At 45.6% G+C, this 202,059-nt stretch overlaps 2 protein-coding genes and 1 non-coding gene across 5 annotated transcripts; 1 reads left to right on the top strand and 2 right to left on the bottom strand.

Annotated features, from left to right (window-relative positions):
- Nucleotides 1-76,803: 76,803 nt before the first annotated feature.
- Nucleotides 76,804-184,189, bottom strand: LOC8052741 (mediator of RNA polymerase II transcription subunit 12-like protein). 2 transcript variants are annotated; one of them, XM_040222507.3, is made up of 41 exons: nt 184,091-184,189; nt 183,636-183,698; nt 183,460-183,498; nt 183,255-183,362; nt 183,033-183,116; nt 182,046-182,205; nt 179,165-179,379; nt 177,352-177,462; nt 176,604-176,767; nt 174,295-174,424; nt 172,932-173,078; nt 172,445-172,544; nt 171,636-171,955; nt 170,251-170,374; nt 168,235-168,611; nt 163,003-163,111; nt 161,930-162,144; nt 161,260-161,424; nt 159,746-159,985; nt 157,539-157,702; nt 153,832-153,940; nt 153,631-153,761; nt 148,095-148,205; nt 141,631-141,772; nt 136,626-136,752; nt 131,496-131,714; nt 121,544-121,667; nt 120,308-120,506; nt 115,776-116,128; nt 110,973-111,146; nt 108,270-108,402; nt 104,745-104,926; nt 104,038-104,158; nt 102,628-102,789; nt 101,599-101,913; nt 100,537-100,665; nt 95,943-96,078; nt 87,673-87,974; nt 85,589-85,679; nt 82,178-82,448; nt 76,804-79,472 (listed from the first exon to the last, which is right to left on the bottom strand). In XM_040222507.3, exons 1-41 carry the CDS (start codon nt 184,187-184,189, stop codon nt 78,965-78,967), a joined length of 7,173 nt encoding a protein of 2,390 aa, XP_040078441.2. In that variant the 3' UTR covers nt 76,804-78,964. The 2 variants fall into 2 exon arrangements, with proteins under 2 accessions (XP_040078441.2, XP_040078440.3); XM_040222506.3 differs by lacking the exons at nt 183,033-183,116; nt 183,255-183,362; nt 183,460-183,498; nt 183,636-183,698; nt 184,091-184,189 and having other exon boundaries at nt 85,589-85,676; nt 182,046-182,196.
- A 269-nt stretch (nt 184,190-184,458) lies between these two features.
- Trnan-guu lies at nt 184,459-184,532 on the top strand. Its single transcript has one exon. It is a non-coding gene; the product is annotated as a tRNA-Asn (tRNA).
- A 3,459-nt stretch (nt 184,533-187,991) lies between these two features.
- Nucleotides 187,992-199,629, bottom strand: LOC8052738 (glycogenin-1). Of its 2 annotated transcripts, none has more exons than XM_029973063.3 (7): nt 199,526-199,629; nt 196,071-196,212; nt 192,913-193,087; nt 191,262-191,424; nt 190,780-190,906; nt 189,425-189,605; nt 187,992-188,465 (listed from the first exon to the last, which is right to left on the bottom strand). In XM_029973063.3, the coding sequence occupies exons 1-7, from the start codon at nt 199,533-199,535 to the stop codon at nt 188,181-188,183; spliced, it is 1,083 nt and encodes a 360-aa protein (XP_029828923.1). In that variant the 5' UTR covers nt 199,536-199,629; the 3' UTR covers nt 187,992-188,180. The 2 variants fall into 2 exon arrangements, with proteins under 2 accessions (XP_029828923.1, XP_029828922.1); XM_029973062.4 differs by lacking the exon at nt 199,526-199,629 and adding an exon at nt 196,882-197,359.
- Between the last annotated feature and the right edge of the window lie 2,430 nt (nt 199,630-202,059).

Below are 202,059 nucleotides of genomic sequence, written 5' to 3'. Positions count from 1 at the left end.
CCATCAAAGACGACAGATTACCTTACATGCTTAGCTCACGATAATGGGAGCGGTAATGTTCTTACAATAGCAATATCTACGGTCAGATATGACACCAAGGCATAGCAGAATGCGATGTAGTTACAGAAATAATAAAATAACTATAGTTAAATTGTATCGGGTAACAGAAAATGAAATAATTTCGCCCCTGCGATGCGAGTAGCCGCACTGCAATACGAGTATAGTCGCATTGAGCGACGCAGCTCACCGTTTTAGAATATAAGGTGGAATTCTCCTGCGTTTTCTACTGTTCTCTCTTCTTTTTTCTTTATTTATTTTCTTTTTTTGGAGGGGGTGTTTTTTGTTTAACTATTGCTGTCTTTTTCATTTTATGTAATGATGTGTTTGAGTAGTTTTCGTGTTTTAAAGTGATTAGAGAGGAAAGGGCTTGGTTAGAAATAATTCGAGTCCACGCGCGACCCCAGCCAAACGCCTTCCCACTTCCAAACTGCATACAGACTCTTCGGAGTTCAAGAATAGCGTAAAAATAAACAACGACGAACTGCCCCGCAAACGCACGCCGACACACAAAGCCCTTTACACAATTCTCTTTGAAAGCAAATCAGTGTACTTATTAAGTCATTATCGTCTGGTAGCCAATAATAGACCTTGTATCTCTCTATCTCTCATCATCCGACACAGCACAAAAGCAAAGAGTGAAATTATAAAAAAAATAAAAGAAGTAAACTGCGCCGATCCCATGTTTTCGCCGCACTGAAGGCGGGCACGGAATTCTTCCCGGCATTAGCTGATTACTCTTTGGATGTCCCGGCAGACCCCCGAGCCTCTGTTCCTGCCACCAAAATCCTATTCTTAGCAACGAAGCTCGAAGCGCACGCCATGCGGAAAAGCAATCTAGTGTCCCGTTCTCCATTGTGATTGTCCGCTGCCGATTGTTCGACGAACTAAATTCGACCCCTTCTTTTTCGACGCTCTGTTTTCTTTTCTACCGCTATTATATTTTAGTTGTTTGTTCTCTCCGTTCGGTTCCATTCATGTTCTTCCGTCCTAATTTTGACGTCAACATGAACCCAACCTGCCGTATACAAGATTGATCGTCGTGCAATGGAGGCGTTGCAGTGTTATTATTGTATACCGGCAAGGAACGATCGATGATTTACTCTGATCTCTAAAATTACGCTACGAGGTTGCTACAGCAAATAAAAAAATTCGTCAATATGAACGAAACGACACGGAATGCAATGCCAAGTTTGCTTATATTTTAGTGATAAACGAGGTCAACTCTATATATGTAAGTAGTCGGTCGCGACGTGAGGTCTCCTAAAGGAGAGCCTTCCGTTCCAAACTCCCCGGGGACAAATAGTGCATGAAGGCGCAGGTGCACACTGCTCGTACATCATTAAAAAAAGAAAAAGAAAAAGACTTTCTGTTCGCACTGCAGCAGACATGACGATGGAACTATCTCCGGACAGGCCCCACCCGTGTTCGGGGCATGTTTGCTTCATACATGTGTGTACTCCGAACATGTTCGCGAATAGTTTGTGTATGACCAATATGACCGTCATAGCAACACGCCATAAACAGTGTCTGCACACATGTCTTTTGCATGAAGTACTAGAAGTGTGAGCGCAGCTCTATGCCGTACCTAAGCACCATACATCTGACATCGTGGATTAAAACGCATTGGTCAGCACTTTTTTTTTCTTTTTTCAGGATTGGCTTTTGTCCGTGTCTCGGTCACTAAGCTGAGCATCGTTTTGTGCACATGTGTGTGTATGTGTGTGTGTGTGGGGGGGGGGGGGGGGAGGGAGGGAGCGCGCATTTGAGAAGCAATTAAAAGGTGTAAATAAATTGCGAATTAGTGGCATATAAAAATATGTATAGGTCAATAAAATGGACACGGTAATCAAAAGATTATTTGAGACCCGCTCACCTGCATAATGAAGGACAATGTTCGAGAACTTCCCCACTAAAATAATACCCCCCCCCCCCCCCACACACACACACACATCACATCTACGAAACTTTCAACCTCATCCACAATAAACATTGAAAGACTGTGTACAACCTGAAATAAGCAACAAAAAAAGTGAAACATCTGAATGAGAAAAAACATGGCAAAACCTTACTGCCTGAATTCCTCGATTAACGTAGTCAGACTTGCACTTCGGTTACACCCTGCAACTATAGGCACTTCAGTTCGCCTACCATCCTTTTTATTGTTCATGAGGCCTGACTTTCAGCTATGGTTTCCATGTCTCGCGAATGATGAAACGGGAGTTTTCCCGAGTAAAACGACGCGCTTTCATGCCATGTTTTGAACATCCGCTAGTGTTAATAATTGTGTCTCATGCGGCACTTTCTGCGACCGTGTCTCTAAACTCCTTCAACAATGGCGCTGCAATATAAACTTGTTTGTTTCGCGCGAAAAAAACATCCATCTGACGCAAACGGAGAGCGATGAGTAGCAGGAAACCAAATATAAGAGAATGCTCAACTGCTTTGTTTGTTTGTTTACGCAAACCAAGCCCTGTGTTTTTTGGTCATGAAGCTTCTCTTTGGTTCGGAAGCATTGTTATGATGCTGTAACTATGGACGTTAACAAGCACTCACGCTCCAAAAGCTAGTCTGGCCACCATGAATGAAAAATTATCTGTCTGGGCGCCAGTCTGGCAAATATGGGCACGCCTATGACGGTGTGGGTGGCGCAAGCCACCGCCCGTCATAAAGGGTACAGCCGGTAATATCAATACAACCGTGCAGGCTTTTCAGATAATTTACATATGCACGCCAACAATAGGGCGGCGGCATCAAGAGGCAGTATTTGCATCCGGAGCTCGTGTGTGCTGTTGATACGGACAAGCGACCGCAGGTTATTCCTAAAACACTCTCATAACTAAGAAACTATCATCAAAATTTCTAGTGTAATTAAAAAAAGTAAAAAAAAAAAAGCGCCGAGGTTTTGTTTGCGTTAGCAGTGCCGGGCGCTGTACAAGTTGTACATCGCTGAGGAATGGTTCAGCGCCAGAAACAACAAAAAACAAAGTTGAGGCAAACCGGAGAAGCCTGCATTCCCGCATTGAGATAAAGGCTGTCCCCGCGGTGCAGGCGCACCACAGCGTTCAAGGTCAGCTCTAGAAATTAACTTCCTCCTTTCTTTCTCGCCTCTTCATTTGGTATTCGAGAGTTGCTTGTTTCTCTTTCTCTCCGCGTATTCTCCGAAGCGAGGCGTGGCAGTAAATTGCTCGAGCAAAAATACGACAAACAAACAGGAAACAAACCGTCGTGAGTTGCGAAAGGAAGACGAGATAATCCCATAGCGACGTCATTGCGAAGGCATCACTGCTTGAGATGCTCATACTATATACTCCTGGATGCCAATGGAGCAGTTAAAATTTAAATTTTAGATTAAACACATTAACATGATTGTCGCCAGGAAGACTGGTTGCGCATGATCTGCGAGCCAAAACAAATCGTATACGTGTAAGAAGTGCACAAAATGCTCGCGAAGTTTTATTACTTACCGCACGCTTGACCCTAAATGACGCAAAGTGTCCCTTTAAATGGGCAATGAAACGACTTTCGAACTTTTCTCAATATTTTAGGAAATAAACTCTCGTCACTTTCGAAATAAAGGGTAAAAAACAAGTTTGGTTTACCCACGATCGTTTTTATTTATCTGAATTAAATCCAGATTTGTTTGCGTGGCACATATCAAGGCGTGTACGCGTCCGTAAAGTCCCCTGCGTAACGACGTTCTCATGGTCATGCAACTTAAAGTTCTGTCCTGTTCTTTCGTTCCTCCAGAGCGTCGCACTACACCGAGTAAAGATATACCACCTTGGCCCCGGCAACATTTTTGGGATGACATGATTCTCTTCAATCCAAACTATACTCTCTTAAAAATGACTGCCCGTCTACTTACCCGCAGAACACTCGAAGAGCCAATCTCCGCGATCTCCGAAATCAGCTCAGCAAATGATGAGGCGGAACATTTGTTTAGACCTCAGAATTAAGTCTGCGCTGTTGCACTACGCGATGCGAGCTTGACGCTTTGCATTGAGCCATGCCACAGCGCAGACTTCATTTTGAGGTCAAAACGGATGTTCCGCCTCATCATTCACTTAGCTGATTTCGTAGATTGCAGTGATTGGCTCTTCGAGTGTGTTGCGGGTAAGTAGACGCGCAGGCATTTTTTTAGAGTATACAGCCACTGAATAAGCTACGCTTAGAGTACCGACACTCGAGCTATCTTGGTGCCTAAAATTACGTTTGCCAGTTATCTGAATCTTTATCTGAAATCGCAGGAAACGTTTTCTGTCGTCCGGAAATTTTTAAACCTAACGCCGTACCTAAAGCTGAGGAAATCACATTTTTTAATTGTGACGATCGACAGTTGCGTCTGCTCTGCACGAAGCACCAAGATGGCGGCACCCACTAGCAGATCGGGGAACAAAGTGCCGATACTCTAAGCGTAGCTCATTTAGTGAATCTAAACCAAATTACACGGAAGAGAAAGCGTATTTTATTGCAAGCCACAGCAAGACAGCAAAGCGTGCTATTTTATGTTACACAGTTTTCTCTCTCACCACCACTACGACTACGTGCTATCTTATCGTAATCTACCCGGGCTTCGGGCTATACATCACGAAACGTTATTTCATATGTCGTTTTGTTCTAAAGCCCGTGCAATTAAAAAAAGACCCTACAATAACCCGGCCAATTCCGCAAGTGTTTCAAGCCTCTCGTGACACGAGGGAAAATTTACAACCTGGATTTATAGACTACCTTCTTCTAACACTGGCCATGTTTCATTTTGACGTTGGAGTAAGACACCGAATGGATTTATGTGCTGATCGCAGCGACTCTATAATCCATTCCAAAACATTCCAACCACAAAATCTATTTTATCCCCAGCTTTCTTTTTTTCAATTCTAACAATTTTTTTTCCACACGCACACGCATACGCACACGCACACACACACACACACACACACACACACACACACACATATATATATATATATATATATATATATACACGATATTTCTTTAGGCTTTACAGATTTGTTTAACAAAAAAGCCGCGAAAGCTACAATTATGCGTTTTTCTTTTTCAGGTGAGTCTTACTGCCGGACGGACATAGTACAGGGGAATAATAGCAACTATCAGTCGGCTGATTAAGTAAAACTTTTTAATAACTTTTTAATTAGCGAAAATAGACATATGGTTCTTAGTATAAACTTACTGAGCGTCATCGAAAACCGCTAAATCAACTCGTTTTAGAAAGATTTAAGGTATGGGCAGCATTGTACGGCGTTCTGAAAAAGCGCTAAATTTTAACGTGTTTCTATACTTCGTTTCAGCTTCGGTCCGAGCGCGGCCGATGTTACGAGCAGAAGGGCCAATCAAACAGCGCAGAAAGCGAAACGTCATGGCGTGCTCTCTGCAGTTGATAGGACCAGCCGGTATTCGCCTTGTATCTGTGCGCGCTCCTCCGCCGGATAGTCCTATCAAAAGCAGAGAGCACGCCATGACGCTGAGCTTTTTGCGCTCTCTGATTGGCCCTTCGGCTCATAACATCGGCCGCGCTCGGACCGAAGCTGAAACGAAGTATAGGTCTCGGTTTCTTATCAAAGCGCATCTCTGTGCCCGCTGCACCGCTCCCCAGTGGCGGAAAAGCGCCACACGGGCGCTATTCCATTCCATCCTGCGAGAGAGGCGAGGCGGTGGCATCGCGCCGGGACCACCGGACAGCAGGACCACGGGCGCCAAGATCCGTTTCGTTTCTTCAGAACGCCGTAAAATGCTGCCCCTGCCTTATATCTTTCTAAAAAGAGTCGATTTAGTGGTTTTCGATCACGCTGAGCAAGTTTCTAGTTGCAGCAATATATCTATTTTCACGAATTAAAAAGTTAATTGACAAATTATACTAGATTAGCCGACCGATCGCACACTTTCAAAAACCACATAAGTGTAGCTTTCACGGCTGTTTTTAAACAAATTTGTAAAGCTTAAAACATAAACACCCTGTATACAGCGCCCGAGACATAACAGGTTACAAATTACTTAGAAAAAGTATTTATACGTACACAGGTAGACATCGTTTCGGTTAGCTGAGCCGAGCTGAACGACTCCTCGCTAAATGGGTCATTCTCCCGAAAAGTTAAACATTGGGTTCAATGGCTTTAATAATTGTTAGCTGTGATCAATTTTTTTATTTTATTGTTGGAACAACATAATGCTCTAGGTTCATGAAAACAAATATTTTTTTATTTGTTTTTAGTCGGCAAATCTTTGGAGCACAATGATTTTGGAGTGCCTTTTATGATAAATTGTGGCAATTGGACTGTATATGTTAACCACCACACAAGTTTCAAAGCCTTTCAACTTAGTTCTAGCAAACCAATAGCCTAACATTACGATTTAAAAAAAAAAGAACGTAGAAATATACAATACGATACAATACAATAAACTTTATTTTCCAGAAATACTGGAGGGGTCCCCACACAAAAAGCTGATAAAAGCAGCTAAAAGCAGCTTGACTGGACATTGATGTCCATCAATGTTTATGAAATGACCACAGTGCTCAGTGTTTTCAAAGTATCTATATTTTGATAATCAGTAACAATAAATGGCTGTAACCGACTGAAATGTCGGTGGCGTAACCAAGAAGATATGAATGAATATATACAGTTCTGTCCACGGTATTCAGTATTTAACAGCGCATGCTTTTGTGCCCCCTTTTACGACGCCCTCACCAAACGCGATGTGCACTTCTCACAAAACGTTTCGATATTGTTAGCCCAATACTAAGTAGAAACAATTGCGTACCTTTTGAACGTGTCAGTGGTGTCACGCAGAATTTATGTCTTACCTTTTTTAATTTATTTATGAGAATCAAGGGGCACTGACAAAAGCAATATACCTTCCTACTGTTTTAAAACTATTTATTTCGAGCGAAGAGCTATGTTCAAAACTTTTCATTTGCTTGAAATGTCAGTCGTGTCAGGCGTCAGTCATGTCATGAATCAAACAAAAATTTAGTAACGAACACGTCGTAGTGCGCGTCAATTTCTCAAAAAATTATCAGTGCAGATACCGACCAGGAATGTAGGCTGTTCACTTTGGCTCGTTTCATCAGCACGCGTTACACTTTACACTGGAGTATTCTACTTGGCTGAAAGGGAGCTGACAATGTTCTGCACACTATCAAACTCATGCTCCCTTAGCCATCTGGGAGCACCTCAAATTTGTACTTTATGACACCACAAGGAGAGCTCCTGAGGTTAAATACCTTCATTTTGTTTAGTGATGGACCTGTCTCACAGTATAAGCAAAAGGGGAACTTTTATTTCCTATCCACAAACTTTTTTTAAGCAGGATTCTCGGGAATGGCCTGGAACTTTTCTTAAGGCAGATAATGGGATGGAAGCCCCTGATGAAGTGCGAGGTTTAATAAAGCGAAAAGCTGACCAGTTTGTTCGACAGGGAAAGGATATAATTGTGAGAGATTTTTATGAAAAGATGAAAATCGAAGCACAGACCATCGCTTTGTGGTTTATTGATGAATCTGATGTCAACAAGGCAGGGGAGCGGTAGCCGAAAGGTCTACGGACATTGACCGGCACGATGGCCGTGCATCAAGTTTGGAGTCAGACCCCCTTTGAGCTTTTCTACCTTGACGTAAGCTGCTTTTACAAGTTCCCAAATGTTTGCTTTAGTAGCTGCAAAAGAAAAATATATTATGTAAATTTTTGAGTATCGATTATCATAAACGGGAATAAAATAGCATGACATGCGCTGAGCAAAGAGCCGTTTTTTGTTCCTTATTTTTCAAGGGTCTTGCCTGTTTTTTTGTTTTTTTTCTGATCCACAAAGGGAAAAAAAAACGCCACTGGGCTTTATAGAAATGTGAAAAATATAGTAATTGTATATCTGTTTTTGCGCTATAATATTTTTTTTGTTGTAAAGATATCAAACTGTTGAACAGAACGTGCATGTGCTGATAGAAGAAATCGCATTCTTTAAAATTAAATGCCTTGCCTTTAAGACACAACAGTTAGGTACTTTTATATAAAAAAAAAATATGTTTGCAAAATATAAGTTTTCGCCAAAAAAACTTCACCTGGAAACGGAAACTGACTGTCAATTAAGAGCATGCTATGGCAGATGTAAATCACTCCCAAATTGTCAGTGTTTATGTTGTGACAAGCCCGAGAAAAAAAGCACTGTTTTTAATAGCCCTTACGCATTTTAGTGGGGTACATTATACAATATTTTTTTTTTCATTTCATTTATTTAGATACCTTCATAACACTATAAGGTGACGGGTCGGTCGAAGCCAGTAGAGGCTTGAAGGACAGAACCCAGCAAATGGAATGTCACAGATAGCACAGAAGAAGTCCGTAGAGCACACATTTAAAACATGTATCGCACTATGTGAGAAACAGAAAATAATCGCTGACAATATCCCAGCTAACATATTAGATACAACATATAACACAACAAGACATTATTGAAACTGTACAATGAATTAAAGCGTAAAACTGTTCAATAGATTTTTCAATTTTCTCCTATTTGTAGCTTCAAAGAAGTGGTCGGGGAGTCGGTTAAAAATGTATGGCACATAATAAGAGCGCTCTCGCTTACCATATCTTGTGAAACACCGGGGGATTATGAAGCGATCACAGGTACGCAAATCTCTGCGGGGCACAAAGGGATGTTTAAATTCGCTACACCAGAAATGAGAAAGAACGACACATAGCAAAAAAAGTGAATGGAAGTTAGGTAGTTGTAGAGCCTCAAAAATGTCAGCTTCTGGTGCAAGATCATAATGATAACCAACACTTCTTAACAAATTCCTAAGGATGCGGTCAATTTTAGTTTGCCATATTTCTGCACAGTTACCAAATAATGTGATGCCATACCTTAGTATACTATAAGCAAGAGCAGTAGCAATTGATTTTCTAACGGCAAATGGCATAAACACCCTATTATTGTAAAGTAAGCAGCACACACTGCGAAGCTTGCCAGAAACATGGGTTAAATGCGTTGGCCACGACAAATCTGAATCAAAGAATATGCCTAAGTACTTAACAGTGTCAACATATTTCAGGGAGCTACATGTACAATCAAGGCAGCTGGATCTGTGTAACATAAATGATGAGTCCAATTCTACACTCTTCAGCGGATTCCTGAAGCAAACAAGTCTGGTTTTGGATGTGTTAATAGTAATATAATTGTCATAAAACCAGTCCATTAGATGTGCAGAATCATGTTGCAATAACTGCACAGCTTGGCGGTAATTAATGTGACTAGAGACAAGTAAAGTATCATCCGCATACTGAAAAATTTTGCAACTAGTGAGCCTTGTTGAGATATCATTAACAAAAAGATTAAATAACAATGGAGACAAAACCGATCCCTGGGGCACACCGGCTTTTAGCATCAGCGGAGCACTTTTGAAATTTCCTATAGATACGATTTGGGAGCGGTCAAGAAAGAAATTTTTAAGCAATGCAATAAACGGTCCACGGAAACCGTAATTCTGCAGTTTAAAAAGAAGCATCTTATGACTGACCGTGTCAAAGGCCTTGGCGACAACAAGAAAAATTGCACATGAACATAAGTTTCGATCAAAGGCACTGTGTAGTAGGTCAGAAAAATCTTCCAGCAGTGGTTGAGTGCCCTTTCCAGCAACAAAACCATACTGGTTAGGTGACAGGATGTTGCGAGTTTCAATGAAGCTGGACATTACAAGATACAAATGCTTTTCCAAAATTTCTCCAATGCAAGGTAATATAGAAATAGGGCGATAGCACTCAGGCTTGTTAGGCGATCCTCCCTTGAAAACAGGCTTCACAAGTGCTGTTTTGAGTTCAATTGGAATGACGCCAGAGACCAAGAACTCATTTATCATGGTGAGAAGTACGTATTGAACATGTCCAAAGTTTCGGCAGAGATCATTAATACGAATTGTATCAACACCAGGAGATTTATTCCGTTTTAAAGAAAACAAAATGGAGTGTAATTCTTCTATTGTGAGAAGAGGAAGAAACGCCGAGATTGATAAACTAATACTTGCGCTCGAGGCAAGCGGTTTGAAATCGCTGTCTCGCGCAAAGCCCGATGACGATGCAAAAAGTTTGTTAAAGTCGTTCACTACTGATTGCAGATCTGTGCCGAAGTGTTTTTGAAGGGAGTCAAGAAGCGAAGCCTTTTCTCTGCGCCCTGTAAAAGAATTAATCAACTTCCATGTTTCACGTGGATTCGATCTTGCCTGAAAGAATCTTCGCTGAAAGTTGTATCGTTTGGGAGACCGTATAATTGCATTAGCTTTGTTCCGAGCGCTTCGATACTCTGCTTTTAACTGCAAATTGTTTGGTGAACGACGGGAACGTGACCACAACGTATCTTTTTCTTTGATTGCAGTCATAATATCAGAATTAAACCATGGCTTATAAGACCGTCTTTTGAAATTAACCTTTTTCTTGGCGGCACAATAAAAGGATTGAAATACCTCGACGAAAGCTTTATAAACATTGGAAGGTTCTAGGACACCAGGAGTTCGTTCCAGTCAAAGGCAGCGACCAAAGCATCGAATTGTACCGTATCGGTTATTGAAATCCACGAACAATCGCGCCTGGTTCCTTGTTCTTCGGGTACCTGAGCGTCTAAACGACATCCAACAAAGTAATGATCGGATAGTTTCTGAGTAATTACGGCGGATTTTACAGACATATCCGGAGCACGAATATTGATATGGTCAATACAGGAAACTACTAATTTTTGAACCAAAAGTTCTTCTCTTGTGGGTAAAGTGATAATATTTTCAATGCCATATTTTGAGAGCAGAGTCAGATAATCAAAAACTATTGATTTATTAGGTTTAAGAGTATCGATATTTAAATCGCCAATGACGCAAAATTGTTCTTCCGTACGAAACTGGTTAAGCACAGCATCTAGTTCAGCAAGAAAGAGCGAAACATTTTCTGAGGGAGGCCTGTAAACCGCTAACAAAAATAAGGAAAAACCTGCCAAAGAAATTTCAACAGCCAGTGTTTCTGCATGGACAAGAGATATGCTCAGAGGCGATAGTAACCATTTATCTTTAACGTATGTAGCAATCCCACCACCTCTACCATGATCACGGGTGTAAAATGACTCCTTATATCCATCGAGAATAAATTGATTGCATTGCAAAGATGACACACCAATTTCAGTTAGAACGAAAACATCTATCGACGCGTTAAAGGTATTAATTACTGCACGAAACTCATCCCAGTGTTTACGCAAACTTCGAATATTTACATGAATAAGCGTTAAAGAATTATTAGAAAGAGGGCCCAAAAGCTGAATAAATGAACTAATGTCTGGAACAGAAAAACAAGTTGTCATGTTTTACACCAGTAGCAGAAGGTCGTTTTTTTGTGTTGATTCGAATGGCTGATGCGCCTTTGGCCATTATTATATTGCATATAATAATAATAATAATAATAATAATAATTATAATAATATTAAAACATCTGGGAGCTGAACTATCTTTTTTTTATAAAGATTACAAATAATTTACCTAATACTCAACAGTATAATGAAAGCTAAAATCATTGTCGCAATATAATATTTTATTGGACCCAGAGATTAGACCTTCGGGAGAACGTCCCAGATTCTGTCGGTTCCAGTTTCGGGGCTTGGGACGGGCGCCCCACATTTCACAGCACGAACAAATTCACAATGCGAAGAAAGCACACGCTATGGGTCCGTCATGTTGCGATTCTTATACCCAATAGAGAAACATAAGTACGATAAATTAATATATACCAATAATTATTCGCAGGACGATGGTTGGACACAGCAAAAACAATGAACGTTACGCTCTTGCACGGAAAGTCTCACCAGGTCTCTTGACATGGGCGGAAGCGCGGGTGGTCAGTGATCCTTGAAACTGCTGATGTCGAATGAATGGGCAAATTAGCGAAGACAGCTCAGTCGTCGTGACCCTGGCTGATCTGTCTCTCCCGTGCCGATATTTCATTCGAGTTCGAGCGTTTTAATTTCGCGGCCGATAACCTGTCACTCGCTCTGTCGCTTACCAACTTGACCCTCAAGGTGAGCGCTCGAACATATTTTTTTTTTCTTCTCACACTCTATCTTTCGGCAGGCTAAAGCGCCCGCATCAATTGTCTTTCACTCGTCGCCGCAAGATCTTCAAAAGCCCTGCGTGGATCTTTTAGAAATAAATATGTGAGGGATTATGATGATGAAGATTGATATTTCAATGCCATGTGCGTTCGCTGCGCTAACTTTAAGATATATGGCCATAAAAGTTTATTTTATCTGACTTCTTTTTCCTTCCCTTTTCCTTTCCTTCTCTGGACCTCATAACAACAACTTTTTTTTTTTTTACTCGTCAACTGCGGATGAAATGTTAGTGTCAAATTTTACAGTACAAAAATACCCCATACAAAAAAAAAACACGTGACGCCAGTTGCTACAGCAAAGATAAGTTTAGGTGTGCATGCAAATTTTTTCAGTACAGAGAAAATATGCTCAAGACAGCGCGGAAATATTATTTAACTTCCTGGGGCACAAAATTCGAGCTTACTATAGCCGACAATTATATTATTTATTTTTAAATAGATGCAAGTTATGTTTTACTAACCTGCTCCTCAAATAATTCTGAATGCTCATTGAACCGGGGGCAGGAATTTGTTCTCGTTTCAGGGCTTTAGCTTTTATTAAAAAAAAAACAAACAATAAAGTGAAATTTTTCATCTGCTTTGTTCCTCTACTAGTCATAGCGAACACCTCGATTTCCCGAATATCTCGTTCATAATGTGAGTTGCCAAAATAACGAGTTAAAAATGCACGCATTTAGCTAAAATAATAAAACTGCGCAACAAGCACAAGACCGAGTAGAAGAAATGGATGGGACAGCGCTCGTCCGTACTTCTACTCGTCTTTGGGCTTGTTTCCCTGTTTTCTTGGTTATGAGCCACGTCGCCTGCATCACCACCTCAATTCATTTACCCAGTTTTTCCCTGAAAATTCTGTCCATATATAGTATGATGAGATAGCCATATAGAATGCATCCATTTTAACGAGACATTACTGTATATGGTAAAATCAGCAGTCACGTGTGCAATGGCATAAAGAGCTAACAACGCCTAGAATACTCAAAGCCTGTGCGCTGTAATTTCGACGTCATTGCAGTGATATGAAGCGAAAACACTGGCTGGATACGAGCACCGCGTCGGCGTTCGGCTGAGCCCGTGGTCAGATAACGCTGCCACGTGCTTTTTCGCCAGTTTGTAGTGTCTATGAATGTCCACTGGTGTGCCTGCGTTCGTGGGGCATTATGACGATTTCCAGTTGTCGTTTTTCGGACCATGACCGCAATCCGCGCGGGTTGCGTGCTCCGTCGCGAAATGGTTTCGATCCCTCTTGAGCTTTCTCTTCGCTCGCAATTATGGTGAAACGGAGTTAACCCAATAGCGTTTGGCTATACACCGAAGTTTTTACTATGTTACGGGTTTATTGGCTCTTTCATACCAACTTCACAAGGCTCTCAAAGCTATTGCACCGAACACGTGGCTTTATCTGCAGCGTCTCATTTGGAGTGGGCAAGCGTCGCCTTCAAAGTTCCACGAAAACGCGCGCGCTGGGCTGTGAATTTCTAAACATTGGAAACGTGTGCCCGGAGTTTCCGGGACATCAGCGTACGAAACATCCGGATGTCTCGGCAACTCAGCGCCGTATCTCGCCGTCGGTACCCCACAAGTCCAATATTACGGTCTGATTGGACCTTTAAACACCAGTTGCACGCCTATGATTAGCAGCCAGCCCGCTATTGCAGGAATAATCTATCCTGTCCACTTTTAGAATCTAACGAACAAGGTGTACCGAAGCGGTAGGCGGTCGGGTCAATCAGTTGCCACGCATTGAGTCGTTTTCTAATTCTATTTTTGTTTCTCTCACATTGAACCCGGTTTTTTAGATCGACCTCTCGCGTAAACCCTCCTCCGTCACTTTTCACTCTCTCCCTCACTCTCTCGATCTATTTATAGAGAGAAAAAAAAGAGGCAAGCCCCGAGAAAGCTTCGGAGACAACGCCTTTTTTCCGGGTTTCCTCGGCGGCCTGTATACGTACGTACTCGACACACGGACGCGCCTCAAGCGACGAAAAAGAAAAGAAGAGTCAGAACAAATTACACCGACACGATACAGCACACCTGGTCTTCGTAGCGAATTCGAATTAAAGAAAGCGGCTTTCAACTTTGTCTAACACGCCGCCTGGCTCGTCTCCAGCAATTAAGTCTGCCGCCTGCCCTGTCTACTTCGGCGGAGTGCAGCCTTTCTAAAAATCGCCTTCTGAGCGCTGCCATCTTTGGCCGCTGGGCTGTAGAACGCCTTCTCAGCGTGCGCTCTTGCTCTGTTGTGCGGTATATCAGACACTGCGCATGCGTTCACAGCTCAGTGACTCAGCTTTTTTCGCCCGGGTGATAAGCGCCCTTTCACCTTTCTGACCTTCTCAGACGATCTCTGGGATCTAATTCACGGTGGCAGTGGTGGAGAATGCCTAGGCGCTTCAAAACTTCCTCGTTCACTGTTTGTTTCCTTATTCCGCCCGATGACGTTATATGGGTGTCATGTCGCCTACCACGAACCTAGCGGTGGGACAACAGCGCAGGTGGCCGCTGCAGAGGCTTTTTGGTGTGCTGCCGGTCGCTGTATGCAGCCACAGCCGATATAAAAGCCACGAGTTGGGACGCCGTGACTACAGCCACCCCTCGCGTTGCGTCTGCTTGCATTTTTTCGCCAGCATGTCTACTACCAGCCATCAGGATCGCGAAATTTGACAGCATGACACAGCCGCTCATGTGAAGCAATTTGTTACTGCCTTTGGACAACTTTCGATGCATGGGCAGAATAGAACGCTAAACACACCAGACAAAGGCTAGCACATTACGTCATCGGTAGTGGATCCTCGACCGGCCCCAAGGGGCAAACACGCTGAAGTTCGACGAGCGTGTGGGATGCTGCAAGACGCTCTCGCGGCGACGTGGACGCGAGATAAGCGACGCTGCGTGGACCCACTAGTGATGACGTCAGAGAAGGAAAAGCTGACGCCTTATCCTTACCTGGTATTGAGAGGAGGGCCTTTGGAAAAGCTGTTTCTGCGAAACAAGACAAATTGTTCTGCGTTGAGGAAGCAAAAAAAAAAAAAAACAATTAAGAGTGTAATTTTATTTATTTCTTTTGTTGTTTTTTTCTCCGACGCGCGTTCCTGGTAACGGTGAAACATTCCACGCTCTTCGACCTTGAAAAAATACGTTTTCCGATGATTGTTGCGGTAACGTCAAACGGATGTTACGAAGACCGGATTATTTCCGGACGGTGTGAATTCGAGAAGGCTATGACTCGTATACGCCACTAAAAGAGTTTGTAGCATGATAATGAGGAATCAAAGGATATTCAGGATGTCTAAAACTATAGTCACTGACCGCCTGAGAAACGCAGAACGTTGTTTATCGTGTTCAAATTTCTAGCTTTCCAATTCGTTCTTCGACATTCTGATCGGCTAAGGGAGCAATCTCACTGGCTGTGAACTGATAATAGATGCCCGCTACTTTCCACGCCCTGTTTTCTTTTTATTTTATATTTTGGTTTTTAGGTTTTGATTTAGGAATAGGAAGTGTGCATACAAATTTGTGATGTACACTAGAACCTAGGCAAGCGGTGGTACTTCAATGGCTAAATGTTTCACCTACGGCTGGAGCCTGGAGCACAAGGAGCGCTCTGGAGCGCGCTCCAGTGTCCCGTCGTGTTGCCAGTCGCAATGGCGAGCAGCGCGTTCCGATAATATTGCGGCTTTCTGTTCGTTGAAAAACGGTGATTTCTTTCTTAGGAAGGCGAACCTCCGCAAAGGAAGGTTGCTGGTGTCCGGGGAGGAGGTGATGATCCAGGGAGAAGAACATTTGTCGACAACAAAGTGTGTCAAGCAAGTGCAAGACAACGTCGATCCGCCTCAAGAAGATAAATGCTGTTTTCCTTTATAAGTCCGCTCGCTCTTGAAAGTCAGAGCTGTTCGGAGAAAGATGAGGAGGCTCGTTTAAATTGTCTTTTCGCGTACAGCGGCAAAGTCTTACATGCTCCTTGAGTTGAGGAGCGCTCTCGTAAAGTCGGACTTACCGGCTGTTTTAATTCATGCGAATGTGATCTGACCAGATATACACACTGCACAGTCAGACCGCAACACTAGGTCAAACCGTCCGAAAACCAAAGCAGGACCTGAATACGACCACCGCTCATCTGTTCCCGTATATTCTGAAGGGGGTCAAATAACAAAATAAAATATTTTACAGTATACCACCGCGACACCTTGTTGTGTCTGCGCGCATGTATACAAACGCCGTCAAGACGGTAGAATCACAATTCACGTACGTGCGTCGGTAGCCCACTCATACTTTTAAGTAATACGAGATTGCAGATCAACTTAACGCTCCGTGTGTGCCACTTTGGCGCCACCGCCTCTCGCGCCATCGGCGCCTCCTGTGGTCGGTTTGAGAATTAATGGAATGTTCCCACGCGGAAACGGCGGCTTACGGGAGTGCGGGAGTAGCCATGCGGCGCACATTTCCGGCTTAACATAATACTTGACACTGTAATACATTTTAAAGCAAAACGTTTCAGGCTAGGAAAGAAGCGTTATGCTGACAGTCACCTGTTTTCTGTGGAAAAAGGGTATAAATCACGCCTCGGCAACCAGCGGGCTGGTGAAGCCGTGGCGAAATGTTTCGCGCAGGTGATACTACAACAACCGTTTTCATTTTTTTTTTTCTTTTAAGCGCAACGTTTTACCCACAGAATTTTTTACGCGGCCTCGGCCTAGTAAGTTGTTTAGTTTTCGACCTTTTTTTTCTCTTTCGCTGCGCCTTCCGCGTGAAAGATAATGTGTCTGCAGAGTTCCGAATCTCGTTGCGGTGATGAGGGACGGCTCAAATGACCTACGAAAACTCCGTAACCTGGGCGCGAATCGCACTCGCAAAGCCAACATGCATGACTAGCACAACGCGGGACATCGCGCTTTCGATTCTGTCAACATTTGCGCCCTGAGCCTGGGTAACACTATCACTGCGACCGTCGTCGATGAGTCAAATATAATCAACGAGGTTCTTGATTTCTGCTGCATGCTTCTTGATTTGTGCAACAAATCAAGACGCACCGAGCACACAAGACTTAATTTTGTAACAAACGCAAACAACGCAAAAAAAATAGTGTTTAAAATTTATTCATAAAAATAAAAATGAGCAGACGTTTTAGTTGGTTTGAAAAAAAATCTACACACGTCACATATTTTGGGGGTTTTAAGACAAATTTCAGGGACTTATATATTTTGGTGTAAAGTACGGCAGCCACGTTAATCGTCACGCCAATAAGTCGCCCTTCTTTTTTTTTATTATTATTTAGAAAGACTGGTGATCTAGGCAGGGTGGTGAGGTTCATTTCGTTCCCACCGAATTAGGCGCTTCAGGACTTGTAGGTTCTCTGTTCACGGACTGCCACTAGGACTTTGCACCAAAACGGTGGCCGGTGCCAGCAAGAGTAACTGCACCCTTGTGGCAGCTACAGGCAAATCTGCATCGCGGAGTCTAAGTAAAAATAAAAAGAAGACGGTGCGAACGGAGCTCACGTGGCGGGTCACAGAGTGGAACCACTGCGACTCACTGCCGTCGACGGTCCGCCGGCTCCACTTCGTACGGCTTGCCCAGAAATCGCTAGAATTTCACAAAGGATAGCTTCTCATTCAGCCGTTGAAACAGTCGTACACGCCACAAAAAATCAACAGTCATTTTAGATCGCAGCTCTTATGCGCCCGTTTCCGGCTTGAGCGGCGTCGCCGTCGGCGTAACCGCGCATTGCATTATGGGACGCTTCTCATAATGACGTCACGAGGGTCATGAGGGACGTCACGAGGGAGGAGGGAGGGACAAGGAAGGGTGGAGGAGGGAAGGAGAAGGAGAGGAGGAGAAGGAGGAGGGGAGGAGGAGGGCCATACCCTCCTCTCAGTACCCTCCCCTCCTCCTCCTCAAGAGCTACGCTCTAATTCGGCATTACAAAAAATTGTAAACGTCTTTCTTTTTTCTTTTTTTTTTTGTCCACTATGCTGCGGGCAGCATAACGACGCTTGGGAAACGCTCGCTCGCGCGCGAAACAGGAGCGCCAGGAACGTACCCATATATCCTCTTTTGACCACCAAATGACGCCATATATATATATATATATATATATATATATATATATATATATTTTTTTTTTTAGCACGAGTGCACGGAGCAGAAATGTTATATTGGGCACCTGCGTTTGACTACAAACAAATTTTTCTACGTGACTTTATTGTTTGTTTATTGTTTAGACACAGCATTACTTGATATATGTCTAGAGCCTCATGCCCCGGGAAAAGGTCTCAATAATACGTCTCTGTCTCGGCGAGAAATGTAATTAATTTTGAATTTCAGCTATATACATTTTCATGCTAAAGTTGAGGCTTGGGCGAGTTGGTACATACTTCGGAAATTAAAAAGCGCTACGTCCGTGTCACTTCTTTGTCTGGTCCTCGTCTTTCCGCGCAGCGCTACGTCCGTGTCACTTCTTTGTCTGGTCCTCGTCTTTCCGCGCTGTTTTTAATTTCCGAAATATACATTTTCAGTTATTTACCTTGGTGATCTGTCTTGTGCTCACCCCCTTTATGTCGATTTCCTTTTATACATCTCACATAACAGTACATTTTAATTGGTCGACCCAATTGTGTTCTGGTGTACGTTTTAGGGTTCCTTGGAAATGAATTACGCATAATGGCTAACAAAGTCATGTAATCATACATATATATAAAGAGTACAGCCATTTCCATTACCATTAGCCATTAGCCATTAGTGTCAATTTCTTTTCAGCTATGCGTTCAAGTCCGTGCGCATTTTCGGGCTTCGATCATCTTCATTATTTTACCTCTTCTGCCTTTAGCCGCTTACTCGCTTTCTGTTGTCAGCATCGGGGAACAAAATTGGCAAGTAAGCTAAGTTAGCTTAGTTCTCAATTTTAAAGTTGTTTAAAAAACGGTAACTGTATATTGAGGGCTTCTTTTGTGCCAACCAGATAATCTACTCAAAGAGCTAGAGAGGTACTATATTCTACTACTCGGAGTAGCTAACACAGGAGCTACAATTTTCTTCTTAGCCCGACTATGGTGCCTGGATCGCGTCTTCGACTGGTGTGTTCAGCGTCCTATCCCACCCATACATCAAAAGTGGTCCCAATGTGGCAACAAATGACGCGAGTGTCATGCTGTTGCCTGTCGCGATCCTGGCGGTTGGCCGTAGAAATGCTGGCGAAAAGCACGAGCAAACGCGAGTGTCGCTGTCGTCAGGTCGTCCCTTTAGGCGTCCCAACTTCCGGCTGCCCTAGCTTCCGTGAACTGTCACAGTGCAAAGCGACCTGCAGCAGAACAGGCGTCTGCCACATACACCACAGCTGTTGGAACGCCACCAGGGTCGCGACCGGCGACAGCATGACACTTTTATGACGTCATCAGGCGGAAATCGAGGGACCACTTTTTTGGCCGCGGTAAACACACCAGTCGGAGACGTGTTCCAGGCACCATAGCCCGACTGACAATTCCAACTCTAGCATACGCAACCGCAAAGATTTTGAACATTTATTTTACGTATTCGTTAAACATTCAACAAAACTAAATGAAAAAAAGCAACTTCGTTATTACCCAAGGTTATTTAATGTGGCAAAACATATAGGCCCATGGAGCAATTAGCGGCATAAAAAATACGTGGAAGATACACTACTTGACTCTCTATATATCAACTGAGTGTGCGCATCTGCGGTAATGTGTTAGCGTCCACTTGATTTACGTATTCTAACCGCCTATATTCCCCTACCCCTTTTTTACCCGTGTCCACCCCTGCAGGTACCGGTGACATTATCATCCACCACGACTTTCAATTCAATTCACTCTCATCTTATTGATTTTACAGACGTAGAGAAGGAGACAGATAGAAAAAAAAATGCTACTCCGTGTAGCAAAGGGACGTGATCAACTTACCATATCATATACTATCGCTCCGCAGGAGCCATCACAGAAAAGAGACGAAGCCTTCATAATTAATCGCGACCTCACTACAATTAACAACTTGTCGGTTTCCTGACATCCTTATTATTGGACGGGGTGAGCTGTTGTAGCCTCACCCGATTGCGTCTATCAAGAACCATAGTGACACCATTATAATTAATGACCCCTAAGTTGTTTTCTTTTCTTCGGTGTAGGGCGCAGTTTGGAACTATAATTCGGCCCGTGTAGCCGTCGTGAAAGTCGTGGCGAACAGCCTTCCGGGTCTCGTCCGCCCACAGCCACTCTGACCTTTGAGCGCAGCGGCCCTCGGCTCCATACTCCGACTGATGCCGGCGCCGCCGAAGGACGCGGTCGTGGGCCGAGCGTTGACTGAGTTCGATGTCGCACGCCACTCTCGCTTCGACCTTGCCCCGACGACAGCCCAGCCTTAACGTCTATTAGCGCCCGCCCCCCCCCCCCCCCCCCCCCCTTCCCCCCCACCCCCTCAAACTGAGATGCGTCCTTTCGAGTCCACCTCACGCCACGGCAAGGATAGATTTTTTGACGGTCGAGAGTATATATCACACGCGTACGCTGGACTGCGAACAGTTGAGTGGGAAAGTATACACGCTGTGGCTCGCTCATCCACAGCCCAGCACTTTGGAGAGCGAGCAAACCAAGGTCACACTGCTGATATATATCGTACGTTCGCCGAAAACACAATGACGGAATTCTCCGCGGACTCGCGGATAACTGTGTCATTCTGTCCGCAGACAGTATTTTCTAGAACAAACGCGTTAAGACCGCCCACCAAGGTACAAAAGCACGTCTCACACGGCGTCTAAAGACTGTCTTTTGTATGACGTATTAGCACTGCAGTCTGACCGTGGCTTTATATGGCTGGCTTTATTTTGTGCACACCTCGTGATTGGTCCTTTGGCGTTCGGGCCAGGTAAAGCGGGTAATCTTATTGGCTAAGCAGGGATAATAACGTTCTTAGGACTTGCCACACCCGGCGTTTCTTCGGTTGTCGGCGACTATATAGAAATAAATGGGTAGAATTTTTTTTTTTAAGCATGAATAGGTACAATGGAGTTCGTTCTGTGTTCTGTGACATCCATGCGGCCAACTTGGCACGAACCAGATAACTACACAATTTGATCCTACTTAGTGCGGCTGAATGGCATCACCTGCCGGCCAGCCATGCACACTGCGCGACACTGTTACGGTTAAGTTATATTTCGACGTTGAGCGCAGCGAACGTAGCGAAGCGCAGAACGGAGGCCTTTCCTTGTCCGGCGAGCGGGAACTCGATGTCTGCAACCAATTAGTGTCGGTGTACCCTGCGCTAAACTGCGTTTGCTACGCTCCACATCGGACTACAACAGAGCCTTTAGTGCGAATACAACGTCGGCGCGTTTTCTTGTTTCACTTCGCTGGAGCGTTGGCAGCGGGCACAAAGTTTTACCGCTTAGCTTAGTGCACCACATGAGCACTTTCTCACATTATATATAAGAGCCATATTAGCCCATTCAGCCACTCCAGGCTTGCTATGTGAGCTCGCACGCTTTGCGCTTCACTCCGCCCAATCGGAAGGTCATGTGACGCGCTTCGAACTACGGATTGGCTGCGGTCGTTCGTGGAGTCTGTTGCGGCTGATCGTAAGGTAACGCGGAGTATAGTATGCTCAGTTTCACGTAAAGTCCGAGCACAGTCGGCACCACACGATCCCATGGAGCCCATTAAGCGGAGCCAAAAGTGCACCGTCATGGCGCTGGTCGCCTTTGTGCGTTTACTACAACTGGATCAACCAATCGCGCACAAAAAAAAAACGGAGCATCTCGGCGCACTCGTTGTGCGTGATTGGTTCACCCGATAATAACGCGCAAAAACAACGAGCGCCGTGACAATGCACTTTTGGCGCTGCTTGATTAGCTCCACCGGATTGTGACGTGGTCTGTTCTCGGACTAAACGCCGGCTCACACCGACCCGTTTGCTTACGTTGTGAAAGCATAAATGCCGGTACACGCAGCGCGGTCTTACGAAAGCTTAGGTCGGTTCACACAGCGTCGTTTCCTTGCGTTATGTTACGTTATGGACGCTTAGAGGTCGGTTAACACAGGCACCGTTTTCTTAAGTTACGTTACGTTACGAAAGCTTGAAGGCCGGTTCACGCAGCAACTTTTTTTTTTTGCATCACGTTACGTTACGCTTAAAGGTGTACTCCGCCGATTTTTGAGCTACCTCAACTATATTTTCTGACTCCCCGGCCTTTACCCTTTCTGGTATGCTATTTAGTATCGTGAAATTCATAATAGTTATTGCGAAATCGGCAAATGAAAATGATGCAAAAACAAACATTCAAATAGACCCGCCCTTTTCAGGGCCGTGACGTCAGTGGAAGGCAAGCTTGCCAGTCGGGCGAGCAGTCTAAAAAATAGAATATGCCAATCATTTGTTCCGTGCTGGAGCGCGGATACGGGAGCGAGATTCCAAAGCATTCATTTGACACCATGAAACTGTTTCGTATCAGTTGGGAACAAATTCTACAGACCAAAGAGTGAACCCCTGCACTTCCACTGACGTCACTTTTTCATTGTTGCCAGTAGAGACTTTCAGTTTAAAAAACACGGCGAGGACCAAAATTGTAAATCCAATAACTTCGTGAAAAAAAATTATTTTGACCTAATATTTGGGATACTATTTTGGCGATGTTGTTGGGCGAGTTTAGCAAAATTTCAAGCAAATCGGCGACCATGAAGAAATCGGCGGAGTACCCCTTTAAAGGCCGGTTCACACAGCGCCGCTTTCTTACATTGCGTTAAGAAAGTGTTAAGGCCTGTTCACACTGCAACATTTTTTTACATTACGTTACGTTATGGACATTTAGAGGTCGCCTAACGCAGCACCATTTTCTTAAGTTACATTGCGTTACGAAAACCTAAAGGCTGATTCACGCAGCAACTTTTTCTTACTTTACGTTACATTAAGAAAGTGTAAAGGCCGGTTCACGCAGCACCGTTTTATTACGTCACGTTACGTTATGGACCCTTAGAGGTCGGTTAACACCGCACTGTTTCTTAAGTAAAGTTACGTTACGAAAGCTTAAAGGCCGGTTCACGCAGCAACTTTTTCTTACGTTACATTATGTTAGGTTATCAAATCTTAAAGATCAGTTAACACAGTGCCATTTTTACGTTACGCTACGAAAGCGTAAAGGCCATTTCAAGCCGCACCGTTTCCTTACGTCGTGTTACGTTATGGACGCTAAGAGGTCAGTTAACACAGGCACCGTTTGCCTAAATTACGTTCCGTTACGAAAGCTTAAAGGCCGGTTCACGCAGCTACTTTTTCTTACGTTACATTACGAAAGAGCAAAGGCCGGTTCACGCAGCACCGTTTTCTTTAGTTACATTACGGACACTTGGAGGTCGGTTAACACAGGCACCATTTTCTTACGTCACCTAACATTACCAAAGCTGAAAGATTGGTTCACGCAGCCACTTGTTTTTTCGTAATGTTAAGTTACGAAAGCTTAAAGGCCGGTTCTCACAGCGCCGTTTTCTTATGTTACGTTACGAAAACATATATAGGACGGTTCGCCAAGCAATTTTTTCTTGCGTTGTGTTACGTTACGCTTAAAGGCTGGTCAACACAGCACCGTTTTCTTACGTTGTGTTACGAAAGTGTAAAGGCCGGTTCACACAGCACCGTTTCCTTACGTTATGTTACGTTATGGATGCATGTAGGTCGGTTAACACATCACCGTTTTCTTAAGTTACGTTACGAAAACTTTAAGGCCGGTTCACGCAGCAACTTTTTCTGATATTACGTTACGTTACAAAAGCTTAAAAGCCAGTTCACGCAGCAACTTTTTCTTATATTAAGTTACGTTACAAAAGCTTAAAAGCCAGTTCACACAGTGCGTTTTTTTTTGCATTACGTTAAAAAAGCGTAAAGGCCGGTTCAAACAGCACCATTTCCTTACATTACATTATGGATGCTTAGAGGTCTGTTAACACAGGCACCATTTTCTTACGTTACGTTACGAAAGCTTAAAGGCCGGTTCACGAGGCAACTTTTCTGGCGTTACGTTACGTTGCGAAAGGTTAAAGGCCGGTTCAAGCAGCAACTCTTTCTTTCATTATGTTAAAAAGCGTAAAAACCAGTTCACGCAGCGCCATCTTCTCTTGTCACGTTATGTTATGGATGCTTAGAGGTCGGTTAACACAGGCACTGTTTTTTTAAGTTACGTTACGTTACAAAAGCTTAAAGGCCGGCTCACACAGCAACATTTTATTACGTTACGTCCCATTGTGTTACGAAAGCGTAAAGGCCCAGTTCAGGCAGCACCATCCTCTTACAATACATTACGTTATGGACGCTTAGAGGTCGGTTAACACAGGCACCGTTTTCTTAAGTTATGTTATGTTACAAAAGCTTAAAGGCCGGTTCACGCAGCAACTTTTTCTTACGATACATTACGTTACGAAAGCGTAAAGGCCGGTTCACACAGCGCCGTCTTGTAACGTCACGTTACGTTATAGACGTTTAGAGGTCAGTTAACACAGACACTGTTTTCTTAAGTTACGTTACGTTACGATAGCTTAAAGGCCGGCTCATGCAGACTTTTTCTTACGTTACGTTAAGTTACGTTACGAAAGCGTAAAGGTCGGTTTACGCGGCGTCGTTTTGTTACGTTACGTTATGGACGCTTAGAGGTCTGTTAAACAGGCACCAATTTCTTAAGTTACGTTACGTTATGAAAGCGTAAAGGCCAGTTCACGCAGCGCCGTCTTTTTACGTTACGTTATGGACGCTTAGAGGTCTGTTAAAAAGACACCAATTTCTTAAGTTACGTTACGAAAGCTTAAATGCCGGCTCATGCAGACTTTTTCTTACGTTACGTTACGAAAGCGTAAAGACCGGTTTACGCAGCGTCGTCTTGTTACGTTATGTTATGGACGCGAAGGGTCTATTCACACGATGCATCTTGTTGGCGAATCTTGTGTCGCGAAACTACGTTTCGGGAAACAGATTCCCCGTCTGAACGCGACCGAAAAAGTGGCGCGCCTCCGAAAAAATTGGTGCGTGTTCCTCGCTTCCGAAGCAATTTTTAGCTGAACCCTCAGCGAGGCCTGTCAATCAACCGAAGGAGAAACGCGGACGGTGCCAATGGCCGCTCGACTTCGCTATGACGTCTGACCTTCGAGGAGGAGCCAGCTTCTGGAGGAGTCTGATTTTTAGCCGATTCCGTATCCGAGCCAAAGCCGAAAGAAAACAAACAAACATGGCGAGCGACAAGCAGAGAAGCGGTGCGTACGGGCGACGAGTCTTGGTCCTGAACGGCGCCTACAGTACGGATTGGTGGCGCGGTGCAGATTCATCAACAGTCGCGACGAGTGCAAGCACCGGATATAAACATGATGACTGGGGATAACTTTCTTTATTAGCGGTGCAAAAATGTCCGAAATGCTTCGAGGTCATCTGCCTGTTCTTTGACGTTCGCGGTCTTTCCCGGGTTTGGCAGGACTAGAAAACCCAATGAGCCGAATGTGATTAAGTTCATTGAGTGGTATTAATAAAACAGACTGTCTCTTCACACTGTGCGTACCTCATATCATTTTGATACGAAACGCTTGGTATTCCCGGTGCAGATGACATGGTTTGGCGAAATTTTCGTGAGTCGATACGTCACGTTTCGCGCGTCAGACTTTACGTGTGAACAGCAGAGGTCGGCATTTTAGGTCGCCCTCACTCACCCTCACCCTCACAGCCACACTCACCTAAGCCCCTCACTCACCCTCACCCTCACAGCTACACTCACCTTGAGCCCCTCACTCACCCTCACCCTCACAGTCACACTCACCTTCAGCCCTTCACTCACCCTCACTGAACCTCACGGCCCTCACGCACTCACCGCCCTCACGGCCCTCACGCCCCTCACGGCCCTCACGCCCCTCACCGCCCTCACAGCCCTCACGCCCCTCACTCACTCATGGCCCTCACGAAACTCACCGCCCTCACGCCACTCACGGCCCTCATGGCCCTCACCGCCCTCACGGCCCTCACGCACTCATAGCCCTCACGCCACTCACCGCCCTCACGGCCCTCACGGCCCTCACCGCCCTCACGGCCCTCACCGCCCTCACGGCCCTCACCGCCCTCACGGCCCTCACGCCACTCACCGTCCTCACGGCCCTCACCGCCCTCACGGCCCTCACGCCACTCACGCCACTCACCACCCTCACGGCCCTCACCGCCCTCACGGCCCTCACGCCACTCACCGCCCTCACGCCACTCACCGGCGTCACCGCCCTCACGCCACTCACCGCTTATTAAGAATACTAATGCACCTTTCTGAAACAGTTTATTTCCAAAAAACGATCGATTTCAAACCAGAACCAAGTCTTTCGGTGTCATCATCACCGGCACGAGGTATCACGTGAAAATTTTGCGTCCCTGATTGGATGCAGCCGCTTCAAACGTATTCGAATTGCTCCGAGTTGTTTGCTTATTTCGAGCCGGACCCGATCTCAGCAATTCGTGTCGATCTAGGGAAAGCTAGAGAGCAACCCGTCATTAACACCAAAATTGCTGAGAAAGATGCTCGATCTGAAGGGGGCCTCACGCACTCATGGCCCTCCCACCACCTCATGCACTCGCCGCCCTCACGGCCCTCACGGCCCTCACGCCTCTCATGCCACTCACTGCTCTCACGCACTCATGGCCCTCACACCCCTCACGCACTCACCACCCTCACACCACTCACGCGCTCATGGCCCTCACGCCACTCACCGCCTTCACGCCCCTCACGCACTCATGGCCCTCATACCCCTTACCGCCCTCACCGCCCTCATGGCCCTCACGGCCCTCATGGCCCTCACCGCCCTCACGGCCCTCACCGCCCTCACGGCCCTCACCGCCCTCACGGCCCTCACCGCCCTCACAGCCCTCACGGCCCTCACTCACCCTCACACTCATGAATTTTCCTGGTACAGAAACTCACTCACCCTCACCTCACCTGTGAGGATGAGGGTGAGTGAGGGTGAGTGAGGGCCCTCATGAGTGAGGTTTGCCGAGGTATGGTGAACAGGCCAATTTCGCGAAATCTTGGTTTCGGTAAACTGTGGCGCGTTGAAAAGATGCATCGTGTGAATAAGCCTTTAGAGGTCTGTTAAACAGGCACCAATTTCTTAAGTTACGTTACGTTACGAAAGCGTAAAGGCCGGTTCACGCAGCGCCGTCTTGTTACGTTACGTTATAGACGCTCAGAGGTCTGCTAACACAGGCACCAATTTTTTAAGTTACGTTACGTTACGAAAGCTTAAAGGCCGGCTCACGCAGACTTTTTCTTACGTTACGTTACGAAAGCATAAAGGCCGGTTCACGCAGCGCCGTCTTGCTACGTTGCGTTATGGACGCTTAGAGGTCTGTTGACACAGGCACCCATTTCTTAAGTTACGTTACGTTACGAAAGCTTAAAGGCCAGTTCACACAGCAACTTTTTCTTACATAACGTTACGAAAGCGTAAAGGTCGGTTCACGCAGCTCCGTCTTGTTACGTTATGTTATGTACGCTTAGAGATCTAATAACACAGGCACCGTTTTTTTTAAGTTGCGTTACGTTACAAAAGCTTAAAGGCTGGTTCACGCAGCAGCGTTTTCTTGCGTTACGTTACGGAAGCTTACGTCTGCTTACGCCACAAGTGACATCTGTGCTTCTTATTCAGCGTGGCTACCAGTTCAAGGAGATAGCCTTGCGCGCGACATTCGAGACAGGAGTGTTTCGGGGATTTATATGTCGCGTAAGAAAACATAACAAAACTGTATGAAGCAGCTTTTAGTGTGAAGCGGATTATATTTTTATAGCGGACTCTCAATAGGTCGATCTCACCAGCCAGTTTGACTACGCCACCACTGCCGCAATGCATCGAGGGAACTTTAGTCTTTCCGCACGTGCGACAACCCCGCTGGAGCTCTGCGAGCTTGGAGCACGAGACGGCACGAGGTCTCGCATGCACGGTCGTCTGCCTCCTTGAACTAAAGTTATGGCGGCGTGACGCATGCGCCGAACGCTTAGTGAGATCGGTCTATTAACCTTTTTTTTTTTCAGTAAGCTTCAGCGTAAGCGTACACCCTATCCCCTGGCTTTGCTTCCCGCTGTCGCCATTTTTTTGGGAGGGCAAAGTTCCGGTCGACGAACATGTTCAGAACTTATCTTTGCGCGTATCTCGACTTTTTTGGCAATTCTTGTTTGAGTATACGTGCATAGAAGGCAACGAAGATCAATACAACAGCACGATGCCGGTTTATTCTGACAGGCGGAGGCAAGTTGGGCTGCCCTTCATTGTGTCGCTAGATATATCAAGAAGTAGAAACGGTGTGTGGAGCTTGTGGAGAGGAGGAGACGGCTGAGCACTTTACACTCTACTGTAAGGGGCTTCACCTTGTAGCAGCTGAAGAGGCGACTAATTTAACAAACGCACTGAGATTCAAGAATAGTAAGGAAAAAATAGTCATGGGAAGGTGGGGATAACCAAGAAAAGATTATCTGACTGGTGAGTCAAGGGAGGGATGCATTTTTTCTTCTTCACTTTCCGGCGACCCGTGGGCGGAAGGTGTGCGCACCCGGTTGCATAGAGGCGCCTCCGTCCTATGGATCGTATAGCTTTTAAGAACAAATCTCAAGATATATAACTCTATGTTAAATAAATGTTAAAAAAAGAATCTTTGGCTAGGTGGCGCAAGCCGTCGCCCGATTCAAAGGGTTCAGCTTCATCCATCCATCCATCTAAATTCATTCTAAGATAAAAAGGGAAACAAAAATGGCAATCCTTGCTTTTCTGCGCTAGCAGTGCCACGCAGTCTACACACTATTCCCTTGGAGGCCGCCCTGATTAGCGTTCTCCTTGCTATCGATTTTCTTTCCACCGAAGCTAACAACGCGAACAGAAGCGTATCAGTGCTCGCTCGCCTTCGTCTGTCTGCACGGCACCGTGCAGACAGACGAAGATTCACGGCGCGCACAGTCGCAAGACCTTTGACGCGCGGTCGTCCACGCTGAATATTTCATGGCGCACGCTCGCTCCTTCGCGCTCCCCGAGGTCCCCCGCAACGCTGAATATTATCGAGCCGGAGACGGCTTCGCGACGCCTCGGCATGCATAAATACGCGCGTGTCGTCTCGCGGTCGCGATTAAAGCTTCGTTTGGGGCCGCGCAGTCCGTCGCGTCTCTCCGAGCGATACCATCCAGAAGACGAGGCCTCCACGTGACGTCACCGTTGGTGGATCACCGACACCGCCCCCAAGCGGCAAAAGACGCCGAAGCTTGACGAGAGCACGCCGCAAACGCGCTCGTTGTAAGTAACCAAATAGCGTCACTGGTTAGTTGTCAAGAATTACCGCGTTACTGAGGTTCCTTACCGTGCTAGAAAGATAACAGGATACCGTTACCTTTACTTCCAAAATCTAACGAGCGTTTGCGTAGCGGGTATACCTCAAGGCATCCAGCATTGAGGTCTACTCAATATCCTTTCAATCGAAGCCAATCAGAGCTCGGAGTCGCTCTGACGTCACCGCGACTCCTGCGCAAGGAGCAGACGACTTGCTCTCCGCATAGTAAGCGGCCGCCGGCGACGCCTGGATCCGCCATACTGATGACGTCAGAGAGGGAAAGGCTCAGGCGTTATCTTCTAGGCGGCATTGCTCCTCCAGGCATCCTTGGGAAGGGGACGGAGGAAAAAGTAGCGTCGCGTCGTGAAAGTGCGCTCAGCGATTCAAATGAAACGCGCGTCTGGCACTCTGAATAATGTGCATGGTCGTTCTGCTTCCGTGTTCTGCCATCTGCGAATTTCAGACGTCCGTCCGTCGTCGTCGTCGTCTTCGCGGCCCGTAAGGGCCAGATGTCTGCGATCTCTGCACACGTCGGCGAGACTCCGACATCATTTAGACGAGAGAAATGAATCAACGTAGAGAGCTGCACGCGACCTTGAATGTATTTACGCGAAGCCGTATAATACCGGGCGGCAGTCTGTTTGTTGGGATTTTTCTCTTACGCTGTATTTCGGGTGCTAAATGGAATAAAAATTACGCGACCCTCACACTCGACATTAGGCACGGAAGAAGTTAGGGGAGGGAAACGGTGCGACTCCCGCCAACTAATGGACTTTTATTATTACGCTCTCTCCCAGTTTACGACCTCGGCGAGCTCAAAATAGACTTACGCGGAGAGCAAGTTCGTCTGCTCCGGGTTGCGATGGTCTCAGAACGCCAAGCTCTTATTCGGTCTTTGAAAAAAAGAAAAAAATATAGTGGGTAGACCTCAAGGTCTACTCACTATCCTTCCAAAGGTCTACTCCCTATCCTTCCAAACAAAACCAATCAGAAGTCGGTGCTGTACTGACGCCATTGCAACTCCCACGCAAGAAGCAGACGAGTTGCAGTCCGCATAATCACTGAAAGCTTGAGGAATGTAGGGCAAGGCCAACAAACGATTACGCTTCTTGCTTCGCGATTGGTCCTTTGGCGTTCTTATCTGCTAATGGTGCAATCTGATTGGATGCGAGAGCGATAGCAAGATGCTCGGGACTCGCCACACCCTCCGTTTCTTAAGTTGTCAGCAACCATAGCAGTCCCACGAGTGAAGCGACGCCCCCAGAATTCAAACAAACGGCTATGTGACATATCAGTTTTGTTCGAATCCTAAGAAATTCCCGTTGTGATCAATTCTTATATGCAGGAACAAAAAAAGAAACATAAAAATATCGATATACATACTGCTTCCTGAAAATGCAGAAGCATGTCCGTATTGACTGATGTTATTTTTATTTTTTCTGCTGTTCGCCTAACCACAGTTTAAAGGGCCCGTGTAACTTGGGTATTACAGTGTTCCCAGAATTGATGCTCGGACCAGGCAGATTGTTTCAGTGGCACATCAGCTGACTCGATGCCGTGAATTGCACCCCATCTCTTTTGAAATTCAATTGATTCTTACGTAAATATTCTCCACCCAGGGTACTTCCCCTAAATCATTATCATCTAGTCGTACAATACCTCGGACGTTTACGGTTGTACTTGTGTGTCTCACCGACTGGCAGCATAAAAGTGTTGCATTTCAGCTACGTCTGGGCGGTTGTGGCCATGTTCAGCAATCACCTATAGTGAAAGCATCGCGGAAAGTGACCAGCCCCAGTCCTCTTATTGATAACCAAGCCGCCCAAATGGTGTCGAAAGCGTAAAACGATCAAGTCTAAATCGCAAAACGAAAAGCTAACCACAGAGACCTTGGAGGACGGGTGGATTTCTTCCAAGGTAGGGACCCGATCTCCGTGACATCATTCTGATACTGCAGTTCGAATCACTTCTAACTTCGCGTGATGGATATTATCCTACATGATCCGCCATGCACAGCACGTTGTTCAACTGCGTCTCAAACTCAAACGGCATGATACTGCTACTTCCAATTGAGTCAGAATAGGCAATGGCCTCGCAATTTCATCCCGAAACTTCACTTACATCACTTACTCTATAATTTGGTTCGTGTATCTTCGCCTTCCGGCCATTATCCTTCGGAGAAGTTGAAGGATAAATAAGATATCCGATTTCCGTCGCAGTTACGCCATCCCTGAGCTAACGATGTCCGATGCCGCGGTTTAGTAAGTATCACTACCAGGAGATTAGCGAAGCAAAACGCGCAAGGACCGAACTTTAGAAAGCAGACACATGGTCGATCCGTATCCTTTGTTCACCCCTGAGCTGACAGCGCGGTGGGAACTACGCGGTCGCCGGACCAATCAACCTCCTACCCTTCACCACGTGACCACCACTCTCGCCACGAGGGCCTGAGCGGGAGCGTGATCACGTGACCTACAACTAGTCCAACGAGCATGTGTTACCTTCCGCCGCGCTGTCAGCTTAGGGGTGGACGAAGCCGCCATGCGCACGATCTGGAAATTCGTACGCGCAGTTTATAATGCATTTCGGTACACGCGGTGGCCATTTCAATTTCGCGGGCCAAGGGATCAGTGAGTAAACGAAGCACCCCTTCCCCCTCACTGCGGTAATACTCGCCGAAGGAAGGGACGGATGCGAAATGAATCGCGCAGCAGATCATTAGTGATACGACCTTTCCCACTTACACGCCCACTTGGGCGCCGGCCCTTTCAGAATAAGCGCCCATCGGGACGGCTTGTGGCTCCTCCAGTCGTGGCATATTTACTCGGCGATTTTTTCGTTGACCTCCGATGCTTTAGTGTAAACGCAGTTGTGGGCCCGACGTTTAGGACTTCCCACGCCGCGTACGTTGCCTACTTTTGTGTGTTTCTTTTTTCTTTTTTTTTTTTTTGCGTATGTGAGCAGCAGATGAGGGATGACCTTAACATGTACGTCGACTGGTTTTACGTCTCGCGTGTGACGCAACGGCACTACGATGCCGCGTTGGTTTACCTTCAGTATACCGACATCCTGCCCCGAGTTGCACTCGCGAACTGCGCGCGTTTGTGCATGGGAGCCTTCGGCGTTTCCTGCGTGCGTATAGTACTTATACACACGCACAACTGTTTAGCCACCTGTGACTTCCTCTTGTATAGCGTAGCTATACGTGAGTCGGTCGATGGAATGACGTAGATTGACGTAGATTTGACATTGAAAGATCTCGTGACATGCACTTTGCTGTGGTCGAGAAGCGACGCGGTGCTGCAAGGACAGGTAGCGATGCTTCCTCGTATGTGTATGTGTCTCGATTTCGTATGATGTATTTATCGTTAAATCTCGTTCGAGATTTAACCGTAGATACATCATGCACCACCGGTGTGGTCGGTGATTCAAGAAATCGGAGGCTTGAGAAAGTGCAGCTGGAAAATAACGAGGCGAACGAAACGCAGCGTAAGGCTTGTCATCTACAAAAAAAAAAAAAAATAAATAAAAAATGGTAAAAAGATTTTAAACGCAACTTGTGTGAAAACAATAATAATATTGTAGCAGTCCGGTACAGCATAAAAACTGCAAAAAAGATTCCCCCCCTCAAAGGAAAAAAAAAAAAATATATATATATATCCCGTTGTTATTGTTTTTTTTTTTTAATGTTGAATGCGCCAGGCGCTGACGTACATTTCTTTCATTCCGTGACGTCAGAAAAATATTGTACATTTTAACTGAGTGGCTTGGTGACGCCAGTTATCTGCAGGTAATCGGGGCCAGAGACTCTCCTTCAGATTTACTGTTGTGTTTTAACCGTCTACAGCTAATTTTAGCAGATAATTAGCGCACATTAAGGCACTATGCAAACAGAATTTAAGATACATTTTTGACTACGGCACCTGCTTGCGTCAATAGTGTGGCTACGAGAACGATCACCTCAAATTTCCTACCTCTACACTTCGACCCAAGAGCTTTCTACAGCGTTGTTGGAGACAATTACGAACGCGAGAAACTACTCGTACAGTACTTCAGAGCCACGCTCCGTCGCTCTTATGCCAATCAATGCAGCGCACGTAACATGTGAGATAAAGCATAGGCCATAATATGCTGACCTTGTGGGTTTCTCGTTACACCTCCATTTGGTGCCTGTATGGTGGCCAACACGATAGGCATGCGCTGTAGTGTTAAGGAATTACAGTTTCCACAAACTTGAGAGTCTTTGATAACCTGGTATTTCTGATAACGTTAGCATGACTGTGTAAAAAAAGAAACAAAAAATGTGAAAGCCGTTTACAACTCCCTGTAACACCGAATTTGAGCGCAGCTCTTGAGGAGGAGGAGGGAAGGGTACTGGGGGGGGGGGGGGTGAAGTGACCGGGGGGGGGGGGGGGATCACGTGACCTTGGGGGGTCACGTGACGATGCCGATGATGTCATCAGTGACGTCACTGATGACGTCATCCGTGATGATGACGATGCGGATGCCGGTGAGGTCATCACTGACGTCACTGATGACGTCATCAGTGATGATGACGATGACGATGCGGATGCCGGTGAGGTCATCAGTGACGTCACTGATGACGTCATCAGTAATGATGACGATGACGATGCGGATACCGGTGACGTCATCAGTGCACGTGACCTCGGCGGGTGGGTCACGTGACCCTGGGGGTGGTCACGTGACCTCGGGGGGGGGGGGGGGGGGGTCACGTGACCTCAGGTCACGTCACCTGGGGGGGGTCACGTGACTTCAGGAGGATCACGTGGCATCGGGGCTAACGTGACCTGAGGGGGACACGTGAACTCAGGGGTCACGTGACCTGAGGGGAGGTCACGTGACCTCATAGGGTCACGTGACCTCAGAGGGTCACGTGACCTCGGGGGGTCACGTGACCTCAGGGGGTAACCCTCATAACCCCAGTAACGCTTGTGAGGGTAACCCTCGTGAGGGTAACTCTCATAACTCTCGTGACCCTCGTGAGGGTAACCCTCGTAACCCTCGTGAGAGTAACCCTCGTGAAAGTAACCCTCCTAACCCTCGTGAGGGTTACGAGCGTTACGAGGGTTGTTACCCTCACGAGGATAACGAGGGTTAAACTAGGAACCCTCGTGAGAGTAACCCTCGTAAGGGGGTCACGTGACCTGAGGGGGTCACGTGGCCTCAGGGGGTAACCCTCATAACCCTCGTGAGGGTAACCCTCATAACCCTAGTAACCCTTGTGAGGGTAACCCTCATGATCCTCGTGAGGGTAACACCCGTGACCCTCGTGAGGGTAACCCTCGTAGCCCTCGTGAGAGTAACCCTCTTAACCCTCGTGAAAGTAACCCTCGTAACCCTCGCGAGAGTAACCCTCGCAACCCTCAGGAGGGTTACGAGGGTTACGGGCGGTTACGCCGACGGCGACGGCGACGCCGCTCAAGTCAAAAACGGGCGCCTGAGAGCTGCGCTCTAAAACAATTTTAAGGGGATTAAAAAATCAAGAAAAGGTACCCTGAAAGCAGACCCGGAGCTTGGGGTTTTGTTGCTTAAGTTGAAGCTTAGGCGAGTTGGTACGACATACTTTTTTGGAAGATAACTCATTGTCTCTGTTAGCATCGAATAAAGAGGGGGGTTCCTCGTCCTGGCAGTTGACCTCTATAAAGTCAAGGCACGTGAAGATACATAGAGTATATCGTCTGCTGTCCAGTCTAACACCGACATTTCCCTACAAAAGGTTAAATCCGAGGCTATAAAACTCTGTAGGAGGCTAAACCTTGATCAGCCTGTCAAAAGATTCGACGCAGGAAAGCAGCTGAGTTTAGAATTATTCTTTACTGCTAAAACGCATAAGGTAGGCTGCCCTTTGCGCGTTATTGTCTCGGAGGCCGGCACCTGGCAAAAGCCTGTCGCATTGTTCCTACAAAAAAAAAAAAAAGAGGTTTATTCTGTTGAAGACTGACGATCCTTTCCTTGTGAATACCTCAGACGAAGTCATCCAACACACTGGTTATATGACCTGCTCCTTTGACATTAAGGATCTTTATTACTCTTTGCCTCATAATGAACTTATCGTTTGCATTTGTGATTGTATTGACAGGTTTGGTGCTGTTGCTCACCAAAATACGGTTGGAATATCAGTTGATGGTTTTTTAAAACTCCTTGACAAGTACCTGAGGTCGACCTTTGCGACTTGGGAGGGTAGTGTCTACTTGCAACGTCAAGGAGTGTGCAAATTGGATCTTGCATCGCCCCTGCTCTAAGCGACTTGTTCTTAGCAAGCAACGATCGCATCATTCTAGAACACCATGAGGGTACCAATGTTGCAAAGGTTTTCCGATATGTAGGCGATTTTTTAGTCCCGTTGGACACTGACACCTTGTCCTTTCATTCATCGATGACTCATATTTTAGGCATCTTTTCTACCTGTCTTTCGCCACTTGTTTTAATTCATGAAGTACATGAAGCCGGATGTATAAGATTTTGGGATTTAACTTTAACAATGTGCCCGGACCATGTGTGCTGGGCTCATGAACCTCGGGCCGGCAAGCCTCGTCTGTCCCTTTGAGTCCACGCATTCAAAAATTGTAAAACGTGCAATCGCCGAAGACCTGCAACACATATACTTTGCGAAGGTCTTGCTTTCACAAAGTTCAACCTAGCTTCGATAAGCAAACTGAACGCCTCACTGGCGGTTGGGTTCACCTCACACGTGTTGACAGCTGTTGCTGAGTCACTGCTCTAATAAACAAAAACTTGGCCTGCGACGAGCGATATCACTTCCATCTGTGGAAAAGGACGGGAAAGAAGAAAGTTCTGCGTCATTTTGTAATCGCGACTCCGGCGAAATCGACGCCGCGTAGCGGCAGCGCCGAGAAGCTCAGAAGAGAACCGGCGTATTCAGCATGGTATGGCCGATGGCTCAGGAGAGGAGGTCGTTTCGACTCCGTCGTCTGCTATCGCTGCCTGGTTCCCGTAGGCAGCATAGAAACAAACATCGTTTCCAGTAATTATTTTTATGATTCCGCCGTGTCATTCCTACACAATGACTAGAAGAAGGTTTCTACCGTCCAAAAATCACTTTGCTTTAAAATGTAACACTGATTTTACGCTGCAGTGCAGGAATTTGTGGTGGTCCGCGTGCTGAACGACGAAAACGACCTCATTTCGTCCGCCATTTTGCCTGAGCAGCGCGCCCTCTATCGTCCGCCATTTTGCATGAGCAGCGTCGCGAATTTGCACGGCGTGGCCCATAACCTCAAACGTATTGCAGGCAGATGTGATGTGGACGTGTTGTTCACCGCTCCTGACAACCTTTCAAGATGGGCCTGCACTACGAAGCATAGCAATCGTTACGTCACCTGCGCGGAGGGAGTTGTGTATTCCCTCCCTCTGTCTTGCGGCAGGCGTTATGTTGCCCAGACAGGTCACTTTCTCAATGACAGGCCAAGGGCAACGTCTCTTGGACGATTTCTAGTCACCTTGACATACATTGCCGTGGCTGCAGATGCCAGCCTCAGTTTCAACAGTGTGAGGTTGTTAAACGTCACAGAAACCAGCTGACACGCGAAATTCTGGAGGTTTTAGAAATAGAAAGATTGGGTGTCATGCTGTGTCAGTAGTCCTTCTATTAGTGAAAAGACGGTGAGAGTGCAGGCGAGCTGGTGGTAGCTAATCATGTCGTATTACACCTGAGACTGCGGTGGAAGAAATCGGCAAAGAGACGTTCTCTGTGTCTGTTCCTTCTACTGAAAGTTCTTCCGATTTCTTCCACCGCAGTCTCAGGTGTAATACGACATGATTAGCAGTCCTTCTGTTGCATTATCAAGAAAAGAGGTTCATTTTCTGACATCTTGATTAGCTTGGTTTTAGCGCGTGCCCTCTGTATGTTTTTTTTAGAGGCGATGCTTCATTTTTTGTGCTTTTTGCTTTGTGTTTTAGGATGATTTCATTATTTTCATGTTCTCAACTGTGCCTGTTAATATTGCACCGTTGCGCCCAATAAAATTGAGTTGCGAGTCAGCGCTCTGTCTGCGTCCTCCTTCATCCAGTCCGTCGTTTTTTTTTGTTTTTTTTTTCACTGTTTTAATATTTTAAGTTTGGGGTTTTGTCACGTGATGTTACGGTGTCAAAATGTTGCTGGCTCTACTAGTAAGGTTGGGTATCAAGCCGTGGTGTAACTTGACGGGACGTCACTTGACGCCATGACTTGAGACCGTGACCTCACGTGACGTCACGTGATTATCAGGGTGTGCCGGTATAAAAACGTTATAAAAACTCATCACTTATCCATACCTATTTTGCATGTTGCGGATTAATCAATAAGCTCAAATACGTCAGCCAATTGGTTTTTCATGACATCGCATTTTTCTGTTTTTGTGAAAAACATATTTTGGCGTTTTAGAGGGATCACGTGTAAAGAGAGAGATAGATAGTTACACTAATCATGCTCTCATCTAAAAATACGCATACTTCCAATTGAAAACGAGCGTGTTGGTTAATAGATACAATACTTGAAAGTATAAAACAGCGAGGACTAGGACGGGAACAGGACATCTTTCATTTAGCAACAACATAAAATGGCACAACGATAAAACCGCCCCCCTCCCCAAAGGTTTCAACGTTCTCAAAAAGGGAAATGAGATAATGGTTGTAAAGGAAAGGGAGTTTACTGTAAATATAAAAGTTTAAAAAAGCTCTAGCGTCACGACGAGGTATCGCTAATCTAGTTATCTCCGATTACTTAGAATTCGACCTGTGTCATTGTCAATGATAATGAAGGTGCGGAAATATTGTTGTTTACAGTCCCAAAGGGAAATGTGCTATAAACATAAAAGTTTAAGAAGCTCCAGCGTCACGACGAGGTGTCAGTAATCTAGTCATCTCTGGGAATTCGACCTCTGTTTTTGTCAATCATAATGAAGGTGCAGAAATGTTGTTGTTTACAGTCCCATGGCAAATGATTCAATAATTTCTCTCCTAAATTTGTTGTTGTGCCCGCCCAGTATTCTAGTATCAGAGAAATAAGGAGTACCGTGAGTATCAGAGAAATAAGGAGCACAACAGATTTGGGAGAGAGATTATTGAATCATTTGCCATGGGGACTGTAAACAACAACATTTCTGCACCTTCATTATCATTGACAAAGACAGAGGTCGAATTCCCAGAGATGACTAGATTACTGACACCTCGTCGTGACGCTAGAGCTTTTTAAACTTTTATATTTATAGCACATTTCCCTTTGGGACTGTAAACAACAATATTTCCGCACCTTCATTATCATTGACGATGACACAGGTCGAATTCTAAGTAATCGGAGATAACTAGATTAGCGATACCTCGTCGTGACGCTAGAGCTTTTTTAAACTTTTATATTTACAGTAAATTTCCTTTCCTTTATAACAACTATCTCCTTTCCCTTTTGAGAACGTTGAAACCTTTGGGGGGCGGTTTTTTCGTTGTGCCATTCTATGTTGTTGCTAAATGAAAGATGTTCTGTTCCCGTCCTCGTCCTCGCTGTGTTATACTTTCAAGTTTTGTACGCATACTTCAAGGTGTGATTTCAACGGAATTAAAAAAAAAAAAAAAAGACCGGCAAAAAAGAAAGAGACGAAGAAGACACAAACGACACGGACGGGCGCCCGTCCGTGTCGTTTGTGTCTTCTTCCATCCCTGACTTTTTTGCCATTTTTAATACCATTGAAATCATAAACCATATTCGCCATCACTACGGTGTGCATCCCCCCCCCCCCTTCTTTTTGTGTTTCACAATTAGGCCGCCAGGCCGCGCCACTTTACGCTGAACACTTAGATGTTTGTTTATGTTTGTTTGTTTATTTTAGGGGTAAAGGGAAATGGGGAAGCCAGCTATGTGCGGGTCTCCGTTAATGGGACAAGTCGCTACCTGGCTCTTTTTTTTTTCCTCTTTTTTCTTTTTTGAGGGGGGAGGAAGGAAGGAAGGGTGTGAAAGAAAGTAGAAAAAAGCCGTTTACAACTCCCTGTAACGCCGAATTAGAGCGCAGCTCTTGAGGAGGAGGGAAGGGTACTGAGGGTCACGTGTTATCGGGGCGAAGGGGTCACGTGACCTCGGGGGGGGGGGGGGGTCGCGTGGCCTTCGGGGGTCACGTGACCTCGGGGGGGTCACGTGACCCCGTCTCCCCGAGGTCCTCCCGAAGGAACCCGAGGTCGTCCCGAGGTCCTCCCGAAGGAACCCGAGGTCGTCCCGAGGTCCTCCCGAAGGAACCCGAGGTTCTCCCGAGGTCTTCCCGAAGGAACCCGATGTCCTCCCGAGGTCCTCCCGAATTAACCCGAGGTCCTCCGAGGTCCTCCCGAGGGAACCCGAGGTTCTTCCGAGCTCCTCCCGAAGAAACCCTAGGTCCTTCGGGAGGACCTCGGGCTCCTTCGGGAAAATTTACCCGTAATGCACCACGCGGTTACGCCGACGGCGACGGCGACGGCGACGGCGACGGCGACGCCGACGCCGCTCAAGCCGGAAACGGGCGCCTAAGAGCTCCGCTCTAAAACTGATTGTTTTAGATGGTTCAGCTCTTATCAGATAACTGACGACAAGATACTCGTCGAACAGTCAAGTAGGTTTTGTGGTCCAAGGCCATCTGTGCAATGTAACGTCTAGAATCAGAGTCTTTGCGAGCCCTGTATCACGAAGAAAGCGCAGAAGAGCGCGGAAAGCTTTCTCCAGTGTTCCCTTGACACCTTCAGGGTTTAAAAGTTCTATGAGTGTACATGTGACAGTCCGGCGAGCGCGTTACACTTGAAAAGACACCTTCTCGTCTGTTCTTGTGTTGGACAAAACAAAAGTGCGTGTGATAAATTGTCAAGGCTAGCGCAAGTAATCTCGAAAAAGGATCCGCTTGCGACGCATTATGTGGAGTCGCTTCGCTGTGAATGGGCAACCAGCCCGAAGACTGTGTAGAAGCCTTGCCTCAACCCGTGTGAGTTTGCGGGAAATAACGGGGGCAGGCCTGCCAGCCGAAACTCTGGGATGCGGATGTTATTCGATGATGACGTCGCGGATGAACCGACGGCCTCGTTGAAACGATCCAACGAAAATGTTGGTATCGGGTAGTCGTGTGCCCTCTCAGCTAGCTGGTCTGCATGCTCGTTTTCATGAACTTCCCAGATGAGACGAGATCCACTGAGGTGCTACGCGCCATTTCATGCCTTCCGCTGTGGAGGCTTGTAACGCGACTCTCGCCAGCAGGGGAGTTGCGTTATCAAGGCGTTGGAGCTCCTGAAGAGCTCCTCTGGAGTATGTAAGCACAACAGCTTTTGTTAATATTAAAAAATTCGAACACCAACCAAGCCCTTCTGTAGGGACCCAACGTTTCAAGGCCAATTCGGCCTCTTCTTCAGGGGCGACTACGCCTATGGCCGTTGAGGAGCAGTGTCCTTTTCTTTTTCTTCTACGCGGCGTGTGTCTGGCTCTGGTCTTCTTCTTCTACGGCTCTGCCTTTTTCAATAATGTGACGAAGCCCATTCACATAGGCGGATGGTAAAGCCCCTAGAGATCTGTTGATGTTCTGCGGCGTTGTTTGAATGTGCCATGATTCTAGGAACAGTCTTTTTCGAGGATTTGTCTCAACGTCAACGATGCATGCGTTGTCGAAGTCAATGCGATGGTCCTTGACGTCGCAGTGCTCAGCGACCGCGCTACGCTCGTGATCGAACTTGCGCACGTCGTTTTTATGTTGACGGATTCTTTCCCTAAAGTTCTTCGTTTCGCCGATGTATGAGGCCGCGCAAACCCCGCCCGGAATCTTATATACAACGCCTTGGGCCCTTTCTTTAGCAGGGCGATCTTTTGGGCGTGGCATGAGTCGTCCAAGGGTAGACACAGGTTTGTGCGCTAGTTGGATACCCTCTTTCGCAAGCACACGTGCCAGTGCCTCGCTTGTTCCGTTGATGTAGGGAACACTGATGCGGGAGGTTGGGCGGAAATTCGCATTTAACTGTTGCTGCACGTGTCGTTGATTTCGGCCTACACGGCGGGCAACGCGATGGATGAAGCTGCTCGTGTAGCCGTTTTTCTTAAGGTCAGCAATGACGGTTTGTTCCTCCTTTCTTTTGTCCTCTTCTGATGAGCAGATGGTCTTTGCCCTGGTTAAGAGTGTCCTGACCACCGACGCCTTATGATTGGCTGGGTGGCTGGATTGAAACTGGAGGTAGCGTCCAGTGTGCGTCGGTTTTCGGTATACAGAGAATTTTAGCTGTTCCTTTTGCCGTTTTACTAGCACGTCCAGGAGAGGTAAGGTGCCGTCCTTTTCGCGCTCCACAGTGAACTGGATGGCCGGCTCGATGGTGTTGAGATGCGTCAGGAATTTGTCCACTTCAGTTTTTGCCAGGACGCAGAAGCAGTCATCTACATACCGCAAGAAAATCTTGGGTGGTGTAGATAATGACTGCAGTGCCTTCTGTTCAATAGCTTCCATGCAGAGGTTTGCCGTGGTAACGGAGATGGAAGCACCCATCGCGGTTCCACTGGTCTGCTTGAAGAACTCCCCCCTAAAGCTGAAATATGTACTGTCGAGGCAGAGCTCAAGGAGGCGGCACAGTTCATCCACGCTGAGGTTCGTTCTGTCGCTGAGGTTTTTGTCTTTTTCTAAAGCGTTCCTAGCCGTGGCGACTGCCAGGGGAACAGGGACACTTGTAAAAAGCGAGATGACGTCGAACGATACCATGGTGTCCTCAGCGCTCAACTTCAAGTTTTTCAAGACTCACCTGGACTTTACGGTTGCCTGCCGGGACTCCCATGTGGTTCCCCAAAGCCTTCGCATTAAGCGCCTCGTTCATACGCCAGAAGGACACAAGATCCTCGAGCAGGCTGAGCGCCGTCTCATTAAAGCCCGCATCCACGAATGCCACGCCACTTTAAAGAAAAAGAAACTGGACCTTTTTTTCACTCGACGGCAGCTAGAATACAGCATTCCAGACGTATTCCCATCTCTACAGTCTTTCGCCGAAAGTGTCGCCTCCACTGCTGCTGAAAAACAGCAAGTATCTCAAGGCAAAAAGTTTTCGAGACTGCAAAACAGACAAACAACACAACGCAGCACCAACACCGCTAGTTTTGTCACGAACCTCTCGCCCAGGTTACTCTCCCCTTGTGAGATTAATGTATTAGCCAAGGGCCATGGGTTTAACATGACCACTACGAGGCCGCCTTTGCCAAAAATGGTCGCAGCCCTTGAAGACGGCATCGCGCACATGAATCCAAGCTCTCGCGAACGAACCCGACAAAAGGTGATCGGCATCTTGTCTAAGATACCGCAACATCAGCAACACAACCTACCTAAAGAAGAAGAGAAAGCACTTCGAGCGCTTCGAGAAGATGACAAAATTGTGCTCCTTCCAGCCGACAAGGGCAACTCGACTGTCGTCTTGGACCGTGATGACTACGAGAAAAAGGTTCACGATCTTCTTGATACTTCCGCTTATAAAAAGCTGCCAAAGGACCCTACATCACAAGTCCAGGCAAGAATGAACAAAGTTCTAGCGGACATTTTCAAGAAGCACCCTGATTCAAGAAGCCTCCACCTGCGACTACTCTGTAGGAATGGATCTGCTCCAGGCTTGTATGGTCTTCCGAAGATTCACAAGCCTAGCGTTCCTCTTCGGCCTATTGTAGATTTTACCACCTCGCCACTTCGTGCTCTTTCCAACTATCTTCATCGCACCTTTTCTCCTCTTGTGGGAAATACGACGACCTATGTGCGCAATTCCAGCGATTTCGTAGAGAAGGTTGCACTATTAAAGTTGAGCGCTGAGGACACCATGGTATCGTTCGACGTCATCTCGCTTTTTACAAGTGTTCCTGTTCCCCTGGCAGTCGCCACGGCTAGGAACGCTTTAGAAAAAGACAAAAACCTCAGCGACAGAACGAACCTCAGCGTGGATGAACTGTGCCGCCTCCTTGAGCTCTGCCTCGACAGTACATATTTCAGCTTTAGGGGGGAGTTCTTCAAGCAGACCAGTGGAACCGCGATGGGTGCTTCCATCTCCGTTACCACGGCAAACCTCTGCATGGAAGCTATTGAACAGAAGGCACTGAAGTCATTATCTACACCACCCAAGATTTTCTTGCGGTATGTAGATGACTGCTTCTGCGTCCTGGCAAAAACTGAAGTGGACAAATTCCTGACGCATCTCAACACCATCGAGCCGGCCATCCAGTTCACTGTGGAGCGCGAAAAGGACGGCACCTTACCTTTCCTGAACGTGCTAGTAAAACGGCAAAAGGAACAGCTAAAATTCTCTGTATACCGAAAACCGACGCACACTGGACGCTACCTCCAGTTTCAATCCAGCCACCCAGCCAATCATAAGGCGTCGGTGGTCAGGACACTCTTAACCAGGGCAAAGACCATCTGCTCATCAGAAGAGGACAAAAGAAAGGAGGAACAAACCGTCATTGCTGACCTTAAGAAAAACGGCTACACGAGCAGCTTCATCCATCGCGTTGCCCGCCGTGTAGGCCGAAATCAACGACACGTGCAGCAACAGTTAAGTGCGAATTTCCGCCCAACCTCCCGCATCAGTGTTCCCTACATCAACGGAACAAGCGAGGCACTGGCACGTGTGCTTGCGAAAGAGGGTATCCAACTAGCGCACAAACCTGTGTCTACCCTTGGACGACTCATGCCACGCCCAAAAGATCGCCCTGCTAAAGAAAGGGCCCAAGGCGTTGTATACACCGTTTCCGTCTAACCTCGACCCAGCGCGTAACGTGCGTAGCCTCGACTCGGCGACTCGGCGCACAGCGGGAATAGTTCTTCCGGTTCTAACACTTCCGGTATGCGGGAGCAGGCCTAGCCAGCTGACAAGATGCTGAAGTGGTGCGCGTTAAACGGGTTTTGAAGCCCTTGACAGCGAAGTGAGTTGTAATAAGGTGGGTTAATACTTCGATGTATCATGTCCGCGCATATTTGGTCATCGGGCTGCCACTGCGCAGTCGTTGGCTGCAGCAGCAATTTCCGAAAACGGAAGATTGCGCGCGACAAATTGTGCACCGAACACAAGAATATCGCAAAGCGAATGCGGTTGTAACGTATAGGTGACATTCACTTGACGTAACTCGCTAGGTGCTTTGTCATCGGCCACCACGGTCGCCATCTTCGAGGTCTGCTTTTACCCCACGTAGGTGTCAGGTGCCGTTTGGCCGGACCTTTCAGCGTGGGATAGCAACATTTTACAACTTTAAAGGGTCTTTTTGGCCGAAACTATGGGTTATTCTTAGACTTTGGTGCTTTTAAAGCGCCGTGGGAATATTTTTTGTGTGTGATTTAGTTCATTTTTGTCGCTATCGGACTTTTCCGCCGCGGCGGCGTTGCTCCATCGGCTCAATGACGCGCTCCGTGTCGCGCGCCGTGCCCACGGCGGTAGCTCTTTTACGAGAACTGTGATTTTATACTTTGGGGCTTTTGTAGCACGGTGTGATTACTCTTTGTTTTGTTTTGCTAGTTCCCTTATTGTTTTTTCTCTAGCGGATTTTCTGCACTACGGCCGCGTAACCGTGTTGCTCCATCGCCTCCGCGTCGTTCGTCGTGCCTTCGGTGTTCGTTCTCTGCAGAAACATACCGTGCGGCTCACCGAGTGCGCAGCTAATGAAAAGTGCGTCGCATTTTTTATTAGCCTGAACGATTTAAAAACCGCATGCAAGCGATTTGGCGAGCGACGATAGAAGCGACGGCGACCCGCTTCGCTGTCGCTCGGTCTCTCGCGCGACGAGGCAAAGAGCATGAAAGCGACGGAAGCAAACGACCAAAGCGATGAGCGATAAGTGTTCTAAAAATTCAAAAACCGAGCTACGTCGTTAGCTTGGTTTTTGAATTTTTAGACAGTGCGACAGTGAAGGGTGAACCGCATGTAAGCGATTTAGCGAGCGACAGCGACGGGAGTCGGCGACGAGCGACGGAGATTCCTCACGGTCGCTCGTAGCGTCGTTTGGTTTTTAGATTTCTGGAAATCGTCGCTCATAGCCTTGGTAGCTTGCTCCCGTCACTTTTATACGGTTTGCCTCGTCGCGCGAGTGACCGAGTGACAGCGAAGCGGGTCGTTGTCGCTTGTCTCGTCGCCGTCGCTCGTCTTGTATCGTGGCTCGATCGCTGAATTTCTTACATGCGGTTCAGCCTTTACACACGGTACTCGGCGGCAACAAGGGAATTAAAACGGCTTGCCCCCGAGGTAAGCTGTTTTCTCTATTCTGTTCAACGAAGCTGCTTCAACGATATGAAGTTAGCACACACTACCAACTGACGACCGCATACACAAGCCAATCAAACGTCAAATAGCGACCTCGAAGATGGCGGATCGACGGTGGATCTCCCTGGCAAAATTGAACCTGCAGGCTCAGTGAATACCACCTATACACTTTGCATCGCTTCCCCGCTGATATCAGCGGGGAAGCGATGCAATATCAGCACATAAAAAAGCAAATAGGCAGTATAGAAACGGACATCTACAAGTGCAGTAATAGGCCTCGACAAGTCAAATGTAGAACGAATTTTGCAGCTTGTGGTGCATTACACCCTGGGTGTAATGATTGTTATTGGCTACTCAAGTTTTGTTTTTCATTCCGTTCATTCCTACGAGGATGTGCACTATAATTTTGTGTGTTGCTCGGTAGCGACGCCCGTTAAAATACGTTAATGGAAACAATACGAAAAGAGGGCGCAAAATCGTCGTCGTCCAACTAGCGCACAAACCTGTGTCTACCCTTGGACGACTCATGCCACGCCCAAAAGATCGCCCTGCTAAAGAAAGGGCCCAAGGCGTTGTATACACCTTTTCCGTCTAACCTCGACCCAGCGCGTAACGTGCGATAGCCTCGACTCGGCGACTCGGCGCACAGCGGGAATAGTTCTTCCGGTTCCCCCCCCTCCACCCCCCTTTCACCCCCATCTCCTGAATAGTTCCGACGCATCTGGGCGTCATTCGAAGTAGAAATGTCCCGGTAACTAGCGATCGTACCTTGACGGTGCACAATAACAATAAACCTTTCGGCCCGCGTCGCCAACTCCGATTGTGAGTATTTCTACGATTAAACGATGATACTTCTATGCCCAGGGTCGCCCTCGCTCGCGCATAGAAACCCTCCGTTAGTCATTCGCAGAAGGCTGTCATTCTTCACAAACAACAACACGAGAAGAGTAAACACTGGAAAACGTCCTCAGGAAAAGTGAACATGCCTCCGATTACGATTACCGGCGACGCTGGCGACGAACCTCTCGGCGCTGTTGGCGCAACAACGGGCGCCATGAAGGTGAATAAGCACGCCAGAACACAATAATTCACACTTTCAATAACAAACAAATGAAGAACTCACTAAAGGGAAAGCAATGAAGATACGATGCACGGGGTCAATGGGGACAACGCGGGAGATAGGAACAACGCTGCTCTCCGCATACCAAAATGGGCGCACAACAACCGTACGCCAGACGGCGCGGCTGTCGCTGCAACACGCAAGATGGCGACGACTACGCGGAAAAGGTGTATATAAGATTCCGGGCGGGGTTTGCGCGGCCTCATACATCGGCGAAACGAAGAACTTTAGGGAGAGAATCCGTCAACATAAAAACGACGTGCGCAAGTTCGATCACGAGCGTAGCGCGGTCGCTGAGCACTGCGACGTCAAGGACCATCGCATTGACTTCGACAACGCATGCATCGTTGACGTTGAGACAAATCCTCGAAAAAGACTGTTCCTAGAATCATGGCACATTCAAACAACGCCGCAGAACATCAACAGATCTCTAGGGGCTTTACCATCCGCCTATGTGAATGGGCTTCGTCACATTATTGAAAAAGGCAGAGCCGTAGAAGAAGAAGACCAGAGCCAGACACACGCCGCGTAGAAGAAAAAGAAAAGGACACTGCTCCTCAACGGCCATAGCCGTAGTCGCCCCTGAAGAAGAGGCCGAATTGGCCTTGAAACGTTGGGTCCCTACAGAAGAGCTTGGTTGGTGTTCGAATTTTTTAATATTAATTACTCCCAACCAGACAGATCTCTGTCAAATGTTTACCTTTAAAGGGGTACTCCGCCGATTTCTTCATGGTCCCCGATTTGCTTGAAATTTTGCTAAACTCGCCAAACAACATCGCCAAAATAGTATCCCAAATATTAGGTCAAAATAATTTTTTTTTCACGAAGTTATTGAATTTACAATTTTGGTCCTCACCGTGTTTTTCAAACTGAAAGTCTCTACTGGCAACAATGAAAAAGTGACGTCATTGGAAGTGCAGGGGTTCACTCTTTGGACTGTAGAATTTGTTCCCAACTGATTCGAAGCAGTTTCATGGTGTCAAATGAATGCATTGGAAGCTCGCTCCAGTCCCCGCGCTCCAGCACGGAACAAATAATTGGCATATTCTATTTTTTAGACTGCTCGCCCGACTGGCAAGCTGAACTTCCACTGACGTCACGGCCCTGAAAAGGGCGGGTATATTTGAATGTCTGTTTTTGCATCATTTTCATTTGCCGATTTCACAATAACTATTATGAATTTCACGATATTAAATAGCATTCCAGAAAGGGTAAAGGCCTGGGAGTCAGAAAATATAGTTAGTTGAGGTAGCTCAAAAATCGGCGGAGTACCCCTTTAACAGCTTTTGTTGGTGGCGAGATATTCTTAATGGCAACGAGAGCTTCCCGGATGACATCGAGCTCTTCCGTGGTTGATGATGATAAAAAATTCAACCTGCCAACCTGCCGGGAACATCATAGTTCATTTAGGGAATGGTGATTCGCACGGTGGCGCTATGTTTGGTGAGATTTATTGAGGCGCCCGTGTAGGCCTGAATCCAAATTGTGTAAACGTCGTCCAGGCACTGGAGAGCGATTGATCGTGCGACAGACGTAGGGACATCTGCCTTACCCCGTGGCATTAGAAGCGCATCTTCTATTGCCAGTGGAGGGTGTGTAGAATATCGCAGTGGAGGAGCAAGAAATCCATAGGAGCTTCAACTTCAAACTCAAATAATTTTGTCTGACGTCCCAGGTGAGTGTTTGGACGCGCGAGCAAATGGGTGCGAACTGTATCCACAGAGGGGAGACTGCTCATGCGAGCGATGTTGCGCAGTGCTCTTTCTTCTAGTCTCAAGGACAGTGGCCATTCTCCTGCTGTAATAAGAGTCACAACGTTTCTTTAACGAAGCGGGGAGTCGCACGCAGATCCGTAGCACACTTGGATTGGCAGTATGCGGAGAGCAAGCCGTCTCCTTCTTGTGCAGGGGTTGCGGTGACGTCAAAACTGGGCTGAGCTCTGATTGGCTTTGATCGGAAGGATAGTGGGAAGGCTTCAATGCTAAACGCCTGCTAATCAACTTTTCTTTTCTTGTTTTTGAACAGCCAATAACGTTTGGCGTTCTGGGATCATTGCAACCCCTGTGCAAGAAGCAGACCACCTCCGCATAGGTCACTGCTTCTCTCCTTCGCGTCTTTTCCGCCGGGTGGCGTCGCCTCGCTCCCCAGGAGTTGTAGAGAGAGGCTAGACTTCAGAGAGTGAGCAACTCAAGCCATGGAGAGCGTTTGCAATTTAAGAGCGGTCGTCTACTGCGCAGGTTTGCTCGCAAGTGCGTATGCGTTGCGTTGTAGCGGGGCGAGGAGGAAAGCAGGCGAAGAGGCAGGCAGTGAAAACCACGTGACGCCGATCATGCGGTTGGAAACACCCCGCAATCGGGGCACACTAGATAAAGACTTTCCAATGCGCTTCCGCAGTGATACATGCTCGTAAACATTAAACAAAGAAGAAGAAAAAAAAAAAGAACTTCAAAATAAAGGTGAATCTTTTACCGGCCCAAACTGCCTTTATAAGCGGTCCTTTTACCGCGTAAAAACGGGATACACAGCCCGTTTTGCGAGGAGAAGGCGCTCGCGATAAACCGTCCCGCAACCGTAAAGAGAAAAGCAAGACGCGGAAGCCCCTTTTTAAACCACGACGGCGCATTCCTTCGAGCGCGCAGTATATAATTTTATAATAGAACGGGGAAAACGTCTTCGGATGTTTGGATACGTTTTGTAAATCGCTTTTCCTTCGTTCGCAATTTAGTTTTTTTTATAACGACAAAAACAGAACGCATGTAAGATATAAAAATAAGTAAAAATATATAAAGACAGCAGACAGTAGAGAATAAAAAAAATAAAATGTCACGACAGCCTCAGGCAGTCTGTCTACGCTGGAACAAACACACACGCACGCTCCCGACAGTCGGGACAAAAAAAAAAATGAAGTCCACTCGTACGCGCAATGCGGAAGCTAGTGCTCAAACGGTACTTTTTATCGGGCCAACGAGCCAAATGTTTCGCTTACAGAAAATAAAAAAGACAAAAAAAATAAAAAAAACTAATGCAAACAATGTAAACGAAGTTGGAGAGCGACTCTTTTTTTTACGTGGTTTTTGTTTTTTATAATGTCTATCCCTGTACCACGCGAACTGCGCGCTGGAAGTCGTCTTACAGCTCTTCATTCGTTCGTTCGGGGTCCAGGTAGGTACTGCATATGTAGTACGTAACGTGCGAGAGTGTTTGATATATATCCGCGACGAGACTGGAACTGGGAAAGCCGTAAAGTTAACGTAAAAACGGAAACTGCGCGTTCGGTTGAATCACTGTACTTCTGGTGGTGGATCCAAACGAATGCAATAAATTTTCAGGAAGGCGGAGTCGGCATGCTGCTGGGATTCTGGCTGGTTCGACGAGTTAATAAACTTGCACCCGCTCTCCTGAGGTTCCGCGTCAAACGGCTCTATCGTTCCATTTCTGACGCCTTCTGATCTTTGCAGTTCAAGAACGGCGTGATTTATGTTTGCTCCCTCCGGCTTTGTCCGTTATGTGACTCGTGCTATATTAATTTGCATAAAATTCTTTATAACAGAGATCCCCCCCCCCCCCCTTCCCCAAACCTTTTCCCCAAGAATTCCTCGTCTGCCCTTACATAAAATATCTGGCTGAATTTAGGGGAGAAATTAAATTGATATACCGTTATGCACAATCCAGGTCAACCAAAGCGTTATTGGTCACGAGGAAACTCTTTTGCCGCTAAATGTATCTCTAATGTGACGTCATGTGACCTGATGTCACGTGACGTCATGATATCACACACGACGCCGACTTCAGACCGTGACGTCATCACTTGACCACGTGGCGTGACGTGAGGTCATATGATGTCAATAAACAATTTGTCATTTTCCAATCCCCGAAACGACTGTTCTTTCTTTTTTTTTTTTCTTCTTCATTTTTGTTTTTTACACAAATTTTAGCGATCGCTCCCTGTCAAGGTCGCTGTACAAAGAGTAGGAGGAAGTCATTTTTTGTACAGAAAAAATTGCCAGCGACTTCGATTTCCAAAGTCATATAAATGCATGTAATGGAGTATGTTAAAATAAAAAGAAAGAAAAAAATAAAACGAACACACATCAAAGCATAAATCAGAAAACGGTTGGATGGATGGACGGATGCTAATGGCTGTTCCCTTTATAACGGGCGGCAGCTTGCGCCACCTATAGTCTAAATCTAAGAAGACAAACATACGATTCCTCCCGCCATTGTAAACCAATTTTCTCCCTCGAATTATCGCCAGGCAGTGTGGGATATCCCCAGGATGACCGTTGGGTGATCGGGCAAAAACATTAAAATAAAAACGCTTTGAAAGGTGGTACCAGGCGTTCGATAGCCAACTTTGCGCTGTTGGCACCTTCAAAAGAAACATACTCTCTAAGAGCAAATATGCCAAGAAAGTGGAACTCCTGGCCATCGTTCCCGGTAAGCTAGCCACCCCAGCTGGCTTCCCAAAATATATTTAAATATATAAATAAATAAAACAGCTTGCGGCGATCGCCGGATGCCCCGATGTGGTTTATACGCGTAATACAAGCCAAACGTTGCTCGAAACTGTTTTCATTTGCCAGCTATGTCGAGATGCTTCCAAGAGACGACCCGCAGGAGATGGGTCATGGATGGACAGATTAGGCCAAAGCACGCTCGAGGGCATTTCTGTTCAGAAATTTTATAAAAATAAAATAAAAAATATAAGGCTATTTGGATGCAGTTAGGAGTAGGGGTGTCGCGAACCGGCGGAGGTTCGAGTTCGACCAGGTTCGACTTTTTCGAACCTTTAGTGGAAAATTAGACGAACCTTGTATTGAGGTTCGACTCGTGTGCGCATGCGCGACAGGCTGGCCAGTTGGCTTTGGATTGGATGGCGACGGCTAAGGGGAGAATTAAGGGCAGCGCTGATTGGTTATTTCAATTAATGCAGTTACAAGAAGATTAAGTTATTAACTTCTTGAGTGATTAGAACTGGTTTCTTTTATTTTCAACTGCTCATAAAATAAAATAACCCTTTGCATAAAAAAAAAATTCTCCAAACCTAGACATGCTTGTATCAAGGTCTGGCCACAGTGCCCACAAAGTCGAACCGGTCGAATCTGGGGAAAAGTTCGAATCGAACCCCGAAAGTTCGACCTAAAGATCTGGTTCGACAAAAGTTCGCGACACCCCTAGTTAGGAGCCACCTGAAAAGCTATGAAGAGAGCAAGTCGTCAGCTTCTTGCACAGGAGATGCTGTGACGTCAGAACAACGCCGAGCTTAGATTGGCTTTGACTGAAAGGATAGTGGGTAGACCTCAATGCTAGATGCCTAGAGGTCTACACAATTTTTTTTTTTCAGTTAGTTGATAAGAGTTTGGCGTTTCGACATCGTCGAAACCCCAGTGCATGAAGCAGACGAACTTGCACTCCGCATAGGCTTCAGAGTAATATGGGGGCGGCATCGCCACCATATTACCCCATATTGCCCCCCCTTCCCCCCCCCCCCCAAAAAAAAAGGTAATCGATTACAATTACAGCTACTCTTGCCTAAAAAGGTATTGAATTATAGATTACTTAATTACTTGACAGGAAAAGGAATTGGCCGTTACTTGAAAGGTAGCCAGTATACTTTTCCCGATATGGCTCCAGATTTTCAAAACGAAATTTTTTTTTTCTTTTTCAGTTTCCGGTTCGAAAACGGGTTTTTTCGTACGGTCCATTATTGGAATAGAATCCTCGAATTATAACTCACTTGTCATCTTAATCCACCAGTAGTGGTAAACCAGCCTCCTGCCGGAGATTTCGTTCGAGGATTCATATAGAAACAGAGGTTGCCATTACGAAGGGGAGGGAAAAATTGTAACGTTTACAAGTAATTCTAAAAGTAATGAGATTCCTCTCGTGATTACTTTTTATAAATGTATTCAAATTATTTCAAAATTACTTCAATAATCGTCGACTGTAAGTAATTTGATTTACAAGTCTGAGTGCAGAGCAGTGGCATATAGTTAGGGATTTTTTTTCCGGGTAGAGGGAGAGGGAAGGGCTGAGGTGTCCGCAAGCAGTCTTTAGTATGATGTATCTGTGAGCGCGGCTTAAAGTAACGTTGGCAAGGCTTGACTGTATCAGATGGTTAACGCGCACCAGCAGTAAGATGGTGGGCAAGAGGCGGTATACTCGGAAACTTGTACAGCGGGTATGATGAACGACCATAAAGTCGTTAGCTTGAACGAGGAATCGGAAGAAAAAGAAATTCAAACCAGGGCGTGTTCTAAACGTACAGTTAGTTTTCATATCGTTCCGCTTTAAGGACAAAAACTGAGAGGTACAGTAGTGGGAACGAGAAAATAAAAAATATATAAATAATATGAAAAAAAAAGGGGGCCAAGGGGGAGGATGGAGACTATAATTACGCCGGTGGTACCGAGACTAAAGTGTCATCTTCCGCCCGACTCTTGCAAATTGATGGCGCTCTGGTCATCCGTCTTCCTTCCGCCCCGCAACGCGGGTGTTCCAAAATCGGGGCATCAAGGGGGAAGTCTCGACGCCTGCTACTGCGAGAGGATCAACGGGGTTGGGATGGATACCGGAGCAAAAGAGGAGCAGTCTGGTGCCTGCGTACGAATTTAACATTTTCGTTCGAGACTGAACAATAGAGTCTTAATGGCGGTGATACTGCAACGCGAGCATTGACATCGTATAGAGATGTTTAGTGGCATCACGAGGCCAGCAACTTTCTTAGGGTGTCCTTTCTTGTGCGTTTAGGATGTGTATAAGAACTGCAGTCGAAAAGCATCATGTTTCGGGGATCAAGATTCGGGATAATTGCACCCAGCAAAATAAAGCTCCGCCTCATACCTTATACGCACCTCGACACTTGGAAGATGGAGTGGAGCGTTGCTTGGGCGCAAAGCCTCTACTGCAGTTTCTATGGCGAAACAGACTATACAGAGATTATAATTATGTCTAGACTATGGGTACAGTGAATGCATGGCAACTCAAGGTTCAACTTGCAATAAAAAAGAAGAAAAAAAAAAACTACCGGGCGTAATGCTATTTTGGGTAAGCGTTTTGAGACCGTGACAGACGTGTAACCGCTAAGTCTAAACTAGTCGAGGCTATTTGCAAACATATTAGAATATATAAAAGTAATCTGTATTAACAAGCGAGGGCTGCTATGCTTGGTTTCACCTTAGGCCCAGACGCAGTCGGTGCCACGAGCTGATGGACGAATCCAGACATGAACCAGGTACTCGACAAAAGTTACTAGATACCCGCTTCAAAAAATATTTAAAGTACTACTCAAGATACTTTATCTGAAAAATATATTGAGTAGAGTACAAATACTTTGAAAGGTAGCTCAATTACTTTCAAAGATACTTACTCAGTGCGCAACTTACATCGATTGCGGTTACACTGTAGAATGCTTTATTTGCGAACGGAAGGAAAGTAAGCGAAATCGCAATGCTATTCTACGTATTGCAGTCGCAGTACTAGCAGTAGCGTCATTTATGCGTGTTACAAGATTATATTGTTAAGACAAATAAGCGAAAAGAGGTCACTATCTATATTTATATCGCTGAAAATCACACCTTCTGGTGGATTTGTAATGCGCACCTTGGACGCACCGAACCGTTTCGCTGAGTATCGTAGTCGCGATATCCGGAGTTCACGTTAAACAAATTTTATGCACAAAAAAAATTACTGTATAACAAGGAGGGTTTACAAATAATAAGCATGGCACTTGATGCATTCTCAAGTAGGGCATTTGCGACTCCAGCGAACTTTAGGGGGCGCGCTGGTCAGGCAAAATGGTGGACGAAAGGAGAATCGTTCTCGTAGTTCAGCATACGGACCACCATGAATTCCTCGCACTGCAGCTTAAAATCGGCGTTACATATGAAAGCGAGGCAACTTTTTCGACAATAGAAACTTTCTTCTAGTCATTGTGTAGGAATGACACGGCGGAATCATAAAAATAATTACTGGAAACGATGTTTGTTTCTATGCTGCCTACGAGAACCAAACAGCGATAGCAGACGACAAAGTCGAAACGACCTCCTCTCCTGAGCTTCTCGGCGTTGCCGCTACACGGCGTCAATTTCGCTGGAGTCGCTAATACCCCCAAACGCTGCATACATACCTGACTAAACTTCGAAAAAAAAAAAAAAAAGAAGGGCACACAGGGACAGGGAGAAGCACTGCTGTCTTTCTCGCGGTTGAGAGCTCATTCTACTCCTAGATTAGGGAGCCTAAGCTCCCTAAGCTAGGGGTAGGAAAGCCAGTAACGCATCCGACGTTCAAAATTACGGTGTTTCAAGTGAATCCCTTTCTATTGTCCATGAAAAGCTCAGTGACGTTATAACCCGATGTGACGACGCCGAAAACAGACTAAAGGCCCGTTCACACATGCAGCGGAGCGCTACAAGCATAGCGCTAACCTCGCGCTAAGCGCGTGCTGACGGCAGCGTTCACCAGCTTTCTATCGCACCGTCAAAACTGTTGCTCATGGCAGAGGATAAGTAGCCGACGACACGTGAGGAGCGCTACATGAGCGCTTCGCTGCATGTGAGAACCGGCCTTAAAGGGGTACTCCACCGATTTTTTGAGCTACCTCAACTAACTATATTTTCCGACTCCCCGGCCTTTACCCTTTCTGGTATGCTATTTAGAATCCCGAAATTCATAATAGTTATTGCAAAATCGGCAAATGAAAATGATGCAAAAACCAACATTCAAATATACGCGCGCTTTTCAGGGCCGTGACGTCAGTGGCAGGCAGGCTTGCCAGTCGAGCAAGCAGCCAAAAAATAGAATATGCCAATCATTTGTTCCGTGCTGGAGCGCGGGTACTGCAGCGAGCTTCCCAGGCATTCATTTGACACCATGAAACTGCTTCGAATCAGTTTAAAACAAAATCTACAGCCCAAAGAGTGAACCCCTGCCTTCCACTGACGTCATTTTTTCATTGTTGCCAGTAGAGACTTCGAGCTTGAAAAGCACGGTGAGGACAAAAACTGTAAATTCAATAACTTCGCGAAAAAACAATATTTTCACCTAATATTCGGGATACTATTTTCGCGATGTTTGTTGGTTAGTTTAGCAAAATTTCAAGCAAATCGGAGACAATGAAAAAATCGGTGGAGTTTAAGGCGATGCAATTTATTGTTTTTCGGTTTTTCTGATGACTCCAACGAAACGTGGAACGCCTCTGAACAAAAAATCGTAAATTTCTGCGGGGAAAAACTTGAGATTGCCATTGCAGCTGACAATAATGAACGAGCTCACCGCCTGTGAAAGTTTGTTACTGGAAAAGATCGACCCATAATCGTCAGGTTTCTCTGTTTTAAAGATAAAGAGCAAATACTATATTTTGGGTTTAAACTTAAAACACTCCCTTTGCAGTAACTTTTACCTCGCTGTGCGAGTAGGAAGATAGGCTACTCACGTTTACAAAAGACGAAAAAGTTCCTTTTAAACTACAATTCGATAAGCTTAAACTCAACAACAGAGCGTACGAGTACAATCAGGACACTGACTGCATCACCGAAGTAAGATAGCAACAAGAGAGATTGGGCACTCACACCCGCGTCGTTCTTCGATAAATCATCCCTTCCCTTATCGTTTACTAACATTAGTAGCGTTCTTCCTAAACGCGATGAATTGAGTGCATTCATCGAAGGTAGCAACCCTGACATAATTGTGCTGACAGAAACGTGTCTAAAATCTGATAACATGAATAACGAAATTTTCCCGGAGAGAAATGACTCAAATTTATCGCCAGGATCGCCTAAACAAACGAGCAGGTTGTGTTATGATAGCGATAAAAAAATAATGTGACCTCGTACGTCACTAACCTATGTAGCAACCTAGAGGCACTTTGGGTCTGCTTATCTTTGTCTAGCGGAAAATATGTCGTTGGTGGGGAGGCACTCACTTGATCGAATAACGTTTTAGCGAACGCCCACGTTTCATCGAACGACACTTTAGCGAATAGTCGGACGCCGCGAAGCGGCGTTTTCGAGTGGGCCAAGTGTGTTCATATTTTTGTAATGAGTTGCCGTAGACTGTCGCCGCGACGCGGCGTAAAGCGCAGCGCTACGGATGGGTTAACGCGCGCCCCCGTTATTCGATAAAACGACCATTCGCTCAAATGTCGCCGTTCGCTAAAATATCATTCGCTCTTGTGATATGGACCCTCGTTGGTGTATGTTCAGGCCTCCAGATTGTGATAAAAGTTTTTGTGCTGAGTTAAGAAATATTCTTTCCGTTATCAAAAGCAGGTTTCGGGATGCTAACATCTATTTGGTGACTTTAATTTTCCAAACATTGAATGGACGACGCTTTCATTATCATGTCAGGAGGAACAGGGGTTCGTTGATTTGTCTTTTGACTTCAACCTCGAACAAGTAATTGATCAACCAACGCGCTTGAACAACATTCTTGATATTTTTCTTGTGTCTCATCCTGGCATAATTAGCTCAATCAAGTACCTACATTAACGGCCTAAGTGATGGCATAAACTGGTACACATAACCCTAGACATATTATCACCTGAACGCTCAATAACTTCAAAGATTATACTTGATTACAATAACGCTGATTATTTTCAAATAAATGAAGACCTCGATGTATTTTTCAACAGTTTTTCTGTGTATTTCTGGAGTCGCACAGTAAATGAGAATTGGTAACTTTATAAAAATAAAATGGTCGAATGTGTTAACCGTTTTGTGCCACACTTTAAAATATTTTCTGATAGCAAAAAGCCTCGGTTTAACAAGACGTTGAAGGCCTTACGCAATAAAAAGAAACGGATATTTCGAGCTGCTATGCGACACTGAACATGCTTGGTTAGAGTACATCTCGTGTGCAAAGCTTTATGTTAATCTCCTACGAGATTTTAAAGGAAAGTTTTATAACTGCGTCCTACCATCCGTCCTAAAACACAACCCTGAAAAATTCTGGAAGCTTATCGCACAAAATGAGACCACAAACAAAATATCCTTGACTATCCGGGAAGGTGGTACCATTTCTGATGTTGAATGTCCTGTTGTTATGAAAAACAATTTTTCATCGATGTTTACACATGGAGGATACGTCCACAGTGCCCGTATTCAATGACGTTAGCTATTGATTCATGAGTCATATTTTCATATTACCTTCGGTAACTGAAAATATTACAGATAACTTAAAAATTACCACATCGGCTGGCACAGATAAAATTAACTCTAAGCTTTTTTTTTTTTTTAATACAAAGCGCATATTCAGTGAAATTTGCAATCTACTCTTTCAATAATCATCGTTCGCCGGCATCACTCCAGACGACTGCAAAATAGGGAAAGTCGTTCTTGTTTTCAAAAATGTAGATCGCCACCTCGCAGAGAACTTCCGCCCGATCTCTTTAACCAGTATTGTGTGCAAAATACTTGAACATATTATTTTTTTCACATGTTGCATCCTATCTTGAGTCTAACGATTTCTTTTATAAACGTCAGTATGGTTTTTGTAAAGGCTTTTATTGTGAAGCGCAATTGCTTGAATTCACCCATGACCTATATCTTAACATGAACTAAACTCTCAAACTGACGCAATATTTGTAGGTTGTTCAAAAGCATTCGACCGCGTTCCTCGCTGTCGCCTTTTGTCTTGATTCCTTAACGCTCTCATGAATTCGCAATTTTCGCTCTCAGTATAGAGTCTGTGGTAATTTTCAATCTGACCTTATTAATGTGACCTCTAGCGTTCCGCAAGGCAGCGTGTTGGGGAAATTGTTATATCCCATCTACACTAACGACCTTCAAAATGCTGTTTTCTAATGCACGTTCGTTTGCGGATGACTGTGTCTTGTACAAAAGAAATAACACTCCAGATCAGCACATACTACTGCAGCATGATTTTGACAGCCTTAATTACTGGTGTGAAGAATGGCTAATGCTACTTAATAAATACAAATGCCAGGTAATAAACTTCACCCGCAAAAGATCTCTTTCGCAGTTCCCATATACAATAGGCACTTCATCTCTTAGTGTGTGTCCATCTTGCACGTACCTTGATGTCCATCTTGCATATAACCATTCATGGGTCACCCATATTAACTCTGTGACCGCCGACGCATCCTGAACTCTCCGTTATATCAAACGTAACCTTTTAACCATCTCCGCAAACTTGCTTACGAAACTTGTGTCTGTCCGAAACTGAAATATGCTGCAGAAATTTGGAGCCCAATCAGAAATAACTAACCACGCACATTGAAAAAGTCCAGAATCGAGCAGCGCATTGTATAACATCCTCCTATTCATATAACATGAGTGTCTCTCTTCTAAAACATCAATGTTCTCAACCATTGCTCGAAGTATGTCGAACCATTCCTACCCTGTGCCTAATTCACAAGTTATATTATAGCTTAATGATTTAAGACAACCCTGAGACAGGGGAAACGAAAAGGACAAACAGGACGAAGTCTCAGACTTCGAGACTTTGTCGTGTTTGTCCTTCTTTCCTCTGTCTCAGGCTGAAATCATGAACGCGAGCCAGCTCGCCTGCGCCTTATCACTCAATACAGTAACTTCCCTTAAACCCCCTAACAGGTCATCTCATCGAACCATTAACAGTAAAAGTTTTCAACACCTTACTGGGACAACCAAAGCGTTCATTAACTCAGTCGTACCACGTGGCATCCACTTATGGAACGACCTTTCCGAATCCATAATCCATTAGCGAGACTGCACTGTTCCGTGAACAACTTGAATAATATTTTCAAACCTCTGCGTTGGCGGTTATTTATTATTAAATTACTACTAAAAGTAATTGAAAAACATGGTATCTTGAGTAGAGTATTTGAGATATAGCGCAAGTCTGGACGAATCGGGCAGCGTCAAAAGTGCACCATATGGTGTTCGTCACGTTTCTGTACTTTCTATCATCGCTGAACCAAAAAAAGGCCTAACGACTTGCGCTTTTCACTCTGCTTGATTGATCCCATTCCCTCGTCAATTTACAGCTCCCGCACGCACCTGTCGCATTTCGCGATATAATCGAAAATGAAACCATTGTTACAAAATGAAGTAAAAATATTTAACCAAATCATCGCTTTAGTTACGAGTATTTCATGGTGCCTGAAGGAGTATTTAAATACACGCAATTTTATATAATTAAAGTGATTCACATACCTGTGCCTATACATTGCCCCACAGGCACGTTCCAGTTCGATCTAAGAGCATATGTCGTGCACTGGTCAAGAATGTTCCCCAACAATCGCTCGTCGCGTTCAGACAGCCTGCGACCGTCGAATCGACATACGACGATTGTGATTGGGTAGAAAAGGAAGAAGCAGAGGGGCTGGGCGCGTCTGATTGGTTCCCTCTCAATTCGATGCGCGCGTTTTTCGCATCCATATAAACGTATCTGTCGCTATAGAGTGCGATCCTGCTGTCCGGCCGACATCGACACCGAAAACCCCGTTTATCGTGTTTTATTTTGTTTTCGCAAGTTCGACATATTAAGCCTTTTCCTCACTTTATTAGTGCCTCGTCACCTGTCATTCGGGACAACGAAGCGAGACCAGAAAGTTCTAGGTGCGAAAGGTAGAGAATGCGACTTGACGGTTTTAAAACGGGGAGCCCATCAACTTCGCCAAATGATCGTACATTTAAAAACTTTCTTCGCGTGTAGAGATGACCTCCCGCAGTTTCCGACGTGCCGACGCCTGACTCCGCGGACATAAAATTGAAGGAGCCCATCGCTTCTCGAAATCGCGCACTTCACGCACCGGCGAGTTAGAGTGAGGTCAGACGACCGTAGCGGCTTCAGTGAACGGTGGCACTCAGGGTGGGTAAATGGCCCTTTAACTGCTCCCAGAGAGAGAAAACCGTTGCCGTAATGGCTTTTCAGTTTTACTGCCGTCAAGTGGAAACAGACGCAACAAACCAATAAGCAAAAACTAAAAAAAAAAGAAAACACCACAAGTAGGAAGAGGTAAATCATGATTGTTCCTCATTGGTGACTATATATAAGCATGTAGACTATAAAAGCTGCATTTTTGTCTCTTAGATCAAGATAGTAAAATGTCGACGAACCAAAGTTCTCGAACTTTGATTATATGATTTTGCGCGCCCCTGCAGAACGAGTGGTGTACAGCCAGCAGTGACCGACAAACGTATAGATGCTGCTGGAGCGCGGCACGCTCTTGGAATGGTCGCAGAACCCCCTCTGAAAGTCCTGATTACTGAATAAAGGCGAAGCATTCGGACGTTGACCATCACTGAAATACTTGAAGCTCCTTATGACACAGGATGTGTTTAAAGGACTTAATTTCACGCGAAAAGTGCCACGCTCGAATGTGGCGAAACAGCGTTACCACAGGTCAAGGCATCACAACGGCATAGCATACGCAGCCCAAAGTATAGGCAATGCATAAGCATCCAAATACAAGAAAATTTTCTTCATAATTAAGCATACGTACTCATTATTAGGCGTGATTCATTATAACGAGCAAGATTTACCAAGCGGCTGCGGGAACCGAACACCGGACCGTGCGATCCGCAGCCCGACGCCCCTGCTGGGGCGTCGGATAAAAGAGGAAAAAAAGGGAGGAAATTTTGAATTTTCTCCCTGTTACCTGCGGAGGGAGAAAATTGGTGGCGTTCCTCCCTTTCGCTCATTTTGCATGACTCGTCCTCTATCGGGAGTTGGAAAAGGGGAAAAACCCCATCTCCGTGATTACTCCTGTTCGCGAGCAATCACTGGTGCTGTGCGCGATGAAGCAACAAAACTGCAAATTGTTTGTGTGATCGCCGGTGCGAGGATTATAGACCCATCAGAGAAAAAAGCGCCACCTGTCGTACGCAACAGCAACTAGTGGCAGCCGCCATGCTGCAGGATAGTGCGCGCCGCTGCATACGCTGCGTTGGCCGTAGACGCTAGTCAATTCCTGCCCACGATGCCAACGTACTGCAGCGTACCCCTCTGTAAGCAGAGTGGGTATCTGGACAAGTCTGGCAATAAGGTACGTATTCGGAAATGTACTCGTTATCGGTTGACGGCGGCGTAGCCGCGCAAACGTTTCCCTGCTGAAGTGCAAAAACGGAACACGAACCGTTTTCACGCTACGCTTCTTTGGGTGTTTGAGTCAGGTGTTTTTAATCTCACTTTGTTGCGTTTGGAGGTAGAGTTTTCAAGTTTCAGCTAGCTTTAAGAAATCAAGGCGTCAAATACAAATATAATGTTGCTCGTGGTATCGCTTGTGGACATGACAGCTTCGCGAGCGCCTAGCTTCAGGTATGCACGAGCTCGCGGTGCTTCAAACTTGCGCGTGTAAATTATATGTTAGGTACGCATGAAGCCATACGACCTGACGCTTTAAGCTGCCTGTAGCGCAGACATCTGTGCAGCGCGTGCTTTATGCAAAGCAACATGCACGCACTTGCAACTTCTGCTTCACTGCAAAATTTGCTGCTCTACATTTCCCAACTCTAAAATCCCCCTCAAGAAAAAGGGACTCGACGTATCAAGTAGGAACTTAAGTCGAATACGTCCTTTACTGGTTAACTTGCGCATTGAAATGTTAGGTCTTAATTCCAAGCAAAAAACGCGATTTGACGAGCGACGAGTCAAGCGACGGCACAAGCGGCGAAAGTCGGCTACGAGCAACGAAAATGTTTCACTGTCGCGTCGCTTGGTTTGGGATTTCTAGAAAACGACGCTCATCGCCTTGGTCGCTCGCTCGTCGCTTTTATGCGGTGTGCTTCATCGCGCGACTGTCCGAGCGACAGCGAAGCGGGACCCCTGCGCCTGTTTTGTCGCACATCCGGAGAGTACTGGCGACTTCTAACTATACAGCCCGTAAATTATAACCGGTTCCTATCATTTTTTGATGACATGTTTGATGTCGTAACTACAAAGATCTTAGTCATTACCTTTTTCTTGCGTAGTTGGCCTTTATAGATGCGGCGACCACGAACCCCTCAACGAGAAAGTTGTAACTTCTGTCGAATTGTCGTTCCGAGTCCGATCGGCTCTTGAAGAAGCGATATACCTCATCATCTTTAACGGCTGGGAGCTGGGAAAGTTCGTTCACCCAACCCGTGATCGGGAAAACGCTACCTGCAGCCATACAGAGGCTAAGGGATCGACGAAACAAGAACGCTACAGTCAAAACAACCATGCCGGCCGCAACAGGGTCCTTCCCAATGGCGGCGGCCGCCCATTGTTGTTGGACTCGTTCAGCGGATTTTCGCTGTTGCCAGATTTTTTGAAAGGGGTCTGGCTCAGAACGGCACAATCGGCATGTAAGGTTTCTTCGCTCGATGACGGAACCGAAAAACGCAAAGCCTAATGATATTTTTTTTTTTTTTTTAATAATATATTCTGGGTGATTTCAGATAGGATCGACCAAAGGATGGCTAGTCGACATTTCCAAATCAACTGATGTTTTTATATGTTATTGTCTAGTGTCTGGTATGACCGAATCCAAACTTAGTTTTGACTAGAAAAAATATTTGGGGACAGGAAAAATCGTAAGGCATGAGGTGGTGGACAGTTGCATTAACGCGCACTGATGGAGGGGGCCCGTTTGAGAGTGAATAACTAAAGCGATAACATTAGGAGAACTCTAATACGTTTTAGGCGCAAACTATGGGTATAGCTTGCTTGTAATATAAAGTAATCATATTTATTTAAATTTTATTTATTTTTCTAAAAATTGACAAACATGCCTGCTCGAACGACAAATGGCAAACTTTGGAGGTCTGTATCTCATGAAATAATTTAATCATTATGATACAACTTGCAGATATTATTCTACTAATATATAGCTAATATTTAAAAAATAACTAAGGTATCTGTGTGATACAATAGTTAGGATATATTTAGTCAAACATGAAAAAAAAAAATCAAACAAAGAAAAATTCCGATGCGAATAAAAAAAAAACACCACCCTCAATTTTTTTTAAATTTAGGTAACCTGTTATACTCTATTTCGGCATTCATTTCCATTAAAAACATGTTGCATCATTTTATTGAGAAAGAAGATACAACTCCCCAAAGTAGGGTCCTTTTTCAAAGCCTACACTTAGCAGTGTTTTACACAAGAACTGACTCTGAGTTCCAGTTTCATGAAACCAACACACATCTTTTATATATTTTTATTCAGATGAGGCCAATGATAACTAAAGAAATCGTTCACACACTTAAATGAAGGAGAAACTACTGTGTACAAAGAGGTATCATATTACGGACTAGTGATCCGAGAAAAGATCATGCAGCCATCGGCCACTAGGAACTTTGTTTACTTTATTCTCCTGCGACACTATATGCTATTCCCTCTTCCGCTCTACCTTCATCTCTCTCTCTCTCTCTCTCATATATATCCCTGATATATATCCAGAACAAAAACATGTTCAAGCATTCCCTTTCTGCGTTGTAGTGTTCTGTGGCTAGCAAAAATCATTTCCTCGCTAAGCTCACGATTATGGCAAAATAGTTGCCGGAAACCGCAGACGACACTCGTCGCTAGTTCTGGCAAAACGGCTGATACAATCTTTTTTTCGCATTTCCCCGCTCGCTGTCAAGGACAAGGGGGTTCGCTTCAACCAGCAAAACATGGCCGCCGACGCCTGTTTACTGAGCAGTCATGCCTGTCGCCATCTCACTCGCTGGCGTCACGGGCGATAATATCAGGCACAAAGGGGCACACCAACCGGCAGCATTATCCCCAAATACTCGAGCCTCGCGTAAATACATAGAGTGTAAACGCTGTCGCCATGTTATCGTAGTAAGACCGCCCCCCCCCCCCTCCCCCAACGGGGGACTGCAGTACGCGACGGCGTACTAACACAACGGCGACGATATCGACATCGCGGGCTCTGAATTTTCCCATAGTTCTACTCCACGGGCATTTCTCGAAACGCTTGATATTGTGTACGCCCGCCTGGAAGGATTTCAGGCGCGTAGTTAAGGTAAGGCGGTTCTCCGCGGCAAAGGAAAGCAATTTCACAAAAGCTTAAAAGCGGCGGCGACGCGTGTGCGGTGAACGCTTGTAGTTTTGGTGTAGACAGGGTGTGTGTGTTCTCGTTGTTGACACCAGCCGGCGATAAGGCGCTGCAGGCGGTAGCTCAGTACAGCAAGGGCTAATCCGAGTGACCATCAACGTAACCCCACCGCCAACCCCTCGCGAACCGGTCGCCGACATGGCTCAGGCTGTGTCATGAACCACGTGGTAGAAGCTCGGGTGCTTTCACATCAGCGCGTGGAGGGACGACAGTGCGATTCCGGAAAGTCTTTTTCGAAGGCCGCTGACCACAATTTTTTGTCTGGAGACTTTCCCTCTTTCTTCCTTTTACGTGGATCAAGCTTTGCCGACAGCCTCAGTTGTGACCTCTCTTTTCAAATGTACGTTTGCAGTGAGTGAGCTCCTCAGCCTCGGACTTGTCACTTGTGCACCCAGTAGTTCTTTCACTTGGCAATTATATGCCATCAGTGGGGGTTTAATTTCTATTATTTATGTATACATTATGAAGACGTCCTGGAGCTCCGAACGAGTGTTTTGTGCAGATTACTTTTGCAAACACAAAAAGACTATACCAAAGCAGCGGAATTTTCGAAGTGTTGGCGAGTTGGACCTAAACTCGTTGAAGCAAATTCTTCCGCCTGACTGTTCCACCAAAGTGAGAGCGACGGACTACCTGTGCTACCATTGCTTCATGCACATCACCAAGGATATCTCGATGCGAAGCTCAGAGCAGTGCCCTGACATATTTGTGCCAGCTGAAGAAGCAATTGAAGATCTAAATCGCAGCATACTACCTACAGATGTGTCGCCGCTGAGACAACAAAGCGTCGTAAGAAGTCGGGACAGGCCTGCCTATGTCAAGAGAAAGCAGACATAACTGGAGCAGGTTGCTGTCAAGAATATACGCTCAAGGCTACGTATTGCGTACGACAGGGACGCACCATCGGGGTCGTCCGAACCAACATGCTCCACATGCACTGAGTGGGTAGACAACTTTCGGCAGGCCTTTGAAGCCGCCACCTCTCTCCGGAAACGTTGTCAACTGCTTACACTCCTGCCGTCAACACTGACGAAGAATGAGGTTCAAAAGATGATTCCACAGGCCTCAATGTACCTCATCAGTAAATCCCGAAAACTCAAGGAAAAGCATGGCGTGTGGTATGAGCCGGATCCTTACACGAGGTGCAAGGTGAGCCCTGAGAACCTGTCTGCTGCCTTAGAGTACTTCACGAAAGACGAGCTACAATGTTCGCGCCAAAGTCCCAACCAGAAGGACGTCATCTCTGTCATGCTCAACGGAGAGAAAACGTTCGTGCCAAAGCGCTTCATGACACGCTCAATACGAGAGGCCTTCCGTATATACAAAGACAAGCATCCCGATTCCGGCGTTGGGCTAACGAAATTTTATTCGTTGCGCCCTAGATGGGTCCAATGTATTCCACACCAGGAAGTGTGCGTTTGTGTGCGCTGCGCCAATTATTATATTTGTATTGCCGCTCTAGAGAACGTTACAGGCTCAACACTCAACACTGGTGAAATGAACTCGGCATTTCTGTGCGACCCAGCAACAGAACTGTGCCTTCAAGGAGACTGTGATCACTGCCCAAAAGGCCAGTTTCTTACACTCCAGGAACTTGATATCCCGGAGGATGAAGAGATTGTGCTTGCAACATGGGAGTCCGGCGACCTTGTGAAAAAAACTTTGGAACCTGAGACTTTCCTAAAAGTCATCCAAGTGACGGTTGGAAGTTGGGTACTTCACAACCATATCCGGCAAACGCAAGGTAAAGCGATCTACGAGGAAAAACAGTGCATGCAACGCGGGAGCATTGTCTTTCATTTTGACTTTGCTGAAAACTGGACCATCGTGCTTCCTGACGAAGTGCAAGTATATCACTGGAAAAAAAAAAGTTACAATATTTACATGTGTAGTGACGACAAGAAAATCTACAAACAGCTTTGCCATCATCAGTGAGGACCTGTGTCACGACGCCGCTCACGCTTGCTTGGCTCTAGAAAAAGTGAAGGAGTGGGTTGAAGACAACGTTGCGGTATACTCGTACGTGACGTACGTAAGTGACGGCGCCGCCAGTCATTTCAAGAATCGCTACCAGCTTCACCAATTTGCAAAGGACGATTGCCCACAAGCCCAGTGGTTATTTTCTGCATCTGGACATGGGAAAAATGCATGTGACGGAGTTGGCGGACTCGTGAAGCACCAGGCCACGCTGAACAACCTGAGAGAACGTTCAGTAAGCGCAATTCAGACGGCCAGGACAATGGTGAGCGTTCTATCAAAGAAACTGAAAGGCGTGCATCTTGTATATCTGGACGAAAATAAGGTTGTTCGGTATCGTGAACAAAAAAAAAGAAGAGTGGCTTACGGTGCGCGCCTTCCCTGGCATTCAGTCTTGGCACGCGTGGCGGCTCAGCAAGTCATCAACAGAAGGGACCTGTGACGTATATGTAGCACGGACAGTCGGATCTGCTTGGAAGCAACTTTATTAAATGGGTACAGCGAGGAAAACCTTAGCGTAAAGTGCCGAATTTGATTTCCCAAGGACTGCTCATTTTGAATGCAGGGACATCTTATTTATCACATTTTTCTTCACGGGGTATTTAATCTACTTTTTTTGTTGGTGGTTACTAATAATTTTTATCTGATCACTATAAAAAAAATCCCAAAATGTTATCCTCGAGCAGGATAAAATATATCGGCTTGCCACGATTCATTCATACACCGAGAGCATCGAAGCTGCTCCAGTTAGGCACTATGGCATCCGTCACCTGAAATTGTTTGTAATCGTAAATACACAGCCAACCTAAATATCTTACTATTATATCTTTGTTTTTGTGTGTGGAAGTAAAGTTATTTATTTTACTCTAGATGTAAAATATACCGGAAGGTACAACTTCACACTGCATCATCTTTTCTCAAATCATTAGTCTCTAATATGATACCACTTTGTACGCTTATGTAAAATGCTGTATATAGTTTCTCCTCCCTTTTACTGTGTGACCGATCGCTCTTTTTATCAATGACCTCATCTGAATAAATGTATATAAAAGATTTGTGCAAGTTTCATGAAACTGGAACTCAGAGTCACTTCTTGTATAGGACACTGCTAAGTGTAGGCTTTGAAAAAGGACCCTACTTTGGGGAGTTGTTTCTTCTTTCACAGTGCAATGATGCAACATGTTTTTTAATAGAAATGAATGCCGAAATAGAGTATAACAGGGTACCCAAATTTTAAAAAAAATCGAAGGTGGTGTTTTTTTTTTAATCGCATTGGAATTTTTCTTTGTTTGATTTTTCCCATGTTTGCCTAAATATATTGTAACTATTGTGTCACTCAGATACCTTATTTATTTTTTAAATAATAGCCATATATTAGTAAAATAATGTCTGCAAGTTATGTAATAATGATTAAATTATTTCATGAGATACAGATTTCCAAAGTTTGCCATTTGTCGTTCGAGCAGGCATGTTTGGCAATTTTTAGAAAACTAAATAACTTTTTAATAAATATTATTACTTTATATTACAAGCAAGTTGTACCCATAGTTTGTTTGTAAAAAGATTTAAAATTCTCCTAATTTTATTGTTTTAATTATTCACTTTCAAACTTGCCCCCTCCATCAGTGCGCGTTATTGCAACTGTCCACCTCTCCCTGCCTTACGATTTTTCTTGTCTCCAAATTTTTTTTCTGGTCAAAACTAAGTGTGGATTCGTTTATACCAGACACTAGACAATGTCATATAAAAACATCAGTTGATTTAAAAATGTCGACCAGCCACCCTTTGGTCGATCTTATCTGAAATCACCCTCCTGTATATTTGCTAGTTAGTTGTAAACCTTTTAATGTCGTGTTATTTGCTTCCGTTTTATGTGTGAATGTACAGGGTGTCACAAATGAAAATTTACACGGTCTTTCTTACCGCAAAAATAAACTAGGCATCGCCGAACGCTCATTCTCCGCCCAAAGGCACAGCTAGAGGTCACAACCAGATGCCAAAGTTTCAGCTCGATCCGATAACTTAATCAAAAGTTATAACTTATTTTCTGAAAATTTCAATGGGAAAATGGAGCCCATTTTTGCCCGGTTTCGGTTTCTGGTGCCATAGAGCCCGATGTGTTTGAAAACTCCGTCGGCCAGAAAATCACTTATAACTTTTGATTAACATATCGGATCGGGCTGAAACTTTGGCATCTGGTTGTGACCTCTAGCTCTACCTTTGGGCGGAGAATGAGCGTTCGGCGATGCCTAGTTTATTTTTGCGGTAAAAAAGACCGTGTAAATTTTCTTTTGTGACACCCTGTATATGTTGTATCCCACACCTGCTTGGGCCTTCGATGGCTTGTAATATCCTCTAAATAAAAAAAAAAATAAAAATAAATAAAAAAATATGGGAGAGTTGAAGTGGGGAAAATTTGCCCCGTACCCAAGAAATACGCGAGCATTTTCCTCCCCACCAAAGAAATAGGAGGGAATCATTCTCCCCTCTAAAAGGAGAAAATTTCCTCCCCTTACTGGAGGGCAAATTTCCTCCTCTTGAAGATTAACATAGGGGACATGTATTTCTCTTGCTTTTTTTTTTTTTTTTTTGGGGGGGGGGGGAGGCAAACTACTCCCTTTTTTTAGGTAAACAGTTTGACTCGCTGCTGCTATCAGACCATACTTCAGAGCATACCAAATATTAAGCTTAAGAGATCCACACAAATATAAACTGTTCCTCAAGATTTGGACGTAATTTCACACTGACAACTTGTCAGTGCGAAGTACCCCGCGAAAATTGGGCCGTGCAGATTAAGAAAAAAAAAAATGTAATAAGGAAATCTCGTTCAGAGACAAATTATGGGGGTCCATATCACATGAGCGAATGACGTTTTAGCGAACAGCGACATTTGAACGAATCGACGTTTTAGCGAATAACGGGGGCGCGAGTAAACACATGCACGACGAAACCGTCCGATCCGACGTCCGACTACGCAATATGACGGTCGGAGGCGAGGCTTTTCAACGCTCTCCGATGCTACGAATACCCTCGCCCTCCAAGGTCATTCGCTAAAGTGTCATTCGGTGAAACGGGCGTTCGCTAAAACGTCATTCGATCAAGTGAGTGTCTGCCCTACACCCTCACCTTTTCCTCTCCAGCGCCTTCGTCCCCAGTGTCTGGCCACCTCGCGGCTGCAAATCGCGAAATATTCCCGTTCTTTGCTTGGTATTACGCAACGAAATTGTCATAATTCAAAAGAACGAGGCGGTTTCCCCATCCATTTTGGTAAGAAAAAACAATCTAAAAATAAAACTGCAATTCTTTTGCATCGCCGCTAAGAGAACCATGTTTTTTTGGACTGGGTGAATTAACTATGCATAGCAGAAAGTTCAAACTTCGTGAGGATGTGACACTAGCGGTTAGAATACTAAAACACGAAAATTTGAGAACACGACGTTACCCGGATAAACATATAATAAAGCGAAATTTCTCCGAGCCGACGTCCAAGTCTAATATTGTCAAAACAAGAAATGAAATTCTGGTCGTCTGTAGCATCTATTTCAATGAAGAAAATTAGAAAAAAAAAAAAATGTTGTCGGGTTTTTTAGTGATATAAATACCACCATCATCTTTTTAATCCGGGTAAAGTCATGTTCTCAAACTTTCGCGTTCTATTCCAACAGCTCGCATCACATTCTCACGTTGTTCGAGCTTTCTGCGATGCATAATTTATTTACCCAGGCCGAAAAGAAGGCCCTTTTCTCGGGAACTTTCTGCAGTTGAGCTTTAGAGGCACTACACCCAGGGGCTATCTTTTGCTGGTCAACTGCACCTTCAGACGCTGCTGCCGACGCCATCTATCAATACGAAAGCCAAACACACCCCGCTACTGAATATATATATACCCACTGATAGAGATCAGTGTATATACCTATATATATATATATACACACAGAGGGAGAGACAGAGAGGGATGAACTACACGATGCGACATGAGCCCCCAGACGTCGCCCCCACATATCAGATATACTTCCAGAGCTTCTGACTGCACCCATATTGGGTTCTTGTGTAATAATATTTGTACTTACAGGATAATATTTATGTTCCAAGCTTCAAGAAAAATGTGGCGAGGTCAGTTCCGATCTTTACTATGTCTAAAACGCATGCACTATGTATTTGAGGACAATTTATTGTCTCCATACATAATTTTAAAGAATATTTACACTGAAGTTCAACCGCAATAAGTTAACAAGCAAAAAATATTCATATGAACATGCCGAGTGTTCCAGCGCTGCAAGCACTCTAGGTGGTTACACTGATGGTGCCAAGTTATAAAGTAACAGTGCAAAAAACATAAGAAAGTCAGTCTAGCAACCCTGGCTATGACTGCCTAAAACATGGTGGCATGGCAAGGCTTGTAACTAAAAGACACTAGGTCACGCCATCCTGGTAGCTTACAGGATTAAATGTGCTTGAGTGAATGCTTGAGTAGTTGCATATCCACCATTCTTGAGGCAGTTCCCAGGTCACTACAACTGACACCAGACTGTGTTCATTTTTGAACAGTGCCTACAGAGCTTTGGTAATAAACTATACTAAACATGCCCAGAAGTCAAAATGTACACTAGAAAACAGGGAACACAGATGAACTTATGAATGAATGCATGAAAAGTTCGACTTTGACTAAGACAAAAAAATGTAGAAAAAGCTGACACAGACAAAAAAATGTAGAAAAAGCCGACACAGACAAAAAAAAAAGGGAAAAAAAAGGTAGTACTCTGGAATGCTTTTACAGAATGTGAGTAGTGTTTTGCTAGTCCCTGACAACTTCTAAGGGATATGTATGTCTCCAGTCGCAATTAAAGAACTTGAAAAGGCATGGAGTCCTCAACATGACATTGCAAGTAACCAGCTAAATGCCATTCCATGCAATGGAAGTTCAAACAACGAACACTACAGAAACATTTGAAAGAGTACCAAAGTTACAAGACTGATGCTATGAACGTAGTTCGTAGCACCTGTTGCAATAAACTTTTTGCTGCCAAGAATTCCCAGTAAAAACCTATAAATGTACATTGCCTGTACCAAAGTTCTAAAGTTGGCAAAAACAAGAAAAAGGATAGTAAAAAGATGAATAAATCTAAACAAAAAAAAAAAAAAAAAAATGAGCGACAGCACCCTGAAATTCTTTCATCCTTATACCATATCTGAACTGCACAGATATGAGAAAAACATTTCTGAAGAGACAGGCTCTCTGCACAAAGGTGACAATGAAACAAATCTAAAACTACCAAATAACAATATCATGTATTTCATCTACCCGTTCCAGAGAAAAAGGAATTTCACTGCATGAGGATTCACTTCCAGCTTTGTACCAACAAAAATGACAAGACGCGGTGATACTACACTTGTACACAAGGACAGAGCCCAGATTTCTTAAGACATATCCCAAAAAAGTGTAAATCTAATAGGGTGTGCTACAACATAATTGTCACAATGATTGGCAGTGATCATGACACAATGCAGACAATACTATGGTTTGCTAGATCAGCAAAAATTGCCCAATGTGCCTTTTTGTTTTGGGGCAGTGCACTCGAAATATTCGCAACACCTGCCACCAGAAGCCTTCGAAAAGAAAGTTCCAAGCTTTAGTAAAACGACTGAATGGCATTTTTAGCTTAAAGTTATTTTTTCACGGCATGGGACTTAATAACACCTAAAGCTCACTGCCCCCAACTGTAAAGAAACATGAAAGCTTCATTCCAATAAAATATGCAAGCATCCAGCATTCGGCAGAATTTGCTTCTTTCATTGCAACGAAAGCACGGTCATGACAGGAACTTATTTGTGGTTTCGAACACACAGCAAATTCCTCCCAATGTCACGGTTTATTTAACTGCAGCAATTGAACAAAAAGTGCATATCTTGAAGAAGCAGGCTAGGCAAATATATTCGTGGCCTTGTATCCCATATAGGATGACTTAGAAGCCTTAGAAGAAAAGAGGTTGTTGCACCTGAGCAAAACCAAGCATTATATTTACAGAACAAACCCACTGCATCTTAGTATGAAGCATAGCCTAACATACCCCTGTAGAACACGCAAGACTTAGCAAATTCTGCGTGCAAGCTTCCTCCCATGGTTGTAATTCCACCCTGCATCATGGCTCGAACAATCATCCGACGTTTCTAAGGAAAAGGTCAGACTCCATTGCTCATCCAAAAATCTTGTGCACAAATATCACTTGCTTCTCTAAAGCGCGAATGTCAGTTCCAGACCCAAACTGCCCCTCCATTACAGTATTCTCCCATGCTATGTCTGATCTAATTTACCTGATCTACATAAAGCTACATAGACCCAAAGTGGATCACACAAAAAAGCAAAAAAACATACATGAGTTGTTACTAATTTTCTACTTCCCAAATCTTTTTCAGTCTACCATTTTTAGAAATCGCTGACTCAGGAATTTCTATGTCAAAACAAGCGAGGCCATGCTCAAGCGAACACGAGCACCCCATCGAGCGAAGGAAGCAAGATTCTGTTGGCTTCACTGAGTTAGTGACTTAGATTGAGCCCCCCCAATGTTCCTTTTAAGCCCACTGTGACTTATTTTTTGCCCTCAAATTCGTTTCTCTCCTCTTTGGGCCAACGCACTCAGTCTCATTCATAGAATCCTCAAACCCAGTTTCTCTGACAGGCGGCACCAGTTGTTTCGAAAATGGTGGACTGTAGAAATGAAGCTAATTGCTAAAGACAGGAGTAGCAAAAAAGAAGGCATGAAAAACGAAAATGTGATTATGATTTCTGAACTCTTCAAATAAACCTTAAAACAACCCTGTCAAATGAGTGAAAGCAATACCAAGCAATGAAAGTCAAAAACATAACTGCAATAGACCTTCCAGAAAAAGCTGCTTCCAGGCCTTCACCAAACATCAAAGCACTTGGACCATAGTTGGAAGGGAAGAGCTTTGATCGAGATGCTGACTTTCCATGTCAGTGCTACAGAGTCATGGCATGTCGGAAAGCAGTGCCTCGAGTCGCAAAAATGTCTTTGTCTCAAGTCCAATAAGAAATTAGTCTGTTATTGCCATATTTTAATAATAAGCTGGGAGGGTATGATCGAAACTATTACTAGCATAGAGAAATCAGTCTCAGTCAGCAGCACTGGTGCCAAAGTTTCATACTTTGGCACCATACCACCCTATAGACCGACACACTGTTTACAAACAAGCCAGCCTTTGCCCACACCAGGTGTGGGCACTGCGCGTGCGCAGAAACCGAATTTGGGAGGAGTGAAGCGTCTGCGCATGCGCTGTGCTGCCAACAGCGCCACCGCAGCTGCATGACGTCGGGGCCGCGTGTTGGTCTATATATGAGTAAAATGAGAAAAAGCGGCAATGTTGTGGTCCCGTCAGCAGTGTCGCAGTGCACGGACATAACTGGCAGCAGAAAACTACAACCACCGACAGCAGCAATCACTTCGTCTTGGTCACCATTTTAACTGAAATTTCGAACACTGAATCACCTCGCTCAAGAACAATGTTTTGTGGTCCAAGTCAACAGCATCACACATATCCAGACATTTTTTCTCATATCATAACAAGCATATGGCCATTTGCTTAAAAAGAGGCATGCATATATATATATATATATATACATGTCATCAGGCTCGATCTAAAATGGACCATAAAAATCGGCGGCTGTACGAAGCAATCTAAGCTTTTCGTCGAAGGTGCACTTTACAAATCTGCTTTTCCTTGTAAAATTACAAAGCCCTTTCTGTAAAAAAAAATGGGGTTAAAAAACTTGCCAGGGCTAACGGCGGGCGGCGACGCAGACGAGCGAGTTGAGCGGCAGGGCACATTTGGTGCACGTGTTAATAGATGGCGCTACCTCCTTACGAGACTGCTCGTGACGTCCGTGATTTACTAAAATTAAGATAATCTTTTTGTAGTGTACCTTTGGTTTAAAAATAAATGTGGAAAAAAAGCGAAACTTGAAGTTAAAACAGGCTTGAGGTACACTTAAGCACTTCTTATGAGTTGTGAATGTGAAAGCATGCGTTCCATTCTTCCGCTCCAGTGTTTCGTCTGCGGCGTATTTGTGTCGGCCGTGCGAGTGCTTCGAGTTACAGGCACGCTCGCAGCGCGGACACGCAGCGGCATGGGGCAGCTGTTGTTGAAACTGATGCACGCAGCGGCCAATGGGAGCCTCGTCGACATGCTCCAGCCAATGAGATTGAAGGCGAAATCCATCAGCTTTACTCCGCTTTTTTGGGATCGGGGAAACTAGGTGCTGTTGTCTAGGCTTTTTGCGTGGTTTCATAGCTGGGAGCTGACTTCACATGCAGAAAAGATTTAAGGTGCCGTTTGGCACGCTTCACACTGATGACAAAGGCCCGCTCTATAAAACAATCAATGCTTTTGCACTAAAAAAAAGAAAAAAAGTGGTTGCATAACAAAGCTGTTTTTGATGCCGATAGATTTTGTCTGCGTGTCGTCTGCTTTCTTCGGCTACACCGTCCAACGCTGCTCCCGATGCCATCTATAAAAACGTGCACCAAACGCACCCCGCCACTCGACTCGGTCATCTGCGTCGCTGCTTGCCGTCGACCTTGGCAGATTTGTGGCCACTTTTTTACAGAAAGGGACCTACGCTTTGCAATTTTACAAGAAAAAACGGACCTCTGAAACACACCTTTGATGAAAAGCATTGATTGCTTCATGCACACATTGATTTGTACGGCCCCTTTTAGATCGAGCCTGGTGATTTCAGACACCCTATATATATATATATATATATATATATATATATATATATATATATATATATATATATATATATAGCGTGTTTCACATAAGAGTGCCGAAAATTCTTAAAATTAGTGTATTCGAGGTAAAATTTTTCTTGGGACCATATTACTTAATAATTAGTTTGCTAATTAACTTCAATGACTAATAACTTTTCAATTAGTGAAAATAGGCATATGGTTCCAATTAGAAACTTGCCGAGTGTCATCGAAAAACCCTAAACAGTCTTTTTCAGAAAGACTTTGAGCACGTGAGAAGCGTAGTAGTGCGCTAAAGTTATCACTCGTGGAGCAGGTACAAGGCTAGCGGTAGTGGTAAGGCGCCCGCACGATCTTAAGCGCCGTTCACACTCTTGCGACCGAGTGAGACTGAGATAGTCCAAACCGGTTTTTAAGCCTTTTGCGACTTCTTAGGACCGGATGCTCTGCAGCGGAGCTGGTCCTAAGAGGTCGCAAAAGGCTTAAAAACCGGTCTGGTCTTTCTCGGTCGTACTCGGTTGCAAGAGTGTGAATGGACCTTTACCGTCTCTTATGAGAGCCCTAGAGTCACTAAATGAGCTACGCTTTCAGTGTATCGCATTACTTTTCTTTGGCATTTTGCCGACAATACAGTCGCTCTATTCAACAATATTCTGGTTCGCTGCGACATCATTGAACAGCGGCAGTCACGTGAGTCGCTATCATCATCATTGCGTTTTTTCAACGCCACCATCTTGGGTCCAGCGATCCTCTGCCTGCTGCTGTTTGCTGTTTACTGTGCGCACACGCTGAAGTCTGTCGCTCAGCATGCGCGTTTTTCATGTTACGTCGAGATACGACCAACACGACTTTGATTCGCTGCCACATTTGCGAATGCGGCAGCTGTAGCAGCCGACGGCTACAGCTCGGCTTGGCTCAGCTAGTCACTCCTCCATCTGCGCGCCGACCCAAGATGGCAGCCCCCGACGTGCTTCAGACGCGTAGTTTGGGAGTTTCGGTACTCTGAAAGCGTAGCTTTATTTAGTGACTCTAGAGAGCCCCAGCCTTGTACCTGCTCCACGAGTGGTAACTTTAGCGCACTACTACGCTTCTCATGCGATCAAAGTCATTCTGAAAATTACTGATTCAGTGGTTTTCGGTGATGCTCAGCAAGTTTTTAATTGAAACCATATGACTATTTTCACTAATTGAAAAGTTAATCATAGTCATTTTTAGTTAATTAGCAAACTAACTAATAAGTATAGCACAGTTTCTGACGTCCGCCACCATGAGTGATGCGGTCCCGAGAAAAGTATCTTTCTACACTGAATAAACTAATTATAGAAATTTTCGTCACTCTTGCGTAAAACAGCCTGTATATATGCTTCACTTAAATTTGACTTTGACACTGCTGACTTCCGATTTCGGGTAAGCAAGAATGGTAATATTCAGTATGCTTAGTTGTTTCATCAATTGTACGTGCTGCCAAGCATACCACAGAAAAGACTTTCACAGCCTATGTCTGCGATGCTGGTAGTTTCACATAAAATTGTGCATGAATCTCACTTCAGATTTCAAACCTCCGACAACGATGAAACATGGTTCAAGACAAAACCTGAGCAGACAAACACCGCTCATTTAGTTGCCTTTTGCCTAGCCTGCACAAACAAAACACACAGCCGACATTTCAAGTTTTCCCGTAACCCAAAGCAGCACATCTCTGTGCGCTAGCAAATTTCGTGGCACCACCCAGAGAAGTTAGACGACGAAAGACAGAACCTGGGCATAATGCCGAAGTAAATTCCAGTGCCGATCCCCTCACCCGTCCACAACTTTACTGCAAATAGAACCCGATCAGACAGCTCTATACTTTGATACTAAAGACATTACTTGACACAGATCGCTACTGAAACGCAAAAAAAAAAAAAAAAGTGACTAAAAGGATGCTTTTGAAGCTACAATCATTAGAGCCATCTATGCCAAATTAAAAAATCATGAGGAAAGACAATAGTGGTTGCAGTGAAGAGATACATGCTCCGCAGTCACCATCACTCAACAAGTCCCACCAACTGCTGCCCGAACCGAGTTCATTAGAGGACAGTTTTGCAAGCACGTCAACTACATTCGTCTAAGAAATGCCGCCCATCTCAAATTAATTAGCAACTAAATATATCTAGAACACAAGCTCCCGACCGTACAGCAGTTATATGTATCCGAATATTCACGACCATCCAGCTTGACCTCGAGTACCCATAGGACATGCACACAATTGTAATCGAAGTCACCAGTAAGTCGTTCAAGCTAACATGTTCATGATCGTACTGAAGTTAGGCCCATCAAAAGAACACTTCTCGTCCTTACTTAATCTCAGACTGCTGGTCAGACTATACTGCAGTTGTTTCAAAAACAAAATATGTTTCTCTTACCTCTTCAAAGAATCATACCCGTCTTCACTGAATCTCAGTCCATTCATTCGACAGTGCCATGTTTGTATCGAAAGCCTAGCCCGTCCAAGGAATACCCATTTCTAGTGCATGTGCAACACAAGTTAGCAACCAATCATACTAGTGGCCACAATCATCCAAAGGCCTGTTCCCATCGAAGATCACATTTTGGCTGTGCTCTGGCAACCACACCAAAGCCAAACATCCCTAAAAAAATAACCACCCGCACCAGAGCACAGCAAGGTGACTAAATGCATTAATGACTGCAGCAAGACTACCAGCACATAGTGCCCCTGCATCTGAAACTATGGCAAACACAGACGTGACCATCCCAAAGAAGCCAAGTGACCCTCCCAAAGGAGCCAAGTGACCCTCCAATGTGCAGTCACACAAAGTGAAGCATAGTTTGCCAAGCCAATGCACAGACATTGCACTAGTGGCCATAGAGAGCTTAGTGGTACCCCTGAAAAATTTGCACTCGTCATAATCTAAACCCAGAGACGAGAAGGATTAAAGTAACTGACAACATGATATAGAATCGCCTGTGTCGCATAGTCCATTATTTTATTCCTGCTAGCCTCCGGTTTTAGATTATGTTTCCTAACCAGCTCGCCTGTGTACTTTGCTTCTTGCAACTGTACTTGTTTTTGACGACGCTACAACTAAGCGAAAGCTCTTCTCGTCGCTGAACAAAAGCCAGATTTCTCGAGAGAATAACTCACACAGAGCTAGTCATCCTCATAGCTGCAGCAGGCTCAAAGGCCCCCTCCATGGATCACGCCTGTCCCTACCAAAGCTTCGACCATGTCAAAGACACACTGAAAACCATGCCACGGCGAACCTGTCTTCCAAGCAACGACTATGCACATCAAAGCACAGCCCAAGGACCAGACCGGAGACCACGGCACATTCAGTAGGGCCCCTGATGCTGGTAACCCCCGTGGGGCTGCTGCTGCTGCTGGGGCTGCGACGGTGGCACCTGGCCGCTCCCCGACAGTTGCCGCTGAAGCTGGGCAACCAGCGCCGCCGTCTGCTGCTGCTGTTGCTGCTGCTGTTGCTGCTGCTTCTGCATCGCCATGAACTGCTGTTGATGTCTCAGATGCTGCTGCTGCTGTTGTTGCTGCTGCTGCTGCTGTTGCTGTTGCTGCTGTTGTTGTTGTTGCTGCTGCTGCTGTTGCATGCTGTGCGAAGCCATCATGTTCGGCGCCCCCGCGGGCGCTGGGCCCGGCCCGTACCCTCCCCCCTGCGGCGGCCCCGGCCCGCCCCCCTGGGCCTGTGCGATTTGGGGGGGGCCGGCGTTGCCGGGAGCAACGCCCAGGTGGCCTCCTCCTGCGCCCACCATGCCTGATACGGGAGGTCCAGACTGGTTGGCACCGAGGGGGCCACCACTTCCTCCGGGAGCCATGCCATACTGAGCTCTGTGGGAACATGGACAGGGTGCATCAGGCCTATAAACACTCGCTCACAACACAAAGTTTCGGCTTCTCCTTTCGTGTCTGAGAAAACATAAGGTTCTCTGTTCTGCTATGGTGCCTGCAACGTACCTTCGACTGGCGTGTTCGGCGTCCCGTACCGCATACACGTCGAAAGTGGTCCGAAAGCATTTTACAAATCCCGTCGCAAGAGCTAAAGCGTCCGTCCGTCAAATGCTGCAGTCCCCGCAGTTGGTCGCGGAGGTTTGGGCAATAAAGACCAGCGAATACGAGCGTCGTGGTCGTTGCAGCCTCCCAACTCCTGGTTACTAAAGCTTCCGTTGACTGCAAAGCTGCAGGGCAACCCACAGTAGAACGGATATCTTCCACGTCCACCTCTGCTGCTGTATCGCCACCAGGATCGTGGCAGGCAACAGCAAAACGCGGTGCGTGGAGGCACGAAGCCTCTGGAGGCAACACGACGCCACTAGAGGTGGGGCCAGGAGGATGGGGGGACACGCCCTCCACGATGACCAAAACCAAGAGACACTATTGGACGAAAAGGAGAGCTGTTGAATCAACTCTCTTTTTCGTCCAATGGCGTCTCTTGGTTTTGGCCATCGTGGGGGACGTGTGCCTTTACACTTCTCTGGCTTCACCTATGGTGGCGTCGTGTCGCCTCCAGAAGCTTCCTACCTCCACGCACGGGTGCGACGTCATCGGGCGGAAGTCGAGGAACCACGAACGAGGATGGGGTAAACGCACCGGTCGCTGACACGTTCCAGGCACCACAGTTCTGCCCACCCATTTCTGCGAGTGCCACAAACGAGTTCAACCTATACTGGGGGTACACTCTTGGACGATGCAAGGGCAAACGGACAACCTGGCTATGGGCTGTGATGGCATGGCACCAATTTGTCATGCCTATTAAGATTAAAAGTTCAAACTCTCCCCTTAAGCACATTCTGCGTGACAATTGCTTCGCAGCTTGGCTGGTATGGCACAGAGCCTTGGTAGGTTGCTCCCACTCGTGCTGCCCGTGGGCGCACCTTCTGCTCGCACGTCTCCTGAAGTTGCGATTACGAGGTCGTGCCTTCACGAGGGCTTCCGCAGCGAGAAAATGCACAAAACAAAACATCTTTCCTAAGCAATGAATTAGAGGAAAAAAAGTAACTTTAGGCAGAAAGTCATAAGCCAAGGCAGCACTAGCATCATAAATCCTTCGATGCAATGAGCACTATGACCTTCTTATAAATACTAGTGACCAATCCCACGCCACCAGCGTGTCCTGCCAAGTTTTAGACAAGACCATCTTTCACAAAATATGACAACTATAGAAGGCAGTCTGAGCATTATGTCAAATGGCCTTACTGTGTACAATGCATATCACACTGATAATGTGCAGAATGTAAAATTGTTAATAAAAGTTAAAATATATGGTTACTGTCTGTCGTAGTGAGACACCTACCGTAAAATACCGAGCATCCGCCCATTCCATACCCACCCCCAAATATTGCGACATTTGAAAAAAAAAATATGCACAGTACATATATAGGTAAAACTAATGACCTAACAAGCACCCATTCCTCAATTTTCGTGATTATCTCCATATTTTGAGTGGACGCTTGCTCAATATTTTATGGTACTTTAAATTTCAAAAATAGAAAACAAAAGACAACATCTGTACGGCCCCACACAGTATGTCTAGCAAAAACATCATTGCAAGGAAAGCAATAGCATAAATGTTCCAGCAGTTTCTTACAAAAGCAGGCAGCAAATCAAAGCAGAAAGCACAGCTAGAAAGTACCTTCTGTGTCAATACAGTGCAAGCAGCAAAAAAGGCCGGGATTTGTGAACGGTCGCCTCAATTATTTGTGTGGGTAAACCAGAGACGAGCGCATGTTGCGAAGTTTCAAGCAGCTATTCCACCGTACCAGAAAAGGAGTAACAAAGTCTTGGTAATGCCAACTGCGAGAGCTTTGGTAAACTGGATCGAAATGCTTTGTTAGAATAGGACAAGAAGCCAAAAGCCAAGGTTAGGCCGTCCACACTAGCCACCTGGTTAAGCCCTTCAGCCTCCAAAGAGAAATCGAGCGGAGGAGAAACATTGGAAATTTGAAAGTCCAAAAACTGAAGTGCACCATGCGGGTCTCTTCAGCCTACAAGCAGCGAAAGCAGCACGACCACAGAGTCTTTCTCCCCAAAAGGAAAAAAGAACAGCCAATTAGAGAAACAAGCCTGGAGCATGCAGAGTAGCACCGCAAAAGCATAGCAAAAGCTGAATCCACCCATCAATCTCCATCTGTACCATGTTTCAGACACCTACATAATAAGCTATACCGTAGAAAGCTGCAACTTTGCTTGGAGACGATACCAACGTGGTATAGTTATGCGATCTTCTAAAAAAAAAGAGGTTACCCAGATCAAAACATGCAAACGACTTTCACACTTCTCAAACGAGCAAGAGGCATCACGGCCATTTGAGCTAGGCTCGTTTTTTACACTGGCGTCCTATCACCACGGCTAGGGGTACCCATCTCTGAAGTTCCAGCTTTCGTGATGCAGTTTATTTAAGCAGTACAAAAAACGGTCCAAGTTTCTTTTCTCGAACCCGGTAGGAGAAGCGACACTAGCTAGCTCCGGGAGGACGACGTGGCAGAGACGTTGTCGCAAACACGAAGGGGGTGGGGAAGGGTGGATCCCGCGTTCACCTGTTGGGACCCATGTACTGGGGGCCGGGGTTCTGCATGCCCGCACCGGGGCCCATCATGCCCATGTTGCCTGCCTGCTGGGGCCCCATGCCCGCACCTGCCCCCGGGTTGTAACCCTGGGGTGCAAACCCCTGGCCGGGCCCCATCATGCCGCCGGGGCCGCCCGTGCGCCTCTCCATCAGGGCCTGGGGGGGAGGGGGGGGCCCGCCAGACCCCTGCATCGAGGGGGGACCCCCACCGTAGCCCCCGCCGTAGCCCTGGCCCATGCCCCCTGGGGGGACAAACATTGGGGAGGGGGGAGAAAGAAGGGGGAGGGGGAGAGCGAGAGAGAGAGAGAGAGTCCAGTCATGCACCAACAGGTACTACACAAACACGCACACACTGAAACTTTGCAAGCAAACGCACGTGGACAAGGAGACGAGCACATGGGGCACCGAGAGACCCACAGTTACCAGGTTTCTTTTCCCACATGGGTGAACATAGAGTCACTGAATATTCACCGAGCACTTAAGTTTTCGAGCTTCTTGTCACCCTTGACCGAGACGGTGCTCTAGCATCAAACCCCTCGTCAGAAGTAATTCATTGTATCACAACTCCTAGCACGGTGCACTACCAACTAGTGCACCTAAAAGTGCCTGGGCACATATTATTCTAAATGGAAGAAAGGTGTCAATAAAATTAATGAAGACAGTGAAAACAAACTGCTAGCTTCAGAGAAGAGGTGATGCTTCAGAGTAATGAAGAATGAATAGGGTCACTCCTCTTATATACGGAATATAATTTTATGGCTTGGCCCTTCCCGTCCAGTGATATCACGGTGAAATTTTTTCTTCCCAAACAGATGAAGCAAACTTGAGGGTTTTATATACCAAACCAACAAAGGGCACCTGGCACACCAAAACCCCCTAGCGTTTGAATTTTTAACATCCGACCAAAACCTTTTAACATTCAACGGAAACCTTTTATGTCCCACCAGAAATCTCAGTTATGCACCGCCTCCTCCACAATAGGTCTTTGTCAGATTGCAGGCGCCTCGGCCAGGACTCGAAACTGCCAACTGGGGATCTGTAGGCCCACGCTTTGCCTTAGAGCCTCCCCAGTAGACATTATAGGATATGACAGTCTAGGAACACAGAGCGACTCTAGGCAGGCCCTTACACAAAACATGTGCCACAGTTACATGCTTGACACAAAATTGGGGAGGAGATTGAGCAGCCGCAAGACTAGCAGTCGGCTAGAACAGAAAACAGCACAAACCTCAAGTGCATGTTCGGTTTTCGTCGCAGAAATAAAAGAAAATATGGTATAACACGATTAAAAAACTGTTTAGGAACAAGAGCTTGTACAACCAAGGCACTGCTCAAAGCTATGCTTTCACGAGCACAGCATCTACAGCGAGCCTCTAGTTTGTGAATCGGATTGTGGTTAATGTTGCCGCACATCGACATAAAATAAGCATGGAGAGGCGAAAGAAAAGCTTTTGTGTTTTTGCGTAGTACACATAGCTTGATCTCTTTACCGATGAGGAAAGCAAGTCGTCTACTTCTTGCGCAGCAGTTGCGGTGACAACGGAATGAAGCCGAGCTCTGATTGGCTTTGATTGAAAGGATGGTGGGTAGACCTCAATGCTCGATGCCTCGAGGTCTACCCACTACAGTAAACTTTCGTTAATTCGACCTCAACGGGACCTTGAAATTCAGTCGAATTATCCCAATGATTGAATTAAAAAAAAGGACAAAAAAAACGGTTAAATTGAACTTTCTTTTATTGTTCGAAGTACTCACGGATGGTCTGCTGCCGTCTGCGCCTAAAACGCGTGTCCAAAAGCATGCTCTGGAGAGCAGCGTAACTAAACGTCACGTCCCCAAAAAATTGCATGCTAAAAAAAAAAAAAAAGGAATGTTTTACGAGCCGACTTTGGCGCAGGGCAGGCAGACCATCGGTGACAGAGAAAAATAACAAAAAAAAAAGGAAAAGAGAACCCGCTCTTTCCGGAGCGCAAGATGCTACAGAAAAGCTCTTTGAGAGCGTGCGCTGAGTAAGCTTTACACCTGGACTTTGGCGCCAAGTGGCCAGACCGTCAACAAAAAAAAAAAATAAATAAATAATAATAATAAAAGAAAAAAAAGAAAATAGAATTTGCGTTTTTTGGTGCGCAAGATGGACTGCACACGATGCTACAGAAAAGCTTTGAGAGGTTCGCTCGCTGTCCGCGCCCGACCATGTGCCATGTTTTTTGCGCTAGTCCACACCAGATTGGTTGCGCTGGCTCGTGTCATTCGTTACGGTCCATCTCAACGGCGTAGAGGAGCAGGCGCATATTTGCCCACGTTCGGCTTTGCAGCAAGGGGCCCGTGTTTTGCCGTACGTTGGTGGTTTTTCTGCCATGGTGCCGTGCAATGAGAGCCTGCGCACATTCTCTCGGGACGAATTATCTGATACGGAGCCTTTCCGAGTTCGAACTATCGAACTTTTCCTCCCATAGAAATGTATGGGCGCTTGCCGGGACTTTTGAACACAATCGAATTAAACGAAAAGTCGAATTAACCGAGGCCGAACTAACGAAAGTTTAGTGTATTTCTTTAAATCAGCCAATAAGAGCTCGGCATTCTGACATCATCGCAACCCCTGTGAAAGAAGCCGACAAACTTGCGCTCCGCATGAAAGGCAAAAGATAAGGAAGGATGGACTTCATGTGTGCATCTTCATTGTGTAACCTCCAGTGCAAGCATACAGCTTTAGCCCTGGAAAACAGTGTGTAAACAAGGGTCGCAGAAACTCGGCTCACACATAGTTGAAGCACTGTCGGAGGTAACGAAAGAATACATCTTGGTACTTCAATTCTGCGAGTGACAATGGTCTTTGGATTGATGCAATTTACTACCAAGTTCAACAGATATGAGATCCACTAGAACAGACTTGGACCCTTTTGGAATCGCGCAAGATCAGGTAGCACTGACAAGAAAGCTATTTTGAGTTCAGAAAGTTCACCGTAGCTTCAGTGGTTCAAACTGTCGAGAGAAGAACAGTAGCTAACACATCAAGTGCCTAAACTGTTTATTAATAGCAACAGAAAAGAATCCAGGAGGAACCAGAAGAACATAGCAATATAACTGCTTTACTAACAACTTAGCTGAAGTTCTGGCCTCTCACCAATTCAAACGGTATCAGGATCGAAACAGTTACTGATGCATTACCTAGCAAAACAATTTATCCAGGAAAAATCAATCCGAAAAAAAGCCCACAAACCGCTGCATGTACAGTAGGCCCTCAAACATCACCAAACACCTTGAAACAGGCTCATGTATATGATCCTGTAAATTCTGCAATAAATTCAAAAGTAAAAAGCGTAACGTGTTCGCACCAGATAAAAAAAGAGCTCTGTACGATGTGCGACAAGACAGGTCATACCTGGTGGAGGGAGGTGATGCATGGTTGGTCCCTGAGATTGAGTGGCTTGCTGCATGCCAGGGTGAAACATCCCTTGCTGACTCACTTGCTGCTGCGTTCACATGAGCACAAAGGAGACACTGTGATCGTTTCCGAGCAAACTCAGCACACCTATACTCCTAGCATCAAGAATTATTCATGCACTTCACAAGGTAGTTCTTACAAGATTAGGTTGTCGGAGGGAGGAACGGTGCATTTGCGGATTGGAACAAGTATATCTCGATAAAATAGCAAGAGGCTAATCGAAGATGCACATACACATATCTTACTTAAACACATTGAGGGGGAGGTTCTATGAGGAGCCAGACATTTTTTACAGCAGTTCTCAAGGTGAACACTAGTTGGGGCAACATTGCCAACTTCTCACGCATGGAGCCTTACTATACCCAGCAATTCTCAGAAGAGTGCCATGTCAAACAGCTTCTTTCAGCTCTTCAACATAAGTTTTTGACAACTGTCCAGCTTAAAATTGATGCTCGGTAATTTACAAGGAGAGTAAATTTCAAAACTCTAAACAAGGTTGTTTTTCTTTTTTAGCCATATATATTTAGGTAAGTCACTGAGAAACACAGCACATTTCCTTGTATCTTCCCAACCTTGTCCATGCTTCAAACCAATCCCTCAACCATACTGAACTCTCTCAAAGCACTTCAAAATTCCCTAATAATTACATCTCCTTTCCTGTCCCCGATATTGCCCAACATCCTCGAACAAGGATTTCTAAATAAGCACCCAGGAGAACATGGGTTTGCGTCCAGCGCCAAAACTGCATTGATTCTATCGTCGCAAAGTAAAGCACTTCACCAGCCTGGGTGCAGTTTCAAGTTTAACCAACCCAGACGCCGATACGTTGTCTCAAGCCACGCAGTTCTACTTCCTCGTTAACACACATGGCACAGTACCTCAAATTAGTATATATAAACAACATTCTCAAGCTTCTAAAGGCCCATTCACGCAGTGACATTAGTTTATTTTGTCTGTGCTTATGTCGAGACAGCATCACTGCAAGCCACCGTGGGAACCAAGCACTCAATCACTTGATTATTATGGTAACTCTCAGTGGTGCTACCCCGATGTAAGCACCTACAACATAAACAAACAATACTATGTTGCATTCAGAGACACTGGACACACCCCATAATTTTTTTTTTAATTTCTTGCCAGGAAATTTAGTTTGGTGTCAGAAGACTACCCAATCAATATTTTCCTACAGAATCACGTATATTTTCAATAGAGTAAAAAAACTCAACTGCTCAGAACCAAAACATCTGCAAGAAAACTCAAAGGAAAGAGCTGCCGGAAGTCATGCGGCTATCGCTGCCTACCCAATTCTTTACCATTCCTCCACTTCTCAAGTGTGTGAAGCAATAACGACAATGAGGACGTTGCTTGAACCGTTTGTCGTGAGAGTGTTTCACACTTATATCCCTCCCTGCTGCTGTTCTGTGCTTGAAGGTAGATTGGCCGGTACCACAAACAACAGTTCCGAAGTAGCGGTCCCCCGTTCGTCGCAACGTTGGTCCATCGTGCGCCGCCATCGCGTGGTCTAGCCCGCGGTACATCACCATAGGGAGAATGACGTGTACATCTACTTCCTGCGATCTGTGCAACAATTTTTTTAGAACAACATATTTGCAGCTTCTTGAAAGCCACAAAGAATGGGGTTCAAATCTTTTTCTATTTTTAATATTGAATGTGGGCCTCAGATGACCCACAACTTTGAATATGTATGGCACACGTCAGTTTGAATAGCACGCGACCGTGGAAAAGAGAGTGAGCACGCCTAAAACTGTCCAATGCTCGACGAAAGGTTTTTGGGCTAAAAGAATGCAAATTTCGAGCCGCAAGTTCTGTTCTGGGTAGTTGGGCTCTCATAGGTCGTGTTCAAATAAAAACAATGGCATGCATAGGTACTCTGTCAGTGTCTCTTTAACAGTTTTGTGGCAAAAATTTAAAGGGTCCCTGCATCCCTTAAAAATGGTTTGATTCCTAAACACTAAAATTTTCAAGACCAATCCTGCTACGAGGCAGCAAGAGTCACTCACGGGTGGCATGCCCTGCGGCCGCATCTGTTGCTGGCGCATCATCATTTGGTGCCTCTGCTTCTGTAGCATGTCCATGCTGGAGGCATAGGGGGGAGCCCCGGTGGGGGGGGCCCCCTGGGGGGCACCCATGGGAGGGGGCCCCCCCTGCCCCTGTGTTTGGGGGGGGCCCTGGGGGGGACCCTGAGGGGAGGGCCCCACTCCACCCTGGGGCCCCAGGAACTGGGCAGACGGGTGGCGGGCACGCAGCATCGAGGACAGTGCCGCCTTGGACTGGGACAGCGGCTGGCGTTCGAACCGGGGCCCTCCTGAGGAGGCACCGAGAAGGAGAGGGAGGGGAGAGAGACGGGGAGGGAAGAAAGAAAAGAAAGAGAAAGGAAACACAAGAGAGGGAAGGCATGGGGGAAGGAGAGAATGAAGGAGGAAAAAATATTAAAATGAAGAAAGAAAGGAAGATTAAGAAACAAAAGTCGTAGAAGATAGGAGAGAATGACAAGGAACAAACGAGGAGTAAGAACCCATGCATGAACCAAGTAGAGGACGTGCAAAGGAGAAAGAAAATGAAGGATTAAAAAAAGAAGAAATGAAGTGAAAGAGGGTGGAAGGCAGAGGGAAGAGGAAGGGCGGTGCAAGCGCAGGACGCGGGGCCTTTCTTAATTCAATGCGAGCAACAGGTACACTGCAGAAGCAAAATAAACTGGGAAGCACTGCCAACCGCACACAGTATTCAGAGCCCTGCCCCTGCGGCACAGGGTTCAAGTAAGGGATAAATTTACCTAGGAGGAAGACACGTCACATATGTAATTTTGGGGCGATGCAACTTATTGTCTTCTAGGCACGAAACAACTGGTGGTATAAGATGGAACTATCTGGAAGCACATGAATGCCACAGCACATTAAAAGACTATAGTGGACTAGGTGATGGCATGAAAGTAAAGTCAATCAACAAATTTACAAAAAAAAATTAATAGCTCAAGTACAAGGACTGCACACACACACTTATTTACTAGTATAGTCATACTTAAGATTTTTTTTCCTGTACAGCATAACATCTTTATAGTCCCTGCTGAATTAGAACTGCTATAGACCCCCCCCCCCCCCCCCCCCAATGCACTATTTAAAAACAAACCCTCATGAGGTGTGGGCAAACATGCAGTTTCTGTACGAGGAGTGGGCATTGCGCATGCGCAAGAATCAGATTCGCGTGAAATGGAGCATCTGCGCATGAGCCCTGCCAATAGCAGCTCCACTGCAAGGGCGTGACATCGGCACCACGTGCCGGTCTATAATGAGTGCCTCAAGTGCCTATACCACCATCATGTTATGTTAGTTATGGTAAGCTTATGAAATTGGTAGATATATTTGGAATACTTACTAGAATACAGGCAGTCTTGGGTAAGTTACTTTTAAAAAGTAATTCGTTACAGTTACAGTTACCTTTCAGAAAAAAGTAGTGAAGTTACCGTTACAGTTACCAAAACAAAAAAGTAACTCGTTACAGTTACTTTTAAAAAGTAACGACGTTACTTTTCAGTTACTTTTCTATAACACAGAAAAAAAATTAGGAAAAACTAGAAAATGCTTTTCCCCCCAAGTTTATTTGCATAAAATTAAAAAGCATGCTTTTTACTTTATATTATAACTTAGCAGCAGTTGCCTCTCGAAATTAGTGTCTAAAAGTTTCCCTTGTTTGATAACGAACACGTCCCTGCCCTTGCTGAACAGGTGCTCGTCTAACGCGCTGGATGGGATTGCTGTGTTGTTTCGCAGGAACAGGTTTTTGATTAACAGGTAGGCGTTGAGGCAACAGAGTGCCGTTTTCTGCGGTCAAGTTGTTAGTAACCACCTCCACCATAGCAAAATACTCTCTGTACGCCGGCCATGGTAGTTCTTTGTTGTTCTTATCAACATTCATATCCTTAGTAGCACTAGCACATTGCTGACTCGTTGACGGTTGCACTGGGTTCATAGAGTCCCTGGACATATTTCAGTTCGTACCCGGCAAGCCAGAAACAAACCCCGTGCAAACAGCAGTAAATTTTGCCTCGACTGCTGACACTACAGCGGGGTGGTAGCGCAAATCAAATTACGAAACATTCGCAGTGCACTCTGCGTGTATTGCTGCTTCACGTTTACCCACCCGATTAAAAAGTGTTTGCGCAAAAAAAAGAAGAACCGCAAAAGAGATAGTTCTTCAAGATAGTAAGATGCAAGTGTTTAGTCACAAAGTACAAGCGCGTGCTAAAGATAACTACTTTTTTTTTTTTTTTTCACCAAATCTACACGTGACTATATTTGGGCCGTGACTGCCGAGAAAGAACGTGTTCACAAGTTTGTGCAAAAAAATAACTTGACACTCGAAATGTCGGAACAAACAATTTGGAAAGCGCAAAGGATGGCTAAATTGTACTCGTTCAGTGATATATTATTCATAAAAAACTGGAAAGTAACAACAAAAGTAACGTTGTTACTTTCATCTTTACCTTAGAAAAAGTAATAGAACTACAGTTACAAGTTACATTTTTAAAAAGTAACTCGTTACAGTTACAAGTTACCAAAAAAGTAACGAAGTTACAGTAACACGTTACTACCCAAGACTGAATACAGAACACGCAAATACGTACTAACAGAGTAAACTTTTTTTCTTTCTTCTTTTCTAAAAAGAGGGTTTTTACTGACGTAGTGATTTAGTTAGAGGGATTGGCAGTCAAGTGAGTTAGAGCGCCAGAGCTTAAAGCACGTGGAGCAAAAGCTGATGCTGCAGATTTCAGGGCTTCAAGGTTCGATCCCCATTCCTGCCTGTCTCTATCAGGAAAAGCATCATGCATTGGCATGCGCTTATACAATCACTACTGTGTGATGCACATCAAAGATCCCAGGCTAATGCAGTCAAACGCCTTTCGAGCAAACGCCTCTACTACAAAAATGCTTATTTAACGAAGTAAAATATAAGTCCCGGCCAATCTCCTATATGTTTAATACGTTTCTCAGACCACTACAATGAATTCCTCTTTTTTGCGGCCCCACGAAGCAAACATGACCAGTATTACGAATTTTCTAGGTGAGAAGTAATCAATTTCACATAAATTGTGGCTCAAGTGATGCGTGTAGAGAAGAGAAATACTGTGGCAACAGCGAGGTTTGAAATCATCACCGCGCCGCCTCAGACTCTCACGCCGCTGCGCTGTGCATTTTCGGTTTTGGGTCTAAATAAATTGTTAGTGTGTAACTAGGGATCTGCGTTTTCGGTTTCTATTTTATCCAAATTCGGCATACTTTTTTCGGTGAATATAAAATAAACACCAGTGGACACCGGATCAGATGATCCTTGTAGCTCTGACATTTGTGATCACTCAAAGAATAACGGCACAGGTACATTGAAAAAGAAATGGACACTTCATTCGGCAAATGTGTGCAACGGTAAAAGGAACAAGAAAAAACCCAAGAAGCACAAACAAGTCAGATATGAAGCCTATGCCCAAAAAACATGCGACTTCACCTTATGTACAACAGGATTACGTTATCTTATTATAGCACACCCACATGTACGTTCCCAGGTTCTCCTCGTTGATCCGCACTCTTTCTTTCCTGTTAATATGACCCTAAGGTTCGAGAATGCCCTCTCAACACTAATACTGGACACTGGCAGGCTGAGGAGATGAAGCGCTGCCTGAGCCAAAATCGGCCAATCAACCCATCGTGACGGCCAAAAGAGAGACTGTGCGACTTTGTGAAGCTCATCACAGCATTCAGAGCTTGCATCAAGTCAGTCCTCCTTAGAACGAGTTTGAAAACACGCTCGTACATGGCGAAGTTATGGGGCATTTTGGGACTTCACGTTCCGATCGATGATGCGCACATTAAACCAAAACCCCGTGATGGCACCCGTGTATCCCATACATTCGGACACATTTCGATAAACACTGCTGTTCCACTTTTTTGCCACGGCTCTGCGATACGACTGGAAGGTCAAAGTGACCTTTTCCAGTTAAAACTGAATTTTAGAAAATGGGCGTGACATACTTTTATCGGAAAAAAAAAAATGCCGAACCTAAAAACTGACCTTTTTCGGTTAAAACCGAATTTTCGAAAATGGATTCGGCATACTTTTATCGGTTTTTATTGGTTTAAACCGAAAACTCCGAACCCTATATGTAACCAACTGTCTGGATGCTACAGGACTACATTGTTGCATAGAAAGCCTGTACGCAGCAACAGTCACGTTTAGCCCTCTAGACAGAAGGTCGGACACCAACAAATTATTTCGACCCAAAACCGAGAACGCACAGCCGATGGAAACGGAAGCAGCGTGATGGAGGCGGCGGAAGCAGTGTGATGGAGGCAGCGCCGTTCCTCCGCTGCGCTTTCGTCTTAAAACCGAGAATGCGTCAGTCTGCTCCAAGACGAGTTCTTTTTCTTCAACACTCAGTCCGGACAATGCGCGCGCTCGTTTTCTTATATTACGTGTACGTCAGAGCATTTGGAAGGTCCTGCGCGAATGAGTATATTAAAAGCAGTGTGTCGAACCGAAAAAATTACGGGTTCGGTTACGGTTCAGGTTTAGGTAAATTTATTTTGTTCCGGTTCAGTTCCGGTTCGATTAATTCGATCCGCGAACCGGTTTGTGAACCGGTTCGGGGCGCTGAACTGGTTCACAAACCGGTTCGGAAATTATAAATGACAAATTGCAACATCAAAATAAATTACAAATAAAACATCTGAAATCAGCACATACGAAACGGGATACATCGTAGTGTAAGGCTCAGGGATTTCTACCAGGAATGGTTTTTTTCTGTGCGCTCAAAGGTTACCTCACCGACATTTACGCATTCGGACTTCATCTAATTGGGTCCGACGCAGTAGCTGTAAAATCCGAAACCTCCTTACAAACCCTTACAAGTAGAACTCGTTAACTATCCCGCCACCTCGGCGTGTAAGCAATTGAAGGAACAGTGGGGAGAAAATACAGCTTTCTTTATTTGAACTAGCCTTCGGTAACTCAAATTAGACCCTTAAAGAAGTTTTCATTAAACAAGATACGGAATATGAAAAACACTTCACCGAACACAACGCCAGAAGGACGTAATAGGATAAATATTAAAATAGAAGAGTTCGCTGTCTCACAAATATGTTAGTTTCTAAGTGCCTATACGAACCCGGATGCATTATTATCAAACTCCACAGCCTTTTCTTTTCTCATTCCGATGGAAGCAAGCTTCCAGAACTCGCGCGTTCTAGAAACGTGTTACGAAATGAGCACACAGCAGCATTTAGGATTTACGAGATTGTAGGAAAATGAAATCCCGTGACGCAATTTTTTTTTTTGCACAGGTTTCCAATTCTCTTTTTTCCGTGCAAGCCGCGACCAGCGCAATACTGGTTCCTATGTCAAGATTCATGGATGCAGCGTTTGTCAAGATTCATGGATGCAGCGTTTATATTCCTAAGACTGAGTGGCGAAGAAAAATATGTAAGTGAGGTGTGTGTCAGTTGACGGCACTTAAAAAATGAATGGCATTGATAGCACATTCATTGTCAACAGCGCGTGGCCGAACCGTTTTGACATGAGCCGGCAACCGTTATTTTTTTTTCCGGTTCAGTACCGGTTCGGGTTCATCGCAATAACAATATAACGGTTCGGGTTCGGGTTCAGTTCCGGAAAAAATACCGGTTCAATTCCGGTTTTCGGTTCGGTTCGGTTCCGGTTCGACACCCTGATTAAAAGAAAGAAGTATTTTTATCGGCAGTCTTAACTTTTTTACGCTGTCTTGGTATCTGTTTGACCTAAGCGCCAATCTCCATCAGGATCCAAGGTTACCAATCTTGCTCGATCGGAGTCCCAAGTCATACCGCCTTGGAGCAGCCAAGGAAATGACCTGCGGCTCTACCCGTGACGCCAAGATCCAAGCGAAATCGGTAGAGCCGCGCACAAAGAAACACGTCCCCTTTTTTGTGGTGAACAGATGGAGAAGACAGCTCAGTCGGCTCGGTTGTGCGCCTCTGCCGCGGTGTAGCCTCTGCCCATATCCTCGCTGCGCCATGCCCCACAGCAGCCGCGTGCGTAGCCGATTCTGCCGTGCTGCTGTATGCTGCCATAGTGACCCTATTGAACCCGTGCTTTTGCGCCCGCTCCTACTCCAGCGACAATTGCTTCGGGGGCTTTCTCCGAATGACACGTGGCAATGAGAGCCGCTGCCTGGTTCTTGATTTAGAAAAGGCCAATTTTGCAGAGTCGGCCAACTCCTCCGCTGCGTGATCAGGGGTCGACATCATTGGCTTAGTGATTGTTGCGACTCTATTTTGATAAGTCAGTTAAATTTGTCGTGTGAAAGTTTGGACAGTGGGAAATTCGTCGGCAGCAGAGAGCGGCTGTAGGTGACGAACTTTGCCAGCCGCGATGCTGGCGGTACGATTACTAGCCTGGTGTCTTTAAATGGCGTCATGTAGTAGTGAGTACACAAACATGTGCCAATACATTTTTCATTTAGAAAAAGAAGTGGTTTCTGATTTCTGCAGCACGAGCTTTCGCCCCACATGCTCCAAGCTGCGACGTGCCAGCAGACTCCGCCATTGTTCCCTTCTTTTTGATAAGTCAATCGTCAACGTACAAATCCTCATTTCTGATGTCGCTCATACTATACTTGGCGCTATACTGTTTCCCAATACACCTCGAATGCCGCGGAAATATGTCAATGTGCGACAGCATAAATTCGGTTTTGTGTTATAGACCTTTTATGTGAATATGTGAGAACAGCAGGGCGTCTCTCGAAAGCCCGGCCTCCAGCGCATGCTCGATGTCTTCTGGTATGCTTTGGCTGCACATGCACACGCGAGGCAGACGAGATGCCCGACTGTTATCGAAGCTAGGAAGCTCGCACTGGAGGCGGGACGACTGAGGCTGCTCCCTGCCGTTTTCACTCTGCTGTGACTAGGCATTACGATTCGTGTGCAACGGTGCTGTTGCTCCCGTCGTCATCGCTGCTACACTCTCAAAGCATGTCGCCGGCGTCGTCCCACAAAATTTTGTATTTCCCAAATGATTGCATCAACCGCATCTTCTGCGATTGCTCAGTGATTGCGTCGCACGTCACGAGTAGGGATCGATCACGCAGTTCTCCCACATTCGTTGCAAGCCTGCAGCCTCTAACTCCGGAAGGCGTCAAGACCTATCCAGACTTTGGCCCGTGGAAGCCTCTTAGTTTGCTGTCACAGTTAGGATCCTGCACTGTTGCAGACGCCACTGGAGCACCGCCAACTCCGACGGGTCGAACTTGCGTCCAGCAGCGCAGCTGTTAATTGCTTTTGGATGAAGAATGGCCATAAACAAACACCAAAAACCTAAACTGCTCAGACCATGCATGTCAATACAGACAGGTAACAAACAGCGCAGGGATACGGACAGAGTAGAAGACGGAAAATAAACACAGCGCTGACTTACAACTGAACAACAAACTAGCCCATTCGTCAATGCCACAATACAGAGAAACATAGTTGGCACTCCAGCATGATCTCGACACTCGATCAAACGATGTGCTACCATGAATCAAGCGAAAAGAAGCAGTGGGGAGAGAGACTGTTACAGCGGCCATTTCGAAGTGGCTCTTACATTAGGTGCTGCCACCCCGTGGGACCCCGGGAGTCGTGTGTGCCATTTTCTGCCGTACATTCCAGCTGATTTGTAAATCAAAAATACTCGCTCATGCATATAAAAAAAATAAATAATTTGAGATCTTGCAAAATGAGTGCACAAAATGGCGCAATGCTGCAGGTACAGCCGGCTGAACTTGTAACAAGCCGAGGTGTTCTGGATATCGCGAATGTTTAGTTTTTGTCGACAATAGAATGCTTTGGTTTGATTATAAGTCGACCCCCTTACTTCAGATTTTCAAAAATTTAAGAAAGGGTAGACCTACATTAGTGTAAATACGGTACAATGAAGTTGCCTGTACTACGGAAAATTTCGCCGGTCCTGAGGATATAGTCATACAGGCATTTGACTGCAAATCATACTGCACTAGCTAAACTTCCGTCTATAGCAAGAACCAGCATAGCCATCTCCCAAAGCCCGAGTGCTTTGGTTTTTGCTGAAAGCCAACCATAACTAACTTAGTAGACAAGCAGTTATTTACAGTGGGGTTCAAATTCAGAACAGTTGCCAGACTGAGCCAATGGAACGAGGGGCAGAGGACAGCACTCTTTCGGGCGTCTGTCACTTGGTACAAAAACAACGGCAGAATAAAACCCGTTGCACGAGAGAAGGTGGGGGGGCTCACCTGGGGGCAGGGGCTGCTGCGGGGAGTAGTAGGGCTGCTGCATGGGCGGCTGTTGCCCATACCACTGCTGGGGGGGACCCTGGGGGTACATGGTTTGCTCCGGGGGATACGCCAGGGAACCCCGGACCGGAGGGGTCTGGCATCGGGGAGACAAAAAAAGGAAAGAAAAGCAACATGAAATTTTTTAAATCAATAAATAAATATCAGAAGTGTTCTATAGATAGGGCTTTGTGTACTCAGAATTATCCAAAAAAAACTCTGAATTTGAAGGTCAGGATGGCAAAATCAAAAGCCAAAAAGACAGTATCTTACGAATAAAGCTTGTCAGAACACAACTAAAACTAGTAATCCTGATTATTTATTTATTTATTTTTTTAATCTTAGATTATTGACAAAAAGTAAGTTTTCACGTTTATCTAGTCGAGGTTTGTTGGGTACAATGGGCCAATATACTCCTGGAAAAGAAACTGCTCTGTTCTTTGGTTTGGACCATACTACAGTATAGACCACTTACAACGTAACCGCTTATAGTGCAGGACCAGGTATAACGCGGCTTTTTTAAACCACCGGTTCGCCTTCCATAGAACTCCATGTAATTACATACCGCTTAAAATGCAGGCGCGCGAAGGGAAATACCGGTTATAGTGCGGTTTTCGGAACAACCCGGCGACCGCGCCGAATGACTGACGCAGAGAGCACGCTTCCCTGTGCGACACTAGATAACGGTGCGAGCCGCAAGCGGCACTCGTGGGGCAAGGAGGTTGCTTGAAGAAGCGGGGAGAAGCGAAGAGAGGCTTCAGTTGCCATAACGACGAAGGGATGCACGCACGTGTCGTCCACGTGCGTGCGTCCCTTCGCTGCGTTGGAAACGTTGGAAACAACCGCAACGACAGACCAATCGCAGGTCGAGGTGAAGTGTTCGCGCGCCTTGCATGCCGGTCGCGGGGCGGCCGGCCGGCTGCTTCTATCCGCAAACATGGCGTCGGTTTTGATAGTCAATGTAGACGGCGTGGTAGAAGCTCATCATTCCGCGTAAAAGCGCTATCCTTGACTGTGAATTTTCGTTGTGTGTACTAGAAGGGAAGATCCACCTACTTGTGCGGCAATGTTGTGGCGGCATTCTCAAGACTGCAGAAACGCTCGTGTCGTCGTGTTTGTTTACTTCGACTGCAGTGGTGCTTTCTAAGCATTTGTGTTTTCGAACATCAATTGGATTTCTTATTTGGAACATTTCACGCCTGTGCTAAAGTTGAAGGTATTACTGGCGCGTACCGTATAAAGGATGGGAATTTTCACGCGTTTTCATCGCCAGAGAAAAGTGATTAGGGTTAGCAATCCTGAACGCTCGCAACGTCCGTCCGCAACCCGCGACGCTGTTAAAAGGCTGCGCCAGGCAAAAGTCTCCAATTTCTTTCAAAATGTGTGACACACTTGAGAGAGAAGTGTACTAGTCTGGTGAAATAGACTTTCCTCAAACTAAGCTTTATTTTTCATCTAACATAAAATAAATTCTTTTCCAAATGTAAGTTGTCTGATGGCATGCATTTTGGCCTGAAAAATTGATGTTTTGGTTATAGCACGGTACCGCTTACAGTGCGGATTTTCGCGACTCCCGCGACATAAGTTATATGCGGTTTACACTGTATTTGTGCTTTTTAGAGGGAGGCACTGTTGCGTTTTTCTAACAGAGAAAGATGTGAACCTGTAGATTTCAGAGGACGGGAAAGACAGTCGAAGGTTTTATGCATCTGGGAGCTTAGCTATTCTGAAGCACCGGCGTTTATTGAAGTAACGGTCGTTTTCAAGATTTGTCGTGGGACAGTTAGCACTTGCAATCGCAAAGGCGCCAATGCCAAATGCAGCTGCACGAAATATCTTCCGATACCAGTGATTCCTTTGTGAATTTCGTGTATGTTTTTGTTCAGGCATTATTCGTTGTCATCTTGAAAGAAATACAGAGAGAGTAACATTAAACTCCAAATTTCTCAGAATTTGGAATCTAACAACAATAAACTCCGACAAACCCCGAATTCCTGACGAAAAATAGGCTCCCGAATATACCCTTCGAATATCACAAAAAATATACTCTGAAAACATGGAATCCTAGCTATGAGGCGCTGCAGTCAGCGACGAGATGAGAACGGCAAAGCGTATTCCTCGAACGCCCAGCCTCCAGCACGTGCTAATAGCCTTGCGTTTTGCCTTGGCTGCACGTGCACGCTTGAGGCACATGAGATTCCCAAGCGTTGTTCAAGGCAGAAGGCTCGCACTTGAGGCAAAACTGAAACTACTCCCAGCTGTTCTCTTCCTGTTAGTGACCATGGCATTCATAGGAGGAAAGCTGTACACTATATCTGCTACTTTTTACAGCAATAGCTGTTATAGGCCTCCTGCGCTGAAGCTTTGAACGTATCGTGGTGTCCTCCAGTGGAGGGCGATAGAGTGTCTGAGTAGTGCAAGTTTCGCGGCCCCGCACGATAACAAACCTGTTCAGGCAGCTGTTTACCTCTTTCCGCAGCTGTTATATTTGCAAACCCGTAGTCACAAGTCAAATTAGTGTCGCCCTCAGTCGTCACCACACATTGTTACCCCAGAGACCCGAGCTCGTGCAAGCTAGAAATTTTTCCTTCGTCCAAGTATGTCGAAACTGGGAGCAACAGCACGGCCTTGATGCAATCGAAACGTCGCCATCACAGTTGCGTCGTCGACTCTCAAGACCAGGAAGAGCTTAACCCTGGAGTAAACTTCTACAGATTCCTATCGAAACCGTATGAAGTCCTGAGGAGGGAACGCCAATAGCCACCCAGCGCATCGAGTAAGCGGGACTTGTTTTTCGCGCCCTCCAGGTTGTTCTGCTAAGGCACGGCCGCTCAATGAAGCAACCGTGGCATGCGTCGGAGCATGTCATGAGAATTTTACGAAGAGAAACAGACTATACCGTCCGACCGGTGGAGCAATCTGATTGAACTACATCTTTTGCAACGTGAGATCAGCAGTAAAAGCGCCGTCTCCAACAAGCTTTTGTTTGAAAAGATGAGCGGGCGCATGTACTAATGCAATACAGAGGGCAACGAGCAAGTGCTGAAGCAGAGCTCATGCTGCTGATCTTATGTTGCATCAAACTTACAGCACAACTGTGCAAGAAAAGCTGCAAGAGCTCGAGAAGCAGCGTGCACTAGGAACGATGCGCTTGGCTGGCAGACGGCCGGTCGCCGCTCGATCGCTTGCATCTGTTTTCGTGCACTTTTGAAGTTGGTTATCAACTGATTGTGTTGGCTGTACGGAGGGACTGCAGTTTGGAAGTTTTTGCTGCTTTCGGCACTGCCGAAAGCGGACGAGGCGAGCGGGAACAGCAGGAGGAACGGGGAAGAGGAGAGTGCAACGCGAGCTATTGGCTGAACGCAACGCGAGCCCCACTGATAGAAGTTGCGCGCTCCCCCGCGTGCTCCTCGAGCATGCGCCCTGTCCAATCACGTTCTTGCAATTGCGACATGGAAGAAATGCAACCACGCCGTAACCACGCCGTAACCGGGCAGCCGATACCATTTTGGGAGCCGGAAAATAGAAGAGAAAAGATTCACCTTCAAAACAAAGATGGTGGCTGTCGGCCAAATGCGTCGGGAATGGCGAGAGTGCAAAGTTGGGGTTGATTTTGACATTTGACCGTCACTTGGATGCTGCTCAGGCCTCGTAAATAGTTCTTTCAAATATTTCCTCGTTGTGTTAGGAGCTGATAATTACAGAGAAGGTAGTTTATGAGATATACAACACAAAAATATGGTTTTCTGAAAATCTACTTTTTTGCTATTTTTCTGCTTTCAAAGCCCACGTCCCCCCTTAAGCATCCACCAAATGTTTTGTAGTACCCACTGCTCACTGCACACGCTCTCTGTAAACAAAAATAGTCTATAACAAAATGCCGTCGTAGCACTGTCAATGCCAAAGGCTCGTGCCGGGAGATGCGCTCTCACGCGCTCCAGACCAAAAAATAAAAAAAAGCGTTTGGAACAAAACAGATGCCCATTTTGTTCCGAACGATTTTGTTCATGCCCACCACAGTGCGTGAATGCGGCGCCGATGCCCAAACGACTTCGCCGTGACGTGTCGCAGATATTGCTGTGACTGTACTGTAAATTAACACAGGACTGCTCTTTTTTTTCTTTTTTTTTTTTTTCTTTTCTATAAGCTCAATTAGTGTGAATTGTAATGCTGTTTCACAGGACAAGAAACCCCTTGGATGGTTCAAGGTAGGAGCCAACATTTCGATAAAGAACTTATAGCTTCTTCGGGGCTAAGCTAATCTGCAGCTTCGAGGCATTCGAAAAGTTTTTTTTCAAGCTTTTTCCATCAACCTCCATTACCTTCGCATTTTTATTGTTTCACGCACTAGTTTATGTCTTCTCGCATTAGTGTACCTCTTTGTTGCCTACACTTTGGACGCCCTTTTAGTCGTCACCAGGCTCGAAGCTGCGCCATAGTACGAGCCGGACACAAAAAATAAAGACATTGAAATTAGCGAGTGTGTGTGTGTACGGACGTTCAGAACAGAATGGAACAGAACAAAAACGTTCCCTCCCCATTTCCCCCGACCCACCTGCCCTCCAAGTGCCTTGGCCTTGCGAGGGCGCCTCTGCGTCTTGGGTTTCTTGGCACCCCCACGAGGCGATGGGGCACTGTGGATCTCGTGCAGCACCACGCGCTTGGAGTCCTCCAACAGCTGCATCTGGAAGGAGGAAAAAGGGAGGGAGTCAGTACCACCAGTCCAGCCCGTGGCACACGAAAGCCACACCGACCTCAGCAAGGCGGCGCGGCAGAATTAACTGGCCGTTTCTTTGAAGTATCCCAAAGGTGTTCTAAACGCGCACCATTCGAGCTCCTTCACTTATGTCGGCCGAAACCACAATCTGTCGGATGCATCATGCACCACACCAAACAAATTCTCCACGAACAGGCGCACGAACGGGCGCACAAATGGTCGGAAGCTGCGTAATGACAACCGGCTTCCCTGTCGCGACCGGGCCCGCAACTCGCGTGTTGCGGTGGTGTCCGTTGCTCCATTCTCTCGCCTCGCTGCGCCGACCGTTGTTGCCCCTTGCGCCTCTCTGGCGGTACACAAAGCCCACGAGCAAGAACCTTTTTGCAGTCGCTGACAGAGAACGGCAAAGCGCATCTTTCGAATGTCCGGCCTCTAGCACATGCTTTATGTCTTTTGGTTCTGCCCTTCTCACCTTGCCAGTAACTAGAGTATACGTAGGCCGCTACATTGCTGCCGAGTGCACACCGAGGAAAGTCACCGGTCCAAAAGCGGTTGCTGACTGCACGCTCCGCACTTTGCGCTCTATTGAGGCTATGTCCGCAAATGCGAAAGTGCTTAGGTTGGCCTATAAATTCTGCGCATTTAGAAGCACAGCACCAATCTGCTCAAATGCAGTGGCTCCAGCTTATGGGGCGCGAACGAAAATGAAAGAGAGGCAGCAGCACCAGGGCGAATGAGACGTTCTCACTCAAACGACGAGCATGGAGAGGCGGTGAAACCTTTGCCTGTGATATTGGTTCTCGCGGTTTCCCGTCGGGCTAGCGATGGGGACCGAGAAGTCCACCCTTGGTGCCCGACACGGGGCTACAGTTCTGCGAGCTCTGGACTGGTGCCACTTGCCTGCAGGTGGTGCTTGTCGGGAGGCGGCGGCAGGTGCGGGTGGTGCGGGGGCAGGTGGGGGGGCAGGTGGGGGGCCGGGGGGGGTTCCAGCAGCAGCTCCTCGGGCGGCAGCGGGGGCGGCTCCGCGAAGTAGCCCAGGGGCTTGGCCAGGGAGCCGTGAGTGTGCCACAGCAGGGCCCGGTGGGACTCCTCGGGCCGGGGCTTGCGCTCCATGCGCACCGCCCCGAACCAGACCCAGGAGAGGGGCGCGGGGTTGCGGTGGCCCTCCAGCAGGTCCCAAGGGCTCACGCACTGCTTCTCCGACACTTGCAGGCCCTGCGGAGAGTCAGGCACGTCTCGATCGTACCCAACAAGCTACGAGAGGCACGCAACGCATTGCCAACGAGCTGAACAGATCCTGCATGTATGTGTGGCATCTCGTGACATCAGGATGTCACGTGACCCATTGGCATTTCGTGACACACTGACATTGCGGGACGCCCTGACATTGAAGTCATAAAATTATTCTAGACCCTATGGCACTATATTGCTTACATGACCTTAGCCTGTGTGTTGGTCGAGTGGAATGCGCCACTTTTTTGGAGAAATCCAGCCCTGTAACATATTCTGCGTTAAAGAGGGGCAGGGAAGTAAAGTAAGGGTCCAGGGGACAAGAGTGCAATCAATCAATCCTGGTGGCCTTCGCTTTAATTCAAAAATCTTCTAACTTCCACTCGTAGGCAGACAGAACACCAACCTGCATGTGTTTTGGCCAAACCCAGCTATAACAAGCTTCAGGTTTCTGCATAGTGTGTCCATTAGTATATGAGTAGTTTTTGATGAGTGAACTAGCACTTATTACCATTAGGTCTTACCAAAAATATTGTGGTTTCTCTGTTAAGACAGTAGCTTTTTGTAATTAAATTGTTAAAAGTGTAATGAATGAAGTATGAGCATATGATACTCTTTGTTCTCAGTAAAACCATTACAGTTTATGGATACAAGAAGAGCCATCCCTCCCAATACAGACAAAACAAGAACACCTCTCACCTGTTTCTTGTCAATGGAATCAAAGCCTGCAATCTTGTTGCCCTTGGTGTCAATCAGGCTGCCCATGGGTTCGCAGGTGATCACTTCACACTGCTGCTTCACCAAAGGCAGAAGCTGGTGCACCATCTTGATGGCGTCCGTGTCCAGGTCTGACACTTCTTTCTGCGGCACACAGAAACGACAGAGAGCCAAGCTTACTTGGACACTTCGGTCCAACTTATCGCCACAGTGCAACGATTCATTCAACCACTGTACCACAGTAATATTCCAAGAGATAATACATTCCCCCCCCCCCCCCCCCCCCCCCCCCCCCCCAAAAAAAAAGATTGCATCTCCACAAGGTAAATGACGTTGATTGGGGCGAAGCTCTGGTGGTGCTGATACGCTGAGCCACACCATGCCGAGCTTTTCGTTTGTTTTCATGCATGTCAAAAATAGAAGGTGTGGTATGGAACGTGGTTATATACGCAGTTGAGCATTTGACCGCAGCGCCCTCTCGTCTCTAAACGTTGAGCCAATGCATGCAAAGTTTAACGCGACTATATACGCATTTGACCGCAGCGCTCTCTCATGAATAGACGTTGAGCGGCTACATCCAACGTTTCATCCATGACATCCCCAGCTCCTGAGTTACTAGCACATCTCAGAGCCCCCTACTCGTCCCGCAGTCGTGGCCGAGGGGTTAAGGCGATGGACTAGAAATCCATTGGGGTCTCCCTGCAGAGGTTCGAATCCTGTTGACTGCGCAAACGTTTTTTCTTTTTTTAAGAAGACAGATGGGATGAAAATCGATGTGAGCACGGACGCCGGACGGACAAGGCTAGACCCTAAGGAGCTTCGCCCCTAAAAGCAAAGCACACGAAAAGGGTGTAAGATAAACTTCACTGCACAGTCCAAAACTTAAGAAAACTGCTTGATTGGAATCCTCAGTCCTTGTGCATGGTAACGTGATTACACTTTAGACAGTTACCTGTTGCCAGGTGCATAAAAGACGCAAAATAACCCCACCACAGACATCACAATACTTTAATTGATGTCCTTTACAGTTTTAATTTTCCTGTAAGTGATGACAGGAAACGTTGCTACCGCCGCTAAAATTCAGATCACCCGTCCCACCACATAAATTGTATGAATCCAGCAAGTGCAACTTTCATGCTGTACCTCTCACATTGTGCACAATGCCACCAAAAGTGCAGGCGAGAGTGCATCACTACGTCCAGCAGACTGTCATTCGTTCAAAAACTAGGAAACCATGAATTTTAAAGCAATAGCTTTAAGGAGCTCGTGTTGCAAAAAAGCTGGTGTCGGTGCGACGAGAAAATCCTGATTGGTCCATAAGTAAATCATTGGCCTTATCATTACATGCTGCAGAGGAGCACATAGCAGCCAGGAAAAAAAAAAGGTGCACACCTTGAGCTTCTTCACGAGGTTAAGGTACTGCTTGCGGGTCTCCTCTCCGGACAGACTGTCCAAGTTCTGAGTGGTGTGGATGAGCACTGCCAGCATGTCCAGGACAGTGGAGAACAGCTCACTGCAACAGTGAAGTGTTGTGGTTCCTTTGGAAAAGCTTTTTTACCACAAACTGACAAGAACTGCCCTTGGCAAACAAAATTTCAGCGTTTATTGACCTACAAAATACCCGATAAAGCATGGTTGCCATCATCCTTCAAAAATATGCAAAAGTTTTCCACTTCTGTGATTGCAGATGCAACAATAAAAGGACCATTCTTAAGGACAGTGCTTTTTACCTGCGGTAATCTCTCGTTAACTTGAAGCTGACATCACCGTAATCTTTAAGTGTGACTATAACTGCCCACTGACCACGATAAAATTTAGGGGTTTTACACGACAAACCAATGAAGGGCTTCTGGCACGACCCACCAAAAAACTGAGGCGTAACCTCGGCCGCAGGGAAATCTTTTGACGTGTAACCAAAATCTGTTCCATTGCGCCTTGCCACAATGAGGCTCCGTCAGGTTGCAGGCACTTCAGCAGAAATTCAAGCCCGCCGAACAGAGATTTGTAGGCTAGCGCTTTGCCTCGGAGGCCCCGACGTGACTGCAATGACAATGACAGTCGAGGCAAGGACAACTGAAAAGAGAAAGGGCGGGGCTCACAAGTTGGAGTGTAGGTCAACGACCCCGTAGCTGATGAGCTGCACCAGCACCAGCGCCCAGTCGGTGGTCAGGGTGTTGCTCCGCTGAATCATGTCGAACATTCCGCCGACGAGGCTTAGCCTCAGCAGCAGGGCCTCGTGCAGCAGCTGACGCCCCTTCAGGTCTTCTGCCACGGGCTTTTCCTTGGAGCGGAATTTATTGAGAGTGGGCAAGGTCATAAGATTTTCGGCGCATCCAAAACTGTTATGAAGCACCACTCGCTGGAATGTCGGGAATGCATTCCACGAGTGCCTTTGCACATGCAGCAAACTCGATACGAGGGAAGCAACGGGAAAGCGCAGAATGACCAGGACAGGGTCTACCGCAATCCTCTCCCTTTTAAGGTATGTTTGCACTTGTTGACTCTGTCCTTTCTAGACCCTTGCTAGTTTCTAGTTTTATTACGTTTGACCATCCTGCTCTTTCTTTCAGCCCTTCCTCCTATAAGGGTCCTCCCACCCACATCACACGTGAGCGTTTCCACGTCAGATCGAACAATGATGGTCGAGGTCATATTTCCCATGTTTATATAAAAGAATATAAGTGAAAATCATGTTCTTGGGAGGAGGATTTAGCTATATGCGAACAACGTAGCTAAATTTCTTCCGGAGATATAAAATATTGAAGCTCGAGGCATGGAGATTGCCAAGGTTTCACTATGGTACATAGCACAGCCGTCAATTTCACAGTGAAGCATGCACGTAGTAATAATATTTTAAAATTTATTTTATTAGGTGTTTACAACATGTATATAGAACATTAACACTTACAATAAAATATTTTGATGAAAAAAAGTTTACGAAACATGTCAAATAAGCACGTTCTAGAAATACATTCACAAATTATTTACCAATAAACTACTTTGTATGAAACAATGCAAAATGCATCAAAATGATCATCTTTAAAAGAATTTTTCAAAAATATATTCAAAAATTTATTTTTGAACATATTTAGCCACTATTACAGATTTGTTATTAATGCAGAAATGCAACTAATTTCTTTAAATGTGGCAAAATTGCTTGTCAATATTTGAACTACCCTATCTTTTATTTTCTTTAAACTCCCCTTAATTGTTTACAAAGACTTGCGCCATCTCGTCTCCCGAGCGAAACGGCGCCGTGTTGTTTGCAGATCGGTGGCTTCGATGCATTTCCATAGGAGCTAAGCCTTTTTCTTTCTTTACTTTTTCCTCAGGTAAGTTCGCTCTTTGCAAATTTTACAACAAAAAATGCACCATCTGTGGGCAACGCTGCACAAAGTCGTAGCGTGATAGGTTAAGAAACTGAATTTTGCGGTCGCTTTAAAGAGCCTGGCGTCTCCTTGAATCACCCTGTAAATGGTACAGGACTCCCTTTTTGACACCTGCAAACTCAATGTAGTCACTTTCCACAAAATGCAAGGTGCATATAAATAGTGCCGCGTCCGCTTTCCGACGTGCCCATAACTGTTCTGCCGGAATCGCAGCCAGCCATTGGTCCCAATCCCGTTGACATTTTAGAAACTTGTGCAGACTCTGCTGCACAATGCCACTTTTGGATGCAAAATCTGTGAAGCAGCTCTTCATGCAACATCCTGGGGGCATTCTTTTCAGAGCCAATCACGGGCATTTACTACAGGCACTCACTACTCATTTCCAACTCTTCAATGTACAAAACAACTCATCTTGAAGTGCAGAACAGCAAGTGGAACAAACTTAACTGCAAAGCAATCGCACGGCAAACAATACCCGCAAAGCTGCAATGTAGTCTGCTGCATGCGACAAAAAAAAAAGAAAAAGAGGGGAAAAGGAAAAAAAAAACGTCAGGTGTACCTACGTGGTTTCCACCATTCTCTCCTCCTCATGTTTCTCCGACCTTCGTGCGCAGGTTTCAAATTCGGTTTTGAGCAGTTGCGTTTCTTGGCTTTATTAAAAATATACGTGGCTCTGTAGTACAAATACTAACTGGGTATCTTCTGACACCCCACTAAATCACCTAGCAAAAAGTTTTAAAAAATTTTAGGGAGTGTCAGTGTCTCTTTAGATATTGACGTGCAATTTTGCCACCTTTCGAGAAATTGGCTTCATTTCTGCAATAACAATGAAACTAAAATAATGTCTAAGCAGTTTTCTTATATATTCACAAAATGCATTTAAAATTATAATTTTTATATGTTTTGCGTCGTTTCATATAAAGTAGCTTGTCAATAAATAATTTATAAATATGTCTCCAAAATGTGTTTATTTGACATGTTTTATAACTTTCTTTTGCATAGAAACCCTTTCTTGTAATTTTTAATGTTCAGTGTACATGTTGTAAAGATTTCATCGAATAAATGTTCAGTGTGAAATTGATGGTGTGAAATTGATGGCTGTGTAAAGTAGCATAGTGCAACTTTGGCAATCAATCTCCATGCCTCAAAGTTCAAAATTATATATCTTTGGAAGAAAATTAGCTGCGACATTTGCATACAGTCACTGACCAATTATTCGGACTTCGCAGGGACCAAAAAAACGTCCGAATAATAGAGCAGTCCGAAAAATCAGCAGATTAAAAAACCTGCCTTTACTACTTCCAAGTGGGCTTAAAAAAAGCGTAAATAGTGTCTTGCTTCAGGTTACTCCTGCGTGCCTTGTTTTAGGTTACGCCTCCGTTTGCGTGTGGCAACTTTTTGGTAGCTGGAGAATCGCTGCCTTCTTTTCTAGCATTATGGTCGAGTACTTTCTGCGCTTCTTAACGACACATCGCGGCGACAGAAGAACAGATGGGGCCATGACGTCCAAGCCAGTGTTGTCCGAACGAGATGAGAGGCGCAAATCCATGAGCGCAAAATGGCGACTGGCGGCGCGAAAGTGGGGCAGAGGCGCGAAGGGATGGAAGGAAACAAAGCAAAATGATAATAATGATGATGATGATGACGTGCAGCTAAATGAAAAAAAAAAAGGGCTAGCATAGCATCACCTACCGGTAGGACTTAGCAATACTCAAGTAGCGCTGCCAAACCGAGCCAATCCATTTGCAGCCAACGTAGAATTCAAAATGCCCGCTTCTCGGTGGTGTTTCTTGCTGATCACTCCCGACGATTTTGTCCGAATAATCAAACTTTCGGACCTCAAGTTGTCCGAAACATTGGTTGTGAATATGCACCATTTCTATGGGGTAAGTCACGGCTCCTCCTTCAGGTCCGAAATTCGAAAAAACGGTCGGCGACAGTATATGTTTTACATAAATATAAATAAATAGGACCCAGACCATCATTGTACGATCTGGCATGGAAATATCCAGGTACATTATGCTTGTATGTACTCTTTCGGAACAAACAGTTCAAAGACTCTTTTGACAATAGTTGGCTGTATAGCCATTGGAGCAATTTACAGATAAAACTGCCTAGTTCTAATTGTTTTTCAGGTGATGCAAGGCAAATGTTGTACATAGCAAAACATAACAAGTGTGACTAGTTTTAAAATTGCACTTTGATGAAAAAGGTGTATAAACGATTAAGGCTTACATCCTTAGCCAAGTGCAGACACTGGTTGAGCTGAGAATACAGAGAGTTCAGCAGGCCTTCCCTCTGCTCATCTTGGCCTTTGAGGCACATGAGCACCAATGACAGGAATGGCTGGTGGCTCAGCAACGAAGCACTGAAAAGCCCCAAGGCACCAGAATACAAAGTTCATAAAAAAAAGTGCATTACAACATTCGAGTTATCCATATTGAACACAGTCACCACAACCGAGTCACTACAAAAATGAGACTAGAAACAGACAAGAGCAGCTATGCCTGCTTCAATAAGGCTGCTGGATTCTTCCCGGGGCTCCACATAGCTACTTTTCACTAATTTATTTCTATCTTGCAAGCATCCCCTCTGCAGAGAAGAAACAAAAACACACAAGCAAACAACAGCAACTAACAATTACTAATGCAAAAAGAAAGAAAACATCCTCAGCTTGGATCTGGTGCACTCAACCTCAGCCCTAGTGCCTGCCTTGTTAGAAGCTCCATGTATAAATTTCTTTGGTATTGTTACCTTATTCCTTATTGCGCCTTTGAGAATTAATTTCCAGGTTCCATTCACTTTGAATCGGGCATTTGATGTTCAGCCAGGTTACCCCCCCGACAACAAAAAGAGAGATGAGTGTCTTTTCTCAACTCTTAACCCCTCTGCAGTACTTTATTCTTTTAATATGTTTTAGTTGTTGGGTTTTGTTTTCAACGTACTAGTAGAAAAAAAAAATCAATGCACAGTTTTTTTTTTGTATCTTATGTTATGCATAATATATTTACTGTAAACAACTTTATTTTCCTGGGCTCGATATTTCGCAAATCCGGCAAAGTGTGGTTTTCGAGAGCATTTTGCAGGCACAAAATTCCGCAATTGAAGGTGGTATGCCCTGGGAGGTATTTGTCATCCCAGGGAAAGGCATTCGCAAAGTCATTTTTCCCAATATTATAAAAGTTGCGAAATTTAGGACCTAGCAAAGATTAAGCTGTTTACAGTATATTGATATTGTTTTCAATATATATTATTTGATCTATATTCAATCTTGCATTATAACTTGGCCATTTACTTTCTGGTGTTTATTTATGTCACAAATTGACAGATGTTTTCCTGTGTTTATCTATTTCCAAAATATGGATGGATGTCAATGAATTGTCTCATGCAGACACATAAAACGGCTTTTATTGTCCGAAAAGAATTGCGAATAGACACCAACAATCAATACTCGAAATGGCTCAACTTTTATTTGCATCTGATAAGCAATGTTCTTCCCACTTTATTATTGTAATATATGATGATGGGACCCATCAGACAGCATCAAAAGCACGCCATCATGGTGTTCATCATGTTTCTGTAAATGTTTTATCAGCGCTCAACCAATCATAAACAGAAAAAGCAAAGTGACTTGCGTTTTTAACGCTGCAAGATTGGTCCCGTTGTCTGGACTTATGCTGAAACGAAGTAGTATAAAGAAACGCCAATTTGCTTTTTCTTTTTCCTTTCTTTTTTGTTGCCTGAATTTAATTAGCTTTCTTTTATCTCTGTTTACCTTTTTCTTTTGCTGTTATTGCTTTTCACTTTTTTTTTTTTTTTCATTTAGTGAGCATTCTACGGATCAAGAGATTTTTTTTCTGCGTCTCGCTTTTCCATTTTTCTTTCATTTTTTTTTTTTATTATTATTGTCCTGTTTTGTCGTTTATGTCCTGTGGAGGTCCCGGCCAGGCATGCGTGTCAGCACGGCGGTGTTTGCAGTCTCCGCCAACTACGCTCTACTGTATTTAGCTGCTTTTGGATGCCCCATTTGGTAAGCTCCCGTTTGTCATGACCTTCAATTTTAGCAGAGATGCCAGGAAATTTCAACTGGAGCTTAATTTAACTTACAGTCTAAGCTCATTATAACAGACCTGGTTACAACAGACATTTGAATATAACATACAGATATGTGAGGTTCGGTTGGTTTTTCTCTATGCACCATTGACTCAACTTCACAGCTGCATACAACATACTCCTCCTACAACAGACCAAAATCTTGGTCAAAATCAAGGTCAGTTATAACGAGCTTAGACTGTATTTTTGTATATCAAATTATTGATATATCAAACCATTTTACGATCCCCTTTGAATGCAATATCTTCGGGTTCGACTGTGTTGCCCCACCCAGGGGACCTCGAGTTCGGCTCAACCACCAAGATTGCCTGTACCCCTAACGCGGGAAAGCCACGCACAGCCAGATGTGGATGGGCGAACCCACATGGCTCAGGGTCCGTGGTGATACCACTCAACAAACACCTGCTTTCACAGCTGACCCCTGCGGGTAATACAGAGTTCATAGTGTGCCAAAAAAATTAAAAAATAGCAGCAAATCCCACGGAGAGCGCTGTCTTGTGTTTAGGTGAGAGCTCTCAAATGTATCATTGCCACCGTACATGTAGAGCAACGACCGTCAGAGTGTTTGCCTTACAAGGCCAAATACCAAAGAATCCCACACACACCTTTATTCACAGGTCATCCCTGCTTAGTGGTTGGTGCTCAATCTGAACACAATATACCAGAATGCCAGAAACATCCTACTTTCATTGATATTACGGCTCGCTCTGCAGCAAAAGCAATTGCAGCAACCTACTGAAACGTTGCACCTCTCGAAACATGACGCTTTATAGAGAGGAAAAACTTGAGAACCCGAGACGAATAGAGAACTGAACAGGGTCTTGCCTCTTGTGCACGTGCTTGTCCTTGTCCTTGCTCTTGGACGAGGAGGAGGACGTGATGGACGCCCAGCTGCCGCTCTCAAGCACCTGCCCCGCGGCACGAAGGACTTTGCCCTGGACTGCAGCCGGGAGCTTGGCAATCAGCGGCGCCACAAACCAGATGCGGTCAGTCTCCTGCCTGCAATGCACAAGGTGAGCACCAGAAGACAAATTTATCATTACTTATACATACCGTTAGTCCTTTTGGAGCTCTTACAAAAGCACAATTTAAGTGTCTACTATTTTTCTATCTTTGTGCTGGTATGACTTTAAATAGATCTTGCGCAGTAGAAAACGGCCAACAAAAAGACGGTGGAAAACATATTCATGCGGGCTCAATATTGCACAAATTTTGCGAAGTTCCACTGCCCGCAAAATATCTAAATATTTTGCGGGCGCAATATTTAGTGATTTTGAGCAATAAATACGCTGTGTATTTGTTACCAAGGAGTGACACATTCGCATGATCAATCTTTTACAATATTTTTTTAATATGCAGATGTTGCAAAAATTATGTCCTTGTGAAAATCAGGTCTTTGCACAAATTAAGTGTCAAGTATTTAGAGACCCCCTCTGCATAATGCTTTAAAAATGCACTAAAAAATTAGACTTACAATTCCCTGTAATGCCGAATTAGAGAGCAGCTCTTGACGGGGAGGAGGGTAGGGTAGGCCCCTCGTCCTCTCCTCCTCCTCCCCTCCCCTCCTTTTCCTCCCTCGTGACGTCACTCATGAAGGCCTTGTGAAGGTCGTGACCTTCACGAGTGACCTTTGTGATGTCACATGTGACGTCTATATGGGAAACGTCCCATAATGCAACGCGCGGTTACACCGACGGCGACACCACTAAAGAGGAGTTTTAGAGCTGCGCTCTAAAACTCCTCTTCAAAATGACATTTAGCACTATATAATCACGAAATGGGTTTGAAACGAATGCTGCATTTTCTGAGGCACCATGTTTAGAAAAGTACAAGCCACAAAGGACACCAACTGAGGCAGATTTTTGTTTTAGAGAACAGACCAACACCAAGTTGAAAATAGAGCTCCCATTTGGCGATGTGAATAGCTAGAAATACATGAGATATTGACATCACCCAAATGCCATCACCAGCATTGCCCTCAAAGACTGACAAATCTTTAATTCAGAGTGGTGCTTGAGCAGTTACTACCAAAGCAAATTTGGAAGTTATGGTACTGGAAGCAGCAACAGCAAGCTGGTTCCACTAGTAGCATTATGGCTAGTTCCATATTCAGCAGAAATGTATTTGAAACCGAAAGAGGAATGCTCAGGAAATAAAAAAAATATAAATATTTAATATATGCAAAATGCATTACAAATCATATCAGACAAAATTATTTATACACCCATAGGAAGGAAGGCAAGCTTAGTGAGCGAACTTGAAAAATCGGAAAAAAACTTGACTTAGCATTTAATTCTAATACTTTCATTTTCAGGTTTGTTAACTTATGGTGACATACTGGTTATCTGTTGTACAAGTGCTTGCTCCATGTTGGTTAGGCATGGTCGTCCAATGTTCGAACACTAATCTGCAATAAAATTAATTGAAATCACTGTTATAGAACCTCTAAGTTTTGTTCATTTTTACGAGCAGACAGAGAAACAACTGGTTGGTTGATACGTTTCAATAGCTGTTTGAGTTAACATTTCAATGTTTCAATAGCTACCCCAGTTGACCTTTTTAGAACTGTTTTCAGTTGAGGAACCGCAAGATTCCTAGCAAATACTAAACAATGAGTTGTCTCATATTTTTTTAGACACCAAAAAGTATATAGCTGCATTTTAAGTCATGCAGGCAAGCAGTGGCACGACATTATTCTGAAGGCCCGTTCACACTCTTGCGACCGAGTACGACTGAGAGAGACGAGATTTCTTACAACTTCTTAAATGTTTCTAGAATGAGGGAACACACTGACATTGTGGCGCCATCTATGCGGTGACCCTAGAACTGCATTTCACAAAAGCGAAGGTTTTGCGGGATTTCCGAGGTCAAATGTGCGTAGTACCCATAGCAAGGCTCGTTTATAACATTGACAAAAGTTTTTCGAGCCAAAAAAGAAAGGATATTGCGCGAGAAATAAAAAAAAATATGCCGGACCGCCGAGTTTACACTGCTTCCCAATAGATGGCGCCAGTGTGTTCTCTGGTTTAAGAAATTTTAAGGAACCCAGGTTTAAGAGGTCGCAAGCAGTCGCAAGAGTGTGAACGGGCCTTGAAGTGTAGCTAGGACTTGTCAAAGAAACATTCCGATACACACAGAAAGTATACCACAGAACATAAGATCCTTAAGTAAATGTAGAATATTATGTTTGTGGGTGTTGCCGCAAAAATGTTTATAAATACGTAACAAAGTGACAGTGCTTCGAATGAAACATTTAAAAGAATCTCAACGTGATAACTTAACACTTCAACTGTTCCCGATACGAAATCTTCATAAACAAAGTGTACTCATTCCAAGCTTCATATTTTTGGCAGGATGGTCGCAAACGCTTTAAAAGTTAACTTTTAATTTCTTAAATGCACTTCTCGTCTTGAAATACTGACACACTGTGCGATACTGCAACCCTGCGGACCGCTTCACTGAGTGAAAAAAATGTAGAGCCCTTCCAGTTCACGTGAAGATGGAGGACCAGCGAATCTGTTATCTTTACGACGTCTAGGATGATGCCTCAAGGACAATGTCTAGGACGACTTCTTGTACGATGCCTAGAGGACGACATCTAGGACGACCTCAAAGACGACTTCTGGGACAACCTCGAAGACAATGTGTAGGACGACCTCAAGGACAACTTCTAGGACGACCTCGAGGACAATCTTAAGGATGACTTCTCGGACGACCTCGAAGACAACCTCTCGGACGACCTCAAGGATGACTTCTAAAACGACCTCGAAGACGACGCCTAGGGGACGACGTCTAAGACTACCTCAAGGGAGACTTCTGGGAAGACCTCAAAGACCATGCTTAGAGGACGACATCTAGGATGACCTTAAAGACGACTTCTAGGGCGACCTAGGGGACGACACCTAAGACGACCTCTCGGATGACCTCAAGGACGACTTCTAGGACAACCTTGAAAACAACTTCTAGGATGGCCTCGAGGATGACTTCTAGGACGACCTCAAGGATGACTTCTAGGATGACCTCTCTGACAACCTCCAAGACGACCTCAAAGACGACTTCTAGGATGACCTCGAGGACGACATCTAAGACGAGCTCAAGGACGACTTCTGGGACAACCTCGAAGACGACACCTAGGACGACCTCAAGGAAGACTTCTAGGACGACCTCAAGGACGATGCCTAGAGATGATAAAAAAGGATCAGGACCTATCTAATAATGCCAAGGAAGGCTAACTCATGCTGGTTGCCCCCCTTTTAATTTTTATTTATTCACACTTGTCACGACCAATGGAGAGTCTTCTGTCAACATCCGCGGATGCATTTTCCCAGATCCTAGCGCATAACAGCTTCACTGTAATAAGTCCAACATAATAATCCTAATATAGACCAAAATAGGACAAAAGAAAACTGTCAGCCTTTCCACTCTGGTGAAGACCAGCGAAGCTGTACTATGGTGGGGATTAAGTATTTATAAGTGCAAGGATTGAAGTGTGATTGGGTAATTGCTTATTTGAACAATTAAAGAATCAGACATATACTATATAACGATCCGGGGTTGTAATTTATTTCGTAACCATAGTGACCATGGCCTTCTGATCGCTGTGGTACACCACCATAGGGTGTATCCCTACAGCAGGCACGTTCTTCGTGAAGACGAGGTCTATACACGTCCGATGCAAGGTCGTGGGCACCGTAGGTTTGTTCACACACGCAAGCCCGAAGCGCTTGAGAATAAATGAAGTGAACCACTTTCCCTCCTGGCATGCAATGTCAACATTAAAGTCACCCGTCACTACGGCAGACGTGTCGTCGCCAAGCATGACCTAGCCGAAGACGTCCATCACGAATGCTTCAATGTCTCCCTTGGGTGTCGCAAGGGGGACATAGACGACGGCCACCACCGGACCATTGCGCACCTTGACGGAAAGGTTGGAAAGGTTGGCGCCATCTATGAGCAACAGCAGCGACCAGATTGCTTGTCTGGTCGCTGTCCAGAGTTTCGTGCAGTTTTGTGTCGACATTTGTTTGGTACCGGACATGAAGCTGGGGAAACTAGCCCTTAACAGTTCCGCTGTAAAAATTGTTACCGATATTGCTGTGCAGATTGCTGCTGAAATGCGATGGCATCTCGCACTGTCTCGTACTGGATAAACGTTTTTTTGGAACTCCCGCAGATATTCTCAAAATATTTTCGGTGACAACCCATTGAAGTTAGCTATCACATTAAAAAGTAACTTACATAATTTCCTCACAATTTACATAACTCCACTACCTACTTCCCATGGACGGGCCTCCCACAACCAACGAACAGCTTTTGTTGTAGCGTTAACTGCAATCGAAATGTCCCTCTTTCTATAGGGACATAAACATATTTAGACACTCGGTAACTGCATTTGCCATTCAGCATCTAATGTACCATATCACAATCGTTGGATACATTATGCCACGTAAGCATAATCAAAGTAGGTATATAACAAAGGCATGCCACCTGCTTTGTTGGTTACAAACCAAACCTTCGACGCAGAAGTGCCTACGGTTCGCTCCGAAGTGCCGTCACATCGGAAAAGAAAAATGTTCCTGCGTACTAGTAAGCAAAGCGACGCAAACTGATCTCCGACCAGGACCTCACCTCCCAGAGCCGTTGCCACCGGACCTGCCGAAGAGCGCCGCAGAAGGGTCCCCCGCCCCCCCGGGCGAGCGAGAGTCCTCGCTGGTGAGTTGGAAGGCATCAATGGTGGCCTTGGCTACGTTCTCCAGCCAGGCGCTGACCTCGGGCGGGGAGGCGCACTGCTTGTACATGAGCTGCAGCTCCAGCCAGGACACCCGCAGGCTCCACTGGTCCAAGCCCAGCAGGATCTGGGTCACCACCTGCTTCTGGTTGCACGACTCTTCCGAGCTGCCTGAGAAGCCGTCCCCACACACGCTCAGGGAGGGACGCCCGTTGCCCTTAGGGTGGCATATCATCTGCAGCAGCGTCTCGGCCTGCGCCAACATGGTACAGCCCTGTCACAACAGATGTGGTTGCAGCAGACGTTCGGTTATAACAGACCAATTTGTAAAGTTTGGTTGGTTTTCCCATCTAGGCCACTGAGCCAACTTTGCTCATTACAGATTTTGTGATGATGTACATTCGGACATGACGGATAATGTTAGCAGTGATGTGATTGGCCTAAGCCGTTTTTGAGCACCTTTTGGAGCAGCCAAAACAGTGTTTTGAAACAGCAAAAGTGTCTTTTGGAGCAGCCAAAACAGTGTTTCGGAGCAGCAAAAGTGGCTTTAGGAGCAGATATTCTTTAAAAAATAAAAATATTTGTTTTAAATGCTGGACAAACACAGGGCATGTCAACTTTTAATGTCAACTTTTAATGTCTCCAAAGAGACATTGAGACATCCCATAAGTGTACATGCTGTAGCAGTGATGTGATTGGCCTAAGCCGTTTCGGAGCACCTTCTGGAGCAGCCAAAACACAGTTTTGGAGCAGCAAAACTGGCTTTTGGAGCAGCTAAAACAGTGCTTCGGAGCAGCGAAAGTGGCTCTTGGAACATGTATTTTTTTAAAGAAAAAAAAAGATATTAATTTTAGGTGGTGGACAAAGGAAGGACACATTGCTCGCCGCAATCAACCAATTATTGTCAAGATAGACCACCTGGGAGTCTTTCAACATGTAACTGAAATGCAAATGAGATAACACATTTTGCAATGCTTCAGTTAAATGATACGAATATATCGGACGAAACTGCACATATTAAAATTTATTTGAAAATGACCAGCTTAGTAGTAAATAGAGAGTTTTAGTAGATCGTTTTCAAAGGCCCGCTACAGCAACAGGCGCGCGCTTCAGAGCATGCATCGAAGGGTAGCGCGAGCTCCCGCTACAAATAGCGTGACCCGAAAACACGATCTACCAAAACTCTCTTTTATCACATCATTAGGTTGACTAGTAATATAATAAATGGAAGCAGTCTCTAACTGATGAAACACCTAACTACTGCCGTGCATTGCGAAATTGTCGCGCGAGCGGAGATGGCTGTTCGATCGAAACCCGTGCCACTCCGCTGCGTCTCCAATTAATTCCCAAAATTGTATGCAAAATATAACTGTTCAACATACGACAAAAAAAAAAAAAAAAAAAAAAAAACAGTCCAGCGGCACTTGGTTGTTAGTCCGGCAGGCGAGGTACAGTCTCGGCGATATGAAAGACCCACTGGGAGCGGGTGGCCGAGGCAGTGGCTGGCGGGGGCGCTACGAGCGCTCCGGGCAATTCCATTCCCAAGCTAAACACAGAAAAAAAAAGAACCTGAGCGCATTGATGCAAGACTTCGCGAGTCAGGGTCAAAAAGTTCTTGGAGCGCTTTGTGCAACAACTGAAGTCGAGACAAATAAGCATGCTGTGCGGGTTCAGCCTTCTTTGCTTTATCTCACTTTTCTTCACCAAGATCTTTCGCGGCTGATTTTTCACGTACCGGGGTACGTCTCGAAAGAAAGCCTACTGAGAGAAACCTAGGCAATCAATACTTCGACACAGCAGTCTTTGAGCTAAAGGGATGCTTGTAGTGGCGTATTAAACAAGAACAGGATTGTTGATTAACATGCAGCAGTCCTTACGTTTCAGTTTGGAAAGTGCCATAACTGCAGTGACGTGGGGACGGCAACATATGACGTCGCACAAACATGGTGACTGGCAGGCAGGGACCAAATATAGTTTGGCCACGGCCGTTGCTTTCAGGAGCGAGTGTTTCAGCCCATAAAGTAACCCCCGCCGCGCAAAAGCATGGTTTCGTTTCACAGCATGACGGCATGGCTGGTATCCAGCACGCTAGCGTCGGAGCGTCCGCACACGCCCACGTCTATCATTGAATTTTTTTTTTTAAAAAGACGCGAGACGAGAGACGGCGGGAAAAATCACGCAAGACCGGATGAACGATTGATGCAGGGTACTTTGTGTCGGATGGCTGCTTGTACCACCTAGCTCATGTGTGCTCAATTACGGTACTCAGTTTAGTTTCGGTTTTCAAAGGCGACCAAAATTGGTCCTTTGGCGCAGGCTTGGCGCAGATTACCCATATTTTGGCAAAATGTAGCAGGATGTAGCAGGGTTAGCCCCTTGGCGCAGTTTGGCGCAATTGGCGCAGCAATCACATCACTGCTGTAGGCGTTGCCGAGCGATTCCGAAAAACCGCTTGCACGTCGGGAACCAGTTTTACTGGTTTCCGACGTGCCAGTAAAACAATGGATTGCAAGCGTCCCGGCTGGTGCATGTGTCATGCAATCATGTTCGCATGCACATGAGGGCAACTTCAGCAGGCTTGCAGTTGCACGTGCTTCGTTGAGCGAGCGGAAATGACTGTTTGACCAAAACCATGCCACTCCGCTTCATTGCCAAGTGGTTCCCAAAACTATGCAAAATGTAACTGTCCAGCATACCACAAAAAGTCCAGGGGCACGTGCTTGCCAGGTAGGCAAACAGGGTACATACTAAACACACACAAAAAACAGAACCTGAGCGCATCGATGCAAGCATCGTGAGCCAGGGTCAAAAAGATCTCGGAGCGCTTTGTGCAACGACTGAACTCAAAACAAAGAAGCGCGCTGTGCGGGTTCAGCGTGCATACATTGCCTTCTTTGTTTTAGCTCACTTCTCTTCACCAAATTTCTTCCGCGGGAGATTTTTCCCGTACCGGGGTCCCTCTCGAAAGAAAGCCTACCAAGAGAAACCTAGGTAATCAACACTTCGACACGGCAAACTGAGTTAAAGAGGGATTCTTGTAGTAGTGTATGATTTAAAAAAAAAGAGTAATGTTGATGAATTTGCGGCAGTTCTTACATTTCAGTTTAGAAAGCGCCACATCCGAAGCGACGTGGGGACGGCAACACCAGATGTTGCGTGACCACGGTGACTGGCAGGCAGAGACCAAATATGATTTTCCCATGGCCGTTGCTTTCAGGAGCGAGTGCTTCAGCTAACAAAGTAAATTCCGCTGCGCAAAAATGCAGTTTCGTTTCACAATATGACGGCATGGCTGGCCTGGTATCCGGTACACTACCGTCGGAGCATCCACACACGCCCGCGTCTATCGTTGAAAAAATTTTAAAGAGATGCGAGACGACACTTACGAGACGACGAGAGCGCGAAACGAGAGACAGACGTAAAAACCATGCAAGACCGAATGGACCATTGATGCAGTATACTTTGTGTCGGGCGGCCACTTGTGCCACCTAGCTCACGCATGCTCAATTATGGTACTCAGTTTAGTTTCGATATCAAAAGGCGACCAAAATTGGTCCTTCGGCACCGGCTTGGCGCAAATTACCCGCATTTTGGCAAAATGTAGCAGGATGTAGCAGAGTTAGCCCCTTGGCTAACTCTGCTATTGGCAATTGGCGCAGCAATCACATCACTGTGTTAGGAAGTTTGCAAGTAGTTCACCATTCCATCATAGCAGGCTCTTCGACAGCAGTCGTTATTTCAGACATTGCGTGGCTTTAGTTCGGTAGCAGTGGCATACATTTTGCAAACCGCTCTCATCACGCTTCCTATGACCCAAAGCGCGCAGGGATGACGGTCACCGGTACGGCTCAATAAGAAATCACTGCCTTCTTTCAAAGTTCACAAATTCAATCAACCAGTCGTTTTCTCTCATATCCGTTCTTGTTCCGTCAGTCTCACTGGTTAGAACAAACACCAGTAATAAACGGCCTCAAAGCCTGCAGTAACAGTGTCTGTATTCTGCACATTCCTTTTACTACTGACCAAAATCTTCATCACTACCACCGGACCTTGGATGCTCTTAGAACGAGTTTACCCCGTACACAGGGCGGTTTCACAAAACGCCTTTTCACTTCCAGGTCACATTCCACCTTGTTAATGAATAGCTTCACCCACTTTCCGCTTTAGTTTACATGCACACGATTAGTTATTGGCATCAACTTTGGCGTTGGAGAAACACACAAGCGTGGCGGGTGACTACGTCAACTAAAAGAAAGTGGCCGGGACATGGACGCCGCCAGAGAGTGAGAATGACGAAGGGGCATCTTTCGAATGCCCGGACTCTAGCACGTGCCCCACGCCTTCCATTGCGCCATGACTGTGCTCCTCCCCGTCGTTCTCCCCCTGTCAGTGACTACAGCCACACAGCACGCTCCATGCTAATGGAACCGACCTGCTTGTGGGACAGCATGGGGTCGAGGAGGAGGTCCGAAGAGCAGAGCACGTCGGGGTCCCTGAGGCAGCGCTCGTGGATCCACTGCTGGCTGCAGATCTGACCCAGGGCGTACTTGGCAAAGTCGTTGAGGCCCGCGCTCTCCGTGGCCGTTCCCCGAGAGCCTCCGACGCTGCTCGGATGCCTCCCGAGGCTGGGCCTGCAAACCGGGCGTCGTTGCTCATTCTTGCGTTGCACTTTCTCTCTTTATTTTTGGCCCCGAGATCCTCAGTTTTCTGGCCTTGAGACGCCTAGCTGGCTTGAAAGTCAGTCGAGAATCGGAGGTGTGCAACCCAGTCCCATTACCGAAAACCGGAATGGATTCGTTGCATTTGGTCGGCACTAAACTGGAGGCAAAACCACTCAAATGGCTCTGAACTGGAATGAAACTGGAATACAACTGGGATCAACCTGGAATCAAACTGCAAACATAGTTTTCTACAAATGATTAGGCCATAATAAATTATCTATACAACTTTCTAAAAGTCTCTATATAACAAAAGATGTTAGTGCGTTTTATCGGGCAAACCGTAACTGGTGGCTCACGTTCACACAAACTGGAGCCAAGTTCGAGTGACAAAGAAGTACTACTATCACTCGGCTTAAACCTAAACAAAACTGGAAAAAAATTGACTGGTTAGACAGCCTGAAAATCCCTCCCCTTCCTCTTGTTACTCATGAAATGAACTAGTTTGCAGGACTAAACACCTTTTTAACAACACTATAGACCCACGGGAGCCGCTCAAAATGTCAAATTTGGTCAGTTTAAATTTGTAGCAATTCCTGTTGAAAAAAGCTCAGGAGATAGTGGCATTCCTTCTTCAAAAAGATTTGTGATGAGGCCAGGAGCCAAAATGCACTGAATTGTCTTTTTGACTACTACCTCACAAAATAACAAAAACATCAATACTAGTTTTAGTTAACAACTCAAAATGGTAAAACAGAGTACCAGCATGCTTTGTGAGTGCTGGGTATACGGAGGTGCCAGAAATGCCGATCTTCCATCACAAATTTTTCGTGTAAGATTCCAACAAAACCGGATATTTCTTTTCATTAGGAATTGAGGGAAGCTGGCCACAGCTTCTCCACAACCCAAAAGAAGCTCTCATCTATTTCAAAATGAGAGCACCAACTTTATTTTTCTAAAGCCACTGCACAAAGTCAGAGTGTTGCATTCAGCCTGAAAAATCCACTCACGGAACTCCGAGGTCAAAGTCAGTGTCATCTATGGAACCCAGAAGTTCGTTGATGCTTGGTTCCCCTTTTCCCTGAGAGGAGTCCATCTTGGACTTGGCTTCCATGCCCGGAGTGCTGGCATCTCCTGAAATCATGGTACACAAAGCAATTCCCACACAATAATAATCAGATTTAATACTAAGCCGAAAGCCTTGCTTGTCTCATTACGCGAAAAAGTGGCAGCGTTGTGCCCGAAAGCACGCGCATCAGAAAAGCACAGCAATGCAGATACTTCATCACGGAAGCCTGCGGGGGCACTCAAGGTCAAAGCGGACATGCCTCAGAAATAAAATACAAAGAAAAGCACAGCAACGCGGATGCTTCGTCACGAAAGCTGTCGTGAAGCCGGCATGGGTTGCCGCGCCTGCGCAGTGGGGTAGCGTGATGTCACCGTCAGAGCGCCGTGTGAAAAAGGAAGATGTGGTGCGCTGCTTGTAGAAATGTACATGTAGGAATGCTTTTGCCTTCCTACATGCAGTCTGAAGTGTCTCTGCCAAATTTTTGTCTTCCAAATACTCATGCTGGATCTAATACCCATAAAGATCCCTTCAGTATCACACCTGAAGTCAGTAGACCAAATAAATAGAAGTCTGTCCGAAGTTAGAACTAGAACAATGCTGCAGGTAGAGGCCCACATCAAGATCAGCATTTTTTTCCTGACCGATGATCAACTGAAAAAGATGTAAACTGATGAATCAATCTATTCACTCAACAAAAGCAACAGTTGCTATTAGAAACATGCTAAACTAATTAACCTGAAACTCCAGAGAAGATCCTGGACACTTTCCCTGTTTAGTTTACGGATTGCACTTCGACTGTCAGGCAAGTCTGCGTTACGCATTCCGAGTGATGTGTAGGTACTATACCTTAATGGACTAAGCAGCTTGCATTTTACCACAAAAAAAAAAAAGACGGAAAACAGCATTTTTTTTAGCACTTTATTTTACAGATTACAAACTTATTTCTCTTGTTCAGATTATGGGAACCCAACAGCACATATGGTGGGTATTATAGTGGGGAAAATGCAACGAAGAAATGAACAACACGAAACAAGCTGAGCGTGCATCCTTTGTTGGAAAGCGCAAAGCAAGCCAAACCAGAATAGAAAAATACTGTGAACATATGATTATGTACAAAACCAGAATTCTGAGAAAATAAATTTATCCTGCATGTCAAGAGATTGTCAATGCATGAAGGAACGGTGAGTTGATATTTTTTTTAAAGATCCTCACATAACTCCTTTAAGTGTCAAATAGTGCACGAAAAACATTATGTACAGTAATCCCCCATTCTAGCAAATTCATGTTTTTCAAATTATTGCTTTTATCGAAGTTCAACGTTGTCCTGACCAAAATGCGCACATTTTTAAACGAATTATTCGAAGTGTATCGGTGGCCGACCATGCCAATTACGAAGGTCGAGGTGCCGATAGCATGCAAGCCTACACGGAGGTGCATGCAGACCCTAGCGTTCCCTCCCCCTTCTCCACCGAAGCAAACGGTAAACTGGGAAAACGGAGTAAATGGGTGACAGAGAGCAGAGTGCGCAGAGCTGGCAGAGCACTGCTTCCAATGCCGATGCACCGACGCAGACAGGGAGCAACGGGAGCAGCGTCAACGTTCACGCTACTCACGGCGCTTGCAGCCGATGCTGCCGAACTCTAGTCGGATTCAGGTAAAGGGATCAATGGAGCCCAGAGGAGATAATTCCATTGGAAGCCCCCACGCGCGTGCCTGCGCAGGCACGCTTGCGACATACTACACACACACGCGCGTTGTATGGGAGATGGGGACTGTTTACCAAAAGTCGCTTAGATCTGAGAGGTTGAGAAAAGTGGCTGGCCCAAGTCCGTTAACCGTCAAAAGTTTTACATTCCAACATCGTGGCTGGCCCAAGTCCGTTAACCGTCAAAAGTTTTACATTCCAACATCGGCTGTTCGACACTGTCCCCCTTTTTCCAGAACACGCAAGGCATATTGGACAGGTTTGAGAAGTTTCTCATGCAGAAGAAAGCACACCCGTAACCCAAAGATAAAAGATTGTCACCTGCTTCACGCATGTCGGATTTTCTATTGCGAGCCTGCTTGCCAAGCCAGCGCACAATTTCCATAGCTGCAACGATCTCTACAGGAGTGTGTGAAAACATGTTGGCAAAGCAAACAAAGATAACTTTAGTTCGTTAGCTCTTGTCGATGCGGATATTCGCGTTGTTGCTCCTGCCACGGATGATGCAATCGTAGACCTTGCTTGCGGCCAGGGTAAACATGAAGCAACGTTGGAGAGGCACCTCGGCAAACGCCGACGACTGCGGAGACACGAAACATTCTACGGCTGCTTCCAAACAAAGTGGAGTGCAGCAGCGGTGATGTGTTCTTGCAAAGCCTGGAGCAGTTCGAGAACTGATGCCTGTATTAAATCGGAAAAACTCCACTTAATTTTTTTTTTACTCAGTAAAGCTGTTGAGAGATGTTCATAAACAAAATTTGTTTGGTTAAATATATGGTCAGTGTTTAGCAGTGTTCCCATCCACCTTCAAAGCTGTTGGCACTTGGCACTGTTTTTCTGGCTCTATCACTTTTATCAAACAACCACTTATATTACTTTTTTTTTTTCCGTCTCGTTGATTTCGTCATAACGAGGGATTACTGCATACAGCTAAAAACTCGGGTTTAGATGTGGAACACTCATTCTTCTTGGGGTGATCCCAGTCTGCAAGTGATGAGGTGGGGATAAAGCAAACATTGTTTGATTAACTAGTGCTATGGCATTAATAATAAATGCTATGTAGAAACTTCAAGGAAAAGGCACTATCAATAATTTTGTAGTGACTCCCAGTTACCCTAATCCAAAATTTCAGGGCAATCATGCTTTGACCATGCATTTACCTTTTCAAACAAACCTGAAAAATCCATTTTGTTACAGTTCCATGTTTTTATCAAGTATCACAAGTGGTGATTCCAAAGTTTATGAGCAAACCAAAAGGCAACAATAACCTTCCCATAAGACTTCAATGCCAATCTAATCCTCTTCATTGTCAACGGACGCTCAATGGAAGCTATCTTATAATGTGCCAAAGTGTAATTATGCACTGCCGAAACCGGTTACACTGAAGTCGGTTATAACGGAGCGATCACGATTTCCCTTTCCCTTTTGCACTTCGTTATAACCGAAGTCGGTTATATAGAAATAGTGGATATAGTGAAGTGATTTCCGATTCCCGTTGACTTTGTTATAACTGGTCTGGACAGTACTACCATATCTCTATAAACAATATTAATTCTAATCATTAAAAATGCCAATGTCTTAAATTACCCGAAATGGTAAAATATATGTAAGGTAAAATATATCTACCTTGTAAAGTTACTGCCGTGTATGAAAGGCCACACACACAGCTGATGCTTTATTCTCTCTCATGGCAGATAATGTGGTGACCCATACCAAAAAATGGAAAGGAAAGGTGTTGTAATTGACCTTATCCAAAATCGAAGCACCCCTAGCGGCGGAGGCACCACGCGGCGCATTCTGGACACCAGTTGGTGAGCGAGTGTCAGTCCAGATTGGCCAACTTCAGTTCACGAAACCGCATCATGACCGAATACGCCATTTGTGTTTTTAATCGTTCGACTTCCCACAAACGTATGATGCCGTAGGCACTGCCGACCGATGCGAGAAGAACACTAAGACACTTTTCTTTTTCTACTTCCCAGCACAATGGATTTTGTGCATAGGCAAACGTAGTGTCACCCGATATCACGGTATCACAATATCATATGACAACAGTGTCACGTGACGTCAGCGTCATGTTATGACCGACGATACCCTGACGATGTGACATGGATTTTGCGAGGACATAACGGTATTCGTACGATTACGTCACGGCGAACCTTCTGAAACGTCGAGGACCTCATCGGCGTCCCCAGTGAGGCCACATCTCACGGAGATGAAAGCACTAAGAGCTTACCCTACATATATTCTATGCATTCAGAATGGAGGAGCATCACCGTAAATGGTGACACGTCACCAGGGCCGTACCCAGAAAAAAATTTCGGGGGGGGGCTTTCGGGGACAACGGCGGCCATTTTGAAAGTGTTTATCGTCTTCTTTTCGCCTATGAATCATGTGCATCGGTGGCATATAATGGAGAGTTACAGCAAACCGGAGAACCGGTCCCGGTTTGGTACCCGGTAGCCGACCGGTGCCACTGCGCGTGTGCAGAGGTGGAGGTTAAAATCGGCTGGCTGCAAGTGCACCAACCAGGGCCGTACCCAGAAAAAAATTTCGGGGGGGGTCAGAACCCCCTAACCCCCCCCCCCCCCTGGTTACGGCCCTGCACGTCACCAGCGATGAAGCACAGAAGACAATGCGGGGCACATGCACTGTCAAGGGGGAGCAATTGCGACACGACATGAGCCAAAAAATTGGCCGACAATCACGCGACAAGATGCGTTTAAACAGCGGCAGCAAGGCTGTGATGTGTTTTCCTGCCAAATTTAGTGGGAGAACTGATTTGGTGGATAGGACATGCGACGTTAATTTTTCTGCTAAATTTAGCGCAAAACCTGAATTTGTCTGTAGGTCCCGTGACGTCAGGTCACGTGACGTCCATTTTCGCCATCAAATTTAGCGGGGAAACTGAATTGGCACATAGGTCACGTAACGTCAGTTTCATTTGCGTTCATGCTGCCACGAAACCGGGGGAAAGGGCCACTAATAGCTACTGCTGTAAAGTGGCGGTGCATCGCCGTCAACCTAAAGGAATGCCCAATTAAAGGACGGCGATACTTGGTTAAGCGGAACACCCACCGGTTTAGGCACCACTTGTGACAGGCACACCATCACTACCTTGGCATTGCACTGTTGGCACTTTTAGCAAGGAAGCACTACTAAGAAAATGAATTTGTCCTCTGCAAATTGTGTAAATTGGTTTAGCCTCTAATATGACTCCCTCAGAACTGCCACCGCAATTACGTTAGTAACAAACGTGTTAGTTTAAAGTATACAACTTGCAGACAGAATAAAATCTTTGTCTTATTCTTTCTGCCAGATGTGCCACTGCAGCATGGCTGATAAGGCAATTAATCACAAAGTTAATTAACACATCTTTGTTAATTAGCCAACTGATTGTAATGGTTGTCCCTACATCTAATGTCTGCAAAGCCCAAAAAACACACAGTAAAGACAACATCAATGTAGTAGTTACCTCCTTTTTTTAAAATCTGTTCAAATTAAAAACACACATCCTGTCAACACTGGTTTACACGTCTCAACAGTACAATGATACAGAAGAGTGAACAATGCAATTGTGAAGTGCAGTTACTGAGCTTATCTTTCCATGCCTTGTTGTACGAGTTCAAGGCGAATTCGAAGTGAATAGTGGTTTTGGCCGAATATCTTCTAATCGTATACAGAATAATTTCTCTAAGCCTCTCACTACTGTTGCACCGTGCTTTAAACGAAAACTAAGCTAACTCATGTAACTTGTTCCCAAGCTTCCCCTTATCCATCTGCAAGTTAATTTTAATCTATATTTATGGACTTCGACCTCAGAAAGTCTGGTGCCTTGACAAGGCAAGCAAACAACGAAATTGACATAAAATTGAACCTACAGAGATGCCCAGCTTTACCTAATTGAGTGAATTTACAAATCTAGCTATATGCAAATATTCTTGTTTCAACCTCGAATTCTGAAGAAAAAAAAAAATAATTATGAATGATGAATGCAGGTTGTCAGGGCATCTCCGCCTAACATACTCTTGCAGAACAGTCAAAGTTTAATTTTGAAAATTTTACTGCAATGTAGATATCAACATTCCCAAAGTTTAAGTTTCTTTTTAATTGCACCAGACGCGCGCATGCACCATCCCGCCTTGAAAGTGGGCTTTTCTCCCAAGCACGCAATTGTGATATTCATACTTTTCCAAGTGTTGGTCGCAGTGAGTTACCCCGTTGAGTGCGCTTCTTACCGAGCACAGGTGCACTGCGGAGAAGCAACACCCGCGGAGGTAGCTTCCCCCAGAGCCGTGTATAGGGAGTATTCACTGGCGGCTATATCTGTGTGCGTGGTTGCTGAGTGCGTGCTGACGGCGAGCTTCCACAGTTCTTTTGCAACGTGCATTCCACACCATCAAGACTGCCGGTCTTAGCAGCCTATTGATGTAAGCTCGTTCTGAGCATGTGCCCTAAACATTGCCCTCAAATATGGCATCTAGTGAATGCCCCTATACAGAGAGTCTGGACAATGGGAGGCTCAGGCAAAGCCAGGGCGTGCACCAGACGAAAAAAGAGGGCTTGGCATGCTGTCTTGGCCAACTAGAAGCCAAAAAGAACCCTCTAGCAGTGGTAGCAAGAAACAGTTTTAGTCGTTTTAATAAGCGCGTAAGAGTTAAATGTAGTAACCCTTTATGGTTGAAAATAGGGTGCCTGTGACGTTTCGATCATGATCATGCAGAAAAATGTAAGAAACAAATGTGCCGCTAAACTCTCTTTTGCTCGAATAGTTTGACCGCTTGAACGGCAGATTCCCGGCCCGCGGCGATTGGCGTACGGATTATGTCGATCGTTCCGCTAGTCGCACCCTTCCACCATGATTTTAGATGACCGTGATTAAAACATCACGTGTACCCTATTTTCAGTCATCGAGAGTTACTCCGATGCACTTATCAAGTTTGTTTCTCGCGACCACCGCCAGGGAATTATTTCCGGCTTCTGGTTGGCCACATTCACATTTCTGAAGACGCCCTGGAACACGCCCAGCCCGCTTTCGCCCAATGGCGCCTCCTGATTTGTCTTCTATACTTCCCAACGAATTGCCAAACTCTCTACATATACGGCTCTGGCTTCTGCAGGTGTTACTTCTCCGCAGCGCATGCGTGCTCAGTAAGAAGTGCGCTCAACGGGGCAAACCCGCCACAATCAACACTTCATCTTGGAGCGAATATCGAATAGCATATTATTTGTAACTACTATCCGAAATTACAAATATTTGCACAACACCACCAAATCCCCATGCTGTGTCGTGCTTTGCAATACATGGCACCATGACTAATTACTAACCATTCACCTCTAGCCAAACATGACACAAAGTATGCATACCGTGCACAAGCTGATCATTCTCAGAGTACTGCCCAAGTAGCATATCCAGTTTTGCATCCACATGTAAAGACCATTGGTAATTTTGGTGACTTCGTCGGTTTTCTTTTCCAATTTTTGTCCCTATCAAAGGGAGAAAGTCAAGTGTTATTGTGACCAGTGTCAAAAAGTAATTAGCAGCAACTATACTTGGTTAGCCAGAAGCTACTTTTTGTTCTTTTGACTTCAACTGGTAATATTACACTCAGCTGTCTATCGCATAACATTCATGTGATAAGGCTTGTAAGTTTGAACCTAATGACTTCTGGTACTCTTTTGGTTACTACTGTGTTCTGCCCTCAGTCTAGTCTTTTTGTTTTGAGGAAGATAAAATGTTACAATTGTATATGGTGTCTGTTTCTCCAGATGGCATTCCGTCCCTGGCACTGTCTCGTGCCACACGCACCATGTCATTGTTCTACGCCGTCAGGAATAAAATGGCTATGATGAAAATCGAGCAACAACCTCCAAATGAATCAGTCGCATATTTCTGCGGGACGCGAGTCGTGAAAGAAAAAAGTACCTGGTTAGCCCTTAGTGTAGCAGGTAACGTAACTCAGCCAGCTGGTCAATCACTACAAAAACCAACTTACTAAGGGCAAGAATAGCCTAGGGGACAGTAAAGACAACCACTACAGAAAACGAATGATCAAAGACATGCATGGCTTCAAGGAGAAGGATGACCTTGAGAACAGCCAGTGCTACAGAAAGCAACTGAACAAGGACAAGGAAGCCTCGGGAACATTGAAGATAGGTGCTATCGAAAGAAACTATGGTCGAGCCCGGTTATATCACACCTGGGTATTTCGAATCATTGTTCACATCAAACAGTCCAAACATCCCCTTGAAAATCACATGTAATAGTATAGGAGCATCGTTTTAGGGGCGAAGCTCCTTAGGGCCCAGCCTTGTCCGTCCAGGGTCTGTGCTCACATCGATTGCCATCCCATCCGTCTTCTTAAAAAAAAAAAGAAAAATGTTTGCGCAGTCGACAGGATTCGAACCTGTGCGGGGAGACCCTAATGGATTTCTAGTCTATCACCTTAACCACACGGCCACGACTGCGGGACGAGTAGGGGGCTCTGAGATGTAGTAACTCAAGAGCTGGGGATGTCATGGATGAAACGTCGCATGTAGCCGCTCAACGTCTATATAGGAGAGGGCGCGGCAGTCAAATGCTCAAATGCGTATATAACCACGTTCCATACCACACATTCTCTTTCTGACATAAATGAAAACGAACGAAAGGCTCCGCATGCTGCGGCTCAGAGTCTACGCAGACAAGCACCACCAAAAGCTTCGCCCCAATCAACATCATTCACCACATGGAGATGCGGTCATCTTTTCTGTAGCAAACTCCCATGACGGGGACACTCGATACAGGGAACAAGCACCGCGGCCATTGGAAGATTCTTCCACGGTCGAATCGTCAGCGGCAAGCACATAAATTGCATTGCGGGGCTGGCAGACCGCCAAGCCAGCATACACGCACGGGGATACGCAGCAAAAGAGCAGTTGTAAAAAAATTTTAAAAAACTTAAAAAAAAAAAAAAGAAGTGGAGGATGGCAAAAGCAAGGGGAAGGGCACGCCCACGCATAGGGAGGGCAGGAAGTGCCCGCAGTTGGAACAGTAGCTGGTAGCATGCACTCTTTCCCCAAACACCTCTATTGCTGCGCACCCTCCACAGCCCCAAAATAAAAAAAAAAAAAGAAAAGTCTTGGTCAAGTTGAGTGTATCCACAACAACAACAACAGTTGAGCATCTTTGTTCACCTTTTTCTTTCCCCGTTTTTGCTTTGCCCGTTTTATTTTATATTTTTGCCTTTCTTTTTTGTTTCCTGAATTTAGTGAGGTTTCCTTTTTGTTGCAGGCTTAAATTTATTCTATTGATCGAGTTTTCTTTTTCTGCAACTCGCTTTTCCCGTTGTATTTTTTTTTTTGTTTTTTTTTTATTTTTGTGTTGTGTTGTTGGTGCTGAGTGCGCTGTGCGGAGGTCGTGGCCAGGCGTAAACGATCGCAAACACTGTCTGTAAACGCAGAAGTGTTTGTGATCTTTACCAACGGAAGCTCTACTGTATTTAGCGGCTCTTAGAGGCTCTATTTGGTAAGGTCCCATTTCCTCGGTATTAGCAGAGATGCAGGGCGATTTCAACCGGGCCTTAAATTAACATATTTTTGTATAACAAATTATCCATATATCAAACTATTTTACGATCCCTTTTGAATTCGATATATCCGGGTTCAACTGTAACTACGGACATGGATGGTATGAAGGACAGCAAAGACAGGCACTATAGAAAGCAACTGACATAGGACAAGCATAGTCTTACGGACAGTAAGGACAGGCACTAAAGTAAACAATTGACCATGAACAAGGATAGTCTTAAGGACAGCAAGGACAGGCACTACAGAAAGCAACTAACCAAGGACAAGCATGGTCCTGAGCACAGCCAGGACAAGCACAAGGGAAAGAAACTGACAAAAAATACCAGGAAAGGCACAACAAAAACTTTCAGCCTTTTTACTCTGGTGAAGAAGGAAGACCAGCAAACCTGTACTATGGTGGGAATGAAGTAATGGCCAGCCGCAAGTCGGCAAGCCAGAGTGGAAAGGCTCAAAAGGATGACGCCATCCATGCGCTACAGTGGCAACTAGTTGGTTGGTTGCCGCCGGCGCTTATAAATGGCGGTAGCTGTCCAGAGTTCTGTGTCATCAGGTCATTTGAGGACGGACATGATCCTGGGGAAACTAGCCCTTAACAGCACCGCTGTAAAAAGCAACTGACCGAGGACAAGGATGGCCTTGAGGACAGCCAGGACAGGCTCCACCCGCATGCTGCTGTGAGCAGCTGACAAGAGGTGCCGGTCACAGGGGGACCGGATCAGGAACAGGGGCCGCGGCAGTGACGGCGGAGGAGACGGATCGACTGTGCGGAACAGCCGGAGCAGCAGGTGGCAGGTGAGCCGAGCCCCCGACTCCGCGTCCTGGTCTGCAGCTCCACTCACTGAAAGGAACGGAAGGAGCAGGAAAGTCAACAGACAGACAAGACACTCAAGTAAGATATGTTACTATACTTGTCAGGATTAAAGCTAGCTAATCCTGATACACATTGCTTCAATGAGCAGTGGAGTTCTACAGGTGCATAGTGCACAGCTGCTTTAAAGGAATACTGCACCGGAATTTGGAATTCGCAAAAAAAGGCCGCAGAAGTGTTGAACGGGACGCTACAAACTCCGAAACACCACTCATACATCGATATGTCAAACGGATGGCCGTACTTTTGTAAAAGAAGGCCGTGATCAAGCAAGGGCTATGACACCATTGTCCCCCTTGAAAATTTGAGATAGAGAGGAAGCGGCCTCGCTTCAGTTCACCAGCTCGACGGGACGTAACGAGGAAAAGAGGGAATGAGACTAGTGACGTACCATGTCTCGTCTGCCAAGTTCAATCGCACACTTCTTTTCCAAAAATACGCCGATCCGTTAGAGATATCACTGTAGGAGCGATGTTGTTGGGTTTTGCAGCGCCCCACCTATCCGTCCAGCCTTGTTTTGTGAGCTCGAAATTTCGGTTCAGTATCCCTTTAAGAGTGTTTTGCAGGGGTTTCTTCTGCAAGGTGAAGCCCGACTCTGCGGTGTTACCATCCAATAGACTCATCGTTCGGATCAAGCTGGCGACACTCCAGTAGCTAAAAGACTCCACGTGGAAGTGGAAGAACTCTGACCAGTCAGAACATTATCACTGTTCAAGGACACCTGAAACTATCTTTACAATTAGAGATATGTCCCTAGTTCTGTCAGGTGTTCTCTTGCTGTGTATGCCAGCATGGATCACTAGCCTGCCCAGAGCATGAGTAGCATGAGTGTTATCAAAGCACAAACGTTATCAAAGCCCATAGCACAAGGTAAAATCTTTCTGGAGCTCCAGGGGACCAGACAAAATTGTTCGACCTATAAGTTCTATTTGTTGTAACATAGTAGGACTTCTTAAAAGACATGGGAAGCCAAATATGCATTTTGAAATGTTCCACTTATGCAAGATGATAAAGAAATTCTAATATATTCCCAATTCTCTTAAATCACTTCACCTACAGAAAATAACTTTTCCTTTCTAGGTCCTCCTCCATCAAAAAAGAAAAAAATGAAGTCCTGGGGTAATCCACAGTAGTCGCAGCGATAGCTGCGACATTTCATTGCAAAGTTGTTGGGCATCAGCGTCGCATTCGTGCACCATAAGGTGAGGGAACAAAAGCTTTCAGGACAAAATTAAAAACTAACCATTTTGTTCAAAACGCTTTCTTTTTTTTTTTTTTTTGTTGCTCCGGGGTGCATGAAATTGTGTCTCCCAGCACGAGCTCTTGGCATTGACAGCGCTACAACACCATCTTGTTATCAGCTTTTTTTTTTTCTTTTTCTAGCAAAAGCTCTTAAAGGGGCCCTGCAATCATATTTAAGCGTCTACCTTTTTTGCGGTTTCCACGTCTCTGGGGGTTGGGGCAAGCCAGCGGGCACGGAGAGAGTAACTAAATATCAGTGCGTCATATTTTAACCGGACGACGCGGAAACCTCCTACACCGACGAGGGCGACCCACGGTACCGAAAGCGCGCAAAATGTGACGTCTTTGGTCCTGGGCTTGCCACTGGTCAAAGCCGCTAAGAGCTTTTTTTTTAGTCGAGATACAAAATATAAGTGTCGCGAACCGTTTCAATTATGTATGAAAGTAGTTTTTGTTCACTACTTTAGATCAGAAAAGAAACAAATGCAGTTTAGAAAGTACGGAAACGAGAAATGACCCGTCGACAGACCCGCTACCAAGCGGCGGAAAAAAACGGCGCATACTAGAAAAGGCTAGTGGGAGGAGGCTACGACAAACGAGGAGCGCAGGAAGGTCCCGGATGTACGCGGCGGCGCTGTGGTCGTATACCGGCTCAAGAATCCGACCGGTTCCGAGCGTTCCGAAGGCCTTCGGCGCGGGCCCTGCTGGCGATTTGGCCATTTGGCGGTGCGTCAGCGCGAAGTGGCTCCCGTTCTGAACTGATCTTTACCCCGTGTTTGCAGTAGTTTGTGGCCAATGAAATGTTTTGCCGAATTACTGTTTAGTCGCGCTGCAAATGAAATGCGAGCTGCCCTGGCCGCCCGCTTCATACAGCCTATCCAACACGTGCTTTAGTGGCGCCCCCTCGAGCCGTCGACACGGAGTGCGGCGGCTGTGTGCGCCGATGTGCTCACTACCCCTCCTCTAGTTCAAGGCCACGCAAGGCAGGACCTAAGACGTCATGAAGTAGGTTATTTTTTGCTTGTTTTTGTAATTCTAATTGGCCTATAACTTTTAAAATAAAGCGAAATTTGAGAAAATAAAAGTTGGATTAGGTTACTACGTTCAGTACGCTCATGTTCAGTGCAAATTAAAAACCAGTCAAAAAGTCATTGCAGGGCCCCTTTAAAGAGCAACTCCGCTTCATTTTTGGTTTTGAAAAAAAAGTGAAAGCCGTTTACAAATCCCTGTAACGCCGAATTGGAGCGCAGCTCTTGAGGAGGAGGAGTGAAGGGTACTGAGGGGAGGGTAGACCCCTCCTCCTCCCCTCATTCTTTAATATGCTCCGGGGGGGGCGGTCACGTGACCTCGGGGGGGGGGGGGGGGGGGGGGGGGGTGTCACGTGACTTCGGGGAGGGGGGTCACGTGACCTCAGAGGGGTCACGTGACCTGGGGGTCACGTGGGGGTCACCTTGGGGTCACGTGACCTTGAGATGACCTTGGGAGGGGTCACGTGACCTTGGGGGTCACGTGACCTTGGGGAGGAGACCACGTGACCTCAGAGGGGTCACGTGACCTTCAAAGGGTCACGTGGGGTCACGTGACCTTGAGATGACCTTGGGAGGGGTCACGTGACCTCGAGGGGTCACGTGACCTTGGGAGACGTGGGGTCACGTGACCTTGAGATGACCTTGGGAGGGGTCTTTGGGATGACCTTGGTTACGCCGACGGCGACGCCGCTCAAGCCGGGAACGGGCCCCTAAGAGCTGCGCTCTAAAAACAATGCAGTCCTCTTCAGTATCGCCTAAAAAGACCACACGTCAAATATTAAGACGCGGTTCTGTATAAATGTTTCTTAAATGGTCCGGCAAACTTTGCTACTCGCCAAGTTGCCAAAATCGGCTGACTAGAGCGGGGGAATTCAGGCGCAACTAACAGCGCAGTCAAGGCTACGGCATGGGCGGAGCCAACATTGAGCTAAACGTCATCATCATGGCCCCCATTTACTTGTTTTTACTTCTCCGGGCGAGCGTAGCGCATGACGTCAGCAACGTTGCCTCTCGGTGCTCAGCGGTGTCCACGTGATTGGCGTAACGCGCCTGCGCAGCGCGGTTCTTGGGAGCCATCCGGCCGCCCGCCGGGGTCCCACCGTTCCGGCCGTGTCCCGGGTCAACCACCGTCGTCGTCTCACCATTTGTGATTATTGTCTCTCGGAGTTTCGTCTACACTACAACCACGTGCACAGACTTATGCCGCAGTTGTGCAGACGTCGTCGAATGCCGTAGACACCAAAACGTGGCGAAGAGTGCGGTGCAGACGACACTCGCGCCTGCCACACGCCCGCCCCAATCCCGCCCGTCGATGGGCCGAGGATCACGTGACATCTCGTACCATGCGATGGCCATGTACTTGGCGGCCCAAGGCCCTTGTTGCCGGACGGAGCCGAAGTTTCGGTTTCGATTTCCGCTCGTGTTTCGAATTACATTAAAAAATATACATCCCATTTTTCGTGAAGCAAACGACGTAGTGTCTTTTACTAGGGCTTTTTAATTCGAAGTCACTCATTATCCCGAAATCTTCGGAATTGAGCAGAGTTGCCCTTTAAAGGGCAACTCCGCTTTATTTTTGATATTTAGAAAACTATGTAGCCCTCTTCAGTATCATACAGGAAGACCCCATGTCAAATATTACGATCTAATTCCGTCTATATATTTAATAAACTGGCCAGCGAACCTTCAAGCGAGCCAAGTCGGCGAAATCTGCCAACTCTAGCGTGCGGCGCGAGGTGCAATCATCAGTGCAGTCAATGCCACGGAGTTGGAGCGGCCAATGTTGAACCACTACGTCAGAGGCATGTATAGTTCATTCTCACATTTTGCTTGTTTTTACTTTCCAGAGCGAAATTTAACGATGACGTCATGAGTTTCTCCTCCCGGTGTTGGCTGACCAGGCGTTCACGTGATCACCGCTGCCCTGCGCGCTTATCGGTCTGTTTCTCCGCTCCCCTTCTCCTCTTTCGTCTTCTCCCCTTCCCCCTCTCCCCCGGGCCATCACCGTCCACCCCACGCGAAGCAACCTGCCCGCGTCCAAAAGAAAAAAAAAAAAAAAAGGACCTGCCCGCGTCGCGTGTCCTGTTTCTCGCTCCCTCCCGAACGTCACAAGACCACGTGGTTCGACGTGAGGTGCCCATGACTGTGACGACCCGAGACCAATGTTGCCTGACGCAACCGAAGTTTCGGTTTCGGTATCTGCTGATGTTTAAATTAGGATTACACAAATATTATTCCACATTTCGCGAATCCGAAGACGTAGAGTTGTTGAGTATTACTTTGTGAATGTGAATCACATGGAAGCCTAAATTTTTCGAAATTGAGCGGAGTTGCCCTTTAAGTATAAAGCGCGTTACTAACGCTGTCGCGCAGCTCTGTGATAACGCTTCCGCTTCGCACGCAGAAGACCCAGGTTCAATTCCCGCAGGTGGCAGGCAATCTTTTCCAAGAATTTGAAACGACGACGATGGACGCCCTATAATGCCGACTACAACATCAACACGACAACAGCAACTACAACTACTAAATCGACAGTGGGCGTAACTTCCAGTAATGGGAAGAGCCCATAACAGCTATTGCCATTTAGAAGCAGCACCAACGTGCAACTGACCAGGACTGGCAGAGAGCAGCGATGGAATGGCGACGTGCACGACAAAGTCCTGGAGAGAGAAGCAGCGCCTGGCTACCAGGATGCAGGTGAAGACGGCGAGGTTGTCGTGGATCGACAGATCCCCAACCTGCAAGGCAGACAATCTTTGTCATACACAAAAAAAAAATATGACTGGCACTGAGATGGAGACCTGCCTGAACCGGGAGCACGCATGAAGGGGACATGGCACGGGTGCAGAACCTCAATTTGAGGCCTTGTGTGAACCAGTGACCCGACTTTCAGATATTCACAAGTAGCATTTAAAAAATTACTCGCGATTAGAGCATTAATCGATTATTCGGTAGGTTAAACGATCAAGTGCTCAGCCCTACATTTTACCATTATTTTTATGAGATGTCCCTCCCTCACTCCTCCCATTAAGAGCACACTGAACCCACATAGTCCTCGTACAGGACGAAACCATGTATTGCTGGTTAAGCCACACATAAACTGTTTGATGGTGTGAATATTGTATTTGCTATATGTAGAGTTATGCACATAGTTTACTACACCCTGAGGATCTCTCGTCCAGCACCTTGGTACGTTTTGTCAGTTGCGCTGTTGTCAGGTTGTTAATCACTGGGTCTGTTTAATAACTCATTTATATGCTTCTCGTACAACATTGGTTCGATTTCTGCAACGTTTAGGAGTTAAAATATAGCCCCTTAAATAAAAACTGTCCACAATCTATGTGCAGTTTTTAACTTTTTGCCTCGATATACATGACAACCGAACTTTGCAGAAGTTGCCATGATTTGTTGCAATGTGTTTTAGTAGACTTGGTTTGGAAGGAACTTTATTATTAGTGAACCATATATGTTTCCGTTTTCAACACAATATTACCATCATCGTTGAAGCTCCTAGATGAAGTGCCAAAAACACAAGCCATGATTATAGCGAAAACAATTGCATGACAAAAAAAAATACAGAGTAGCAGCTGGCAAACAAAGTGTCTTAACCATTGACGTAAATGCAGTCTACTGCATCATGCTGTTGTGTCCATTGTGATTTTTTTATCTGTTGAACTGAAAGTTCAAAATATATAAAAAATATCATCTTAGGTTTGAAATGCATTTTTTTACAATAAAAGAACAATGCCCTTTTTCGTATCCTCAATGTAAACTCTAGGTCCTATGCCTTGCTGAGTGTTAGCTCACTAGCATAAGATACTCTAAGTATTTTATGCAGTCTACTGCAAAACATTTTCACCTTCATTGTGTTTTTGTTGTCTATAGTGTTTTATTGTAAATTGAAAAGTTGATAGTTTGAATATAACAAAAAAAACAATTTTGGGCAGCTGTTTCTTTGCTTGGCCAGAAAATGCTGCATATCTTAGGATAACATGTCTGCTTTTATTTGCATGGGAACAATAGGTCTGAAACTTTGCCGTGAATTTGACTCCTAAGACATATGTCATAGACTAAGAGTGTTTCGGTTGAAAAATATACAGAATATATTCTGGTTCATAAGTCGAACCTTTGTATTAGTCACAATTTTCTGCAAGGTCGACGAAAGTGCATTGATAGACGTGCATATTTGTATTATGATCGCGACATTGTCTCAAGCATATTGTTGCTAACGAATTATATGTGAAATAAGTTCTTAAGGACCTAACCGTGCAAACTTGCCTTTGTGGCATATTTTCACATTCGGGGCTTATAAAAAACATATCGGTCGTACCGTTGTATAAGACACACCAACAAAAATTTGAGAAGGAATGGCCAATTGTACAGCGAAAGATACAATATTTGCACAGCACCAAGAAAAATTGTAGAACCATTCCACTTGGCGTGAAGATGGAGGACCAGCGAACCTGTTATTTTTACGACGTCTAGGACAATGCCTAGAGGACGACGTCTAGGACGACCTCAAGGACGACCTTGAGGACGACCTTGAGGACGACGCCTAGAGGACGACATCAAGGAACACTTCTAGGAAGACGCTTAGAGGACGACACCTAGGACAATTTCTCGAACCTCAAGGACGACTTCTATGCCGGGCTCGAATACGACTTCTTGGACGACCTCGAGGATGATGTCAAGGACAACTTCAAAGACGACTTATAGGACAACCTCGAGGATGACGTCAACGACAACCTCAAAAACGATGACTCGAGGTCGTACTTCTAGTACGACCTTGAGGGACGCCGCCTAGAGGACGACCTCTCGGACAACCTCAAGGGCGACTTCTAGGGCGACCTTGAGGACGATGACTAGAGATGATAACAAGGGATCAGGGCCTCACTATCTAATAATGCCAAGGAAGGCAGACTCACGCTGGTTGCCCCCTCTTTTATTTTCATGTATTCATACTTGCCACGACCAATGGGGAGTTTTTTGTCAACATCCACAGATCCTAGCGTATAACAGCTTCGCTGTAAAACATAACACAAAACTCTTGGCCGTGCTTTACCAAGAGATTGAGCTATCAACATAACCAACGGCTAAGTTGTGCAACGAAAGCAATAACTATAAAGAAAATAGATACAACAAAACAACACCCAGGAGGGAAGCATAACAGCAGCATCCATGCACAGAAGCTTAAATGTGCAACTAATACCGCATGGTCCGGCTTATGAGCAGCCATGATAGAACTTTTGCCAAATTACTTAAAGGGGCACTGACACATCAAAATCATAATTTTTTTTTATTACCCGAAACGATTGAAAACGATGCCAGGACATTACTCTCAAAATTCAAAACTTGGGAATTCAGTATTTGTGAAGTAAAAAGACAATTTCCAAATGCCGGATTTGAAGTTCCCGAGCGATCCGCGCCAGTGCAGTGACGTCAAATATTGTGGAGACCCGCGGCTCGGCTTTCTTTCACGCCTCCACTCCCAACCGCCGTTGCCACCGTGACCCGAAGCGAGGAGGTGAGGAGCGGGAGAGAAGGGGGCCGGCGGACCGGGAAAAAACAGTTTTATTCTGTGCGTGTGGTGCCATCTGCCTATCGCTGCGAGCAGACGATGCTTGACGTCAGAAAGGCTGCCCCGGCAGAGTCACAACCGAAACTGCGGTACACAAGACACCAAACCCACTTGTTTTGACCATTTGACGATTTACTTTTTGAAGTCTAAGAGGTCATCGGGCACCTAAAAAAGACCACTTCGTCCGATTCCCCGACTCACCGATCATCCTTTGCTGTGTGCGTCGAGCGCCGTCATGTTTTCCGAGGGAGGATACAAATCCAGGAGGCGACATCACACCGGACTCCGATTTCCGGTATTAAAAAAAAAAAGGGTGTCTTTCAGGGAATTGTCAGGGAAATTGTCAAAAAGCACACTCTACATCGGGTGAGCAGAGCCCGCACTAAGCAGAATTTATTGCCTATTTTTCTGCCCCCAAGTTCTCAAGTCCTTGCTCAGGGCGTTCAATGGCGTTTATGGCTCATTTTCCCTAACTGGGCTCGCTTTTTGATAATTTCCCTGAGAATTCCCTGATTTTTCCCGGTAATTAAAATTTCCCTGACAATTCCTGGTTTTCCCGGTCGCTAGACACCCTGCCTCTAAAAAAGAATTATGGAGTCCTTCCACTTCACTTGATGATAGAAGACCAGGGAAGCTGTAATCTTTACAATGTCTAGGACGATGCCTAGAGAACAACGTATAGGACGACCTCAAGGACGACTTTTAAAACAATTTGAGGACGACGCCTAGGAAGACCTCAAGGACGACTTCTAGGAGGACCTTGAGGACGACGCCTAGAACGACTTCGAAGATGACCTCAAGGACGACTTCTATGATGAGTTCTAGGACGACCTTGAGGACGACATCTAGGACGACTTTGAGGACGACCTCAAGGTCAACTTCTATGATGACTCCGACGACGCCTAGGACAACCTCTCACACGACCTTGAAAACGGCTTCTAGAACGACAACGAGGACAACTTCTAGGACGACCTCGAGGAAGATGTCTAGGAGAACTCAAGTACGACTTCTAGGACGACCTCAAGGACTTCAGGATGACCTCAAGTACGACCTCTAGGATGACCTCAAGGACGATGCCTAGAGGACAACGTCTAGGACGACCTCAAGGACGATGCCTAGAGAACGACCTCAAGGACAACTTCTAGGACGACTTCTAGGATGACCATGAGGACGTTAGGATGACCTCAAGCACAACCTCGAGGACGACCTCAAAGACGACGAAGCCTAGGACAACCTCAATGACGATACCTACAGATGATAACAAGGGATCAGGACCTCGCTATCTAATAATGCCAAAGAAGGCTGACTCACGTAGGTTGCCCCCTCTTTTTGTTTTTATTTATTCATACTTGTCACGACAAATGGGGAGTTTTCTGTTGACATTTGAGGATGCATTTTTTCCCAGACGCTAGCATATAAGGCAGGGGTGGCCAAGCTGCGGCTTGCAAGCCGCATGTGGCTCTTCGCGTGCTAAAGTGCAGCTCGCTGCTCCCTCCCTTCCCTACCTTTCCCCTCCCATCATCATCTTCTCCCCTCCCCTCCCCTCCCCGCTCCCCACCTCCCTCTTGAAAGACAGGATGTGATTTAGTAGTCTTGTGCTGCTGCTACATTATGTACAGTTGGACTGCTTTTGAATCGAATAGACGGAAAGTACGTCGAGTTTCATTTATTACTTTGAGCAAAATTTTTTGCCCCCCTCCACGGCTCTTGGAAGTTTCGTGCTTTTGTTTGCGGCTCTAAGGCCGGGTCAGCATGGCCACCCCTGGTATAAGGCATGGAAAAATGCATGCACCACAAAGTGCCATCTGTTTTAGGCTTTTGTTTCCGAATAGTTACTGCCGCTGATGCCAATACGTGCAGCGCATGTAGCTACACTCACCATGTGCTACTTGGTGCTTGGGTAACTCAGCAAAAGGCCTTTTGTCAATGCAATATCTGTCATAAACTCCGAAGAGTCTGGCCTGGAATGACCGAACCCAACCTTCCGTGACGGTCCTATCAGACCTCAATCCCAGTACTGGAGGACACCCCAACTCACGTCAACTTGGGTCAGAACGTCGATGAAGCCACACGCATGATTCGAGGAGCAGCACAGGGCCTTCAGGACTCCGAGCCACTCGGCGCTGAGCGAGCCGCAACTGGCGGTCAACTCAGCACATAGTGTGGAGATTTCGTTGAGCCTGAAAGAGATTTCACGTGCTCTAACAGGATCCTCTTAAATTAAGGCAAACCAAGGTAATCAAAGCGACAACTTACTACATATATCATAAATGGCAAGGAAAAGAGAGAACAGCAAGATCCAGATAATTGCAACGAATTCTGCGATAGGGTATTAAGCATTTTATGAGTCATTTCTGAGAGACAAAAGGCCGGTTTACATCGGAACATTAAATCAAGATTAAGTACAGCACTGATGCGGTACTGACTTGAACGTAACTTAGCACTGATGCAGCGCTGTATCACTAATGTAGTGCGGAGTCGGTGCAGCATCAGCAAGGTTAGCACCATTTTCAGCACTGAACTAATAGCACGGAGGTAGCTCTGTGGTGGTGTATATGTACACAGGCCTATACAAGTGAGTTAGTACCACGGTGGAAGAAATGCATTTAGGTGATGACTCTCTGTCTCGCACGGCAACCACATTGTGTTCGGCGCACCGAGTGTGCTTCACTCGCACGGGGATAGATGGCGTCCACGTATAGAGGGGCTCGTGAAGGCTTGTATAGAGGGCTTGTTATGAAAATTATGCATTCTTTACTCGGTCCCTGTGTACTGTGTTGTGAAATGATGGATTTATGTTGGCGCACTGGCACTGATTGCCTTTTCCCCCATACGGTTCCTGTTTTTTTGTTTTTTTTTTGTTTTTTAATGAGAACATTCCAATGATGACTCAATGTGACAAAAATACTCGTATAGACATAAAACTTCCCGGCATAATCTACTGGGCCTTCAATAATTTAGAGTAATTTAGAGTAAACACCTGGGTCGTGCTCGCATGTTTTGTCTAACAACATGTTTGGTAACCGTTCCGTAAGTTGTTTACACACATTGCGTGGCTTTATATGAGGTCGGGTGATTTTTTTCACCCTGCTCCTGCCTTATGGAAAAAAAAAAATTCTAATAATGTTACATAGTGGGGCCTAGATAATTGTTTACATGCGCATAAAGGTTTTAGAATTACAAATGGTTTATACACACAATGTCAACTTGTACTGTAGAACATACAAACCTTGTGAGCAGAAAAAAAAAATTCCTATTTATGATCACATAGTGACTGAAACGATGACACAGTGACTGAAAGTCAAACAATAGTAGCGGTTATAAGACATAAATCACATTTCAACTATACTCTCACAATATGGTGTCACCCTGTCTTACAGGTAAACAAATACCTGACAAATATTTTTGCTTTAAAATGTACATAAAAGCTGAATTCACTGCATACTGCCAAAGAACGCCATCTCCTACATCCTGTGTTTCTCGCCCATGCCCTTAAACTAAGACGAGTGCTGCTTTGCTGATTTCTTTATTTCTTGAGCTTGTTTGTTCCTACTCATTGTAATATGCTTACAGTGTTGTCGCATTCGCATGCTGAAGTAGTAGTGGAGCAACTGGGCAATTGTTTCTTCTTTGTGTTCAGCGCATGGAAACGTTAGTGTGTATGTGTCAAGAACACTGTCGATTGCGTCCCAGTAGACAGTCTGGTGGCTTTTATTTTCCACGAAGAACTGTTCCGCTTTCGTCAGTAGCTGGAAAATGTTCTTGTTGGGGTGTGTAAGGCCTCCTCTGTTCTTCACGTTTGTCAGTGCTGCTTCAGTAAAAGTGTTCTTGTCAACGCTGAAAGCAGATGGCATGCAGGGCAGCGTGTAGCTTTTTTTATTTTCACGCTCAAAAACCCAGTCACATAATATAGCATGCAGTCCACAGCCTTGGTTTCTTGAGCCTTTTCTGTCCAGACATCTTCGCATTCCCAGTCTTCGACAGAAATTAGACTGTCAAGCTTAATCTTCACTTGGTCGACGAGATGAGGAGACTAGGTAGTAACTTGCGATCGGCCCTCGGGATTTCACGACGCCACTGCTCCAGGCGAGCGTCATTCGATGGAGCTTTAAACAAGGACACTCGCTCTGCGCAGTTCTGGTACCCCGAATTGCAGTTGGGAACGAAGTATGTTTTTCTCGTCCTTATAGCATAACTTCTTCGGGTTAAGGCTCATCCTCGTGCATGATGGTGGCACCGGTGATTGACACAGCACCAAAGCAAAACATGAGGCCAGCCACTGACCGCACACCACCACCACACCGCGAAAAAGGCGACCAAGCTACGCCCCCGACACCGTTGCCGCCGAGGAGAGACATACCCACGGTGTTAACACCTCAGCACCCTCTGCGGCGGTGCGGAACAACTACACTTTGTTTTACCTTATGTTGTACCGCAGCGAAGGCTAGATGCGCGAGCTTATGGCGTTGGCAGTTGCCCTTAAGTCACGAGAGCTTGCGCCGCCGGGATGTGCCCCCAGAGCAAAGAGCTCGCACTTGTAGCCTTTTCTGCGGTACCTCATAAGGTGAAACAAAGTATACTCCTTGTTTGAGGCTAGCTCCGAACACGGTCTGGTCACTTGCTCCCCATGGGAAGAGCGGCCAGAGTCACCACCTAAATGTATTTCTTCCACCGTGGTTTGTACTTAAAACGTCTAAAAAAAACATTTTTTTTAAACAGCTTAAATGGGACAAGCATGTCACAAAACAAATTTTCCGCAAAAAAGTTTTGTTACAGCAATATTTATTACAAGAGACCGATTTTAGTTTGCGACTATTTCGTCCATTTTAAGTCACGCACCACAGAGTGGGTATTTTACGTCACAGAGTGGCTATTATACTTCCCGAAGCGATGTGTAACAGCAACTCTTCTCATTGGCTAAGAAATTGATTGACAGCTTAGATCTTGGTCGTTGAACCTTTGTGATAGGTTGTAATTTCCTTTTGAGCAGCATATTTTTATGTTTAAAGATTAACCCAAGTAATAAGAGTTGTTATTAATCTTTACAAAAGGTTTACAAGACAAGCACTCCCGTTTGGATTCATACCATAACAAACAAAAGCATGGTCGCCGCTGTCTCTGCTTCCGCCTGTCTCGCCTACCTCGACTAGTCGTTTCGCCTAAGTGATCAGTGTTTCCTGTTGACCCAGGCGCTTGAGTGAGACTTCCTCAAGTGAAGTAGTGTGTGTTTAACAGCTGTCACAGGTGTTAGTGATAGGAAGCGACACGGGGCTTTGGCTTTCATAGCGCAGTTTGTTACTTTCGTTTTCTTGAGGTGCTCTCTTTGCTTTCGTAGCGCTTTTTTTTTTTTTGCTTTCTTAACGTGCTTTTTGTTTTTTCACTAACGGGTGTTCTCTAAGCGTGCCGAAGGCTCGGGAGGCTCAGGCGGAACACTGTCTTCGTTGCTAGCAGCCGTCCTTTGCAGCGAATCTTTGTACGGCAGAAGACCCAGTTGCTCACAGCGGCCAAGAAGCTGACGCTTCAATTCAGGGTCCATTTTGCGCAGAGTTCGCACAGAACACAGAAGCTACAAGTGGTTGTGGCACGCAAACAAGACGCACCAGAAGTCAAGATGCTGCGTACGTCGTTCAACTCTGCAGCCAAGTCAATCCAAGAGCGAGGGGCGGGGCGTACTACTCTTCCGTAGGGGGCGAAAGAGCTGGAGGTTTAAATACGGAGAGTTTGTGACTCCGACTAAATTATGTCCTCCAGCGTAAATATTGCTAAAGAAAGTTTGTTTCACAGAAAATTTGTTTTGCGACATGCTTGTCCTAATTAGGCTGTTTAAAAAACACATTTTCTTTCTTTGCAGTTACCCTTTAAGGGAACACACTGTTCTTTGAGGCAAAAATATACTAAAAAAACACATTTTTTTAATTGTGCTTTTTGAAGAACGGCAGGTGCTTATCATCTTGTCCTGAAGGATTTTCGTAAAATAAGTCTCTCTTATCTTGAAATATTGTCTTGGAAACAAAGTAAAAGGGGTATGTGGATGTTTTCTTTATATTATTTCTGAGTGAACCATTTACCGTAAAGTCCCCTAAGAACGCCCACCCAAAATGAAAAGATAAATTGTGAAAAGCAGGGGGTGGGCTATCTTTGGGAATGCCACAGCAAAACTTTATCAAAAATTAATGACAAGCACCAGTGCACCCGTTATAAACCACATGATGCAGGAATCGATACCGAAGATCGCGGACAGGGCAAATTTGTGTTTCACGATGCGATAAACACGCGGGAATTTGCTACAAACTACTGTGTCACTGGAAAGGATACCGCAGGTTGCGGACGCGGCAGATTCGCGTCTCACAGAGCAAAAGACCCGCAGAAACCAGCCGAGAACTCGCATCTCCCAGAAACGGATACCGCAGATCGCGGACACAGCAGACTCAAGTTTTATGGTGAAATAAACGCGCGGGGACCCGCTACAATCTTGCCTGTCACGGAAACCGATATCGCGTTTGCAGATCGCGGACAAAAACGCGGGAATCTGATACAAACTCGCACGTCACGGAAACAAATACCGCAGATCGCGGACGCAGCGGAATCGCATTTCACAATGTAATGTACACGTGGAAACAACTCGCAGGCTACGGGAGCCGATATTACGCATTCCAGTGCCGCAAGTCGCACCGTTGATCCTGCCGGACACAGCTTGACATCCAATGGGAACCGGGGGGGTGGGCGATGTTTCGGAGTTTTTATGTTACAGATATTGAGCCAAAAAAACAGGATGGGTGATCTCTCAGGCGAGGGCGTCCTTACGGGATTTTACGGTACACCCTTTACTTTTTAATAGAAGCCATATCCCCACTTGCACATATTAAATCTTCATATTTCTTTTTTATGACATGTAATAATGGTTACAAATATATTAAATAGGGTGTCAGGCTTTCTTTTTAGGTGCCTTTTAGGCATCCTGCAATATAGACCACTTACAACGTAACCGCTTATAGTGCAGGACCGGGTATAACGCGGTTTTTTTAAACCACCGGTTCGCCTCCCATAGAACTCCATGTAATTACATACCGCTTAAAACGCAGGCGCGCGAAGGGAAATACCGGTTATAGTGCGGTTTCTAGTACAGCCCGCCGACCGCGCCGACGACCGGAGCAGCGAGCACGCTTGCCTGTGCGACACTAGATAACGGCGCTGACGGCGCGAGCCGCAAGCGTTGCGCAAGCGGCACTCGCGGGGCAAGGAGGGTGCTCGAAGAAGCGGGAGAAGCGAAGAGAGAGGCTTCAGTTGCCCTAGCGACGGAGGGACGCACGCAAGTGTCGTTCACGTGCGTGCGTCCCTCCGCTGCGTTGGAAACCAACAACCGCAACGACAGACCAATAGCAGGTCGAGGAGAAGTGTTCGCGTGCCGGCTGCTTCTATCCGCGAACATGGCGTCGGTTGTGATCAACGTTGTGATCGTCGTCGTAGACGGCGATCACAACGTTGATCACAACTCCTCCTCGTTCCGCGTAAATGCGCTACCCTTGACTGTGAATTTTCGTTGTGTGTCGCTATGATAACCCAGCACGTACTGGAAGGGAAGATCCACCTACTCGAGCGGCGATGTCGTGGCGGCGCTCTGAAGACGGCAGAAACGCCCGTGTCGTCGTGTTTGTTTACTTCGACTACAGTGGTGATTTCTAAGCATTTGTGTCCTCGAACATCGCCCGGATTTCTTATTTGGCGCATTTCATGCGTGTGCTCAAGTTCAAGGTATTACTGGCGCGTACCGTATGAAGGATCCGAATTTTCACGCGTTTTCATCTCCGGAGAAAAGTGATTAGGGTTAGCAATCCTAAACGCTCGCAACATCCGTCCGCAACCCGCGACGCCGCTAAGAGGCTGCGCCACGCAAAAGCCGCTCATTTCTTTCAAAATGTGTGACACACTTGAGAGAGAAGTGTACTAGTCTGGTGAAATAAAGACTTTCCTCAAACTAAGCTTTATTTTTCATCTAACATAAAATAAATTCTTTTACAAAGGTAAGTCGTCACATGGCATGTATTTTGGCCTGAAAAATTGATGTTTCGGTTATAACGCGGTACCGCTTATAGTGCGGATTTTCGCGACTCCCGCGACATATGTTATATGCGGTCTACACTGTAAATCATTTTGAAACTGGAAAGTTTAAAAGTGTCCTAAAAGGTTTATTAAGCATCCTACAGCTTTCACCTATGCCTTATTGGATTCCACATGCCATTTCAGTTCACTGATATATGTTTATTTTATTATTTCAGTATTTCAATTTGTCTTAATCCTTCCCATAATCTTTGCAAATGAAATTTTCAATATTAACAAAATTAGGTAACATCAAAACCAAGTAAATATTTGTAGTCAGATTGTAATGGCAAATAAGCTATGTAAATTTCATTTGAATTGAATCACGAGTTATATAAAAAAAAAATCTCCAGAAGCAGTGTTGGCCCCAAGGTCTTGGGAAGAATAAGCACAGGAAGTACCCACCTGTCAGCGTCCCGTGCGACTGAAATGCTGTGCACTGCGTTGCAGACGAAACTGTACCTAAATGACGCATTTTCGCTGAGCTGTTTCACCTGTTGAACATCCACCCGAACTCTACAATAAAAAGAGAAATGCAAAAATTTACTCTTTTTAAAAAAAAGGGGTTGTCAGCAACACTTTTATGTACAGAGATATAAGCAAACAGAATGTTCAATGATCTTTGTGGTCATAATAAATAATGTATGGTATGTATGTTGTTTACTCATCAGGGTTCCACACTGCGTGTTAAACATCAGATATAAAAAAACAAAACACTGCTGTTAAAACATTAATGTCTTAAAGCAATCGTTTGTTGTAAATCATTGCATACAACTCCATAAGAAAACTTTTGCAAAGTAATTTATTTCCAAAATAATCTTTACTAAACCAACGCACATCCTATGCCCAAAACAGTACTATACAGTATGAGTTTACACAATTTTTCTGTACTATAAAATATCAATTACTTATATCACAAAGTGGAACTAATTTTTGCACAATTCACAACTTGGAAAAGAAGTCCAAAAAGTAATCATTTAAAAACGCCCACAATACTTAATAAATAGGATTTATGAACCGTCTCACCCCAGAATGAAGCATCTGACACCCATGAAATGCTGTGGCGACTGCTTATAACGAAGCCGGTTATAACGAAATAGCGGCTATAGCAAAGCAATCACGATTTCCCATTACCACATGCAGTTTTTCAACATGTTTGTGCCTGTTTTTAGCGAAGGAAATAGAGCGGCTCCCGCAGATATAGCAGAAAGCAATTTTCAGATTCCATAAAAAAAAAATTCTGAAAGTTTATTGAGCCGCAGATTGCCGCACTTTGCCGCCGTGGCCGAGCAGCCGCCCAGAACGAGCCTCAGACGTGCTGCAAGGGCCGCCCAGCGGCAGCCTCTGCATCGCCGTCTGCTCGTCGCTCCTTATCTGAGAAGAGGCCTTTTCGCATCACACGCAGAGAAAGCGTCATGGCGTGCCGACAGAGGCATTCAAAGGACCAGCAACATACCCACGGTGTAGCGACGGATACGACGGAAAGAACTTAGGTTTGAGAGAGCAAGCAACTTCAATTGAATGGCGGATGCTTCCTAGCCAGATGGGCTCAAGTGCGCCTCCATTTGGTCGTCTAATGACCTGCGTGGTGAGGAATCCCAGCAGAAAGGAGGACACATTTGCAGACAGTGAATGCTTTTGACTCCTTGCAGGCAGCAGCTCGTTTTGCAAATGCGGCCCACGAATCACGTGACAAAGATCGGGCGGTTGCCCCCTTCTTTAAGTCTGGGCTCTCTATACCGACAAAACACGAACTTAAGCGCGAACTCGGTGCTGTGCACGCTTTGTTTGCTTTGTGTTCCATGTCGGCGTTGCTAGTCAGAGTGGTAGCACCCTGCACAAAAGTGTGGCTTCGCACAAGCACAGATTCGGTGACTCATCACCACTTAACGATGGCCAGACTTGATATTGCCAGGTCGTCGATGGGGTAGATGAAGGCAATCTCCTTGAAACAAAAGCGTGCCGCCATCCTCAACGAAATGTGCATTAACGTAAGGAATGCCATCCAATGCCAGCGTCATCCGCGGTGGCCGTCGCAGCCGTCAATAGGACTCTGGACACAGTCCGTAAATAACTCGCAAATTTCCTTTTGATTAGAGTTTTTCACAGATGGCGAATGCGGCTCCACTCTAGCAGAGAGCACGTGCAGGGAAGCCTCGACCACTTTCTGCAGTCACGACAAGGATGTGCCCCTGAAGGCCCGTGTTACCGCACTTGCTCGCATAATAAATGCGCAGCCCACAACGGGTACCAATATTTGGACTTTTTTTTCCCCTTGCATAATGAACGCACCTCCAATTTTTGGCTCCACGAGTCTCAAATTGCATCCAACTTAGCTAGCCACCAAGCCCACCAAGCCAATTTTCTTTTGCCGCCAAGCAGTCAGGCAGAGCCAGGCCAAGCCGCTCTCGTGATGGCTGCAAGTGCATAGTTGCGGAAGTGACCAACCGTGAAATCGAGCGGCGCGCACACTTGACGAAGCTTGGGTCGAGGAATTGCCCAGCCCCAACCATTCTTCGCCTATCAGATGCACTGATGTCAACAAACACGCCGTCATCTGTAATCCTCTTTCGGGTAGTGAAATTGTAAAAGCGGTTAGGCCTAAGAATGGCCGCATTGCTTTTTGTGCTGAGTGAACTTCGTTGAGTGCTTTTCCTTCGTCAAAAGGAAGGCCGAAAGCGTTTTAAAAAGGTTTGCAATTTATAAAGCATGGTTACCGTGACGCACCCCCAACCAACCGTGGGTGCGACTCCATTAGTGGAGACGTGCCACAGTACCTTGCCGTGTCATATTAGCACCTAATATGACATTTGCACAAAGTGTGTAAATGCAGAAATTTAACCCCGCATAATGAACACATTCCCCAAATATGTGTCAATTTTCGGGGGGAAAAGTGTGTTCGTTATGTGAGTAAATACGGCATCTTTTTTTATTTTTTCGCGTGTTACTTTTATGGAGTCCAGACGTAACGAAGAAGCAGATATAGCAAATTGATTTCAGATCCCTATCAACTTTGTTATAACTGGTCTGGACAGTAATAGAAAAAATTGTAGGGCCCTTCCACTTCACATTAAGATGGAGAACCAGCAAAGCTGTTATCTTTACGTTGACTAGGACGCCGCCTAGAGGACCACCTCGAGGACGATGCCTAGGACGACCTCAAGGATGACTTCTTGAACAACTTCGAGGACGACTTTTAGGACAACCTCGAGGACGACGTCTAGGAAAACCTCTAGGACGACTTCGACGACGCTGCCTAGAGGACGCCGCCTAGGATGACCTCTCTGACGACCTCAAGGACGATGCCTAGAGATGATAACAAGGAATCAGGACCTCACTATCAATAATGCCAACGAAGGCTGGCTCTGGCTGGTTGCCCCCTTTTTTGCTTTTATTTATTCATACTAGCCATGACCAATGGGGAGTTTTCTGTCGACATGTGAGGACATATTTTTTCCCAGACCCTAGCGTATAACAGCTTCGCTGTAAAAAAAAAGTAGTTCTAGAAACTTTGTGAAAGAATGGTTCTCGGATTTTATATATGCAGTATACCTACCTTTATTTTATGACAGTTCACTGTAACAAGGATTTTAAAACTTCTGTAACTTGCAACAGCACTAAGAGAATTATCACTATTGTTAGTTATGAATTATTACTATACAATCCTATATGTTGTGCCAATCAACCTTCCCCCATTATAAGGGGTGGTTGCAACGATGTCTGTGGCAATCTTCACGGTTCAACCCAAATTTTTCAAAAAGTACCACGGCACAATTTGACATCACTGGCCAGAAAACGATTGATAGTATCAACTCTTCCTGCTTATAACGCTTTGAAGCAGAATCAATATGTGCTTACACATACGAGGCATTAAAGTTTAAAGTGCTTACACAAATTACTCGGCGCTCGTCAAACAACTTTTTCTCCGAAAACAAACCATCAGGTTCATGAGAGATCACGGTTCGCAGCATGGAAAAGCCTCCTTTCAGAAACCAACAGAAAAACAGTATCGGTAAACAGCACCGGATAACAACTACCATGTTGCGACGCCTTTAACCCCTCACCCATTTTGGACAAGCCTAGCGTGTCCACCTACAGCCGTCCCCAAACCGTTTAGGACGAGAGACTGGGTCGTCCCAAACACCCCTTGGCTGTTTGAGACGACCCAGGCTCATCCAAAGCTTAGTTTGCGGCGCTGCTCAGAGGTGGCAGCACATGTCTTTTATCTACACGTTCTTAAGAATGGTGACCAATCGTCTGGCCTGGGCTACACGTACGATAAGAAGAGGAACAGTTTAGAATAAAAACAACAACAAAAAAAAAATATGGTTAAGGGGTTAAGGCAGTGTTGCCACGCTGCCACATTGGTTTTTCCCTCGCCAAGCGGCGAAAATTCCCTTTTTTTCCCACAACACCATTTTAGTGACAGAAGTCGTTTTTAAGATACGCATGATGCCAAGTATATTTAAATGCACCAACACCTCCCCAATGTTTTTGTTTTGTAGAAGTTTGCACTGCATAAATTACAAAATGTAGTTGGCATTCGGCAAAACTGGTCTCCCCTCTCCTTCTTTTCCGCACTATACATTGGTTGAATGAACCAGGGGAACTGAATAAAGGCAAGCGGGCCATAAACTAAACTAAACTAAAATTGCTCGTTTTCGTGATGTGAAAGGGACCCCACCCACGATGCAATTCATGATCTATCGCACTGACAGAGGACTAGTGTGCGTAGCTAGCGGTGAGAAAAGTGCGCGAACCGGCAGTACTGTACCGGCAGGCTTGCAGCACGCACACGATGTAAGTCGTGATGAATTAGGTTGGCTCTTCAAAACAGTAGTCTTGTGCGAATAGCGGATTTTGAGTTCGAAGCGAATTCGAAGCGAATAGTGATTTTGGCCGAATATTTTCGAACCGAATATCGAATAGCTTTTCCACGCCTTTCACTACCATAACATAATGCTTAGACAAAACCCCAGCGAAACTTGTGAAGGTTGTTCCACCTGTTCATTTATAAGCCGAGTTTAATCTATCTATATTTATGAACTGTGACCTCAGAAGGTCTGACGTCTTGGGATGGTAAGCAAACAACAAGTTTGACATAAAATTAATCCAATGGAAATGGCCAACTATACCCAATTGAGTGAATTTACGAATCTTAAATATTCTTTCTTTAATTTCGAGTTAAAAAAGAATGACTCGCGCATGATGAATGCAGGTTGTAAAGGCATCTCTGCCCAACATTTACTCTTGCAAAGCAGTCAGTTTAATTTTAAAACTTTTACTACAATTTAGATAGTACACACATTCACAAAGTTTCCATTTATTTTCATATACAGCCGGCACATGTGCACTTTGAATGTATGGTTTTCGTCCAAGCACGCAACTGCGATATTCATACCTTTCCAAATGTTTTTCGCGGCGGGTTACTCCGTTGAGTGCGCTTCTTACCGAGCACCGATGTAATGCGGAGAAGCAACACCCGCAGAGCTTGCTTTCGCGGGTATTGCTTCTCCGCAGTGCACGAATGCTCGGAAAGAAGCGCACTCAACAGGGCTAACCCACCGCAATCAACACTTCGAAAAACGCGAATAGTGAAGTTCTTCTCGAAGCGAATATCGAATAGTGTATTATTCGGAACTACTATTCGAAATTTCGAATATTCGCACAACCCTACAAAACAGCAAACTGCTTTGGTAGCTAGTGCCACTTCCTTTCTCTTGTTCGATGTAGATAAGAAAATTACAAAATTTTGGTTTAGTTTCGTTTTAAAAATATTTCCCATGTTTTACAAGTGTTTAAATTCTGGTTTCCCTTTTTCCCTAGCTGTCATGCTTTTTCCCACAATATGGGAAACTGCCCACAATTTGGCAACACTGGGTGAAGGTCGTCATTGAGTAAACTACGTACTACATAGTACGAGAAATGAAAAAGAACTGACCTGGGGTTGTTGATGCACTCGATCATGTATGTCGTGTTCCAAAGGAGATTCAAGGCAGACGGAGTCTGAGGAGCGTACAGCGTCTGCTTCACCTTCGAGTAGAAGGAGCCAAATATCTCGGAATGCTTGGACTGAAAAGGAGACCCAGAAATGAGTCTCAACCCCCGACAAAATTTGGAAAGTATGGACTCGTAGACTAACCTTGAAGTAGTAGCAGGAAGAATAGAGATCGTGGAGGTAGCATAAGATGCAGCGTTCCGCTGAGGTGCATTCGGCTGGGTTGGCGACATTCTTCACAATCTTGCATAAACTGGAAGTTAAAATTGGCAAGGTGATGAGTTCATCAGATTACGTAGGAAATCTCTACATGCCATAAGCTATTTACAATCAGTCCATTCCGATCAATTCCGTCCCCAAAGAAGTCTCCAGTACAAAAATTGGCAGCATGTTTGGTTGTTCTGCCAAATGCATTTCAGTGAGGTTAGCTTCATGGGTGGGTGGTGTTCTTAGTTCAGGTGGTGCCTAGGGTAAGATAACACTTAATCTTTTTGTGCCTGGGCTTGTAGTTCAGGTCAACGTTACTAGAACTCAGGTGGGAAACTGCCATAGAGCCTGCTTTAAGGGGATACACCCCCTGGGAGGGTCAACTTTTAAACCCTTGGGTTCAAATTTATGAAATTTCCAGGGTAGGCTGGTGTCATGCTAGAGTGTGCATAACAAAATTTCAGGTCTGTTGGTTAAATGGGAAGGAAGTTAGAGCAGCTTCTATCAGCAAGACCCCTACATTGTTTAGTTAATCTATCATCAGAAAACTATAACAATGTTCAAGACTTTTATTTGTTAGATGTGTAGCAGAATGCCTAGGGGGTGTGGCTATGGAAAGTTCTTTGTAAAAAGTCACTTATTTATATAAATTTTCTCTTCTGCAAAATTGGTGAACTTTTTGGTTTTCTGTGTCCTCGACAAAATGTCAATATTTTTTTATAAAAGACATTCGTAAAGTGACAAAAAAGTTCCATAGCCGCATTCCTTATTAAATTGCACTCAGGAAAAGTGAAGAACGAGCTTTCCCTGCATTGCCATTATCAAACGATACATTGACTAAAATAGAATTTATACCAAAAAGTGGAACGGAGAAAAATGCGTTCAAAGTTCTCCAAACCCTTCCTTTCCTCTAGCTTTGGTGGACAGAAAATAATTTATAAAAAATTAACTATACAGCGTAAACTAATTAAACTTTCTGGGGATACTCTCTAGATGTTGGTGGATGTAAATATGGCATTTTTCAAAATCAACTTTTTTTGCAGAAGTTTGTTTTTCTGGGGTTGTGCCTCCCCTTTAAAGGGCAACTCCGGCCAAAACTCAAAATGAAATAAATTACTGGTATCGCTGTAGTGACACAAAATACGACCCCAGTCAAAATATTACGTCCGGAGGACGCCGCATTCTCAACTAATGCCGATAACAAAAATGCGACCCGCCGCGAGCCGCTGCTCCTTAGCGGGCGGCCAGCGGGTTGCCGATCGCTAAAGCAACATTGGGCCGTGACGTCCGTATCGTTCTCTTTCTTTCCTCCGGTCCCGGCGTTGCGCGGAGCGCCCTTCTTTGAGCCGCTACCATCGCTACTTCGGCTTGTGAGTGACGTGTTTAGCCATTGCTTTTATCTGTAGCCCGTGTAGCTTCGGTATGGCCTTTTGTTTATTTGCTTGTGAGGACTTTAAGACTCGTTTTAGCGAGCAACTCGGTGCGCCCAAGACTGCCCAGCTGTTCCTCGAAAGATGCCGAGTACAACTTGTAACACTGTGCGCTGCTCAAACAACCCGCTGCGCAACCCGGAGGTTCTTTTTCACAAGTTTCCAACGGATCGGAAATTGGAGAAGGTGTGGGTGAACGCTGTTCGGCGAGTGGACTTCGGACTTCGGCTTTTAAACGCCCAAAAATAAAAGAACGAAAAAAAAAAAAAAAAAAAGTGTACAGCCCAGCACACGTGTGTTCGGGCGCCGCGATCCACGCCGGAGACCCTCAAAGTTTCGTGTCTGGGACTGACCCGCAGCGCGAAAGCGAGAGTGCCACCAGTACTGTACGTCACTGGCAGCGCGGCGTAGAGCAACGCCGCTCCATCCACGGAGCCCAGAGGACTAGTGACGAGTACGGAAGACCGCACGCACGGCGACAGCCGCCGATTACGGCACCGAACGAGTTCACTCGTTCTCCAGTCGCTAGCTTTTGGGCATACAAGCGACGAGTACGGCATAGCGCACGCACGGCGGCGGCCGCCGAGTACGGCACCGAACGAGTTCACGGGTTTTCCAGTCGCTAGCGTTTGGGTATACGCACTAACTCTTGTTCCATATGCTGCGGGTAACTACCACGTATACAGAATTAAAACAAAATCAGTGTGCCTCCTATCTTTAGGCGGCTAGCGCAACAGAGGTAGGTGGCGCTCGGCCTCCGTACTCGTTGAACGAGAACGATCCTGACGTCATGTTCACATAGCAGCTGATTTCCAGTGTTGCCGGGGCCTCGAGCGGCTAGTTTCGGTTTTGTTGGCCGCGCCCCAAACAAAACTTTGAGGCGTCGGTATCTTTAAAACTATGCACAATAACGAGAAAAAAATTACACCTTGCAATTCAGGGACGCTGACTGCACTAAAAACAGTCATAATCCCAAAATCGAAAGTATGGACCGGAGTTGCCCTTTAAGAAAGTGGCTTCAATCCTTAGTCGAGAACCGAACTAATGGCGATCGCAACGCCATCATTCCTCCCACAGCAGACACTCTGGGGACTGCATGTCTGCATGATTGAGGTTGAGTCGCACAAGGGCCGGTGGCGCCATCTCGCAGTGCCATTTCACAGTAACAATATAAAGTAACTTTCATGTTTTGAATAGTCGCTAAAGGGTGGCGCTGTTATCGTATTTAGTTTGGTCTCGGTGGACGCAAGCAATCCGGGTTTCAAGGGTGAGTTTCCCAACTGAGTGTTTCATTAAGGTGAAAGCCTTATATCTCTCATCGTTCAGTCGACCTTTAAAGTCCTTAAGCGAAAACACGTCGGCAACACAAAAGGTACCAATGAAATGGTGCCAAAAGTGCATTGTCAGAGAGCGCGCTGTCTTCGGCGGTTCGCTCTCATGGGACCACAGCCAAAGCCACGATGAAATTGAGCCAACGAAAAGGCGCCAAAAGTGCGTCGTCAGAGAGCGCGCTGTCTTCAGAGGTTCACCATCACATTTACATCGGCCCTTGGGCTTTCGCCTTCAAGTCGTCTTATCAATAACATAAGAGACCCTGTGAATTTTAATGTTGGTTCATGTGGTGCCTATGGCAAGGTTTTGCATGGAAACCGATTATGTCACACTAATATCTCTTTGAGACGCTGCATGCACTTCAGCACCACTTGGATACAAAGCCTTTGCGCTGAATTTTTTGGGTCAGCAAGAGAGGGGAAGCACGCTTTCCCGTTTCTTCCATCCTCGTTTTGTGAGCTCTTTCTACACTGCCTGATCTTGCTCCTTTCTTTCTTGCCCTTTCCACCCCTCTCAGCTCCACACTTTCTCACACCACCTCCTTCTGCTCCTCCTGTTCCTGTATGCTGGGTCCATAGCTCAGGCACCAGCGCACTCAACTTCCATGCCGGTGGCCGATTTGAAACTAACACCAGTTGCCGTTCTTTTTTTTTTTTTTTTTTTTTTTTTCAAGATTATTTAGCGGTTACAAACTGACTGACCTACATATTTCGTGCTTACGCAATTCCGAAGGTTGGTTGACCCTATAAAGCTACCCCTTTAATGAACGAAGTATGCAGCCTTTTTGACACAATACTGCTATGGTTATGGTTATGCCATAGCCGTAGCCATAGCAATCTACTATCTGACGGATGACTTTTTAGGCCCCAGAGCGGTGCTCACCTCTCGCAAGCCTGCAGGGTGTAGTCCTGGGACACCAGAAGGCAACAGTGGTACCTATAGAAGAGGCCCACAATGTACAGGCCCAGGGAAGTGGCATAAGTGCCAGACAGAGCAGATCCTTTCTGGGCGAGCTGGTTCTCCACTTCCACAAGTTCCTTGAGCAGCTGCATCGACATGCCCACCGACGATAAGCGTCCCAGCCACAAGAGACCGACAATTTGTTAGCCCGGGAGTTCTCAAACTGGGCTCCTAGGAAACTGGGGTTTTCTGAGATTACCCTCACGGTTTCCCCGAGCTCCCAAATTTCCTCTACCGAATTACAGTAAAAGAGAAAGACGGCACTACATACCCTCATTATTTAACACTTTACCAGAGTCACTGTTTATCATACATTCAAGCAGTAAAAAGCAATGTATGTGAATGGATTCATATGTTCACACAGTAATCCATATGTCATTACATAATAGTCACTCTGTTATATTATGATTTGTTTTGCTAATAACTTTTTTTACAATGCACTGTATAATGATGTTAAGTGTTTCATTCTTTGCCTGGTTCCACATACATGCATGTTTGCTTTCGTGGCTAGCACATTTCTACCGTAATATCCCGAGAAATAGACCACCTAAAATCAAACGCAAACTGGGTGCAAATAAGGAGTAAGCTAACTTTCAATGTGCAATCAACAAAAGTTGAAGAAAAAAAAATTTCAGCCTTTCCACTTTGGTGAAGAAGGAAGAGCAGCGGCACTGTAGCTTCTCTTCTCAGCGGTGGCTTTCTAGGCGAGCAATCTTCTCTTCTTTGGCAAGGGAATCAAGCACTCGACGCAGTGGAACTTCAGGCGATAGTGGCCTCGTGGCGGTTGCGAAAGCATTCGCGCTGCTGCACACATCGCCAGTCGTTCCGTTCCCGCTCTTATTCCTCTGAAGAAATGTTGCCGCTCTTTATGAGCGATGGTGGCAAGCAGACAACCGGCAAACACAACACTCTGGAACGCTACTGCCATCTATGAGAGACGGCGGCAACCAGAGTGTTGTGTCGGCCACGGGTGTCGACAATTGTTTGGCACCGGACACAATCCCTTAACAGCTCCGCTGAAAAAAAATGTTAGTTTTAAATTTTGTGACCTGCAAAACTTGTGATTGCAGCCTGGAGGGGCAATGAACTAAAAATGACTGTCCATCCTAGCCAGTAATTGTTGCTTTCCTCCCGTCGTGGCCAAGTATAACACCATTTCTGCCGAGGTCACCATTGGCCAGGGCCCTGCAATTCCTAAATGGGCTATTGGCTATCCTTCTGCATTTTTAAAAAAATAGCAAATCGTGCCAAAAATAGGGGCGGCTTATCTCTCAGGATATTACTGTACACGAATTTTATTATTATTAATATTATTACTATTGTTCAAATGGGGGCCCACAGACCCTTTGGACTCCCGAAGCCCTCAGCCATCAGCGAAGCCGAGCAATAAAACTGTAAATTTTTATTGATGCTGGCTGTTCCAAAACGCTAAACAAACCAAACCATTTGCCTCAAATGAGTAGGTTTTCTTATTCTCCATTTCAGAGCTTCAAAGTTGGTCTGCACACATTTGTAGTCCGTTGCAGCTCAAGAAGGCAGGGTGGGGAAAAGGGGCGGGGAGGAGGAAACAGACTGAACGCTAAATCAGAGAGGGGGAAACCTCCTTTTCTTTAGCATTTTGTCTGCTGCTTCCTCCCCAGCCTGTCTTACCCTCACCCTACCTTCTTGAGTTGCAACAGACTGTAGTTTCACCCATTTACCCTTCTGCAATTGTTGTAATCGTCCAACACCCTCCTCCTCCCATGGGTGGGATTTCCCCTCACTTCCGCCAATCCCTAAAATATCCCCAAACGTCAGTGGTTAAGAACCCCTGGACTGGAATGTGTTTGACTCAGCTGTGCTCCAATGCATTAGTTAGATACACTAAAATAGTGCTTGTACTAGGAAAAGACTTGAAAATTTAGAAAGTTTGGGAGACCCCCTCAGGAAACAGGGAGTTGCAGCAACCAAGCTTGAGGGTCCACACCTTGGAGCCAAATTTAAAACTCCAGGTACCTTCATACTGCCCAGAATCCAAAGTTGCAGCAGCTTGAACGCTGAATCTCAGTAGCTCAACTTTGGGCAGTGGGTTTGGTTTTAGAAGTAAACAAAACCTCGGTAAAAGAGCACAAGAGGAAATTTCTGCCCACCTGGAGGCCAAACTCGATGAGTCCGTGGATGTTGAGGGAGAGCTCCATGAGGTCGAAGAGGAAGGCAATGTAGTCCACGAGCGGCAGGTGGTTGGAGGACCCCGCAGCAAAGCCGCCCAACATCTCGAGCACGGAGGCTGCGCACGTTTGAGCAACCACGTGCTGGTCGAAGAAGGACAGCGCTTGGAAGCGAGCTGTGACCGCCTCAAAGTTAAAAGCGTCGCGGGCATGCCTCTTCACCTGCAGTTTGGAAAGCGAGTTGCACAAAACCCTGTTTTAGCAACACTTTGACCAGAATTCCTTGTTATAAAAAAACAACCTATGCGAAGCGAAAGTTTGTCTGCTTCTTTTGCGAGGGTTGGGTGACGTTAGAATGCCGGGCTCCGATTGAAGGATACAGTAAAACCTCGTTATAACAAAGTTGAAGGAGCGGTCATAATTATTTTGTTATAACCATTAGTTTGTTATAGCCAATGTCCATTTCTTCCCACTATAGCAAGCAAGGGGAATTATGATTGCTTTGTTATATCCATTAGTTTGTTATATCCCATTTTGTTATAACGAGGTTTTACTGTAGTAGGTAGACCTCATAGCAAGCTGCCTTGAGGTCTGCCCACTAGCCTTCAATCAGAGCCAATCACAGCTCGGCATTCTGACGTCACCACAACCCCTGCAAAAGAACTAGACGAACTTCCGCTCTGCATAGTTGCACCCATCACCAACGTACAGCACGCAACTATGTTAGCACGACCACAATGTCAATGCTTTTCTGAATTTTACTTCAGAATGGTATTGGCAGGCATCACATTTGACCTCTTAGGTTGGTGCCTCGATGATCACTTTCTACCACTCTAATATTCTTTTATCATAGCCTTTCGTTTCTAAAAAGAAAAAAAATAATACAAGCGATTGCTTGTTTACGCTGAGAGTGCCGCAGTGGGTAGATGTAATAAAATTGCACTCCATCAAGACAGTTTGAAGCAGTGGTGGAGGCAATGATAACCAGACTATTTCTTGCATAATTCGAGAGGAAATGTGTGCCTGCTAGACATACAAGTGCAGTGATGGACAGTGGTGTACTTTGCAATGAAGTAAGTGTTTAGAACACTGCTTAATTCCAATGAAGCTATGGCTAAAGTCACACTTTGGGCATAGTTAGCGTTTTCAAGTGCATCCCAAGCTCCCACAACAAACAAGTCTACAACCTAACGATGACAAAAACGCAGCAAAACTTCAAAGCAGCGCCCAACCACACGGCCATTATGGAGATCTTCAAAAAGGCTCCTGGACCAGAAAGGTTTGTTGGCAGTATGTTACAATGCGTGGGTTCGCATTCTATTCTAGCATATCAAATGCCCCTAAGGGTTGCTTTATAATTAGAGACGAGGAAACATGATACATCATGCGGTCAATCGGGACTAACAACAGGAAGGCAACATATGGACCCAAAATAATGAAGAAGAGACACAGCAAATGTGTGAGTGCAACAAAAAAAGAGGAAGAATGTCAAAGACCTTGCCGCCGTCAGCAATGTCCATAGAGGCCTTCTTGGCAAAGAGCTTCAGCAGCTCCTTGGTGACCTTCTTAAGGGCGTGCCTGGCCTCGTCCCTCAACTTGCCCACTCCATACAGCAGGATGTGGCGCTGGTTGCAATCGTGGGACCACAGACCTCCTTCCTCCTGTGGGAGTGCAGCAAGAGTATCGGCATTAGAGAGATCAAAACTCCACTTGGAAAGCAAGCATCAAAAAAGGTGGCCTGCGACTTTAGTTCACTCCTGCCAATACTCAAAAAAATTAAAAAACATGCGGTGAACATGTTTCTCATATATGCTGGAGGGGTTCTCGTCATACATCGCACGAATTTGAGGAGCTCAGAAATTTGCTGCCTTGGCAAAAACTTCCTCTCCACACCCTTCTCACACAAGTTCTCATTGACCTTCAGACTACGGTAGTCCTTTCTAATCCTTCAAAGTTCTATGGCAGTCTGAACCGAACCCGACCAACAGAGATTAGGAAGGCAGGCAGGCAGAAAATGAGCTCGGAAATGGTGTGGAGGAGAACAAAGCTGTGGAGCTCTCCTCAGGGTTAGACTTTAGCTATGGTCCCTATAAAACTACAAGTTTCTGCTCCAACGATCCAGCTGCTCAAAGTACTTCCCAAGTACAGGGTACAAAAGCGACTTACCTGAAGCAGTGGGAAGTGCGTGGTGTACTGCAGATGTCTGAGGGCCCAGTTCTTGCTGCGCGTGGCCGCCTGGGCCCCGCCGGACGCGGTTCGGTCTCCCCCGGACAGGCCTCCCCCATGGCCGCTCCCGCCCCCCCCAACCCCCGGGTGGTCCACCAGGGGAGTGTTGGGGCCCTGGAGAGAGCCCCCTTCCTCCTTGTCCGAGCCCACAGAGTCTGCAAAGAAACGGCCATGGTGAGAGACACTAAATAGGCCACACTTAGAACGGCGACACTCAACTCCCCGACTGCTTCATGCGCACCGCTATTTGGTCGCCTAAGGCAGAGCAGACGCAGTTGGTGACAGTTACAAATCGAAAACGCGACAGGAAACTCAGGCAATATTGCTTTGCTCTGTCACAAATGGTTTCAACATTTCTGAAGGAGAGAAAAGTGTTTCCTGCTGTTTCAAATAAAACTTCTAACTGGCAACTGACTCTAACTTAGTAATAAGATTAATGAAGAGCGATTGCTCCGAAGCGTGGCTCATTAGTGGCTCAGGTCACGACGAGACCTGTCGCAATGCACGTGGAGCCAGGCAGTGAGGACGCCAACGATCTGAAACTACAGCGCCCAGAACGCATCCCCGACCGACCTGTCCACTGTGCTCTCATTTGCAGTCCCTCAATTTCTGCCCGACGTCCTCGCGCTCGCCTTTTGTTGCTGCCCGTCGCAATCCTGACAGTGGCAAAGCGGCATTAGTGGACACGGCAGATGCCTGTTCTGCCGTAGGTTGTTCCCCAGCTTGACGGTTCGCGGGACCGGGAGTCAGGACGCTGTGACAACCGCCGAGAATTCGCGAAAACCGACGGCACGATAAACGCCCGCTCCCGCGACACTGTTACCGCTACAGGACCACTTTCAAAGTTTGGGTGGGATGGAACGCCAAACACATCAATCGAGAATGCGTGCCAGGCACCATACCGGAACCACTGACACGACCGATGGCGAAGACGAGGTACGGCGAGCGCCTGCCGAGATGCAGCCCGTCTGCCAGCTGGCCAGCCGACAAAAGTCGACTGGGGAAACACTCACCAGGCTGATCGCTCATGTTCTGCTGCCCTTCCTTGATGTTCTGGAGGATCTTGTCCAGATCTGCATCAAGGCCTGCATCATCCATGTCCATCTGCACATTCCATCCCACCTGCAAGGGTGCCAGCAGCATCGATTGCTTTATGTTTGACTCACTCCACCCGCATTTTGGGGGGGGAGGGGCTTGGGGGCCATGTGCACCAAAGTAGTAACGCGCAGCAACTTGGAGACGTGTGTTGCAAAAACCCGTAGACTTGGATATCTTGAGCTTCCTGCTTTTTTTTATGATTTCAACATGGATAGGAGCACCAGCATGCACTCCTCGAACAGTACTAGACTATGCACATTAAATACCCCAAGACATGTTTTCAAAAAGCATTTTTTTTATTTTTTTTTTTATTTATTAGAATACCTACATTTCCTGAATAGGAAATGTAGGTATTTAAAAGGGCACTCACACCACCCAAAATTATTTTGTTAGGCAGTTTATTATGCTGTTAGGAGACTACCCTATCAATATTTTGCTAAGGCACCACATATATTTTTAATGAAGTAAAAAAATGCACCTGCTCGAAACCGAGACTGAAACTGGACTGGGAGGAAGAAGAAATAAAGAGGAGAAAATTACCAGAAGTCACGTGGCTGTGCAACTCGTTTTTTCTCTCAATATACTTGCAGCTTTTTAGAAGCTACAAAAAAAAATAGGTATCATATTTTTTGTCTATTTTTAGTATTGAGCGTGTGCTTTCAATGACCCACGACTTTGATTATCCTTGGTGGTTAAAGGGAAGCTACGGAGCTTCTTGGAAAAAATGAGTTAGAAGTGAATTCTAGTGTATGTTTACCCCATGAACCCGAATACCCAAACCATTTGCTGCGTTAGTATTGTTAAACGCGAGAAAAACGCGAAAGACAGTCGCTGTCCGTGACGTCATCGACGGATCTTTTGGCTGCCCAAGGCTAGGGGGGCGGGGCTTCAGCACTATTTTGAAATTGCTCTTCTGGCTCTCCGGCGCGTCGCATTGAAATATAATTTTGATATCTGTTATTCTAAAGGCCAAATGAACGCAATTCAAGCGTTTTTTCTCAAATGTAGAAGTGCCCCATCTTCCCTTTAAGTCTAAACCATAGAAAATGGCACGTGACCACAGAGAAGAGAGTTAGCGCGACTCAAACTGGCCAGTTCTCGATCGTCAGTCTTCAAGCGAAAAGGAAACGAATTTCGAGCCACAAATTGTCTTCTGGGTAGTTGGGCTCTCGTATGCCATGTATAAATAAAAACCTTGGTGAGCATAAATACCCTGTCAGAGTCCCTTTAATACAGGAAGTTAAACTTATTATATAGTCCTAAAAGTCCGTATCAAATATGGTGCCTAGAGTTGCTCATCGTTCCAAAAGTATCAATAGGCCCCAACATTCATTTCAGAAGAGTACTGTGGCACTGATATCAATGGCTACAAAATAGTGGACCTGCACAATTAAATTCACAAGAAGCAAAGATACCTAGAAGAGCCTGCTATACGAGTGGGCAAATGGGCTAGCATTCTTCTTTCACAGACTAAGTTATGAGCTACTCAATATAAAAAATCCTAGCAAACACCAACATTCCCACCTGTGCCTAACCAGCCATGATTCACCGGCTGTACAAAGCTCCCACATAAGCATTTTACGTGTATTTCCCTTTTATTTTTTTTCTCCCTGCTTCAAAATGGCTGATATAAGCCAATGCCAATCAGAAACCTCAATTTTCCTTTTCAAGCGGACGCTATGGAATGCGCTACTCTGAGACCACTTAGTAGCTCCACCCAATACACCCTCAAAGACAAGGCCCGCTTAATTTCTGTTATTACTAGTGGATTCCCAACCCACCCCAAATGGGAAGCACGCTGAACCATCTGGCAGTAGGCATGTACCTGCATAAAATGTCAGCGTAGCAAGGTTCATCGCCACACTACCTCCCTGAATGCAACATTTCAGCTCCCCAACGTACGCTTCACTCACATCCACATACCATAAAATACCGGGCAAGCGCCCACTCAAAATATAGAGATAATCACGAAAAAATGGGGGATGGGCGCTTGTCCGGTCATCAATTTTACATATAAATGTGCTGTGCATATTTTCTCAGATCTTAGAAATTTGGATATGGGCGCTTAATGTGGAATGGACGGATGCGCGGTATTCTACGGTAGACACTGTCGGAGCCCTTCCCCCCCTCAAGGTTACCGGTACCTCTTCAACGTCATTGATTGTTTCACCAGATGGCCTGAAGCAGTTCCCCTAACAGAAATTGTCTATGAATCTGTCATACCAGCATTCCTTACCTCATGGTTGCTGGATTTGGCGTCCCTACAACAATCACCCCCGATTGCAGGCGACAATTCCAATCCAGCTTGTTCAGAACACTCTCACAACTACTGTATTTACTCGCAAAATGAACACACTTTTTTCCCAAAAAATTTCCACATATTTGGAGGGAGCGTTGATTATGCGGGGTGAAACTTTTGCATTTACAAACTTCGTGCAAATGTCATATTAGGAGCCAATATCACATGGCAAGGTATTGTGGCCCGTTTCCACTGATGGAGGCACATCCACGGCTAGACGGGGGCGCGCCACAGTAACCATGCTTTTTGAATTGCAAACCTTTTTAGGATGCTTTTGGCGCCTTTTGCTAAAAGGAAAGCACTCTACGAAGCTCACTAACACAAAGAGCAATGCGACCGTTGTTAGGCCTAACAGCTTTCATGATTTCACTGTCCGAAAGCGGACCACAGACGACGACGTGTTTGTTGACATCAGCGCATCTGATAGGCAAAGAATGTCTGGAGCTGGGCAATTCCTCGACCCAAGCTGCGTCACGTGTGCATGCTGCTCGGTTTCACGGTTGATCACTTCCGCAACTACGCACTTGAAGCTAGGGTGACCACCTTCCTGCTAGCGAAATGCGGGACACGGGGGGCAAGGGAGGGGGGGGGGGGGGGGGGGTAGAGAGGAAATTTATGAACATGCAGACCACAAACCGAGGCCCTGTTACCGCATTTAATATCCTGTGCTGTTTATACGCCTGCTAATTGTATTGCAGCAATTAAGCTAAAATAGTTTTCACTCCCAGTTATATATCTTTTTATGCCAAATATGTTACTAAATGTGTAATTTGAAAGCATAAAAATCAACTCCAGCAGCACTCAATGCATCAAATGAACTTACGAAGCAGTCAATCTTTTTCGGGTTATTGTTTATTGTCAACGCTTACTTTTATGAAAATGGTCCTAGGCAAATTTTTAACAATATGTTCTTTCTCTTTTTGCCTTGTAGGGCTGTCTTCACTATAAAAAAAAAAAAATCAACAGCAACCCTTTTGCGTTAAAACAGCGATATGAAAATAATGGCAAGAAACGAGCAATTTTCTTTTACAATATTTTGCCACTAAAGGGATAGGCACAACAACGCATGCTCGTCGGGCCTCCTGCAGAACGACAATTGCTTCCCGCAATGCTTGGATAGAAAATGGCGTACCATTGTAATTCACACGATTACCAGTGACCTCCGCGCTTCCCCGTTGTTCGGCAGCACCATGAGTTGCAGAGTGAATTTTACTACAGCGTGAAATGCGGGACATTTTGAAGATTGGGGAACTTGACGCGGGACACGAGCCTTCAATGCGGGACAGTCCCGCGAGTCGCGGGATGGGTGGTCACCCTACTTGCAGCTATTACGAGAGCGGCTTGGCTTGGCTTGGCTTGACTTGGCCAGACCACTTGGCGGCAAAAAAAAAATTGGCTTCGTGGGTTTGGTGGCTAGTTAAGTTGGACGCAATTTGGGACGCAGAGCCAAAAATTGCAGGCGCGTTCATTACACGAGAGAAAAAGAAGTTCAAATGTTTGTATCAATTGTGGAGGATGAATTCATTATGTGAGTGCATTTATTATGCGAGTAAATACGGCACTCGAATTTCAACACATCTCAACGACATCATACCCTCCTAGAGCGAATGTACTCTTTGAATGTTTTCATGGGCAACTCAAAACAGGCATTACTGCATCAGGCATTACTGCATCCCAGTCGACAATCCTGGACAGAATGCCTTCACCTCGTAATGTTGGAAATCGGAGCTGTAAGCAAGCTAGACTTTGGGTGCAGCACGGCGGAGTTGGTCTACGGCCCACAACTTCGCCTAAAGACTTTGATCCTATATAGACAAACTTTGTCCATTACCCACATGACAATCCCAACGACAAAAAAGGTTTGCCGGCCCAGATCATTCCACCACAACAAGTCCTTGTGTGACAGGACACTGTTTGACATTTGCTACAACCCACTTACGATGGCCCGTATAAACAAAACTTCTGGCACGAATGGACAAACAAACGCTGTTGACCACCTTAAGCTGGCAAGCGTACCTCCTTCCCTCCGTCGGCATGGCACCCGAAACAAGAAGCCTACCATCATCTGCCGCAACGAGCATTCCCTCACACCACAAAAACACGAAACCCGTTCCCGCATTGTACAATTCTACCGTATCCCAGTGTAGTTCAGACTAGCGCACCAACGGCTTCTTCAACTGCTTTTTGAGCCGGGGGGGTAGTCTATGTAGCAATCGGCATTGTTGTAGCACGTCGGCCACCTAGCTGTTCCTGCCTTGCAGCGCGAGCACGCATGATCCATGAGCGCACACTCCCCGAGTTGCGTGACACGAGCTACAGAAGGAGCACGGCGAGCTCAAGGGCTATGTCTCGGCGCTCGTCGGACTGGCCCGCATCATTACGACTCCCGTAAAAATGTACAGTCCAATCCACTTATAACAATATTAACAAAACCCGAAAATTCAATCGTTGTAACCGAATGTCATATCTGGACTAGAAACTGTGCATTTCTGGTCTAGAAACTCTAGAAACCGATCGTCATAAGCAGCACGTCGTTATATGCGGTATCGTTATAAGTGGATCACACGGTAAATAAATAGTTGGCGATTTGGAAACAAGGCCACGACAACTACGAGAGGTTACAGCAAAACAAAAGATGCACACGTCTTGGCGTCACAGTCGTTACGAGGCACTGCGAGACGCACTCGTGGTGACGCGGACGGAAGACGTGTGGTACTGCATGGATCCGCTAACGACAGCATTAAAGGAGGAAAGGAGCAGGCATTGTTTTCTAGGTGGCATTGCACTAGCATCGCCTCAGGTGTGTGCAGTGGCACCACGCACCGACGTGCGCGGGCGGCAGACTCACGTCGTGTTTCACGGAGCTCGGCTCGAACATGGGCAGCGAGTCCGGCTGCCTGCCGGGGTCCCCCAGGCCCCCCATGCCCAGGCCGCCCAGCCCCAGGGCCATGGACATTCCCCCGGCCACCCCAACGGGCCCCGGGGAAGGCCCGAGCGAGGGGTCCAGGAAGCCGGTGAGCGAGGGCTCCGGGGTGCCCCCAGTGGCGGGGGGGTTGGCCGTGCTGGGCAGGGTGGCGCCCCCCGGGGGGTGGCTGGCGAAGTAGCCCCGCGAGATGAGAGTGCACATGTAGGCGTCGTGCGAGAACACGTCGCAGTGGATCAGCTCGGCAAACAGCAGCACCAGGTTGGCAAACACGGCGCGGTTCTCGAACGTTGGCTTGTCATCTGCAAGACGGACACCGGTTTTTCGTTGCGGCACTTTGGTCCCTCAGGAAAGGCGCATTTCAAGCTCATTGGAAAGCCTTAAGGGGCACTGAGGTCGTTTTTGAAAAAGGTAGTTTTTGATCTTATATTGTTTAAAATGTTAGTTCCTGCATATACCAACTCCTATATTACAAAATCGCTTATTCATCTCAGGGCAATAAAAAAACATGTGGACTCTTTTTTCTCGCGGACTACATTGTGTGGGCCAATGAAAACCCTAGAAAAAGTGCAGATGCCAAATGATTTTATTATACGTAACTCCTTTCGAAGAGAGCCTGACAGGTACACATTTGGATAAGACTCCTCTTTTTCTTCGCGGGCAAAGCCATCGCTTGAAACTCGCCGACAAGTGCCCTTCGTCAACCACTTCACTCGGCGTGTCGCAATCTTTGCGACACGCGGAGTGAAAAGGCAAAAAAGGCGTGTCGCAATCTTTGAACACGCTTTTAACGAGCAAATAAGCTACGCACGATTGTGATTTTGGGTTTGTTGGGATGCTTAGAGCGTCTAGATTGAGTTGTCACCACAAACACAAAAGGACAACCTCAGAATCGACTTCGGAGCCCCTTTAATTGCCTTGAAAGACGGTGGAGTAAGCACATCCCCCAGCAACTTTGTGGTAGAATATTACGAAGGTCACAAAAAATATGTATTGGTGGAACGGTAGTTCTGAAGCTTCCATGGTTTTTGTCCGTAATATATGCGCTGTAGAAATTGTAGGCTTAAGTTAACCAGCCATAACACACCACTGAAATAGGAGTTGTGCAACTTCTGCAGTTTTAAAAAGAAAGTATGAAAAGTACATATAGAATAATTAATAATGAGCCCAAGGGAATCAGACTTTGCACAGAGAAATTTTTAGGTCAGAATTTATACCTGTGAGTCAAATAACAAGCAAGAGACAAATAAGCTGGTGAACCTGCAACATTATAGAAACCCGAGACCAAGGAACAAAGAAAATTAATGCCTCCTTGTTCCTCGGTCTTGGGTTTTTCTAACATTTATTTCCATCCTCTAGGTGCTCATTCTCTAAAGCATAATGCACTATAACTGGGCTGAACTGTAATCTCCAATAACCAATTACGGTATTAATGTGAAAGCACTGTCACATGGAGCGAAGCCGGCGTTGTCTGTAATCGTCTGTAGCTGCGAAATGGCAGCTAAATTCCCATTGGCCGAAAGCACAACAATGCAGATGTTTCGCCACGAAAATTGGCGAGGCCGCTCAGGGTCAAAGCGGACGCGCCTCAGAAATGAAACATAAAGAAAAGCACAGCAAAGCAGCTGCATCGTCACGGAAGCCGTGGAGCCCGTGGGGTTCACCGCATCGCGCAGTTGGGGAGCGTGATGTCACCGCCAGAGCGCAGTGTAAAAAAGGAAGACAAGGTGCACAGCTTGTAGGAATGCACTGCAAGTAGGAATGCTTTTGCATTCCTACATGTAAGTAGTTTTAAGCGTCCTCTTTAGTCTTTTTTTTTTTTTTATATACTGGACTGTCGTGGCAGTAGTGACACTGCACAGCTGTGCTGTGCAGCACTGCATACATCTATGCTGAGATAAAAACACTGCCTTGAACGAAAAGTGACTGTCACCCACTCACCGAGAACGGGGGCTTCCGTGTCCAGGAAATTGACCAGGAGGTTCTGGAACACGGGCAGTCCCATGGGAGGAGCGCCGGAGTCCTGTGAGTCCTTCTCGTCCACCAGGTCGGCGTCGTTGTACTTCTGCGCCACGGAAAAAACTTACTGCCAGCATCACCCAAGGAACTGCCCACATAGGGCAATACCAGATGCTGCAAATCAACCTGTCACTGACATTCCATCTTGCACGCTCTTGCAACAATACCTGGATTCCCAAGTTTGCTTAAAGGCTAACCTACAGAATCGTCTTATGCCAAAAAGAAAACTGATTCCCAGCTTCCTCCTCTCCCCACCCTCTAGCTCTTCTCTCCCCACGAGATCGGGTTTCTGAGATAGTGCTCCCGTTAGAAAGGAGAAATATGTATCCCTCCTTCTCAAAGGAAAAGGAACTGAAGGAGGGTTTCCTGCTGTCAGGTTGCTTGTCTGCCTTTATCTGCACCATTCTCGCCACGCTTCGTCAAATGATTTGACAGGTAAGCAAAATGCAACCACACTGTTTACCTGGTCCTCAAAAACAAGCTTACTCACAGGAATTCTACCAACATTTTTTATTCTCATTTGCTTTATTTGCAAAAACCAAATGTCATTTGTGGCGGATTATTTTTAAAAAGAGGTTGGAGAGGTCATGCCTTCCAAAAAGGCACAACATTTTGGAAGACCTGACCTCGGACTTGTATGGCACATGCAAACTAATACGCGTGATTGAAGAATGCTCGAGTCATTTAAAGTGGCCAGCGAAACAGGGTGAAGGGTGAGGAGCAAGGGAATCGGCTACAAAACGAGAATGAAGGGCCCTACAAAGACAGAAAGCCAGCTGCCGCAACACAGCAGCCAACCGGCAGATCAAGCACAAGTTCACGAGTAATTCGTTAGTTGCAAAAGCGTGCAACAGACAGTGGTTTCAGGCGGACATCAGCAAAGGCATTCTAAATGCTACGCACTTAGGGCATTTCTGGAAAATGACAGAGACAGCTAATATTTTTATTGGCACACTATGATTAATCACGTGACATCACGTCACACACGTGAAAACCCACCAGGTGAAAATTAGTCTGTCTACACCTGGATTACCGATCAGGTTCCATCTGGAACCAACTGGGAATGACACAGCCCAGCTGGATTCAGCTGAGTTCCAGAATCCAGCTGGAAATTAACCGATTTTCACATGGGGTGGCACACTGTCACTTGACCCGATGTCACGCGAAGCGGTCAGTGATGTCATGGCGCCTAGTTGCGGCGTCATGTTATGTGCTACACAGACCACGGGCAGAAAACGAAAGCAGAGTTAAGCTTCTGCTAGAATGCCATTCAGCATTAATAACAAGACAAAAAGGGGAGGACATACCTCCACGCTGAGTTCGTTCTGCCTCTTCTCAAGCAGACGGGCAACAACAAGGGCCCTGTGCTCCCCGCTGCGTTTGGTGGTCACCGCCCACTCGCAGAGGAGCCGCACAATTGGCTCGTCCTGAGGGGGCGGAGCCACCAGCTGCGGGGCCCCACCCTCCAGCCCTGCCCCGCCTCCGGCTGCCATCGGGGCCTGCGACTGGTCAGCACGGGAGAAGATCTTGGCGTACAGCGTGTCCAACGAGTTGTTTGCTTCGACGCGGTCGAAGCTGTGCCTATCTAGCGCGTCCAAGGCTCCCAGGACACGGGTGATCGTCGTTCCTGCACAAGAACGCAAATGAGAGAGGGTTGCAGTGAACTGCAGGAGAGACTTCCAAAATGTCCAACGACAAAATTGTGGAAGTGTTTTCTAATGCCACCCGACAACACTTATATCCCGGTGCCGTTCCTCCACAATGCGCCCAGTTGGATGGAAGACGAGGCCAACCCGTTGTACCGCTTAGGTTCGTCCAACGTCATTTACCTGTGCTCTAAACCGAAAGCCAGGAAACATTCAGTAGGGCCTATCCTAGACTGATCTTACATTGATGAGAACAACTGGACACAAACATTGGATCAGCTTCAAATAAAAGTCAAAATGTAGCAAAAATAATTCATAAAGGTTCTAGTGTAAAAACTTTGAAGGTTCTATGTAGCCTACTATTCCTGAACATTGTTTGTGGGACGCCCAGGCTCATCAAGAATATACAAGACGAGAAATAACAATGATAAAAAAACAACCCCTTTAAAGGGGGTTGTTCCCGGCCTCACCAGCCGCCATCTGTTGCCACTTGTCACAGGACCACTGCAGCTCAGCGGCACGCCCTCTCTGGATGACTTGCTGCTCAGCACGACGCAGCTCTAGCCGCACCTGCATGAATTCAGTGAGTCAAGGAACAAATGTCTAAAGCAAATATTCATCAATGACAATATAATTAGGCATAGAGGTAAACACAAACACATCATGAAATCTGACCTACATAACTGTAACACCTTTGAATGATTGGTGTTGTCGCACGCATTGCACAATAACAGTTGGGTGAACAATTGCTAAAAGACATGTTTGTGGTATGGTACACATTGCTCTAACATTCTAATACAAAAGAAATAACTCGACGGAACAAACACATTTCTGGGACCTGTTTCCCTTTCTCCACTGAGAATTTCTCTTTCACATACCTTAACAACGGTATAGTGAGTGCCACGCTTACTGAGCATTCCAGGTAAGCAAGCGGAGCCTTTGCGACAGTTATCTTACCTGCGCGTTGTAAGGCCTGGGAGCCATGGGTAGACAGGAGGGCGGGCAGGGCAGGATATCCAAGGGGCTACCGTTAAGTATGGGATTGGCCTTCCCCTCCCCAATGTTGTTCCACACCAGGGCACTGGGGCACTCTAGAGTTATCACCTGCACAACGTTCGAGAATCGTCTTTAAAGGGGCAGTGCTACAATTCTTGTACTCTGCGCAGATGCTGCCTATAATTGATCTCTCATGTTTGTAACCTACGAAACATGCACTAGCTTTTTCTCCGCACGCAATGGTAGCCTTCACCCCCTCAACTCGCAGCCGGTACAAGCGGCCACGTGATCTCCAGCCGATTATACGCCGCCCGTATTTGTCGAAGCCATGCACGCGGGACGCGCACCAACTCGCGCAAAGTGCAGGACATGCACCAAGTTCCAGACACTATTAGGGTACGGCTATTGTCGTTCTAGCAGCAATTGGACACGAAACATTACACAAATGATTGTCAAACGGTTGATTATCGCGAGCGCAAATCGAGTGCTTGCGCAATGCTCAGGTTAAATCTATGAGCCACATTAAAATAGCGTCACTTTGGGGAACGTGCCGACATTACGACCTCCAATCTACGTCACTAAGTTTTGCAAAGGAGAAATTGAAACAAAAAGCACACTTTTATACTTAAAATTATGAAGCAACAAAGAAGTTTCTCCGTCAGTGGCCTTGCGTGCAAGTATACTTGGGTCCCAATAGTGCCAGTTAGCTTGTATAATGTGGAAAACATTTCAACTGGATATTGTTGCACCACCCCTTCAACCATCCTGCTTCATTTGCATGACTGTTAAGATCTGTTGTGTCAATAAACAACATAAACGCTCTGTTGTTTGCAGCTAAAACAGCAAGCAGCAATGATTGACTTAGGAAAGGGTTAGGTAGGACTCCACTGCCACGAGGTATCGTATTTTGTAGTGATAACCTATGCCAAAAACAAACAAAAAATCAAGCAGCATTATGCAACACTTTGAGCCGCACAAAATGTGTTCTAGTCGTTAAATTCCTAACAATAATTGTATTTTATTTTATTTAAGATAACCTCTAGAATCATTCAGAGCACAAAAAGTGTATCTCCTATTCCCTCGGTCCGTTGTGCAGCCACTATGTAGGGCAGACATATTTCAGAAATAATATAAGAACTTTAAGAAACCATAAATAAATCTGACGAGAAATATTAATGCAATTCGTCCACTAGAAGTGTGGCACGAATTTCAAGACCACAGGTCTTGAAATGTATACCACACTGCATCCAGTAACATCTATGTATGACTAGCATGAAACCAGAATGACAGAAAACAAACAGAAAGCGTGAAGCAGTCAAAACACCTGAAGCACAGCTGAGAGCTGAAGCACGATGCTGCGATGATGGGAACAGCTGAGGCACTCTGCAAAGCTTGCGGCCAGGGGACCAACGCTCGAAGGCTGGGGAGCAGCTGAAGACACCACGCTGCTGGTGCTGAATGATCAGGAAACAAGAAAAGACATGGAAAGACAGTTTTTTCAGTCAATTAAACCAATATCACTGCCATATGTGCCACAGTTGCGACCAAATTTCACAATTTACCCAGATTTTCACCAAGTGCAGAGCTCCTAAAGTTCGACATCCCCAAGAATAACATTTGAATTTGGAGACACCAGGAAGCGCTGTTTATGTGTGCCTCCACAACGAAAGTGTCTGGAGGTTCAATATCGATGGCAGCAAGTATGACAAAAATCTTGACAATACGCATTGCATTTTTTTCAATCCGATTCACTAATAAAAGCCCACAAATACTCATTCAGGTTTTGTTTAAAAATTTTGTTCTCAATTTTCTGCCAAGCACAATGCTTTGCTGGACAAGTAAGCTCCTAAAGTAGACAAGGAATACTTAGCATTATTATTCCATTCCTCTATTGGTCACACCCTATAAAAAGGTAGTAAGCACAACACTACTAGTATTTTACGAGAGCATTAAAGCAATGCCTATTTACATGTACTGGCATGGGCGGGTTAATCAACTGAACCTCAAAACTTACCCAAGGACTTACGGCATTCAGAATCTTCCGACACTGATCTTCAAAAAAATAAAATAAAATAATTGAAATAAAGGTACCGTAGTGGCCTTCAATACAGATTGTATTTGGCAGAGAAGCACTTTCCGAGAACTGTAACGTACAACTAGTATGGCTTCCAGACGTGTAGTTTTGCAGAGTCGAAACGACAACCTGGACTGGTGCCACGCACAGCAGTCAACGGAAACGGCCACATACAATTAACATCTCAAAATAAGAACCGACGGTCATTCCAACATAATGCTCCTGCAGCGACGCAAAAAACAAAAACGACGACGAGTAAAAAAAAAATATATGTACCCTACATCGAAATAAATACTATTTCACGACTGTAAACAATTTCACTCGTTTTTTTTTTTTTTTTACTAGCTTTTCAAAACAGAGTTAAAAAAAACTGTTTCTCAATCTGCCGCCAGAAGAAAAAAAAAAGCTACGAAAAAATCTGAAAGCAAAAATCTGCCCCATCACCTTCCGTCTGGCAACAACCTGGAAGTCTGCCACTTCTTCCTCGTTACTATGGCGTCTGGAACGCGTAAACCGGTGCATTTAGCATCCCATTCCACCCACGTATCAAAAGTGACCCCCAAGTGGCAACAGACGACGTCACGAAAGCCGGCGTGCCATGCTGTCTGCTGTCGTACGTCCCAATCCCGGCTGTCGGTCGAAGAAGTTCCGTCAACAAGCACAACCAAACGCGAGTGTCGCCGTCGTTGCGGCGTCCCAACCCCTGGCTGCCGAAGCTTTTGCGGATCGTCAAGCTAGAGAGAGACCTGCAGCAGTAAGGGTGTTTGCCACACCCACCACCGCCCGTCATCGGGCGGAAATCGACAGACCACTTTTAGGGACGCAGCAAGCACGACAGTCGGAGACGCGTTCCAGATGCCGTTACATCGGCGAACGAAGTGCGTTTTCTCGCAGCCTTAAAGATGGACCGGTCCACCACTCCGCACCTTAAGAATTAGCAAGTGATGTAGCACGGAGGCGAGAAAATTTCCACCCCATGCCGGTAAAACACTTTCTTTTTTTGTTGCCAACAAACGACGAATCAGAATAAAGAAAAAAAACTGTGGCACCATCTCTTGATGGGCGCAGCGAGCGGAAGACAGAGTGCGTCGTCTTCTCGCTGCACCCGTCGGGAGACGAAACCATGCTTTGGAACCGCTGCCAACTCGGTCGTCTGCAAACACGTCCGCAGTCGACCCCAGCGAGTTTGTTGGTTTCGTTTTTCGCAGGAGAGCCACACGTCGAGATTTCACCAAGTAAAATCCATTACCTAGACGCAAGTTTGGTAAAAGTTTTAGTGCACAAGGATTTATTGAGGACACTCTAAATACTGCAAAACAACGCAATTTTTGCAAGAACCTAATTTTCGCAAATATTGCGACTCAAATACATAAGTACTGAAAAAAATAGATCCCGCGAATATATTTCGCTATGGCGTCAAGCACATTGCGTACCGCCCTCATCCACGAAATTTCATGCCGAGTTATTCCAGAAAACTACACTTATCCGAAATATTGGGCCCGCAAAAATAGAGTAATTTACAGTAGTACAAATTCAGTTCGAAGCTGTTCAGAGCTTACCCATTAGTGGTGGCGGGAGTGGTGGAGTTGCCATTAGTGACGACGGGACTCTGGCTTCTTGGGGAGGCCATGTTGTAGTCAGTGATGAGTTGGCTGAGCTTCTTGCAGCAGTGGTGAGCCAGCCTCCTCGACAGCAGCTCGGAGCGGGCAAATTCATCCACATACTAGAGGGAAAAAAGAGGAAGTGTGAAAGGCACCAGACAGGGAAGAAAACAAAAACAGCCAATAAGTATTTATTTGGACTATTCATAAACCTTTTATAAAATAACTCTTTGCTCTTCGGAACAACAAAATTCCAGTCAACAGTGCTCATACGAATCAGGTGAATGCGAGTTCCGACAATTTACAGAGCAGCATTATTTGTAATTTTCTTCGTACATGGTGATCTTGAAGCATCACTTCAGTGCTTTCTGGTCATTTTTTAAGAAAAAAGAATGTCCGACTTACCAATTTATTGGCTTCTTAGTAGCTCGATATGTTGATAGGTCAAACGTGTTTGGTTCCAATATTTTAGCTTGTAACGCGTTTGGTTCTAATATTTTAGCTTGTAACAAGTGCACTGCAGAACAGCTTCAGCTTTTATCATTGAAAATATTGGTGGAACATTAAATTTCCAAGATATCTAGCAATTTGCACACGTGGGGTAAAAAGGTGGGTAAAACAGTATAGAGTTAAATCAGCATGAAAACATAAGAAGAGCAGTTTTGCTTCTGCAACAAAGCTTGCTTATCAGAAAGGTTTGGCGCACCTGCAGAGTGAGAGGCATGACTAGTTTCAGTATGGGGTCATCAGGGGTCTTTGTCTTCTCCACAAGCTCCAAGATCCAACTGAGGAAATCCTGGTGGTCCAACAGCCCTTCCTGTAAAAAGAAGCATACACTGTCACAACATTATTCTTCTTTTGTGAGGGTCACGGACCATGCAGAATTTAGGAGGTGCAGAGCACACTTCCTTGCAGTGCTTTCATGCACCGCAGAGAAGCATAGCTGAGTGGTGCAAGAAGTGTTGGAAAAAGTGTCATGCACTATCTGCTGTCTAAATTATTATTATTTTACAGCGATAGCTGTTACAGGCTCTCCCACCACTGGAAATGACATCCGTTGTTGACGTCGCAGCAGTTAATAATGTTGTAGTTGTACTAGTTGTCAATGTTGTAGTAGGCGAGGTAGGGCATCCGTCATCAATGTTGCCAAATCCTTGAAAAAAATTGCTCGTCGCCAGCCGGAGTCGAATCTGGTCCGCTGTGTGCGAAGTGGAGGCGTTACCACCGAGCTATGCCACAGTGTTAACAGCTCTCTCTATACTTAAGGTTCTTGTGGTACCCAATGCCCACTGCCCTCTGTAAAGAAAAAAAAAGCCTATAATAGAACGAAAAAAGACGCACATATGACACGGACAGGTGCCGACTTCCAACTGATTTATTGAAACACGAATCATTGTCAAACTCGATCCCAATCGCCTAAACAGATGCAACTGATAAAAATTCCTATCACTCATTACACACATACTTCAAGAAACAAAATTTCTTTGTCAATACAGACATCTGGAAGGATGGGTGTAATGAGCGGTAAGAACTTTTGTCAGTTGCATGTGTTTAGGCAAGTGGGATTGAGTTTGGCAATGATCCCTGTTTCAATAAATCAGTTGGAAGTCGGGGCCTGTCCATGTCGTATGTGTCGTTTTTCGTCCTGTTTGTTCGCGCCTTTTAACCTTTTAATCAATATGAACCAACTAGCCCCAACCAAAGTTTTACTGTTGTTGTAGCACTGTCAATGCCAGGAGCTCATGCCGGGAAACAAGCTTTCACAAGCTCCGGAACAAAAAAAAAAAAAGAAAGCATTTGGAACAAAATGACACGAAACAAAAGCACTCGGAACAAAACAGATGTCTATTTTCTTCCGAACGCTTTTGTTCATGCACCCCACTGCCCCACGCACCACACAGCCCAACAACTTTGCCATGACCTGTAGCAGCTGTTGCTATGACCATACTGTAAAATAACAAAGGACAACTCAATTTTTTTTTTTTTTTAATGTAATAATTACTATAACCTGGAGAAACGTTTTCAGAAAATGGCAAATACATTATAACTGCTTAGTTAGCCACCATAAATCATATGCAGGCTTACCACACTGCATCTTTCCAGCAGTGCATTCATATACATACAGGGTGTTCCAGCTAACTTGTGTAAGGACTTAAAAAAAAGCTGGTGCATGCCATACATGCCATACTGATGTAGTATTGCTCACCGTCCTATTGAGCAAGTCGAGATATTTTTGCGACAGGGCCAGCTGGGCCACTTAAAACAAATTAATTAGCTAGTTCTTTAAATATTCATTTGTGCACAAACCTTTAACACAAAAAGTTGCTGAGCACGTCGAGAAACATCCCATCGCGTCATTTCCATAGAGGTAGCCCTTGCATGCCTAATTTTTTCAAGCTTTGAAGAAAGCGCGGTAGATTTACAAAAATCCCGCATGACTACCCGCTAGCGAACTGCAATGTTGGTGCCCTTAGTCATGTGGGATTTTTCGCCTTGCCTACGTCGCCCCGCCAGCTCACCTCGTACAGGTAGGAGGCCAGCTGGGTGCAGTACTGCCACTGCTTGGCGATGGTCGTGTCCGGGGGGATGGAGGGGGCGGAGGGAGCGGGGCTGGTCCCACCCCCCTGGGAGCCCAGGCTGCCACCGGAACCCGGGGGAGGTCCGGTGGGATGGCTGTGCTCCACGAGCTTGTGAAGCAACTCCCTCAGAAACTTGCACAGGGGTGTGGTCCACTCTGGGTAAACAGAACGAGATTGTGTCACACAATGGCATCACCGTTTACAGCTGCCCAGAGGCGCAAAGTGTCCGTTTGCTGGGAATAACACGATAAAATCTGTAACCATGGGTCCTGTGGCAACTAGTTTCACCGTGCGGCGACACACAGAGCAAAGGTCTCCCAACCTCAGCCCGCACGACAGAACTGGCCTGCGGAGGCCTTTTGACCGACCCAAGGCTGTTCGTGGTGCTCCCAATGACGCCCGGCCCGTCGCTCGTTTCCACCGCTGCTACCGGCGCAAGGATAAGCACGCATAAAGTAACAGTGTCACGATGCTCAGCAAACTCATCGCATCCATTCTGATTCCAATCTGATAGTGCTGCGTTGTATAACATAGTACATATTCAAAAACATGGTAGCGCTTGAGACGAAGACAAAGAAGGAGACTGGACAACACACAGCACTTGGCTTCAACTGTTTAATCATTCTGAATTGGGAAGTATATATACTACAATCGTTGGACTTTTATCCAATCCCGGGTCTCAGCGCCGCTCTCAACAACGCTACCTCCTTATCTATCGGATCAATGGAGGCAACACTGACACAGCCCGCGCCAAATCTTTTGATTTCACCTGCTTCAATTATCTCTCTTATGGTCTTGCCCTTAGGTCTCCATTGACCTGACAGATAAAGAGTTAGCATTCTTGAAAGCGGTGGCAAAACCTGGGATTGGCAAAAAAGTGCAGTGATCACAGTGTATACACTTCCCAATTCACGATGATGAAACAGTTGCAATCAGCGCTCTGTGTTGTCCAGTCTCCTCCTTTGTCATTATCTCAAGCGCTACCATGTTTTTGAATGCCCAGTACCAACTCGCTCAACAGTCTGCACTGAGAGTTTGTATATTGCACGCTGTCATTACCAGCATCACTATTCTTAGCCACCTGTTTCATGTCTGTGTAACTTAAGTTAAAATTCCTTTGAGTTCTGATGTATACATGCTTAGTTTTAGCATCCTGTGTCAGAACCATTGCATAGTGTCCCCCCCCCCCCCCCCCCATTACCAGTTCTAAAACTCTCATCAGCATTCTGCCCTATGTAAATACCTTGAATCTGATTTTTTTTTTTAAACTCTTTGTTACATTTATTTAATTAGACTTTTTTTACCTACAGTAAAACCTCGTTACAACAAAGTTGAAGGAGCGATCGTAATTATTTCGTTATAACCATTAGTTTGTTATAGCCAATGTCCATTTCTTCCCTATTAGCATGCAAGGGGAATTATGATTGCTTTGTTATATCCATTAGTTTGTTATATCCCATTTTGTTATAACGAAGTTTTACTGTATTTATTTCCGGCTCTTGAGACTGTAACAGGTCCTAAATTTGGCTCCTGAGCCAAAAAGTTTGTAGACCCCCAACTTAGAGCAACAGCAAGTTCCGAGGGTCTTGTTGTCAAAGGCATCAGCTCAGATTGCAAACAGAGCTTGCCAATCGGCTGCTTGCATTTCACTTGGCATGTTAGAATCATGTGCAAACCGGGAAAGGAGCTATAAAAGCCTCGTCAATCATATCAACAAATGATGCACGAGCTTCAGTAACGCTTTGCATCAGAGCTCCCATTCGTTATTAAGATTGAAGAGCCTTTCATAGCTCTCCTTATACTGTATTTACTCTAGTAATAGCCATACTATTAATGTACAAGGCCCTTGCGTCTGATTTCCTGCAAAACACATATACAACTAACCATCAAATTTCGCATAAATTACATAGCGAATAACTAGATCGAGAACATGATTCTTCGTACAAATGCAATCTTCACAGATGGTATCTTCGAGCAAAGACGTTATCTCTGTCCTGTAAACTACTGGAATCATGCTGTCGATTGCAGTGATTGGCAATTCGCGTGCTCCGTGGAAAAGCGAACCCCTCAGGTTTTCTTCATAAACAGTGTGTCTATTACTCGAGTAAATAGAGCGAGTAAATAGAGTAGCTTGCCCACAATCACAATTGTGCGTTCCACCGACTGGCCATACTGTGAGCAGCCGACTTCTCGTAAAGGTTAGCTATACTTGTTTGTTTTAAAGTAGCCCAAATGAGACTTCCTTGTTACAACCACGCAGCACCTCACTGTTCACTTTGCCGACTTCACATGTTTTCCCCCAACTTCGAAGAATAAATTAATGCCGAGACATTCAGAATGCACAGAGGTAGATACAGTACTGTGTCAAGACTGTGGACAATAAATTGATGTTGATGCCACCTATACATTTGGTATGTGGCACTGATCGAAGCGAGTAACTTGGCAATGGTAGACTATTACGTGCCCCTGGGAACATCTGTACAACCAGCGAGCAATTATTTGTTAAAATGATTTTCCTTTTTCTTACTTTCCGGTTAATTACTTTCAAATATGTCAACCACCCAATCATCCTACATATAGCTATCTACTGCTTAAAACAGACATGTCTTCTGAACACTGATGCTGCCATAACATTCCACTGGCTATCCTCTGACATCATAAAGCTGGCTGTGCATGCACATGTTGGGGGTCTCCATTGTAAACATGGAAAATCCGAGAGAACACTGAATGGACATAGGCATGCAATTAAACTCTCAACCTTCCTCGGACTCAAGTTCCTGCACCGTCAAGCAGGCGAGATGGGACAGGAGTGAGAGGCTACCTTGGCATGGGTCTGGGAGCTGCCGCTTCTTCATCTTGGCCTCCGATATGGCCACCTGGTAGACCGACGTCATCTTGATGAACCAGGCCGCTCTCAGCATGGGCACCGAGAACTCAAAGAGTGTCAGGAAGATCTCCTCCTTCTTGTTGAAGATGGGAACCTGGGAGGACAACAGTTTAGTGCAGTGTCAAGAGGTAGTTAACAAGTCGTCTTAAGATTGACGTAGAGGCATGTCATTGTTTTGTTCACCGAACTGCACATTATGCACTGAAAGGTACACGATTCCCACCGACCCTATTTAGGTCCAATAAACAAAACAGTAAGGGCACAAACAAGCCGGTAAAAATTGAACATAATCACAAAGATGCCCAAAACTGAGGAAGCAAAAGGACACCAGATTCACAAACTCTCAAACACAGCTTAAATTTATTTGACAAGAGACCGCTTAAATAGCATTCAAAAACAAACACACACACACAAAAAAAAAAAAAAAAAAGTTGTAGTTTACTGTTTCTTTTGTGTTGCTTTCTTGTCCTTTGGGTTCGGAGACTATTTAAGCAGTCTCTTGTTGAATAAATTCCAGCTATGTTTGAGACTTCAAATTGTGTTGTCCTTCTCTTACCTCAGACTTGGGGTTCTTTGTAGCTACATTCTATTTAGCTTCATAGTTCAAATACAGGATAGGATTAGGCAGAGAAGTGGATGACCAAATGGAAGGTTCCCCAGTATTAAAAGATATAAAGGCTGGTTTGGTTTATGCATGCAGTTGGTATCACCCCTAAGCCAAAGTATACAGGATAAATTGAACAAATTGTAGGTTCAAGAGTGTGACCTTACAATCAGACCAAATAAGATAAATTTGCATGGCCGAGTGTAAAAAGAAAAAGAAAAAACTGAAAGCAATGAAAACTTTGCTTGCTTGCACTGGTGTCAGAAAACAGAACAAGTCGCTTGTGTAAAAAGAAGAAAAAGACATTAATGGCTTGCCTTCTTTGCCAGGCTTGTGAGCGGCTTTGATCCTGCAAGGTCTTTGAACCATGCTTCGATTGCATTTTTTGACCTGGCTGTAACCTGAAAGAACACAGAAGTTGTGCATGCAGTCATAAAAATGTGTTAATTCAATGCTTGTCTGAACGAGACAAGGCCCTTAAGTCAATGAAGGGAATTGGACCACATACAACCATTAATGGTTGAAAAGCTACTACTTACAGGCCAGAAGTGTTCTTTCGTGTTGATCTGTTGCCTCTTCCGACCAGAGTCCTGTATCGTGTTAAGTTCCTGCTTCTTTGCCAAAATGGCACTAAAGAAGGCCCCAAACTGTAGCAAGCAGGAAACGATGCATAGGAAAGATATTAATACAGTTTAACAGATAAACACCAACTCCAAAATGACCGACAATTCCTAGATCGCTCACCTTTGCGGGAGTAATGTTTGCATTTCTGGCAGATCCATACTGCAAACACCGCACAAATTTGTTTTAGAATTGGAATTTGATAACGCACCAAGGCAAGCCGACACTTCCACCAGGCACGGACCAACAACAAACAACGCGAAAAGACCAAAGTCGAGCAAACTCGTCGGTGACCTCACCTCGTCGCTGATCTGAGGATTGGTGATGAAGCCTTGTTTGACATTAATAGCAGTCAATTCGTCCTGAAATGCACAAACGCGACACTCGAGATCAGAGCACGCGAAGCAACCACAAACTGTAGTTGTCCGAAACCACAGAGTACAAACAAATTAGGTAACGCAAGGCTAGATTGTCATCTGACCGTCGCACAACTGACGCACTAACTTGGACTGCGATAAAAACTCAACATCGCACGTCGGTACTTGCCCAGTTCCGACAACTTCAGGAGACGAATGCGTTTGTATCCAGCAGTTAACGTCAGTTATTACCGGCTCATGAGGAATACTCGATAGGCAGTTACCGACCGCGGTCACCCGTGCCAAGTGGCCCAGCGGTATCATCGTACACTGGTTCCATTGTGTCAGATATTGACTCTTGTTAGACTTGGTTAGATCGATGAAGTGCTCATAATCACCTCTTTTTGCTTCGGGTCTTGGGGATAAACGTCTGGAGGTCCTAATCTTGGCCGTTTTAGATGCCTCTTCTCGAAAAGCCACGAAACCGCGGCCATCATTATATTCCTCGAAACTCCAGTGACTTCCGCTAGGGGCCTCGAAAGAAAACAAAAAAATGGTATTGAGCTCATGAGCTCAGATGATCTCGTGCGGTCTTATGCGTATGTCTCGTGACTCTGTTCCTTGCTTTTGTGTTTTAATAAAAACGTGAGAGGAAGTTAATAAATTCCATAGTTTAATAAATCATAAAACGTATTCCTCAATTTTCTAATATGGGCCTCAGTCACCTCAGTCACTACACTATTTTTCAAATTGCCTCAATAGGGTCGCCTTTGTGGCGCAATCGGCTAGCGCGTTCGGCTGTTAACCGAAAGGTTGGAGGTTCGAGCCCTCCCAGAGGCGGCAATACTTTTGTTTGCTTAGTGAGTAAAGTTTTGATGCTCCGCACTTTTGTTGTCACGGTATTTGCTGTTGAAAAGGCCTTTATCCAAGCACCAAATCCTGCAGTCTAGAGCAGACGCCACACGCGTAGCACGCACGTTAATAAAGAACGAATCTTTTATGTTACAATTTTTTATACAGAGAAGGCGAGCGCCTGCAGCGCGTGTGCCTACATTTCCAACCAACGTTATTTCAAAATTCTTGATATTTCATACTTTATTGCACTTAAAAAGAAGAGGAGTGTGGATGTCGTGCGAGCTCAAAACTCGCAGCCCTCGCAACATGTGTGCCCACAGAACTGACCCTTCATACCCCCCCCCCCCCCCCCCCCCCCGCAAAAAAAAATAAATAATAATAATAATAACAAAACACACACGCATACTGATACGCTTAGTCATTGATGCAGCTACACATATCTTGTTGCCTCACTTTGGAGCGCTCTAATGTCCTCACGGTTAGATGGCAGGGAGTGGGCTGCACGAGCAGGCACAACTCGCGGTGTCGGAGCGTACGAGCGAGGATGGGTTGAACGGCACCAGTTCGCAGGTTGAGACGAGGGCGGTCTGGGACATCAGAGTAGGAGGGCTGCATAAGCAGACAAAACAGACGGATGGAGGCGAGCTGTCTCCTGTGAAGAAGACTGCATCATCTCAAGGTCTGGTACATATATATATATGCGTATATATATATATATATATATGCGGCCCGACGTTGCACGGCCTCCAGGCTTGATTGCAGGGATGGCTGGTGAGGATACCAAACTGTGGAGCAGTACTCTAGGATGGGGAGGACGAGGGCAGTGTAAAGGTGTTGAAAATAGCCACAGGGCTCATTCCACAAGTAACGCAGACAACAAAACCAAGTAGGCGACGAGCTCTAGCAGTGGTTAGTGCAATGTGCTCACCAAAGTGGAGTTGACTGTCCACGTGCACATTCCTAAAATGTGCAGGTTGGTAACCTGCTGAAGAGGGACACCACCAAGGCAGAGACTGTGGGACTGAGAAGATGAGAGTCTTTGTGAAGTGACAGTCATGAAGCAGCATTTGGATAGATTGAAGGGCAGGAGGTTCTCTAAGGACCACCGGTAACAATGGTCAAAGTCGGATTGAAGGGAGGTGTATGAAAAAGGCGTTTTGATGGGGTAGAGGAGTGCCAGATCATCAGCATAAAGGAAAGGCGTGGAGGATAGGTGGTTCGTGAAGTCATCTATGAATATTTTGAAAAGGGTTGGACCAAGTACACTTCCTTGAGGTACACCAGATGCCAAAAGGCAGGGATCTGATAGTGCTTCCGCAAAGCGAACCGACTGAAAACTTCCAGTGACGAAGCTAGACAGCTAGCTCAAGAGGTACCGGTCCATGCCAACCAATGGAGCTTTTGCAGAAGCAGATGGTGGTTGATCCGGTCAAATGCCTTGAAGAGATCCATTTGAACTATATCTCGTATAGTGTGCGAGAGTCAAGATGGGCACTCGCAGTGTGCACTAGGGAGGCAAGGGCAGTTTCACAGGAGCGGCCTTGCCGGAAACCATGTTGGGCTGGGCTCAGGAGTGCTGAGGAATCAAGATGAAAGAGGAGCTGCTTGTTGATAACCCGTTCCAGTGTCCGGCAGGCGACAGAGGTTGAGGCCACAGGACGGTAGGAGTCTGGATTGTCAGAGGGTAGGTGGGTTGCCTTTAGGATGGGGGTCACATGTGACAACTTCCAAGCAGTGGGGACAGACCCCGAGTCAAGAAAACGCCGGAACATCCGGAGGGGTACTGCAGGACAGGCCAAGCAAGTCATCTTGAAAATCGGAGGATGTCGGGGCCAGCGTGCTGATGTATACGTACGTGCGTACCGACGGCAAGCTTTCAGTCCCTTTGCAACCTACACTCCACACCATCAAGATCTGCACCAGTGACTGTTCTCAACCAAAAGCTAAAAATAAATGTCTCTTACACGCACGTAATTATTAACGCCCATTTTGGTAATTTACTTCGAATCTCTTACAGATTAGGCGAGCGCGAGCACCGCGTGCAACTACATTCCCAGCATTATCCTTGATGCTTGGGTAATTCCACAAAAGAGCTCGTTCTAAGCATGCACTCTGAACCTCACTCAAATATGGCATCCAGTGAATAACCCCTATATCCTGTTAATATCCATAATCAGTCAGTTTTTTTTACTTGACTCAAAGTAATCACACCTTTCAAATAGTATATACACCATAATATATATATATATACATATAGAGAGAATGAGAGAAAATGAGATAGTCCGTTGCAACTGAAGAAGGTATGGCAAAGGAAAAGAAGGCCAGTGAGGAGGAAGGAGACTGAATGCTGGAGAGAGGAGGTTCCCTCTCTCCTTTTCAGCGTTCCATCAGCTTCTCCCTCCTCATGCTTCCTTTCCCTCGCCCAACCTTCCGATCATTCTGTTTATGACAAACGTATAACTGCTCGCAAACAGCAGTCAATTTTCCTAGTGAATGTGACCAAAATGTGTTCTTGCTTCACCGTCTCCACAATTTCGAACATACTTTGAAGCTGGGGACATCGAACCAGTTGGCCACAAAAATAAGACGTGCAATAGATTTTATTTTGAGTTGACTTTAAGTGTTCAGGTAAAGAGAAAGGGGAATGACAGGAGAGATGTGGGCCTTCTCTAAGGATGCAAGTCGCTACCCGGCTTTGGGAAAGACAACCAAACAAGGTTAAAGGGGCAGAGGGTAAATGCAAAAATAAATTGTGTTTGCTTCAAAAAAAATGAGGGGGGGGAATAATGTCATCAGTTGGTCATTGTTCACAAACGTTCTGCAAGTCCTCCTTTCTTAAAAAGATAAGCAGGTCCTTGTAGGCTTGAGCGGCATACGCATGTCGGGGCAACTTGCGCATGGTCTCGAAAGAGGAAATCTGAAATATGCAGATGAATGAATTGCGAATGAAATATTATGAAGCCGCCGAAAGAATCTTTGGCAGTGCTAGGAGTGTCTTTCGGTATCTTTGCAACTTTTATTACATTCTATCAGTATGGCTCAGTTACCTGCTTATCTTCAACCATGTATGAAGGTGTATCCATTTAAGGATACACCATACAATCTGTGCATACAAGAAATCGTGATATGTCGTCCTGGTTTGACCATAACCAGCTCGACAATGCCCAAATGAAGACTATGCGAAATAAACAAATATGTCAACCCCACCAAATGAAAACACAGAAGCCACTTTTTTATGTTGTATAATATATTCATCCTTTTCGCCGCATTCCTTTTTTGTTTCACAAAAAAAAGAGCACAGCAATATACCACTCCAGAAAAAGCTGTTATAGAAAAAATAAACTGCACTATAAAACTGCAGTCTAGAAATTTTCCAAGGGACAAGTAAAACTAACTGTAAGTGTATGAAAAAAAAATATGTACACTAAAAAAAAAAGGTTCCTGAAAAAAAAAAAAATCCAGCACCTTCAATAGAGAAGAAAGAAACCACCGCAGGGTTAATCATTTGGCACACAACGGAAATATAAAAACCTATGATTTCAAGAAAAAAAAAAAAGCTTCGGCTTGGCGCAAACAATGTATACTACGTCATCAGTTTCGGCTCGTTTCGGCAGTTCTTTCGTTACGGTTAGCTCATTTCTGAACCCCTTTTTGTTGCTTGGGTTGAGCGCCTTTTGTCTTGGAAGCCTGTTCTGGGTGCGCTTGCGTCGTGACGGGCTCCGAGGGCGGGGTAATGGCGGTGTCCAGTTTTTTCTGGATGTTCTCAAAGGCATCGGCACCCAGGTAGTCAATTTGTCCGCGTTCCCAGGCAAACTGTCTTGCCTCCGAGCCGCCGTACATCGCCTGCTCCGTTGGGCTCTGCCGCAGTTCCTCAGCCGTCTTGATGGTTAGCTTGGACATCTCCCCAGCAAGCCCCGCCTGTCAAACAGGCAAACAAAACACCAAGTCAGGGTCCGCAAGTGCACCACAAGCATCATCATCAACTCCATTACTGGGGCCATAAATAACAATGCACGATTTTAGGAAATCGCCGGTCCCGAAGGTTCTGGCAAGAAAATATGTGAACATGTAATGAAGTGATTGCGAAGCCACCGCCTTGCCCCTCTCATAGGATGGAGGGAACTATGGCGCAGATGTGTGGAGCACCTCAGCCACTAGGGAGCAGGACCGCAGGCACTGAGATGCACTCCGATAAGAAACTGAAACCTAGAGTTTTTATGAAATGCCGTAAAATGCTGCTTCTGCCTGTCTTTAAACGGAGTTGACTTGGTGGCTTTTGATGATGCTTAGCAGGTTTCTTAGTAGAACCATATGTTTATTTTCCCGAATTAAAAAAAAAATAGTAAATTTTGGTTAATCATGATGCTAATTAGTATGTTTTTGCAATCGTCAACTTCCACCAAGGCTGGTAGAATGCAATATTTGCGAAATAGCGTTGAAAAACGCAACACCGCTTCTTAACGATAGATTCATTGAGCAGATTCCATGCCACGCCATGCCTTACTTCGTTCTGAGGGTATATAGCAAGTCATAAAATTGGTTCACAGGGCTCAAACTTTGCACCGCTTTCCTTCTATAAGCTACAAAAACAACCTGCAAATTTCACACCAATTGAATGAAAAGTACATTTCTGGAAATTATCGGCCCCAATAAAGTGGTTTTGGTCGAAACACCCTCTTAGATTTAACTTTTTTTTTTACAAATTATTACAGAGGTTAGCATCCAACCAAACAAAATGCCGAAATACAGATATCTGAAGAAGAAATAAACACCGGAAAACATTAGCCAACTTCTCTCCCAAACAAACACTGGAAAAGCTATCGGTCATCTAGAGGGCAATTTGGTGCCAACTACTATGAGACTGATGTGCCACTCACGCATTCGGGGAAGAGGTTTGGCTGGACGTTAGTCATGAAGAGCTCCCACCAGAACTGCAGGTGACCGTGCATGTGCTGGGTTTCCCCACGAGTCTCCACCTGGCCCGTGATCAGGCTGAACGAATGGTGCCAGGGCTTCAGGCTCCCCAGGAAGTGCACTACCTTCACATCCTTGCTGAACCTGAAGAAATCGCAAAGACGAAATTCATTAAAGCGACAATTAAGCAGGATAAAATTGGCCTCTTCTGCCATCCACTGAAGGGGTTTTCGTGCAAACAAATTTTAAAGAACCTATAAGAACGCCCAGTTAAAGGGCAACTCCACTTCATATTTTGTTTTAAAAAAACAATGCAGTCCTTTTCAGTATCGCCTAGGAAGACCACACAAATATTACGACGCAGTTTTGTTTAAATGTTTCTTAAACGACCCAGCACACCTTTGCAACTCGCCAAGTTGCCGAAATCGGCTGACTCGAGCGGGCACTCAGGTGCAACCAAAAGCGCAGACAAGGCTACAGCGTGGACGTAGCCAACATCGAGCTAAACGTTATCACCATTGCCCCCTATTGCTTGTTTTTACTCCTCTGTGCGAGCGTAGCGGACCAACGTAAGCAATGTTTCCTCTCGGCTCTCAGCAGTGCCCACGTGATTGGCGTGGACCTATCGCCTGTCACCGGTCCAACCTAAATCTCTTGTTCTTTTAAAGCAATTTTTGTTAACATCGGAGTGGATTATTGTTATTCTTTTATTCCTCCCCACTTCGCGACAAACTACGCGCCTGCGCAGTGCGCCTCTTGGGAGCTGTACGACCGACCCGCTGTGGTTCTGCCGTTACCGCAGTCTCTCGCGTCACAACCACCGTCGTCTCACCGTTTGTGATTATTGTCTCGGAGTTTCGTACACACTACGGACAATACATGCGCAGACATATGCCACAGTTGTGCAGACGTCGTCCAATGTCTTAAACACCAAAACGTGGCGAAGGGTGCAGACGACACTTGCGGCGCACGCTCACCCCAATCCCCCCCATCATTGCATAGAGGATTACGTGACATATCGTACCACGTGATGGCCATGTTGTTGGTGGCCCGAGGCCAATGTTGCCGGACGGAGCCGAAGTTTCGGTTTCGATTTCCTCTTATGTTTAAAATTAGATTTAAAAATATATATCCTATTTTTTGGGAAGCAAATGACGTAGTGACTTTTATTAGGGCGTTTTAATGCAAAATCACTCATTATCTCGAAATCGAGCGGAGTTGCCCTTTAAATATGGTTGCAAGGCACTCATTCGTGTAGAAGGCAGTGAAGTTAATAAAAGTTATCTTGGGTGAGCAGCCAATGAAAGAAGCAACTTACTGTCTGTACGCTGGAAGGTATGTATAGGCGACATTTGCATTCATGTTATAAATAAACGACAGATGGCGGTTGATGTCCTTTGTTGACCAGTCGCTGAAGTACTGGTTCAGCAGCCCCTGATCTCCGCCTGTAACCGAGAAAAAAGGTGACTACAACTGGCCAAAGCTCTGCCAAAATTAGGTGATTAACGCACATTCTAAAGCAATCACTAGAAGAGGTCCGGAAATGCACTACGAGACTGTCACCGAGTGATGCAGCTTGGTATGTGCAGCACAGTAAAGGCGGTCAAAAGCATTTTGTATCTGCATTACCAAATACAGAACAATATGTCCGCACAAGTCATCCTTGGTCACAGATTCTGAAGTTGTAAGTATCTTGGAACATGATCTGTATTGCTGAGGCTACTGATAATGAGATTCCTTGAGGGGAAGGGAGACGCGAAACAGGCTTCCAGCGAAAAAACAAGAAACAGGGCAACATACCGTCAAAGCTGCCATGTTCATCGGCGAATGCAATGAGAGCATTGAAGGTAGCTTCCGAAGGGACGTAGACGAAGACCCCAGAGTTGAAGCAGTCTGGCCAGCCAACATCCGGAACGGCCGAGAGCTCATCTCTCGAGAAGAGTTCGTCGCAGTTTTGCAGCACCTGCAAAGTTGCATCGCAACCCTTCAGTCTCTTCCAGGTTCGAATATCTTAAATAGCAATCTCGACAGAGTGTTGCACATCTTATTTCCATTCTATTTGCTTGGGCTAATACATCTTTTGATTTGTGCTATATCTTAATGCAGTAGTTCTCAACTATTGATGTTCCTCGGACCCCTTGCGGATCGGCGGATATAATGGAGGACCCCGTTCGTGCCGAGAGGAGAGGAAACGTATAGGTTAAAAGTAAGAATGGTTTAATAAACGACTTTAACAAAGGGATAGTGTGAAGTAGACCTTTCTTATTGACATACACACGAGAGAACTCTCCCGAAAACTGAAACCTTTAATCTCGACCTGAAAAAAGACAACTTTTGTTGCCAGGCTTGACTGATGAGGCAGGGCTTCACGGACCCCTAGAACGCATTCGCGTTCTAGGGGTCCGTGAAGTGGGGTCTGTTTAGTGGTTCTCAAACGGACCCCCATTTGAGAACCACTGTTTTAATGGTAAATTATTCACTTGTACCATAGGACTTCTCACTTTTAAAAATCAAAAACTAGCAAAAAACTGTTACAGTGCTGCCTTACTAGAGCCATACATGATTGCACTTTGAAAGCCTATTCATCTAAAGATGCACACTGCCCAAAATTTGCAACTTAAACATGTCATCAACACCAAGCTCAAACATAATGTGTAACATGCAAAAAAAAAGAATACTGGGGTTTTACATTTGAGGCTATGAAACTAAAGATTCCTTGAGGAAGAAACCACCCCATATTCCAACCCTCCATTTTGAGCTCCAAAAGCCGATATGGAACCACAATGCCCCAGAGGCTGTCGTGCAAATCTACGTAGGAGCTGCAATATTTGTTAAATCAAGAAAACTTGTCAAAGCCAAACAGAAATTTGTGAATTGAAATAACAATTTGTTGAATTAAATAAAAATTTGTGAAATCAAATAGAAATCTGCAATACCTCAAGAATATCAAACTTTTTCTCTAGCAAGGAGGAACGGTGGGTGCTGAGCATGTACGTGCAAAAAGTTCCAGTTGTAAATCTAGCCATCAAACCACCATATGCAGAATTTTATTTTACAAGAAACACATCCAACGCTCAAGTTAAATATCCATCTTCCTGGCAAGAGCCACAACGTCTTTTTGAAGCACCGCCTAACCATCCTTTCTTGCAATGACACTGAGAATGCACTAACTGGAATAAGGGTGCATTGTACGGCACAACTATTGTCAACATGTGAGGTGTGCAAACATGTACAGTTGGTTCGTAGCACACGAGTTTGGCAGCTGGCTGACTAGGCCAACTCTTCTAGCTTCCACTAAGCTAAACCATGGTGAACAACGAACACTTACGAAATACGAGTTAGCTTCAATTCAATTCTGCATGAAAACCGGTCAGTCAGAAAGCGGAGCATCTGCATATGTGCTGTTCCACGTTCAAGGTGAGAACAAACTCAGTAAATATTTTGGGGTTACCATGGTGTCCGAGTCCATGAAGACGCACTTCTTGAACTGGACCAGCCTCCAACAGTGCAGCTTAGTAAAGGTGACGCCCAGCTCAGGGCGGTTGAGCAGCGCCAGGTTGCTGGGGTCTCGACTGTCCAGAAGATTGACCTCCTCAACCAGGTCAAAGACCTGAGAGAGCAACGTCCTGCGAGAACAAAACGAATCTCGATTATAAAGGTTGGTCGGACATACAGCGCAGCGCTAAATGAACACTAGGAACAGCGCTTACGTAGCCCTGACTTCATTGCAACTTGGCACTGATGCAGTGCTGAAGCAGCACTAAATCTGTTGTTCAGGACCCTTATTTTGAAAAGGGATGTTAATCTACGCGATTTAACTATAAGGCAGTAACATTTAGTTTTAACAGCTACGACAGACATTTCTTCTCTGCCACCGCCATGACCTCTCTGGGACTAGAGTCCCTTTCTTTCCGGTGCTCCATGGAGCGGCCGAAAAATGCTACATAGAATTGTTTGTGGGGACTGCGGCATTGAGCACACTAAATACATTTCCTTCTCTACTGCCTCACACACTAGACAAATTCCTCATTTAAACATTGTGACATTTTCACATTAATTTAAAAATTGCTTTTTTTCACATCAACGGGCCTATGTGCATGCTTGCTTACAATGATCTTATATCAGCCATTGCGAACCTTTGTATTAACGTGTGGACGTTTAAAATTCATATTTTCTAGGACTTTTTTTTTTACTGAGATTTATTGTATCCCCAGTTCTGCAATGACCTAAAATGAGGTGGCAGTATGTAAAAATTAATAAATATTGTAAATACAGCATGAAGCAGTCTTGGGCATTAACGAGTTACTTTATCTCAGTAACTTGTAAATGTAACTCATTACTGCTTAGAGAAAATAGCTTGTAACTGTAACAGGGTTACTATTTTTTGAAAGTAACTAATGAGTAATGTCATTACAGTTACTTCTCAGATTTATGTGCCAAAATATTGCAAACATGACCACCAAATCGTCTCGCAACTCATGAGAAAGTCCCACGTCTTGATACTGGAAAGGCACAGCAAAAACTGCTGCAGAAACCATCTGGAGCATGAAGGAAAAAAAAAAAAATTTTGGGTGATCCTGCTTGGACAAGCTGGTCCCGCCAACTGGGAGGATGGGGACACTTGTGTCCGTGCCCGCCATGTATTGTACATCGCCCACAGCGCATGCGGATATAACAAAGCACGACATCTCTGAAGAGTTTCTCTTTCCTTCATCCGGCAGAGGGAGCGAATGCTGTTCACGGAGGACAGTTTTTGGTGATTGTTGCCCCAAACGCCCACAGGCTTACAGAACAAACGATTTTCTGAAGCTCGTCTTTTTGCCGCAACTGACAAGTTTCCTTCCCCTCTAAATTGAATCGCCCAACTCCCAGATGCACTCTTGCAGGGTTTCGACTTTAGGCCCATTTACTGTCCTGCTTGACCCCCATTGCTGTTTCTTGGGTCCTGTCACTTGAGAAAGAGTATGCGCTCGAAATGTCCGAGGTTCTGCTTGTTTGTGCGTTTGCTTGAAATTGAAAGATCGCCTTTAGCCGGGACTAGATACACTTGGCATCAGTCGATTTATAGATATTCATGTCGTGGAATTTCCGGGTGGTCTCTTCTAGTTGGGGGTGGCAAGATGGTTGTGCGCAAACATGTCTAATCTGTTTAGGAAGCGGTGGAGACAAAATCGCAGCAGCCGTTTGGAATCCTACACGCAGTGGTCGTTTGTACCTCAATCAGTGCTTTTGCACCACTGCCGTGTTCAGCAGGTTTGACAAAGGAATGATGCCGCAACATTGCTTTTCAAGTTTTCGAGAGAAGCTTTGCGTGTTATGAAAGATTGTGCGCTTGCAGTGGAAAACGATTCGACTGACGCACGGATCGGAGTCTCATCAGAAAACATCTACAACGCTGATTATTATTGACTTCAAATTTGGACAATTTTTACTGCTCCCGTCCCATTTCGCCTCACCGAAAAAATTCAAAATTATATTTGACCGTCCGTCTCTCACCACGATTTGATATACCCAAGATCTAAACGCATGCTAATGAATTTGTACATACCTTATGGTGGTCGCGCTAATTTTAGAGATCTTCATGGATCATCAGCGATAAATCTGCTAGCTTAACATTTTGAAAAACTAAAGTCTCCTTAATTTTGTCCCTTAGTAACCAGCTGTAACACTGTTACATTTTATCTGTAACATACCCATGACTGGCACGAAGTTAACACTGCATCAGCAAGGTCAGCGCTTATTCAAACAGATTAATAGCACTGTGGTAGCATTTTGGTGAATGTGTGAACCGGCCTTTAAGATAATCATAATTCAAAAGCAAGCCCTGCCTGCTTCAATCAATTTTGCACTTATTGGTCGTCTTGTGCAAGTAATCTTTTGAAGATGCACAATCAACATAGTCAACACTTTCTTTGTTGGTAGAGGAGGGGTTATCACACTCTTCAGAGAGGAGCCTAAAGAGGTTGGAAAAGGAGAAGGAAGAGCAGAAAAGTAAAAAGCACACAGCCCATGTCAGCTCCTTTAAAGAGAATTCAATGCGCAAGGAATTGCAACAAAGTAGCCAACCAGCAATAGAAACCGCTGACCCGTAACTGTCATCGAAATGGACCTCTTGGCGAATATGTGCTGCCACCTAGACACGCGACTGGGTTCGAGGCTAAGTGGTGAGAAAACAACGCGCGCGCGAGGCCTCTCCCACCCGTTGCACTCCCAAAACGTCAGCTACATCCTGTTCACCCATTGAGACGCTGTGACCTAGATACGGCTCCCCCAAACTCGCCTTTGTCCCCATCGTGCATAATCTTCCGCCCTGAAGTCGACACAACAAAACCATCTTCCCTCTCTGCTCGGCCAGAAGGAAGAGAGAGAGGGTACTGGAACCAGTTACTCTCGAACCGATGTTTCTGCAGAAGGTCCATTGTACCGAAGTATAATCCGGTTCACTGATTCTCCGATAATTACCTCCAGATAAAACTGCTTCAAAAATGGCATAAGGAGCCCACAGAGGTGCACCTTGACATTTTGTGAAGCCCGGCACTTTAAAGTGGCTACTAAACTGACACAGGCACAAACATGCATACTGGAAGATGTCACATAAATGCATCCTACCTCATGTGTGTGGTGACTGTGCTTGTGACCAGGATGACAAGTTGCCTGGACGTGTGCACCCTCTTGAGGGAGTGCGCAAGCACAAGGGCTCCCAGGGAATAGGTGTCATCAGTCGCCAAGGTAACAAATGCCTCGTCGGTAACTGCGAAAGAATTGGGCAAAATACAGCAGTTGGCACCAGCATTAATAGTTTCTCTAGCTGGGTGAAACTCTAGAAAGATTCAAGATGGCACTGGCTTATTTTGCTAGCCCTTGTTATAGTCTATTTTCTAAAATACAGCTTACACCTGCCACGGATTAGCTAGATTAATATGTTCTTTCTAGAGTTTCACTACGCTAAAACACTACGGCTATGTGGGAATGACAGTAACCCCGAATGAAGGTACAGTAGTTACGACAAGCCTATTGTGATCTTTAAAAGCAAAAATAAAAACACGTTTTTATTTTTTTTTTTTTTTTTTTAAATCCGATTCCGGAGTGTCTAGCTAACGTTCTCTTAGCGTAAAGCAGCTGTCACAGCGTGCGAAGTGGGAAGTGCGCTCCGGCATGCTGTCACTAGCGTGGCTTGACAGGTCGACTGCGGTCAGCTCAGTCTGCTGGTTCAAAAAGTCGCGTTTGACTGCGTTGCGGCTGCGAGAAACCACATCCCTGCTGCTTATATCGCGTGCCAAACGATTTCTTGAATTGGATTCCACGCTTCATAAAGAGCACAGATGTGCCGGCGACTCGCTTTCGGTTCTCGACGCAACGCAGTCAAACGCATTAAAACTCAAGTGTCTGAATCGGCCTTCACACCCCGAACAGCGCTTACCGGCTTCAAACTCCGTGTCTCGCCCGTACAAAGCGCTGTCGAACGTCATCCGCGGACAGTGGGTACACGAAGACAAGTCGCCGCTAATGTCTAGCGCCTCCATGTAAAATTGAGTCGTGGGCGTTTCGAAAAAGTTCAGCTACCGGTAACGTATACGACGTATACTATTCGACGCAACCGCAGATAACGCGGAGTGGGCGTGTCAAACAGCTGCACTGCCGTGAAGCGGAAGCGCAGGATGGGGCGATTTGACCGCCAAGGTCGTTCACAGCCGAGAAGGTCGTATTTGTTGGTCCCTTCGATGAGCGGTATAACGTGACATGGCGTACGCTTTGCGGTCGCGCTGGGAAAGTAGGTGAATACAGTAAGTTCCACCAAGGCACAGATACACAAGCGAAATAAGCTACGAAAGACGGGTGGTAAATGTATGGCGAATTTTGGGGGAATTTATGAAGTTTTTCTATCGCCCTGGCGGAACTGACCGGAGTTATCAAAATTGCAAAACCAATGGGCATTCGTTTCAGAAAGTTTCGACCAACGTTGGTTTTGACTATGTTGCATATAGTTGGGAAAATATTTGCGAACAAAAAATATTGTTTATTTCAGCTAAACTTTGGAATCTAAAAACAAAAAAGTAAAATAAAAAATAACCAGAATGACAAAATCGAAACACCAAAAAAGATTGATCGCGGCCATCTTGATACATTCAACGCTGATTCAACGAACGGCAACAGCGGCAACAGCCCAACAAAAATGTTATCACAAAAAGAAAAAAAAAAGTTGTTAAAACCTCTAATTTGAGAAATATTTTCGCAAAATACTTTTCTAAGGGACCTTGAAATAGGTCAGAGAAGAGGATCAGCGACTAGAGACGGCGAGGCCTGGAGGCCTGGCATTTATTCTATTACAAGTCCCCCATTCAGAACCGACGGGAGGAGAAGCTAAAAATAGCAGGCGGGAGGGGAGATGAATAGCTACAGACATTTTCGATTCCTTACAAGAGCGTAAAGCGTTCATGAACAATCATGCATTGGTATGCACACGAGCTCGCACACCAGATTTAAGCACTACAGTAAGCAATTCATGAACTCGTAAATTTAATTGGAGAGAGACAATGATGAAAGTATAAACACAAGAACGGACAAAGCGACGCATTTTCCGGCTTTAAACAGCCAGCATAAAAATTTCCAAACAACTATTGTACGGCTAGAAGAAAAAAAATCGTAATGGCATGCAAGGCATACCGATGCTACACTGTACCGATACCCCCGACAACGCATATGGTATATTCGCTCATTTGCAGTATACAAATAGCCACTACAATCTTCAATGACAACAGCAAAACAGTCGAAAAAAAAAATGTTGCCGTTCGTCCTTGAGTGGATTTTCGATAACGACGCTTTGTCGTTGGCCTCCCCACGTTAAAATCGTCTGCTACGAGATTGCGGTTAAGACTGGACCGCAGCGGACCCCACGAGCTATCGAAGCCAATCCAACGCCGAGACAGCGTCAAGTGACGTCACGCACCGGGCGTCGCTTCACCACAACTGCCACAACTGCGCCCAACAGGAAGGCCACGTGACATGCTTTTAACTCTTGATTGGCTCGGAGGATCCGCTGCGGTCCAGGTTAAGTTTGAAACAGAGTAAAGCAGACGCCCAATATTCCGAGATTAAGTCGCACCATTGTGTCCGTCAAAACGCAAGCGGTGTTAATCAATCTAACAACATGCTTGGGCAAGTGAAAATGGAGTCTCAGGACGAACCCTCTTCATAGCCTCCGCACCTTCCACCAAACAAATTGAGAAAAGAAACGCGCCTGAAAGATCTATCGGAAGCGCTTGTCACCGGACGCTCCGTCGGCCCTGTCTCGAGAACAATGCACACGTGACCGCGTGCATACAAATAGGCGATGCGTACCTGAGCTTCCATTCTATTAAAAACCGGGTGCCAACCAAAAATACGTCGTGTCTGGCAGAGAGCCACGCATGTCACGTTAAGAAAACCATGATTCGGCGCACGCACAGTCTCTGCAGCGGCACTGCGGTATTATAAAAAAAGCAGGTAGGATACCGTATTCGCGGGAACCTACTGAACTGAGAGGACCCGAAGGTTGAGTGAAATGGTGAATAAGGTGAACGCCCCTTCCGAGGCTCATTGAACGGGAACTAAGAAAAGCTACCAAAATTCACCACAAAACGCACAACCTCTTTTTTTTTTTTTTTTTTTTTTCAGAGAAGCAACACAAAATTGTAAATTAAACATACTTTTTTGTACGCGCGTGTGTGTGTGCGTGTGTGTGGTGCGCGGCATGTTTGCGCTCAGGCTAAGTTTACGTAACTTTGCGGATGCCTCGCAGTGTACGGGGAGAAAAAATGCGAAAGGCAGGTCGAGAGTTAAACAAACACGTCCCACGACTCCAGCCAAAAACTTGTTGGGCCGGCGCAGGAACCGATCAAATTACAAAGCAGGGCCGACCAGGCCGTAGTTGGAAAGAATAAAAGCAGAAGATATAAGTCGCCGAAATAGTCCGACGCGCCGTTTAACAAAAAGGAAAGGGCGGGTGACATTCAGTGCGAGTTCTTTGTCCTGCTAAGACAGTCCTGTCAAAGTATAGTATTCAAACGCAAAACGCAGCAACTCACCGCGATCCATGGTTCAGGCCGGGAAAGGAGCGTGTCTATGAACCCGGCCGGGGGGCGAGGGATGAATCGGGTTAATGTGATTTTGCGCATGCGCCAGGAGCTTTTTGATGGGTAGCTTCCAAGCGCGAGCGCTCGTAGAGCACGGTCAACTCTCAAAGGGCGTCCATGAGGTTGCGTCACTTTTTCTAAGGCGCTGTCCGCCATGTTTACTCCTTGAGCATTTGTTTCGGTTTCAATTGAATGCGTTTTTTTTTTTTTTTTTTTTTTTTTTTTTTTTTATTACGGATTGCGATTAAATTTGTGAAAGCCGAGACAGCATTTATTGAGGAAGTCTTTGCATCGTTTGACTAGCCTACGTCTTACGCACTCAATCGAAATATTACTATTCGAAGAAGGTAGTCCACGCGAGCCATAGGCGTCGACTACGCAGGGGGGCATCGGGGCTCGTGCCCCCCCCCCCCTCCCCCCCGGGCCATGATCCTTGCCGAGACGCTGTGTACGTGCCATGTAACGGGTTTCTAGTAGTTGCATGTAAACAAAATAATGCACTCGTTGCCTTTATTGACAAAATACATGGGAAATAGAATCCCAGCGCTCTTCCGGGGGGGAGGGGGGGGGGGGGGGGGGCGCAAAGCACTTCCGGAGAACTTCTCAGCCTCCACCCCCCCCCCCCCCCCCCCCCCGGGAAAATGGGAAGTCTACGCCGCTAATGCGAGCAACATCACAAATGCTTTCTAAAGTTTATGAATAATTTAATGAGAATTAAACTATTTAATTAATGATTTATTCAGCTTTTTTTTCCCAACCTCCCACATTGCTCGGATGGAAAATAAAAGCATTATTATTCTCATTATGGTAAATAAAAAATAAAAAAAAGCGAAGACGCAAAGTGAAAAGTATTTCGTCAAGACACAGCGCTAACTCGCAACTGAAACATGGCAAAAAAAAAAAAAAAAAAAGAAGACTGTATTGCGGGTAAAAACGACAGTTATGTTAAATGGTATCAACTTTTAGGTAGGTTTTGGTCATGCTTAATATTCATCAGCTCATTTGTGCCCATACATTCAGTCTCAGCTGAAGTTTATTCATGTTCAGTAAATTACGTTCCACCAATGCCACCCTCCCCCCCCCCCCCCAAAAAAAAAAGGAAAGGGGGGGGGGGGGGGCGAAAGGTTTTTTTTTTTTTTTTGGGGTATTCAGTTTTACCTGCCCTTCGAGGTCATCACGTTTCCTGTTTACGTTTAATTAAATCCCCTAGCTGTGACCAGGAGATTATCTCTTCGTGAATTATCCCGAACCGGGCGGAGCAATTTGGAGAGAGGGCGAAGGCTTGTGTCCCGATAGTTTCTATGTGCGTACCACAGCTACGAAGGTCAAACAGGTCAAAGGCCGTATGTGGCCGCCGTACCATTGAAGCCATCGAACCCACTTTCCCCCGTTCAGGTAAATCCACCCCTCAGTCGACTACAAAGCCCACCGTTCCGGTCGGTCAAATTATAATAATTTCGAATACTCTCACACACGTGTTCAAATTTGAACAGAGGAACCTCACGTATTGTGAACAGCGTGTATTGTAAAACTATTCTACAGTCCCGGTCTTTCTCTCTCACTCTCATATATGCCATTGTAGTTCTTGGAGGCGGGGTTCTCCACAATGGTTTCAGGTAGGGACGTGCACCAAGAAATACGAACAGTGTCAACGAAGAGGGGAAAAAAAAAAAAAAAAAAGTAATCGTGTCCTTCCCCCAGGGGGGAAAAAATGAAAGAAAAAGGGTGGCGGGAAGGGAGTTTCTGGTTCTCAGGGCGAGCAGTGCTTCTGTGTGGAACTCTCAAGTCTCAAGACCGGTAGTTTCGCGATGGCAAGCTCCGTGGTGTTGGCTCTCGCTGTGGTGGTGTGCGCTGGATTCGTTGTTGGGGATCTGGTGGCTTTCAAGGATTGTGGTAAATATACTTTTATATATGTTTCAGTTACAATGCACTGTCCCTCTCAGGCTTAACTTCGTTCACCTTGTCTATCTAATACAAGGGCCTTTTAGCAAACCATGGTCGTGTTCCATGTACCGCACTACTGGAACCTTTGAACTTTGAAGCATGCTTTCAAGCGCGCGTCCAGCGGTCACGGTATCACCCGGGCGCGAGCTTATAAGCGATATTGTAATGAATAAATGACGAGTGTAAATTATGTTAAATTGCAACGTTTGACGCAGAATCCGCGAAGTTAAAAAAACAAAAAAAAAACAAAGATTGGTGAGCTTTTCTCCGCATCCGTTCAAAGGCCGATGAGCTTCTCTCCGCATCTGCCGGTTTTGCGGTGAGCTTCTCTCCGGTGAGCTTATCTCCGGTGAGCTTATCTTCGGTGAGCTTTTCTCCGGTGAGCTTTTCTCCGGTGAGCTTTTCTTCGCCGCCCCTTATAAGCATATGCTTCAAAGGCTCCGGTAGAACGGTACGCGGAACACGGTAAAGGTTTGTTGGAAGTCCCTAATACCAAATTACCGAGAAAACAGTTAGCGTATTTGCGTACTTTGTCACGTGGG

The sequence above is a fragment of the Ixodes scapularis genome, unplaced genomic scaffold (assembly GCF_016920785.2).
Source record: "Ixodes scapularis isolate PalLabHiFi unplaced genomic scaffold, ASM1692078v2 PGA_scaffold5__190_contigs__length_132052651, whole genome shotgun sequence".
Taxonomy (NCBI): domain Eukaryota; kingdom Metazoa; phylum Arthropoda; class Arachnida; order Ixodida; family Ixodidae; genus Ixodes; species Ixodes scapularis.
This window is presented reverse-complemented; position numbering and strand designations above follow the sequence as displayed.

Excerpts from the sequence above, each read along its gene's own strand:
- LOC8052738 (XM_029973062.4), bottom strand. The coding sequence starts at position 196,984 with ATGGAGGCGCTAGACATTAGCGGCGACTTGTCTTCGTGTACCCACTGT. Across the intron at positions 190,907-191,261 it reads TGAACATGGCAGCTTTGACG|GCGGAGATCAGGGGCTGCTG; the intron begins GTATGTTGCCCT and ends TCTCGGTTACAG. Across the intron at positions 189,606-190,779 it reads TACCTTCCAGCGTACAGACA|GTTCAGCAAGGATGTGAAGG; the intron begins GTAAGTTGCTTC and ends CGATTTCTTCAG.
- LOC8052741 (XM_040222507.3), bottom strand. The coding sequence starts at position 184,189 with ATGATGGCCGCGGTTTCGTGGCTTTTCGAGAAGAGGCATCTAAAACGG. Across the intron at positions 174,425-176,603 it reads ACTCCCGCCACCACTAATGG|CACCAGCAGCGTGGTGTCTT; the intron begins GTAAGCTCTGAA and ends CTGATCATTCAG. Across the intron at positions 85,680-87,672 it reads GGCCGCAGGGCATGCCACCC|CAGCAAGTGAGTCAGCAAGG; the intron begins GTGAGTGACTCT and ends ATGTGAACGCAG.